This window comes from Rhinopithecus roxellana, chromosome 15 (assembly GCF_007565055.1).
Source record: "Rhinopithecus roxellana isolate Shanxi Qingling chromosome 15, ASM756505v1, whole genome shotgun sequence".
Taxonomy (NCBI): domain Eukaryota; kingdom Metazoa; phylum Chordata; class Mammalia; order Primates; family Cercopithecidae; genus Rhinopithecus; species Rhinopithecus roxellana.
Genome location: NC_044563.1, coordinates 42,268,177 through 42,518,938, shown reverse-complemented (window position 1 = coordinate 42,518,938; position 250,762 = coordinate 42,268,177). Strand labels below are relative to the sequence as shown.

Here is a 250,762-nt window from a genome sequence, read left to right as displayed (position 1 = left end):
AAGGAAAATCACAAAGGTGTTGAGTGGCTTGGAAATTAGAATATTTTCAAAGTGTTTCAAAGGAGCACTTCTTAAATACTACTTTTTTATTATCTTCACATGTAAGACTGGTCCTTCTTTAGGATGAAAACAACACTATGCTGTTCTCAAAATCCTAGAGAAAATTCTTGATTATTATTGCCCAAACTGCATAATTCCCAATGAAAAAGGACTTTAAGTATGTTTGAACAAATTTTATTTTTTTCAATTGTAAGCACTGTGTCATGTTCCAAAACAATAAAGGTTTTCCTACATACTATGACTTTATAGCAATAAAATTATATATAAATGTATGTATATTTTCAATTATTTATGAATATTGAATTTGATTTAGTGCTTTCTCTTCAGCATTGTATCATGCCACACTTCCCTTTAACTAGCTAACAAGGATCAAATGCCAAACTTCGATTGCTGAGCATCTCACACTTGGATGGGAGGACTATACTTTCTCTAATTGCAAACCTGAAATTGTTGAATTCTCTGAAAGCTGGAGGGTGTTGCTACACATTATTCTAGAATTTCATTTTCACTCAAGAGATTTTTTTATAATCCACCATAAAAATACACACATGCACATACACACATTATTTAAATATAAAAATCTAGAAAATACCACGAGCTTTGAGGAAAACCCATAATATAAAATATCTCCAGTAAGAGTAAGAAAACTATACATTTACTTTATTCCCATCTGAAAAAAAAAAAGCAGATAAAATGTCTTGCATTTTTTGTAAATAGAAGGATTTCTAGTGCTAAGACATAGGTCTTGAATTTAATTCAGTAGAATATCTCACAAACACTGAAAGTTTCCTCCTTCAAATCTTAAATAAGTGGGATAACTCATGCTACCCTCCGAAATTCCTAATTTAATTTTCATAAGTCAATACAGCTATCTCTAGCCACACTGGGCCTGCCCAAAACTAGCTAAGAGGAATTCAGAAAATATATACTAGATTTCACAAAAGACTTTCTTTGTGGAGAGCAGAACAAAGACAGATAATGGTGCTGGTTTGCTGTGGGTGTTTCCCTACTTGTCCAGAAAATAAAATTAAATAATCAATCTTTCAGGTACAATGGACTGCAACTCATAAAAGTCTGAGTTTTACTTTCTTACAACAGTGTTTGATATTTACTCTGTTATCAAAAGCCTACTAAGGGAGATTTGCCTAGGAAATCTCTCTCTTCACCACACTTCTCTTCCCCTCTTCCACATTTTTGCCACGCTATATCCCTGTCAATTAAGCAGAGGTAGATATTATTCCCATTTTTACGTAAGTGGTCTAATATATTTCATGGATGAAGGCTCCAAATTTTCTGATTTCTCTCTCAGAAGCCTATTTACTTCATAACCATTGAATGTGGCTGAACACAATGGTAACACTGACACGCTCTCAGGGTAGAACAGCATGTCATCCAATTGTATGCTTAATTTTTAAAGTGATTTCTACTTTTCTTACCTCTAATTTATTTTTTATTTTTTATTTTATTTTATTTTTTGAGACCAAGTCTCACTCCTGTCCCCCAGGCTGGAGTGCAACAGCACAATCTTGGCTCACCGCAACCTCTGCCTCCCAGGTTCAAGGTATTCTCTTGCGTCAGCCTCCCGAATAGCTGAGATTACAGGTGCCCGCCAACATGCCTGGCTGACTTTTGTGTTTTTAGTAGAGACAGGGTTTCACCATGTTGGCCAGGCTGGTCTCAAACTCCTGACCTCAGGTGATCTGCCTGCCTTGGCCTCCCAAAGTGCTGGGATTACAGGTGTGAGCCACCTTGCCCGGCCTTAAAACAAATTTTAATGAAAAGAGAAAAAACATATAATCTCCTGCTAATGCCTTTCGGTAAACAGATAATTGTTTTATTTAAACAAAGGTGTAATTGCACCTGGTGGGCACCCAGTTCTGCCATTAAAGATGCCATGCTGACTCAAGAGATTGTATTTTCCTAAACCTGTTAGTCTCTGGGAACCTAAAGAATAAACTGTGCAGCACATCTAATCACAGAGTGTAGGGTATGTCCCAGACCATGTTCCAATATACGTGCAATAAGGTATTTCACGTTTCTTTGAGGTTCAGCTGCAGACAAAAGCCTAGAAAATTTAATGGCTTTGTCTTTAGCCAATGTGTTGGCTGAAGTAAATTTTTAAGCAAGTAAGCAAAGCTCCTGTTTGATGCACTGTGGATATTTCTCACCACTAAAATGAATTACATAGTCATACAAAATTGATGCTAGGTTCAAGTGAATATGCTGATATAAGTAAATACATATACTTTTATGTTACAACAGAGATAAAGTATATTTCTCAATGTCTGCAATTGCTAAGAAGGTTTTCATTCCCTGGGTGGAAGGATAAGGGTTGTGAAATATGACCTTCCAATGACAGAATTTTAATGCATTGTGTATGTGACTAAAGCAGTGCATGGCATCCTGGCCTTCTTTATTGCTGTATATATTAAAGTATTTTGCAGTGCTGGCTCTCATCTAAGTGTCGGGGTCTTCTCTAAGGTCAAACAGCAGCTCATCAATGCTTTATTTCTTAAAGAACCTAGATATAATTTTAATCTAAGATGAAGCTTCTTGCTAAAAATCTAATGTCAGTGAAAATGTGAAAGGTTCCCTAAAATCTAGCCAAACATCACATTCTTTTACATTCTTCCAAACCAGAGAAATAGCCAATTTACCAAGTATTTGAGCATCTTTTGAGTTATAAAAGGAAAAACATTATTATGTCCTGATGTATTAAATGATTTTGCTTTCTCTGACAAGTTTTATTCCTCCTATGAGACATTTCTTGACCTTCCTAGTTCCGAAATGTGAATTTTAACACTTTGCATCAGGTTGTTGGTCTCTGTTCTAAAGCAACATTAAACTTCCCGTTAATTTTTATAAAAGATCCACATGGCCTTTTTTTCTCTTATAGTAAACCCCTATTTGCTAATTATTAGATGTTTTCTGCTTTTTCTCTTTAGAAAACTTAGTTTAACTAGTCTCTGCAATTGTGTCCTTTGAGAATAAAGAATATAATAGTATAGAATAGAATAAAGAGTCTTACAGAATAGAATAATAAAGTTAGCGCAATAGAGAGGATATTTAGAAGAGAAATAACAGTGAGTTCTCATTGTCCTGAGGTGGCTGAAGTAAATGTCAATCTCATTACGTTTGATTTCATTTATTTCCTGTCTCACTAGTTTACAAAATGCTGACTCTTTTCTCCTGGACAAAAAGTGAGTTATGATCATGTGAGTAGTGAACAATAGTCATTTGTTTTGACACCAGCTTTTCCTGGGTGGTTAGAAACCTGGTGAAGTTATGATTTTCATCTATGAACTTGAATTTAAAATTATAGTGTTAGCATTTCCTAGAAACTACATTACAGATTTCTCCAGTGCAAAACTCTGGAGAACACAATCCCTTTACCACAATTATCATACTTAAAAACAGGTATATGAAAATGTTTTTTAATAGGCAAAACATATAAGACTAACACATTTAGAAAAAGAAGATAGATTCAGAAGATAGATTTTCTGAATCTGAATCTGGAATTAACACTCAGTATCTTATTTTCCACATGACACTAAATAGGGTTTAACAGGGAGATTCAAACTCACAGTGCAAGATATTTTTATTAGATGAAGATTTCATGGGGAAGTGAAGAGCCTTTCAGTAGAAGAGATTTAAAAAATTGAACTCCAGGCTGGGTGCAGTGGCTCACGCCTGTAATCCCAAAACTTTGGGAGGCCAAGGCGGGCGGATCACAAGGTCAGCAGATTGAGACCATCCTGGCTAACACAGTGAAACCCTGTCTCTACTAAAAAAAAAATAAATAAATACAAAAAATTAGCCAGGCGTGGTGGTGGGCACCTGTAGTCCCAGCTTCTCAGGAGGCTGAGGAAGGAGAATGGCGTGGATCTGGAAGGCGGAGCTTGCATGAGCCGAGATCACACCACTGCACTCCAGCCTGGGCGACAGTGTGAGATACCATCTCAAAAAAAAAAAAAAAAAAAAAAAAAAAAAATTGAATTCCAGGCTCAGCTCTGCTACAAACTCAATAGATGACTTGTAGCAATTTTGGTCCTCAGTTTTCCCAATTGTAAAATAAGACTACTTCTACATTCAGTATTTTATTTTCAGTAATATAACTGTGTATGGAAAAAGTCCTAGTTAGCACAAGAAAAGGAAACTTCTTAAAGTGAATAGCAACTTAAAAATTTTCCCCTTGGTTTGTTTAGAAAACTCACTTTTTGGCTAATATAACCATCCTTAAGAAACAGAACATTTTTTCTTAAAATTTCTTCTCTTTTATATAATGAATATTCTTCATCACTAGCATTATCTGTTAATGACAACAGTCCATTTGCTGCCAGTGAATCTCTTTAACAACGGCTCATAATTTAAATCCATCACCCGCTGCGAATGCTCCAAGTAAACACTGATTTGTGGGTTTATAAATCACATGGCTGTGTAGATTAAATTGATTCAGACTGTTCCTTGTCTACATTGCTTTTATGCTGTTGTTTTAAATGCCTAGACTACCATAGTCACCCAATTGGCATTTTAAAGTCACTGAATGAAGAACTATCAAGCATTTCACTTTTAACTTGAAATTTTTAAAAATGCAAATGAAGTCCCAAATGTGTGTATGTATATGTATGGATTTATGTAGTATATATGCATGAGTGTGTGTGTGTATGAATCATAGTTTTTTAGAATTATTTATATGTAAAAATGATAGCTTTCCCTTGCATAAATCAGGTGGTACAGCAAGATTAAAAACCGATGGAAAGTCCTACTGAATTATTTGTTTGGTAACATATAAAGAGAACGCCCTTGTCCACAAAATAAGTGTCTTGGTATAATCCTATAGAAATTGGTAGTTTGGGCCAGGAGTGGTGGCTCACACCTGTAATCCCAGCACTTTGAGAGGCCAAGGTGGGAAGATCACTTAAGCCCAGTAGTTTGAGACCAGCCTGGTCAACATTGTGAAAACCATGTCTCTACTAAAAATACAAATATTGGCTAGGTGTGGTGGCCTGTGCCTGTAGTCCCAGTTACTTGGTAGGCTGAGATGGGAGGATCACTTGAGTTCAGGAGGTGGAGGTTGCAGTGAACTGAGATTGCATCACTGCATCCCAGTGTGGCTGGAAGACCCTGTCTCAGGAAAAAAAGTTAAAAAAACAGACAAGGAAAAGAAAAGAGGTGTATGAGTAGAAAGACCTATAGCAATAGCCATTCTGTTTAGAGGTTCTTAAACAGGTGTGCTTCTTTTTGGAGTGTGTTTCTAAGTTCCCCAAAATTGTAGGGATGTGCTGTATGTCATACTAAGCATTTTAATCAGATTCTCAAAAGGATACACTGTCCAAAAATTAATAAAATGATACATTTTAGTCTATGTATGAGAAGTAATTTGACTTAGTCACACCATTAGCCTGCAACAACATTGATAGTTCCAGAATTCAAATTCCTAAGGCTTCTCATGCTAGTGTGCACTCAAATGCTAATTCCTTTTCTTTTCTTTTATTTTTTTTAAGTCAGAGTCTCACTCTATTGCCAGGGTTGGAGTGCACTGGTGCGATCTCGGCTCATTGCAACCTCCGTCTCGCCTCCCCGGTTCAAGTGATTCTCGTGCCTCAGCCTCTCGAGTAGTTGGGACTACAGGCACCCGCCACCATGTCTGGCTAATTTTTGTATTTTTAGTAGAGATGGGGTTTCACCATGTTGGCCAGGTTGGTCTTAAACTCCTGACCTCAAGTGATCCGCCTTGAGTGCTGGGATTACAGGTGTGAGCCACCACAGCCACAGCCGGCGCAAATGCTAATTCCTGAAAAGCAGAGTGTATTTCTTAAACTTGCATCATCTTGTGAACAAATGTTGCTGCTTTATTTGTTCCAAAGTTATAGTGAGCTTATAGAAATTTCAAGGACACCATTTCAATTTTAACATTTATTGCTACCAAAATTAGTGATTTAAGGCTTATATTTTAAGAATGATCCACAGAGAATTAATCCCTCAGAATAAAGCAAAGTTCTCTTAAACATGCAAGATGAAACCCTGCAGAAGCAAAGATGACCTATGTTTAACATTTAACATTTGAACACCTACTGGAACTTAAATAAGCAAGGAGGCTCATCTGGAATGGCAGACCAACTTTGAAACATCATCTTTCTTTTGAAAAATCTTCTACCTGTTTTATTGAAATTAGGTGCCTTAATATAATCACATAAATAAATTATGATCAGTATAAAGTCAGTATTGCACATTAAGCCTGGATTAGCTGAAAGTTTCTTTTTACTAGTTCTTTCTGTTAAATGTTTTCATGAAAATTCATTTTAATCTAAAACTGTTGTCAAGACATACTAGTTATTAAATATGCCTTCAGAGCTAAATCTGCATGAGCATTCCACATTTCGCATCCTTTTCTTGGATTCATCTGCTTTCCACAGAAAGGAGAATTTCAAGGAGAGGAAGAAACATCTACAAGTAATATCATTTGATATGGGTTAGCATGCTTGATTGTTATTGGTGAATTACAGCAAAAAAAATGACAGTAGCATCTATCATGTTGTTTTGTGTAACATTTTAACAATGGTAAGGTAAGTCACACTGCTGACTTCAGCAATGTGTTATATTTGAAAGCAACTGATAGCTGACTACTAAATAAAATCACTAAATTGTATGAATACCTTAATTCTTTTTTTTTTTTTTTTTTTTTTTTTTGAGACAGAATCTTGCTCTATCACCCAGGCTGGAGTGCAGCAGTGCAATCTTGGCTCACTGCAACCTTTGCCCACCGTGTTCAAGCAATTGTCTGTCTCAGCCTCCCGAGTAGCTGGGATTACAGGCACCCACCACCGCACCCACCTAATTTTTGTAATTTTAGTAGAGACGGGGTTTCACCAACTTGGTCTGGCTGGTCTTGAACTCTGACCTCGTGATCCACCCGTCCTGGCCTCCCAAAGTGTTGGGATTACAGGCGTGAGCCATGAATGCCTTAATTCTTAAGATAGTAATGGGGAATATTGTTCTGAGCCAAGAATGTGATAGCCAGGGAACATAAGTTTATAAGATCACACAGTGTAGTTCCAACAGTGACTTTAAACCCAATAGCTCCCTATGGAAACTCAGGATACCAAAAAGTGCAACAGTAATATTCTGGATTCTAAACAAGTTTGAATAAGGATATCATATTTCCTCTTACTTAGAAGGTAAAATACAGGTTTTACTAATCAACAATGTGACTAGACTTTCAGGATCTCCATCATAAACCAATGTGTGACAAAGGAGATAAATCTTATATTCAGTCCCTACTGACAGACATGATGTCCTTTGGTCTCAAAGTGCAAATTAACTAAGTATCCCAAGAGGCTTCAGCCTGAGACAAACTCTACCTGGGAAAAACAAAACAAAACAAAATAATAATAATAATAGAGACAAAAATGCTGAAAAAAGCAAAAAGGTATTAGTATGTATATCCCTTTATAATTTATAGTAGGAATATTTTCATTACCATGCAATAGTGTTAAATTAAATAAAGATGAAAGGGACCTATTAAATCATTATGTCTAATGCATGCTAAAGGAAGGCATATTTCCCTGGAGAGAGGAATAAAAAGAAAAAATTTATATAAAAACAGATACTATAATAACATTTGAGGAAGGTTCATTTAGCATATAGTCTTCAGATATCAAATAGAGGTATTAGCATAAGTAGTGGAGACAATTAGATATTGACACAAAGTACCCGTATCAATACAGAGTCTTGTGCTGTGTTTTCAAACATCTAATATATTTGCCTGGAGTGCTTGCAAATTAAAGCTACTCTGTTTATACACAACATAGAAAATGGAATTTGAGCTTCAATGAATTTTTAATTTTCTTCAATCTTGCATTTGTTCAACCAAAAACAATTTAAAGAGGAACACGACAATCAGCCTTAGATTGAGCAAGTTCAGCTCCTCGCTAGGGAGTTCTTGAATCCACCATAAAAATCAACAGTGTGCATCTAATAGTTTTCTTTTAATTTGAGAACTGAAAAGTGAATCATCACATCAAATATTCTTCAGGGTCTCTTTTGTTTCCAGATTAAACATGTAATGTGACCTGTCATCTTGCCACATTCTCACATTTCCATTTTAAATAATCATAAACAAGAAAACCTTACTATTCTTTGGCATAACACAGCTGTTTGATTCTGCTGAGTTTCAAAGTCTTAGAAATTGCACTCATTCCTTCTTTAGAGTCCTGCTTCATGGCAAAAGTTTTCAGCTGAAAGACTCTTTATTGTATTCAAATCTTGTCCCATACGAGTTGTTCTGGTTACTTAGTTTATGAAGAGTCTTGGATAGTGAATTGGGTCCACAACAGAAAACACCAACTGTTTTCCTGAACAAGAGAGGAGGAAATAGAAAATCAGGTATAAAATTAGGCAGAACGTAACAAGAAATATGCTTTATTAGCATGGTTTAAAGTATTAACAAAGTCAATTTCTTGCTGTTTTACATATGGAAAACAATTTTCTAATTATTTCCAAATGTAAATGTCAACCAGGAAAATATTTTATTTACCTCATACTTTTCATTCTAGAATTTAAGGTAATTCAAAGAATGTACCTATGAGCACAAATATGCTTATTATCAGGCAGAGATTGATTGGTTTGCCTTAGTCTTTTCATGACTTGTCATTGGTGAAACCAGCAACCTTATTAAGAGCAACAATTGATAGATGTCAATTGCTAAACAGCTGACCTCTGAATAGATGTTCAGTTCACACTGGACAACGTAAATTCTTCTTTTATTGTACATTTTACACATAGTTATCTAAAATTCCTACATGGATTTGCAAAAGCAGTGATGAATAAGGAAGGAAAGAAAAAAGATATTACCAATTTGAAATAGTATTTTTAACAACCAATTTATATTCACAGTAAAACAAAAAACATATTCATCTAGTTCTTTTTTATTTATGCCCTGCAATAATGGTAACAAATGCCAAGCAGTTTTTATTATTCTCAAATATAAAATTTTAGTACTTAAATAATACATATCTCTAACAGATAGACTAAATATATCCCAGGAAATAAATAATATTTCAAATTGACCTTCTTCCCAAGTTTGATTTGCATTTGATTCTTCCTAGGATGTCAAAATGATTAATATTTCATCTCATATCTTGGGAAAATCCAGTATGTCTTATCTCAGAATAACTCACGCTGAACAAAAGACACTGAATCCATCAAAATTGGTACCAAAAATTAATAGTAAATACTGAAAAAAAAGTTATTAAAACTTTTTACCTTGAAAAGTGAAACTAAAATCTGTGAAAACAGAATTTTACTTGGAGCCATGATGGGGTAATAGGGATCAGATCTACCCTCTTACATTAAAAATCTATAAAAAAGCAAACCAAATAGATGAAATAAGTATTTTCAGACACTGAATAATAGGTATATTATTATATACCTATTATATAGCTATATCTATTATTATATATAATATTATATATTACATATATTATATAGTTATATACTTATTATATGCTATTATTATATAGCATGGAACTATGATCCCTGAGAAAAGGGAAGAAAACATACTAAGACTAAGCACAGTCACTATCTTTGCTTATTGCCTGGAGGCAATCTACTGGCTGCAGCACAGAGAGGGGAAACTCCAGCAAAGATTGGTGATTACACTGAGGAGACAAAGAGCGGAGTTCATTGAGGCCAAACAGTTGGAATTTGTGGAACAGAATATGGAAGGGAAGGGAGATCCACAGAAAGACGCCTTGGAGATCAGGAGACAAGAGTCCTCAAGTCTTTGTTTGATTAATAATCTGTTCATATATGAGAAAAAACTTCATGAATGTGGGTAAAGAGCTATCAGAGATCAACAGGACAAATAATTGCCAGAGTTTACACAGGACTGCAAATAATTTGCATTCACACACACCAGATAATTTGCATTCACACACACGAGAATAGAAAGTCCTATAAATACAGGGCAATGGGTTGTATTCTCAGAAAGGTTATCACCTTATTTGCAAGGAGTGGAGGGGATATTGGTAAAATTAAGCTTGGACCGAAGGCTGCTCTGGACCTCCACTAACAAATCTTAAAAGTGAGCCTTGTAAAGATCCAACTGAACCTGAGTAACTTAACTGCATGTCAGAACAAGTCCAAAACTATTAAAATAAATAAATCAAAATTTGGCACCAAACATTTAAACTTTAAAATGTACAGAAATCAATAAAAAAAGTACCAGGAATTCAAAAAGCAAAAAAGTATGAACTATAACTAAGAGTGTTATGGGCTGAAGTGTACCCCTCCAAAACCCGTAGGTTGAAGTCCTAGCCCTCAGTGCTTCAGGATATGACTGCATTTGGAGACAAGGCTTTTAAGGAGGCAATTTAAGTTAAAATGAGGGTACTAGGGTAGGCCCTAATCCAATCTGAATGGTGTACTTATAAGAAGTAATTTGAACACAAAAAGAGACACCAGGGAAGTGCATGCACAGAGAAAAAGCCATGTGAAGAGGCATCAAGAACGTAGCCATCTGCAAATCAAGGAGAGAGATCTCAGGAAACCAGTCCTGCCTGCATCTTGATCTTAAACTTCCAGCCCCCAGAACTATGAGAAAATAAATTGCTGCTGTTTAAACCACCCAGTCTGTGGTATATTGCTATGGTAGCCCTAGCAAACTAATTCAAGGAGAAAGAGCATTCAACAGAAACAGACCCAGAATGATAGACGTGGTCATTGAAACAGTGATGATATACAGGCTTCATATATTCAAAGAAAAGCATAATCATGATGAGATAATAAATGGAATATTTTTAAAGGCCCAAACATAAATTCTCGAGATGGAATGCAATATTTGAAATGATAAATACACTAGATGAGTTAATAAAAGAATAGGCATTGCTGAAGAAAAAGTAAACTTGAAGAAACAGCATTAGAATCTATCCAAATTGCAACCCACAGAGAACAAAAACTGAAAAAAAAAAAAAAAAAAAAAGAAAGAAAGAAGAAGCACAGAGCATCAGTGGTCCGTGGGATAATACCAACTAGTCAAAAATACATGTAACTGCAGTCCAACATGAGAGAAGACCAAGGGAGAAGAAAAAAATAAACAAATAAAAATCTCACAAATCTCAAGGAGAATAAACACAAAGGAAACTATACTAAGGCAATTGATAATAAAATGTTAAAAACAAGTGACAAGAAGAAAAACATAAAACCAAACAGACTGGGGGAAAAGACACATTACAAATCATCAACAGAAAATAAAGAATGAAATATAAAAATGAAAGTGTACTTCTTGTCATAAACTATGCAAGTCAGAAGGCAATGAAGTGATATCTTCAAAGTACTAAAATATAAAACATCAACTATTATGTATCAAGCAAATTTTATGCCAAACAAAAATGATTTTTCAGAAATTAAGATGGAATAAAACCTTTTTATACAGACAAAAGCTGAAAGAATTTATTGTCAGCAAACCAGCACTATAAAGTACACTAAAGAAAACTACTCAAGAAGTAGGAAAACAAAATTAGATGGAAATTTGAATCTAACCAAAAGAATGAAGAACAGCAAAATAGTAAAATCTGTAAGTAAATATAAAATATGTATTTTGTCTAATTTCTAATCTTTTTAATATGTGCTTGATGTTTAAAACAAAAAATACTAATAATGAGAATTATAACATATGTATATGTAAGGTGAATGCAACAATAGCAAAAAGGATGGAAGAAAATGGTAGTACATGAAGTGTTATAATATTATTCAAAGTACCAGCCTGGCCAACAGAGTGAGATCCCATTCCTACAAAAAATTTTAAAAATTAGCTGAGCATGGTGGTAAGCAACTGTAGTGCCAGTTACTCAGGAGACTGAGGTTGGAAGAGCTCTTGAGCCCAGGAATTCAAGATTGCAGTGAGCCGAGATCATGTCACTGTACTCTGGCCTGGGCATCAGAGCAATACTCTGTCTCTAAAAAATAAACATAAACATAAACATAAAAAATAAAATAGGCTGTGATAAGCTAATGATGTATACTGTAAACTTAGAACAATGTTTCTTTAATTTTGGCTTCATCAGAATCATTTCAGAGACTTCATAGAACACAAATAGCTAGGTCTTCCCATCCCTACAGTTTCTGATTTGGCAGATCTTGGATAGGGCTCAAGAATTTGCTTTTCTAACAAGATTCCAATTGATGCTGGTCTGAGGAATCCAGTTTGGGAACCAACGACCTGAAGCAATTACTAAAAAGAAAAAAAAAAAAATACAGAGGTATAGCTAACATTAGAGAAAAAACGTGGAATAATAAAAAACACTCAACTCAAATCAAGGTAAAAAAAGAAAATAAAACAAAGAAAGAACAAATAGGTAAGTGCAAAGCAATGGTGAACTGCTAGATTTAAACCCAACCATATTTTCATTAAATTGAATGTAAATGATTTAAACACTGAAACTAAAAGCTTTCAACATAAAGCAAAAACTGATGGAACCACAAAGACAGATAAATTCATAATTATAGTTAATTATTTCAATACTCTCCTCTCAGTAATTAATACAATCAGACAGAAATTCAGCAAGCATATTGAAAACTTGAATACCACTATCAACCTATTGGAACTAATTGGCATTTATAGAACACTTTATCTAACAATAATGGAATACAAATTATTTTTAAGTGCATATGGAACATTCACCAAGACTGAACATATTCTGGGCAATAAAACAGGTGTCAATATATTTTAAAGGATTAGAATCACAAGGAGTTCATTTTTAGATCAAATAACAATTTAAGTAGAAATTAAGAACAAAAAGATACCTGGAAAATTTCCGCATATTTGGAAATAAAGCATTTCTAAATAACCCATGGGCCAAAGAAAAAAATAATATAAAAATAGAACATACTTGAATAAGATGAAACTGAAAACAAACAAGTCAAAATGTATATGAGTTAGCAAAAGTGATGTTTAGAGGAAAATGTATAGCATTAAACACTTTTATTTAAAAAAACAGTCTGAAATCAATGACCTATGTTTCCATTTTAAGAAACTAGTAAAAAAAAAAAAAAAAAAAAAAAAGCTAATTAAACCCAAAGTGGGCAAAAGAAATAAAAACATATGAAACTAAATGATTTTATATTTAATGAAATTTAAATTACTATTCAACCATAATGGAGCTTCCATTAAAATAAAAAGATAATTGAGTCATTTTGTTTCTTTGTGTAAACTTTCTGTCAACATGGTATGATGGCAATAAGATACCATTGTTTTCTTGCTTGGCTTTGACAGGGCAATTATAGAACTAGTTTGGCAAGTTTTTCAGATTTCCTAAAGGTACTTCTTAAATACTTGATAATAAAATCAAGTATTAATTATAAAATAAATAATAATAAAAATCATTATTTTTAACTCGCCCAGGATATTATGATTTTTGTGGGGTTTTTTTTTTTTAACATTTTCTTTTGCAATTATTAACTAGCTTAACTCTGATAGCCTTTGTGTGTATGTGATTTGAGGAATTCCCTAATGTCACTCTCACTAACTTAATGAAATCTTACTTTTTTTTTTTTTTTCGAATTCTACAAGCAATCTTTGCAATTCATTTGTACTAAATTTGCATTAGAGTGCTGCAATCCAACAATTATCTAGAGACCTCTCTACATAACCTTTGATGGAATGGGTGGAGGTAGATTCGGGTACTAAGTAGAAAATGTGGTTTGGGGGTAGACATTAGAAACTAGTTCTATAAATGTTCATATTTGTTTTTTCATGTAGATTTGTAAACATAGAATCTTACATAATGAGAACTTAATCACTCCAGAGAGCTTATTCACTCGTTGCATTACAGATCCAGGAGAACTGAGTCACTTGACTCAGGGTCACAGGAGTAAATGTGATAGACTAAACCTAGTCTACTTATACTCTAGAATACTTTGAGGTACAATTACACAGAAATTGTCCATGACCAAAAGAAATACATCATTAAAAAGTTAGTTGGTTCTTCCTAGCAAAGCCAAGAAAAAATAAATAAATAAATAACAAAGTAAGCTGAAAAATTACTTGTCATAGATTCAATTTTTGTTAGAAAACTAAAGTTTAAATTTTAAATATATATAGCACACACACACACAAACATATGTTTACATATACTTTCATAAATACACACACATACTCTCACAGAAACTTACAAAAGCTTCTGTGAGAATACATAGCAAAGAGTTACCAATCATTACCTCTGGCCCAGGAGAGTTTAATCCAATTTAAATTTGTATTCTACATAGTATACTAAACTAATGTCTACTGGTTTAATAAATAATCACTTTTTGAAAGTTAAAAAGTATTGCCCAAGGATATGAACAGACACTTCTCAAAAGAAGACATTCATACAGCCAACAGACACATGAAAAAATGCTCGTCATCATTCGCCATCAGAGAAATGCAAATCAAAATCACAATGAGATACCATCTCACACCAGTTTGAATGGCAATCATTAAAAAATCAGGAAACAACAGGTGCTGGAGAGGATGTGGAGAAATAGGAACACTTTTACACTGTTGGTGGGACTGTAAACTAGTTCAAACATTGTGGAAAACAGTGAGGTGATTCCTCAAGGATCTAGAACATAAATACCATTTGACCCAGCCATCCCATTACTTGGGATACACCCAAAGGATTATAAGTCATGCTGCTATAAAGAAACATGCACACATATGTTTACTGCGGCACTATTTACAACAGCAAAGACTTGGAATCAACCCAAATGTCCACCAGTGACAGGCTGGATTAAGAAAATGTGGTACATATACACCATGGAATACTATGCAGCCATAAGAAAGGATGAGTTCATGTCCTTTGTAGGGACATGGATGCAGCTGGAAACCATCATTCTCAGCAAACTATTGCAAGAGCAGAAAACCGAATACCGCATGTTCTCACTCATAGGTGGGAATTGAACAATGAGATCACTTGGACACAGGAAGGGGAACATCACACACTGGGTCCTATTGTGGGGAGGCGGGAGAGGAGAGGGATAGCATTAGGAGATATACCTAATGTAAATGACGAGTTAATGGGTTCAGCACACCAACATAGCACATGTATACACATGTAACAAACCTGCACGTTGTGCACATGTACCCTAGAACTTAAAGTATAATAATAAAAATATATATATTAAATACAAAAAACTATTGCCCAACATATGATATTTAAAAAGCTTAACGTATATGTCTGTCTTTCCTACTGTTATCTCTGTATATTTTCAGCAATTTATGTGCATGAGGTTAATCAAAATGTTACATCTTAAATGAAATCATTCATTTACGCAGTGCCTTTGTCCAGTTAAAGAGACCTTAAGAATGTTGAACTATTCTTTCCCTAAGCATGCTACATAAAAATCCTTCAAAAAAAAAAAAATGTTTAACACATTTCAGGCACCCGCCTGAGAACCAATACACAAAGTCAAAGTGTTGTACAAAATGTCAACAGCAGATGGCGCACATTTGCTCTTCTTAAATCAGTTTTCCATTTTTTCCAGAAAAAGAACAAACAACCAAATACACATACAGACACACACACACACACACATACACAAATCGCTCTAAAACACAAACAGCCTAACGAATGAGACTTCTTGAGAACTAACTGTAGGAACCAACAGCGTCGATCTATTTCAATCTGTAAATAATGGGCTCTTGAGGGATTTGGTTTCTGAACTCAGCCAAAGAAACTATCAGTTTTCAGCAATATACAGTGAAAAATCGACAAAAGTTTCTTGTCAGAAGTCAGTAAATGGTATTAAAGAGGAACATGTTTGCAAAGCATAGCAAGAGACAGAGGAGTATGACAAGATTATCACATCTAAGATGGGTGATACTGGAGAAAGATGGGAAAGGAAGATAACCAAAAGTGGGTTGATCAATTTTTCTAAATTTCAACTCTGAATATTACAAAGAACTTCTGCTTTGTAAATCATGCTTACATCTTATGCCAAAACTACTTAATCAAGAGAAGGGTAATACTACAAAAGTTTAAACATGGCTGTAATCTGAGTCACATGGGTAACTTTATTCCTTCTTATATTTTGCTTACCAGGCTCCATTCTATAATTTCTAAAACAAAATCTCTGAAGGTAGAGATAGGGATCATCTTGAACCAGTGATTTCTTCAATAAATAATATTCATCCATGAATTCCTAACTTGGATTTTTTAAAAAATATCCATTTAATAAGCTGGCCTGTGCATTTATAGTCATATATCCTTTTCATGTTTTTAAAAATATATTTTAAAAATTACGGAGTGTTCAACTATATAAAGTAATTGTAATGATAAGCCAGAAGTAAAAATTAACACCGGAGTCTTATGATTACAGTAAATTTTAAAATGAAATATTTAATTTATGTACATTCTTGTTGCAGAAGTATGATTAGGATTAGGTTAGCAATAAACATATGATTAGTTCAAATGTAAAAATATATTGAATTTTGATAAAATTATATGGGTTAATGGGACAGAAATATAACTTAAATGAAAGAAAAAGAATGATGTAAAACATCCAACTGCTAAAAGAAAAGTTTATGTATTTTTATAATAAATGATGGTATCATCTAGCTATATTTATATTCCAGTGGATATGTTTGAAGAAATTGCATTAATTACAAAATGTCAATATCTGCAATATGTTAGAAATCACATCTTTTACAACCATGTAAACTCATGATGAAACTGTTTAGATGTAAACCTAAAAATATGTGAGTGGTTATATAGTTTTCAGTATCTTCTTAGAATTCTTATAGATCAGTGCTCTGCACTATGATAAATTTACAAAAGACAAATGGGCTGACTGGTCTGTGCCCTAAAATGAAAGCTTTCCTTCTATAATAATTTCTTCAAATCATAGACACATAGTCTATAAGAACAAGATTATTTATAAAAAGTATAGTTTCTAAATAATATGTTTGGAAATATTCCCGGTTTAAAGACTGCATATTACAAAGCAGAGCTTTTTTAAAAAACAAGCAAACAAACAAAAAATATATTCATTCTGGTAAAAAAGGTACAAAAATGTGATTTTTAAATGAATTCACTGTTAGAACTAATTGTAAATTTCTTTGTTTGCAAACATGATTTTGAAAACTTTTCCTAGGATCACCTGATATATGCTGTGGGAGAGAATACCCATTTTTAATATAGGTCTTTACAAATTTATAATCAGGTAGGAAAGTTTGTTCATAAATACATTATAGACTATTTCTAAGCCAAACTTTAATTATTTGGAATTACAAAAATGTAGGACGACACCTGCCTTACTTCCTCCGTTGATAGTGAAAGAGTGTTTCAGTGAATTTGTCATTTGTAAACTCATTGCCAATTCATTTTTAAACCTCACGTAATTATTTGAAAATATTTTAATTAATTGATTAGCCACATGTCAAAATTTTGAGGTATAGTACTTACCCTCTGTTATACTTTGCTATTTCATCAAACAAAAGTTTCCACCGAGGACGTCCAATAAACAGTCTTGAATTCAGTGCATGATATTTTTCTCCAATTATCTTCTGCCAAAAAGAAAGCACCACATTATTCGAGATTTAGTTAAGTAACCTAGTTCTCTAACATCATTTCTGCTGGTGCTGTGACTTACCACTAAATTGCTGTGATATAAAGAATGTAAGTATCAAATGGCAACCTATTATGTACAATTATTTCAAAATATCATTTCCTTTCTCCTTTCTTTTAAAATCCATTATCTCCTCAAATTCCATTTGTTTGTTTTTAAACAAACAAACAAAATCCATTCTGGTAAAAAGGTACAAAAATTTGATTTTCAATTGAATTAATTGTTAGAACTAATCTCCTTGAATGCCATTCTGACAAATGGCTAATTTTCCTGGACTTCAGTTAGTTGTTTCATCTTTAAAGAACTGCAATGTAAGATAAAGAATGAATTCTAATTGGTCACCCTCAAAAAGGCTCAGCACATACACTTCATTGAAGTATTTTGGCACCACAAATACAGGTGTCATATTTGGCTCATTATATAAGTAAAATACTACAAATTATCATCATACATTTGGGAAATGATCCTAGACAAGACAGCTCAAGACAGCAGAACTCCAAAATGGGGTTTATCAATAAATGGCTGTGAATGGGCTCCTGTTTGCAAACAGAGCATTAGATCTAAATCAATATGAAGAGTCAGAGTGAATTTCAGAGAAAGGAGGAAGTATCTGAGTCCCAGGCAGGCAAACTGAGAACCAAATGCAAATCATGCTTCATACCTTCATTATAGCAATACCAGGAGGAAAAGTGATATTGACTTACTTCGTGAGAGTAGTAAAATGAAATACTTTTTACATACCAGATAGGGTAGAAATATGACTGGAAAAATTAGGGTTAGATTAGATTTGAGGTAACTGATAAACATTCAAATTTTGTATTCGAAGTATTGTGAAAATGTATGACAAAAAGTACTAAAATAAAATTTGTTAATACATTCATGCCTAGATTTATACACCAGTCCAGCTCTTCAATGTTGTCTTCAAATATCAGTTTCATCATTTGCAAAATGGGAATATCATTTACTGCTTGACTCTGTTTTAAACTAATAAACTAATATATGTGAAATTCTTAGCACAGTGCCTAGAAGAGTAAATAAATAATGCATGATGGTTGTCATTATGTTTTAATTTCTCTTGTCTAGAAATAAGCTTAATTGTATATGAACTCATCTTCTCTCTCCACATAAAACATCCCCTCAATAAAAAGAAATCACAAGGCTGTTCATGTGTAGTCTGAATTTTAGAAGAACTTAAGGCGATAGTGAAGAGGGGAGGGGTAGACTCAGACCTTTTGAGTCTGCCCCAGCTCCCTGTGAGAAGGACAAATGGAAGGCATAATATGGTTGACTTCAAGGACAAGCTATGACTTTTCTGGACATATTCCAAAGGAGGCCTTCCTCTAGGAAACTTCTGTTCAAACCACCTGCAGGAATTTTCTTCCACCACAGCTCCTACAGTAAATCTATTATCAAGAGGCTTGTTTAATTTACGATAACATCAACCACATACCTGTATCCCATCTGTTTGACTGAGGTACAGCTGGATGTTGACATAGTCAGGTCTGTTCTCTTGCCAAAACTGGGAGGACAGAAAAAGGAATAGACTTATTAAAATTCTATGAGTATACTCAGATTTTCTCCTATTCTAACATATGTGATTTAGAATTTAACATAACCTAGCTTATCATAATCAATATCTATAAGAAAATGAATACACACACACACACATACACACAAATATATATAACAGATTCTAACAATAATCTGGCCTCTTGGTATGAATGAGGTCTGATGGTGGTAGTGGTAGGGAATAATTTTCTGTTATCTTCACAGATACAAAATTTAGCATGCTAAATGCTATACAAATATTCTCAAATATTAGTCCTTCTGAAATACTCCTTATTTTATTCCTTAAGAGTCTCAAAATTGTACCAGTTTACTCATCAAGAACATAACTTTCTTGAGAAAAAAAGACAATAGTGATTTAACTTATGCATGCTAGCAAATACAAAACAAAACAAATAGACGCTTTTTCCTGTTTCTGCCTTCTGCTTATTCAGCAATGGGCTCTGGTTTCTCTTGTGCAAAAATGCAAGACACAAAAATATACCTGCAAAAATAAATAGTCTACAAAAAAATATGGAACAACAACTCCTCATTTCCCCCTTCCCAAAGGCTTTGGCAACCTGAGAGGATTTTACTGTACCTGAATTGTTGGAAATATTTTTAGCAAGGATGCATATGTAGAGACTATTCTACTTCCTGTCTTTACAAATTAAACTACTCTAGGGACCTCCTATAAGTGACAGCATAATATATTTGTGCTTTTTTTGTCTGGCTTATTTCATTTAGCATTATGTCTTCAAAGTTCATCCACATAGTATATGTCATAATTTCCTTCCTTTTTAGAGCTGAATAGTATTACATTATGTGCGTATATCATAATCTGTTTATCCAGTCATCTATTGATGAATATTTGGGTTGTTTCCATCCTTTGGCTATTGTGAATAATGCTTCTATGGGCATCTGTCCAATTCCCTGCTTTTAATTCTTCTAGGTACATACCCAGAACCAATCTTTTTATTTATTTAATTTTTATTTATTTTTTATTATTTATTTTGCAAAAAGTTTGGAGGCCTTATGTAATCCACCTCTTCCCAGAAAAGCACAGACACCATCTCTCTAATTTCATCTCCTACTATTCTTTCCCTTGCTTACTCTGCTTCATCCACACAGATCTCCTTTCTTTCTTTCAGGACACCAAGCATACTACTGCCTCAGAACTCTTGCCTATGAAGTTAGGTTTCTCTATCTTGATTTTTTTTCTCCATAATATGTGTTTAATCTGCTCATTCACTTCAGCCAAGTCTGCTCAAATGGCATTATAACATTTTGTTTGATGGGTGTTCCTGAACATGCAATATAAATTAACACACCCTCTACTGTTCACGCTGCTTTACTCCTACTTTCCCTTCCTTCTTTGTCCTAACCCGAATCTCAGAACCTGATGCTCGATGTATTTATTGGTTGTTGTCTATCTTGCCCCCTTAGAATATAAACCACGTGAGATCAGAAACTTAGTTTTATTTTGCCACCTGATGACTTTTCAGATCCCAGAATAGTTTCAGATTGATAGTAATCAGTTAATAAATAAATATACACTGAATGACAGAATGACTGAATGAGTGAACACATGCACAAAGAGGTATATATAATGATATCCATTTCAGCGTTCTTTGCGTTCTTTGTAATAAAAAAGTATCTAACATTAGAGAATTGTTCAGCAAACTAGATATATCCATACAACGAAATCCTCTAAAAGAATCAGGTAGTTCCACCATCTCTAATTGTTGGCACCAGGGAAAACAATAAGGTAGCTCTATATGCACTAATACCAAAAAATAGTCAAGACATAGTAATCAATTAATAAAGGAATTCGCATAAACAATGTAAATAGTACGATAGGATTTATAGAACAGTTAAGAGTTATCTCCGTTCACATAGATTAGGTAGGGAAGGTAGTAAAAGAGGATTTTACTTTATCAGAATTGTTTCAAATATTTGTAGCAAGGACACATATGTGTATCACTTGTATAATCTGAATAAAGATAAATAGGTCAAATGTTACAGATTGGATAGGAAAAGATGCCTGCTTTATCTCTGCAAAAAATAAAACACAGAATTTGGGGATTGTTGAGATTTTGTATCGTATACCAAAAAGTCTGGTGATATGAAGTATTAAAGATGGCAAATCAAGGATAAGAGCTATCAGAACAAAGGATGGAAGGTGTTACAGCAGGTGCCTTCCGGTATTTCCCTCATTGTCTTCCCTCATCACCTTCAGCCATAGGCATACATTTTCATGTGAAACACCATATGTTAAAACATAGAAATGAGGCTGGGCGCGGTGGCTCAAGCCTGTAATCCCAGCACTTTGGGAGGACGAGACGGGCGGATCACGAGGTCAGGAGATCGAGACCATCCTGGCTAACACCGTGAAACCCCGTCTCTACTAAAAAATACAAAAAAACTAGCCGGGCGAGGTGGCGGGCACCTGTGGTCCCAGCTACTCGGGAGGCTGAGGCAGGAGAATGGCATAAACCCGGGAGGCGGAGCTTGCAGTGAGCTGAGATCTGGCCACTGCACTCCAGCCTGGGCGACAGAGCGAGACTCCGTCTCAAAAAAAAAAAAAAAAAAAAAAAAAAATTAATGTTCCTATGTTAAAATATATTAGATATATATGCATACTCACAAATATCCATATCTGAAAAGATGTGTACCTAATTGCTAACAGATATTATCTCTGATTTTTTATGTTTAAGAGACTTATTTATTTCCTTGCTACTTATCTGCATAATTTCTATGGTTTAATCTGTGGCAAGCATTTATTGCTTTTGTAATATAAAAGATATAACTATTTTAATTTGAAAAATTGCAAAACTAGAAACAACCCTAATGTTACCTTGTTATGCAACATACAGAGTAAGTCTGCAAACCAACGGAAAGACTGGATATCTCTGCACACCCAAATAAAGTATAGTCTTCTAAGCTTGTATGGTTTCCAGTCATCCCTTTAAAATTAAAATAACATGATAGTGATTAGGATGGCAAACGCAAATATTAAGGAATTCCTATATTTTTGAAAATTTACTTTTCATTAGTAAGCAACCAATAGAAAAATCAGTCATTTACATTCTAGCATCTGATATAGCACTTACCATGAGACCTAAATGAATTTAATATGTAATATACTGACTCAAGGATATGACATACTTCATGAATTTAGGTGTTTAAGTGTTAAATGAATTTAAGTGTGAATAATATTCACATGTATGCATATCATTCATTTCCAGTTGAAGGCCATAACTAAATTGGACCAGAATAACATCGGGTCTTGCATCTCAGAAAAAAAAAAACTTTTCAATTTTCAGTGAATTCTATCACAGACTGAGTAGGGTTCCAAAGGTCATCCAGTCTTGCCCTGGTTTTTTGGCAAAATGAGCCAAACCATTCCAGAAAGTTGGTTGTTTATCCCCTCTTAAAAATCATTAAAGAAAGAGATTTCACAATCATGTACGACGTAATGCATTCCAGCAACTCATAATTCCAAGTTTGGATCCCCATTTATAAAAAGTAGGCTTGAGGTTAAGAAAATATTCTTCCTTTTTCATAACATTAGGTAACCAAATAACTTGTAATGTGTTGTCAGAAACAAATTATTTCTAGCTTAGAGCATGATCATTTTTGTAAGAACCACCAGAAAGTACCAAATTTACATTTAGTATTTAAAACTGAAATAAAATATCATTCAAACACATCACTTAAATTTATTATTTCTTTTTTGGTTCTGCAAAAAAAAAAAAAGTAAATGGAATAGATTTGAGAATAACTTTCTACTTTCATTTTGCTTTGTGTTTTCATAAGAATATCGATCAATCAACTTTTGCTTATAATCCTGAAACTAAAATAAGTTTTAGTTTAGTATTTCCTGGTCAGACAATTTCACCTTTCTTTTTTTTTTTTTTTTTTTTTTTTGGCAGAGTCTCGCTCTGTCACCCAGGCTGGAGTGCAGTGGTGTCATCTCTACTCAGTGCAACCTCCTCCCCCCAGGTTCAGGAGATTCTCATGCCTCGACCTCCGGAGTAGCTGGGATTACAGGAGTGCACAACCACGCCCGGTTGATTTTTGTGTTGTTAGTAGAGACAGGGCTTCACCATGTTGGCCAGGCTGGTCTTGAACTCCTGGCCTCAAGCGATCCACCCACCTCAGCCTCTCAAAGTGCTGGGATTACAGGCATGAGCCAATGTGCCCAGCCACAATTTCACCTTTGAAGCTACTTTTCTTTAGTCTGTTGTAAATTTGCTAAGTGATAAATGAAGGAATGATGTGTTCAGTTGTGATCTCAGAAAATCCAGCCCTTTATTTCCATATCCATTAATGTCTACTTTTTGTCATAATTGTAATATTTTCTGAAACAATTTTATTTATATTTCTCATTGTTTTCTTTTTTACTTGCCCCATTTGAATGTAAGCTTTTTAAAGGCAGGGACTCTGTTTTCATTAATTGCTATCTTCCCAATACCTGTAAGATCTATTGGCAGATGGGTGCACAAAAATATTTGTTGACTGAATGAATGAGTAGAACCACTTACCACTGATGAGGATATAGAGAAATGAAGGATGGAGGCGAATTACTTTTAACAGAGGAAAAGGACAGAGGAGTGCACAACTGTGATATGACATCTTTCTACAAGAAAATATGCTGGGAATCACAGACCACATGTTGAGAATCACTGAATTACTCCCCTCCTCAATCAGTAAATGGAGGTCCTTGATCAACAAGTAGAATAATTCAAGAAGGAATTATTTTATACTAAAAAGAGATATATCTGAAATATTGGCAGTTCTCTATTTGGATTAATAAATAGATCAAAATGACATACAGCAGAGTGTTGAGTATTGATGCAAATGGAGTTACTCCAATGCCTCCAGCCACACAGAGGCTGACCTCATAGTTCAGTGATTCCTCAAATGGACTTCCAAAAGGACCATCAATATACAGCCTGTGGAGCAGTCAGACAAAGGTGGGAAAAAATGAAAATAAGTTAAATTAATTTTCTGTACCATGTAATAAACACGTTGAATACAATCTCTACACTTTGTGATAGGATAGGCCTTATTTCACTGATTCTCATAATGATCAGCCTAAAGGAATAACAAATGTTGTTTATGAATTGTCAAGATTAAAACAAGTGCATCTGTTTCTCAGTATGCCTTTTTTTGAGGAACCATTAATTAAAAGTACAGAATATTATAAATATGATCATGCCAGATAGCTAAGGACAAGTTAAAGCTCTGATCATATTAGATTACTATATGGGACTAAAATAAAATAACAATTGCTTTACTGTGTCTAAATTCAAAAAATATTTTTTTCCAATGGCAGTAGTAGAAATACTTATTTAAACATTTACTATGTGAACAGAAAAATAATAGGAGTAAGGAAAAGAATTTGGCACTGTTCTTCCTCTTGGCCTGGTTGTTCATAAGTATAGAACTTTACTTATAAACTGATAGTTCTTTACCTGTAAAGAACAGTCACAAAGGAAGCTCTGAAGTTCTAATTAGTCTGCTCATGTTTATATATTCAAGTATGTGTGTGGGGGGGGGGGCGGGGGAGAGTGAGCATAGCAAAATCCTTCTTAATGCAATAGAAATGCTAATTGTTCATATAATAATTCATCCTCCCATTCTTTCTTAGTAACAGACAATTAATTTTATTCAGGGCAGCAAAATGTCCAGCCAAAACACTACATTTCTCAAATTCCCTGCATCTGTTTTGGCTGTGTGAATATATTTTGGCCACTGCCACCTCCTTCCTACTTGTCTGCTTTCTGAGCTACACACCCACACACACACCCTCCCCACTCCTCACAAAGCTACTCTTCGGTGTTGCAAATAAATCTGGACAGGACAACTAGAACTCAGTGTTCTAGTCATTTACTAGGGCTGGGATACCAGACAAGTTACTTGTCCTCTCTAAATTGGATTTCCTTCATCCATAAAAGAGTCAATAAGATGTGATACTACAGAAAAAAAGTGTGCTAAGAATTGTAGAGGGCCACACAAAATATCAGAAATATATTTTGTTCATGGCATCAATCAGTGCCTACAGTATACTGACAGGCCTTCTGGGAGGCCCAGCACTGATGCAAGAAATGGGCTAAGTCCAGTATGAGCTGGGAAATGTAGGTGGGAATTTGGTTTTAAGGCCCTTAGAGAATCAGTTGTTTTCATTTGAAATATTTTTTTTTTTTTTGTACCAGGAGAGAGAAAACTTTGCTTTTCTTGGAGAAAATAAGAAGATAAAATTACTAGTAATTTATTATTTCATGACATCCAGTTTTTTGAGGGAGACGGAAACTGAAACTGCTTAAATCACTTTTTTTTTTACATATTTAATCTGATTAATGTGTGAAATATACTGCCTTTCATTTATGAGCAGTGACTTTCTCCCTATCATAGTACACGGTCTTTAAAAGAATGCTATGTTGTTATTATCATAATATATGTAACCAGATTGTAGAAATTACAGGCAACTCTTTAAAGTCTTGCTATAACATAGTAGAGAGGAAATCAATTTGACACATTTTTAAACTTCAGTTGATAACTAATGAAAAGAACATTTATGAAGGATTGTGGATCTAAGATAATCCTAAGAATAAGAGATATCTCTTCCCTGACCCCCTCAGAAATATATAAACATTTTTGACATTTAAATTTTTCCCTTGAAAGCAGTATTTACACTTTAAAAAACTGATTAATTCTACATTAAGATTAATGAGTTTCAAGCTACATTTCTATTTTATGTGGCTGAATGTAAATATACTTGTTAAAGCTTTTAACATGGTGCCTGAACATAGTGAGAACCTGATAAATATTAGATATTTAAGAATAATATAATAAATACTATATTATTATTAAAAGTAAAGGTTTGTAATTTATAACATTTAATGTTCATATAAGTGTAAAGTTTTGAAAAATATTTGCCTCTTAAAATCTTTTCTGATCAGCTGTCACTTTAAACAGTTCTTTTAATTAACAAAATAATTTCAAGGGTCTGGTGCAGTGGCTCACACCTGTAATCCCAGCACTTTTGGAGACTGAGGTAGGACAACTGCTTAAGGCCAGAATTTTGAGACCAGCCTGAGCAACATAATGAGACCCTTGTCTTAAGTATTAGCTGGGCATGGTGGCAAGTGTTTGTAATCCCAGGTACTAGGGAGGCTGAGGCAGGAGGATGGCTTAAATCCAGGAGGTTGAGACTGCAGTGAGCTATGATCACACCACTGCACTCCTGCCTGGGTGACAGAGTAAAACTCAGTGTCCAAAAAAAATTTTCTTTTTCAAGAAATGCCTGAGCCTCTTACCTCAGAAACCTAAAATAAGTTATAATAACAGTGGATACTCTTCACCGAACATTTAATCCAGGATTGGTACTGAATGTTCTATGTATACCTTCACTGTTAATTCACACAACAAATTTCATAGGAAAGTATAATGCCTATTTTATTACATTGGGAACTAAAACTCAAAAAGGCTAAATAATTTTCTTAAGGTCACACTTATATTAAGGAGGGAGGACTTTTACTAAATTCATTCTGAATCTAACTCCAAAGTTAGATTCAAAGTTATTATTTTTTTAATAATCAGATAATAATTATTACAATTATCAATTATTTTGGGGAGGGGTATTATATAAAGGTAAAAACAAAAAAAGGTTCCAGGACAATTATCATCTAACAATTCTCTCTTCATGTAGGAAAAAAGTGAGTGTGATTAACTATTCCTCCGGAGAGGATGGTATTGCAGTTTTAGACCATTCTAGTCTCAGGAGATAATCATATCAATAGAAACAACAAACAAAAGGAGTGAGTTTAAAGTGTGTGATGGTTCTCCCTTGCTGGTTTTCAAATTTTGCTGTGTATCAGAATTTCCTGTAGGACTTGTTAAAACACAGAATGCTAGGCCCTACTCCAAGACTTACTGACTCAGAAGTCTGAGCATTTGTAGTTTCCACCATTCCCTCAGGAGATACTGATGTTGCTGACAGAGCAGGTAAGGAGGGTAAGGAGTGAGCTAGTGCAGGTGGTGATTTTACAGACGGTCGCTGACTTAGGATAGTTCGATTTAAAATTTTTTGACTTTATGATGGAGTGACAACAATATGTACTCAGTAGAAACTGTACTCAAAATTTTGAATTTTGACCCTTTTCTGGACTAGTAGTATTTGGTACAATAGTCTCTCATGATGCCAGGCAGCTGCCACAGCTTCCAGTCAGACACATGATCATGAGCTTAATCAACCAATACTGTACTCTACAGTGTACAGCAGCATTCAATACAGGTAGGTAATTTTTCAATCCCTGCCCCTCTCCCTCCCCAGTGTCTATTGTTCCCATCTTCATGTCTCTGTGTACCCAATGTTTAATTTTCTGTTTTTGCACGTAAACAGAAATAAAAACAAATAACTTATTTTCATCTCAATAGATGCAAGAAAAGTTTTCGATAAAATCCAACATCCATTTATGATAAAAAAAAAAAAACCTCAATAAACTAGGCATATAAGGAACATGTCTCAAAATAATAACAGCCATCTGTGACAAACCTACAACCAACACCATCCTGAAATGGCAAAAGATGGGTGCATTTCCCTTGAGAACCAGAACAAGATAAGGATGCCCACTCTTACCACTCTTATTCAACATAGCACTGGAAGTTCTAGCCAGAGCAGTCAAGCAGGAGAAAGAAAGAAAAAGCATCCAAATAGGAAAAGAAGCCATACTGTCTCTCTTTGATGATGATTTGCTTCTATACCTAGAAAACCCTAAAGACTCTGCCAAGAGAACTGATAAATGACTTCAGTAGTTTCAGTATACAAAGTCAATGTACAAAAATTAGCAGCATTTCTGTATACCAATAACATTCAAGCTGAGAGACAAATCAAGAACCCAATCCCACTTACAATAATTTGTAATTATTATCTAATGCAATCTCATGTTAAAATAAAAGCAACATTGTTTGAAAAAGCAAAAAAACTCTGATATTTATCTCTTGGAATTCTGAATGATTCAGTTCAGTCAAGGCCTTACAAATTAATTAATTTAAAGTCTGCAAGGATAAAAATTCTTTGGCAAGGAAGTCCCCATAAAATAATCATGCTATCAAAATTATTCTCTCATAACCATTATGAATTGTTACATTTAATATAAGATTTTTAACAAAGGAAGGACTTCAGGCTACTTTGTCGACTGACAATTTCTGCTTAAAAATAAAAAAAAACAAACCCCAAATAAACAACAAAAATTTCTCAAACCTAAAAACTAAAGAGTGAAAACATGTATGGCAGCTGAATACAGGATGGGGTAACAAAGAAAGTAAACGGCTCTCAAAGGCACTAGATGGAGACTCACCTGTGCTTAATCTATCTCCAGAAAGTGGCTACTTCCCCAACTTGTTCTGCGATTTTGGCCAACTAACCTCCAGTTATAGACTCAGCTTGGCCCTATTCTTCAACCAATTCTTATCTGAGTCAGGAATGAGTTGTGCTCTCAGTCAGCACTAAGGCTTGTTCATTGCTTGCTCATTAGCCTTGCACTAACACAGCTTCTTGACTTACATCTCTGGGCCAAAATCTTTACAATTTAAGCAGTGCCTCAGTTTTACAGTCCTGATGACAGGGTTTTGCCTCGTGAATCCTAGCCCAGGGGTTGGGATCCACTACTTGCTGACAGACCAGCATTCTTTGGACATCCTACTTGCCTAGTTTTGCAAATATCAATAGCATTTGGCATTCTTATAACTACATTCCACACTCTAGTCAGAATACTACCTTTTAGATCTCTTGCCATCCAAGTATGGGAATTTCACATACTATATAAAAGAAAGTCTAATTGCAAGGATTAGAAGATGAAAGATAGTAATTCTTTTATGAAAGACAGTATGTATACTGTGGAAAATCTTATGAATTATTGTGCTTGTAGAAACTGTACCGGAATAACCACTACCACAAGTAGGCAGACACACAAGGGAAAGGGCTCCTTCCTGACTAATCCAAGCAGAGCATATCACACAGAGCCACCTCTACCAGACAGGACAATGCATCCCTTCTGACAGGATTTAGAATGGATTGAATATATAAAAGCAGCCCACATGACAGAGCCCTTCCCCCTGCCCTGAGGCAAGCAATCGCTTTGAGAAATGGCAGAACAGAGCTGACAATGAGAATGGTGATGAGAATTCAGTTTTGCAAGAGGCCAGGTGCTTTCTGATTTTATTTAAATATCACAAAGACTTACAAGAAACAATTATGTCACGCATTGGGCATTCCTCAAAGCAACATTAGAAGGAAGGTATCTCCATTATCATCCTTTGTAATATAGAACAAAAAGTCAACATAAAGATGCTCAGATTGCCACTCTCCCTCAATCAAGAGGACTTAAACCAGAACGTGACTCAAGTGAAAAAGCCTGAAGTCACCCAAAGCTCTTTCCTTCTCCCTCTCTCTCCTCTTCTCCTTCTTGCATAATAGTCATCACATTCTGTTAATTATGCCTCCTAACACCCTTAGACATCTATCTGATCTTCCATATTACTATTACCACAGTACGAATCCATTATCATTTCCTGCCTGAATATGAAATTGCCAACAAGCTAGTGTGCTGGCCCCATATGACACCTCATGTACCTCTCTAGTTTCATGAGAAATCTATAAAATGTAAGTCTAATTATCTTTCTGCTTGGCTTAAAATACTTTCATGGTCTTCATTGTCTTTACAACAAAGTTCAAGGTCATTTAAGTGGCAGTGCAGGACAGATGCAGTGGCTCATATCTGTATTCCCAGTACTTTGGGAGGCTTAGGTGGGATGATTGCTTGAGGCTAGGAGTTCAAGACCAGCCTGTGCAACAAAGACCTGGCCTGTGACAACAATGTGATAAGACCTATGTCTCTGGCCGGGTGTGGTGGCTCATGCCTGTAATCCCAGCACTTTGGGAGGTCAAGGCAGGTGGATCACCTGAAACAGGAGTTCAAGACTAGCCTGGGCAATATGGTGAAACTTTGTCTCTACTAAAAATACAAAAATTAGCTGGGCGTGGTAGCACGCACCTGTAATCTCAGCTACTTGGGAGGCTGAGGCAGGAGAATCGCTTGAATCTAGGAGGCGGAAGTTGCAGTGAGTAGAGATCGTGCCATTGCACTCCAACCTGGGTAACAGAGTAAGACTTCATCTCAAAAAAAAAAAAAAAAGAAATCTATGTCTCTAAAAAAAAAAAAAAATTATATCTATATATATATGCCAGGCCTGGTGGCACACACCTGTGGTCCCAGCTACACTGGAGGCCAAGGCAGGAGGTTCACTTAAGCCCAGGATGTTGAGGCTGCAGTGGGCTGTGCTTGCACCACTGCACTACAGCCTGGGTGACACAATGAGACCTTGCCTCAGAAAACAGAAGGTATTCTAGGCCCTGTCCATATTTCTTCTTATACTTTGACTCCAAGTGTGTGTATGTCTGTTGCACATGCATGCACACACATGCTCTACACATACACAGTTTTCAGCCACCTGGAAGGAATCCCTCAATGACCCACCCACTTCTAAGTTAAGTATTATTTGAGGGGCCAAACAAATGTGGATTGGAGACCCAGCTCTGCCATGTGACTTTGGGTAAGGCATTTACGTCTTTGAATCTCAGTCCTCTTATCTGTAAAATTAGGGAAATAGTACTACCTAACTTAGAGAGGAATAGTAAGAATTAAATTAATAATGCATATAAAGCACAATTCCTGGCATGTGTAGTGTTCATTATGTGTTACTATTATAAATGAAAATAACTTGGGCCAGGCACAGTGGCTCACACCTGTAATCCCAGCATTTTGGGAGACCAAGGTGAGCAGATCACCAGGTCAGGAGTTCGAGACCAGCCACTATGGTGAAACTTTGTCTCTACTAAAAATACAAAAATTAGCCCGCTGTAGGTGGCTCACATCTGTAAACCCTTCTACTCAGAAGGCTGAGGCAGAAGAATCGCTTGAACATGGGAGGCAGAGCTTGCAGTGAGCCGAGATCTCACCACTGCACTCCAGCCTAGGCAACAGAGTGAGACTCCGTCTAAAAAAGAAAAGAAAAGAACTTGGCTCAGGCTCAGATGACAAGTACATTACAGACATGCAGATTGAACAGAAATTATTAAAGATGGATGATGTATTGAAGAGGAACTCAAAACGTGGCTAGGAAAGAGAAAGGAGGCTAAGCTGGAGAACAGACTGTTGAAAGGTCATCTGAGGCTTTGCATTTAAGGGTATTACCCAAAATCACCATTTGAAGTCATTTTTACGTAGCCCATTAGAAATGAGATTGAGTTAGGACATTGCTTTTATTGTCCAAACAATCAAGGTTGTTCTTTGGCAGCAAACCAAGTCAAAAAAGAAAAGCTCTAAAATTTGTCATAAATGATATTCCTCTCTAAACAGTTCAGATATTAGGAAGCTCAGAGAACTTGATCTTTATGAGAACCTAGTAAAAATAGTTTATTCTTGTATTTTCACAATATTTTTACATACCTTGTGGTTAAAACTTCCAGAGCCACTGGGTCATGTTTTGCTGGTTTAATTGCCAAAATGGTTGCAAGTAATTTGTGGATAAAATTAAACCAGATGCACTTAACCATTTTACATGTCCAAGCTGTATTTACAAGGATAAAAATAGATTATAACTACTCTCTAGTCTACATATGTCATGAACCTAAGTCCTTCAGAGTTAATTAGCAATAAAACTTGTTTCTTTATCTCCATTTGTTTCCTCCAACCTATAAATCAACAATATGCATTTTGTATTAGATGCACATTCTTTTTTAAATTCCTTTCCACTCATCTATCTCTTTCTGACAACTGTCACACCTCTTCATGCTCTGAGAATTTTCACGGAGCAATGTCTACAATTATATCCTGATGAGAATGGATGCCCTGGCTTTGGCAATGGGTCAAATAAGAGCTCACAAATGTAGAAATTGATTAATGAACATTCTTGTATTTTAGAAGAGTGTTTCCAAGCACCATTGCAGGTGATATTTTTTAAATGCCTTTCCCTTAAACATATATATATACACCCATATACATTTCAGAACTAGTCAGTTCTCTTCATGAATATTTTTCACCTAAATAAAGGATACACATTTCCATATTTCATTATTTATTAGATGTCTCTTGGTAACAGGAAGTTGAAGATTATAGGGACACTATGTTGACTAAATAGAAACCCCAGACCAAATCCAAAATACTACAGCTTACACTAACCAGTGCACAATGACTCCATGCTAGTGATGTTATGATCAATGTGGATTATGCCACGATCTGTAAATATCACTCTGTGACACGCTGTAATTTTATAGGGCAAGGAAGTTGCTTTGTAACCCATATTTTAAGTCTTAAATCACATTTCAACCAGAAAAATGAGGGAAAAATCTCAGTGTAGATATACATAACAGTGGTTGTGAATAAAATACATTCTAATTGTTTGACTTGTTTTTCAACTTTACAGAATTTTTTTAAGTTACAAAGCTACAAATTCTTTGACTTTCAGTTATCTGCAATGATGAACAAATGTATGTGTTCTGAGTGCACCTACCAAACATTTCTCCTCCTCATTCCCTTACCTGGGACTATCCTATTCCCTGAGACAAAACAATATTGAATTTAGGCCAATTAACAACTCTAAAATGACCTCTTAGTTTCATGTGAAAGGAAGAGTTGCATGTCTCTTACTTCAATCAAAAACTAGACATGATTAAACTTAGTGAGGAAGGCATGTTGAAAGCTGAGATAGGCATAAAGTTAGGCTTCTTGTGCCAAACAGTGAGCCAAACTGCTAATGCAAGGGAAAAAGTTTTTGAAGAAAATTAAAAGTGCTACTTCAGTGAACATATGAATAATAAGAAAGCAAAACAGCCTTATTGCTGATATGGAGAAAGTTTTAGTGGTCTGGATGATTAAACCAGCCACAACACAACATTCCCTTAAGCCAAAGACTAATCCAGAACAAGGCCCTAACTCTTTTCTATTCCATGAAGGCTGACAGGGATGTGGAACCTGCAAAAGAAAAGTCTGAAGCTAGAATAGGTTGGTTCATGAGGCTTAAGAAAAGAAGCCATCTCTATAATATAAAAGTTCAAAGCAAAGTAGCAAGTGTTGATGGAGAAGCTGCAGCATATTATCCAGAAGATCTAGCTGAGATGATAGATGAAGGTGACTACACTAAACAACAGATTTTCAATGTAGACAAGACAGCCATCAAGTGGTAGATGCCATCTACGGTGTTCACAGCTGGAAAGGAGCAGTCAATGCCTGGCTTCAAAGCTTCAAAGGATAGGCTGACTCTTGTCTATAGACTAACGTAGCTGGTCACTTTAAGTTGAAGCAGTGTTCATTTACCATTCTGAAAAACTTAAGGCCCATAAGAATTATGCTAAATCTACCCTGTTTGTACTCTATAAATAAAAGAACAAAGTCTGAAAAACTTAAGGCCCATAAGAATTATGCTAAATCTACTCTGTTTGTACTCTATAAATAAAAGAACAAAGTCCAGATGAAAACACATCTGTTTATAGATAGCATAGTTTACTGAATATTTTAAGCCCACCAGAGAAAAAAAAAAGATTCTATCCAAAATGTTACTACTCACATAGGCAGTGAGCAAAGCTCACACCAGAACAATAACAATGAAATGAATTCAACCTAAGTGTCCATCAATGGATGACTGGATAAAGAAAATACTGTATATATACATAATCAAATACTATTCAGGAACAAAAAAGAACAAAATAATGACTTTTGCAGCAATATGGATAAAACAGGAGACATTACCCTGAATGAAATCACTCAGACACAGAAAGTCAAAAACTTAATATTTTCACTTAAAAGAGGGAGCTAGATGATGTGTACACATGGACATAAAGTATGGAATGATAGACAGTGGAGACTTGAAAGGTTGCAAGGGGGCTAGTAAGTAGGTGAATAATGAGAAATTACTTAATGGATACAATATATGTTATTCCAGTGATGGATACCCTAAAAGCCCTGACTTGGCTACTATACAATCTCTCCATGGATCAAAATTACATATGTACCACATAAATTTATACAAATAAATTTTTAAAATTACTGCTCATTGACAATGCACCTAGTCAACCAAGAGCTATGATGTAGATGTACATGAAGATGAATGTTCTTTGCAGGCCTGCTAACATTACATCCATCTTGGAATCCATGGATCAAAGAGAAATTCTGACTTTCAATTGTTATTATTTAAGAAATACTTTTCATAAGGCTATAGCTACCATAGACAGTGATGCCTCGGGTAGATCTGGGCAATGTAAATTTAAAAACATCCTGAAAATTATTCACCTTCTAGGTGCTATTAAGAACATCGTGACTCATGGGAGGAAGTCATATTACCAAAATTAATAGGAGTTTAGAAGAAGTTTATTTGAGCCCTCACGGTTAACTTTGAGGGGTCCATGACTTCAGTGGAGGAAGCAACTACAGACATAGTGTAAATAGAGAACTAGAATTACAAGTGGAGCCTGAATATATGATTGAATTGCTGCCATCTCATGATATAATTTGAATAAATGAAAAGTTGCTTATTATGGATGAGCAAAAATAAAAAAGTAGTGTTTGTTTTTTGTTTATTGTTTGTTTGTCTGTTTTTGGAGTTTCACTCTGTTGCCCAGGCTGGAGTGCAGTGGCTGGCACAATCTCAGCTCACTGCAACCTCCACCTCCTGGGTTCAAGCAATTCTCCCACCTCAGCCTCCCAAATAGCTGGAAATACAGGCGGGGGCCACCACACTTGGCTATTTTTTGTACTTTTAGTAGAGATGGGGTTTCACCATGTTGGCCAGGCTGGTCTCGAACTCCTGCCCTCAGGTGATCCACCTGCCTCAGCTTCCCAAAGTACTGGGATTACAGGAAGAAAGTAGTTTTTTTTTTAGATAAAATCTACTCCTGGTAAAGAAGCTATGAAAATGCTGAAATGACAACAAAAGATTTAGGATATCATATAAATTTTCTTGATAACACAACAGCAGGGTTTGAGAGGATTGAGTTCAATTTTTAGAGAAGTTATGCTGTGGGTAAAATGCTATCAAACAGCATCACATACTACAGAGAAATCTTTTGTAAAAGGAAGAGCCAATTGATGCAATAAACTTCATGGTTTTATTCTAAGAAATTGCCGCAGGTGCCCCAACCTTTAACAACCACTTTCCTAATCAGTCAGCAACCATCAACATCGAGGAAAGATCCCCTACCAGCAAAAAGTTTGACTTGCTGAAGGCACAGATGATTGTAAGCATTTTTAACAATAAAGTATATTTTAATTAACGGATGTACATAGTATTTCTAGACATATCTAGGCTACTGCAAACTTAAAAGGCTATAGAATACTGTTAAATTCACTTTTGTATGCACTGAGAAACTAAAAGAAAGTGTGACAGCTTTATTGCAGTACTGACTTTATTGCGGTGGCCTAGAATCAAACCCACAATATCTCTGACGTATTCCTGTAGCTGCAAATAGATAACCACCTGGGAAACTACTTTGACTACCCTATCAAGCAAAGGCATTAGGCAAACTGTAAGCCTAAGAGTCAGAAAAGCAGGCATCATCAGCCTCTGCCAACAGCCACTGTAAGTAAAAATACAAATAGGCGTGCATCAATTCTTTTGGGCACATTCATGCTCCTGGTCAACATGTACATATAGACCAAAATATGCATTCAAGGCTGTATAGGCACATGTATGTCTTTGTGTGTGTTATCAGGGGATTGCAAGTTTATTGCTGAAAATTAAGCCTGGATTAAAAGTTGAAACAATGCACAAGCAATATAATTAGGATTCTACATTTATTTTTGTGATCATAATTAAGTGAGTATTACCAAAGGTAAGTATTAGAGGGAAAATAATTTCCCCAGAAAGCAAAGTTTATGAATACTTGAAAAAACTCTCAAAGAAATCAAAGAATTTGGCATAGTGATTAGATGAAATATGTATAAACCAAATTCTACTCCTTTAAGTTGATGGCATTTGTTTTCTATTTCACTAACTATTAAAGAGAGCTAAACACTCACAGATGAGGACCCAAGATGCCACAGGAATGATCAAGATTCAGCATGCATCAGTCTTTAGGGAAGGAAATGTGTTATAAGAGGCCTGGTATTTCCTTAACCTTCAGGAAGATGAAGGCATATTCCTTCAACAAGTACATATGCTTGGGGCATCTATGAGAAGGAAAGGTCTGCTTCATATAACAAAGCATTAGAAGATTTCACTTCCTCAGTTTTCAATATGATAAATAAGAATATACAGAGATTGTTAAAAATCGTATCTAGCCCGTGGCTATTTTGAAAATGACTTGCTACAATATAAATGAAACCTTGCATTTAAAGGATAGTAATAGTAAATCAGATGAAGTATCACTGACAAAATACTGTCCCTGTTGATACAGCATCAAGCAAAAAGAACCAGACATAGATGGACACAGCCTGTTGTCTGCCCTGTGCAATATCTCTTCAGTCAAAGTTGGGTTGCAATTACAAGTAAGTCTTTCTTCTATGACCCAGCTTCAAGGAGACTGAGACATTATACTGCAGAAGATGTCTTAGTTAGTTAGGGTAAGTTATTCAGGATTTTCAGAAATCTTAAGAAAGATTACATTTTGTTTTTGCCTGCCCAAATCTCTCCCAGCACTATGCCCACTGCCTTATCAAAATCCAGGGAACCCCTTTTGCTTACTTGGGATAATTTCTAGATTGAATGAAGGGCAGAATTTCGGAGTCTTGACTAGATGGAGGCAGTAGTAAATCTCGAAATCGCTCTGTCAAAAGAAAAATAAACATCGAGCTGTGAAAAGATAAAAGTCATGAAAATAATTTCAAAATGGAAGTATTTCCTATTGGTTTGTTAGCCATTTTGACTGTATATCCATCCTTTATTAGAAATTTACCCACCATTTTATGTATTACTAATATATATATATATATATATATATATATAGTGTATGTGGGCGTGTGTATATATCTATATATGGATGGATTATAATATTTTAATCATAAATATATATGTAGCCATTAAGGATAAATAGGTATAGATATATAAATAATATATATTCATATATTTATTTTAAATATATAAAATTAAGCCTGGATTAATATTTGAAATAGTTATATTTATCCTATAAATATATATAATATATACATTTCACACATACATATTTCTCATATATAAATATAAAAATATACATATTTTTCCTTAATGGCAACATATATCTTTATGATCAAATCTTATCATTGAAAGGTTAGGGAAAACATACATGACCAATCAACATACTAAGAGATGCACAGTCTCATTAGTAACCTGTGCCATGTGAATCAAAACCAGACATCATTAACTAGCATTTATGTCATGCAGCATTCAATTGACAGAAATTAATCTCCCAAAACCAAGTGTTGGAGAGGATGTTGATCAACCTAAGCTCTTATCTGCTGCTGGTGGGAGTCCAAATTGGTACAATAGCTTTTGAAGACAATTTGGCATTATCATTGAAGTTTTACTTTTGTATAGTCTGTGGCCCAATATTTCCTCTTTCAGGGATACACCCTGCAGAAACTTTCACATGTATCTTAGCAAGTATGAGAATGTTCACAGTAGCACCACCCATAGAACAACATAAAAGGAAGCAGCTCAGTTGCTCACTGACATGACAGAATGGACGTTTGTGCTTATTCACAAAATGAAGTATTAACTGAAGTGAAACTGAATGATTTCAGTTACAAATAAAAACATAATGAATCATATTAATATAATGTTGAGTGAAATAAAATCTCAGCAGATTACATATAACAGAATAGAATTTTTATTGAGTTAAAAAAAACTAAGCAATGTATTATTTAAGTATGATATATATGAAATAAAACAAACCAATTAAAAAGGAAGGACATGCACAGTTCAGAATAATGATTATCTTTTAGGAAAGTTAGGGGGATGAAATACGAGAGAAGCAAAAGGGTAAACCTAAGTAACTGTTGGTGTTTCATATGTATTAATTGTCATATCATAAATGAATAAATGAATGAAGGAATAACAGCCAGGAAAAGACCAATAATGACTGCATATCCTGAGCTAAGAATTGATTTAGTAAACTTCAGTGCATATGAATTCATAATGAAGAAAAGAGAGAAAATAGGAGGGAGGGGGGAAGAGGAAGGGAGAAAGAAAAGGAAAAAAACAAGGAAGGACAAAGGAAAGAATCCTAGATGTTACCTTGGAAATAGTTACATTGCATAGCTATCTGCATGGCATAGAGTATGCACATTTTCAGGAATAGATATGCATTACCTCCAGAGTCATACCTATGGAAAGGCTTCCTTGATCCCTCCATTACTTTTTTGTTCTCTCCTCCTGCCCTATTTGGAATAGGCTGGACCGACTGTGTACTCCCAGTATACCTTGTGATTCCACTTTCACAGAATTTATCACGCTATGTTTTATTGTTATATGTATTTATCTCTCTATCCCTCTTTCTTCTAGTAGATAAATATTGTGCCACCAAGGTACAGAACATTATCTGACACATAATTAAGGCGCTGGATAAATACTTGTTGAAGAAAGAAATATTTCCAACATCTATTTTTACTGGACAGAGAAAACTGTTTGTTAAGGTTAATCATAATAACTCCCAGAGGAAACCAGATGGTCATACATCAACCATGAACAGCAAATGGATCCATACTCCCATCTTGACGAAGTCGCACAATCAGGCTCAGATAGTATGCAAAGCTAACACTCCCCTGCTGCAGTAAATCCATTACTAACTGAAGGTGAGCATTTCCACAAAATAATGAAAATATACACCTGATGACCATTGTCATTTCCTAGTTTATGGATAGTTAGATGTTAAATTATTTGGAATACGGCAGACATAAAGTGGCCTTTGCTTACTGAGAAGCAGAATGTATATTTTATCTTCATATTTATTAAAACATACTGAATCAGAGATACATAACTGGCTTCTACTGGTTTTTTCTTCCCCCTCTCAAAATTCTGACATTTCTTACAATATAGGTGAGAAGGAACTAATGAGATCCAAATACAGATGTGCTTATACTCTGAAGTCTAGAAATCCCAAAAAAACTATGTGTTTTTCTCCAATTATACTCTTTAATATTAGTGTATATTTTCAAATATTAAATTATATTATTGGCTGGTATTTTGGGCTGATGTTACTATTTTTAATTTTTAAAATTAACATTTCTTTCAATCAAATTACTAGTAAACTTTCTGATGATAATAACTCTTGGTTTTCAGTCTACTTGCCAATTTATGGGGTACTCATTAAATGAGTAATGTGTAATGTTTTATCTTTTCAATTTTTTTCCCACTGAGCCTTTTCCTAAAATGGGTCTTGAAAAATCAAGCCAAAACCCAACAGCAAATAAGAATTTTACATATAAAGTAAAGAACTGTTAAATCAAACAGCTATATGTGTTATGATATTCATTGAAAACCAATGGTATAAATTAAAGTTTAGTGAATTTCTCCCAAACTTGTTAAAAGGAAACAAAAATCAGATATCTTAGTGCACACAACTATAATATAAGACATCCTTTTCACAGCAATAAGTTTTTCTCTTTTTACATAACCGTAAAGGACATATGACTATAATTCTGGAGGAAAGAATCTCTGCAGATGACATATTGACAAGACTAAAAACACATACACAGATGCCCACGTGTGCGTGCATACACACACACACAGAGCAAAAGGAGCATAAAAGACGTCACTTATAAAGCTACAAGTAAATCTATAACTAATGTTCCTATATTTGGAACATCCTTTAATCAGATTATCATAAATACAAAGAATATCAAACAAACATATCTTGAATAGCTATCTTGGTTGTCAAAAAGAGTTCATAGACAGGGCATGGTGGCTCATGCCTATAATCCCAGCACTTTGGGAGGCTGAGGCAGGTGGATCACCCGAGGTCAGGAGTTTGAGACCAGCCTGACCAACATGATGAAACTCTGTTTCTACTAAAAATACAAAGTTAGCCGGGCGTAGTGGTGGGTGCCTGTAATCCCAGCTACTCAGGAGGCTGAGACAGGGGAATCACTTGAACCTGGGAGGCAGAGGTTGCAGTGAGTTGAGGTCATGCCATTGCACTCCAGCCTGGGCAAGGAGAATGTAACTTAATGTCAAAAAGAAAAAGAAAAGAAAGGGTTCATATATACATAAACAGAAAATATATGCAGTACTTTAAAAGCATGTCTTTAAAACATTTAATTTTTATCATATTAATAAATTATTAAATGTGAACAATTAATTTTATCTCATAAAAGCATATTGATTATTCACTTATTTCTTTATAAAAATAGATAAATGATAAAATCTATCCTTAGCAAAGTTCAAGTAAATGGAAAAATTATTTATAATTATTTAGTCCTTTAATCTCACAGATTTTTGCCTATTGATTATTTAATTAGCATCCTATTATCTATTTGATTCTGAGGAAAAGGCCAAAATAATTTGATGCTTTATTTGTTAAGTAAAAAAAAAAAAAAAAAAAAGATATATTAATGCTACTTCTTTTGCAGCAAAATGTCAAGCCAGATGATCTACTTTCTCAGCAGGCTCAAATTGTTTAAGAAAATGGCACAGTTATCCAAATACTACAGCTCAGGCGTTTCACAGGACTTCTTAGAAGAAATTCATTAAAGCCACTGGAAAAAAAAAAAAACTTTTCTGCAAAGTGGTACTGTGATGAGCTGACTAACGATGTGATAATGTCTGAATATGATTTTCTACCAGTAGGTGATACACCTTAATTAACACAAGCTTTTGTAGACTTTCACCCACTCTTCCTTTCTCCCATTCAATCAACAAAAAGATTATGAGGCTGTTAGACCTGGATAACATACTGCACACAGTTACATTACTTTGCATTCTCTGGCTAATCAACTGTAACACAATATGCGTAATTATTTGAAAACAAAAATGAGAAAAATAAAATACTCTTTCCAATTCTAATTGAAGCTTTTTTGTACAGCTTTTTGTGGCCAAAGTGTTTCATGTTCTCCTTTGCAGAAAATGATCAATCTCTAAGCCACCCCAATATGCAGAATATACCAAATGCAATAAGGATTTACATAACAATAAAAAGCAGTAGGCTTTTTTTTTGTTTTGTTTTGTTTTTTTTTTTGTTTTTTTTTTTTTTTTTTGAGATGGAGTCTTGTTCTGTCACCCTGGCTGGAGTGCAGTGGCATGATTTCAGCTCACAGCAATTTAGCATTATGCAAATCCATTCCTGGGATGAGAAGAAAATAAAACCTCTTACCACTACAAAAAAAAAAAGAAAGAAAGAAAAGAAAGAAAAAAATATATAAAAGACGAAAGTAACACTGATTAATGCTATTCTTGTATAACCTAAAGATCCTTTGCATCTAGAGATGTGATCACTGTCACCTGTTTTTTGTTTTTTTGTTTTTGTTTTTGTTTTTAAACAGCAACCTAAGAAAGAGCTATTGATTGCTAGAGGGATCCAGACAGGTTTTATCAATTTCAAATCATTGTTTTCCTTTAGGTAACCCCTCTTCCCTAACTGCCTCTCTATTACCTCCTCTATAAAAATGAATATTTTAACTGTTTTGAGTATTAGATTTTCAGGGCAATAAAAGAAGTCATATAAAATACTTCTAAGGGAGACAGTATTGCCCTAAAGAAAAGGTACTTGAATAAAAGTTCTTCACATTTTTATTAATAGGTAATTTTTTTTTATCTTTCTCTTAATGCTCACATTACACTAATCTGCCAGTTTTAATTTTTTTTTAAATGGCACCAAAATGAAATCCTTAAGAATCATTAAAGATTAAGACTCTATTAAGTGTTTACCTTAGTTTTAAAAACACCTAGTATATTGTAACCTATTAATAGTATTAGAAGTCATATTGCAAGGAACCAGACAGTACCTCGTACCCCAAAAAGGGTCAATAAGATGATTGCATCATAATATTGATATTATTTCACATTTTTTGGCAATATAGGCTGAGGATTACTTCTTAATGTAGGACATATTATCAGAGAGCATACACGATAAAGGATATACCAAGGGACAAATCTTTCTTCACTCATACAGTTTTCATTATTTAGCAGCAACAGGTCAGAAGAGAAAAGACACTGTTGCCAAGTAAATCTTAAGTATTCTTACCACACACAACAAAGGTAACTATTTGAGGTGATGAATATGTTAACTAGCTTGAGTGTGGTAATCACTTCACAATGCATATGTATACAAGAGATACGTACTCCCTGAAAATACACAATTTTACTTGTCAATTATACCTAAATAAAGCAGAAAAAAATTTATCTTGGAAAATGAAAAAATAAAATAAACAACACTCAACTGGTTGTCAGAGAGCCTGAGTTCTTGACCTATGTCTGCCTCTATTCTTAATTCCTTTTCTGAACTGACAACTGAGTCAGATGGGTTCAGTGATCTTTAAGCCACCTTTCAACTTTTAGTTGCTTAAAAAATATTTGCCTATTTTCTCAAGCTTTGCATCTGATAAAGGACTAGTTTCCAGAATCTACATGGAATTCAAGCAAATCAGCAACAAAAAACAAATAATCCCATCAAAAAGTGGACAAAAGACATGAATAGACATTTCTCAAAAGAAGACATACAACCGCTAACAAACATGAAAAAGTGGTCAACATCACTAATCATCAGGGAAATGCAAATTAAAATCACAATGAAATGGTACCTTACTACTGCAAGAATGGCTGTAATTAAAAAGTCTAAAAACAATAGATGTTGGTGTGGATGTGGTGAAAAGGGAACACTTTTACACTGCTGATGGGAATGTAAATTAGCATAATGACTATGGACAATACATGGAGATTCTTTAAAGAACTAAAAATAAAACAACCATTCAATCCAGCAATCCCACTACTAGGTATCTACCCAAAGGAAAATAAGTCATTACATGAAAAAGACACATGCACATGCATGTTTATAGCAGCACAATTCACAACAATAAAGATATGGAACCAACCTAAGTGCCCATCGACTAACAAATAGATAAAGAAAATATGGTATATATACAACATGGAATACTACTCAGCCATCAAAAGGAACAAAATAATGTCTTTGGCAGCAACTTGGAGGGAGCTGGAGGCCACTATTATAAGTGAAGTAACTCAGGAATGGAAAACTAAGTATCCTGTGTTCTCACTTATAAGTGAGAGCTAAGCTAACCTTTGCAGACTCAGAGACATAAGAAAGATATAATCAACTTTGAGAACTCCGGAGAGGGAATGTTGGAAGTGGGGTGAGGGATAAAAAACTACATATTGAGTACAGTCTACACTGCTTGGGTGATGGGTGCACTAAAATCTCAAAAATCACCACTAAAGAATTTATCCATGTAACCAAAAACTACCTCTACCTCAGAAACTATTGAAACAAAACAAAACAAAAAAGAATATTTGTTCAAGGAATGAAAAGAAATCTTATTAAAGTCACTGAAAGGGAGCGGGGCCACATGTCTTTGTTTGACTGGGACTATTCTGGTTTATGCCTGCTGTCCTAGCATCCTGCTCTATTTCATATTCACATGAGATTTTATTTTTAATTAAATATTAATAAGAAAATAAGCTAGGGGTCATGTAGTTGATACAGAGAAGTATCCCCAAAGTGCCTCTTCAGTGAAGAACTCGTTGCCCAGCTGTGGAGAGTGCAGTTCAATCTCCAGCTGTCAGTTCCATCAGGGTCGGCCTCAGATGCAAAGTAAGTACCTCTAACAGAGCAGCTCACATCCAGTGACTGAACAAGGCAAGGATATTTCAGCCCTACGCAGGCAACTCTGTTGGGCAATATTTGCTCTAGATCTTCCCACCTATTTGGCTGGACTTTGTTGAACCTGCCTTGTTTCAAATTCTTCCTTCACCTAAACCCTCTTTGTTCTCTTTCTTTGTTCTCTTTCCTGTCATGGGTATTGATCCCTAATAAGCATTTTACGTTATACACACACACACACACACACACACACACACACACACACACACACAGAGCTTCTAGCTAATCCAACCTGCAACAGAAGTGCTTCATAGATCTCCACTTCGTACTGAGAACTTCTACCAAGTTCTCAACTACAATGGGATGTGATGCATGTGCATGTGTTTAAGTAGAATAAAGATCAGCAATAAATCATTTCTCTTTTTCCAGAACTTTCCAGATGTTACATAAATAACACCTCTGTGGTACGTAAAGGTGGTCACTGTCAATCCATTTTGACTACTCTTTTAGCCATGCTGTCCAGCGTCTTGATCATGCCCATCTTGACTCTATCAGTTAAGTATTGCCTGATGGCTCCTAATCATATATAATAGTTTTTTATTTTATCTATATCTTGTTTGAAGTTTTAATTTTTAGATTTGTTTGAGTTGTAATTTTTAGTACTTATCTAAAAGAAATCTACCAATCATCTATCTATACATGTGTGTGTATATATATATAAATATTTAAAGAGTAGATGTAGATGTATATATATGTGTGTGTGTGTGTGTGTGTGTGTGTGTGTGTGTGTGTGTGTGTGTGTTTAAAGAGTAGATGTAGGGCATGGATGTGCACATAACCACACATGAACATATCTTTAACAGTAGTTGTCATTCATACTCCCCATATTATAGATCTTGGAGTATTATCCCCTCCTCCACCTCCCAAGGAAAAGACCACACCAATGCAGACACACAATACACACAAACAGACACAAACAGACACATAACAGGAAATCAAGTTACACTTATTTAAAGATTATAGGCAGCAGGAGGTTATGGTGGTGGCTATGCTAATTCCAAATATGAAAGGCTGAGGGCCAGGGATTTGAGACCAGCCTGAGCAACATAGCAAGACCCTGGCTCTTCAAGAAAGTTTAAAAAGTTAGCCAGTTGTGGTGGTGTACACCTGTAGTCCTCGCTACTTGGGAAGCTGAGGCAAGAGAATTGCTCAAGCCCAGGATTTTGAGGCTTCAGTGAGCATGATTATGCTACTGCACACCAGCCTAGGTGACACAGTGAGACCCTGTCTCTCTCTCTCTTTCTTTCTCTCTCTCCTATGTATATATATGCTTACATATATATACACACACACACATATATACACACACATACATATTTGCCTATATATATTACATATGTAGGCAAATCTTGTGTCATAAGGTTCTAGGATTCAAATGAAAATGATTTATAATTCTAGAAGAAAATAAAATGATTTATAATTCTAGAAGAAAAAACCCTATCAGTTGCATGCTCTGGTTATATAAAACTATCTTTTTTTTTTTTTTTTTTGGCAAATATTAAGGCCATGTCAAGGTAATACAAAAAACATAATTTTATATTGTCTTACATAAGGGGAAAAAAATCCCTAAACCCATACATGTAATTTTCAGAAGATGAGATGTATGTACAACCAGAGCTAATGAATGAATAAGAACACCAATAGGAAAACAAAATAAGCAACATAAAAATCCTCTACTTGACATGTATTCTCCACAGTATTCCTGTATATTTTCTGAACTATACCAAAATGTATCTACCATCATTCACACGTTATGTGGAATTGAATTAATCTGTATCTTATAATTTATTTCTTTCAAAATAATTATACCATTTTACAGCAATAATGAACTGAGAAATTAGGAAACAACTCCCTCAGTTTGGTATGTTGTAGACAAGGAAACTAAAAACCAACCAGCTGACTGATAGTCTCAAGGTCACATGGCTAGAAAGAGGCAAAGATACTTAAACAAAAGACAAAAACAAAACAAAAACACTCACAGTCCAGGGTTCTTTCCACTGCCATCATACTGCCTGAATCTCTCCTGAGAATATACTGTACTCCCTTTTCTCCCCTCCCTCCTTTTACTTTCTTCTTGCCTAAGGATTACAGGATAAGAGAAAGTTTAGCAGGGTCATATGCCATCTGCATGCCTCAACACCTGGTACTTTTAAATACTGTAAGGTCTGAAGGTAGACAATGCTGTATTAAACAAAGGAAAATTATTTAATGAATCTTTTTATTTTCAGGGGAGCAGAGTGATAAAAGTCTATTTCTGTGATACTCATTATTTTGCTTCTTATTTGTTAAATGAACTATTTAAAAAAAATCAAAAGCAGTTTTTGAAAGAACTACAGACAGACTTCTTGGCCTCTAAATACATCAATGAATCAATGCCTAGAACTGGATTTCTTACAAAATAGAAATTCTCTTTTATTGCCACAGAGGCTAAACTATAACAAAAAAATGAAAGAGGGTGGAAAAAAAAAAAAAAACACTTTCAAAGAAAGTGAAGGCAAATAACAGAGATATTTTTGGATAAACACATTATTGCTACTAAGCTTTCTACAATCCACCTTTTAAGAAAACTGTTATATTTTCATTTGTCATATCAACTGTATTTTTTTTAAATAGTGTTGGCTTTCATCAGAAGAACACCTCAAACTGATCAAGACACAGCTCGATACTAATTCAGTTCCTAGTTTCTGCACAAACTGGATACCTCTCAGGTGTATATGCAAGAAAAAACAGGCCATTTTATCCAAGACCAAGAACCTCCCTGCCCCCCCCCCAAAAAAAATAACAAACAGGAGATTTTCTTTTATGTTTTATGAAGTTCAAATCTAAAGATCCGAGCAAATAAAATCAATGCCATGCAATATACGGGCCTTTAAAGCCCATAGAATACAGCCATGTTGTGAGTCTTCTCTGTTCTTAAATAGAGGATGTCTTGACCGAAGACCAAGACTATGAATCAGGGAAAAACAACAAACAAATACATAAAATGATTAGCAAGTGTATCAAGAAAATGAATACTTTAAAATGTTCCTGATAGTAACCATAATGGCACAAAACCCTTGTCATTTTGCTTCCTTTGAAATTACTTAGTCCATTAACACTAGACTCATTTCGTAAACTGACACATGCCTTCTTAGCCATTCAGTACATTATGTCATGTTTTTTGACATTGATTAATAAATTATGTTACCAAGAAAATCCCTCATAATTCTTATTTTCTTGCACGTTACATAGTAAAATAAAGTAGAAAATACTGGATAACAGAAACTCTAAACAACTTTTACGAACAGAACAATTCTAATAAAAATATAGCTACCCATAAAAACAAACCACTTCACTATAATAACTCTACTTCCAGGTCCAGCAATTGTATAATTTATTTTCAAAACTAAAAAGTAACATTTTGGCCAGGCACAGTAGATCACTCCGGTAGTCACAGCACTTTCGGAGGCTGAGGTGGGCTGATCGCTTGAGCCAAGGAGTTCCAGATTAGCCTGGGCAACATGGCAAAACCCTGCCTCTGCAAAAAAATATAAAAATTAGCCAGGCATGGCGGTCTGAGCCTGTGGTCCCAGTTATTCAGGAGGCTGACATGTGAGGATCCATAGATCCTTCCATAGACCCTGGAAGGTCAAGGCTGCAGTGAGCCACGACCACATCAACTCCAGCCTGGGAGACAGAGCAAGACCTGTCTCCAAAAACCGAAAACAAACAAACAAACAAAAAGTAACATTGTGAAAATTGAATAGAAAACAAAAATTTGATATTTACTTCTATGTTTGGGTTTGTAAAATGGCTAGAATGAATAAAACTTAATGACTAGTGAATTCTTTATTTACTAAGCAATTTTTATATTTCTGTGGCATTTTAAGTGAGCTGTCCCCTACTAAAAACATGACAGCATATATTTAATGTTCATAAAATGAGAAACCAAGGGAAAAACTATTTATCCTCTTTCCTGAGAACAGATAGGCATTTAAATTGTAGTACACATGCAATGTGCTTCTCATTTTCCTGATAAAAAAGTTTCCTTGATTTCTGAGGCTGTAGAATTTACGCCCAGTTCACATACATTGAATTATTTATTATATTGTGATAGCAAATAAGCCATGCTAAGTTTCATCATTATCTTAAATGATTTCCACATAGACTCACATGAGGCTAGAACTACAGTATTTCATTATACAAAGTATATATACTTTAAGCTGTAAAAGGTTTATCCTCATCCTGACACAGATCCATCTAGATATATACATAGGTAGTTGCATCTGTATTTGCCATTTATCTTCCACTGCTAATCACAAGTCAGATCATTATAAAATCAATCATTCTCATAGTTCTGGGGAAATGTAGAAACAGGAAGAATTTAGAAATAGGCCCATTTGCTATGTGCCTGTTTTTGTACACTAACTCTCTCCACTTACTGGTCTCCAATGCACTCAGTAATTCACAGCAATATGTACCATCTCCAAACCTTTCCTTTGCATCTTCCTAATGACATGATTTTTATGAAGCTAACAGTATATTGTTCAGTCCTATTTATTTATTTATTTATTGGCTTCTTGCAGCAACCATAGATCACTCCTCTCCCAAAACTCAAAAGATAAAGTCTTCCATTTGCTTGACATTAAAAAATCTTTAATGTGATGTATTTGCCTCCAGCCTAGTCCTCTTCCTTTTTATTTGATATAACACTGGCAAGGTGACCCATATAAAGGGCAAATTTGATTTCAGTTACTGTTTAAAACTCCTCAAGTATTTTACCAGCATCTTTTGGGAAAAGACCAAGTTTCATAGCAAGATCTACAAGCTCCTCCTTGGCCTAATATTTGGATGCCACCCCAGCCAGGCCACCAATAGCATGACATTTTCCTGACAGTCCAAGCTATTTCACCCTTCTGAGCCACTCAAACTATTTTTTGTTCCTGGAATAATCCCCCACTCTAGGCAAGTTCTATATATCTCTGACACTCAGTTTGGCCCAGAAAGCCTCCCAAGTTTTCCTCCCAGAAACTTGGACATCTTTTATTTGCCCCTGGAACTATATCCCACATGTCTCCAGCAATATAAAACTTCCTCTCTCCATTTCATTCTCATCATTCAAATACGTGTATAAATATATTATAATTAGTATATTGTTATAATTATTATAAAATAATCATATACCTTTAATTTATATCATCCTTGTCCTTATTTCCTCCTTTCAGCTGCTGACTTACTTCTTTATTTTGCTTTACATACAAACTTCTTAGAATTTGTCCATTGGTATTCTGGCAAATGTTTAATAGCCAGGTCTAATAATAGATAAATATATAAGGCCTACTTTATGGTTGTCTTTGTTAGAGAGCTGCTATAACAAAATACCACAAATTAGGTAATTTATAAACAACAGAAATGTATTTATCACAGTTCTAAAGGCTGGGAAGTACAAGATCAAGCCACCAGCAGCTTTGAGGCCTGGTAAAGGCTGCTCTCTGCTTCTAAGATAGTGTCTTATTGCTGTGTCCTTATATAACAGAATAGCAAAAGAACAAAAGGGGAGAAACACACATGGTAGAAGAGCAGAGGAAAGTGAATCAAATCCCTCAAGCCCTTTCAGAAGGCACTAATCTCATCCATGAGGGCTTTATTCTCATGACTTAATCATCTCCTAAAAGTCTCACCTCTTAATATTATCAAATTGGTGATTAAATTTCAACATACGAATTATAGGGGACATATTCACACCATGGGAATGATGTTGGTCAATTTCTGCGGAATAACTACGTCACTGTGAGTGATGGGAAGCTATCAGACATGATCTCACTGACCATAGAGGTGGGAAGACAAGCACCTCTCAAGCCCTGGGAGCTAACCCAAGCACACTGCCAGATTGATCTATATTTATCAGCTCCACATCCTCTCTTACTTTTATTATCTCTTAAATTTTTTAAAGATATATTTTTATAGATATAAAATACTCTCTTACTTTTATTATCTCTTAAACTTTTTAAAGACATATATTTTTAAAATATCTCATTTATGGAGCTATTTCAAACCTGTTCTTTAGTCCCTGTACACTGCAAATGCAATGCCCCTATATATTTCTCCTCTTTATTCGGGGTTCTGTTCAGAGAGCTTTTCTAAACTTGTGTAACAGTGCAGATCCAGGCAGAAACATGACTGCATAATTTAAGCGGACGAAGTTCATTAGAGGGAACTAATGACTCAAGTGAGGGAAGAAGTGAGAAGCCAAATTGAGGATGGTGAAAAAATTCAGAGAGTAGAAGAAAACTACTACCATCCACAGGGGCTGGTAGGACATAGGGTACTACTCTAGTAGTACTATATCCTATACTATACTATAGTAGTACCCTATAGGTAGTAGTGAGGCTACTACAATCTATAAACCATGGCCAAATGGCAGGAGATAGAGTCACACCAAAACATCTCCAAAAAAATTATAAACTCCCCATGGACCAAAACACAATCTCCATAAGAGCGGAGACTTAGTCACTTTTGTTCAATGCTGTATCTCCAGTGACTAATAAACAGTCTGGAAGATAGTAGTTGTTTAACATACATTTGATTATTAGCCAAAGTTAATAGTTTAAATATTATCTTCCACAAATGACTAATCATTGTAATTCACTAGTCATGGCAACAGTAACAACAAAAAGAGTACTTCCAGGCACTACTTTGAGTATGTAGCAGTTGATAATGAATATTATAACCTTAAAGTTTACATTGTATGAATATGAATTATGTAAAATCTGTGAGATTCTATATATCCAAATAAGTTTTATTTATTTATTTATTTATTTATTTATTTATTTATTTATTTATTGGCTTTTTGCAGCAACCAAAAGCCATTCACAGTGATATCTAGTGTAAGGCAGTTGATGTAATTGGCCTAAAATATGTTGTCAAAATAAAGTAATAACATTAATATAATTTTGTGTGGTCATAATTTGACTTTCAAGGAGTTTCCAAAAATAAAAAAAAAATACTTTAAACACATAACACATATTCTGTTTTAATCTTTTCATGAGAAATCTGAATAAAGCCTGAAACATGACTGGCTTCTACAGTGATATAGAAACAACTAAGAGAGTTATTAACTCTTTTGTGGCCCAGTCCTTAACTAAACCTATATTTAAGATTACCTTCACTGTGAGTAGTCAATATATTATGTGACTGAGGCAAATCCATAATAATATATGACCCTGTCTTCTCATTTTTAATCCTCAAAGATAACCATATCTTCTCACTGTAGAAAGCTTTTCCAGAAGACAATACAGGAATTTATACCCAAGATTCATAGAAACATCATGTGATACATGCTACAAGTCCTTTATTGAATATTTACTCACAATTATTGCTAATTCATTAACTGCTGAAGGGATCAATGGCAGAAAGTTTACATTAATTACACGTGGATGTTATGTATTTAATTCTGTTGTAGCACAACACAAACATCTGTGGAATAAGTGGCTATTTAGACCACCAAAATAAGCAAGAGTATAGCATTATCTCAGACATTAATCAATACTAATCATATGTAATGAAGAAATTAACAAAATATTTCTGTACACTTAAAATGATAATCAAGGCAATAATCTCTGACCATATGTTTGAAACTGGAAAGAATGGCTGCTTCTAGAAGAGTAATGGGGTATTAATTCAATTAAAAGAGAAATCTACTTGGGTTATCCACCCCATCTACTCTACTACAATCATTTCAAGAAAAAACGCTGAATCGTGTCTAAAATGTTTTAAGGGTCTTCTAAACTTAACAGGTCTTCCACATATTTAGGAGATGCAACTAGAGGTCTGGTGAAAATGAAAATCTAGACAAGAAATATGAGACTTTGGTGCTTCTTTGTCTTGTGCTGCATAGTTGCTTCCCTTGCTCCTCCGGCACTCTATAGCTAGGTATAGTTTATTAGTCTTGGAGAGATCATTTATGGAGCTATTTTAAACCTGTTCTTTAGTCTCTGTATGCTGTCAATGCAGGACATATTTCAGCAATTAAAAAGTCATATTAAATATCTCTCAGTCAGTTTTAAAAAATAAACCTTTGATATTCAATCTCTTAGGTATCTCTTTGGTATTTCCTATACCTACTCCTCTTAATACCAAGTTTTAATCAATTATTTTAGAATAAAAACCAATGATTCTTGATTTCAAAGGTAATGCTCCTACTTTTCCTTCAATAATTGTAATCTCATTGTAAGGCAGCTAAATCTCTTTGAACTAAAGTGTCTGACAGTGACATGATTATTTAGGTGTTCTCTGCACGACTGCTACGTTTTTTTCCAAGTCAACAAATATTTCAAGTCGACAACAAAGAAGGTCTATTAATTGAAAAGCATCTGACTGGAACTGAACTCTCTGAATAGAATGATCTTGTTTCTTTCGGTGGCATAGTACATTAAAAAAAAGAGGATAAAATTAACACTACTAAGTGTTCATAATAGAGATGATTAAAATAGTGAGATCATTTATTTTAATGAGCTACTGGTAATAGAAAATAACTGTGAAAAAACTCGGTAACAATAGCTAATAACAAACCATCAGGAGTTTCTGCTTAATCTTATGAATTAAATTATGTTTTCATTGTATGTTTTCTTTCAGATATAGAATTCTATCAATTTACCATTCATGACTGAACTTAATTCCTACTATATTGGGATTCTCATCAGAAAAGAGCTTTCCTTATTCTTTATTTCCAGAACAGTGCGGAAAAAAAAAAAAACCACTGTGATTATATCAACTGATATCGAGCATATCGCGATTATTCATATGTTCATACTCCACCAGTGTATATCTATCAGAGGATGACCATGATCTTTTCAATGCTACCATCTGAAAATTATCCTTGTAAGGCTAGTTTTTCATTACTTTAAATGAGTCATTACTGCTCAAAGATCGTTTTAATTCATTTAGATGTTTGCCCATTAAATCCTATGTTGCAGATTTCCTTTCTTTTTTTTTTTTTTTTTAAGTCTCCAATTCTAAACTGGCTACCCTTTCTAAAGACATTACATTTTATACATGCCTCTATTATTTTTTAACTATATGAAATAACCTCCTTATATCAACTACTGTTCTCCTCATTTCAAAACATGTCTTTCTTATTATCTTATCCTTCCCTGGTTTTTTACAGAAATTAGGTTCTTCCTTCTAACGCTACGTTCTCAACTTGTGTTCACAAATTCACTACTTCGAGTTTCCATCCCCACCTCTCCACGGCCTCCTTCCCCTCTGCTTTTAAGTACCTTCAAGTCTTCCCTTGATTTTAATCTGTCCAACTAGCAACCTAATTAATACCATTTTCATCATAGTGCTTCAAATGCTTCAAAAATTCCCTGAAGTCCCTTGGTTGGTTACTCTAATATTTTGCTGAGGCATTCATAATCTTCACCAAGCTGGCCCTAAATGGCTTTTCTATACTACTACCCAGAACAAAATCTTTGCTTTTGTTTGATTGACTTTTTTATGCTTCATTTTGTTTGTCTGACTTTGCTTTTGTTTAATTGATTAAACAATTGGACTCATCCTTTCCAAAGAGAGTTTAATCATTGCCTTTCCTGATTTTTGACAACACTGTGACTTTCACTTCAATTACCTATATCTTTCTTCATTTACCTGACTTCTAAGCTTCATTTCAATTTCTGTCTTTTCTGTGAAGCTTCTCTTACAGCCCTAGACCACATTTAATCTACATTTTTCTGGTTCCCTACAGATTTTACATACGAACTCCTTGTTTAGCACCTAAGAATATTTAAATTTAGTTTTGCATTCATGTTTATATCTGCATTCTTTCCTACAACAACAACATAACCAACTAACAAGCCAACATTTACTGAGTACTCACTTGTCAATTATTCTGGTGGGTCAAGGAAATATTAATATAAGAGTGATTAATGTTTATTTTATTTACTCAGAGCTCTTACTACAATGCATCTCTCAGGTAATAAAAAGTATTTGCTGAAGACAAGTAAAGTATCACCAATAGGCCTGCTGTTAAAATTTTCTATTCCAAAGATACTGCTACATATACAGGAACACCACAAAAAATGTCATGCAAGAACTGGAAGATTTGTGTGATCTCAATATCAGGTGTTGATTACTTTGACTTATGTTTTCTAAAAACACATTTCAGCATTCTCACTATTGCCAGCACGTCTGACAAGTAGGTAGAAACCTATGATTTGCAAGCACACTGAACAGTATATTATTAATAATTATTGATATCAAAGGTATTCTGATTGCAAAAAAATGCATCCTAAAAGAGAAAACATAGATGTCAAAACTGTACAAGCCAAAAATAAATAAATAAATAAAACAGAACAGCTTGAAACACATACACATCTCTATACATGCTGGTAGTTATACTAATACACATTCAAATTATTACATTCCATGATTTTCAAAGACCGTATCTTAAAACTGTATGTTCTACATACCTGTCCAGTCTCCTACTATTTTAAGATGAACCCCAAATGTTGCTTTGGTTTCAGTTGGACACTAAAAAAAAAAATACTAGAATCAATGTTGATTAATAATTACATAATATGAAACTATAATTCAATTACAACTTTTATCCTGATGGCAAATCCCCCAAATCAATATATAATAGGAAGGAACAGACCAAAATCTATATAGATCCTTATTAGTGGAAGAAAAAGAATCAATGTCAACAGATCAATGAGACAATCTACATTCCTCTAAAACCCTAAAATACTTACATAAAACAATAAATCATACATGTTGAAATTGCTAGTGCATTTTATTTAACCACAAATCTTGCTAAAACATCTTCTAAGTTAAAATATATATAAGAAACGCCAGTTTTTAATCACAAAGGAAGAAACAAAAACTAATGCTTTTTTGTATCCTTTTCTCCCTAGATATTATATACTTATCCTAAGAAATTCCAAGGAGAAAAAATTTTTAATATGACATGGATTTTCCATGCCCAACAATTATGCTGCTACTGAAATAACTCTATTTCATTCCCTCCCTTAATTATCAGAAGAAATCTGGAGTGGTGCGGGTATCTGGGGAAGGGAATGAGTTGTGGAAGTGTAAGTAAAAAAAGTGCTTGTAGTCCTATATTTAGGAAACCTAGAAAATATCCAGGTAGTCAAAATGAAAGAATAAAATTTAGTTTACATTAAGAAAAATGAAAAATTTCTTCTCACTTTCTGGATTCCTACTCACTTATCCTTAATTCCAAAATTTGAATAATGGTTTTTTCATAACTCATTTGGTAACAATATCTGACTTGAATTAATGGGAGGCTAATATTTCTGTGTAAAAACTCATACATAAATATTGTCCTACAGAATTATTAACTTGTTTGAGCATGCTGACTAACATCCTGTTGGAGATATTAAGTATGATATGAAATATGCATACCTTTTAAAGTCCATAAAATCTGAATTCTAATAATGCACCTAAACTAAGGGCTATGGTTAAGGGACCATCTATCTGCCTGTGACTACCCAGCTTTTATCAAGTATCATGTGCCACGGGAAGTGTTAAGTGATTTATTTTCAAAATCTACAATAAATTTACAGAATTGTCTTTTATAGATAAGAAAATTGAGTAATTGAGGCTTAAAATATTGACTTGCCCAATAAAAAGACAAGACAAAATTTGGATCCAGGTCTGTTAATTATTAATTATTGCAGGTCACTGTCTCTATAAAGCAAAGATACATAAAATGGGTGAGAGTTGTGTAAGAAATCAAATGAAATAGGAGGAAAAAAGGCACGTGTTGATCATTAGTAGAATCGGTATGCCACAATATGAATTAAAAGGAAATACAGGCTGAAGTTATAGCACAGGTGAAAGAAAATGGCAGTGGAAGGGCCTTGTGATTAGTGATTGGGTCACATAGAGCAAGTCCAAGACTTCAGAGCTCACTGCGTTGACTAGTTAATGCAGGTCATTTAGGGATGGTATAAGAAGAGAAATAAATGAAGATAAGGTACCATATCTTATGTTAACAACTCATTAGGCAAAAAGGAAAGGTAGCCTGAAAAATCAGTGAAAACACTAAACATAAAGGTAGGTATTTGTCATTGATTAATAATAAATTATGAACAAACTAAAAGCACATAATCTATGTCCAAGGATTGGAATTAACGTACCATGGAATGTCCAAACTACTACTTTACAATCAGTGTTTCTTATAGGATTATTCCTGCTAACAGTAGTATAAAATATTAAAGTAAATTGAAATATTTTTAAATGACATTGTTTGAACATATTTATTATTAAAATTATATTGTTTTATTTATGTGTGATTCTGTACTTAATTGTTTTATTTACATTGTAACTTTTGTTGTTGTTGTTGATATGGAGCCTCACTCTGTCACCCAGGCTGGAGTGCAGTGGCTCGATCTCGGCTCACTGCAACCTCTGCCTCCCTGGTTCAAATGGTTCTCCTGCTTCAGCCTCCCAAACAGTTGGGATTACAGGTGTACGCCACCATGCCCAGCTATTTTTCTTGTGTTTTTAGTAGAGTTGGGGTTTCACTATATTGCCCAGGCTGATCTCAAACTCTTGGCCTCATGTGATCCATCCACCTCACCCTCCCAAAGTGCTGAGACTACAGGCATGAGCTACCACACCCAGCCCACAATATGATTTTTAATAACTCCGAAAGCAAACAGTTTTGTCATCAGCAAACCTCCAAATAAAATATTATCTGCAAAAACAACCCACGATGTTACTATGTACTACTGAAGGCTGGCCAGAGTCTCTGTATAATAAAAGTTGTAGCTCTCAGAATGCAAGATACCCAACAGAGATCTGAGCTACCAATCTGATTGTCCACATGTCACTGGATGTCCTTCACTGTAAACTATATCTGAAATTATGAAAAGATGACTTATAGCCAAGAAGATATCAGAATGGAAGGCAAAGAATGTTTGTCCTTGTGTGCCTGAGGGTACATGTGGCTTGAGTTAATCTCATAATGTATTCTAAAATAAAGTACATATTTTGTCAAACATTCATGTCTCTATTCAATTTTTTCAAAGCAGATATTGTAAAAGGTAATTACACACAATGTTTAACATCTCATTGGGTATCATAGGAGACTGTAAACTTCTCTTTTCTAAGTACCAGTCCAAGGTACCAAAATATCTTTGAATGCCAGTCTGGTTTTGAATGGATAAAACAAAATATTGTTTCTCTCAACCTCTTGGAAATGAGGTCTTTGTAAGTCACTGATACTTCTCCAAGCTACGACAGACTATAACAGTCTTTAAGCATGTGACCTCATATTTGCAAGGAGGCTTCAAAGAATAACATAAAGAATGAATTCAGTGTATGTGGTTTGAAAACGTGAATGAAGATCTTGGAATCACATTTTAGTATCTTTGCATAAAAAATATCCAGATTCACTAATATTGGCTAGATCACATTGTGGTGATTCATTGTTTTCTCACTGTCTTTTTGTTTTAGAAAACGATGCAAAGGGAAGAAATAATACAAGTATTGATATCTATAGCTCTATTGTTTGTCCTAAAACATGAATAAAAAGATATGCTTATGGCAATTTTTCAGTTAAAAAAGTTACAGAATAATATGTGTAGTTAAGCACATATTAATATTAAAATAAAAAGATGGCTGGGCAGGGTGGCTTACGTCTGTAATCCCAGCACTTTGGGAGGCCGGGGCTGGTGAATCACGAGGTCAGGAGTTCAAGACCAGCCTGACCAAGATGGTGAAACCCTGTCTCTATTAAAAATACAAAAAATTAGCCGGGTGTGGTGGCGGGCGCCTGTGGTCCCAGCTACTCAGGAGGCTGAGGCAGGAGAATGGTGTGAAACCGGGAAGTGGAGGTTGCAGTGAACTGAGATCATGCTACTGTACTCCAGCCTGGGTGACAGAGCGAGACTCTGTCTCAAAAAAAGTAATAATAATATTAATATTAATAATAATTAGCTAGGCACAGTGGCAGGTGCCAGTAATCCCAGCTACTTGGGAGGCTAAGGCAGGAGAATTGCTTGAACTCGGGTGGCAGAGGTTGCAGTAAGCTGAGATCACACCACTGCACTCCAGCCTGGGTGACAGAGTGAGATTCTGTCTCAAAATAAATAAATAAATAAATAATAAAAGACAGACATTTGTGCTTTTCTCATTGAAGAGATTATATAATCAAATTTTCGGAATACTAACTTGAGAAGTATAATTGAAGACAGAGAAAACAAGAACTCTCATAATTATTTCATACACAGCTATGCTTTAAAATTTATCACAAGGCTTTGCTATGATAATAATTTTAGGTATTTTGAAGTTTAAATTTAACTGTAAACATTAAAATGTTGCTGAATCTCTTTAGTTTCTTTGACATAAAAATAAAGCTTGGATCAGGTCGTCCTTAATATAAATTCTAGAATACACATCCACCTAAGTCTAAGGATAAGAAAAATAAAAAGTGACAATTTGACTGTAACAACAGATCTGGAGAAATGTGTGTTTTAATATCCTGGAGAAAGTATAATCTTTACCTTCCAATTATTTATTCAATATGGCATTGGGTTTTTAATGTGCAAAAATGACTAGTAATTTTATAACAGTCCCACAGTATATAAAAAGATGTTTGTAACTTATATGTTTGGGAATTAAATGTAAAAATGATGTCACTGCACATTATTTTTAAATAAATATGAATTTATTCAATATAAAACAAATAAGCTACATTTTTTTGTTTATAAATCAAGAGCCTTTTAATAAACATTAAAAATGATTCCAAAATAGCAACTTTTCAATAACTAAATGTGTTAAACCTGAGAAAGTGATCACATAATATGATGTTCTTTAATCATTTTTGTCAAGTCTTTCTTTTAACCCTTTCTTCCCAAGTTCTTGGCTTCATATTTTCTACTGCCTGTTAGACATTTATATCTGAAATTCACTCTAAATTTACTGTACCTAAAATTACTATTGTGTCTGGAAATAGAACCTATATCCTTCTCAGAGTCTCAAATCTCTCTGAGTGATACCACTTATTTCTCTTGCCAGCATTCAATCACCTGTCGTTTCCTTTCAAACAGGCTTCCCAAAGAAAACATCTGATCACAGTGATCTCCTATTGATTAACCTTTTGTGTTCCCCTGTGAAAAAACACCTATATTCTTTCTGTCCTATTGCCTATGGCCAAACACATCTGTTTCCAATTCTTTCTGGCTTTATATTCCAGGTTTCTCCTTTATTTACTCTAATCGAGCTAAACGAATACTTACCAACTAACACATTTTCTCATTCCTTCATCTTCACACATACTAGCCTACTCATTTAGAGTGACTTCTTTTCCATTTCTTATGTTGAATCCCAGCAACTTTTCAAGGCTTATCTTAAAGCCATCATTTCATAAAGATATCCTGATTTTTCCTGCCAAGAAAATTCTCACTTCCCTGAACCCTTAGATTATTAGTATGACTCTTATACTCCTTATTACAGTCTAGCTCTTTATTTTTACATTATTTTTTCTGTATTAATAAACTGTAAATGTCTTGAGATCAAGAACTCTTTCTAAATCATTATTACATATTACCTTGCACATAGAGGGTATCGGTTGAGTAAATATTATAATATCAATGGAATAGTAAATAGTAGATGAAAAATATAGGAGAATTAACCTGAGAATGAATAAAAACGTCAAAGGTGGGCAGCTCTTCGAGAATTAATTTATTCACTCAAGAAATATTTATTTAGTGTCCAAAATACTCCAGAGAGTATTATGCTAGGAGCGCATGCAATTTCACAACTGAAACTTGTTCTAAATGTCTGAGAGGAGATAACGTGGAGTATTGAATCTTCCACAATTAATGCAACATCATGACAGTAAACATTTTGACAAATTAAAACTTTAATGTTTTCGCATTTATATGAAAGAAAAAAGTGTTCAATTGTATATTTGAATGAAAAATACATTCAATATTAAAAAGAAAGTTTCTGGAAGAATATGTAAGTGGAATTGTTATTAACTTGGATTGAACATGTGCATTTATCTCAGGTCCCTTAGGCAAACAGAATACTAAAATAACAATTTAGAGATATAAAAACAGATGCCACAATGGCAAAAATAACATGGGGAGTGATAAGAACAATAAAGAGATGTCAACACATTTTTGAAAAGTGACAAGTGGATGAGGTGGCCGTTTAGGAACTGATTAAACAAAACATATGAAGCCAAAGTCCCACTGCCTTCAAACAGAGATTACCTTGAGAAGTAAACCCATCTTTTGATCACAACACTGGAAAAACCCAGGTATCAGTGTAATAGGGGGAAGTTAGAGTCAGGGTTCATCATTTAAAAGAAAAAATCTGTTTGTGTCTGTATATGGGGTAATTTTATACCCAGATTCACTTTGCTCTGATCACAAGCCATGCAACGACTACTCCACAAACCCAAAGACAAGGAGGGGTGAAATACAAAGGCTCTATGTATAGAAATAACTGATCATGGAAGGCAGGGCTGAGATGCCAGTCATTCACTGAACAAATATTTAATGAAAGCACTCTAAGTGTCATCTCAAAATAACACTTCCTAAGTGGAGTTGCACAAATTTCCATCAGAACCTCCTCTCCAACCCCAACCTTCCCTATCTCAATTAATGAAATTCCAGTTGCTCAGACCAAAAACTCTAGAGTCAGCCTTGACTTCACTTCCCTTCACATTACATATACAATCCATGGAATACATTTTGTGAACTCTAATTTTAAAGTATATTCAGAATATGACCACTTCTCACCACTTCCACTATCACCACCCTGGTCAAAAAAATCATCATACCTCAACTGGATGACTGCAACAGCTCCTAACTGGACCCCCTGCTTCTGCACTTGCTTCCCCTCATCTACTCTTAACACAGCAGCCATAGTGACCCTGTTGAAAAGCAAGCCATATCATGTCATTTCTCCACTCACACTCTCCCATGACTCCTTTACCAATCAAAGTAAAAGTCAAAGGCCTAAATGTTCTGGATACATGAACCTGAATTACAGAGTTAAAATCTGGGCTAGGAATATAAACCTGGGACAGGAAAGCATATGGATGCATCAATAAGATGAGAGAGACTACCTGAGAAATGTGTACAGCTAGAGAGGAAAAGAGGCTGAAGAAATGGACACTGGTATATTCTAATACTTAGAGCTTGTGGGGATGACAAGGAACAACAAAAATAGACTGAGTGAAAGTAGCCAGAAAATGTGGAGAAAAACAGATAAGTAGAAAAACTGTTTCAGTAAAGTGAATGATCAGCTGCACTAAGAACTGCTTGTTGGTCAAGCCCATTGAAGAGTGAGAACTGAACAATAACATGGTCACTGCTGAACCTGGAAATGGTTTAATGGTGTGCTGTAGGCAAACGTTGGTTGATTTAAGAGAATAAGAGGAAAGGAACTGGATTGCTGAGACAGGGAGCAGTAGCTAGAAGGGATGTGAGTCAGGAAAGAAACTTTTATTCATCATTTCCTTTTGGTACTTAGGTAAAAAGAGGCACCCAAAAATAAGGATTGAATAAATTAAGCTCGATATTCAATAGATTTACTCTAAATACATTAACCTTCTAAAGTTCATACTTATCATGCAGACTCTCATTAGACACTAAGGGAATATTTTCATTTCCCCTGGAAAAAAACTCAAACTAGAGCAATTAGATGATGTTTAAGTCTCAAGAAACTCAGATGTCCTATTAATTTTTCATGAACCTTAATCATGTTCTCTGGAAATTTTCACCACTCTGCTTCATCTATGGTTAAAATACATTGTTGCCATGCTAACCTATCATGTACCCCAGCTGATTTTTGACAAGCAATAAAATTATGAAACCATAGAGCAAAGCAATTTTAAAGATTTAAATGGATGAGAGCAAGACCAGAGATCAAAACTGCTGCAGACTTCCTGGTTTCATTTAAACCCGTGAAATTAAATAAACAATAGCAATAAAATTTTGCCAGTCTTGGTGAGATCCACAGCAATTCTTGCCTGGTTTTCATTGAAAACTGGAAAAACTATTCCCATAGTGACCGGCTAAAAGATTAAAAACACACAGTAGAAAAATGATGGTTAGTGCAAGCATGCTATGTAAAAGTACAGACAATAACAAACTAACAGCTAGACATGCCTCTGACTCACGGAAAAATATGTGAAATCAGGTTATTCAAGCTTAAAAACAATGAATCACACAACTTAGAATACAGATGTCAGGAAAGCATGTTTGTGTCAGGTCTTTGAGTCCAAGCCTGCATGCTAATGTCAGGCCTCTTAGCCTAAGCCTGCACGTATACATCTAGATGGCCTGAAGTAACTGAAGAATCACAAAAGAAGTGAAAATGGCAGATTCCTGCTTTAACTGATGATATTACCTTGTGAAATTCCTTCTCCTGGCTCAAAAGCTCCCCCACTGAGCACGTTGTGACCCCCCACCCCTGCCTGCCAGAGAACAACCTCCTTTGACTGTAATTTTCCATTACCTACCCAAATCCTATAAAACGGCCCCACCCCTATCTCCTTTCCTTGACTCTCTTTTCAGACTCAGCCCACACCCAGGTGATTAAAAAGCTTTATTGCTCACTCAAAGCCTGTTTGGTGGTCTCTTCACATGGGCGCACATGACATTTGGTGCCATGACTCAGATTGGGGGACCCCCACCTTGGGAGATCAATCCCCTGTCCTCCTGCTCTTTGCTCCATGAGAAAGATCCACCTACGACCTCGGGTCCTCAGACCTACCAGCCCAAGGAACATCCCACCAATTTTAAATCGGGTAAGCAGCCTCTTTTTACTCTCTTCTCCACCCTCTCTCACTATCCCTCAACCTCTTTCTCCTTTCAATCTTGGTGCCACCCTTGAATCTCTCCCTTCTCTTAATTTCAGTTCTTTTCCTTTTCTGGTAGAGACAGAGGAGACACGTTTTATCCATGAACCCAAAGCTCCAGCGCCGGTCACTGACTCAGGAAGACAATCTTCCCTTGGTGTTTAATCACTGTGAGGACGCCTGCCTGATTATTCACCCACATTTCAGAGGTGTCTGATCACCACGGGGATGCCTGCCTTGATCCTTCACCTTAGTGGCAAGTACCACTTTCCTGGGGGGCAAGTACCCGCAACCCCTTCTCTCCATGTCTCTACCTTCTCTTTTCTCTAGGCTTGCCTTCTTCACTATAGGCAACTTTCCACCCTTCATTCTTCCTTATTCTGTCTTAGCCTGTGTTCTCAAGAACTTTAAACCTCTTCAACTCACACTTGACCTAAAACCTAAATGCCTTATTTTCTTCTGTATTGCCACCTGACCCCAATACAAACTCAACAATGATTCCAAATAGCCAGAAAATGGCACTTTAAATTTCTCCATCATACAAGATCTAGATAATTCTTGTTGTAAAATGAGCAAATGGTCTGAGGTGCCTGACATCCAGGCATTCTTTTACGTATCAGTCCCTCCCTAGTCTCTGTTCCCAGTGTGACTCACCCCAAATCCTTTTTTCCCTCCCACCTGTCCTCTCAGTCCCAACCCCAAGCATCACTGAGTCTTTTCAATCTTCCTTTTCTGCCGACCCATTTGACCTCTCCCCAGCTCCCCAGACTGCTCTTCCTCAGGTTGCTCCCCACCAGGCTGAATCAGGCTCCAATTCTTCCTCAGTCTCCACTCCCCCACCCTATAATTCTTCTATCACCTCCCCTCCTCATACCCAGTGTGGCTTACAGTTTCATTCCATGACTAGCCCTCCCCCACCTGCCCAGTAATTTCCTCTTAAAGAGCTGGCTGGAGCTAAAAGCATAGTCAAGGTTAATGCTCCTTTTTCTTTATCCAACCTCTCCCAAATCAGTTAGCGTTTAGGGTCTTTATCATCAAATATAAAAACCCAGCTCAGTTCATGACCTGTTTGTCAACAACCCTTAGACACTTTACTGCCCTAGACCCAGAGGGGCCAGAAGGCCGTCTTATTCTCAATATACATTTTGTCACCTAGTCAGCTCCTGACCTTAAAAAAAGCTTCAAAATTAGTATCAGGCCCTCAAACCCTACAACAGGAATTAATTCACCTCACCTTCAAGGTATAAGATAATAGAGAAGAGTTGCAATTACTTGCCTCTGTTATAAGTGAAACCCCAGCCACATTTTCCAGCACACAAGAAATTCAAATTGTCTAAGCCACAGCAGTCAGGCATTCCTTCAGGACCTCCTCCCTCAGGATCTTGCTTCAAGGGCCAGAAATCTGGCCACTGGGCCAAGGAATGCCTGCAGCCCATGATTCCTCCTAAGCCATGTCCCATCTGTGTGGGACCCACTGGAAATCAGACTGTCCAACTTTCCCAGCAGCCACTTCCAGAGCCCCTGGAACTCTGGCCCAAGGCCCTCTGCCTGACTCCTTCCCAGGTCTTCTCAGCTTAGTGGCTGAAGACTGACACTGCCTGATTTTCTCTGAAGCCTCCTGGACCATCACAGATGCTTTGGGTAACTCTTACAGTGGAAAGTAAGTCCATCCCCTTCTTGATCAATATGGAGGCTACCCACTCCACATTACCTTCTTTACAAGGGCATGTTTCCCTTGCCTCCGTAAGTGTTGTGGGTACTGACAGCTAGGCTTCTAAACTTCTTAAAATTCCCCAATCTGATGCCAACTTGGACAACATTCTTTTATGCACTCCTTTTAGTTATCCCCACCTGCCCGGCTCCTGTATTAGGTTGAGACATTTTAACTAAATGATCTGCTTCCCTGACTATTCCTAGGCTATAGCCACACCTCACTGCCACCCTTTTCCCCAGTTCAAAGCCTCTTTCACATCCTCCCCTATTATCTCCCCACCTTAATCCACAAGTATAGGATACCACTACTCCCTCCTTGGCAACCGATCATGCACCCCTTACCATCCCATAAAAACCTAATCACTCTTAACCCATTCAACACCAATATGCCATCCAACAGCACACTTTAAAAGGATGAAAGCCTGTAATCACTCGCCTGTTACAGCATGGCCTTTTAAAGCCTATAAACTTTCCTTACAATTCTCTATTTTACCTGTCCAAAAAACCGGACGAGTCTTACAAGTTAGTTCAGGATCTGCGCCTTATCAACCAAATTGTTTTGCCTATCCACTCCATGGTGCCAAACCCACATACTCTCCTATTCTCAATACCTCCCTCCACAACACCTCCACAACCCATTATCCTGTTCTGGACCTCAAACATGCTTTCTTTACTGTTCCTTTGCACCATTCATCCCAGCCTCTCTTAGCTTACACCTGGACTGACCCTGACACCCATCAGGCTCAGCAAATTACCTGGGTTGTACTGCCACAAGGCTTCACGGACAGCCCCTATTACTTCAGTCAAGCCCAAATTTCTTCCTCATCCATTACCTATCTTGGCATAATTCTTCATGAAAACATACATACTCTCCCTGCTGATCGTGCCTGGCTAATATCCCAAACCCCAACCCCTTCTACTAAACAACAACTCTTTTCCTTCCTATGCATGGTTAGGTACTTCTGCCTTTGGATACCTAGTTTTACATCCTGACTAAATCATTATATAAACTTACAAAAGCAAACCTAGGTGACCCCATAGATCCTAAATCCTTTCCCCACTTCCCTTTCCATGCCTTAAAAAATAGCCCTAAAGCTGCTCCCACACTAGCTCTCCCTAACTCATTCCAACCCTTTTTCATTACATACAGTCAAATTGCAGGGCTGTGCAGTCAGAATTCTTACACAAGAGCCAGGACCACACCTTGTAGCCTTTCTGTCCAAACTACTTGACCTTAACTGATTTAGGCTGGCCCCTACATGATTCCAGATACCACACCTGATCCCCATGACTGTATCTCTCTGATCCACCTGCCATTCACTCCATTTTGCCATATTTCTTCTTTCCTGTTCCTCACCCTGATCACACTTGGTTTATCGATGGCAGTTCCACCGGGCCTAATTGCCACTCATTAGCAATGGCAGGCTATGCTATAGTATCTTCCACATCTATCCTTGAGGCTACTGCTCTGCCCCCCTCCACTATGTCTCAGCAAGCCGAACTCATTACCTTAACTCAAGCCCTCACTCTTGCAAAGTGACTATATGTCAATATCTATACTGACTCTAAATATGTCTTCCATATCCTGCACCACCATGCCGTTATATGGGCAGAAAGAATTTTCCTCATTAAACAAGGGTCCTCCATCATTAATGCCTCTTTTATAAAAATTCTTCTCAAGGCCGCTTTACTTCCAAAGGAAGTTGGAGTCATTCACTGCAAGGGCCATCAAGAGGCATCAGATCCCATCACTCAGGGTAATGCTTACTGCTGTTAAGGTAGCTTAAAAAGCAGCTAGTATTCCAATTTCTGTCTCTCATGGAAGTTTTTCTCCTTCTCATTGGTCACTCCCACCTACTCCCCAACCGAAACTTCCACCTATCGATCTCTTCCCACACAAGGCAAATGGTTCTTGGACCAAGGATCTCCTTCCAGCCTCATAGGTCCATTCTATTCTGTCATCATTTCATAACCTCTTCCATGTAAGTTACAAGCTGCTAGCCCACCTCTTAGAACCTCTCATTTCCTTTCCATCATGGAAATCTATCCTCAAGGAAATCACTTCTCAATGTTCTATCTGCTATTTGACTACTCCTCAGGGATTGTTCAGGCCCCCTCCCTTCCCTACACATCAAGCTCAGGGATTTGTCCCTTCCCAGGACTGGCAAATTGACTTTACTCACATGCCCTGAGTCAGGAAACTAAAATACCTCTTGGTCTGTGTAGACACTTTCACTGGATGGGTAGAGGCCTTTCCCACAGGGTCTAAGAAGGCCACTGTGGTCATGTCTTCCCTTCTGTCAGATGTAATTCCTTGGTTTGGCCTTCCCACCTCTATACAGTCTGATAATGGACTGGCCTTTATTAGTCAAATCACCCAAGCAGTTTATCAGGCTCTTGGTATTCAGTGGAATCTTCATACCCTTTACTGTCCTCAGTCTTCAGGAAAGGTAAAATGGACTAATGATCTTTTTAAAACACACCTCACTTAAAAAGGACTGGACAATACTTTTACCACTTGCCCTTCTCAGAATTCTGGTCTGTCCTTGGGATGCTACAGCATACAGCCCATTTGAGCTCCTGCAGGGATGCTCCTTTTTATTAGGCCCCAGTCTCATTCCAGACACTAGCCCAATTTGAACTGCACCCCAAAAACTTGTCATCCCTACTATCTTCTGACTAGTCATACTCCTATTCACCATTCTCAGCTACTCAGAAATATTCTGCCCTTGTTTACACTGCCAGTTTACACTTTTCCTTCAAACCATCATAACTGATATCTCCTGGTTTTCCCTCAAACCGCCACCCTTAAGTCTCTCTAAAAGTGGATAGATGATCTTTGCTGACAGGGTACACTCAAATAATAATAAAGTGGATAGATTATATTTGCTGACAGGGTACACTTCACCTTGATGAAGTCCTATTCTTTACTTTTATATGCACTCTTATTCTCGTTCCCTTCTTATGCCACCCTCTACCTCTCCCCAGCTATCTCCACCACACTATCAATCTCACTCACTCTCTCCTAGCCATTTCTAATCCTTCTTTAACAAACCATTGCTGGCTTTGCATTTCTCTTTCATCCCAAATCGCCAAGGACTTGACTTACTCACTACTAAAAAAAAAGAAGACTCTGTATTTTTAAATGAAGAGTGTTGTTTTTACCTAAATCAGTCTGGCCTGCTGTATGATAACATAAAAAAACAAAACAAAACTCAAGGATAGAGCCCAAAAAGCTCACCAACCAAGCAAATAATTATGCTGAACCCCCTTGGGCACTCTAATTGGATGTCCTGGGTCCTCTCAATTCTTAGTCCTTTAATACCTGTTTTTCTCCTTCTCTTATTTGCATCTTGTGTCTTCCATTTAGTTTCTCAATTCATACAAAACCATATCCAGGCCATCACCAATCATTCTATTGACAAATGTTTCTTCTAACAACCCTACAATATCACCTCTTACCACAAAATCTTCCTTTAGCTTAATCTCTCCCACTCTAGGTTCTCATGCCATCCCTAATCCCGCACGAAGCAGCTCTGAGAAACATTGTCCATTATCTCTCCATACCACCCAAAAACTGTCACTGCCCAAACACTTTACCACTATTTCATTTTGTTTTTCTTAATACAAGAAGACAAGAATGTCAGGCCTCTGAGCCCAAAGCCTGCATGTATACATCCAGACGACCTGAAGTAACTGAAGAGTCACAAAAGAAGTTAAAATGATTGGTTCCTGCCTTAACTGATGACATTATCTTGTGAAATTCCTTCTCCTGGCTCAAAAGCTCCCTCACTGGGCACCTGTGACTCCAGCCCCTGCCCATCAGAGAACAACCCCCTTTGACTGTAATTTTCTACTACCTACCCAAATCCTATAAAACAGCCCCACCCCTGTCTCCCTTTGCTGACTCTCTTTTCAGACTCAGCCTGCGTCCACCCAGGTGATTAAAAAGCTTTATTGCTCACACAAAGTCTGTTTGGTGGTCTTTTCACATGGACACTCATGACAGTTTGTTCCTGAATAAAAATAATAACAGAAGAATAAAGAGGTATTCATGTAAACATCGATTAATTACTACTATTTAAAAGGCAGATTCTGCATTATTTCCATAATTGAGAATCCATGAAATTAATGTATACCTCAGCTAAATATGAAGATACGCTACATTTTGTAGTAAGCACTAGGTTTCATGCTTTCTTAAGTTAGGACTTTTTCCAATCATCTGTAATTTATACAGGTAAAATAGGTGAGCACAAACCTTAATAAAGGATTTGATTTGGTAGATAGTCTTAAATTTGGTAATCACAGAGCACAGCTGGAAAATACTTGCAGACATCCATTCCATAGTTGAAGAACAAAATGTTACATTCTACACAGGTTTCAAATCAATAAAGGTGTAAAGTGGGAGAAGAGTCAACAAATGGGTTCCGGCTATTGATTGTATTATTTTGGTTACTTTGGTCACTTCAATACTCTATGCTTTAAACTTCTCAAATGTAAACAAATTTGTAGTTTGGACAACAGATTTTTAAAGTTTAATTAGTGTAGATAAACTAGAATTTAGATGTACATCACATTTAATTTCTAGTTTTAAAAATGGAGAATTATCTCATAAAACATCCATGTTTTTAAAAGCTACTTAATGGACACTGTTGCACTGCCCAGACACTTCCCTTTCACACCCTCCGCCCAACTTCCAGAATCAACATACTCATTCACCATTCTTCCAGGTTCTGAAAAGGTTGCCTGGGAGGGCTCACTACTGAGACCTGCCCCAGGAATAGCTATCCACAGAACAAAGTTTCCTTGCCTGTGTCTAAGTGCCTCACCCTGGAGGTATCTCAAATCCAATGACTGGTCAATTGGGGGTTACAAAGGTTTGGCCCCCTGACTTCAAGACAGAACCGCTGTAAGGTATCATTTCATCAGCAGAGCTCCCATCAGATCTTCTGGGACCTCTATGGACTTGTATCACATAGTTCAAGTTCTGCCTTGTGTTTTTAGTTAATCGTTATTGATTGCTGTCCTAACCATACTTCCCAACAAATCTGCTGTATGCAATATGCCTGCCAGCCTGTTTCCAAGGAAACCTAACCTAAAACATCATTCATCCTTAAGGCTAGAAGACCATAAAAGGCAAATAAGTCATCAGTCCCCCCAAATGACTGTTTCTAAACCAATCTGTGGCCAAAGCTTAGTCAGTTACTACATACTGAAAAATGAGACAAAAAATCTTAATTTAATCCATGTCTTTGGTCCCTCAGTCATTATCTGAAACAACTATAACTAAATCCATTTATGGAGAGTTTACTATATTCCAAGCACCACACATACCACTTAATTATATGTTTTTGATTAATATTCAGAGTAACTCCATGGAAAAGTTGCTATCATTAACTACATTTTCATAAAGAAGTAAACCAAAGATTAAGTATGTTAATTTTCATCTCCAGAGTCATAATATTAGAAAGTAGAGCATACAGGTCTCCATCCCAAGTTGTATTCCAGAATCCACAATCTGACACTATACAAGGTCCTGTAATTTTCATCAATCTTGGCAGCAAATGCGTGTGAGGTTTTACCATGAGAAAATATGGGTGTACCACAGCAAGAAACAATCACAATTTTCTTGGAAAACTCATCAAATTAGGATATTGTTCTTGTGTAGGGAAGTCAATGTCATGTATGAAAAATAGTGAAGCATTTTAAATAATCAAAACTCCAACCTTTGCCTTCCTAATAAATCAGTGCTTCAAGCTCAGCTTTACCTTGACAGAAATAGTATTTCTGTGTCCTGTCTTTGGTACTTTGAACTTGTACTTTCAGTGTGAAAAGCTTAATCTCCATCTTAAAAAGTGAGCTAAAACTCAAACTACTGAATTTGTAATAGCTGTATATACTAGCAGTTTGATTCTTTCTAACTGGCACACTATATGAAAATAAGTATTAGACTTTTTAAAACAGGAGGATTTATTCAAATGTCACCACTTCACAATATTAGAAGAGTTTAGTAGTATGGACAATCCAAAGCTTTCACATTACTATAGAAAACACATATATGTGTTTTCAATAAATCTCAGTTCTAAATGGTAATTTTAGACTTATTTTTGTTTTCTTACACCAGCAACATAGATGTCCAAAAGTAAGAAAAGTGTTAGAAATATGAAAGTCCTCAGCATGGACGGAGAGTGTGGCAGAACAGAGACAGTGCAGAACAGTTAATAACACGCCTTCAGCCAGACAGGTCTGTGTTTGTATCTCATCTCTACCTCAACTAAATGTTTGACTTTGGGCATGCTATTCAGTCTCTCTGAGCCACATTCTTTTCTGCATCACCGAGTTAACAATACATGTCTCATAGGCATATAGTAAGAATTAAATAATATAATATTTGCAAAAGCTGTGAAAGAACCTCTTAGACACTTAATTAGTAGGTGCTATTATCTTTGACAAAGATGTGATACTCACTTTTTAGTGGGAATCACCATATGGGAAATTGCTTTGTTTTACTTCAAGAGAACTCTTAAGACAACTGTGCAGTGAAAATGTTTGAAAGCATGCATTTTACATTTCTAAGTGCCAAATAGAAGTAATTGGACAAAGAAGGAAATGGCAGGAAAAGACTGTAAATTACCATAATAGCATAATGTAAAATTTAGCTTAGAAATATTTGCCTTACTCAAATTCATGTCTAGGCAGCAGCAAGGTTTGCCTATTTTCCACTTATGAAAACAAAAACTCCCTTGGGGGATAGTACAAATGAGCAAGCTTGTAACCTCCCAAATCTGGGAAAGCTATAAACCATTTCCTAAGCGTACATGATAAACAGATGGTCTGATAAAAATAATTTCTTTGCTTTAAAATTTTATTTAAAGTCAACTATTGTAACAATTTAAAATATCTATGAGATAGAGTGGTTTTAAGAAAACAGTATTTAGAATTGAGATTTAATAAGGCATAAGTAAAACATACAGAAACTGATGTTTACAATATGAATGAATGTGAATGCAAAACCTAACCTCGTAAAGTCAAGGTCTATTTCAATCTACAAGGTGCTAGGTGAATCTAAGAAATATTGACAGCATTTGTCAGATATGCACAGAATTAGGAATAAGTAATTTTCTGTTATTGTTTGTGCTGAGAATAAGGGAGGTGAGGTGAAAAATGATTTTGTCGTAGACCAGATATAATCCACAAATTGTGTCTATTTGTCTTTGGTGGTTCTTTCTAAAGACCTTTGCCATAGATACATTTTCCCCTCTGCTTTTGTTAGAGAGAAATAAGCACCATGACCTCAAAGATTAGAGTTTAATTAAATACTCTATTCTGACTCAGTCTACTCCAAATGAGAGCCACTTTGGAAATAAGTATTTCTGCTTTCTTCTTTATCCCTTCAAATTTCCTTTTCTGTAGTTGCACCCTCTAAGGAAGAGTGTGCTATAAAGAGATGAGGGAAGGAGGATCTATCCACAAAGCATCTCTCAAGCTAGGTCCTGAACTCTATATTAGGTGCTTTTTACTCTTTCAACAGATATTCATTGACTATGTGCCAGATACTGTGCTATGAATTCATCTTTCAAAGGGCTTTCAAAGGGCTCATGGAGGTTATGGTCTATGGTCTAAACAGATAATAATTAAACAAATAATTTAATGATTGGTGTTGAAGAGTGCACATGGGTTGCTCATAAAAGGAAAGGTCAGGAAACTTAATCTAATAGGGAGGGTCAGCGAAGGCTGCTCAGCAGAAGTGATATGAAGATGAGATGTGAAGGATGAGTAAGAGTTTCCAGAGAACTCAAAGAGAATGGGTGGAGTTTAAGGTGTGAATATGTGGAATAAAATGAGGTTGGTTCCCAGGGTGAGACCCAAAAGTGGGAAGATGAGAAAGCATTAACTTAATGAGTGAACAAAATTTAATGGGATTGGTGGCATGGGGTGGCTCATGACTGTAATCTCAGCACTTTGGGAGGCTGAGGCAGGAGGATGGCTTGAGGCTAGGAGTTTGAGATTAGCCTGGGCAACATAGAGAGGCCCTATCACTATAATTTTTTTAAAAATTTAGCCAGACATGGTGACATGTGCCTGTAGTCCCAACTACTCAGGAAGCTAAGCCTGGGGGTCCAAGCTGCAGTGAATCATGATCACACCACTGCGCTCCAGCTTGGGTGACAGATGCAGGCCTTGTCTCAAAAAAAAAAAAAAAAAAAAAAAAAAAAAAAGATAAAAGAAAAAAATTAACGAGATTATATATTAAAGAACTCTTCAAAACCACTAATACATTAGTAGGCACTATGCATATTAAACTATATATTAAGCAGCATTTCCCACTGAAAAATTCCTTTCCTTCCCTTCCCCTTCCCTTCCCCTTCCCCTTCCCTTCCCTTCCCCTTCCCTTCCCCTTCCCTACCCCTTCCCTTCCCCTTCCCTTCCCCTTCCCTTCCCCTTCCCTTCCCCTTCCCTTCCCCTTCCCTTCCCCTTCCCTTCCTCCCATGACCCCTCCCCTCTATCTGTGATAATTTTCAGAGAACAATCTTTTTTTGAAAGAATGGAAGAAGTGGTCTCCAATAACCTGCTTTACTACAATTACCCTTTTTCTCCTCTCTGTCATTTTGGTAAAATATTCTTACAGAACCAGAAGAAATAAGACAATTTTTTTCTTAAATGAAAAAGTAAGAAAAGAAAAACTATGATGGATATAGACTGTAGACATCCAACTTCTTTATCTTCATCTCTTGCACTTCTGAACCTGAATCTTCTAAAACAAGCCTGCAGTGGACTCGGAGCCTTCGTACTGAGGGCTCCCCGTGCCACCTCAAGAGTCAAGGCCCAGGGTGAGATGTCCTTTCCTGTAGGAGGCAACCCACAGGGAGGCTCCAGAGCCTCATGTAACTAATGGAGCTTCCTTGAGGTGAGGAAAAGCTCTCTTGTCTTTTCCATCAACCCAAACATTATTATTTCCCGAAGTGGTCACTAAATCAATATTTGTTCTTCAAGAACAATGTACTGTTCTTATTTCCACACTTTGAGATTCCACAGGGGAAGAAAACAAACCTTTCATTTATATGACAAAAATATCAAGTACATGAGGGTATCCTCATGTCATTTTAATTATTGACGAACTTGTTAGATCTTTATACTGCTATCCCACTTTTCCTTTTGATTCATATCCAACTGTTATTTGGGCACTGATGACAGTGAATGTGAAAAAAAAAAGAATTCTGAATTTTAAAAGTAATCAAATTCTCTTTCAAAGGTCTACATCACATGAAAGATTCAGGAGCTCGTGGTAACCAAAATAATTTTCATGGAATTCTAAAAAGGATTCTAGTTGAGTAAGCAAAATATGTTTTTAGATAATGATGTTTATATGAGTACTTTAGCAGAATCCTCATAAGAGAGACCATTTGAAAATGAGCTGTTCTCACTGATATGATTGGTCAGAACACAAGCTAAGCACTCCCATCCCTCAAATTCTCTATTGTGTTTAAATTCTCCTTTCTCACAGTGGCTGCTAAAACAACATCCTGAAGCCCTTTAGAACGGGACCCTATTTTGGACAACTATTGATCTAATGTGGTGGTTGACAACTGTAGGTAATTTTGCCCCTCAAAAGGCATCTGGCTACATTTGGAGACACTTTTGGCAGTCACAGTGGGAACTATTGGTTTCTAGTGGGTTAAGGCTAAAGATGCTGCAAAACATCCTATAATACACAGGACAAAATCCCATCAAAGAATTATCTGATCCAAAATGTCAATACTGCCATGATTGAAAAATCCTGATCTAGCACAAAAATCCTTGCAAACACTTTTGTGAGATAGCTCTTCATAATTTCTAGACTGGTCTCATTGTTATAAATGTCTTTATTATGTTAAATAAAAATGTATTCTCCTAAAACTTTCTGCCTATTGGGATCCCAAAGGAAAAGAAAACATCAAATCCTTCACCCACATGACAGATTTTCAGGTAACTGAGACTGCTTTCATATTCCCAGTTTCTCATTTTCAAGTTGAAAAGCCACATGCTCATGTCTTGTACTTGCTTCTCAAAAAAAAAAGTGTAATTTCAGAAATAAAAGCAATAACCAAGTTAAAACCAGGTCTTTTAAGATTATGAATATAGTAATAATATCTGTATTACCAAGTATTGACCACTAATGATGTGCCAAGGGTTTTATACCTATTATTTTATAAACTAATATTGACAATATCAAAGATGCCCCTCCAGGTAAGAATCACTAGCACTGTTTTGCAGATGATCAAACGGAGCCTTAGTAAGGTTGAAAGATACACTCACAGACACAGAAGTAACAAGTGAGGGAGCTGGAACTGAATTCTAAAGTTCTTGCCCTTTGTGTGAATAGTTATGACTATTTTATTTCACATAAAATTCAGTTTCCCTTTCTTAACTGTCTCCTATCACCAGTTCATTTTCTCTTGTCTGTACCTACATTCCCTTCTCTCCTTTTACTTTCTTCCCATCTTTGCCTCAAGCTGGCCACAGGGCTATCACATCCGTTAACATAAACACCTCTTAAGAAGCAGGCCAGGCCACAGAAGTGACTTACTTAAAGCTCTTCCAGCTCTACACACTACTTCTTTTGTATTTTCCTTTTGCCTTGTGAAAAGGGCCTGGGCCTGCTGAAAGAAATTAGATCTAGAAGCCTCTCTTCAGTGTGAACATAGGTGAAAAATTCTTTGATATACTGTTTTCAGGTAGCAAAAAGTTTTCAGTGATTGAGTATATACTAAAAAGTAAACTAACCTCTATATTTTTTATGAATACATAAGAGTTCATTATACTATTCTTTCTACTTTTTTTTTTGAAAAATAGTTTAAAAAACAACAACAAAAAAACTCTTGCTGCTCTGTACTTGCATTCAGCAACTAATTTCTTTTCTTATTCCATATTTTCTATTGAATGTTATGGTGAAGAAATGATTTTCAAAATAAAGTTGCCAACACAAGGGAAGGTTAATTCCTAAAGTAAAATTTTTTTTATTATTATACTTTAAGTTTTAGGGTACACGTGCACAATGTGCAGGTTTGTTACATATGTATACATGTGCCAAGTTGGTTTGCTGAACTGATTAACTTGTCATTTACATTAGGTATTTCTCCTAATGCTATCCCTCCCCCATTCCCCCACCCCACCACAGGCCCTGGTGTGTGATGTTCCCCACCCTGTGTCCAAGTGTTCTCATTGTTCAATTCCCACTTGTAAGTGAGAACATGTGGTGTTTGCTTTTCTGTCTTGTGATAGTTTGCTCAGAATGATGGTTTCCAGCTTCATCCATGTCCCTACAAAGGACAGGAACTCATCCTTTTTTATGGCTACATAGTATTCCATGGTGTATATGTGCCACATTTTCTTAATCCAGTCTATCATTGATGGACATTTGGACTGGTTCCAAGTCTTTGCTATTGTGAATAGTGCCACAATAAACATATGTGTTCATGTGTCTTTAGAGTAGCATGATTTGTAATCCTTTGGGTATATACCCAGTAATGGGATTGCTGGGTCAAATGGTATTTCTAGTTCTAGATCCTTGAGGAATCGCCACACTGTCTCCCACAATGGTTGAAGTAGTTTACACTTCCACCAACAGTGTAAAAGTGTTCCTATTTCCCCACATCCTCTCCAGCATCTGTTGTTTCCTGACTTTTTAATTATCATCATTCTAACTGGTGTGAGATGCTCTCTCACTGTGGTTTTGATTTGCATTTCTCTGATGACCACTGATGATGAGCATTTTTTCATGTGTCAGTTGGCTGTATAAATGTCTTCTTTTGAGAAGTGTCTGTTCATATGCTTTGCCCACTTGGGGTTGCTTGATTTTTTTTCCTGTAAATTTGTTTAAGTTCTTTGTAGATTCTGGATATTAGCCTTTTGTCAGATGGGTAGATTGCAAAAATTTTCTTCCATTCTGTAGGTTGCCTGTTCACTCTGATGGTGACTTCTTTTGCCATGCAGAAGCTCTTTACTTTAATTAGATCCCATTTGTCAATTTTGGCTTTTGTTGCCACTGCTTTTGGTGTTTTAGTAATGAAGTCCTTGCTCATGCCTATGGCCTGAATGGCATTGCCTAGGTTTTCTTCTAGGGTTTTTATCGTTTTATGTCTAACATTTAAGCCTGTAATACATCCTGAATTAATTTTTATATAAGGTGTAAGGAAGGGATTCAGTTTCAGCTTTCTACATATTACTAGCCAGTTTTCCCAGCACCATTTATTAAACAGGGAATCCTTTCTCCATTTCTTGTTTTTGTCCGGTTTGTCAAAGATCAGATGGTTGTAGATGTGTGGTGTTATTTATGAGGCCTCTGTTCTGTTCCATTGGTCTATATCTCTGTTTTGGTACCAGTACCATGCTGTTTTGGTTACTGTAGCCTGGTAGTATAGTTTGAAGTTAGCTACCGTGATGCCTCCAGCTTTGTTCTTTTTGCTTACAATTGTCTTGGCAATACAGGCTCTTTTATGGTTCCATATGAACTTTAAAGTAGTTTTTTTCAATTCTGTGAAGAAAGTCATAGTTAGCTTGATGGGGATGGCATTGAATCTATAAATTACCTTGGGAAGTATGGTCATTTTCATGATATTGATTCTTCCTATCCATGACCATGGAATGTTCTTCCATTTGTGTCCTCTCTTATTTCATTGAGCAGTGGTTTTGTAGTTCTCTTTGAAGAGGTCCTTCACATCCGCTGTAAGTTGGATTCCTAGGTATTTGATTTTCTTTGTACCAATTGTGAATGGGAGTTCACTCAGGATTCAGCTTGCTATTTGTCTGTAATTGGTGTGTAGGAATGCTTGTGATTTTTGCACATGGATTCTGTATCCTGAGAATTTTCTGGAGTTGCTTATCAGCCTAAGGCGATTTTGGGCTGAGATGATGGGGTTTTCTCAATATACAGTCATGTCATCTGCAAAAAGGGACAACTTGACTTTCTCTTTTCCTAATTGAATACCTGTAAATGCCCCAATTAAAAGACACAGACTGGTAAATTGGATAAAGAGTCAAGACCTATCAGTGTGCTGTATTCAGGAGACCCATCTCATGTGCAGATATGCACATGGGCTCAAAACAAAGGGATGCAGGAAGATCTACCAAGCAAATGGAAAGAAAAAAAAAAAAAAGAAAAGAAAGAAAGCAGCGGTTGCAATCCTAGTCTCTGATAAAACAAACTTCAAACCAACAAAGATCAAGAGTGACAAAGAAGGCCATTACATAACTGTGAAGGGATCAATTCAACAAGAAGAGCCAATTATTCTAAATATATATGCACCCAATACAAGAGCACCCAGATTCATAAAGCAAGTCCTTAGAGACCTACATAGAGACTTAGACTCCCACATGATAATAGTGGGAGACTTTAATACCCCACTGTCAATATTAGAGAGATCAATGAGACAGGAGGTTAACAAGGATATTCTGGAATTGAACTCAGCTCTGCACCAAGTGGACCTAATAGGTATCTACAGATCTCCGCACCCCAAATCAACAGAATATACATTCTTCTCACACCACATCACACTTATTCCAAAGTGGACCACATAGTTGGAAGTAAAGCACTCCTCAGCAAATATATAAGAACAGAAATCACAACAAACTGTCTCTCAGACCACAGTGCAATCAAGCTAGAATTCAGGATTTAAAAACTCACTCAAAACTGCACAACTACATGGAAGCTGAATAACCTGCTCCTGGATGACTTCTGGGTAAATAATGAAATGAAGGCAGAAATAAAGATGTTCTTTGAAACCAATGAGAACAAAGACACAACATACCAGAATCTCTGGGACACATTTAAAGTAGTGTGTAGAGGGAAATTTATAGCACTAAATGCCCACAAGAGAAAGCAGGAAAGATCTAAAATTGACACCCTAACATCACAATTAAAAGAACTAGAGAAGCAAGGGCAAACAAATTCAAAAACTAGCAGAAGGCAAGAAATAACTAAGATCAGAGCAGAACTGAAGGAGACAGAGATACAAAAAACCCTTCAAAAAATCAATGAATGCAGGAGCTGTTTTTTTTTTTTTTAAAGATCAACAAAATTGATGGATTGCTAGCAAGACTAATAAAGAAGAAAAGAAGAAGAATCAAATAGATGCAATAAAAAATGATAAAGGGGGTATCACCACTGATCCCACAGAAATACAAACCACCATCAGAGAATACTATAAACACCTCTATGCAAATAAACTAGAAAATCTAGAAGAAATGGATAAATTCCTGGACACATACACCCTCCCAAGACTAAACCAGGAAGAAGTTGAATCTCTGAATAGCCCAATAACAGGCTCTGAAATTGAGGCAATAATTAATAGCTTACCAACCAAAAAAAGTCCAGGACCAGATGGATTCACAACCAAATTCTACCAGAGGTACAAAGAGGAGCTGGTACCATTCCTTCTGAAACTATTCCAATCAATATAAAAAGAGGGAATCCCCCCAACTCATTTTATAAGGCCAGCATCATCCTGATACCAAAGCCTGGCAGAGACACAACAAAAAAGAGAATTTTAGACCAATACCCCTGATGAACATTGATGCGAAAATCCTCAATAAATTATTGGCAAACTGAATCTAGCAGCACATCAAAAAGCTTATCCACCAAGATCAAGTCGGCTTAATCCCTGGGATGCACGGCTGGCTCTACATATGCAAATCAGTAAACATAATCCATCACATAAACAGAACCAAAGACAAAAACCACTTGATTATCTCAATAGATACAGAAAAGGTCTTTGACAAAATTCAACAGCCCTTCATGCTAAAAACTCTCAATAAACTAGGTATTGATGGAACATATCTCAAAATAATAAAAGCTATTTATGACAAAACCACAGCCAATATCATACTGAATGGGCAAAAACTGGAAGCATTCCCTTTGAAAACTGGCACAAGACAGTGATGCCCTCTCTCACCACTCCTATTCAACATAGTGTTGGAAGTTCTGGCCAGGGCAATCTGAAGTAAATTTCTTATGAACCCAGGATTAGGCCAAATTTCTTAAATTATTTAAGTAAAGACAAACTTACTTGTATATTTTCTACCTTTTCAGTTATTCCCTTCTATTTTCATGTTACCAATTTCATATATATGGGATGTATAGATGCAGACAGATGGGAACATGTTTTATAACATATATATATAATAGTTTTGCTATCTTTCTTAGGTATACATTTAAACATGCAGTTTCTGTTCTCAATTATCTTTCTTAGAAATTGAATAAAGTCCAAATATCCATCATCAATGAGAATATTAAATAAATTACAGTACTTTCCTACTGTGGAATATTATACAGTCATTAACATGAATAAGACACGTACAGTAATATGGGAAGATGTCCATCATATGTAGTCAAGTGCAAGGAGCCAGTTACAAAACAATATGATCCAGCAAACAAATGTTAGAAACTCATGTATGCAGAAGCATATGGGAAAATATCTGGAAAGATATATGTCAAACTGTAGAGAAAAGGATTGGGAAGTGGGGAAAATTTTTTTTAAGTCTCTATTTTATTTTATATCTGTGAATTTTCTAAATATTTATAATGAGTTCATGTTATTTTTATAATAATATTAAATGATATGCTGATTAGCTAATCATATTTGATGGTCTCCATTATTTAGCTAGATGCTCCCCACCCATATGCCATTATTTACTCTATTTGATTTTTCTAATTTTACTTCCCATTCTCTCTCCCATTACACTAGATTTACCTTTTCTAAACACTGCCTGTTTTGTTTAATGCTTCCACCTCAACCCAGAGTATCTGTATTTCCCCTAAATTGCATCTCTAAAGAAAACTGTGCAAATATTAGATTTCCATATACATTAAAATACTCTATAAAAGGAGAAAAGTAAATATTCAAGAAATTATATATATTTATATATAGACACACACATATATATAGACAGATATATATATTTCTTTTTTGAGACAAGGTCTCACTGTCTTGCCCAGGGTGGAGAGCAGTGGTGTGATCAAGACTCAGTGAAACCTCAAACATGGGGGATCAAGCAATCCTCCTGCCTCAGCCTTCCTAGTAGCTGGGACTACAGGTTGTACCACCACACCTGGCTTTTTTTTTTTTTTTTTTTTTTTTTTTTTTTTTTTTTTTTTAATTTACTGTAGAAATGGAGTCTCCCCTTATGTTGCTCAAGCTGATCTTGAAATCCTGGGCTCAAGCTGTCTTCCTGCCTTGACCTCCCAAAGTGCTGGGATTACAGGCATGAGTCACTGTGCTTGGCCTACATTTTGAATCAACAAGCTTTAATATGCTTTAATTCATTACTTCCTGAAACGTAAGGTGCCAAAAAATAATAAAGAATAGTTACCAAGTTCTTGAGCAGATAACTATTTTCCTTGTAAAAAGATGGCTTACTTAAACATCAAGAATACTATGATAGCCTTGAATACCTTTTAGAATGAGATAGGACCCACAAAAAAAGAAAAAGATGCATAGCACCCTACAAATGTGAAAAAGCAAGAGATACATTTCTTACCATTGTGAGGGTAAATGGATGATTTTCTAATGCAGATACACTGGGACAATGTAGAATAATATACTAAAAAGCAACAAACAGATAAGTTTTAAATGACCAGTTAAGAATTTCAACTATCTCAATGATGCTATGTTTGCTAAATTTCAAAAATTACGTAAGGATAAAGGCTATTTAAAAAGTTACTGACCACTGACTCACCTGACCAGGTCTTGCTTTAAAATTTTCTTTGACCATTCGGATTTCCATGACATCTGAGGGATGACTTATGACCGAAATGATGGTGACTGGCTTATTGCTCCGGATATACCTGTAAAGTCTTTCGGCACAGTACAGGCACAAAGGTCCAGAAATCCAAAGCCAAGTCTAAGATAAATTTTTGAAAATATACTTCAAGAAATTCTCATATTGTAGAAATCTACACCCCGCCAATTGTGTATTGCATACATTACAGTAGTAGTATTTTAATTTGTATTTTAAATAAGAAAACATAATAAATGAATAAAAAATAATAGATACTCACTATCATTCAAACAAACAAAAGTATAAAACAAAACAGAAAGTAATATCAAGACCCTACCCTCAATGTCATGCTCTGGATGTAACTACCATGAACAAATAAGTGCATATTCCTTCCTATACCTTTCTATGCCTACAGATATGTAATATATCTGTAGGCATAGAAACAATATACTTAATAAAAGAATAAAGGGGAGTTAACAATCTCAGATAAACCTGGGGATAATTTTAGAAATAAAGTAACTGTCTAAAGTTTATTAAATAAGAAAACCCTAGATTTTTAATGTACATAAAATACATGCATAATATACATACATATAATATGTATACATATGTTAAACATGTATATAGCACATGTGTTTTAAAATGCACTATTCTAGGCATGTTGTTTACCACTTACTTCTATATAATAAGAACATAAAATAATATTTATAATTTGGAAACCATGACAATTTTAAATATGTGCTGCATGGTTAACCCTGATCCCAGGATATGTGCAAACTTTGGGAAGTGCAGAAGCCTGTGGGGCTTACCGTTCTCCTAAAATTACACACTTTATCTCTCACATCCCTTTGAGGCCTCCAATTAAAACTTGTCTTAATGGTCACTTTTTAAAGTCTCACTTTAGTTGTTTCAAATCTTCCTTCTTTCATGCAGACAGATCATGCCTCTTCTGCATATAATAACATTTAGCCCCACACTGTTATGAGTAGCATTGCAAGACAAAGTCTGCAATGTAGCAGCCTCATACCTTTGAGACAATCACTTACCCTTTGAGTATTAGGTCCTACATGAGCAAAACGGGAGTCACCATCCCTGCCCTGTCTAATATTTGTGAATATTATGTGAAACTCAGAAGAGTTCTGAAAATTATAGAGGCTAATAGGGATCTAGAGGATTATTATTAATAATAACAAACACAAGACTAATACACTATTCCAAAGTCATCTACAAATTCATTCTACCTTTTGACTTCTCTTTCTTCTCTTCCTAATAGAGACATTTGACATCACTGTTTCCTACTTCCACTTTTTATGAAGAATAAATGGTGTAATTTGCATGGGGGCAGTTCCCACAGGCACAAAGGAAGATAAGGGCCCTGTATTGAACTAACTGCTGAATACTTATGGACATTTACCAGGAGCAAGCATATTAGTCAAAGACCTGGGTTTACATGCTTGCTCTGCCACTTACTAGTTTGGAGACTTTGATCAAGGTAAATACAATTTCTTCATCAGAAAATTGAAGATGATATTAATTATTTCAAATAGTCATTGTGAATATTGTAAGAAACATTCTGTATGTCTAATAAATGTTCTGTATTAAGCATACAGGACATTTTAGCACAATGCCTAGCAGATAATATTAAGCATTCAATAAATTGATTTTGCTGTTTACTATTTACAATATTATACACAATATTATAATACAATAAAATAATAATTTGTGGTAGTAGTGGTAGTTTTTTTTTTACTACTATTTTTATTATTCAATCAGCTTCTCTCAACTGATGGGAAAAATATTTGTCATCTCTTGACTGCAAGCACCAATGCTGTTGTATGCAAAGGTCATATGGTCAGTTAAGTAGAAATGTTATATATCCTCTAATATCATAGATCTTTTGCATTGAACTGTCAGGTACCTGTAATGGAATAATAGATACTAACCTACTATTGAAACATCCTGAAATATCCTATTATTCATGAATATATAGCTTGAAAAACACGTTTATATGTGATGTTGATCAGTCAAATGGAAATAAACTTTGTGGAGATCAAACACAAAATTAATCTGACCTGTGGAAAATTAGCTTGGAATCTGGGCTCTTCCATACAAATCTTCACAAATGTGTTCTGGGTAAACTCTTCTGGTTTTGAAAATTCTTCAGGGAAAGGTTCATGAAAATGTTCTGAGAAATATTCTGGTAAGGAAATATTCTGAGAGCTGGTTCGGTTAAGATTGATGCAGCCGGGAGGGTGGGTATCTAAATTAGTTTGATACTTCAGCAGCCCTCTAAAATTAAATTTAAAACAAACAAACAGAGAAATGAAAAGATTTGAGATCAGGGGACACAGTAAAAGAAAATAATTTTTTTTTTTTTTTTTTCCGAACTTTACACAGCTTTTATCTAAAAAGTGTTGCTTATGTTTTATGTTAAGGATAAATTGAAAAATCTTAAAACATTTTAAGAAATTCTTTTCTATAGGACTAAAACAAAAATGTTGGCCCTCCAAACAAATGCTATAAATATATGGTAGAGAAGAATACATGCAGTCTCTCCAAGCATTACTGAATTTGACGGCCTTTACTTCAAGACTATTAGGCATTCATACAATTGCATACAAGCTTTCACTTCAATAAACAGTGTAATGATGAATTTTTTGCTAGATCTCCAAACATAAGGGAAAAATACAGGGATCATATTTAGCCTGGCCAAGCCTGGATAAAACAAGACTTGCTGATTTGCAGAGAAATGTTAAACAGAAATAACTGGAACTGGAAGTTTGTCTCTCTTGTGGTCTGAAAACAATGTATATACAGCAATCAGTCCCTAAATCTGCTCACTTTTCAATTTCTCCATAGACAGAACCACATAAAAAGTTCAAACTGATAAATCACGCAGGAGAACCCACACCATAAAAATCTTATTCTGATTGCTTATTATTTTGTTAGAAACCAAGACAAACCATTCAACTTTCTGTGTTCTGCTTCTCTTATCAAGAACTGGTTAGCATCTACCTCATAGGGATAATCCATAAAATGACAGATTGTACAGAGCATCAACAAGATCACTGCTGCACAAGCAAATATTGTATGACAAAGTAAGATTTGGAAATGCTTGAAATTTTTGCAGTGTATTTTATTATTTTAAAGAATACTGAGGAAAAATTTATTTCCAAGATTATCTGTTCTTGGTTGGCTTACAGTGCGTGATTTTTAAATTATCCTTCAGGCTCCCAAGTACTTAATTTTAGTAGCTTAATCACTGGAGGTCAGGAGTTCAAGACCAGCCTGACCAACATGGAGAAACCCTGTTTCTACTAAAAAACATACACAATTAGCTGAGTGTGGTGGTGCATGCCTGTAATCCCAGCTACTTGGGAGGCTGAGGCAGGAGAATTGCTTGAACCCAGGAGGTGGAGGTCGCGGTGAGCCCGAGATTGCACCATTGCTTTCCAGTTTGGGCAACAAGAGCGAAACTCTGCCTCAAAAAAAAAAAAAAAAGAAAGAAAGAAAGAAAAAAGTATATTTTAAGTATGTCATAGCTATGATGCTTTTACAAAAATAGTATTTTTAAACAAAAACTACATAATTATACTAACAGATCCATATATGAAGGTTAGGAAAGCAATGACCAAGCCAGTCCCTGGTGGTATTCACTATCTCCTCGTCTTGATTCCATTCCGTTCTTCCCTCTTTGCTTATGCTCACTTCCTTTTTTAAATTTTATTTTCTTCCTTAAAACTAGTCATCCTGAAGTCATTAGGGAGCATTCAGTACATGTCAGGGGCATGCATTACATGACCCAATAGTAGACCACACACACACATACTTTTTTAAAAAAGCAATACAGTAGATATTGCCTATGTATGAGATAAATTGATAAATATTATACAAATATGAGACAAATTTTTGTCACTAATCATTTACAAGTTTCTAGTCACACAATACAGTTGCTGGGATATTATACTTAGACAGCCTATGAATTTGATTCAGCTTTCTTTACATTAATAATTTAGCCAAACCTTTTGTTCCTATTGACCATCTGAAGGATAGTGACTGACAAGTTAAGTAGGTAAAAAACCCCAAGCATTTATTCTACTGGCCAAAAGTTGAACAGACATGAGCATAATGCACTTAGCACGACGCCAGTGGTTCTTCAGAATTCAACAAAGTCAAATCTGGTTCCGAACACTCCAGAAACTCATGATCTAGTTTGGAAGATATCTTCGAAGAAGCTGAACATAAGTGAAACTACAGATAGTAACTGGAGCAGTGTTTTAATACAGTTTAAAACACCAGGTCTAGCCCAGAGAAATTTATATACATTTTACATTATCCTCACAAAAACTGCATGAACTAGGGTTATTATTCCCATTTTAAAATTTGAAAATTAAAGTATTTTAAAAGATGAAATAATACCCCAGGGTCACACAGCTGATAAGTAGCAGGTCAAGATTTGGATTCAGATCTGATTCAAATTCTATGCTCTTCACCTCTCATGATATATGACATTAGTTCACTGAATCCTCACAACATAACTCTGAGAAAGGTAAGGAAGGGGGAAGATTAATACTTGCTAAGAAAGTATCACATCAGTAATCTTTAGAACATCTGCTTCTCATTTAAACTTCAAAACAAAATAATCATACAAGGTAAGTATTTTTATTTCTATTACACAGATGAGAAACCTAATGCTTTCATTTAGGTAACAGATTAACTAAGTATAGTCAAAGCATAGGATTCAGAAACCTACCTAGCTCACTCCATGCCCCTATGTCACGCAAAGCAAATCAGATGGTTAAAGAGGTAGACATTGTAAAGGGGTTCAAAATAAACAAAAGTCAGTTTGTGTGTGTGTGTGTGTGTGTGTGTGTGTGTGTGTGTGTCCGCGCGCGCGCGTTGGAATGGGGATGCTTATAATTTAGGGTCCTAACACCAGGCAAATAAATGTCGTTAATCCCTTCTCCTGTCATAATAACATTCCAGTGGACATAACTCTACCATGTTCTAGGTCCTTAGAGTAGTGAATGTTGTTACTATACAGTAAAGTTCTTCAGGTCAGCCCAATCAAACAGTGGTGCTATTCTTGGCACATAAAGTGGCACGTATTATTCTAAAATTCCTTTTAATTTGAGAGCTTTGTGTTATTTTAAGCTACACTCAAGTTAAATAGCATAGGCTATCTCTGTCTTTAAAACCCATTAAAATTGTCCTTACTTTGTCTTCTTTTTTTACTTTCAGATTTCAAACTTTATTTCAAGACTATAGTAATAAAAACAATATGGTATATGCATAAAAACACAAAAAACAAACAGAATAGAGAGCTCAGATTACTTTGGCTTAGTTGTAATTGTTGCCACCAAAGAAATATGGATAAGATCCAAAGACAGACAATGATAAAAAAAAAAAAAAAATCATTCATCAAAAATCTCAAGTATGACATCCCAGGTCATTTGGCTATAATTAGGTTGTGAGGGTACTGAAAGCTCATTGGAAGGCAGGTTTTTAACTCAGTATTGAAAGGCCATATACCAGTAAAAAAATTGTATGGTAAAGTTCAGTGGCCTCAGATTGGGAGTGCTTAAATATCTCCCAACACAATAATGTCAGTCAGTGGCAGAGCTGGGACTAAAAGCTCAGTTAGTCTGAATCCAAAGTCTATGCTCCTTCCTCTGTACCAGGCCTATTCCCCTTGCAGAATATCTATATTACTTTATGGACAATCTTTAAATTGAAGACCAATGTATATATTGAGTAAAATTGAATGGCTTTATATGGCTATAGACTTAGAAAAGGAGGGAGTATATTTTATCAAACCAACAATTTTATGTGTTATTTTCAAGCTCAATTGAATGCAGCAACTTAATTTTTCATTGCGTGAGTAAAGAACAAAAGTGCTTATTTCTTTGATATTAGTGCCGAATTTCTTAGAATTCTTACATTTGAAGGCCATTACAACAATCTTTTTCTAAAGAATATTGAATAGGAATGTAGACTAGATATTATGGATATTTGGATTGATAGAAAAAATCTGATATTATCTCTCTAATGCATTTACTTCACTGTGGCCACATTTATTAAAATTTGAGGCATGTGTTCTATATGATTTTCATGGTATTTTAAATTCCTGATATCTTTATTTATTTTAGATGCATGCCTTTCTTTAAAATAGAATGCAATCTTCTCAAATGTAACAGAACCCACCTAAGATAACACAAAGCTCTGTGTCTATTTGCCAAATGATCTTGATCCTGCTTCTTGTCTGACACCACCACTGTAATATACCTCTCTAGACATATTATTTTATTAATTTTGGAACCTTATTAGTTTCAATATTATGGTCACTGTCTTCAAAGGCATGTACAATCTAGAGTAGCACTGTTCAATAGAGCTTTCTGGGATAGTGGAAATGGTCTAAGTTTCTGATCACCAACATAGTAACTATTAGAGAAAAGTGGACTATTGAGCAATTGAAATGTGGCTAGTACAGGTGAAGAACTGAACTCTTAATACTATTTCACTTTAATTTAAATGGAATAGCCACAGCACAGACATAATGGGTCAAATCAGACATAAAACCAAAAACAATAATTAAAAAGGGCAAAATGATTAATGCCATATAAACATATGATAACCTCTTGAGAGTAAAGATGGGTAATTAACTTTGATTATAAAATTCCAGAAAGACTTCAGAGAGAAGAAGGCAACTGAAGGATGTGGAGATTCCAGGGGTTAGAGAATAGGAGAATGGCATTCCAATATGAGGAAGACAGATGCACAAAGGTACTTGGTTTATTCCTGAATTAGTAGAAGGGATCATATTTTATGCATTTATCCCTTATATATTCACACTCACTGCCAAACCTCAGCATCACTCTAATACCTTTCTTGCACATAATAGATCTCTAATGCATTTCTAGTGAATTGATTTTAAAAGCAAACAATAAACACATAATTTGTTTTAATATAGCAAGTGCATGTAGGAATCAAAAAGAGAGCATTCTTGTATGTATTGTTGTAGCTTTCATCAATAAATGCTAAATAATTTTAAAGCAAAAAACAAGAAGGGAAAAAGACATTCGTGAATGGTAAACTGAGAGTCTTGTCAAGTTATAACGACAGGGCGAGGGATGAGGAAAGGAGGTGCACAGACTATGTGGAAATGTAAGTGTTTATTATTTATTTTTTAAGTTTCATTGTATGATGTTCCAAGGAGAAATTCTGAAGTATCTGTGAAATGTCTAGTGTTCTCCTATCATGAGAAATAAAGGATTTTATGGGGTTCCAAAATTGTTTCTGCATTCATATGGATCTTAACATGTGCTATCAATATTCAACCATGTTTCAAAGTTATAGGTTTCTTTTTTTCCCCTTGTTTCCCTCAAGAGGCATTAGAGTTATCCTACCTGGTATTTTTGTTTGTTTGTTTTGCTTTCTGTTTGTTTCTTTGTTTTTAATATCCAGCTGTGACAAAGTTACATAAAATAATACAATACATTAAATGAATCCTACTAAGTAACAACATGATTTTATGACAATCAAAACATGATTTTATGGCAAAAGATAAATATTACAAAATACCACAACTGACAAAAGGACAATCACAGAATCATCCCTACTTTAATTTCATGTTAAAAATATTCCACAAATGCAGCATCACTTACGTGACCTTTATATTTGTGGTATTTTAATCTATTTTTAAGGAGGAGAAAAAAATTCTTGTCCCCTAGGGACCTACATTTTTCCTAATATTCTACCACATGATTTTTTTTCTTTATGGTAAAAATATATATTGATTCTGGCAGCTATTTTTACTTTGCTTCAAGTACAAAGAAAGAGTTTAATTCAAAAAAATGAAACCAAATTGTATATTTTAAAATTTATTGCAGTTCTCTAACTTCTGTGGACTCCACTAGAATGCACACTTCTTAAAGTCAAGGGTTTATCCTGCTCCATTGTTATTTTTCTAGTGCCTAAAACAGTGTTTATAACTTACAATAAGTGCTCAATAAATATTCGTTGATTAACTTAGTGACCAGAAGTGTATAAACAACTTTTGTCGTGATTGTTGTTGAAATACGTGCTTGGGGAGTCATCTGGTTTTAACAGATATTTGAGCTCATTTTCAACCTTCAAAAAGGAGGTCTATATTTTAGCAAATGGCATGTAGTAACATGACAGTTATTAAGTAACAGACAGTAACATTAAGTAACAGACAATGATCAAGAGAGTCAAGTCTACTTGTTAGGTGCATTTAGAAGTAGGGTGCTTTCCTAAACTAAAAATCCAGTGTGCTTCAGGAAATCCTAAGCATCTGGGTACCCACCCTACCAAAGCTTTTACTCCCACCCCCACTTTGTTTATCTGGCCTAACAGAGTTCTTGCCTCTGCCTTCTTTCCTGGCTCTTGCCTCTGATAGCTAAGAGAACTGCTATCTGCAGCTTAACCACAGCAGGAATTGTGTCTGGCTCTTACCGGTGGGCTTGTCCAAGCTTACAAGATAGGGATAACATCATGTGTTTGTAATCTGTGCAGGTGCACTGGACCTTGCTCTTTAGAAAGACCCTGCTATTGGTTTACTGCTCTGTTGTCATCATCTCCAAATGCTTAATAATTTTTTGATCAAGGAATCCCACATTTCATTTTGCAGTGGGCCCCGCAAATTAAGAGACTGATTCTGCCACAATATCTCTGCAGCTGACTAATGCATAGCCTAGGGTCTTAAGGGCTTAGGATCAACATTTATAACTTCCTTGAGTACCTGAAGTAAAATAGGTCATTCCCCTAAGTTTCCTTAACTGAAAGAGAAATTGTACCTGTTCCTCTCTACTTCCCAGGTATATAAAGGGAAGAGCTTTGATCCCTTGCAAAGAAAAAAAAAAAAGTAAGCATCCATTACTTCTTAGTATTTCCTCAGCTTTCATGCTTTACTAAAATGACAGTGGAGGATAAAATAATTATTTCATGTTTCAGAAAAACAGTACTGTACTGAAAATGTTTCTTAAAATAAATACAGTCCTTTTCCTTCTCCTTTCCCCCAACTTTCTCACCTTATAATTCCAGCTGTAAACACTTGCTAATATAAAAAATTCTCTGGAGAAAAACTGAGATAAAAATTATTTGAAAAAGTATTTGGTCTAAGGTTCAATATGTCTGTCTCCAAAATTGGGGAAAAAATAAACTCGCAGTTTGGAAGTTTAAAAAAATCCATTAATATATACAACTTATAGCATAAATGATTTCATGTACAAAAAATGCTCTCTATATACTATATCTAAGTATATAAGTAGACATATATGCATATAAACTATAGAACTATAAGGCATCTTTAATGGGAGAAAATATCACATGATCTCGATCCCTACTACCGACTGGCTTACAGCATAAAATATCAGCAAATGTGAATAAACCATAAGGTCTTAGCCCATAATTACTATAGAGAAATACTACTTTTTACATAAAATTAAGAAATCCAATGAACAAAAAATTGGAAGTTGGCAAACAAAACTGGAAGTTAGCAAACAAAACTGGAAGTTGGCAAACAAAGGATATAAAGTAAAAAAAAAAAAACTTTATATAGGACATTGTATTTATTAACATATTGAAAATATATAAATACTATGGAGGAGAAGAATTTGGATTCCATCTAAGAGAGATCTAATTATTCAATAATATTTTTCACTCATATATTTAAGTGAAAAATTGAAGAACTAAAAAGTGAAATAAAACAAATCAGGAGAGCTGAGGCTGAGCATGCTGGCTCATGCTTGTAAACCGAGCACTTAGAGGTTGAGGTGGGAGGATCACTTGAGGCTAGACTTTTGAGACCAGCCTGAGCAATACAGAAAGACCATGTCTCAAATAATAATAATAATAATAATAATAATAATAATAACAACAACAACAACAATAATAGGCATGGATCTTTTTTTCTTTCAGAATTTTTAGCTGCAGAGATACACAAAGACCCCCAATAAAACTGTGCCAGTCTACAGTATAATCAAAATAGTCAAGATTTAAAAGCTAATTCCTCTGACATGGGAATCAATATACTAGTTGTCATAATAACTAATTACCTAGATAAGACTAAATATAAACGGTAGTTACAAAATGACAGTACATGTTATAGTTAAACAAGTTTAGAGATTATCCTTAATTGTCATCTGTAATGCTTTGATACTTAAGGAAAATTGGAAGAGCCTAGAAGGACAACACATTCCTAGCTTAAACTAATTAATGCAATTCAGCTTCATCCAGCAAATACTGAGTGAGTGATATGTGAAAGGGATTCCCTGCATAAAGATGGATAATAAACACTCCTATCTCCAAAACCACTATAGTTTACCTAGGATATGGCACAATGTTCTATTTTCTTTTTCTTTTTAGGGTTGGAACTCACAGATACATAAGGAGGTTAGGGAGAAGAGAACTCAGTGTTGCCCTACCACAATGAAAAGCAACACCAGGAAGAACTCAGCCAGAGCCCACAGAGGGAGCATTTAGACCCAGTTCTAGCCTAAAAGGAATTGCCCATTCTGGTAGTCAAAACCTAAGTCCCAGCAAGCCTTGTCATTTTGGGTTAAAGTGCTCTGGGACTGTAAATAAACTTGAAAGGCAGTCTAGGTCTAAAGGACAAAAATTCCTTGCAAGTCCTCGTGCTGTGCAGGGCTCACAGCCAGTGATGTGGGGGGGCACACATACCAATGAGACTCTAGCCAGAGCAGCCAAGAGAGTGCTTGCACCTCTCTACCAAGCTCAAACAACACAGCTCACAGCTCTGGGAGAGACCTCTTCCTTCTGCTTGAAGAGAGGAGAGGGACGAATAAAGAGGACTTTGTCCTGCCTCTTAGATACCAGCTCAGCCACAGTAGGATAGGGCACTCAGCAGAGGCCTGAGGCCCTGATTCCAGGCCCTAACTGTTGAATGACATTTCTAGACACACCCTGGGCGAGAAAGAAACTTGCTGCCTTGAAGAGAGGAACCCAGTACTGGCAAGATTAATCATCTTCTGACTAAAGAGCCATTGGCCCTTGAATAACCAGCAGTGGTACCTAGGCAGTACTCGCCATGGGCCTTGGGTGAGATTCAGAGATGTCCTGGCTTTAGGTGTGACCCAGCAAATTCCCAGCTGTGATTGCTATGGAGAGGGACTCCTTCTGCTTGAGAAAAGGAGAGGGAAGAGTGAAGGGGACTTGTCTTGCAGGTTACATACCGATTCAGCCACAGTGGGGTAGAGCACCAAACAGGGTTTCCTGATTCCAGGCCTTGGCTCTCAGATGACATTTCTTGACCCTCCCTGTGCAAGAGGGGAATGCATTATCCTGAAGTAAAAGTCCCAGGCTGGGAAGCATTTACTACAAGCTGACTGAGGAGCCCTTGGGCCTTGAATGAACGTAAGTGGTAGCTACGCAGTACCTCACTGTGGGCCTGAGGTGGGTTATATTAGTTACAAGCCTCATTGTAACCACAAATCAGAAAACATACAACAGATACACAAAAAATAGAAAAAGAAGAAATTAAGACATACCCCCAGAGAAAATCACCTTCACCAAAAGGAAGACAGGATGGAAGAAAAGAAGAAAGAGAAGAACACAAAACAATCAGAAAGCAAACAAGAATATGGCATGAGAAAGGCCATACTTATCAGCAATGACATAGAATGTCAATAAACTAAACTGTCCAATCAAAAGACATACAATGGTTGAACGCAGAAACAAAAAGACCCAACGATCTGCTGGTTACAAGAAACACACTTCACCTATGAAGATACACATAGACTGAAAATAAACAGATGGAAAAACATATTCCATGCCAATGGAAACCAAAAAGGAAGAGGAGAAGCTATACTTAATATCAGACAAAATAGATTGCAAGACAAAAACTATAAGAAGAGACAAAAAAAATCATATTGTGATAAAGGGGTTAATTCAGCAAGATGATATAACAACTGTAAATATTTTACACCCAAAAGTGGAGCACACAAAAATGTAAAGCAAATATTATTAGAGCTAAAGAGAGAGATAGACATCAATATAACAACAATTGGAGATTTCAACATCCCACTTTTAGCATGGGGCCGATCTTTCAGACAGAAAATCAATAAATAAACTTCAGACTTAATCTGCACTATAGACCAAATGGACCTAATAATTATTTACAGAACATTTTATCCAGTGGCTGCAGAACACATATTCTTCTCCTTCGCACATGGGTCATTCTCAAGAATCATGTTAGGTCACAAAAAAAGTCTCAAAATGTTCAAAAAATTGAAATAATATCAAGCATCTTTCCTGACCACCATGGAATAGAACTAGAAATCAATAAGAGGAATTTTGGAAACTATACAAATACACAGAAATTTTACAATATGTTCCCGATAACCAGCGAGTCAATGATGAAATTACTGAGGAAATGTTAAAACTTTTTGAAATGCATAATGGAAATACAATATAGCAGAAGAATTAAACTAGATCTCTATCTCTTCCTAAATTAAAAAACTAAAATTGATTGAAGACTTACTCTAAGATCTGAAACTATGAAACCTCTAAAAGAAAACACTGGGGAAACTCTCCAAGAGACTGGACTGGGCAAAGATTTCTTGAGTAATATCCCAGAAGCACAGACAATCAAAGCAAAAATGAACAAATGGAATTACATCAAGTTAAAGAGCTTCTGCACAGCAAAGGATACAAGCAACAAAGTAAAGATCTAACCCAAAGAATGGAGGAAAATATTTCCAAACTATCCATCTGACAAGGGATTAATAACCAAAATATATAAATAACTCAAACAGCTCTATAAGAAAAAAATCTAATAATTGGATTTAAAATAGGCACAATACCTAAATTGACATTTTTCAAAAGACATACAAACGGCAAACAGGTATATGAAAAGCTGCTTAACAACACATCATCAGATAAATGCAAAGTAAAACTACAATGTGATATTATCTCAGCACAGTTAAAATGACTTATATTAAAAACACAGGCAACAACAAATACTGATGAGAATGTGGAGAAAAGGGAACCCTCATACACTGTTGGTGGGAATGTAAGTTAGTATAACCCTTATGGAGAAAAGTTTGGAAGTTCCTCAAAAAACTAAAAACAGAACTGACATACAACCCAGCAATCCCATTGCTAGGTATATACCCAAAAGAAAAGAAATCAGTATTTGAAGAGATATCTGCAATTGCACATTTATTGTAGCACTCTTCACAATAACCACGATTTTGAAGCAATCTAAGTGTCCATCAACAGATGAATGGATAAAGAAAACATGCTACATATAGCAATGGTGTACTATTCAGCCACAAAAAGAAGGAGATCCTCTCATTTTCAACGATGTGGGTGGAAATGGAGGTCATTGTGTTAAGTGAAATAATCAAGGCACAGAAAGACAAACTTCACATGTTCTCACTTATTGGTGGGAGCTAAAAATGAAAACTGAACACATGAAGATAGAGAGTAGAATGATGATTACCAGAGGTTGAGAATGAGATGGGGAGAAGTGGGGATGGTTATTGGTTACAAAAATATAATTAGATGACTACAGTCAATGATAATATATTGTACATTAAAAAATAATGAAAACAGTACAATTCGATTGTATGTAACACAAAGAGAAGATAAATATTTGAGATTATGAATATTTCATTTATGCAAATGTTATCATTACACATTGTATGGCTGTATCAAAATATCTCATGTATCCCATAAACATACACACCTACTATGTATTCACAAAAATTAAAAATAGAAAAGTTTTTTAAATGGAGAACATTATATAGACAACAATAAAAATATATGTGTGTATATATATATGTGTGTACATAGTGTCAATTTTATGTACAATAGCTAATATTTTTCTTCTAATAGGTCTGTGAAATACAATTATTTTTCTTTATTTCTAGAAAACTGATTTGTCCAAGATTATATTAGTGATTTTCTAGGAATCAATCCTGTTTCTTCACTATTATAACACAGGGCATTTGTTTCACTATGTTTAAAGTCAAAATACCAAAATGTGTGGGATAGCAAAACTACGGTAATTCACAAATTGCATGCTTACTCAAGTTTGTTTATGTATTTACTTTGGAATTCCATTATGAAATTCATCCCTCATATTTGAATAATAACTTGACGGGTAATCTAATATTTAGAGAAAATTCATGGCAAAATTCTAAAAGGTATGGGTTTTTGAAATCTGTGGACTTAATTGATTTTTCTATATGATGAATAATGTCTTTTCCCCATTGCCTTCTTTGCTATGTTTTGACTTAATCCTTTTATAAAGACACTCTGGCAATAAAATACTGATAAGAATATCTCTTCCACAGCATTTTTATCTGCTCCAGTCTAAATCCTAGTCTTCTTCATTGTTATTTTCAGGTTACATGGAAGAATTCTGGCAAGTAAAGTATCACATAAATATAACTTTATTATTAGATTTATTATAAAGTGATTACATTATATTATAAAGTTATTATATTATTATGTATCTTAACAAGGTCAAACATTTTAGGAAACATTTATAAGGCAGCACCATAAAGAAGGCATGTTCTTCTTACTCCATTTTCTCGGAGCTAGTTAGATTTCACCTTCAAAACTTTGAACTCTATATAACCTGAATCAAAACTGAACTTTATATTCAAAACAGGCAAACATATATGTATATATACCCACCAACTTACATAGAGAAATAGAAAAATATATCCTAGATTTTTACATGACATAAATATTTTTCATTCATAAGCAGGGGTACCTTCTAAATGATGAATAAATAATTCAATAATTCAAGAAAAGGGTAGAAGTTAAATTCAGGGGTCAAACTTCATGGGCTCAATCTTAGTTTTTTCAGGTATTGCCTGTGTGGCTTTGGACAATTACTTTAATTTAATATTTTATGTTTTAACTCCCCATCTGTAAAATAGAAATGATAGAAGAACTTATAATACTGTGTGTATTAAAAAAAAAAAACGAATGTCTGTGTGTGCACGCGCGCGTGTGTGTGTATAAAGTGCTAAGAATAGTCCCTTTCACATATTCAACATGTCTCAAACTAGGGAATTATTATGAATAGTATAATTATTATCCTCTAAAATGATAATGCAATTATTAAATTGTTCATTATATTTGTCAAGTTCTCTTTCCAGTAGCCTTCATGAGAGAAAAAAAAATGACCCAGTGGCTTTTATTTTTCCCATAATCCAGTGGTTTTAACTCTAAATAAAACTTAAGCAGGCTATATAAAATGTGTCAATGTGATATGAGTTATTATAGCTCTTTGGTTAAAATCTAGCTTTAAAAACTTCAGTTCCAAATTTTTTAAAACTTTTTTTTACCACACAAACTTTAGGGTGTCTAATGAAAGTTGAGAAACCTTCTTTTATACAAAAATGTACATATGTGTCTCAAAATTAAACATATACTTAAATACGCAGATATATGTGTGTATGTATTTCAGGAATTAATGAATCCCTGAATCCATTCAATGATTCCTAGGGATTATGTAGCCACGTTAAAAACTCCTATCCTACGGAAAGAGAAGTAGAATTTTTTTTTTTTTTTTTTTTTTTGAGACGGAGTCTCGCTCTGTCGCCCAGGCTGGAGTGCAGTGGCCGGATCTCAGCTCACTGCAAGCTCCGCCTCCCGGGTCCACGCCATTCTCCTGCCTCAGCCTCCCGAGTAGCTGGGACTACAGGCGCCGCCATCTCGCCCGGCTAATTTTTTGTATTTTTTAAGTGGAGACGGGGTTTCACTGTGTTAGCCAGGATGGTCTCGACCTCCTGACCTTGTGATCCGCCCGCCTCGGCCTCCCAAAGTGCTGGGATTACAGGCTTGAGCCACCGCGCCCGGCCAGAAGTAGAATTTTATGGTAGAAATAATGGGCACCAAACTGATAACGAGTATGCTAGAATCATTAGAAACTAGGCATCTAGGAAGTATTAAAACAGGTCATCTATATCAGTGACAGAGAGTTTATAAAAGATTTTAACCACTGTCCTGAACACCCAAAACCTCAGCCTTCTAATGACCATGGTAACGAACATCTAATTACAATTTCTAAAGTGAGACAAAGCTAGGCAAACCTATCGTGTGTATTATTTGAAGGTTCTGTTTCTCAAATACACATGCAGAGCCCCTATTCAAGGTAAGGACTCCTTTTGTGGCTCTAGCTCAAACTCTACATTAAAACAGTGCATTAGCCTCTCTTAAAACTTCTTCCACTGCCTCAGAATAGGTAGGATGCCTATATGACCTGGTCTTTATCTAGCCAATGCTGAATTATCAATAGCATCCCCATTCGTTCTCAAAAGTATCTGGTTTGCACAACAAATTACATAGTCACTGCAAATGTACAGGCAAGAAATGAGAAACTGAAAAGAATGTAGAGGAAAGTAAAAATTTTCTCCCGCAGTGCTAGAACAGGATTGTTTAAAATACAACTAGGGGGCCTTCCATTCGAAATGTAATGTGAGTTTCTAAGAGGAGCAAGTGCCTCCCACCAGTAGTAAGATGACCAAACCTTTCCCTGTACCACATCAGTGTGAGTGAAGGGAGACTTCCGTAAAGTGGCTTCTAAAAGAGAAGATACTTGGGAATCAGCAATTCTTAATGCTTCATTACATTGCATAAATATCTCTATCCCCTAACAGTATTTCCTTAATATCCTCCTCCTGAGGCCCGAGGCCATAATAGAGGGAGGTTATTTCCCAGTCAGCACAATAGGCCAACCCCCACAATATCTTTCTAACCCTGGTTAACATCTTGAGTCTAAACTCCTGTAATGCTCCTTGTTAAACTACCTGCCTGTGACACTGCCTGGGGTTCATTAATGCCACTGTTGATAAAGCCTGCCCACTGTGTTCCCCTGGCATAAAGAATAAATGTTTTTAAAAACATGCACATAAAAATACTCCTTTTAGATTTCCTAGGAAAAAAAATGATTCAAGTAGAATATAAATCATGCTCTATGATTAACTCTTGCTAACAAGTAGTACCAAATGGTAAGAGCTCTGCTTAAAAGAATACTTCAGGTATCATTCACATAATAAAAATGATCTGAGAAGAGCAGCAGAGCTAGCACAACAAATATTTACACTATTAATGTGCTGTCATTGCCATCCAAACATTTGAGGAGGACCTTCCCCTATATTATTTCCAGAATTATCACATTATAGTCTCTCTCCCTCACTTAAATAAAGACATAAAATACAATCACCACCCACACAGCACTCTCCAAGCTAAAGCCAGTGGGAGTGTTGACTATGGTAAGATTGCAGACATTAAGGTGCCAAATCTCATTTACAATGCATTCTCTCCACATTTCTTTGAAAGGAGCTGGGTTAGGCTCTTAAGCAGAAGCCCTGTGACATTCATAGTTTATTTTCCCTCCAATATCCTTTTTATCAGTAAGTGAAAATAGCAGTATGCATCTCCTTCTAATGAGTTTTTCAAAAGAAAATGAGGAAAGAAATAGCCAGTTCTATACATATTTGGAAAGAGGAAATGGTTTTGTTTTGTTTTGTTTTGTTTTCACCAGGTGTCTTAGAAATTGAATATCTTCAACGCAGCACACCAACAGCAACCTCCTAAAAAGGTATATTAAAAATTAAAGCAAAAAATTCCTCAGGAGGAAGGCTTGTTTTGCAAAGATAAACCCTTATTTCTAAAAACAATAGATTTTTAGAGATCTTAGAATATTATAATTGTTGCCATATCAAGGAATATTCCTTTGAGCTGCTAAGCAGTTTTCACTATATGTTCATCAAATTACTTTGCTGATAAGAAAATCTGGACTTTTCAAAAGTGTTGTGTCTTTATCAAAAAATCTGGTTTTTCAAAGTTAAATGTGGAGTGTCATTCTTACAAAGCTATTAGTATTGGTACTGGTATAATTTGTTCTTGCTAAAATTTATTGCATATGTCTATATTCTACCTACTTTGCTGCATTACCTTATTTAAACCCAAGACAACACTATGATATAAGTGATTTTATTAATCCCGTTTCATTGTTAACAAAAAGCAAGGACAAATTATCTGCCAAGTTCATATGGGTATTAAGTGATGTATCCCCTTTTAATCTCTATGTTATACTAACATCTTGGAGAAGAAAATTAATGTATTTTAAAGATGTATTTTAACACTAAAAAGAAACATCTGAGTTTGGTGTACATGAAATGTCATCTTTTCAGGGTGGCATGCAACAGATTTATTTATAAAAAATGAAGAGAATTGCTAAAATATACAACAAAAATGAAAACCAGGTTAAGACAAGGACACAGATACTCATGCAACAAAAAATTTGGGTCCTAAATAATACTGATTACAATATTTGTAGCCAAGAAAGAGAGACTTTCACTCTGCCAAAATCAGATCACATACTCCAAGAACATTTAGTTTGGTTTACAGTTTTAAAGGGGATACAGAGAAGTGTTGCCAAACGGGGGCCACATAACTTAGTGGTAAAGAATATCAGTTTTGGTATCTGATACCTGGTTTCAAACTAGAAATCTAGTTACTAGCCACGACCCTCATCAACTCATCTCTCACTGCTCCTATTCTCTCAGCTGAACATTGAGAATAATAGTAATAATAATAATAATAATAAATTTACAGGGTTGTTAGGAGGATTTAATGAGAGCAAATGTTAGTAAGATAAAAGAGAAGCATTCAATTAATATTAATTGTTAATATATTCAGAGTTCAGAAAATTAAGATCTGAAATACCACAATGTAAGAAACAAATGAATCGAATTTAGGAAAGTGGGCAACTTAAATTCCATGGCCTCCAGAATCAGACTTTTAAATAGCTAGACAGAAATTACAGTAAAATAATTCCAACCAAAAAAGAAAGAACATTGTGAGAATTAGAACTTTCCCTAAGACAGAATGGACATCTTCAAAATTAGGTATTGACTTAGTAGACATTATTGTAGAGGAGCTTAAAAGAGGTTTGATCAAGATATCTTTTAAACTTCCCTAAAATTTAAGATTCTATGAAAAAAATGACCTTAGAAAATCATATGAAGCCATTTCTCTTACTGTAAAAGTCTGCTTAGGTAGAAAAACCAGTCAACAACATCTAATCACCTCATCTTTTAAGCCTATTATTTTCTAAAATTTCTAGCCCACACTGGTAATTCTCCGAATTGCTAGCATTCATGTAAATAACACATGAATGTTTACATTTTTAAAATATGCAGTTTTATAATATTTCTAGCTTTTCCAATTGATTTTTCAAAATTCCAAGTCAATGATCAATGCTGGATGAATAGAAATCATGCAATATATTGCTCTTCTTTACCTTATGGTACTTACCACATTGATGGACAGAGAAGTTAATGGTAAGCAAACAGTGATTTTCTGTTCAGACCTAAAGCATACTGTTGAACAGAAATTTCAATACAAATCCAAGAAATTTACTTTGAACAACTGTACTTTATTTGGATAACCAAAAGTTGAAGAACAAAGTTATCTAGGTATTTCAGAAGTAAAGATATGTCTGTTTCCAACATTTGCACAAATAAATAGACTTGATTACAAGCCAATCCTTCATCAATATAGAGTATTTTTTTGAGAAAATTGTAAACTGTTATCAGCAGTAACATTTCTCATACCAGAAGCATATCTATGTTGCTTTTTTAAAAATTAAATTTCCTGGAAAAATGTGCACTGTAGAATGCTTATTGTATTATGTATGGGTTATACGACATGATTCAAAATTAGAATAACTGCTTTCTTCATTACTACCTATAATAAATAAATATCTATTAATTTAGTTTAATGATTAGTACATAATTAGTCCTATAGATACCTACTATTTTTCTATATAAATTAAAGTCACTTTCTATGACCCTTGTTCTACAAAAGTAAAATCGAAATTTAAATATGCATTCCTTTTACTTCCAAAGAAGTAAAGAACTCTCAATGTAATTCTCCTCTTTAAAAAGAAGTCTGTTTGAACTGCTGATCCTTTAAAAAATTTGACACTATTTTGATTAACAAAGAAATAGATTTTTTTCAGAGTTTTAGTTTAGTAAAACATGAAGGCAAATATAATTATACTAATAAATGACTGATTTTTTTTCTGTATCTATCTGATATAGATACATAGATGAATAGACAGACCACAAACTCAAAGAAGTCAAGATAAAGGTATTTAAACAAATATTAAGATCAAATTCTCAGAAGTACCAACCTCGCAAAAAAATAGAGCCTTGTCGTAAAAACTTAGGAGTTTCTGAATCAGAATGCCTAGGTTTGAATCTAAGATCCATCAGTTAAGGAAACTTCAACAAGCTACTTAATCTTTCTAAACATTAGTGTTCCCACCTCTGAAAGAGGTTTAACAATACTATTCTCATAAAATTCTGAGCATTTAATAACGTAAAGTATCTGAAGCATTTTGAATTTATACTTAGCATATAGTAAGCATTATGTAACTATTTTAGATTACTGTTATTATCATTAGTAGTATCTGGTTATTCATACTCCTCTTAAGGAGCGTAGCCCTGGCCAGGTAACCAATTCCATTTAAAGAGCAGAATGTAAAGCAGACTTTTCTCTACCAAGGGCCTTCTTGGTGCCCTGAGGCTCCAGAGAATTAATTATAACGTGTGGCCATTTTTCCAGTGCTCTACAACTATGTGTTCTAGAACCTTGGGACTGAACAAAGCTAACCAGGACACATGGGATAAATCCATTTGATACTGCTGTCTTAACCAGCAGTCTCCAAAATCAGGGGAAAAAAACCAAAGCAACATTTTGAATATGTACCCTGAAATGAACATCTGATCAATGTAAATGACCGACTGTACTGATAAATTACATTATAAAACATTCTGAAGAAAGAACTAAACAAAGGTCTGAACCTTTCTTCAAACTGTTTCCCTGGAAATATTTCAGGCTAAGAAAAACAGGGAATGTCAGCTGTGTTACCAGCAACATTGTTTATTATCAGTGAAATGCATCTGGACGGAAAGGACTGTGATTGAACTATGAAACCATTTTGGGCTGCACGGACCTCAGCCTCCTTGTGTACGGTGTGTTCTTGATCCCAAGGGCATCCCCTGAGGGGACCTATGCTGTTCCCAAGATACATCTTCCTGTGGAGTAGGAATGAGCCTTACCCAATGCAAGGTAGACTATGCCTACCCACACGGGTTCCTCATCTTAAAACAGAGTTGCTACATGAAGGAGTGGGGTAAATGCTTCCTGAGCAACTATAGGGACTCCTATTGAATAAGCACCTGACATTATCCTGTTGACATTCTGTGTGTCCTGCCCTGTATCCTGCTAAACCAAGTAAACCTGCTGCCAGACCTATTATGTCATGCAAGTGTGAATGTCACACCAAAGCCACCAAGTTCACTGCTGGTGGCCATACAGACTTACACATGTACAAAAATACATTATTTTCTTCATCTATCTTCATGTATTGTTTTAAGCACCATGCTTTTGAGTATACTGCTTGGATACACATACTTTCAGAATATGTTATATATACTCTTTGTAATAAGCTTCGGATACATTATTTTTTCACTTTATGAATATTTTTTCCTTTGGTGATTTTGACAGATCCTTTTCTTTGGTTACTTTAAATCTTTGACTCTCTCTGCAAGTATTACTTCCTGTAGAACTTTTAAAATGAAAAACTGGAAATTCCATTGTTATAAATCTTGCTTTTGCAGGACAGTTTCAGGAAATACAAATACTAAAATATATTCCTGATGTTCTCCATTCTTAAATTTTTTCCTTTAGAAGATATTAAGATATATCCATAGGAAGATTTAGAAACTAAAAGGTTGTAGGAGAGGTAACTCTAGCTTTTAAATGTAATATACTTTGTATTGGTTTCATTACAATATGCTATGCTAAAAATAGAATTATGTCTTCCATTCTTGACACTATTCTCAGTTCCACTATTGACACTATCCCCAATAGTGGAGAAACTATTTCTTCCACTCCTGACATTTTTACACTTCCTATGAAATTTCCTATAGAGTTGTCTTTTATCACCCCATTTTGGGGTACAAATGGTTTTAAATACATATATTTGTAAACTTACCCTGAAACATGCAACATCAGCAGCATGTAGAAGACAAAGAAGAGGTTATGAGTATACCAGAAGATATCATAGTTAGAAACTCTGCAAAACAAATACATTTATTTTAATGCTACTTTACATTCCATCTTACTAAAAATATCAAAATATCATGTATCATTTCAAACATATCTCACAATTTAAGAAAGCTAAAATATGAGTACGTCTGATTTTCATCTACTAATACCAAAGTATTAACACACCATATAGAAAGAACTGACAAAAAATATGAGTAAGAATTTATCATTTTGTAAGTTATTTGTATTTCAAATAAAGACACATGGAAATAATAAAAAAATAAGTTGTTTATTTTCAAGATATTACGATATAAGGCTAAGAAGCAGATAGCAGTCTGCTAATATGTACCTTGGCTATTATTTTATCAATATTGTCAATTTTCAAATAATTTCCAAAACAGCCAATGCTCCTCTTTCAATACATATTTTGAGAGTAGTTCAAGGGAAACTCAAAAAGAGAGAAATTAAAATAAATCATGGCCAAAGTGTTATATTCTTTTCCTGGACAGTGTAACCAGAATGATACCTCGATGTTATTCCTCTGAGGGAGGACAAAGACACTGAAAAGACAGGGAAGGTCAAGCATAATCTACAGAACACTTGAGAGAAGTAAAAGAGTAACAGTTATTTTATTTCATATGTCCAGGGTGGATTTTACGCATTAGAATCTTGGAAGTAGAGGGCAGATATTTACAAAAGCTTCCTAGATGAATATGATGTTTCCCATAGACTCTTAGAGAAACCCTTATTTAAGCAGCAGGCAATTGCTTGACATTTACTCCACTCATAGTATGTGCTATCATAAACAATATCATTACCATGCCTTGTAACATATACAAAGTTCTGATTTTTTTTTTTTTTTTTTCCAAGATGCAGTCTTGCTCTGTTGCCCAAGGTGGAGTGCAGTGGTACAATCTCAGCTCACTGCAACCTCCACTTTCCAGTTTCAAGCAATTTTCCTGCCTCAGCCTCCTGAGTAGCTGGGATTACAGGCGCTCGCCACCACGCCCAGCTAATATTTGTATTTTTAGTAGAGATAAGGTTTCACTATGTCGGCCAGACTGGTCTCGAACCCCTGACCTCGTGATCCACCTTCCTCAGCCTCCCAAAGTGCTGGGATTACAGGTATGAGCCACCATGCTTGGCCCTCTGATCCTTTTTTAAATCAAAACAATTATAATGTGAATTGCAAGATTAAGGGATACACTTTTCTAATGCTTTTAATACACACTACCCATTGCCCTCTAAAAATACATTTATTAATTACAAACCCAACCGTAGGCTACGAGTGCCTGTTTCCCAAAACTCAGACCAAATTTTGTAAGTTTTCATTATTTATTATAAGTAGGATGGGGTATTATTTCATATGTGTGTTACTCACTTTTAATTCTTCCGTGACCTTTCTGTTCATAATCATTACCCATTTATATAATTTTAAATTAATATGTGTAATTTGTTACACATATAAAACCTACATTAAACTTGACTTTCCTCATAAGCTTGTAACGCCACCTTTATTATCTAGCAGGTTCTTAAATATAGCAAGGTCATTTTCAGGGCTTTTTACTGACTTTGTCCCTTGGTTCAATGTTTTGGTAATTTCTGCAAGTAAGTCCCACTCCCTTTTAAGTTACTGAAGTTTAATCATTTTAATGTTCAGTAAGGCACATCCCTCCTTTTACTCCTCTTTTGAAATATGTACTTGGATGTGCCCCAGACAAACTTTGGAATCACTTTGCTAAATTAAAAAAACAAACAAAATACCCTGTCTGAGAATGTTATTGAAATTGCAACACCCCTAAAAAAAAAAAAAAAAAAAAAAATCGAGGGGTCAGGCATGGTGGCTAATGCCTGTAATCCAACACTTTAAGAGGCAGAGGTGGAAGCAGTGCTTGAGCCTAGGTGTTCGAGACCAGCCTGGACAACATACTGAGATCTTGTCTTTACAAAAAAAAAAAAGTAAAATAAAATAAAAATAAAATTAGGCATGGTGGTGTGTGCCCGTGATCCTGACTACTAAGGAGGCTGAAGTGGGAGGATCACTTGAGCCTAGGAAGTCAAGGTTGGGGCTGCAGTGAGCTGTAATCTTACCACAGTATTCCAGCCTAGATGAGAGAGAAAGATCCTGTCTCAAAAAAATAATAACAATATAATAAGGAAGAACTATATCTTTATAGTATACAGGCTTTATTTAAATCTCTATGTATTTGTCTCAGTGAACATACTTCTTTTGTCACCAGATATTATGTGTTTTGCTGCAATTGTGAGTAGTTTATTTTTATTTTATTCAATTTTTCAAACTAATTATAGTTAACAGACAGAAGGATTTTTTATATTTGTTTTATATTCAATTACCTTTTCCAACTCTTTTACTTGGCATTAACACCAAATTTTTCCATAATTCTCTTCAATTCTCTTAGAAACCTAATAATTACCAAAATAATTACCAAACGTAGATATTATATCTACTTTTCTGGAAATAAAGAAAATAATTTATTGTTGCATTTTTTCGAATAATTCCAAATGTTTCATTTTTTACTCTATGTAAATATTGGTAGAATTAAAAATACTTTTGGTTTTTTCCTGATTTTCTTAGGAATACATCTAGTATTTCACTGTTGAGTATAACCATAATTCTGGCTTTTATATGTTTTAATTCTACAATGGAAATAATTTTAATTTTTAGTTTATTTACTCTGAGTATTTTAAGTCAAAATTTGAGTATTTTAAGTCAAAATTTGAGTTCATATTAGTAACTGCCATTTTAAAATCAATTGAGATGAGAAAATGTATTCCTGTCATCTGATAATAGGATACATTAATTATTTTAATAGATTGACCCATATTGAACTCTCCTTGAATTAGGAGGCTACATTTCACTATCAGAAATCAAACTTTGCGGGCTTATCTATTCACTTGATTTGTCTAATGCTTTAGTTTCTTACTGGTAAAAAGAAAAGGTAAAATAAAAGAGATATCTGTCTCCATGATTCATTTAAGAATTTCATGATTCTAACAATAATATTTACAGAAAAGCAAACTAGGTGTTATAATCTTGTTTAAACAAGTTTTAAACAAAATAAAACCACTGAAGATTAAGAAGTGCTTAAATTGCTTATGAGAGCAAATGCAAAAGCTCAGTTCACAATAGAAGCTGATCTTTTCATTCCATTTGATAAAATTGCATCTCAAAGATTTTAAAATAAATATGTCAGATGCTCTAATTTTCCTTCAAGAACTCCTAAAATTGAAAAAAAATTAGTTTTTTTTTTAACGATTCCTCTATCTAAATAAAATAAAATTGCTCCCCACAAAATTGGCACCCTCACATACTAATGTTAGTGAGTTGCCTTTCTGTAAACCAAGTTTTCATTCTTATGAAAAGCTTTAAAAGTGTTCTTACAATTTGACTCAGCTATTCTACATCTAAGAATTTTTCCTTAGGAAATCATTGAAAAAGCATGCAAAGACATATGGATGGGGGTGTTTGTTTCAAAATTGAAATACAAAAAAAAGAAAAACCCAAATCTACCCAAAACATTTAGTAATACGGATCTGGGAAAATAATGTATAAAGACCTATTTGGCGATGTGCTGTGCCATCAGTAAAGAGAATAATAACAAAATATTTATTAATGTAAAAAATGTTCATAATATAAATTTAGGTCAAAAGTAAATTTAAAGCAATATTCTAATATGGTCCTGTTTCGGTAAAATACATAGGTATATAAGAGAGAAAAAATGATTTGGGGGTTGGAGGAGGGGAATTAGTGAACAAGAGCAAGAAGATTAGATTTTATTTAATCTATAAAAATATACTACATATGTACAGTATTAATCTTTGGCTAGCAAGCAGACTTGTGAAATTTTGGGGTGTGTGTATGTGTGTGCACAAATGTTAAAAAGTATAAGGACAGATTCATTTAAGTTTATTGTTTGGCAATTATTTTCAAAGCTTACATACATATATATAGATATATTTCTGTGTTTCTATTGAATTTCACATCTCAACAAGTAGAAAAATTGGAGATTTTTGAAGATTAGAGGAAATACATGTTATATGCCTTTTTTTTTTTTTTGCTTTCTTTAACTAAAAAGTTTATTCAGAAACATTGACACTATAAATATTCCAAAAAATTAAATGTGTCCATCAGAAATGACATGTGAAAGTGCTCCTGATAATGTACATCTGATTTTGCTCAAAATCTCTTAACTATAAGAATCAATATGAATGCAGATAATTTGTTATTTTAGCAGATGCAAACCAACAATTTCTCCAAAGTTTTGTATAGAACATCATGTTAATTTACAGCAAGACAAACTCACATCAGGAAAATAGCTTTAAAATAATTTTAAGTCACATATTCCTAGGAATTCCTAAGGTCCCTGTATGTACACATTGCTTTCAATCCCATGCCCCATAGAGATCACTACCCTTCAGAAAGATACTCAAATTCTGAAGAACTGTAATTCTTTTGGTTATCAAATGCAATCTCCATACACAATTTCTTACCAATCCAGAAAATCTGCTAATACAAAGAGAATTTTCAGAAGCAAGAAGTCATGTATAGAAACAGCTATACTTCACTCTTACTTACCCAGAACAGTCCATTAACTAGGACACTACAATGGTTAAACACTTTGATTACTCAAGACTTTTTCTAAATAACCTGACAGATAAACATCAAAACAATTGACTCTGACACTTACCTTATTGCATATGTAGAGGCTGTTATCATGAGGAATAGCACCACTACCATGCAGACCCCTGTCAGGCCAGGAACTATAAAAATGTACACAAGTACGTTTTTACTTAAATCATAGTGAGATAAAAGTATAAAACATGATTACATTAGAATCCAAAATACTATGCTGTTCTGAGGGAAGCCTAATTCAAACCCCATATCTACATGTATGTTCTACCTCAAACAAGCCTTTTACTTTTTTATTTTTTAAATTAATTTTTAATTGACAGATAATAAATGTACATATTTATGCAGTACATGGTGATGTTTCCATACATATAAAGTAAAAGTGATCAGATCAGGGTAATTAGCTCTCATCCATCATCTCAAACATTTATTATTACTTTGTGTTGGGAACATTCAATACCCTTCTTCTAGCTATTTGAAAGTATATAATACATTATTGTTTACTATAGTCATTCTACAGTGGTATAGAACAGAACACCAGAACTTACTAAAATCAGCACAGTTTCAAAGTCTTTCAGACAAATCAGGGTCTTTTATCTATTTTACAGATGATTCCTTTTTTTATTTCCCAAATATTCTACTCAGAATGGCAAATATGTACTTATTTCTAGAGGTATATACTAAATATCAGCAATTAATGCAACAGGACAGGGTTTTAGCCACCATAGTACTAAATCTCCCTTATGCTCTCCTTCCTCTTATGAAACTAAGTAGTGCCTTCAGTTTCAATTTCAATTAACTGCTTTTAGACTTCACTACCTGGCATAATTGTAAACAAAAAATAAAGCCTAAAGTGTTTTCAAAACCACAAAACGAGGGGCGGAGCAAGATGGCTGAATAGGAACAGCTCCAGTCTCCAACTCCCAGCGCGAGTGACACAGAAGATCGGTGATTTCTGCATTTTCAACTGAGGTACTGGGGTCATCTCACTAGGGAGTGGCCAACAATCAGTGCTGGTCAGCTGCTGCAGCCTGACCAGTGAGAGCTGAAGCAGGGCGAGGCATCGCCTCACCTGGGAAGTGCAAGGGGGAAGGGAATCCCTTTTCCTAGCCAGGGGAACTGAGACACACAACACCTGGAAAATCGGGTAACTCCCACCCCAATACCGCGCTTTAAGCAAACGGGCACACCAGAAGAATATATCCCTCACCTGGCTGGGAGGGTCCCACGCCCACAGAGCCTCCCTCATTGTTAACACAGCAGTCTGCAGCGATCTAACCGCAAGGCAGCAGCGAGGCTGGGGGAGGGGCGCCCGCCATTGCTGAGGCTTAAGTAGGGAAACAAAGCCCCTGGGAAGCTCGAACTGGGTGGAGCTCACAGCAGCTCAAGGAAACCTGCCTGTCTCAATAGACTCCACCTCTGGGGGCAGGGCTCAGCTAAAAAAACAACAGGGGAAGCAGCAAAGGCCTGAGCAGACGCGAACGACTCTGTCTGACAGCTTTGAAGAGAGCAGTGGATCTCCCAACCTGGAGGTTGAGATCTGAGAATGGACAGACTGCCTGTTCAAGTGGGTCACTGACCCCTGAGTAGCCTAACTGGGAGACATCCCCCACTAGGGGCAGTCTGACACCCCACACCTCACAGGGTGGAGTACACCCCTGAGAGGAAGCTTCCAAAGTAAGAATCAGACAGGTACACTCGCTGTTCAGCAATATTCTATCTTCTGCAACCTCTGCTGCTGATACCCAGGCAAACAGCGTCTGGAGTGGACCTCAAGCAATCTCCAACAGACCTATAGCTGAGGGTTCTGACTGTCAGAAGGAAAACTATCAAACAGGAAGGACACCTATACCAAAACCCCATCAGTACGTCACCATCATCAAAGACCAGAGACAGATAAAACCACAAAGATGGGGAAAAAGCAGGGCAGAAAAGCTGGAAATTCAAAAAATAAGAGCACATCTCCCCCTGCAAAGGAGTGCAGCCCCTCGCCAGCAACGGATCAAAGCTGGTCAGAGAATGACTTTGACGAGATGAGAGAAGAAGGCTTCAGTCCATCAAACTTCTCAGAGCTAAAGGAGGAATTACGTACCCAGCGCAAAGAAACTAAAAATCTTGAAAAAAGAGTGGAAGAATTGACAGCTAGACTAATTAATGCAGAGAAGGTCATAAACGAAATGACAGAGATGAAAACCATGACATGAGAAATACGTGACAAATGCACAAGCTTCAGTAACTGACTCGATCAACTGGAAGAAAGAGTATCAGCGATTGAGGATCAAATGAATGAAATGAAGCGAGAAGAGAAACCAAAAGAAAAAAGAAGAAAAATAAATGAACAAAGCCTGCAAGAAGTATGGGATTGTGTAAAAAGACCAAATCTACATCTGATTGGGGTGCCTGAAAGTGAGGGGGAAAATGGATCCAAGTTGGAAAACACTCTTCAGGATATCATCCAGGAGAACTTCCCCAACCTAGTAGGGCAGGCCAACATTCAAATTCAGGAAATACAGAGAACGCCACAAAGATAGTCCTCCAGAAGAGCAACTCCAAGACACATAATTGCCAGATTCACCAAAGTTGAAATGAAGGACAAAATCTTAAGGGCAGCCAGAGAGAAAGGTCGGGTTACCCACAAAGGGAAGCCCATCAGACTAACAGCAGATCTCTCGGCAGAAACTCTACAAGCCAGAAGAGAGTGGGGGCCAATATTCAACGTTCTTAAAGAAAAGAATTTTAAACCCAGAACTTCATATCCAGCCAAACTAAGTTTCATAAGTGAAGGAGAAATAAAATCCTTTACAGATAAGCAAATGCTTAGAGATTTTGTCACCACCAGGCCTGCCTTACAAGAGACCCTGAAGGAAGCACTAAACATGGAAAGGAACAACCGGTACCAACCATTGCAAAAATATGCCAAAATGTAAAGACCATCGAGGCTAGGAAGAAACTGCATCAACTAACGAGCAAAATAACCAGTTAATATCATAATGGCAGGATCAAGTTCACACATAACAATATTAACCTTAAATGTAAATGGACTAAATGCTCCAATTAAAAGACACAGACTGGCAAACTGGATAAAGAGTCAAGACCCATCAGTCTGCTGTATTCAGGAGACCCATCTCACATGCAGAGACATACATAGGCTCAAAATAAAGGGATGGAGGAAAATCTACCAAGCAAATGGAGAACAAAAAAAAACAGGGGTTGCAATCCTAGTCTCTGATAAAATGGACTTTAAACCATCAAAGATCAAAAGAGACAAAGAAGGCCATTACATAATGGTAAAGGGATCAATTCAACAGGAAGAGCTAACTATCCTAAATCTATATGCACCCAATACAGGAGCACCCAGATTCATAAAGCAAGTCCTTAGAGACTTACAAAGAGACTTAGACTCCCATACAATAATAATGGGAGACTTCAACACTCCACTGTCAACATTAGACAGATCAACGAGACAGAAAGTTAACAAGGATATCCAGGAATTGAACTCATCTCTGCACCAAGCGGACCTAATAGACATCTATAGAACTCTCCACCCCAAATCAACAGAATATACATTCTTCTCAGCACCACATCTCACTTATTCCAAAATTGACCACATAATTGGAAGTAAAGCACTCCTCAGCAAATGTACAAGAACAGAAATTATAACAAACTGTCTCTCAGACCACAGTGCAATCAAACTAGAACTCAGGACTAAGAAACTCAATCAAAACCGCTCAACTACATGGAAACAGAACAACCTGCTCCTGAATGACTACTGGGTACATAACGAAATGAAGGCAGAAATAAAGATGTTCTTTGAAACCAATGAGAACAAAGATACAACATACCAGAATCTCTGGGACACATTTAAAGCAGTGTGTAGAGGGAAATTTATAGCACTAAATGCCCACAAGAGAAAGCTGGAAAGATCTAAAATTGACACTCTAACATCACAATTAAAAGAACTAGAGAAGCAAGAGCAAACACATTCAAAAGCTAGCAGAAGGCAAGAAATAACTAAGATCAGAGCAGAACTGAAGGAGATAGAGACACAAAAAACCCTCCAAAAAATCAATGAATCCAGGAGTTGGTTTTTTGAAAAGATCAACAAAATTGACAGACCGCTAGCAAGACTAATAAAGAAGAAAAGAGAGAGGAATCAAATAGATGCAATAAAAAATGATAAAGGGGATATCACCATCGACCCCACAGAAATACAAACTACCATCAGAGAATACTATAAACACCTCTACGCAAATCAACTAGAAAATCTAGAAGAAATGGATAATTTCCTGGACACTTACACTCTCCCAAGACTAAACCAGGAAGAAGTTGAATCCCTGAATAGACCAATAGCAGGCTCTGAAATTGAGGCAACAATTAATAGCCTACCCACCAAAAAAAGTCCAGGACCAGATGGATTCACAGCTGAATTCTACCAGAGGTACAAGGAGGAGCTGGTACCATTCCTTCTGAAACTATTCCAATCAATAGAAAAAGAGGGAATCCTCCCTAACTCATTGTATGAGGCCAACATCATCCTGATACCAATGCCTGGCAGAGAAACAACAAAAAAAGAGAATTTTAGACCCATATCCCTGATGAACATCGATGCAAAAATCCTCAATAAAATACTGGCAAACCGGATTCAGCAGCACATCAAACAGCTTATCCACCATGATCAAGTGGGCTTCCTCCCTGGGATGCAAGGCTGGTTCAACATTCGCAAACCAATAAACATAATCCAGCATATAAACAGAACCAAAGTCAAGAACCACATGATTATCTCAATAGATGCAGAAAAGGCTTTTGACAAAATTCAACAGCCCTTCATGCTAAAAACGCTCAATAAATTCGGTATTGGTGGAACGTACCTCAAAATAATAAGAGCTATTTATGACAAACTCACAGCTAATATCATACTGAATGGGCAAAAACTGGAAAAATTCCCTTTGAAAGCTGGCACAAGACAGGGATGCCCTCTCTCACCACTCCTATTCAACATAGTGTTGGAAGTTCTGGCTAGGGCAATCAGGCAAGAGAAAGAAATCAAGGGTATTCAGTTAGGAAAAGAAGAAGTCAAATTGTCCCTGTTTGCAGATGACATGATTGTATATTTAGAAAACCCCATCGTCTCAGCCCAAAATCTCCTGAAGCTGATAAGCAACTTCAGCAAAGTCTCAGGATATAAAATTAATGTGCAAAAATCACAAGCATTCTTATACACCAGTAACAGACAAGCAGAGAGCCAAATCATGAATGAACTTCCATTCACAATTGCTTCAAAGAGAATCAAATATCTAGGAATCCAACTTACAAGGGATGTAAAGGACCTCTTCAAGGAGAACTACAAACCACTGCTCAGTGAAATCAAAGAGGACACAAACAAATGGAAGAACATACCATGCTCATGGATAGGAAGAATCAATATCGTGAAAATGGCCATACTGCCCAAGGTTATTTATAGATTTAATGCCATCCCCATCAAGCTACCAATGAGTATCTTCACAGAATTGGAAAAAACTGCTTTAAAGTTCATATGGAACCAAAAAAGAGCCCGCATTGCCAAGACAATCCTAAGTCAAAAGGACAAAGCTGGAGGCGTCACGCTACCTGACTTCAAACTATACTACAAGGCTATAGTAACCAAAACAGCATGGTACTGGTATCAAAACAGAGCTACAGACCAATGGAACAGAACAGAGTCCTCAGAAATAATACCACACATCTACAGCCATCTGATCTTTGACAAACCTGAGAGAAACAAGAAATGGGGAAAGGATTCCCTATTTAATAAATGGTGCTGGGAAAATTGGCTAGCCATAAGTAGAAAGCTGAAACTGGATCCTTTCCTTACCCCTTATACGAAGATTACTTCAAGATGGATTAGAGACTTAAATGTTAGACCTAATACCATAAAAACCCTAGAAGAAAATCTAGGTAGTACCATTCAGGACATAGGCATGGGCAAGGACTTCATGTCTAAAACACCAAAAGTAATGGCAGCAAAAGCCAAAATTGACAAATGGGATCTAATTACACTAAAGAGCATCTGCACAGCAAAAGAAACTACCATCAGAGTGAACAGGCAACCTACTGAATGGGAGAAAATTTTTGCAATCTACTCATCTGACAAAGGGCTAATATCCAGAATCTACAAAGAACTCAAAGAAATATACAAGAAAAAAACAAACGACCCCATCAAAAAGTGGGGAAAGGATATGAACAGACATTTCTCAAGAGAAGACATTCATACAGCCAACAGACACATGAAAAAATGCTCATCATCACTGGCCATCAGAGAAATGCAAATCAAAACCACAATGAGATACCATCTCACACCAGTTAGAATGGCAATCATTAAAAAGTCAGGAAACAACAGGTGTTGGAGAGGATGTGGAGAAATAGGAACACTTTTATACTGTTGGTGAGATTGTAAACTAGTTCAACCATTATGGAAAACAGTATGGCAATTCCTCAAGGATCTAGAACTAGATGTACCATATGACCCAGCCATCCCACTACTGGGTATATACCCAAATAATTATAAATTATTCTACTACAAAGACACATGCACACGTATGTTTATTGCGGCACTATTCACAATAGCAAAGACTTGGAATCAACCCAAATGTCCATCTGTGACAGACTGGATTAAGAAAATGTGGCACATATACACCATGGAATACTATGCAGCCATAAAAAAGGATGAGTTTGCGTCCTTTGTAGGGACATGGATGCAGCTGGAAACGATCATTCTTAGCAAACTATCACAAGAAGAGAAAACCAAACACCGCATGTTCTCACTCATAGGTGGGAACTGAACAATGAGATCACTTGGACTCGGGAAGGGGAACATCACACACTGGGGCATATCGTGGGGAGTGGGGAGGGGGGAGGGATTGCATTGGGGAGTTATACATGATATAAATGATGAATTGATGGGTGCTGACAAGTTGATGGGTGCAGCACACCAACATGGCACAAATATACATATGTAACAAACCTGCACGTTATGCACATGTACCCTAGAACTTAAAGTATAATAAAAAAATAAAAAATAAATAAATAAAAACACAAAACACAGAACAAAAATTGTAGATTTTTAGAATAAACTATAATGTTGCTGTTTTAAAAATACTTGCAGACATGTTTCTTCTTAGTATGAAAATATGTTGAAATCAGTGCTTCAGCTATGGCATAAAGTTTCTTTTTTTTAAAAGAAGAAAATGTGCAAAGATATTGTCAAAATTATAATGGCAGGATAGATTGCTATAAATCCAGCATTAGCATATATAGCATGTCCAAAATGAATAGCTAACTGGAAAACAATATCCTAAACAGCTAAAGTATCAATGGTTTCCTTTAGTATTGTATTATTATAAAATTAAATATAACTGTTAATAAGTTACATTTGTTTACTCTCGTAAGCAACAGTAAGTCCTGAATACCCATCTGAGATAATCTTAAATCAGACTACAAAGAAAAGCTATTGGGACAATTCCATCTGGAAAAGTGACATTCCTCCGCTTATTTTCTTGTCAAGAAACCTACTATGAAATAGAAGGGCTGTCATGGACTATTAGCCACCAGCAGAAGCAGACACCTTGAGTACAATGCAAGAGCAACACAGGTGTGTGTAATTAGGATTCCAGAGTTAGAATCACTGGAAAATAACAACATTCGAAATCTCAGTACAATAGAAACAAATTTCACTTATAAAGCACTACATGAAAAATAAGAAAATTAGCCTACGGGTTCTTAGCACTTGAGTACTCGCACCTCCTCACTTTCCCAGTAGACAGTTTTAGAAACCTAATAAAAGGTGCCCCTCCCTAATGTACCTAATCCAAATCATTTCTTCTCTGCACTTCCTTCCCAGAGTACTTTCTTTCCCATTGATTTTTCCATTTCCTACTGTGAGTGCTTATTTCCCAGTTGTAAGAGATGAGCAAGATAACTAGTCTAGTTCACTCTAAAGAGCTAGCAGCATGAAAAATACACTATTTTGGAAAAATAGCATGCCTTCAAATTAACCTAGCCATTGCACTTCCAAATGTTTACTCAAAAGAAACAAACACACATCCATGCGAAGACTTGTTTAAGAATGTTCATAGCTATTTATTTTTAACGGTCAAAGTCTATAAACAACTCTGATCTTCATCAACAGATTAATGGATAAACAATTGTGGTACTTATCCATACCTGGAAAATTAATCAGCAATAAAAAAACGTAAACTGTTGATAGATAAGCAACAATATACATGAACCACAAAATTGTTAGACTGAATAAAAGAAGTTAAATCACCCCAGCCCTGAAAAAGTACAAACTCTATGATTCTTTGTATATAACATTCCAGAAAATTTATACTATTCTTCAGTGACAGAAAGCAGATCAGTTATTAGGAGGGGTAGAGGGCAAGATGCATTATAAAAGAGCACAAAAGTTTTCTGTGATAATAAAAATATTTATCATTTAACTTTTGATGATGGTTCCACTATTGTGTATGTGTGTATATATGTATATATCAAAACCAATCAAATTGTATACATGTGTATAATTAGTGTACTTCAATTATAATTTCATAAATTTGAGAGAAAAAAGAAGAGGTTGATCTCACTGTTTTCAAGCATTAAAAAAGAAAACCTTTATTTGACCAAATGAATAACTAAATGATAGAATCCCAGATGGCTACAGAGTATGAAATTATAGTTAGAGGGGCTTTTCCAATATTTTATTGGGCCTTTACTAGTGTTCTTCTATGTCTGCATACAGTTTCCTACATAGTTCTGAACATGCCAAGATTAGTCATGGAATATCTGCAAATTACTTCATCGAAAGAACACCTGGAAAAATGGAGTATGTTTAGAATACAGCCACAATTTCCAAAGTGTATTATTTGAAAATTAATTCCTTGAAATATTAATTTCCATTACCAAAAAATACTATAACCATCCCTTAAAAAGCAACAGGGTACATTAATGTATAAAAGTCCCTGAGAAATATTACATTTAAAAATCCTGATTAAACTTAAATATTTTCTTAAACTTATTAGACCAGAATATTCCTTTTAAGTCAGAACATGAAAACATATTGGAAAGACTTAGAGGAGGTCAAATAGTTTACTTCAGTCATTTGAGGATAAAGTAGAAGGCCCAGAAGACCCAGCCAATGATGTATATGGTCTGGGATTACACTCTTGTTACTGTCCCTCAGACTAAACTCCAATTTCACTGAATCTCATCTGCAAACTAAGGAGAATAAATCTGATGATTTTCTATGTTCCTTCAGATTTATAAAGTTATCTCTTTTATCTGAAGAATTTGTTTTTCCTTCTTATTTCCTGAAAGTAAAAAAGACCAAAGTGCATAATTTATAAAGTAATAGATTTCAGATCAATGAAGAAGAACTTACAATTAGCAAGGGCAAAAAAATATACTATAACCAGAGTTGTCAAAAAGTCAGGGGTAACTACCTTAAGAAGCCCACTGGAAGCAAACAAGCAGAGGCTGGCTAACCTATTATCTGGGATGTTGCAAGAAGATCTATGCATCAAATAAAAGAGTTAAACAAATGACTTATATTCATTCAGTGAACGGTTTGTAGGCATATACAATGTACTGTTAAATGCTAGAGATAAAATAAATTCTGCTCTACAAAAAATCCCACTCCACTGGTGGAGACAGACAAGTTAAGCAGGCAATTACAACACAGGTCACTAAGTGCTGTAAAGAGAGCTAAGTACTGAGTGCTCTCGGGGCACAATAAAGGGCACCTGAAGCTAGGGTTGGTTGACAGCTCAGCTAAGTCCCAATACATTAGCCTTATTACAACACATTCCGAGAGTCTGAAAACACCGGCTGGAAATCATTGGGCTAATCTAATCTCACTGGGCAAAGTTAGGAAGACAAACCTATACATGTTTCCTTAGCAAAATACATGTTTACATGTTTATTCTTATTGCTTTATATTTATGCATATTAAATTTATTAGTCGCTTTTAAAATGAATAATTGCATGACATTGTAATTGCTAGAAGAACCTGAGTGATTATTTTCATCCATACCCAGGTGTGGTCAGAAATATACCATTATCTATTCATTATCCTATTTTCCTAACATAACTGGAAACATAATTATATTTGTTTATGAGGGTTTTTAAAATTAAAATTAGACACTATCCATTTTATTCTCACCATGAAAGGTGCTAGCAAATTCGGAGATATGTAGCAAGCATTTTTAAATGAATGTTTGAATAATTTAATCTATTAATCTTACCTTAGAAATCCATAATTGGAATGTTTTTAACATTTCTTATGTAGTAAGTAAGTTTAGCCACTATATTTTACATCACTTGTATAGCCAAAGACTTTATTTTCTACAAGACAATCTTAATTTGTCAGTACTAGATTCCAATGAAAAAAATTTCAACACACAGAGATAGAAGACTCTACATAACATTAAAAAAACTAAACTCCATGAAATCTATTAACTAATAAATATATTCTTTATCAGCTGGGCGCAGTGGCTTACGCCTGTAATCTGAGCACTTTGGGAGGCTGAGGCGAGCAGATCACGAGGTCAGGAGTTCAAGACCAGCCTGGCCAACATAGTGAAACCCCGCCTATAGTAAAAAAAAAAAAAAAAAAAAAAAAAAAAAAAGTACAAAAAAATAGCCCGGTGTGGTGATGGGCACTTGTAATCCCAGTTACTTTGGAGTCTGAGGCAGGAGAATAGCTTGAACCCGGGAGACAGAGGTTGCAGTGAGCCGAGATCATGCCATTGCACTCCAACCCAGGCAACAGTGTGAGACTCTGTCTCTCTCTATACACATATTCTTTATCACTAGAACACCTAAAAACATACATGCTTTCCTTCATCAGGAACTTAATGTTTCCTAGGTGCTGTGCCTGAGAACATTCAGAGATGGCTGTGGAATAGTTTCAGTCAGTATTAGTGATACAAAGCTAGATTAAGTTCTTGATAGAAAAGGGTATCTTTCATCTCATTACCATCCTTAGACTCTACTTTGCACTCTCACCTGCTATTCTTCAGTGGGGACAAACAAATGCCTTAGGAGCTCCAGACTTACACTTAGGGATCCCTGTGTCCGAGCCCCGTTCTACGCTGATGACCTGGAAAGTGGATGCCTCCTGCTGGCCAGCATGGTATTTCTTTCTTGAAATTATGTGAGAGTGGGCCACCAAAATGGTACTAATTTGCTGAATTGGGTGGCTCAAATTGTTTATATTGCCAGAGGCCATAAAAAAAAATGTTTACCTAGGACCCTGCATACTGTAGAAGCAGCCCTTCCCAACCCAAGAGAATCTCACCTAAAAGTGGAAAAGACAGTATATGTAAGGAAATAAACTATTCTACAACACAGTATTTTTACAGTCATCCTTCAGTATCCATGCGATTGGTTCCAGGACCCCTCACAGATACCCAAGTTTGAGAATGCTGAAGTATTTATACATAACCTGTGCACACCCTGTCACATACTTTAAATTATCTCTCGGTTACTTACAATAAATAAGTAATACAAAAGGCAGGTAGTAGCAAGATAGTATGCTCAAGAGTATGATGAGGTGTTCAGTAGTGACAGGACAGCAGCTCCCAAGGTACCTGAGAAGATTAGTAACACACTTTGCCAAGTCTCTCCCAGAGACACACTAAGGTAGACCTGGGAAATTTGTATTAAGTGTCTTCTCTACTAAGTCCAACACCATTTGGGGGGACCTCTGGGAAAGGACATAGGATGATGGGGTTGCATGCTAGGTAGTGAGATTACCTGCTTATAAGAAGTATTAATTATACTAAGTGCCTTAATGTGATATCTTAGTCACATAACAAATTTTTTGTATCTTTGTAAACTAAACATTTCAAAGCATTTTAAAGGTTCCAAGGCTTCAATTAAACTTTATGTTTTAGAAAATAATATTAAACAAAGTTTTTCTTTCTCTCTCTTAAACAAATTAACAGTAAACCAAAAAATATATTGGTTCATACATAAGGTTTTGTTTTTCTGTACTTGTGTTCTCATCTAATTCTTCAGGCCTAAATGAAAACACGTTTTCAATGAGCAAAGTTGTAAGCAAAACTAAATTGTGTTTCTAAAGAGAAAACTGTGAAATACATTGCGAGTGGCAAGTATTATAAATCTATAGACAAAAGCAAAATGTATCTTATACATCTAAATATATAGCTGTGACATGGATGGGGAACGCACTAGAATTACTGTGATTTTTCATCATAAAATTGATTCAAAAGAAAAACAATGCATTTGCCAGAGTAATGTGCCTCAGTCCCATGTGCAATTCCAATACTTAATTGGGTATTACAGCCAACAATTTATGATAGATCATCTCGACTCTGCAATCATCCTTGTCCCTGAAATATGTGCTAAAAATTCCCCAAATGCATCTTTCTTCTTTCATCTTTATAAATGTAAGGTTGGGAAAAAGAAGAACTTTAGTAAAAAATGTTTAACATCAGGGGAAATTTTGAGATGTTCAAACGTGCTTTAACAAATTATTAGTCTAGACTGAGATTTCATGGACAATAAGCTTGAAAAGGAAAAATAAATTACAAATGAAATAGGAGACATATTTCAAAGAAATAACTTATTTTAATGACTGTTTCTCCTCTTTGTTGTAGATTTTAAGATTATAAAAAGTTGCACTAAATGACTGAATTATAAGAACTCCATGGATACCCACAGTGCTTGTTTTTCCTTTCCAATACACTGAGGGCAGGAGCCTGTTAAACGTGCACTATCTCCGACAGCACTTGCCAGAGCAGCAGGCACAAAGCAGGCCCTCAATAAGCAAGCGGTTATTTTGTTTTGATAGGAAGACTATATGACAGTGAAATGTATTTGCTTATTTTTAATCTCCATTTATTCACACCCCAATGTTTGCATTGTCTCTCTGTTCTCATTGCAACCTTATCCTTTAGCTCCAAATACTTATTCTTATATGCAAATTGTCCATGTGTTATATTTGTAACACATATCTAATTGTCATGTAATTTGATAATGCTCACTTTTTTTAAATTTTTTTTTTTTTTGAGATGGAGTCTCGCTCTGTCATGCCCAGGCTGGAGTGCAGTGGCGCAATCTCAGCTAACTGCAATTTCTGCCTCCTGGGTTCAAGTGATTCTCCTGCCTCAGCCTCCTAAGTAGCTGGGATTACAGGCACCCGCCACCCACCACACCCGGCTAATTTTTTGTATTTTTAATAGAGATGGGGTTTCATCATGTTGATCAGGCTGATTTAGAGCTCCTGACCTCAGGTGATCTGCCCGCCTTGGCCTCCCAAAGTGCCGGGATTACAGGCATGAGCCAACGTGCCCAGCCCGATAATGTCTACTTTTAAAGATGTTCCTGAATCTAAAGAAAAGGCTAAGAATAACAACTTACCAGTTGTGAAGAGAAGTTTTCTAGGATCCTGAGAAAAAGAAAAAAAAAATAAGTGATTAAAAACTAAAGCACGGATGACATATAATTCTATAAAGAGTATGCAGTATCTACAAGCCATATATTTGTCATGTAAAATACTGTTTATCCAATGGAAGCGACAAAGACTCGATTAAGTTTCATAACATTTTCACAATGCTAGAGGAGATTACAACAAGCAAAAACCCAATTCATAGAAATCTATCCATCTGAGGCAAAATACTGGATGACTCAAAAGGCCTAGAAATTATTATTAATGGTTACCTACAAGCTAGTAGCACTGGTTTTAAGCCTACCTTTAACCATTTTGAGCTCAATATCTTAGCCATGATATTAAAGTATTATTATATAATCTGTTCACCAAAACTGTGAAATTACATCACAAGATGTGAAGACAGAATTAAAACCAATAAATTATGTAGGGGATTTGCACGTTGTAAGCTCAAGACAAAGAAGACTAATTTTCTATGTTTCAAAAATAGTGAAAAGTGGTGAGGATAAACAAAGATCAGTTTCTACTACTTGGAAATATGAAACATTAATATTGTTATAATATTGTATGATTTCCTTTAAACTATATCTCTTATGCTCTAATGGGTTATAGTCAATACCTTTCTACCTTCTGGAAAACCAATCCCTACTAGATTTGTGAATTTATTTTTTATCCCCATGGTGCTTAATATTTCACAAGCTTTTGAATTCCTTTATTTGTGCCTCCATTGAATCATGGGTCAGGCCAGACTATGTGCTAAGAAGGAAACAATTTATATAGTGTCATTTGGGGGTCTTTGAATAAGGACCACTTGCCTAGGAATAGCTCCTCACCTGGCTTAATTCAATTGACTTCTATTCCAACTATTACAAACATGGCTATAGGGTGATCTAAGAAAACTGAATGTATAAACAACCCATAAAAATATAATATGGGCCGAACAAAGTCGTAAGAATAGAAACGTGAATAAATACCTGCAGAAACCCAGAAGATGGAACAATTAATATTACTAGAGAAAGAAAAGGAAGCATGAGAGTGAGAGATGTTTTCACAGTGGCAAGGTGAGGCAGATTTAGCTGGGCTATCAAGAAAGGGCAGCAGTCACAAGCTGGAGGGTGAGTCCTTCCATGCAGAGTACAAGCATAAAACAAGAACAATAGGGCATATGGCACAAAACCATCTTTTTCAAAAGCGGTTCACAAAATAACATATGTGTTGATTTTATATATATATATATAATCAATTATAAATACAGCAATATACAATATATAATCTATATATAATAGATATGCCATATATATTTATGTATACATTTAAATATATGTGTGTGTATATATATATATATACACACTTATTTTCATCTACATCTAATGCATTGCCTTGTACCTATTAGATGCTAAATACATATTTATTAAAAAGAGGGAAAAAAACAAAAAGAGAGACATGAAAGAAGGAATACAAGAAGAAATAAACACAGGGGAAATACTAACTTAAAACAATGAGTTGCCATTTTCATCCATCAGGTCGGAAAAAAACAACAGAGATGAGTTGTAGAAATAGGCATTCTAATATTAGTTAGAAGTGTGAAAAAAGGAGAAGACTTTTTAAAAAGGAATTTGGCAGTGTCCATCAAAACTAAAAATGTGCCACCTTTTAAACCAAAATTCTCCAACTACAGATCTGTACAGAAGTGGACAAAGAAATACATTTATTGGAGTGTGGTTCATAACAAAAACTTAGAATCAACCTAAATGTCTGAATAAGAAAAAGACTAAAAATAAATTATGGCATAGTCATATGGAGAGAATGAGATAGATCAAGATATTTTGATACAATAAGCTATAAAAGTATATTTGTGGAAACAAGTAAATTGCCAAGGAATATATACCATAAAATGCCACTCAAAATATCAGAAAAAAATGTAATACACTGTGGCTTGTTTTGGAAGAGAAGCTTTCACTTTTAACTTCATTTACTTGAGAGTTTTAAAATATTTTATATTGGGCATATATAACTTTTCAAAGAAAATAAATTTAATAACCGAAAACCTTGAAATCACTAAAAATATTGGAACTTAAGCAAAAGTTTATTCCATTAAAATTAGAAAACCATTAAAGTTATTAAAGACATGAATTCTGAAAAGAGAAGAAAAAGAAACAAAGAAAATGTTGTAACGGGGCAGAACACAAGTAGCTAGTGATTTGAGCAAGGGCAGCAGGAGAAAGGGAAGCAGGTGGGAGTGAGACAGGGAGAAGTGGAGGCTGGGTCTGAAATAATTACATGTGAAGAGCTGTCACTGGCCTGCTAAGGAGCTGGAATTTTTCAGTGGTTCTCAGTGCTGGATGCACTCTACAAGCCTGTGAAACTTTTACAAATTATCAGTGCCTACCTCCCAACCAAGACCAATTAGATCATGTTGTTATTTTTTTAAAATACCAGTAGAGACAAGGGCTATATCAAAGGTTGCTGGCTATTTTGGTTTTGTGATTTGTTTCTGTATTTGTTGTTACTTTTTCATTAGTTTTGTTTTGAGGGGGAGGTCAAGCACATGATCACAACAGTATTAAACCTAGAAAACTCTGGTGATATGTGGAGGAGAAAAAGGAGTGGGGAAGATGGGAAAAAATTTTAATAAGTCACTACCAAACTCAGTCTGCAGAACAGGAAAATTAGGGTTGGGGGATGCTGATTAAATGGCACAGAACAGTTTGTTTTTGATGTAGTCTTGGCATTGTGAAGCAAAGGCAGCCTGAGGACTGTATGAGAGCATCAACCAACAGAGACCTAACTGGCTGAGCATGTGCTGTTCATCAAGCTCTGGTCTGCACCTTGCACATATAATTTCATTTCATGGATGGCTTCACATGGAGAAAAGCACTATGTCAGATATTGCCTGCTACATAATTGAATTTAACATCACCTAATTTGAGGAATGTTTTTAAATGAATGAATCATGAAAACTCACTAACATTTTTTTAAGTAAAATAAATTGATTTATCCAGGATTCACAAATAATCAATCTACTTTTCTTTCCTTTTCCCCAAAACCTAGTATGTGAGTTATAAAGTATCTTTATCCTGTAACGGCACTGTCGACACTCTCAACTGAATGATAGGAATTAGACAAAAGCTGCTGGGAGTCAGAGGCAGACCTGAGTGGCAACCATTTGAACATTGCAGAATAAAAAAGTAGACATTCTACCAACTCCCACTTTCAGCAGGAGAGACTATGAAATAGTAATTACTTATATTTTCTATTGAAAAGGAATAAAACTCAATTTGACAACTGCATTTTAAAAGCACTCAAAAGGAGCAGTAAGGTACAAATATTCAGGGAAAAATCACAGACCCTCATTAGTCATCTCATGACAAGTGAAAGGAAAATGGGAAGACAGAGACCACCCACCTCATTTCGGTATCTTGCTGCATTCAGTTCAACAAAATCTTCACTGTAACTCACTGAGAAGTTGAGGGCATTCACCAGATGGGCAGCCACATGCACACCTACAGAATCACACCAGGGGCAAGTTAGTGAGATTTTCATATATGCTCCATGTCAAGGACTCAGTTCTTCCTCCCCCTCAGTAAACACAGGGTCAAACTTTGACAGCTATATGGGCAATGAAATATTACATGGAAAGGTGAAGTTTTAAAGACACAAAAAACTTAACTATAAATAGTTTACCAAATGTTCAAAGGCTGTAATGAAACAACCCTAGTAAGTCAGGGATAAGAGAAACACACACACACACACACACACACACATCCTCCCCCTAACACTAACACACACACACATCCTCCCCCACCACACACACACACATCCTCCCCCTAATACACACACACACACATTCTCCCCTGACACACACACACACACATCCTCCCCCAACACACACACACTCCCCCAACACACACACACACCCTCCCCCTCACACACACACACACATCCTCCCCCTAACACACACACACACATCCTCCCTCTAACACTAACACACACACACACATCCTCCCCCTAACACACACACACACACATCCTCCCCCACCACACACACACACATCCTCCCCCTAACACACACACACACACATTCTCCCCTGACACACACACACACACATCCTCCCTCTAACACTAACACACACACACATCCTCCCCCACCACACACACACACATCCTCCCCCTAACACACACACACACACATTCTCCCCTGACACACACACACACACATCCTCCCCCAACACACACACACTCCCCCAACACACACACACACCCTCCCCCTCACACACACACACACATCCTCCCCCAATACACACGCACACACACACACATATCCTCCCCCAACACACACACACACACACACACACAAATCCTCCCCCTAACACACACACACACTCTTACATAAATATGCATCTAATGATATGGGTATTTATTTATTTACTTGAGCACCTCCCTGATATTTTAGGTATTCCACATCTTTCACCTCTTCCATAGTTCCAAATCTGCTATTAATATGTATCTTGCATACTTCCCTACCCCATAAGGTAACTTATAGGCCACTGAAAGACTTTCAACTAGTGGAAATTTTTCACAATCCACAGATTTAAATCATAATATTCTTAACCCAACAGAAAAAGTGTTGGGAATCACTTCATGGGACAAAATTCAGGAAAACAATAATCACAGTAAACAAAGTGCTCAACTGACTCAGAGCTCACAGAAATAATAGCAGTGTTAGGAAATTACTAGAGATGTGAAAATGAACTCATTTTGGCAAAGCTAGGGTAAAAAAAATTATCTTGAGGAGGCTGGGTAAGGAAGGAAAAGTGAGATGTGCATGGGCCCATCACACCTTCCCCCTTGCTCAAGCTTTGCTTATAGGCAAAATAAGGTGTGAATTACCACCACATTTTAATGTATTGAAAAGCACAACAGGTAACTCACTGGAAAATTTGTGATCTTGGCCATATTATTTGCCTTTCAGGGGCTTTAATTTACTTCTCTGTAAAATTATGGTGACAGAAGCGAAAGGCTTAATGAGATAAATGATCTGATATTGCTTAGTAAACCATTACCGTTCACAATATGTGTAGTACAATGGTTCAAAAGAAGACATAGCCTGGAATCTAGGAAACTCCATAATTTCCTACAACCCATAATATGAGATATAGAGGGCTTAGAGTTCTAAGTTACTCACAAAAAAATGAAAGTGAGAGAGGACTAGAATGCTAAAACGCCTAAAAGTTTATTTAAAGGATTTATAAGGTCCTTCAAGTAATCAAGTTAGAAGTAGGGGAAGAGTCCGGACTTATACGAAGTTATAGTCATTAAGAATGTATGGTACTAGCAAAAGAAAATAAAAATAGATTAATGGAACAGAATAGAGAGCCCAGAAATCCACTCACATTAATACAGTCCATTTATCTTTGGCAAAAGAGCAAAAGCAATACAAAGAAGAAAATGCCTTTGTCACAAATGGAGCCGAAACAAGGAAGAGTTCACATTTAAATAAATAAATCTAGACATAGACTTTACACTCTTCACAAAAATTAACTCAAAATGAATCACAGACCCAAATGTAAAGTGCAAAACTATAAAACTCCTGAAAGGAAACACAGGAAAAATGTCTATATGACTTTGGGTTTGGTGACGGCTTTTTAGACACAATGTCAGAGACATGATAAATGAAAGAATTAATAAGCTGGACTTCCTTAAAATTAGAATTTCAACTCTGCAAAAGACGTTGTGAACACCGTGAAAAGATAAGCCACAGACTGGGAAAAAGCATTTGCAAAAGACATATCGATAAAGGATTATTATAAAAATATATAAAGAACACTTAAAATTCAATAACAAGAAAACAAACAACCCAATTTAAAAAATGGGCCAAAGATCTTAATAGATACCTCACCAAAGAAAATATACAGATGGCAAACAAGCATATGAAAAGATGATCCACATTATATACCATCAGAGAAAAGCAAATTAAAATGATGAGTTACTACTACGTACCTATTAGAATGACCAAAATCCAGAATACTGACACCACCAAATATTGGTGAGATTGCACAGCAATAGAAACTCTCATTCACTGTAGGTGGGGGATGCAAAAAATGGCACAACAACATTGGAAGTGAGTTTGGTGGTTTCTTAAAAACTACACATACTCTTATCCCATGATCTCGCAATCACACTCTTGGATATTTACCCAAAGGAACTAAAAACGTATGTCCACACAGAAACATGCATATTAAAGTTTACAGCAGCTTTATTCATTATTGCCAAAATCTGGAAGCAACCAAGATGTCCTTCAATAGGTGAATAGATTAAAAAACTGTGGTACATCCAGACAAGGGAATATTATTTACCACTATAAAAAGATGAACTCTCAAGCCATGAAAAGACACAAAGGAAACTGAAATTCATATTACTAAGTGAAAGAAGCCCATCTGAAAAGGCTACATATTGCATGAGTCCAACTATATTACATTCTAGAAAAAGCAGAATTACAGAGACAGTAAAAAAGAAAATCAGTGGTTGTCTGGGGTTAGTGGGAAAGGAAGGTCACAAATAGGCAGAGCACAGAGGATTTTTAGGGCAATTAACTATTCTTCATGATACAATAATGCTGGGTACAGGTCATAACCCATTTGTACAAACCCATAGAATGTATAGCATCAAATGTGAACCCTGATGTAAAGTATGAACTTTAGGATATAATGATATGTCAATTAATGTAAGTTTATCAATTGTAAAAAATTGTACCACTCTGGCATGGGATGTTGATAATGGGGGAGGCTATACACGCATGAGGACAAATGATATATGAAAACTCTCTATATATTCCTCTCAATTTTGCTGTGAACCTAAATCTGCCCTACAGAAAAACAGTCTTTAAAAAAAAATTTTAAGAGAAAAAAAAATGGACAGGAAGCTAAAATGAGTTAATTAACAAGCAAGGACAAGTTTCCAAAGAAGTAAAACAAAGGATGTCTAGGTGTGACACAACAATGGCACAAGTATATTATTTAAACAAAACTCTCCGTGTCATATAGCTTCATCAATACCCAAATGTATAGTAAAAGAATCCTTTGATATTAAATTAAAAGTTTATATATTAACTAATACTCTATGGCTACAAAATACAAAGTCATCTATAGAAGAATTACTATCCTTTCTAAATTTCTCTGAAAAAAAAAGTCATAGGTAACAGCTATAGAAAATACATCATTAAGGGATATATTCACCTTTTTAAAGGACCTCTTAGGTCAAAAGAATGTGGGGCTTCTAATTTTAGGCAGCAAGGAAGCAGCTAGCCCAAGCACTTTGCATAGATTTTCTCATTTGATTCTCAAAACAAAACAATGTGATAGGTAGAGTCATCCCTATTTTACAGATAAGAAATCTAAAGTAAAGAAGGGTAATATAGCGAAAGTCAGACCACTAGTGACTGAGAGAATGCAAATTCTCTGTAATACAAGCTCATGCTATCTCAGTCACTTGGTTGCTCTCCAGTAGAACCAGAATACTTGGACATGATTACAGTTTAGAACAAATCGAGTCATGAATACGCTGGTTTCCTGATCCTCCTGCATTTCTGACCTTTCACTCTCCCTCTCCCTAATATATCTCTAACCCTTACTACACCCTTGGTCCTTATCTCACCCTCACTAAAGTACTAATCCTATCCCTCAACCTCTCTCCATCTATCACCTGCAGAAGTGGAACTATCAATTGGAAGAAATTCAGAGATAAAACAATGAAATTACCTGTTAAACAATGCTTGGCAATGTTTTACAAAGCTAAAAGTATAACAATTGCTTGGCAATAGCTGTATCAAAACATTCCTGAGTCAAAATGGCACTACTATCAAAACAGTTATGTCATCAAATAATGGTCAGGTGAAAATACCAAGTGCTATGCCTCTGAAATAATTAACCCTTGCAATTATATATTACAATTACTAATTCTATCCTAAGAATTTCTATTCATTTTTTCATTTTAGTCTTAAATCTGTGAGGTAAGTCCTGCTGTCAATCAAAACGGCAGGGGTTGCAATCCTAGTCTCTGATAAAACAGACTTTAAACCAACAAAGATCAAAAGAGACAAAGAAGGCCATTACATAATGGTAAAGAGATCAATTCAACAAGAAGAGCTAACTATCCTAAATCTATATGCACCCAATACAGGAGCACGCAGATTCATAAAGCAAATCCTTGGAGACTTACAAAGAGACTTAGACTCCCACACAATAATAATGGGACACTTTAATACCCCACTGTCAACACGAGACAGATCAACGAGACAGAAAGTTAACAAGGATATCCAGGAATTGAACTCAACTCTGCATCAAGCGGACCTAACAGACATCTACAGAACTCTCCACCTGAAATCAACAGAATATACATTTTTCTCAGCACCACATCACACTTATTCCAAAACTGACCACATAGTTGGAAGTAAAGCACTCCTTAGCAAATGTAAAAGAACAGAAATTATAACAAACTGTCTCTCAGACCACAGTGCAATCAAACTAGAACTCAGGACTAAGAAATTCAGTCAAAACCGCTCAACTACATGGAAACTGAACAACCTGCTCCTGAGTGACTACTGAGTACATAACGAAATGAAGGCAGAAATAAAGATGTTCTTTGAAACCAATGAGAACAAAGACACAACATACTAGAATCTCTGGGACACATTTAAAGTCGTTTGTAGAGAGAAATTTATAGCACTAAATGGATACAAGAGAAAGTAGGAAAGATCTAAAATTGACACCCTAACATCACAATTAAAAGAACTAGAGAAGCAAGAGCAAACACATTCAAAAGCTAGCAGAAGGCAAGAAATAACTAAGATCAGAGTAGAACTGAAGGAGACGGAGACACAAAAAACCCTTCAAAAAAATCAGTGAATGCACGAGCTGTTTTTTTTTTTAAAGATCAACAAAATTGATAGACCGCTAGAAAGACTAATAAAGAAGAAAAGAAGAAGATTCAAATAGATGCATAAAAATGATAAAGGGGATATCACCACCGATCCCACAGAAAGAAAAACTACCATCAGAGAATAATATAAACACCTCTATGCAAACAAACCAGAAAATCTAGAAGAAATCAATGAATTCCTGGACAAATACACTCTCCCAAGACTAAACCAGGAAGAAGTTGAATTCCTAAATAGACCAATAAGAGGCTCTGAAATTCAGTCAATAATTAATAGCCTACCGATAAAAAAAGTCCAGGACCAGACGGATTCACAGCTGAACTCTACCAGAGGTACAAGGAGGAGCGGGTACCATTCCTTCCAAAACTATTCCAATCAACAGAAAAAGAGGGAATCCTCCCTAACTCATTTTATGAGGCCAACATCATCCTGATACCATATCTGGCGGAGACACAACAAAAAAGAGAATTTAGGCCAATATCCCTGATGAACATGGATGCAAAATTCCTCAATAAAATACTGTCCAACTGATTCCAGCAGTACAGCAAAAAGCTTATCCACCATGATCAAGTGGACTTCATTCCTGGGATGCAAGGGTGGTTCAACATACTCAAATCAATAAATGTAATCCAGCATATAAACAGAACCAAAGACAAAAACATGATTATCTCAATAGATGCAGAAAAGGCCTTTGACAAAATTCAACAACCCTTCATGCTAAAAATTCTCAATAAATTCGATACTGATGGAACGTATCTCAAAATAATAAGAGCTATTTATGACAAACCCACAGCCAATATCATACTGAATGGGCAAAAACTGGAAGCATTCCCCTTGAAAACGGCACAAGACGGATGCCCTCTCTCACCATTCCTATTCAACGTAGTGTTGAGGTTCCGGCCAGGGCAATCAGGCAAGAGAAAGAAATAAAGGGTATTCAGTTAGGAAAGGAAGAAGTCAAATTGTCCCTGTTTGCAGATGACATGATTGTCTATTTAGAAAACCCCATTGTCTCAGCCCAAAATCTCCTCAAGCTGATAAGCAACTTCAGCAAAGTCTCAGGATACAAAATCAATGTGCAAAAATCACAAGCATTCTTATACACCAGTAACAGACAAGCAGAGAGCCAAATCAGGAATGAACTTCCATTCACAATTGCTTCAAAGAGAATAAAATACCTAGGAATCCAACTTCCAAGGGATGTAAAGGACCTCTTCAAGGAGAACTACAAACCACTGCTCAGTGAAATCAAAGAGGACACAAACAAATGGAAGAACATACCATGCTCATGGATAGGAAGAATCAATATCATGAAAATGGCCATACTGCCCAAGGTTATTTATAGATTCAATGCCATCCCCATCAAGCTACCAATGAGTTTCTTCACAGAATTGGAAAAAACTGCTTTAAAGTTCATATGGAACCAAAAAAGAGCCCGCATTGCCAAGACAATCCTAAGTCAAAAGGACAAAGCTGGAGGCGTCATGCTACCTGACTTCAAACTATACTACAAGGCTACAGTAACCAAAACAGCATGGTACTGGTACCAAAACAGAGCTATAGACCAATGGAACAGAACAGAGTCCTCAGAAATAATACCACACATCTACAGCCATCTGATCTTTGACAAACCTGAGAGAAACAAGAAATGGGGAAAGGATTCCCTATTTAATAAATGGTGCTGGGAAAATTGGCTAGCCATAAGTAGAAAGCAGAAACTGATCCTTTCCTTACTCCTTATACGAAGATTAATTCAAGATGGATTAGAGACTTAAATGTTAGACCTAATACCATAAAAACCCTAGAAGAAAATCTAGGTAGTACCATTCAGGACATAGGCATGGGCAAGGACTTCATGTCTAAAACACCAAAAACAGTGGCAACAAAAGCCAAAATTGACAAATGGGATCTAATTAAACTAAAGAACTTCTGCACAGCAAAAGAAACTACCATCAGAGTGAAAAGGCAACCTACAGAATGGGAGAAAAATTTTGCAATCTACTCATCTGACAAAGGGCTAATATCCAGAACCTACAAAGAACTCAATTAAACTTACAAGAAAAAAAAAAAAAAACCCATCAGAAAGTGGGCAAAGGATACGAACAGATGCTTCTCAAAAGAAGATATTTATGCAGCCAACAGACATATGAAAAAATGTTCATCATCACTCGTCATCAGAGAAATGCAAATCAAAACCACAATGAGATACCATCTCACACCAGTTAGAATGGCAATCATTAAAAAGTCAGGAAACAACAGGTGCTGGAGAGGATGCGGAGAAATAGGAACACTTTTACACTGTTGGTGGGACTGTAAACTAGTTCAACCATTGTGGAAGACAGTGTGGCGATTCCTCAAGGATCTAGAACTAGAAATACCATTTGACCCAGCCATCCCATTACTGGGGATATACCCAAAGGTTTATAAATCATGCTGCTATAAAGACACATGCACATGTATGTTTATTGAGGCACTATTCACAATAGCAAAGACTTGGAACCAACCCAAATATCCATCAATGACAGACTGGATTAAGAAAATGTGTCACATATATACCATGGAATACTATACAGCCATAAAAAAGGATGAGTTCGTGTCCTTTGCAGGGACATGGATGTAGCTGGAAACCATCATTCTCAGCAAACTATTGCAAGAACAGAAAACCAAACACCACATGTTCTCACTCATAGGTGGGAACTGAACAATGAGATCGCTTGGACACAGGAAGGGGAACATCACACACCGGGGCCTGTTGTGGGATGGGAGGAGAGGGGAGGGATAGCATTAGGAGATATACCTAATGTAAATGACAAGTTAATGGGTGCAGCACACCAACATGGCACATGTATACATATGTAACAAACCTGTACGTTGTGCACATGTACCCTAGAACATAAAGTATAATCATAATAATAAAAAAAGTTGAGGATCAGAGAGGTAACGTCACACATTAAAAGAGAAGGGCAGCTGGGGATAGAACCTATGCGTGGACTCCTAAGACTCCGTGTACTTCATCACTATGTTTCTTACTTTCTGTTCCAAAAATTTGAAAAGTATCATCTAAAAGCTCAGGATCAAAATGTATTTTAAAAGGATTTATAATAATACAAAGATCATTGTTTTATTTTTTAATTTAGAAAAGAGCAGGATAAAGCTTCGCAAATTTTGACATTAGTTTTTCTACCAAATATTAATACCAAAGAAACATCAATCACATATAATTTGGGATGGAATCCTAATCTACTAATGAGTATTTCACATTGTAATTTTCATTCATTTGGCCAGGCACAGTGGCTCCTGCCTATAATCACAGTGCTTTGGGAGGCTGAGGAAGGCAAATTGCTTGAGCTCAGAAGTTCGAGACCAGCCTGGGCAACATGGTGAAAGCCTGCCTCTACAAAAAATACAAAAATTAGCCAGATGTGATGGTACATGCCTGTAGTCCCAGCTACTCAGGAGGCTGAGTTGGGAGGATGGCTTGAGCCTGGGAAGTGGAGGTTGCAGTGAGCCAAGATTGTACCACTGCCCTCCAGCCTGGGCGACAGTGTCAGACTCTGTTTCAAAAAAATAAAATAAATAAAATAAAAAGGGTTCATGCATTTAAACTCATATCATATCATCACTTTCAGACCTGAAAACTTTTAGTCTGTTTCTTCCAGTATTTCTAAGTGAAATTACTTACTTTCAGGAAATAGTCATTATCAGTTTGGGGGCCAGCTTTTGGATATCATAATGTAAAAACTATAACACACATCCATTTTCTGTAGTTCCCCACAGACAGCCCTTTTTAAAAACATGGAAAGAACTGCTAAGCTATTTAATAAGAAAATATTAAGTTGCTGACAGTAGATAATGTACAGAACAATAAAATCACACATTTTCCACGTATAATTTTACGTGTGGTTTAAAACACAAACCATGCTACGATCTTACATTGTTCAACATTAATGGCATTATATGTTAATATATCTGCAGGCAGTTACCCCAAATTGTCATCACTGGTTGTTCTGGAAGAATAAGATTAGGGAAAACTTTCTCTGATCATTCTGCATATGTCTGGAATGTTTACATTTTAAATGTGTAATTCTAACAAATTAATTAATAACTTTGGCTTTCTCACCTGAGAAAATACAGATAGTAACACCACAGGTAATATGGAATGTTCTGCTTTTATCCAACAATCTCCTGGTTCTCCTGCTTGGAACCTAAACAAAAATCATTTATTATGGTACAAATAATGCAACAAATGTGATAAAAATTCTTCAGGATAGCATTGTTCATTATGTCAAAATTTTAAAAATATGTCAGAAACCTATTAATCAAAAATTGGTGAGATGAATTAGGATCTATCTAGTTAATGGAAAACCTAAACCATTAAAAAATAAATGTGAGAAGTCTATATAATTGATGTGGAAAGATGTTTAAGACACATTGTTAGGTAAAAAAAAAGTTACAAAACATAAACTACACAGTGATCTTATATTGATCAACATTAATGGTATTATATGTTAGTGTATCTGCAGGCACTTTCCACAAATTGTCATTAGTGGTTGCTCTGGCAGAATAAAATGAGGGTCAACTTTCTCTGATCATTTTGCATATTTCTAGAATGTTTAAGTTTGAAAATCTATAGGATTTACTTTTGTAGTCAAAAAAATAAGATTATTTTAAATTGAAGCAATCTCATCTATAGTTTGAAATGCCTGCTTGATCTTATAACAAATTAAAATGTCAAGCACCTTTGAATGACTGTTTCACATTCGGGGCAAATCTTTAAGAATTATTTAACACTGAGGGACTTAGGTGGGAACTTGTCATTCCCTGCCACTTATCTTCTCTTTCTCCAAGCCAAGCCAATAGCCAACCACAGGGATCAAAACCTAGCAGTTTAAATGGTAGGCAACCTAGAGAGAGTTATTTTCACAGATTACTGCATTAAAAGGAAAGAGTTTCTAAAAATAATTACGTAGAAAGGGTTGAGAAGTTTTCCTAGAGTAAATCTGCATATATTAAATTCATAGAACATCAAAGTGGTCTCAAGTTAACAACTCCTTTTAAAATATCAATATCTATCCAGTGGTGCCTTGCTTAGTGAATCTTACGGAAGAAGAATCAAGATGCATACACACATAGGCACACATATACACAAAAACAGACAAATACAAAAAAGAATTTTTGTTGAGTTTTAGCAGAATAACTAAATGTTTTTCTGTTTTCTTACATACTTCATTTTACAACACTACATATAACAATTGACATCACTATTTAATCAAGACATGTTTCTCAAGCCTATTACACACTTCAGAATGAGTATGTGTGTTAAGCAGAGATAAGTTGTTGCCTACACCAGCAATCGTTTCGTGTATTGCTCAGAATCTAAAGGACTCTAGTTTGCTCACCTAGATTTAGCTAAGTGAAAATACAGAATCTCAGTGAGACATGACGTAATGGAAAGAACTCAAATTAGGATTGACCTTAGCTCTGCCATTCACTAGTCTCGAAGTTACTCAAAGCCTCTATGCCTGAGGTTTCTTGTGTGTGAAATGAAACTAACCATACCTGATTCCAGAATCCCTGTAAGTATTTACCAGTGTGTATGTAAAAAACTAAGCATAGTGCTGGAAATCCCTGTTAATAATATTACTATTATCCTCTGCCCTTATCTGGTGTTGCAGAATAATTCACAGATCAACTTGACAGGTGACATGGCTTTTACTATCATCTTAGAAGAAATCACTCCAGCCAAAAGTCAGACTATGAAAACTAAATAAACTAATATGCGACTGTTACACTTGATTTTTATGCTGGAATTTGTAACTAGGACTGATTTTTCTTACCTTCTGTGATCCTCGGAAGTAAGCCAAGAGTGTTCGGCACATGGGTAAAAGGATAAGGCTGCAGTTGAGGTTAAGAACAGATGCGGAGGCTCTGCTTAGACACAATCCTAGCTGAACAAATAAGGCAAGGTCAGCATACAGTTAAGGACAATAGTAAAGCCCTGACCTGGCTCTACAAGCTACAGGTCTTACCCTATTGCTCTTTTAAGAATCATGCCAAAAGCCAACTCCTTCAAGAGGCTTGAATAGTCTTCCCTTTTCCTCTCACTAAAACTCCCTATGAACAACTGTTTTCTTTCTGTTCTGCACTGCCTTAAAACTTAGTACTCCTCGCATTAATGATAGTGTTACAATCACCTGTAAACACTGTTCCCACAGAAACTCTGTTTCTTGTTCTGCCCCTAACCCACTGTTCTGTCTGTTAAGAGTCTTGAGAGTTTCTGTATATACTGCACCTCCACATGCACGTGGTGTTGGACCCTTTGTTCACTGACAACGTCACAGTTTTCAAGCAAGTTTTTCATGCGTGTTCTCTCTCTCTGGAACACTCTCAGTCTCCACACAACCCACCCATTTACACACCACAGCTTCTCTGCAAGCTCTGCTTATCACTAACTCTATTCATCTTTCTGGTCACATAGTAAGCATGACTCTTCTAGAGATCTTTCCTGGCCGGAAACTAGGCAAGAACCCACTGATATATATGCACTCATTGCTTTCTGTACTTCCCTAATTATGTCTCTAATCTTCTTTCTAATCTTTTAAAAAATTGTTATTTTGTTTTTAATTGACAAATAATAATTATATATGTATGGGTACAATATGATGTTTTAATACATGTATATATCATGAAATGATCAAATCAAGCTATTTTACATATACATCCCCCAAAACACATCATTTCTTTGTGATAAATTTATTTATTTATTTATTTATTTATTTTGTTTTATTTTTTTGAGGCAGGGTCTCACTTTTTCTCCCAGGCTGAGCGCAGTGGTGCCATCAGGGCTCACTGCAGCCCTTTCCTCCTAGGTTCAAGTTATCCTCCTGCCTCAGTCTTATGAGTAGTTAGGACTACAGATGCATGCCATGTGGTGAGAATATTTAAAATCCACTCTTAGTTGGGCATGGTGTAATGCACCCGTAGTCCCAGTTACTCTGGAGACTGGGGCAGGAGGATTGCTTGAGCCCAGGAGCTTGAGGCTGCAGTGAGTCATGTTAATGCCACTGGAGTCCAGCCTGGGTGACAGGGCGAAACCCTGTCTTAAAAAATAAAAAAATTAAAATTAAAATACACTGTTAGCTATTTGGAAAAATACAATACACTATTATTAACTATAGTCACCATGTTGTGCAATCGATTACCAGGCCTATTTCTTCTAACCGAAACTTTGTACACTCTGTCCACTCCCATCCCCACCCTCTGGTAACCACCATTCTACTCTCTACTTCTATGATTTCAACTCTTTTAGATTCAAAATGTAAGTGAGATCATACAGTATTTGTCTTTCTCTGCGTGGCTTATTTCACTTAGCATAACATCCTTTAGATAATCCGTGTTGCTAAAAATAACCAATCTTAAATAAGATGGTGCCTTGAAAAAACTGAGATTCATATATTTGACTATGTCTTGGGAGGAGGATATATCCATTATTTTAAGCACCATTTTCATTTGGTGATAGCTAATTTAAAGCATTATCTTCATATGTTCACACTGAAAGCATTATGTTCATACTACAACAAATGAAGAATATAATGGAATAAAAATGCAGAGATGTTAGCAAAAGCACACCTATTTCTTATTATTAGCCACACATAATTTGGGTCAATTTATGCTTGTTAATACATTAAACCTCTTTCTGCAACCCTAGGAAGTAATTAAAAATACTATCTTTCTTCTTAAAAGAAAAGGAATATTGAGTCATAATGAAGTTAAGAATTTACCCAACATAAGACAATCAGAAAGTTGTGGAGCCAGAATTCAAACCCAGATATTCTGACTCCAGCATTTATACTATTAACCCCTACTTTATCATGCTGCTAAATTGCCTTTAAAAAGAAAATGTCCAGAAGGCACATATTAGGTAATAAACATTTTGTTGAATGACTTGATGAATGAACAAACATTTGAGGTAAGTGGTTTTAGACAACCATCCTAGATAAGACTTCTCTCCTAGTAACCCTCTCCAGCCCCAATAAGGTTATTGTTCTTGTTCTTTTATCATTAAAGGAAACTGAGGTATAAATATTTGAGAAGTACCAGACAAGGTCACAGCCTCATATACATTAAGGATTGCCTACACAGTATTATTAGGATGGGATTCCCAGCATAATTATTCTGTTACTTCCATTTAGTGTGTGACATGTTACCTTGAATTTTTATGTTTTAACCTTTTTCTGTAAGTAAATGTTAAACCCCTCAAGACCAGGGTAAGTATTTCTAAAATGTTTTAATATTACCCTACATTTTTATTTCAATTATCTGTTTATCAATTGCTTTTGAATATATTTTAATGTAATCATCAGATCTACCCTGACAAGCTGAGTAGATGTTATTATTGCCACGTCAGAGATGAAGAGCTGTTACAAAATAATAATAATTAGGTGCACAACAAGAAATCCTGATTCAATGACTTTGGGCAGTGCCTGAACATGGACATTTTTGAAAGCTTTCCAGATGATTCTAATATGCCACCTGGGTTGAACACCACTACCTAAGGCTATTTAGCCAACTGTACTCTTTACAAGTTATGAAACAATGGCAACCATTAAATTATAGCAAGTAAATGTAATTGCATATTTCCAAACTTACTGGCCAAATGTAGCTTTAAAAATACCATTTTTATATTAAAAATACAAAAGTAAATAGTCTAGGCATAAATAAAAAACAAAGCAAGAACAATAAAAATCTCATCTATAGAAAGCTGACACAGTAAGGTACAACAAACAGGTTTACCATCTCTTTATCATCCAATATAGAACAGTCGCTAGGCTAAGTGTTTTTAATGAATCAATGAAAATATTTTCAAAAACCTTGTGAAGTAAGAACTATTATACTCATTTTTTTACAGATGACTTGTATAAGGATCTTAGAAGCTGTATACCTTGTCCAAAGTCAAACTAGTTGAAAAGGAATTCTGTACGCTGGACTCTATGACTCTTTTCATCTCAGGATTAAAACTAAGGCAAAAAATGTACTGAAGGATATGGAAGGATAAATACTAAATTGAGAGACATGAGAAAAGCCTACTCCAATGGCTCCTATAGGCCATATACATTATCCTTAGTTGCCAGTAAAGTATGTTAGTTAAACAGAGGTCTTGGGTTTCATCTTCTATCAAGCATGACTACATTATTTATTACTTAGTCACGAGTTACCCCTATAGTCCTAGCCAGCACCATTTCCTCTTTAGTTGATAATATGAATTTATGTGTTTGTGTCTTATAAGACCTCAAACTTCTCTGACTTTCTATGCATTACCTTAATTCTTATATATTATCATAAGGACATTCCATGGAGAAGCAGAAACCCCAAAGGTACCTCATTTCTCCTTATTACTGCCTCTCAACTCTAGGATCTGGCTTACTCCTCCTTTCTACTCTTTTCCTGCACCCAGGCAGTAAGTTTTTCAAAGGCAGCATCATTATTTATTTTTACAGCTATATATCCTCAGACCTAATAAAATGGTAGTATTCAGTAAATGTTTGTTGAATTGAGTTGAATCTTTAAACACAGATACCATGCTCTGATAAGCATTTTATTTGGTTACAAGTCTCAAGTTAGTTCAAATATTTACAATCTTTGTGGCTATTTTATTCACAAAGCTTGTATGTCCACCAATAACTTTAAATTGCTCAGCTTGCAGTATCATGGAAAATATTATGAAGTGATCACTGAAAATTCCCCACTGTTATCAAGAAGATGAAGTCATATATATATATGTGTGTGTGTGTATACATATATATATACACACACACTCACACATATATACATATACACACACACATATACACACACACACACACACACACACACACACACATATATATATATATCAAAAAGCAGGCACCTCAAGAAAATTCCTAGTTACATTATTCTTACTCCCAGCATCTGTAGGCAACTCTATCCATCAAATTGGGCAATCAATAAATCCTGAGTGAATACACGTATGGGAGCTGAAAAAAAAAGAAATTGAACTCATGGAGACAGAGAATAGGCTGAGAAGAATAGTGGGAAGTGGGGAGATGAAGAGGCAATGGTTAATGGGTACATGAACTCAGTACCCATTAAAAGGAATAATATCTATTGTTTGATAGTACAATAGGGCAACTACGGTTAACAATAATTTACTGTATATTCCAAAATAACTAAAAGAGTGGAATTACAATTTTCCCAACATAAAGAAATGATAAATGGTTGAGGTGGAAGATAGCCCAACTACTCTTACTACACATTGCATGTTTGTATCAAAATATCATGTGTACTTTATACATATATGCAATTACTATAATAATTAAAAATTAAAATTGTGTAAGAAGGTAAATCTAAGCAAGCTTCAAAAAGAAGTCTTGTGTGAATAAATGAATGGATGAATAGAAATAAATAATAAGTAAATTTAGAATACATATATTTTGACAAATATAAATGCACAAATATTTTTATTAATAGATTTTGAAAAGACTAAAGACTTGGTCTGAAAGAAAGTAGGATGAGACCCAAGATGGCTGACTAGATACAACCAGGAGGAACATCTCACACTGAGAGACAGGGACATGGGGAAGACTAGCAAACTCTGAGCAGATCTTCAGCAGGAAAGCATTGAGAGTGGGTGAAGTGAGGACACAGACAATGGGCTGAACTTGAGGAGGAAGCTGGGAGCCCTGTAGGGGGCTGTTGAGCACTGGGTCTCGTTCCTGGACCCCAGCAACTCCTGGGGAAGGAGTGAGTTAAACAGGTGAGGAGTGTTGTGTCCTCACCAGGAACCTCCAAAAGTCCCAGCAGCAAGAGAGCCCATGACTCCTACAGACACTTGAGCTGACAGAGAGAGTTGGTAGAGAGGTGGAAGAAACAGGATTCCAGCCTATGTAGAGCCTAGAGGGTTTGGCACAGGAACAGTTGCAGTGGAGCATGGCCAGGGTGCCCATCCCCCAAGACTCTCCATGTCCTTCTAAGTGATGTCAGCCTTTGAGAGACTGTCAGACCTAAGGAGAGTATGGTGGTGTTGCAAATGGGATGGGACCAGTCCAAACTGCACATCCCCTGTCTTCTGGTCTCTCCTGGGTACAGCCTGATTGTATGTTCCTGCTTGAAGCATAGCCTCCAATGCCCAACCAAGTTGCTTCCCAGGGGTTATCATCATAGCTCCTTCACTGGAAGACTGTGCCTGTTTGTTGAATAACTCCAGTAGACCAGTCCCTGACAATGCACACTAGCCAACCTGAAGCCTTGCCCCACCACAGTCTCCCTCTCCCCATGTGGGCAGACCTCACCTCCCTTACCCAGCCAGTACATGTGTGTGAATGCATCCCACTGTGCCACCACAGATGATACAGAGCTCACTATCTAACCCCTTGCTGACGCAGGAGTGCCCTGTTACACTACCACCAACAGCACAAATGCATACATGGACGCTGGCAACTCTGCCTCCGCCACCGCCCTGCACCATCCACACTGCCACTGCCATAGGCATGAGCATACATACACAGGACCACTTCAGGCTCACTCCCACCAGTGCACCAACCAAGCCTACAGGAGTGAACCCTGCCAGCACCAGCTTTGTAGAGTTGTGGCCAGTAGACTGGGACACCTGAGCCCTCCAGTGAATCAGATTCCTAACCTCAAAGGGCCAGAGACCGAAGCTGGGGGCCTAGTACAGCCGCCCAGAGTTAACCATGCAGCCCAGGAGTGCTGAGCTGATCCTTGGCCCCCTAAAACCTTCCAGAAATAAAGTCAGTCTACTGAACCTACCTTAAACCACAACCAAACTTCCAAAGGCATCAAAGAAAACAAAATTGTAAAAATCTCCACCCAAAGAACAGTAACTTCAAAGACTAAAGGAACATCAGTCCACATAGATGAGAAGGAATCTGGCAACTCAAAAATCTAGAGTGTCTTCTTACTTCCAAATGACCACATTAGGTCCCAAGCGATAGTTCTTAACTAGGCTGAAATGGCTAAAATGACAGAAATATAATTCAGAATATATAGAGAAGCAAACATCATAGAGATTCAGGAGAAAATTGAAACCAAATCAAAGGAAACTAAGAAATACAGTAAAATGATGCAAGAACTGAAAGATGAAATGACCATTTTAAGTAAGAACCAAACTGATCTGATAGAGCTTAAAAACTCACTACTAGAATTTCATAATCCAATCACAAGTATTAACAGCAGAATACACCAAGCTGTGGAAAGAATGTTAGAGCTTGAAGGCCAGTTCTCCAAATTAACTCAGACAAAAATAAAGAAAAAAGAATGAATGAAACCTCCAGGAAATATAGGATTAAGTAAAAGGGCCAAATTACTAATTGGCATCCCTGAGAGAGAGTAAGCAAATTGGAAAACATGTCTGAGGATATAATTCATGAAAATTTCCCCAACTCTGCTAGACAGGCTATCACTCAAATTCAGAAAATGCAGAGAACCCCTGTGAGATCCTATACAAGATGACCATCCCCAAAACACAGTCATCAGATTCTCCAAGATCAAAATGAAAGAAAAACTGTTAAAGGCAGCTAGAGAGAAGGCACAAGTCAAACTACAAAGGGAATACTTTCAGGCTAAAGTGGACCTTTGAACAGAAACCCTACAAGACAGTCAAAATTGGGGGACTATATTCAGTATTCTTAAGGAAAAAAATCCCAACCAAGAATTTCATATCCAGCCAAACTAAACTTCATAAACAAAGGAGAAATAAGATACTTTTCAGGCAAGCAATAGCTAAGGAAATTCCTAACAACAAGACTTGCCTTATAAGAGATCCTGAAGGGAGTGCTAAATATAAAGACAAAAGACCATTACCAGCCACAACAAAACAAACTTAAGTACGTCGACCATTGATACTATAAAGCAACTACACAATAAAGTCTGCATAATAACCAGCTAACAACATGATGATAGGAATAAATTCACATATATCAGTAATAACCTTGAATGTAAACAGGCTAAATGCCTTAATTAAAAGACAGAGTGGCAAGCTGGAAAAAGACACAAGAGCCAACTGAATGCTGTCTTCAACAGACCCATCTGACATGCAATGACATTCATAGGTTCAAAGTAAAAGGATGGAAAAAAATCTACCAAGTAAACACAAAACAGAAAAAAGCAAGGGTTGCTACTCTAGTTTCCGACAAAACATACTTTAAACCAACAATGAACAAAAAAGACGAAGAAGGGCATTACATAATGGTAAAGGGTTCAATTTAATAAGAAGACCTAATTATTCTAAGTAGGTATGAACTCAACACAGGAGCACCCAGATTCATTTAAAAAGTTCTTAGAGCCCTATGAAGAGACTTAGATAACCACACAAAAATGACAGAAGACTGCAAAACCCCGCTAATATTATTAGGCATATCCTTGAGTCAGAAAACTAACAAAGATATTCAAGACATGATCTTGACACTCGACCAAATGGACCTAACAGATATCTACAGGACAATCTACCCCCAAACAAGTGAATATACAATCTTCTTATCTGCACATTGCATATACTCTAAAATTGACCACATGCTCAGCCATAAAACAATTTTCAGCAAAATTTAAAAACCTAAAATCATACCAACCACACTCTGGGACCACAATGCAATAGAAATATAACTCAACACTAAGAAGATTGCTTGAAACCATGCAATTACATGAAAATTAAATAACCGGCTCCTGGATGACTTTAGGGTAAACAATGAAATTAAGGTAAAAATCAAGAAATTCTTTGAAACTAAGAAGAACAAAGATACAACATACCAGAATCTCTGAGACACAGCTAAAGGAGTGTTGAGGGGGAAGTTTACAGCACTAAGCACCCACATCAAAAAGAAAGACTTCAAATTAACTACCTAACACCACAGCTAGGGGAACAAAAAATAACCAAAATCAGAGCTGAACTGAATGAAATTGAAGGAGGAAAAATCATACAAAAGTTCAGCAAATGGTAAAATTGGTTTTTTGAAAGAATAAATAAGACTGATAGACTGCTAGCTAGACTAATATAGAAAAAGAGAGATGATCCAAATAAACACAATCAGAAATGACAAAGGAAACATTATTACAGGCTTCAGAGAAGTACAAAAAACACTCAGAGACAATTATGAGCATCTTTATGCAAACAAACTATGAAACCTAAAAGAAATGAAGAAATTTCTGGAAACATAAACCCTCCAAAATTGAACCAGGAAGAAATCGATACCCTGAACAGACCAAATAATAAGTTCCAAAATTGAATCAATAATAAAAATCCTACCAGTCAGAGAAAACCCAGGACCAGATAGATTCATAGCCAAATTCTACCAGATGTATAAAGAAGAGATAGTATCATTCCTACTGAAATTATTCCAAAAACATGAGGAGACTTTCCTCTGACTCATTCTGGTACCAAAACCAGGATCATTCTGGTACCAAAACCTGGCAGAGATACTACGAAAAAAGAAAACTTCAGGCCAATATCCTTGATGAAAATAGAAGCAAAAATCCCCCCAAAATATTAATAAATCAAGTCCAGCAGCAATCAAAAAGTTAATTCACCACAATCAAGTAGGCTTTATACCTGAGACAAAGGTTGCTTCAACATACACAAATCAATAAATGGTATATACCACATAAACTTAAATATTAAAAAACCATGATCATCTCAATAGACGCAGAGAAGACTTTGAGTAAAATTCAACATTGCTTCATGTTAAAAACCCTCAACAAACTAGGCATTGAAGTAACATAACTCAAAATAATAAGAGCCATCTATGACAAACCCACAGGGTTTGAAAAGGGAAAAGCTGTAAGTATTCCCCTTGAGAACGGAAACAAGACAAGGATGCCCTGTCTCCTCTCACCAGTCCTATTGAACATAATACAGGAAGCCCTAGACAGAGCAGACAACTAAGAGAAAAATATAAAGACATCCAAATAAGAAGAGAGGAATTCAAATGATCTCGGTTTGCAGATGATATGATTCTAGGCCTAGAAAATCCAATAATCTCTGCCCAAAGCTCCTAGATCTTATAAACAACTTCAGCAAAGTTTAAAGATAAAAATATTAAGGTATAAAAATTAGTAGCATTTCTATACACCAACAATGTTCAAGCTGAGGGCCAAATCAAGATCATAATCCCATTCACAATATCCACAAAAATAATAAAATACCTAGAAATACAAATAACCAGGTAAGTAAAAGACATCTGCAAGAGAATTATAAAACACTGCTGAATGAAATCAGAAATAACACAAACAAATGAAAAAAAATTCCATGTTCATAAATGGGAAGAATCATTATAGTTAAAATGGCCATACTGGCCGAGGCAATTTACAGATTCAATACCATTCCTATCAAACTACCAATGCCAGTCATCACAGAATTAGAAAAAAAACTATTTTAAATTCATATGGAACCAAAAAAGAGCCCAAATAGCCAAAGCAATACCAAGAAAAAGAACAAAGCCGGAGGCCTCACATTACCTGCCTTCAAATTATACTACAAGACTACAGTAACCAAAGAAGCATAGTGCTTGTACACATACACACAGTCTAATGGAACAGAATAGAGTGCCCAGAAATAAAGCTGCATACCTACAACCATCTGATCTTTGACAAAATCAACAAAGGCAATCAATAGGAAATAATGTTGCTAGGATAACTGCAACTATATCCTCCTAGCAACAGTATACATGGTGCTAGGATAACTGGCTACCCATTTGCAAAATATTTAATCTGGACCCCTTTCTTAAAGCAATATAAAAATCAACTCAAGATGAATGAAAGACTTAAATGTAAAGCAATATAAAAATTAACTCGAGATGAATGAAAGACTTAAATGTAAAACCTAAAACTATAAAAAGCCTGGAGGATAACCTAGGAAAAATACCATTCAGGACATAGACCTTGGCAAAGATTTCTGATGAAGACAACAAAAGCAATTACAACAAAACCAAAAATGGACAAATAAGATCTAATTAAACTAAGCAGCTTCTGCACAACAAAAGAAACTATAAACAGACAACCTACAGAATGGATGAAAATATTTGAAATCCATGCATATGACAAAGACCTAGTACACAGATTCTGTAAGAAACTTAAACAAATTAACAAGCAAAAAAAACCAAACAATCTCATTAAAAAGTGTGCTAAGAACATAAAAAGACACTTTTCCAAACAAGACATACATGTGGCCAACAAGCATATGGAAACAATATTCAACATCACTAATTACTAGAGAAATGTAAATCAAAACCACAATGAGATACCATCTCACACCAGTCAGAATGGCTATAATTAAAAAGTCAAAAAATAACAGATTCTGGGAAGGTTGCAGAGAAAAGGGAACACTTACATGCTGTTCATGGGAATGTGAATTAGATCAGCCCCTGTGGAAAATAGTTTTGCAATTTTTCAACAAACTTAAAACCAAACTTTTATTTGATTCAGCAATCCTATGATTGAATATATACCCAAAGGGATATAAATCATTCTACCATAAAGACGCATGCACACATACATTCATCACAGCACTATTCACAAGAGCAGACATGGAATCAACCTAAATGCTCATTAATGACAGACTGGATAAAGAAAATATGGTATATATATACCATGGAATACTATACAGCCATAAAAAGAAACAAGATCATGTCCTTTGCAAGAAATATGAATGGGGCTGGAGGTGATTATCCTAAAACAGAAAACCAAATACCGAGCACATGTTCTCACTTACAAATGGAGAGCTAAACATTGAGTAGACAGGAACGTAAAGAATGGAACAACAGACATGGGTCTACTTGAGGGTGGAGGGTGGGAGAAGTGAGACATTCAATAAACTATGTCGTACTATGCTTATTACTTGGGTGAAAAAAATAATCTGTACACTAAATCCCCATGAAACACAATTTATCCCTATAGTAAACCTGCACATGTACCACTGATCCTAAAATAAAAGTTTAAAAAAATATGAGAAGAAAATATTTAAATCCAATATTAACATTATGGAGCAGAAGAAAGTGAAATGAGGGATACAAAACCTCATTACAGAGCATCTTATAAGTCACAGATCTTAAAGTAAAATTGACCAGTAAAATCCCACTATTAGCTCTTTCAAGTTATGAAAAAAATTATTTGAATTTTCTAATGTTTGCATTGCTCATCTGCCAAGAGAGAACATAATACTACTATGTGAGGAAATTCAGTCACAAACTACTTGTAACATGCCTCTAAAACGTTTTCTATTCAATAAATGCAATCCTTAGTAAACTTTTGTTTTATTCTGCTCCTTTTGGGAAGAAAGAATTTTAAAAAAAGAAGAAAGGGAGCAAGGGAGGGTAAGGATGAAAGAAAACTAGCTAACTGCATTAATATATAACAGCAACGAATATTTTAAAAAAACATTTTAAAGATTTTATTTTATAAAAGTAATAAAAAATGTAAACTGTGTAGTAAAAAATTTAACAAAAGAAAAAAAAACCACAAGACACGTGTAAAAACAAGAAACTAAAGGAATGTAAGAGAAGGGCTAAGTAGATAACTAATACGCCATGTTTCATGTAGGGAGATTTAATATTGTAAAGATGCCAATCTCTCAAAATTGATTTACAAACTCAATGTAACTCCAATCGAACTTCAACAGGTTTTCTTCATAAAACTTGGCAAGCTGACTTTAAAATGTATGCAGAAATGCAAAACAGCAGAAACAAAGTGAAACACTAAAAGAAAAGGAGACACAATTTGGCCTTCACATAATAGAACTTACTATAAAGTTACAGTAATTCAGAACGTGTTTCTTGCGTGTAGATAGATAAACTGACCAATGGAACAAAGACCGGTAAACAACTATATATGTATCAACTATGATATGTGACAGAGGGGGCATGTCAGATTAATGGGAAAAGAGTCTATTCGATGAAGGAAAAAATGGGTTATCATATACAAACAAAATCACACAACATCCTTGTTTCAAACCACCCCAAAACATTAGTTCCTGAATAGTTAAGAACTTAAATATCAAAATCAAAATTCAAAACTTTTAATAGAACATAATATATTAATCTTTTGGACATTAGCATAGGCATTGGATTTCTCAAGACATAAAAAGTTGGAACTCAATCAAAACAAGTAATACATTAAATATACAGGCAAAATAAAACTATTTTTTCAATGTCAAAAAATGAGAAACTCAAAATTCACAATAGTGGTAATCTCTTGCAGGAAGAGAGAAGAAAAATATAGACATATGATGAGATAACCAAATATATAGATGTAAATTATGCATAATGTTCTAATTCTAGTTGTATGTACAGATATTCATTATATCATAAGTCATTTGTATAAAATAAATAAAGGAGGATCATACCTAAATTAACAAATTGGGATAGGAACTGAGGAATATTAGTAATCAGATTCTGTCCATCTAATATAAACAAATAAAAATAATTATGTATGTAAACTGTTTAATGCCTACCATATAGCAATAATTCCTATTAATAATAACAGGAACACTATTCTCTGGATTACCACTGAATTCTACATCCCAGATCAGCTGTGCTTCATACAAGCTAATTACAATCACATGACACAATGTAATTTTCAAAGAATCAGTCCCCTTTGGTATTGATGCAATATTTTTTTGGCAACAAATTTGAATCATATTCTTGCTAGCTTGTTATCTGTTGTTGTCTGGTACTATCCACACTTTTTAGATGAACAGTGTACAAAAATATAACAAGAGATGGGGTCATATCTGTATACATTTCCTGAAGTAGGCCACAAAACAACTCTATTTTAATGACACTGACTAAGAATATGTGTAAGACAGGTGCTTTTCTTATCTTGAATTTGTTCATGCACTTGATATTTCCAACTTAACTGTTGGCAAAATGTCAACTTTGTGTTTATTGTCAGCATATGAAATACAGTTCCTGAAAGGGAGACAGGATAACAAATAGTGTTTTCAGGAAAGCAGTAATTTTCATTGACTGATATAAAAAGTAATTAATATGTCCAGTTAGGCTATTTCTACATCTTAAGTTGGAACACCTTAGGGATACAGTTTAATGGATATACCAGTAAGTGGACAAACAGACATAATACTCTCTGGACTATCTAAAAAAGGTTAAACATAATTTTCTATCTCAATCAGTAAAATAATTATCATTTGAGAGTGACAGGTTTTTCTTGTTTATATAGGGTTCCAGAGAAATAGAATAATTATCTCTTTTGATCTGGCATTTGCATATGATAAGAACATTTTAATTCAAAGGATTGTATATGACAATTGTTTTTGTAGTTTTAATGTAGCTAAACAATAGTTAATTTAAAATATTTCAGAAAAAAACTATCACAAAAGTTCAGGAATTAAGAGATACAAATAAATCATCCATATTTCCTTTGAGATTCAATGCTTTAAAGAAAATCTGTATACATCTTCATTGTCTAACTATGTATTGCATGTCTGAAAGTGTTTTATTATTGTGTTTATATTAAATTCCACAGTAATTTAATTCAAAGTGGCTTTAAGTATCCCCTTGGGATAAATAGAGTTTATTTTAGCATCAACTTCTTTATGATTCTGCAAAATCCAACTGGAAATTTACCAACAACCCACTTTCTCATACATGTTTGCTCCCGAATATAGTTAGTTTTTTAAACTAAGAAGTAAACTTCTTTTTAATAGGTTTTCACAGTACAAAACGTTCTCATTCAGAAGCAGTGGAGTGAGGAAAATGGAGATGGACCCATTTTAAAGTGGCAAGATTATAAGAAAACATTTTATCTAGTTACTACATGGGCAATATTTTATTAAACAGATTATTTTGTTTGATCATTATTAATCCATAAGCTTCCTAAGCATCAGTTATCTCATGTGTTTATTTTTTTAAAAAATGACTGTTCTAAGTTATGTGTCCAGTCCATTCTATGTGAATGATTTGTTTTACCCTTCCCAGCTACTCCAGAGTTTTTAAATTTAATCAGGTTAGTTGTCACTAGATGGAAGTGTTATTTTCAAATTTGAAGTCTCACCTGTCAAGGTGTCTAAGATACATAATTAACTCTGGATTACATATGTAATTTTTAAAACTACAAATAGATTTTAAATGAGGACATATAAATAAAACATAGTTTAGTTTTTGTTATGAACTAAATGCTGTTTCTCTCCAAAATTCATTTGTTGAAGCCTTAGTTGCCAATGTGATGCTATTTGGAGTTATGGCCTTTGATACAAAATTAGATGTAGATGAAGTTATGAGAATGGAGTCCCCATGATAGGATTAATGTCTTTATTTTTTTTTAAATTTTTATTATACTTTAAGTTCTGAGCTACAAGTGCAGACCGTGTAGGTTTGTTACATAGGTATACACATGCCATGGTGGTTTGCTGCACCCATCAGTCCATCAACTACATTAGGTATTTCTCCTAATGCTATCCTTCCCCTAGCCCCCCACTCCTCGACAATCCCCAGTTTGTGATTGTTCCCCTCCCTGTGTCCATGTGTTCTCATTGTTCAACTCCCACCTATGAGTGAGAACGTACAGTGTTTGGTTTTCTGTTCATGTGCCACATTTTCTTAATCCAGTCTCTCACTGATGGGCATTTGGGTTGGTTCCAAGTCTTTGCTATTGTGAACAGTGGCGCAATAAACATACATGTGCATGAGTCTTCAGAGTAGAATGATTTATAAGCCTTTGGGTATATGCCCAGTAATGTGATTGCTGGGTCAAATGGTGTTTCTATTCTAGATCCTTGAGGAATCGCCACACTGTCTTCCACAATGGTTGAACTAAATTACACTCTCACTAACAGTCTAAAAGCATTCTATTTCTCCACATCTTCTCCAGCGTCTGTTGTTTCCTGACATTTTAATGATCGCCATTCTAACTGGTGTGAGATTATATCTCATTGTGGTTTTGATTTGCATTTCTCTGATGACCAGTGATGATGAGCATTTTTTCCTGTATCTGTTGGCTGCATAAAAGTCTTCTTTTGAGAAGTGTCTGTTCATATCCTTTGCTCACTTTTTGATGGAGTTGTTTTTTTCTTGTAAATTTGTTTAAGTTCTTTGTAGATTCTGGATATTAGCCCTTTGTCAGATGGATAGACTGCAAAAATTTTCTCCCATTCTTTAGGTCGCCTGTTCACTCTGATGGGATTCAATTAAACTAAAGAGCTTCTGCACAGCAAAAGGATTAATGCCCTTGTAAGAAGAGGAGGACACCAGAGTACCCTCTCTCCTTCTCTCACCAGGTTAGGATACAGCAAAAAGGCAGCCATCTGTAAACAAGGAAGAGGGCCCTCATCAAACCCTGAATCTACTGACACTGTAGATTCAGTGTTGCACTTCCCAAGCAACAGAAAAATGTTTGTTGTTTAAGCTGCCTAGTCTATGATATTTAGTTATACCAGGGTGAACCAAGACAATCCTATAGAAAAATATTTTTAAATGCCATTTAAAGTAAGTTATTGAACAGCATATCTAGGTATACCAAGTACATTTTTTTAAAATCTCAAATAGTTTCTTATCTTAAATATTCTACTTAATAAATTTTAATCTTGAAATAGTTCATTGAGAAGGATACAATTTCCTTACCTATAAAACAAACATAACATAATAATCCTACCTGTTAGGGCTTTTGTGAAAAGTGAAAACAGTCTAAAAAGTGCAGACAGTATATAGAGTTAACTCATTGCCATGAGGTCACTGGATCACATCCTTTCACTAAACACTTTTTTCTGTATTTTAAAGTAAGTGCTATCTGTTCCACTCACATTATTAATTGAACACATATTTATTGTGATCGGCACATAATTTGGGACACTATGAGTTCAACAGTGAACTAAAAACATAAAATTCCCTTTCCCTTAGGCTGCTTATGTTTTAGTAGAGGAAACACATTAATCAAATAACTTGATAAGCAAATACAATTTGTAACAGTGATAAATGAGAAACAGAGTATGAATACATGTAACAGGAAATCAGATCTAAATGGAAAGATCAGCAAGCCTTCCTTGATTAATGGAAAGTAAAAAGGAAACTGAGATCTGAAGAATAAAACCAGAAGTCAGCTAGAAATAAGGACATCCATGCAGGGAAAAAGCAGCATGAGAAGTGATGTGTAGCAAATGAAAACATGGTGTATATATAATACATAAATAGTAGGCCAATATGTTTGGTTTGGAAATGAAGGGTGAAGGAACATAAAGCTGAAGAAGCTGGTCAGGGCAGAACATGCTAGACTTTGCAGGTTACATTAAGAATGTGTCTTTATCGGCCGGGCGCGGTGGCTCACGCCTGTAATCCCAGCACTTTGGGAGGCCAAGGTGGGAGGATCACGAGGTCAGGAGATCGGAGATCGAGACCATCCTGGCTAACACGGTGAAACCCCGTCTCTACTAAAAAAATACAAAAAAATTTAGCAAGGCCTAGTAGAGGGCGCCTGTAGTCCCAGTTACTCGGGAGGCTGAGGCAGGAGAATGGCGTGAAACCGGTAGGTGGAGCTTTCAGCGAGCCAAGATCGCGCCACTGCACTCCAGCCTGGGCGACAGAGCAAAACTCGTCTAAAAAAAAAAAAAAAAAAGGCTTTATCTTGTGTTTGTTTTGTTTTGTTTTGTTTTGTTTTGCTTTTTTGCAGAGCGTCTCTCTCAGTCTGCTCTGGATGTTTTAAGAAAATACCATAAACAGGGTGGCTTATAAACAACAAACATTTATTTCTCTCTAAAAATTCAAGATCAAGGCAGATTCAGTGCCTGGTTAGGGCCCACTTCCTCACAGACAGTGCCTTCTGCTGGCGTCCTCACGTGGTGGCTAACTAGCGCTCTGAAGCCTCTTTTACAGAGGCACTAATCCCAGTCATGAGGGCTTTGCCAAATCACCCAAAGGCTCCACCTCCTCATACTATTGCCTTAAGGGTGAGGATTTCAACGTATGAATTTTGGAGGGACACAAATATTCAGTCCATAGCACAGAATGATTGTGCTTTAAGCCAGGAAGTGGCATGAAGAGATTAGTATTTGGCAATGATTATTCTCAGTGAAGTGTGGACAACAGATTGTAAGGAAGTAATTTTGGCAATTACTTTACTTTGTGTAGTTAATCATCACACCAGTAAAATTTTGTTAGAAACAAGGACCACATTTCAAGTTAATTGTGTGTGAGTTACATATAGAAGGGATTCTGTTGTGACTAAATATTTTACTTATCAGTAAATTTATTTTGCTAAATACTAAAACATATAATTCTAAAACTGGAAAACTGAAAGGGCCTAGCTCATATCGTACCTCCCACCCACTGTCTAAACTACTTCTCTGACAGTCCCTAACCAAAGGTAATTTACACTCTGTTTGAATTCTTCTGGATAACAGGCTATCCCACTGTTCTGTTTTGTTTTCTTACACCAGGATGAAATGTGTGTCTCTCTAACGTCCACCCACAGAGCTACTCCACATAATAATTTTCCTAAGACAGACATTCAAAAACTGAAGATAAAAGTGGTATAATTTCCTAATCCAGTCTTGCCTTCTCCATGCTAAATACAATTAGTTGCCTCTACAATTCTTGATATAATTTTAAGACTCCATCATCTTTGTGCACCAATATTCAGCACATTCTTGACAAAAGCTCATTGCACAGAGCAGTACTGAAGACTATCATCTCTGTTACTAGGGATGTTATCTGCTAATTTTAAGATTGTGTTATCTTTCAGGGAAATTATGTCACATAAAGGCTCATCTCGAGTTTCCAACATATAGATTTTCTCCACATTAATTTCCCATTAAATAATGATCCCTTTATCCTATACTCAAAAGAAAAATTGGGAGTGGGTGAGAGAAGGTACATAAATGCAAGAATTAACCTTTTCTATTATGTTGATTGTGAATCCTATATTCTTATATTTTTCCCTCTCATCTTTGCCTCAGCTGGAAATTTTATTTGATTGTCATTTATTTATTTATTTTTAGAGACAGAGTCTCATTCTGACACTCAGGCTGGAGTACAATGGTGTAATCATAGTTCACTGCAGCCTGGAACTCCTGGGCTCAGCTGATTCTCCCACCTCAGCCTCTAGAGTAGCTGGGACTATAGGTGCATGTTACCACACCTGGCTAATTACTTTTATTTTTGTATGGCTATTTTGCCTAGGCTGTTCTTAAACTCCTGGCCTCAAGTGATCCTCCAACCTCAGTCTCTCAAAGTGCTAGTATTACAGGAGTGAGTCACCACACAAGGCCTGAAAGCTTTACATTTATGTTTTCCACATTTTCATCCAAATTCTTGGCAAAGCTATTAAAATGTACCAAATCCTGTGAAATAGCTGACTCTAGAGAGGACTCACAAACTATCTGTTTTGGTAAATTAACTTTCAAATGAACATGTTGCTCTCAACTGGGAATTTTCTCAACAAATTACGGGAACATAAGATGATATTCTACATGTAAATATGTACACTAAAGTATTGTTCAAAGGGATTTCAAAAGGCCAGAGAGGTTAGTTTGAATAATTGGTCATTTTTCTGGGTGCTTCAACAATTAGGAAAATAAAATTAAACATAATGAAACCTTAAAGGTGATAAAATATTTTAAAATTCTGATTTGGCATTGGTGTTTGTCTAAAAATATGTAAATGTGTGCTCATTGAGATCAATTTTATTGACTCTTCTATCCCAAGGAAAATTTTAATCAAACCAAACAATGCCTATACAAAGCCTAATTCTCTTGTGCTTTAGAATAAAAAATCTGTAGTTCTTTCATGGCACCTTACAAGTCATCCAGTTCAACCTTCTTTTTGCCTCTGTTTACACTGCTAGTTTATAAAGCTGCAAGAATGGGAACCCAAGTCTCCTCTCCATGATGTGTGTCACTTCCCTAGCAATACATCGCTCTCCAAAACAGAGTTGCAAATTCGCACACCTTGTCTAGTGTTCTTTCCATATCTTTTTTTTTTTTTATTATTATTATACTTTAAGTTCTAGGGTACATGTGCATAACGTGCAGGTTTGTTACATATGTATACTTATGCCATGTTGGTGTGCTGCACCCATCAACTCGTCAGCACCCATCAATTCATCATTTATATCATGTATAACTCCCAAGTGCAATCCCTCCCCCCTCCCCCCCCCATGATAGGCCCCAGTGTGTGATATTCCCCTTCCCGAGTCCATGTGATCTCATTGTTCAGTTCCCACCTATGAGTGAGAACATGCGGTGTTTGGTTTTCTCTTCTTGTGATAGTTTGCTAAGAATGATGGTTTCCAGCTGCATCCATGTCCCTACAAAGGACGCAAACTCATCCTTTTTTATGGCTGCATAGTATTCCATGGTGTATATGTGCCACATTTTCTTAATCCAGTCTGTCACAGATGGACATTTGGGTTGATTCCAAGTCTTTGCTATTGTGAATAGTGCCGCAATAAACATATGTGTGCATGTGTCTTTGTAGTAGAATAATTTATAATCTTTTGGGTATATACCCAGTAGTGGGATGGCTGTCTTTCCATATCTTTACACTTTCTTACTCTTTCAGTTGCTTATACTGTTACCCAATCAATAAATTTTCCTCTCATTTTATGTAAATCTTGACAAAGGCTTCTCAAATTGGACTGTACATAGTTATTACCTGATGGGCTATTTTAAAATAAACCACTTTCTACTACTGCACTTTTGAAGTTCTTATTCCTGAGGTCTCAGGTGGGGTGAGTGCTCCAAATCAGCACTCACTGATTTATAGGACAATTTGAAGTCAGACAAACCTGAATATGAAGCCCCTTTACTAGCTGTGTGGGTTTAGGTAACTATGTGACTTTATCTCAGTCTCGTTTTCCTCATCTGCAAAATGAAAAAAATAATAATAATAATATACCTACCCCAAAGGGTTATTGTGTGTATTAAGTGAGCATATATACTATTTAATGCAGTGCCTGACATATAGTAAGAAGTCAACAGAAGTTATTGTCATCATCCTGGTGTCCCTAGTCATCCACACATTTAAACTTGCTTCAGAATTTACGTGAACTTATGGCATGGCTTCCTGCAAATCTCCAGGCTACCTTTCCAGCTACAGCTTTGGAAAGTGACATCCTCATTGCAGTTATATAAACTGAGCTTTATTTCACTCACCTTATCTAAAGAAGTCAAAGAAAGTTCTAGGCAACTACTATGTGTTCTGTTAATATATGGTGGATGAATGAATGAGGCTAAGAGATGATCCTTCTATGCCCTTATTTTAGAAAAAGAGAATACCACAAGTGATTACCCAGGAAATCTAGTTAAGATCTGGAATCAGAACTCAGGACATACTCTTTCCATCCTGTCGCTCAGGCTCAGCAGCTCTGCCTCCACCCTCCACTCTCTATCCCACCCCTTCAGAGGCTGGGATTTCCTCTGGAACAGCACCCAATTAAAGAAAATTTTCAAGGCCACTATAGCTTTTGCATGAGACTGTGTAGATGATCTAGTCCAACCTCCTTTTTTTGTCCCAATTTATATTACAAGTCTGTAAATAGGCCTAACTGATGATACCATTAGGCTACTTGGCTACATATACTTTTACATTTTATGCCTCAGTTTAGCTCCCAGATGCATTATGAAGATTACCCAACCCAAGTTGTTATTACCTATCTCAGTTGACACTGCAGATCCACAGCTCAGACTGCTGCTATCCCTTCTATTTGTATTGGCATTGTACCTCTTCCAACTCCCATGATAACTACCAGATGGACTCTTTATTAATCTTTCAGTTACAGATGAAAGTGCCCCCAGTGTCACTTTCTCTGTAATGGTTTGCTAGCGACTATATCCCTATCTCCACCCTCATTTACAACTCTGCAAATTTCCCTTTCACATACATTTAGACAAACCGGGAGCATGTTTCTCAGTGTTTCCTTTTTGCGTTTCACCATATCTCTCCTAGAGCACTTAATTCTTTCTATTGTAATGGTTTACGTATTTATCTCCTTGTCTCCCACATAAAGCTAGCAAGTGGCTGCACAGGAAAGTGGCAAAGCCCAAACTGCCTCTTACCTTTGAGGATCTCAAAAATACACGATTATTAATAAATAAAATTGTTTCTAATAAGTACTCTTTGGGGAAAATATGTTCTGAGCAACGAAAGTCAACAAAAATAGTCATGAGACAGATACATGAACAAAAAGAGAAACCACATAAAGTAGGCTATACAATTTTCCTAGGCTACGGTAAGCATATTTTTATTGTCTATATAATAATCAAAAGGTCTATGGCAGAAAATCCGAAAAAAATATTTTTCCTATGCATATAAGTCAAAACTGTAGTCCTAATTTAAATGTTTGGTTAATATCATGAATAAATTATAATGGGGATATAAATTTTGAATATAGTAGGACATTCCATGGGAACAAGACTGCACTTAAGAATAAAAAATGACATTTCAGTGAAGGACTGGTTAAAAAGCTGATTACCTACCTTTTTCGATTGTTTTTGTTTGTTTGTTTGGCTTTTTGAGACGGACTCTCTCTGTCACCCAGACTGGAATGCAATGGCGCAATCTTGGCTCACTGCAACCTCTGCCTCCTAGGTTCAAGCTATTCTTCTGCCTCAGCCCCCTGAGCAACTTGGATTACAGGTGCATAGCACCACACCCTGCTAATTTCTTGTATTTTTAGCAGAAACAGGGTTTCACCAGTTGGTGAGGCTGGTCTTGAACTCCTGGCCTCAAGTGATCTGCCCACTTTGGCCTCCCTAAGTGCTGGGTTTACAGGCATGAGCAACTGCACCTGGCCTTTATTACCTAACTATTTTGATAAGGTTATTTTGATAAGGTTTCATATGAATATAATGATGAAAAACATGTCATGAGTAACCAGAAAATGATTAACAATAACTGAAGCAATCAATTCTCTTTAAAAATTTCTGAAAATAAACTACCAATTCAGTGCTCCTGGGGTTTAACCAAAAGCTCATGTATGTACCTTAATGCCATAATAAACTATAACTCATTCCAAATGATCCCAGCTCATTTCTGTCAACTAGCTTCCCTGGAGACTTTTAACTGTGATGTAATTTTTGACTCAAGTTGACCTATCTTCTCATCTATAATCTGCTTTTCTTTTTCCTTAATACTGTCTCCAAAAGAAGCTATCAATTCTAAAGAAAAAAAAATGTGTAATTTTTTTTCATAAAACTAAAGGGGCTACCAAAAATATATTGTTCATTCTGACTTTATATCCAGATTTCCTTATGCTTAACTCAAATCTTTTCTATCTGTTATATGTCATCATTTTTATCTACCCTTTCTAAAAATGACATTCTTCCATTTTCAGTGGGAATGTGGTTCTTCCCTAGAAAAGCTATTACAAGTCAGAAGGACTCATAGCTATTACATAAAGAGAAGAAAGCAATATTATAACATGATATTTTGTCCCAATTTTGTCTACCTTGTCTTTCCTGTGCCAAAAGTACAGAGGGCAGAAAACATTTACTTCTAGACTCTGTGTCTGTCTGGCAAAGTTAAAGTTCAACATAAATGGGATTCAGAATTGCATATGAACACAGCCAGGGGTTTCTAAAGACAATATTGTCTAGTGAAGAGTTCACCAGGTGAAAAGGATTATGAAATTTTAATCACAATTAATGCCTGTGACCTCTATCAAGGACACTTGTCTCCAGAACCCAGAGTTGAAGAATTTATACAATAGTAAACACTGCCTTCACTTTTCCTTATAGAAATGGACCAAGTGAAAATGGTTTGACCTTGTTGGCTGAAAAACATTATTGAAGTGGATTTTTTTTAGTTCATCTATTAAATTCCTATCAATATTTATGCCCATCCCTTATTCTATACACCTTTCTAAGGCTCAACAACAAGGTTTCAAAAGTTACAGAGCATTTGATTTTATATCACTCTTACATTTTCCTCCCTCTACAGAAATTATCTGTGCACAGGAGAAGGCATGGAGAAGTCGAAAGTGTTTTGCAGAGCATGGTTGACTAGATAGCTGAAACAGGCTTTGTGTCTCCTACATCATGGGTCCAGCACATCTGATCACAATTACTGAGTGTTTAGTTACCTCTCAGCTACACCTCATCAAAAACAATCATTCCAAAATGTTGTCTCATTGCTCTTTATCTTTAAACCATGTTTAATTTTTCAACATTCCTCTGAAAATTAGAGGCCAAAACAGATATACTGGTGGCCTGAACAAACAAAAACAAATTGAGAGAAAACACACATAGCAATGATACCTCCTCATTGATTAGAATTTTAATCAGACTATCCATGATGATATATATTAAAACTCATATAGTGAATACAGGATATTCAATATAAAGATTTTTTTCTCATGTCTGCTAAGCATAGCCTACTTAAACATATTGTCTATTTTGATCCTCCTGAACTTAATCCTGTTTCTTATTAACTCTTATTAATTGAATCTATAAAATTGTTTTTAAATTCTATCTCTGTCCTCAAAACACTAGCAATCTTAGCTAACTCGGCATGTCTTTTAACTATTACTTTCAACTTTTGAATGAAGTCGACTCATCCAGTCTTTCCTTGGGGAAAAAAATAAAACACTGCCTCCAAAATAAGCTATCAATTCAAAGAGAAAGAACTCTGGATATAAAGAAAGAGCCAAAATGCCTAACACAGTAGGTACTCAGTTAAGATGGACTAAAATAATGGATAATTTGTGCAGACTATTTTCCTACATTTCCTGATATATGCATGTTAAAGCATTAGATTCTTCTGACAAACCCTTCACAGAGTTTAACTGGCCAACATGCAGTGGACCACATTAGTTCAGTTGTTGGGAAAATAATGTTTAGTTTGGTGCGAAATCAATTGCAGTTTTTACTTTCCATGGCAAAAAACACAATTACTTTTGCACCAACCTAATAAATTAAATGAAACGTAAGATGATATATTTGTAGTCCTCTTTTCTCCAATTGACAATCACTGCATAGTTTCCAAATGTTACAAATAAAAGTTTTACAACATCAGTGCCACGTTTCTACAAAGACAAAGGAAATGCAATTCAAATTTAATCTTTTTTTCTCTAAAAAATCTAATATTGAGTGAGACCACTACATCACATCTTGGAACTTCTTTATAAAGTAAAATGACATACAGAAACACTTTTCTAATTGTACAAGTAAATTTCTACAAGGATATTCACTGCCCTATGATTTGTAATACCAAAAAAAAAAAAAAAAAGAAATTCAAGTTGTCCAACAATTGAGAAATGCAAAAGAAATTATGGTGTACCTTATGGCATTATGGTGCACTATGAAGTGGTTAAAAATGAAATAAGTTAGCCTCACATAATAGAAATGAGATAGTAATATCAATCCAGACTACTGAATTAATAATATGCACATGTATATATGTGTATCTACATATACAGGCATTGATATATAGGCATAAACATAATTGAAAAAGATTCAGGTGGTTACTTCTAAGATGTAGAGGGAAGTTTCTATTCTTTTTCTATTGTATCATCAGTGTTTAATATACAGAATCAGGTATTTCTTTGGAAATTTAACATATTTTAATAATTAAGTACCAAGAATTAAATGGATAAATAACCAGTACAAATTCACAATAAAAAAATTAAATGGGTTAATATACTTTGAAAATCTAATAACATATCCAAAGGACATATGAAAACAGAGGGGGTATTCTGCACAATCATGTTTTTCCTTGCAGTTTCTAGGTCAGTAAAATAACAGAAGTCAGTTATATTTCCAGAAATATGGGAGTGTTTAAGTTTTGTGTTCCATTTATTCAGTGAAATATTAAAAATAAATAAAATATTATTAACAAGATTATGATAACAGAGATAAATCTAATGTGATATTTATGCTACATTCTACAGTAGGAAACAAAACTGTTGATTCTGAATGATCACACTGCTATATAAAAAAATAAAAAAAATGTACTGAGGAAATGCACCAAAATGTTAATAGTGGTTATGTGTGAGTGATGATATACAGAACATTTTTTTCTTTTCCTCTATTTTCTATAATAAATAGGAAAACAATTAGTAAATATAAAACAGTTATAAGAAAAATTATTTTTCTTAAGAAAATAAAGTGGGCAAGTCTTAAAAATATAATTTGAAGAATAATATTGTCCTCAAATATTGATAATATTTTAAAATTTTCCATTTCTACTTTTGTGCATTTTTCATTTTTCCCTAATGGTTTGCATTATGTTCATATTGGAAAATGCATGATTAACTTTTAAAAATTACCCTGAAAATATTTAATGGCTTAGGATGGAATCTTTCAGAAGAAGGGTATTAAGTTGCTGATCCATTTTCTTTAGACTTTTGATAAATGAGGATATATTAATGTAAAGTGCAGGATTCAACAGAATAGGTTAGGATGAGATGGAACAGGATGGGACAGGACAGGACAGAATAGAATAGGAAAAGGGAAGAGACGAAATTATAATAATTGATATTATACTATAGCAATCTAAGAAATAAGAGGGGTTCCAGGTAATGTAGGGAAGAAATATTGAGGTACTGGGAGGGCATAAGGGACAAAAATTTCTGACCCTTTAACACTACTAATTGACCTCACACATTAAATGTTATCTAACCTCTGGTTCCCTGGTGATACCATATTTCTATACTATATTTCTTATGGCTTGCTTTTCTTGTATGCTGTTAAGACATTTAGCAAACAATTTTGGAAAAAGTATTTTAACACATATTAAAATTTTAATTTAAAAAACCCTAATATCCTGCCATGTATAAAACAAAACATCTCCACTCATATTCCATCTCACAACCTTCCTAACCTATGATTGCTCGTTAGGGTTGGTACAAGCTATCTACTATACTGTACTTTGCCATTCAGGCAGTTAGGGTGAGTTGTTTTCTACTTTTTTATTTACCTATTTTTTTAAAGAAAATCCATTCCACTATTTGCACCTATGCTTTTAATGTTCTCTCTTATATTTTTTATTCTTATATATTTTTATTATATTTTTTATTTATATATTATATATATATAGCATTTTGTTGTTTAAATGGTTACTATTATGTGCAGTTCATAAGATATATAGAAGTTAAATCATACTTAAAATACTCACTACATTCATTCCTTATGTCATAAAATATACTTTAGTTTTCTTGCTGAAAACTAGTTATTACAATCAAATATCTTAATATTTGTAAACTCATTCCATATGTTGATATTATTTTCATATTTATCCTAATCCGTCTAAATTCAACTGCTATAACAAGTAACTAAAAATATACTATTTTGTAGCAAAATGAACAACATATTTGTACTCCTTTTTTAAAGAAAACCTAGTAGGCAAAACCAAGAAACTACCATATAATATTTATATTACAACAGTATCCTTTATATTAATGATGATGCTATTTGAAACAGCAGGAAATTAGAGGTAATCTGAGTTTGCGTGCCTGGAAGAACGGATATATAAAAAGTGGTAGATGTAAACTATGGAATACCGTGTAGCAGTTGGAAGCAAGAAACAAAAGAAGCACACAGCCACATAAATAGACTTCAAAAATATAATACCAGATGAGAAAAATTAGGAAACTAAATAAGTCCTATGATCCAATGCCATTTTTGTGAATTAGAAGATACATATACATAAAACACCCACAAAAGGATAAACATCAAGCACATTGGAGAGACTGCTATTGTCAGGAGGAGAATGCAGTGGTCCCCAAACGTTTTGGCATCAGGGATTGGTTTTGGGGAAGACAATTTTTCCACAGATTGGTGGAGGGGGCAGTGGTGATTTCAAGATGATTCAAGTGCATTACTTTATTTATTGTGTACTTCATTTCTATTATTATTACATTGTAATATATAATGAAATAATTATACAACTCACCACAATGTAAAATCAGTGAGAGCCCTGACCTTGTTTGCCTGAATCTAATTGGTCCTATCTGGGGGGTGATGGGAGACAGTGACAAGTCATCAGGCATTAGATTTTCATAAGGAGCTTGCAACCTAGATCCCTCCTGTGCAGTTCACAATAAGGTTCACGCTCCTAAGAGAATCTAATGCTGCAGCTGATCTGACAGCAGGTGGAGTTCAGGTGGTAATACAAGCGATGGGGAGCAGCTGTAAATACAGATGTAGCTTTACTTGCCTGCCAGCTGGTCACCTCCTGCTGTGTGGCCTGATTCCTAACAGGCCAGAAACCAGTCCCTGTCTGTGGCTTGGGGACTGGGGAACCCTGGGAGAGTAGGATTGGATAATGGAGAATGATTAAATGGGTAAATTAATAAATGAATGAATGATGAAGAAAATAAAAGGGAGCCTTGCACAGAACCATGAGGATAGTGTGTCATGAATTGAGGTGTTATGTTTAATTTGAAATATCCTGTACTTGGTATCAAAAAAGTTTAAAAATTTTTTTTGTTTTTATGGAAATAATTCACTGTTATTGTCCTATAAAATGGGTCCTTTTCATGTGTGTCTCAATGTATGAGCTGCTTGACAGAAGGTTTTAAAAAGGCCAAGAATTGGGGAGCTAAAATGTGGAAACCACGGCCAACCGGAAAACAATTAACCATGAGCTTAAATATTTTTGAAATTCTAACTAAGAAAATAATATATACTGTCATTGGCAAAATATTTTTTCATATCACTTCAAAATGCGTGCTTTGCTCTAAACTAGAAGGTATTTTCTTTCAGCTGTTGGAAATTTTTATAATCATTTTATAATCATTAACAAATGTTTATAAACAAATTTCAACTTCAAAACATTCTTAACTCCAAAGACGTTTCTGAAATAAGTAAGTCTTAGCATTGTCATAAGTTTGTCTACTATAACCTGACAATAGGATGAAGGGAATTAACACTTTCTGAGGGCCTTACACTCATTTCTTCCTCACCTTGGTTAATCTTTTCCTCTTTCCCTGCCACTCTCTGCCCCACCCCCCCAAAAAAAATCTTGTAAGTGATATATTAGATCAAACTATGTTAAACTAAACGCAGGTTAACCTAAATTGTCATTTTTGTAAGTCAAAATGTTTCTATATTGAAATTTTCATGTGGCTCAATTAATAATATAAATCTCCATTGAAAACTGGGAAAACTGAAGCTTTCAAAGTTTTAATAAATCACTTACAGTTGTATTTGTTAAGAGTTGAAGTTGAGATTTCAACTTAAATCAATTTACCACAAAATCCATGTTCTTTTCATGATATCATGCCACTCCCATTGATATTCTCGACTTTTCACAGATATTACTATAGTTGATAATCGAGCTGATAGACACTATGTGCTCAGGAGAAGGTGATAGCAGACACTTGATTTTAACAAGAATCAGAATGACAGTCATAAAGGACTTTAACAAATTAACTTTCATATACCTAAAATTTGTGTATTGCACAAAATGTATCTTCTTCAAACATGACACACTCAAGATTTAAACCCAATACAAGTCTAAGGTCAATTTTCTTCAAGTAGATCAAAGTTAAAGAAACCTTATAGATCCATTCTCAGCCCATAAACTAAACTCTTCCAAGATTTACATTTGACTCATTCTTTCACTCTAATATTTTCTAAAAATGTACAAAATCAGAATAGTAAAATAGTTAGTTTAGTGATGGGTTTTACACAATCCAAGCCAATCTCCAAGCCCAGGGAATAATTACTTGAGCCAAGGAGTTTAAGGCTGTAGTGCACTATGATCATGCCTGTAAATAGCCACTGCACTCCAGCCTGGGCAACATAATGAGATCCTGTTTTGTTTCATCTTAAAAAAAGAAAGAAAGAAAGAAAGAAATGTGGCCAAGGAAAATCAGTGAGAAATAAAAGTACGCTCATCACCCTATCTCCTAAGTATTCTCAATAGGTGGTTATTTTCTTGTTCTACAACTTTCTCACCTTATAAGATCTTCATCCTCCTGGAAATCTATGCTTTCATATAAGGTGGAGTAGCCGGGATTTTATTTGGGATAAGATGCTAAAGGAAAAGCACATAAAGGAAGGCATATTGGAAGAAAAGGAAGCTTACAAAGAGAATCAAAAGTATAGGATAGCATAGGGATAAAAGAAACTTGTTTGGATCACTACCACTCCAGATCCTCCCACCAGACCTGAGCTTTCTATGATCACGTTAATGACATTATTTGCAATTTGAAAATTCAATCATAAAGAAAAGAGATGTAGTCAGAAAGGCATTCCATATAATCATTTCTCAATTATACCCTATTGTTAAAATGCCTCCATTAGAAAAAAAAAACTCTCAGCTATATAAAATTATACTTTGGTTATGTCACTCATCTTTTCTTCCCTTAAAATATATTAGACCTCTGAAAGTCTTGATATGGGTCTAGAGACCTTGAACAATCCTTTCATGGATTCCATGAAAACCTTTGATAGTTTCCATTTAGCGATGAGAGCTATTGTCAAATTCAACTTTCCAATTTCTAAAGATGAACACAATTTCTACTGATTGAACAAAGTCCTTCTTTTCCTTTATTTACTTTTCCTTTAGTCTCACTGTCAGAACTGAAAGTAAACTACTTTTCACTAGACATTTTTTTTATCACATTGCTTGAGTTTTATTATATCAAAAAGTCGCAATAGGATGTAATTCTAGGAATCGCACAGACTCATTCTCTACCTATGTAATTTGCTCTTTCTGTCGTCCATTGGTATATATGGGGGATTGGTTCCAGGATCCCCGCATATACCAAAATCTGTGCCTATTCAAGTGCCCCAGTAGGCCCCGTGGAATTGGCCTCGAGGAAAAGTCGGTCCTTAGTATGTTTGGGTGTCACATCCTACAAATCCACATTTGGTTGAAAACAACCTGCATGTAACTGGACCTGAGCAGTTCAAATCTTTGCTATTAAAGAGTCAACTGTATATACTTGTTTTATTATTAATTACAATATGTCACAGACTGTCACGATCCTACTTCAACAGTCACACTGCAAAGGTAAAGCGTATTGCATGCTAAGGGTTGACTGCCTTTTTTTTTTTTTTTTTTTTTTTTTTTTTTTTTTGGCATGAAGACAAACGTCTCATTCCTTTCTTCAAACTTTCCTTAATGATGTCCAGGGGAGCAATGTTATGGCACCATGACTGGAGGCTTAAAAGCTCTGTGAAATGATAGGAGACAGAAACACAACATAACAACAATCTTTCACATCTGTGAAACTTAATTCTTCAAACTACTTTCTTATCTGTTAAGTCATAATGCTCAGCACAATATTCTGAGGTGAATAGAATATTTCCATCATGTTTTCCTGGGGTATAAAACAGCAAGGTGAATTATTCTATGAGGCTGTGAAGGATGAGAGCAGAGGGAGGAAAGAAGACGACTGACACTTTTAGAGCTCCTAGTATATAATAGATTCATGTTAGGTACTTATAATCAATAAGCAAATTGCTTACAAATTCTGTTCTTTAGCTTCCTCTTATGAATAGAACCTACCTTGTAGGATAGTGGAGACTATAGCAAAGAATGTAACAGGAACTTGGCACAATGTTAGGCCCATGAGAAGATTGCAATGGAAGCTAGCTCTAGCTATTATTATTATGTATTTTAATTTTCTTTAACATTTACAGTAATCTGAGATAGTTAATTTATCTTATTTATCTGTTGAAAATTCCAAGATTCGGTGAAGCTTAATAAAAACTATTAGATAATGTTTTGTTGAATGAAATGTGTTCCACCTCAAACTAAAATTCCACCCAACAATCATAGCCAAATTGCCACAAACTTTGTGCCAATAACAAATTGCAGCAAATAGCCTTCCTCTCTCCAGAGGATCAGGGAGGCAGCCAAAAGTCAACTAAAGGACTGAAGGTAACATGTTCCTACTGACCAGCAAACATACAACCTCATCATCAAACATCCATTTATTAAGCACCCTTGTGAGCAGTGAAATAATAGATCAAAGGGTAAATCTTTGTCCTAGGTGTCATCTCATATGCTCAGCATCTGTATGCCTAGCAAATCCTTTCCATCTTTATGTCTCTGAAATCTTTTTAACATATTTGTGTGTGTATATATATATACATACACACACACACACACACACAGCCCACACAATATACAATATTACCATTTGGTCCTATTCATTGTATTGATGCCGCTAATACTAATTACCATTATTTAATATTTATAGTAATAGTTACCAATTTGCTGAATGCCTATGTACCAAGTGCTAAGCACTTCACCTGCATTTTCTCATGCTATCCTTCCATCTAAACTAATAGTAGGGCTTAAGCCCTATTTTATGAGTAGGGTTTACACCTAGGCTGAGAGAATAGTATGTCAAAATCACAAATGGAGAGAAATGCTTAACCACAATTCAAACTCATATCCATATAGCTCCAACGCCCATGACCTTTTCAGTAAGAAATTATAATTATTTTTCTCTCCAGAATTACCTAGCCAATTTTAAAATCAGTTTTATGATAAACACAATGCTTAGCATGATGGACATGAAGAAACACCGATCAGGAGTTAGAGGACCTACAATCCATATTCAGCTTTGCACTGAGTCCATAAAGAAAGCATTTAACTATATGAAATTCATCCATCAAAGTGGGTAAATGGACTAGAACAGTCCACAGTTCTACAGGCTCCTCTCCCTCCAGGCTGAGTGTTGCCCAGAAGAAAGTATACACAACTATGATTAGGACTAGGGCTACGACGACTGCTGCTATTATTGGCCTCAGTGATGTGCAAGGTAAAGTAGTTCCTCAATATTCACTACTTCCTTTTCTGGGAGTCAGTTCCCTGAATTCATACTCTTGATGCCAAAATCTAAAAAATCAAAATAAAATATTGATGCTACTCCTCAGAGGTGCTAATTTATCTGATTTTCTTCTTCGAGGTCATGGAGGGAATAAAGGGTTGTGTAAGAGCATGCTTAAAATAGTTGAAGGGTGGGGCTAAGAATAAAGCTCGACAAACCTCTAAGGAGGAGCATTGCAACACCTTCCTAAAAGGTCCTGGGAAGCACCCTTGTGCTATGTCATTCTGGAATGCTAGTGCTCAGCTGGGCTTCTACAATTAAGGAGAAAAAAAACTACATTAACTTCAAATTAACTTCTCAAAATGCATGCTTAGCTTCCAGAGGAAGACTGACAAAGTTGGTAGATGTACCAAGTTGAATTTACCTCACAATGTGACTATATTTGGACACAATCTTTAAAGGGGTAATTAAGGTTAAATGAGTTCATTGGGATGGGCCCTAATCCAGGATGACTGGTACCCTCATAAGAAGAGATTAAGACATAAACACAGAAGGAAGGCCATGCAAAAACACTGGAAGAAGAGAGCCCTCCATAAGCCAAGGAGAGAGGCCCTCAGGAGAAACCAACCCTGCTGACACCTTCATCTTGAACTTCTAGCTTCTAGAACTATGAAGAAATTTATTTCCTTTAAACCACCCAGTCTGTGGTAGTTTGTTATGGCAGCCCTAGCAAACTAACGGAGTAGGTATTAGTTATACAAGTCCACCTCAAATGTAAGTTATACAAGTCCACTGCATATATAAGAATAATGCATATATGCTTACATTTACTTCTGATCAAATACTTCTCAGCAGATACAAAAACACACTAACGTGCAAACAGAGGGAAACACAAACAGTATATTCAGTGCCACCATGGCAAAATGTATAAGGACCTTAGATAAGAGTAGAGAATTCCAGGTTCTAACACTACCTGTTTCAGAACCTCACCTGGAAAGCAGAGTGATTGAGAGCATGGTCCTCAGTTTCAGACAGGTGTGGGCTCAACCTGGGCTTATCTACTAGTCAGCTGTGTAACCTAACTACTCAGAAAGTTACCGAACCACTCAGAATCTCAGTTTCTCAATTCTGTAAAAAGCAAATAGTTCCTAATCTAAGCTTCTCAATTCTGTAAAAAGCAATAATTCCTATCTTCTACAGTTGTTACAAGGATTCAATTAAATATAAGGATTAAATGAGATTATAAAAGTAAGGGGCCAAGAACTGTGTCTGACACATGATATATAGTCAATAAATGGTAATAGTTGGTACTAGGTTGAGCCATATACAATAGCTGATATTTGTTTTTGATCTACCAAAATGGCAATTCTATATGATTCAACCTAATATTAATGTTGCAAAGAGACAACAGAGCACAAATGGCTCAGAATACAAATTTCGTCAACAGATAAATGGAAAAAGAAAATATGGTATATATACATAATGGGATACGATTCAGCTTTACAAAAAAAGAAGGAAATCCTGTCATTTGTGACAACATGAATGAACCTGAAGGACATCAAGTAAAATAAGTCAGGCACAGAAAGACAAATACCACATAATGTTACTTATATGTGGAATCTAAGAAAGAATATAACTGAATTTACAGAAGTAGAGAGTAGAATGGTAGTTACCAGGAGCTGGTGGGGATGGGAGGGGGTTGGGTAGCTGTTATTCAAAGGACAAAAAATTTCAGATAGACAGGAAGAATAAGTTCAAGAGATCTTTTGTACAACAGGGTTACTATAGTTTGTAATAATATATTCTTGAAAATTGCTAAGACAGTAAATTTTGTGCTTTTATCACAAAAAAAGGTAAGCATGTAAGGTAATATGCACGGTAATTAGCTCGACTTAGCCATTTCACAGTATACACATATTTCAAAATATCATGTGGTACACAATAAATACAATTTGCATTTGTCAATTAAAATTTTATGAAACAAGAATACAAGTTCCGAAACCAGGATCTTTGGGCTAGAGTCCTGCCTCTGTCCCTCACTAGCAAGTTATAGAACCCCTCTAACTCGGCCAGGCGCGGTGACTGATGCCTGTAATCCGGGCCGAGATGGGCAGATCAACAGGTCAGGAGATCGAGACTATCCTGGCCAACAGGGTGAAACCCCATCTCTACTAAACATACAAAAAAATTAGTCAGGCATAGTGGCGGGCTCCTGTAGTCCCAGCTACTCGGGAGGCTGAGGCAGGAGAATGGCGTGAACCCGGGAGGCGGAGCTTGCAGTGAGCCGAGATGGGGCCACTGTACTGCAGCCTGAGCGACAAAGTGAGACTCTGTCTCAAAAAAAAAGCCCTCTAACTCAATTTCTCAGCTACAAAACAAAAACTTGAAAACATGGCCTCCATACTCTGACTGAGAGTTAAGTAAATTAATCAGTGCAAAGCTCTTAGACTAATGTCTACTATTAGCCAGTTATCACTGATCTCAATCTGTTATTGATATTATTCATATCATTTATTAAAAAATAAAGATTTGACTATCTTTTAGATTCATTCTATCTTCCAATTCTATGCTGTTTGGGATGATATTGATAAAGGAGAATTATGCAGTTGGCATTTAGCTATATATCACAACGAGGTTAAATATTGAGCCTTAGAATTCTGATAAATATTGTGAAATCAGAAAAAAAGTTAAATAAAAATGTCTCATAATTCCTTCACAATTTATCGACAAGTCTCAAACAACTATAATACTAAAAATATATTTTATTTTGAGAGTAAATCAATCATTTTCCCTAGCTTCTTAAATTGCTAGACATTTTAAAGGATCATTTCACCTAAAACGTAAAGCGAGTAGTCCATACAGTGTGGGATTTAAAATGTTCTTGTGTGTGTTCATACAGCTGTTCATTATAGCAGGCTAATATTGGACTAAGGAGAATAATAGACTAAATAGTGAACAAGTCACTAATTCAGTAGGTGATAGTGAACAAATCACTTCAATCTCATTTTTCCATTTTGAAAAATGAAAAGTAATCTAAGTAAAGATATCAAGGTTCCCTTCCAAGTCTAAAATTCTATGAATCAGTGTCTATTGTAAATAGATAAAGAATATAATTTCATCAAAGAAATATAACCCATTTCCTCTGCCAATAAACAAGAAGAAAATTGTTTTTAACTAGCAGAATGTGAAGAATAAAACAAGCAAAATAACACTCATCTAAACATGTCCCCTGAATTGTTATCATAACGTGTGCCTGAGCAACTCTAACTAGTTACTTTTATGGTCTGTATAATTAGGAGTTAATGACCAAATCTTTTCTGAAAGTAACAGGGATCATATATTCATTATCAGCAGAATTAAAGCTGCCCAGGCCAGCTGTGAAACCAACGTTGACTTAAAGTCCTAGGTCCATTTGTCCAGAGACTCCAGCCTCTGACCTTAAGAAATTCACATGACATCAGATTTCTGTCTCTGTAAAATGTTATGATATAACTTCTAGGACTCTTGAGAGGGTAAATTAGTTAATGTTTCTAATGGATAATGATCGACTAAAGAAAGACAATCCCAGTGTTTCACTAGAAAGAATCTGAATGCACATGTATACCTGTGTAACAAACCTGCACCTTGTGCACATGTACCCTAGAACTTAAAGTATAAGAAAAAATAAAAATAAAAAAAGAAAGAATCTGAATGCTCATAACTTTCTTCCAGAGAACATAGGTATTCCAGAGCATAGGTATTCCACTTTTAAAAGTTTAAAAAAAAAAAAAAAAAGCTTCATGATCATGCAGCAGAACTAAAACAATATTTGTGAATAAGAGCAAAATTAAAATTAAAATCTCATCATGACACCATGCAAATAACTAGTTTGAAATTGAATAGTTTGGAGGGAAAAAAATATGTATACATAACTAAGACATGTTGAATATATATATACATATATATATATATAACTAAGACACATTGAATCTGATATCATAAAATCATTCTTCTTTCAAGTTAAAATGTTTATGGGAATTACATGATATTCTTGAATTATTAAAATGTAAAAAATGCAACTCAAAACAGGTAAACATGAATTCAGAAGCTCCTGTAAATGATGTTTTGAGTTAAACTGCCACAGCATTTCCAAAAATAAAAAAGAAAGAAAGAAAACTACATTTCTGAGAGTTAAACACAACCTGTTACTACTTTCTATGAAGTACAAGCAACTACATTTTCCATTCCTTAAAAATAAATAAATAAAAATAGATTTAATCTTAAGCAACCAATGACGTCCCTTATTTACCCTTATTTAAAAGGTTGCTATGGGGCAGTGGAGCAGGCTATTGTTTGGTTTGTTTGTTTGCTTGTTTGGGTGCTTATTTTGGCTTCTCTCAATAGATTTTTTTTTCCTCTTAGCTAATTTTAAGATTCCAAAACTCATGACATGTCACAATTAAACATCTCCTAGGAAGTGCACAGTCTGACTAACACATTAATTCAGGCATAAACCAGCCGTGACCATGTTGCCTCCAGTCTGGATCAGACCAGTCTGGGAAAAGATAATCATGATGAGAAGCCACAATAAAACATATTAATCCCAATGTTATTTTATCTTCCAGCAATTAAGATCTTATTTTTCCTGTCAATTCATATGTACTTTTTAGTCTTTAATTTTATTCTGAGAATGGTAACCCTGAAATAAAAGTGGATATTCTAGTTCTGAGAAGTAAATACTTTCATCTTCATTCTCAAAAGTTTTCACCTCCAGAAAAGTCAGAAGATGAGACAGAAGCCAGGGAGATTTTTATACTTCTATACCAATAATATTTACTTATTTATTTATTTATTTATTTATTTTAGAGGAAGGGTCTAGCTGTGTCACCCCGGCTGGAGTACAGTGACCCAATCATAGCTCACTGCAGCCTCAAAACTCCTGGGCTCAAGCAATCCTCCTGCCTCAGCCTTCCAAGTAGCTGCAATTACATGCATGTGCCACGATGCCCAGCTAGTGTGTGTATGTGTGTGTATGTATGTGTGTATTTTTTTGTAAAGATGGGGTCTCACTTTGTTGCTCTGACTAGTCTCAAACCCCTGGCTTCAAGCAATGGTCCCACCATGGCCTCCCAAACCAATGATTTTTGTAGTTCCACAACTTCACATCTGTTGACAATTCCTGCTTAGTAGAGGAGGAGCAAGAGGACTACCCAGGTCCTGATGTCTCTTTTACTGCCTGGTTAGTCGGCTACATATTATTAAAATCAATGTCACTGGTTTCATTTTCTTTTTTAATGTGCTACTGGAAAACTTTAAATTATATATATATATGACTTGCTGAATATCTCTGTTGGCCAGCACTGGTAAAAATTAATACTAACCAGTGGTATAAGTATCTGAGATGGGCCAGTGAAGTTGCTCAGAAAAGCTATGTAGTATGACGAAAAAGCAGAGGCCAGACAGGGATGTATTCAAATCCTAGCTCCTACACTGACCATTCAAAGGGATTTGAGTGAGTCATACAGCTTCCTCAGCCCATATTTCCTCATAAGTAAAACAGAGAGAACAGTTTCCTAGCTTAAACAAAACATTTGTAAAATTCCTGGCATATCACAGGTATAAATAAACATTTGAATAAAAAGTCATTCTTAATAGAAAATAGAGATTTTCAAGCAGTTACCAAGAACTAACTGCTTCTCATTGTCTGTGTCTTCCAATAAATGGACCATATTCTGTGGGTCCTTCCTGCCTATAATACTAGTACGACTTTGTTATTACCTTACCTTGCACAGATGAATGACAGCAACTTTATACTCAATGCTATTACCAAAATGTTCAGCAATGAAAGTATTATTTCTATTTGTGTTTTAAATGGCACAATGAAATACATTTCCAGAGATAACATCGTGATTTTTACAAACCTAAAATCCACCTAAAAGAGACTTATACCTAGACTCTCTTCAGGAATCCCACATGTCTATAGCAGCGGGACCAAGTGTTTGAAAAGTTCTAAGATGCACCACCCTAAGATGCTAAGTTCATAATATATAGTTATTAAAAATGTAAGACATGAGAGTCAGCAATATTTATTTAAAAACTAATTCTATCTCTTTGTTATACTACATTTCTTTGCAATTTGAAAAGTGCCTGTAAATTGTTACTCTATGAAATAATACAAGAGTCGTTATAAGATTAGAAAAGATAAGCCTAGGACACAAAATTAAACACTATTTCATAAATTGTAAAACTGTAGGAGTTTCTTTTCCAATTAAAAGTAATATACAGACTGAAATACCTATTCCAAAATAGCTTAGATAAATTAATGACTAGAAAATTCATAACAGGTAATTACTGAAAAGTTTATAGGTCATATTTCATCTCTCAGCATGTAGAAAGACCATTCCTTTCCACAATGATTCTTGGTAAAATGAAGAATACTTACTAGATAGCTCAAATATCAGTTCACTATAATTATTCTTGTGTGTTCATGAAAACTAACTTATAACAACCTCTCCTTTCTTGAATCTGTTTCTTATCCTTTTTGTTCCTAGTCTTCTATTTGGTCCTTTTATCATTTTTTTCTTCATTCCCTTGATCAATATTTATTAAGCCCTATGTGCCAACAGTCCTTGAAGCTCATTAGCCTGTCTATTATTCAAGCAGAAGCAGTGAAGTGGGATAGAGAGGTGAAACACAGTTTTAAATGTTTTCCAAATTTGTTGGTTTATGTTTCTGTGCATATGTGATCTTAATCATATCTGACTTATCACCAAAAGAAATTTGAAATTCTGTTATACAGTAAGTTCATAAAAATTAAAGTGTTGGTTTCCAAAACAATTATTTTTTTAAAAAATAAGATGTTATTTTAGTTTATACTATGTCACAAAGCTAAAATCCAAAGTTCAGTTACGGCTTTCTAGGTTATTGCAATAAATTTCCAATTCTTAGATTTTATATTAATACAAATACCTCATGACCCAGAGCAAATTTTACTATTGTATATCCAAAAACTTTTCTCCAAGTTGTTCATCAAGTTATGTAACAGATGAGATAAAACTTCCACTGAAAAACGTCCTATTCATTAACTTACACCTAAGGGGGAAATACTAGAAAACAAAACTGAAAAGTTATCACACGTCATGTGTTTATTAGAAGAAACCTTCACTTGTTTATTGAATTATAATTATTTACTTGTTGGTTTTTCCATTATATTGTAAGCAACTTGAGGAGCAAAGTTAGGTTTTACTCTCTGGGTGCCAATCTGAAAAGTATAGGTTTCAAGACAGTTCCTGGATTGGATGGATGAAAGAAATAAACATTCAAATTGAAGAGTTACCAATAAAATAGGTTTAGCTTTATATACTATTTTTTTCAACCCATTGGCTTAAAACCTAGAAGTTAAACTTTATAAAGTGTGTGATCAACAGATTATGATATTACTTTGTTGTATAAATATTAATTAATTAATTCGGCTGCAACTTGTTGCAGGCTCAATATGTGCCAATCACTAGTCTGGGTACTGAGAATTACAGATAAATAAGATCCGTCCATGTAAAGCACAGAAGGGAGAGCTGGTTCCACTGAATTTGTCTGAACTCATCTTAATTTTAAGTAGTCATGAAACCATGAAAAAAAAAAAAAAAGCAGAATGTGTTTTTTTTTCTCCCCTGACTCCAAAATGCAAAATCTATTTTTTCAGGTTCCTTAAGTTTTTGCAGTGTTTTACACTTTTTGCTTGTTGTTTAGAAAATGCAGTCTCACCCGGGCTTGGTGACTCATGCCTGTAATTCCAGCACTTTGGGAGGCTGAGGCAGGCGGATCACTTGAGGTCAGGAGTTCTAGAGCAGCCTGACCAACATGGTGAAACCTCATCTCTACTAAAAATACAAAAATTAGCCAGGCAGGCTGGTACGTGCCTGTACCTCAGAAGGCTGAGGCAGGAGAATTGCTTGAACCAGGCAAATGGAGGTTGCAGTGAGCCGAGATCACGCCATTGCACTCCAGCCTGGGGATTGCAGCAAGACTCTGTCTCAAGAAAAAAAAAAAGAAAAGAAAAGAAAATGCAATCTCCTTGTACAAAGCAATATGCCTTCAGTGACACTATCTTCTGTTAAGCAGTCAAATAAGAAGGAGATGGAATGGAAGAATAAAATCAGAAACATCATAGAAAAGAAAGAAAGAAAAATATTAACATAAAATAAATCAGAAAAAAAGTTTTGCCCAGTATCTTTCTCATATTATACTAGAATTCTGGAATATCATCAGCCACTAACCCAAAACAAGTACTGAGAACTGCCCAGAAATGAATAACCCCATTAGACCTACACTTTGTGAGAGTTGTCAGTAAAAGCAAACAGTGCAGAAATCCTCTGGATAAGCTCATGAGCAGGCTAAAAGCACTGATAAGAGTAAATTAAAAGCTTGTCATTAGTTGGTCCTTCTAGTGAATCAGATCCTTCAGGATACTTAGCAGCTGGCAATAAGTAGCAATTTTTTTAAGGCACCAATAACCTGGTCTGGCAGGTTCATTCGTTTCACTTCAGCAGATACTACCTTTGGTTCTTGAGAGAGTCAGTCTTTCTAACTTGTACAAGCGTAAATGATAAATCAAGAAAATGTGACCACTTTAGAGAACAACAAATGTTTCTAAAGTGAAGAGTGCACATTTCTTTAACGAATGGAACTGACCAAACCTGTGGCAAAGTCTGCCAATGTTAAACCCATTCCACCAGATCATCCAAGTTCAACTTACTTACCCCCAACATCTGGTGGAGGTAGTGATACTCTGGCCCTTGGTTATACAGCAAGAAGGTTTTCCAGAAAAGTAGGACATTCATGGACAGCCAGATAAGCTAAACCAATCAGACATGAGAGACAGAAAACAAAAATTGAAAATAATTATTACCTGATGAATAGAAACCACAGGTAAATTCTTGGCCACAGTGCTTTCAATGGAACCTAAACCAGTAACTGCAGAAAGCATTTTCAATTAACCAGCAAGCTGAAAACCACTCAGAGAAAAACAAATCTTACTTTACCCAGCCCTTTCACCTGAGACTAAGCATTTGGGTTGCAAATAGGTCTCCTAAATGATTTACAGCTATCCCCTGCCATTCAAAATGAGATTAAGAAATTAATGACATCACAATACCCCAAGCGAACAGAAGTAATCTGGGAAAAGAACAAAGGGAGCAAAAATGTTTAAAGGGTAAAGGAAAAGCTGTGTTCACTGAAAATGACCTCTCTTCCTCCACATCTCCTCTCCCATCAATGTGCAGAAAAATTCTCACGCGTTTTGGGGACAGGCGCGAGGTGGGGGAGAGTGTTCATTGTTATCTCCAGCATAAAGTTTTGTTAGTGGAGAATGTTCGAATTAAGGCAAAACTTCCACTTCCAGCTTCCCACCCGTGCACGCTCAGAGAATGAATCAAAATCGCTGCAGTACAGAGAAAATGCACGGAGAGCCTAGCCCGCCATCCTACCAGGCAGAGGTGTTTAACCCCTTCGTTGGCTAGCCAGTTCCTCCAGGACACAGCCATGCCGCCGGCCCCGCCGCGCTGCGCTCTGTGCCCGCCGGCCCCGAGAAGGAGCGGGCGGTGGCCGGGGCAGCGGTTACAGTTGCACGGCCTGCGGGGCCGCTGAGCGAGGACCGAGGGTCAAAGACTGAGGGGAAGCCCGAAGACCTGGCGCCGAGCCAGCCCGGGCGGGGTCTGCTACCCAGAGCCGGGTTTTCCGGGTGCCCTGACTCCGACCCGCACCGGGTCAGCTCTGCCCACTCCGCTGCCCCGACGCCCAGCGCTCTGAGCTGAGCGCGAGGCCCAGGCTGCACCAGTCTGCTCCTCTGCGCCGGCCCCTTTGTCTAGGGGCAAGCCTGTTGTTGTGGCTGCTGCTGTTCAGGATGTCCCGGGTGGGAACTTGGAGGCGTCGCCCGCAGCCTCTAGCCCAGCCTGCCAGGCTCCAAAATACTGGCAAACATGTGAACAATGCTACTCATACTAAAAGTGGGGACCCTCGCCGCCCCGTCATACTCACCACACACACACACACACACACACACACACACACACATCCAGCTCTTTTGGACTGGTTGTTTTCCCCCGAAAGAGTTCTTCTCAAAGAGCCTTGGTAACGAAATTTGATCCGGAAACAGCCTTTTATGCACTAGCTCACATTTCTTCCACCCTTCCTCAGCAAATTATCCCACTCCCAAACTAAAGCCCCCCGAAAGCACTTACCTAAGGCTTCCCACTAGCCACCAGTTTCTTTATCCCCTTGCCCGCCCATCTCATACTGATAAAAAGGTTTTAAGACATTACTGAATAAGAAGAACTCAGGGAATTAATGGTTAAAGCTGATGTAATTCTTAGGGGCTCTAGGGGAACTTAGATTCACTGCATTCGGGAATCTTTTTGTTTTACTACTCAGTCTGTTCAGTAAGTAATAGAAATCCTCTCAATCTTGTACCAGAGGCCCCGTGAAGAGTGAGAAGGGTGTGGAGGTGACCCAGGTACCTATCCGACACTGCAACAAATCAGTATTAGAAAAGAGAGAAAAAAAAAATGTCATTCATGTAGAAAAATATCCAATGCAAAATAGATATCCAGTAAAGGTTTGTTAAACCAAAAACTTTTCCAAATTTAACAACTAATGAGAGACAGAAAAAGTTTACTACTAGTTGCCTAATCAAATGGCTTTTAAACTCTTAAAAAAAAATCTTACAACATAGGCCATAGGATGTAATTAAAACTCAAATTTCAAAAAAATACTACTACTCTCACTATATGCAATATACTTATTCCAATTAATTTAATGAACCAATTGATTGCAGTCCATAGTTTGAAAAATCAAAATGAATTCATATGAAGTCCCTGTTAGACTTCACACAATTTTCTAATAGGCTGTTTTTCTTGTTTCATGCATGACCAAATCCAGAAAGCTGCCCTGAATCTTTCTAAAGTTAGAGAGCATATTATTTATAAATAATACTATGTTCTTTTTAACCATGTGACACCTAAAGGATCAGGGAAAGAGCACACAAAGAACCCAAGGAGTCTCACCACTGGAGGGAAGTCAAATTCTGGGATGCACTGGTGCTCCTGAGGTTTAATTTCAATAGATGGGGGCAGGACGTTCATTGGCAGAATAGGTTCTTGTCATGAGTTGAGAAGCGTGAAGCAATTCAACAATAGTAGAATAAGAGACCATTTTTAAAAGCTAAGCGACTTTCTGAACAACAGCAAAAATAACAAAAAGACAAAAGATTTTAAAAGTGGCTCCAATTCTTAATAATGTACCTACTAAGTCCCAGTCTCTGCCTTTGCTACTTCATATACAAAATCTCACTCCATTCTCATAGTAGTCCTCCATGTGCGTGTTAGCACTCTCACTTTAAAGATGAGAAACAGACTGCCAGGCACGGTGGCTCACGCTTGTAATCCCAGCTCTTTGGGAGGCGGAGGCAGGTGGATCACGAGGTCAGGAGAGGTCACCCTGGCCAACATGGGAAACCTTGTCTCTACTAAAAACACACAAAGTAGTCAGGCATGGTGGTGAGTGCCTGTAGTCCCAGCTACTCAGGAGGCTGAGGCAGGAGAAGCGCGTGAACCTGGGAGGCGGAGGTTGCAGTGAGCTGAGATCGCACCACTGCAGTCCAGTCTGTGCGACAGAGCAAGACTCTGTCTTTAAAAAAAAAGAGAGAGAAATGGAAGCTAAAAGAGATGAAGAAACTTGCTTGAGGTAATGAAACTGGGTTTGCTTACAGTTAAAACAACCCATAATCAGGTACTTTTGTAAAATTCGTTAGTAAAATGATAGAATGCTTATATAAATGTTGGTTATTACCTATGGCTATTATTTCATAACTCTGTAAAAGGGTCCTGAGATTTGTTTGTGTTGCTTTACCAGGAAACAGTACTCCAAGCCATCCCCAAGGAACAGAGCTAGTGTCCTGTTACGCAGCAACTCTCATTAATGAGATTCTTTGCAATACAATTTTCTCTAAACCAGATTTATTATTTATTATTATTATTATTATTATTATTATTATTATTATTATTATTTTAGATGGAGTTTCACTCTTGTTGCCCAGGCTGGAGTGCAATGTGGCAATCTCGGCTCACTGCAACTTCTGCCTCCTGGGTTCAAGCAATTCTCCCACCTCAAACTTCCAAGTAGAGTAGCTGGGATTACAGGCATGTGCCAACCCGCCCAGCTAATTTGTGTATTTTTAGTAGAGATGGGGTTTCACCACATTGGCCAGACTACTCTTGAACTCCTGACCTCAGGTGATCCACTGGCCTCAGCCTCCCTAAGTGCTGGGATTACAGGCGTGAGCCACCAGGCCTGGCCAACCAGATTGTTTAATGACATAGTGGCTGTATTTTCCAAACTAGGAAAGGCCACTCTTGAAAGTAATGAGGAGAGCGTTCTGCAGCTACATCAGCATTTAAAATAACATAAGGAGGGGCCAGGCTCGGTGGCTCACGCCTGTAATCCCAGCACTTTGGGAGGAAGAGGCGAGCGGATCACGAGGTCAGGAGATAGAGATCATTCTGGCTAACATGGTGAAACCCCGTCTCTACCAAAAATGCAAAAAATTAGCCGGGCGTGGCGGTGGGCGCCTGTAGTCCCAGCTACTTGGGAGGCTGAGGCAGGAGAGGCAGGAGAATGGCGGGAATCCGGGAGGCGGAGCTTGCAGTGAGCCGAGATCGGGCCACCGCACTCCAGACTGGGCGACTGAGCAAGACTCTGTCTCAAAAAAAAAAAAAAAAAAAAAAAAAAAAAAAAAAAAAAAAAAAAAAAATTATAAGGAAAAATCACACTTTTGCCAGGAACAGACTTCACAATAAAAACTCAAATGGGCCGGGCGCGGTGGCTCAAGCCTGTAATCCCAGCACTTTGGGAGGCCGAGACGGGTGGATCACGAGGTCAGGAGATCGAGACCATCTTGGCTAACACGGTGAAACCCCGTCTCTACTAAAAAATACAAAAAACTAGCCGGGCGAGTTGGCGGGCACTTGTAGTCCCAGCTACATGGGAGGCTGAGGCAGGAGAATGGCGTAAACCCAGGAGGCAGAGCTTGCAGTGAGCTGAGATCCGGCCACTGCACTCCAGCCTGGGCGACAGAGCGAGACTCCGTCTCAAAACAAAAACAAAAACAAAAACAAAAAACAAAAAAACAAAAAAACTCAAATGACAGATACCTTTGATTTTTGGCTGAAATAATGGTAAGCTAGTGGTATAACACTGATCTTCCTATGTTAATTATAAAACCTGTTGGCGGTTAGAACTGTTCTGGATCTATTATATATTACTTAAACACAGAAACTTTTTTGTAGATAGTGTTTTTCAAAATATGAAATGCACAGCTGTTAAAAAAGAGAAAAAAAACAATAGTCTTTGCACATAATCATTACTGCATTTTCCATTAATTAACTTAATTATATGTATATGTGTGTTTAATTCTACTCAACTGAACTTCTTAAGGACAAAATCTGGTCTTATTCCATTTTTATTCTAGGACTTAGCACAAAGCTTGACACATAGTAGGAATCTACACAATGTTTATTAGATTAAAGAATAGTGGTTAAGTATATCATCTTTCTTTCTGTGCCTTTCTCAGATCCCAATTTCTCAAGTGTAACTCTCTGGTAATGTAAAAATAGTTTCTGCTCAGCTTGACAATTATCAGAAAAGATAAAGAAACGGGGCAAGAGCCCCTTAAAATGGATGTCACCAATCCCACAGTTAAATGATAGGAATTTAAGACAAGTGGCCCTTTCTATTAGTTTCCTATGGCTGTGCTAACAAATCACTACAGACATCATGGGCTGAAACAACAGAAATTTACCGTCTCACAGTTCTGAATGTCAGAAGTCTGAAATCAGTATTATTGGTTCAAAATCAGGGTGCTCACCGGATCACAATCTTTTCTTTTCTTCTTTTGAGACAGGATCTCTCTGTGTCACCCAAGCTGGAATACAGTGGTACAATCACAGCTCACTGCAGCCTTGACCACCCAGGCTCAGGTGATCCTCTCTCCTTAGCCTCCAGTGTAGCTGGGACTACAGGTGCATACCACCATGCCTGGTTCATTTTTAGTTTGTTTGTTTTTTGTTTGTTTGGTTTTGTTTTTTGTTTTTGTAAAGACAAGATTTTGCCATGTTGTCCAGGCTGGTCTTGAACTCCTGGGCTCAAGTGATCCACCAGACTCAGTCTCCTAAAGTCCTGAGATTACATGCATGAGTCACCGTGACCAATGCAGCATCTTTTCTGACGTGTTAAAGAGAATGTGTTCCTTGTCTCTTCCAGATTCTAGTAGGTGCTGACATTCTTTGATTTATGGCTGTATCACTCTACTCTCTGCCTCGGTGGTCACATTGCCTCCTTCTCTTCAATCTGTGGGGGTGTCAAATCACCCTCTGCCTCTCTTTTGTCAGGACACTTGTGATTGTATTCAGGGTTCACCCAGATAATCCAGGATAATCTCCCTATGCAGGATACTTAAATGTAATCACTTCTGCAAAGTCCCGTTTTCCTTATAAGGTAACTTTACAAGTTCCTGGGATTAGGATAAGTTATCTTTAGGTGGCTATTATTTAGCCTAGGATAGCACCTAAATTAACCTAGATCATCTTAATTTTCTTTCTCTGATTGGATATGCTAGCCTTAGAATACAACTTCTGAAGAAATTCACCTTAAAGAATAAATGTTTGAGATTCTTAGTTAGCATTTCCATCAAGAAGTCAAAAATTATAGACCAGGAAACATGCCTGATAGAATTCGGTAAGATTTCTTAACCATTATAACTTGATATAGTTTACCATTTTTGTTATTTCATGTCTAATTACCAGGAGGGATTAGTATTAAAATTCAGCGTAAAAAGAGCCTGTGTGTTTTTTCAGGAAGAGAAAAGAGGAACCTAGGAAAGCTCCATCCCAGTGTGCAGCATAAACTGGTAGAGTGGGTAAAAGAATCCTAGAGGTCTGAGTAACCGAAAAGGACATTAAAGAGAAAAGGAAACTCCATCATGTCCCTGAGGCCCTTGCAAGGAAGAAGGGCCCACCAGGGAGCCAGGGAAAAGTGGTCCAAAGGCTTAACATTCCCAAGTTAGGGGACAAGTTCCAGACAGTGACTCATTCTCATTTCTATACAAAAACAAGTGTAGACCATCATCTGATTCAGTCATTTAGGAATGTCTACCGTGCACCCACATGGCTAGGTTAGCTCCTTGAGAAATTCTGAAAAAGTTGGAGAGGTCCTTATGCCCTTAAGGACCAGATACTTTGTTGGAAAATAAGACTTACAAATGTGAAGGCTATTTAAGAACTTCAAAATGAAGATGATCAGTGAAAGCTTGTCAAATAAAACTGAATAGTAATGATTTTTTGTTTAGAATTGCCCTGCATCAAACACTTTTCCAAACTTCCGGATTTCATAGACCAATAAAATTTCAGAAAGAAAAAAACGTGGTAATCATTTCACAGTGTATATGTATAGGAGAACATCAAATTGTACACCTTAAATATATAAAAATTCATATACCAATGATAGCTCAATAGAAATGTTTTAAAAAAAGAAAAAATAAATAGAAACCAACACAGACTAGTCAAATTTTGCTGCAATTAGGACAATTTTTAAAATGAAAACTAAAAACAACAGTCACAAAAATACCATTCACTTCTGTTTTTATTAAACAAAATTCATTTTTTACAAAATAAATGTAAGAAATACTGACTGCTTTCAGCTTCCAAAGAAACTCTCTCTCTCTCCTCTCTTTCTGTTTCTCTCTGTCATTTCACAGCAACCATCTTATTGTTTTTCTTTATTTGTTCCTCAAGTCTATAAGGTAGGAAGGTAGGTAAGGCCACTATTTTCTTCATTCTAATATTTTAGATAACAGAACTGAGGCATATGGACAGTAACTAACTTGAACTACCTTGCCCAAGGTAACCATGATATTAAGTAGTAGATTTCCAGGAGTGAATACCCCTGCTCCTTCCTCCACTTCATGTAGTCATTGTTGAACCAGGACTTCTACCTGTTCTTAGTTCTAATGTTTAAGGCCACAAATGCAGTTGTGGCTGGAACTTTCCCCAGTCATCCCAGGTGTGTAGAGATTTACCAGAAGGCCTTTGTGTTGCCAAGACAGTGCACACTCTCAAAAGACTGTTGTGTCTATTATATATGATATCATTTGTGCTTTATCTTGCATGGCATTTCCTGAACACAGCTATTAACACAGTAATTCCTGTACGTGTGTGAAATGTTACTGTTCTTAAAATTTTAAACAGAAGTGTCTGAAAAAATATTCTTAATACCTGAATCCATGTGTTCTGGTTGCATCTTCAAACAACTTTAAAGTATTGAGGAAATATGATTGGACTTTTATAGTCTCACTTTACTTTCTGAATATACTATGAAAATCTTAAACCCAAACTATTAGAATCCCTGTTAAGTAATATGAGTTTTACAGCCATAAAAACACTGGAATTGAAAGAGGCTTTGGAAAGCCTCATAACTTTTAGTTATAGAAAGGAAATTAAAGCCTTTTTCTCAGCTCTTTCAGCTCACCAAGCACCTTCATGCTACTGCATTTTTGCACACTTGGAGAGTGTTTATTTATATATTTATTGATGAGATTATTTGATTAATGTCTATATCTGTTTATATCTGACTAAATTGCTAATTTCCCAAAGGCAAATCCCATGTCTGTTTTGTTCATTCTTATTTTCCCAGAGCCACACACAGGGCTTGGAACATCAGTAGGGGGCTCAGTAATGGTTTTAATGAAAGAAATGAAAGACAGTAGGGGAATCTAAATTTCCTGACTTCTCTTCCAATAATTACTTCACATTGACATTTTCTATTTTACACTAATATGATATTCTGTACTTCTTTAATTCTTTCTATTTCCCAAACATACCCTGTTTTCTCACATTTTCGTTTATGTGCATGCTATTCTTGTTTCGTGGCACACCTTACCTGGAGATGCTTACTTAGTCTCCAAACTCAAGACCAGTATCTTCTCCTGCTAGAGGCCCACATAGACTCTTCCCAGCTGCGTCAGGAACCTCTTGTGTCCACTGTGTGCCACTCTCTCTCAGAGCATTTATTGTGCCACATTTGTTGGTGCATTTTCTAGGCTGTTTCTCCAACTAGACTACAAGTACTTTGAGGAAAAGAAGTTTTTGTTGTTGTTTAGTGTATTTTAATAACAAACCTGTGGGAACAGCACAGAAGACAGATACCATTAAGAACATGTATTTGCACGTGGGACAACTTAGAAAAGTATAGTAAAAAGAATCTAGTATATGATAAAAATTATACAAACATCATTTAGTTGCTGTCAGTAAAAAATTTACTTGCCAACCCAATGCAAATCCAAATGTCCAGAATAATTTAACAGGTTTATTTATAATTGCTATAAGGTTGAATTGTTGAAACTTGTTCACCGAAGTATGTTGACTTGCATTAATGCTTCACATCCCCACGTTTATATTAAAAATTCACATACAAATGAAAATAGAAAAACTGCAAATAACTGATTTCTATACCCTGTTTTTCCACTTGCAAGCATATATTTGGGTGCCTTTTGACTCCATGGGAAAAAAAATAATGTTCAGAATGACTAATTATAGGAAGAAAAGAATTTGGCAGGAGGGTCGAGGGATATGAAATGTTTCCCATCACAGGGGATTCTTAAGCATCCTTTCTATATTTGTGATGTGCTAGGTGAATGTCCTCTGGCGTAATTGTTACATATTTGGCATGGATAACACACAAGATGGTGCCTTCAAAAAAGGCCAACTAGATAGGTCTTCACTTGCCTCTTGCAAAGCACCAATAGCTACATTCTGGAAGCACAGATCTATTTTGAAGTCTTGAGAAATTTTTCACACCACATGCTAGAAAGAAGTTTTTGAATCAGAAATTCAATGGGCTTTTGATAATGTCTAACTTCATGAAGCACTACAGTATAAGGCTTGTCTCGGTGAGGTTTCTTCACCTCTCCAATAGAGGGTGCACTTGCAAGAGGCATTTGTAGCTAGTTATTTGTAGCTAGTTGCTTCCTGAGCAGTTTACTATGGGTCATTTGCAAGCAGTCCACTTTGTAGGAGCCATGGAATAGAGATTTCCTTACTTACACCCCTTGTCCTTTGGCTGCAGTTCAGTGTACTAGAGGCTGTGTTGGCATTAGAGCAAGAAATTTTTCTTCATTACATAAATCCTGGCACATAGTAAGTGTTCAAAATATATTTAATGAACAAATGAAAAAATAAATTAATGTCTAACATGTGAAAACAGTTTAGGTTATTTTCAAAATGAAAACTCAGCATTCATCAAATATTCTAATTGCCAACAGTGTGGCAAATGTTTTAGGTTAGAACTTGTTAAAGAAGAAGTTCAGGAATAAGAGAAATAAATAAATAAACAAATAAACTTGACATTTGTCTTGTCTTCTTCCTCAACAATCTAGCATGGAATTTAGCCTTCAGCCAAACTTTCCTTCTCTCCAAAAATTTAAGACTGGGAATTTCACAGTAGTTTTTGTCTTCATTTCCATTCTCACAGTTGGATCATTCTTATATCCATATAATAGCTTAAATGTCTCTAATGTTAGTGCATATCACACTGTATAATACATTGGCTTATCTGTCTTCCTCATGGGAATCAGACAACTGGAGGTCAAAGAAACTGTGGAATTAATCTTTGTAATCCCAGGGCCTAGCACAATGCCTGGTTCATTATTTAATCAATGAATATTTAATTTTTAAAAAATAATACTTGAGCACTTCTCTTAATTATTTATCATTCTAACCTTAGACTTCAATACTGTGTTACATTGAGAGAAAAACTTTTATGGGAATAAAATTCTATTAGAAAGGTAAATTACCTACATGGTATAGAATGTAATATCTGTACTTCAGATGTTATGCCTGTCATATTTCATTACTGTTCCTCCTAAGAATTCACTCCCCTAAGTAGCATATTCTATTATATGTAGCCTAGCTTATCAGGACTATTCAACATCTTTGAAAGATTACTGTGTAAGATCAAACATTTAAAAGGAGAATAATCTTGCACCTTAGGGTTCTACATTCTTTTCTACTATTGAAATTTTTGGTGAAGAAGAAAGTTTTGTATCTTATTCCTTTTTACCTTTTCTCTCTGTTCTGTCAATTTTTTACCGGAGACCCTTTTGATTCAGTCTCCTACAGAAGGCAGCACTATGCCTCCTGTGGTCTTTCATAGTTCTTTGTTAAAATTTACATATGCTCAATTATTACATGGTGATGCAATTATTTGTTAACCAAATGTCTTCATATGAGTGGAATCTCACTGGAGTAGCACATAGCCTGCAAGTTCTCCATCATTCTGCTCTTCTTTCGTTTAGCAACAAAACACCCTGAGTTTCAGCTGGATTATACCTGTGAACTAGCCATTACTTGTTTTAGCCTCTCTTTCAGTCACGATTAGACACTGACCATGTTTCTACAAATGAGATGTAAGCAGAAGAGATGTGTATGTCCTTTTACAAAGGAAATTTCTTCCACATTTTCCTTTTTCTGCTTTCTCACAGGCTGGAAATATGTTTTAAGCATGATTTAAGGACAATGAAGGATAATGAAAGATATTATCTGAAGAATAATGAAGAAATAAGATATTAAAAATTTAGATGAACTTGTAAATGAGTTGTAGTTACCCACTTATATGGTTCACTTCTTTACTGTTATGAGAGAGAAATAAACTGCTTTATTCAAGGCACTGTATTTTAGATTATAGCTGCTTAACTTATTATAGCCTATTATTATAGAAATTGGTTCCTGGAAGTGGGGCATTGCCATAATAAAAACCAAAATACATGACATTAGTTTAGCACATTAGGTGGCAGGTAGAAAGGACCTGCAGGCTAGACAGTGATGTCCTTTGATATGCCATTACAAAACATATGGCAACTTGGAAACATACTGCATTATTACCAAGCTGTAGCCCTAGGGGAACAGGATTTTTTTTAATGTCATATTTCTGGTATGTTTTGGCTGCTACTTGGAACTTTCAGCAAAATGTTACAAGAGACACGAAATAAAGTTAGGCAAGAAATGGCCCATTTGCAAATGGCAATGAAAAGAAAGCTCTGCTAATGGAAAATCTCTCTGCCTGTGATCTGCAATTTAATGGAATAAAATTCCCTTAATTTGAGACTTCAGAGGGTAGAAAAGCTAACTGTTTCCGTATCCCAGACAGCATGATATTAGATTGTCCCTCAGAATCAGCTCAGAGGTAAAGAGCGGTAGTTTTGGATGACATTAAGGTAGCTTACATTAAGTTAAGGGAAGGAAAGACGAGCAGAGAGAAGATAATAAAAAGGGAAGCATCTATAGACTCTATAGACATTGCTCAAAAGATGATTTTTGCTGTGGTTACTCCATATGGAAGTGATTGGAAGCAAATAGGCAAGAATTCTACTAAGGGTTTGAAAGAATTTTATTATCATAAGAACAAGGCGGGTATACAAGGACCTTTATTGTTAGAGATCTAACACAATCCTCTGTCCTTCAAAGCTGAACCAAGGAGAGAACACTCACTCTTGCCACCTTCTGATGTGGACAGTGGATGAAGAAAAGCCTCCCAAATACATAAAGTCAAAGCTGCAGGGGGCAATGGACGAAGAAAATACTCATTGAGAGCAGAACAAGAGGTTGGTTAACCCAAACAACTAACATACCAGCAGGTTAGAAAGTATTCACGATTTCTACCCAGGAGAATTTAAGATTTACTGTGAGCCAGAAACAGCTGGGTACTTTTCAGTTTTTACATTTCTGAATGGGAGTTTTTGTTGCAATTATCCTGTCCCTACTCCACTATTATACATCAGGACCGAGGAAGACATGTAACTTGTGTTTGTAAGTTTGTAAGTTGATGCCAGAGCACAAGGAGCCACTTCCAGACCTGAAAGAGAAGACTACATTTCACTCCAGTCCTGGATTTTCAGCTGCAGCAGTAACTGAATGAGATTTTATGTGGACCCCCTTGAAGAGGATTTGAGTGTATTTATGAAGAAAGATGAGGGTGCATGGATACCTGAGTTGTTAGAAGGGCAAACTGACAGACTGATACCTATCCATTGTTATTAATTCTCCCCTAGTCCACTTACTAATAGAACACCACAAGTCTTACCTGAACACAGAACTGCTCAGCTAGATGCACTTTGCAGCCTACATAGGCAGGTGTGGGCATGAGACTACATTAGTAGGAGTAATGTGTTAAACTTTCTAATCATATCTGTTAAAGAGAAAATTGCTTATATTTCATTTTCTCTCTTTCCCCATTCATGAGATTGGAACACAAATGTGCTGATGAACTCTCTTTGACCAAGAGAAAGAAGACCATGTTCTAGGAGATAGTTGAGCAACTCAATAAGAAACAGGATTGCTAAATGACCTCCAGGAGCAAAGGTCCCTGCTAGCCAAGATTGGATTGACTCTCAGAGAGAATAAAACTATCAACTTGATGAATCCACCATCACTTTTGGAATTTTCGTGTTACAGTAACTTAGTCAATACTCTAAATTCTATAATTGAATTATAACAATATGAATTGATGACAGAAGAATATTTTTGATGTTGAGAAACACAGCCATATTAACATGCTAAACGTTTGCATCACATTTTAAGTTATTGATAATTCAGGGAATATATCTTAATATTCATATTCCTAGACTTATCTGACTTGGTAATGAATCCATATTTCTTTCATTAACTAGTCAAATAATTCAAAAAATGACAATAGCAAAATAAGAATGGTTGTATGATTCAAATGTTTCAAAAATGAACATAATTCTGTTCCCTATACTGTTAACTGTAGTTGTCACATTAGGGTCTAGATTTGTACCTTCTCCTCAAGAGTTGAATTGAATGATTACTCATCATATCTGACCTATCTAAATGAAAAATACCCTTGATCTTTATTTCTTTGTCCTAGACTATTTAAATCATTTATTTTAACAGCAAATTTGGAAGAACAACAGTAGACTAAGTGCTTGATAAATGTGTAGATGCACTTGTTAGCAAAATATGTTAAAATTTCTCTTTATATATTTGGAATCCCATAGCCAAATTTTCAGTTGCAAATTCCATACTACTGAGCATTACTCCCAAATATCATGAGGTCACAGAGAGATAAGTCCTCAACTAGACTCTCCCACACAGACTAATTTAAACAACAAAAGAGTCCAGTTCTATTTATGATAATTATCTGAGTCCTGATACTCATTAATAAGGTCTCTAGCAGAATATAAACAATAAATATGCATGGGGAACATTGGAATAACAAAACTGTAGCATAATATTCAACACAATGGTAAAAAAATAAACTGCCATTCATTTTGCTGCTGATGATCAAATTACGTTTCCTCTTTTCAGCTCATTAATACTGGACATGGTGTTGTTTTTCTCAATAAGTAAAAAAATCAGGTTGTGAGATTGAAAATGCCATGTTAGGGAGGTATTCTGATATATTGGACAGGGCAGTGAATTCGTAGTTGGAATTCCTGACTTGCACTGAACCTGACTCTGCCATTAATCTTTTTATTAACTTTAGACAAGTAATTTAATACTTTCAAGCTTCAAATTCTGAATGTATAAGATTAATGGGATGGCCTAGACAATATCTAAGGTATTTTCTGGTTCTAAAGTTTTGTGATTCTACAAATTTTCTAATCCATCCTATAACATTGAAATCTCATGCAACATATATTAATTACACAACACACTTTGGGTTAGACATCATGCTAGATCAAAGCTGAGATGAATGGCCACCATACACATGATCCCTATCCTTCGGGAACTTACCATCAAGTGGAAAGACAGAGGCTATAATAATTATAACACAAAACACTTAATTACATTTGTGGAAAGTTCCACACAAAGGGTACACAATGTTGTGGGTACAAAATAACAAAACATTCATAGTCTAGAGTGCTATGGAATCATATCTGATTAATAAACTTTTAAGATGAGATCTGAAGGACAATAGCCAGACAAGGAGGAGTGGTAGCAGAAGGGATGTCCGGACAGAGGAAATAGCATGAGCAAATTTGTTGTGGTGGCAGAGAACTCTTGGCCCAATTAAGCTGCTGAAAGTAAACTAGTGCTTCTGGAACACACAGAGTGAGAGATAAAGTGGTATAAAATGACACTGGGGAGACAATGTCACTTCACTTGGAGCTTTATAGCCCAATATACATTTTGGACTCCATACAAAAATATAATATATGGGACAAGATAGACATGTTTTAGGTAGGGATGCAATGTTATCAGTTTTCTTTTTAAAACATCACTCTGTCATGGATGAATACATAGGATGTGGCAATAGTGAGTATGGGGAAACCAGAACAGAGGCTACTGAAGTAGATAGGTAATAAGGGACAGTGACTTTATCAGAGTTGTTATAATTACAATGGAAAGAAATGGATAGATTTTTTACATATTTGGAAACTAGGGTCTAGCAAAATTGTGAGGAATCAAAGATGATTCCATATTCAACTGCTAGTCTAAGTCCCATTGTGAATTATATATCAGGATATTTGTAAATAGAATATTACTTTATGAATTAATACAGACATCTATTTTACTGCATCTTTAGGCAGTGATCACACAAACTTTGAGCACCTCCAGTTTCAGAGGATTTATTGCATTTTAAAGAAGACAATTGGTTTTTGGACAATTCTGAATGTTAGAAAGATCTTCTTGATACTGTGTCAAAATTCCTTGTTGTTCTAATTCCCTTGTCTCACCTCGGATCCCCAAAGCAATAGAGAATAAGATGAGTTCTTCTCTGGTATGGCAACAGTTCAAACATGTCAAGCTAGCTACCAGTTGCCACCTTGCCTTCTCTTACCAAGCCTCTTTTCTATAAGCTAAGTGTAGGAATTTCTGCTTTCTTGCCTTAATCACTCTTTGTTAGCTATTACTTACCTTTTAGGTCTCAGATGAAGGACTGCTTTCCCAGAGAACCCTAACACAGGAATATTAGATTCCCTCATTATAAACTCTTACATATCATTCGTTTTCTCCTTTATAGCACTTTTTAAGTTAGAAATCATTAATGTCTGTCTTCCCTGCTAGACACAAAACACGTTAAGAGAATTTGGTCTGCAGTGGGGAAAGACAAGCTAAGTCACTGTCTATGAGGAGATCATGTTCTAATGAGCTCGGTAAGTTGTTAAATGAGTAAATTAACATATAATTCGAAACAGTATAAATAATATTGGTCGGCACAAAAGTTATTGCGGTTTTTGCCATTAAAAGTAAATGTAACTTTAATGAGAGTGTGAGGACCAGGAAAGACCTTTCTAAGGACTGATACATAAGCTGAGACTCAGAGGAGTAGAATTTAGTTAGTATGGGAGAGGTCTCTGAAATTTAGCATGCTGATATGGTTAGACGGCAGTTACTGAGGGAACAACTGGAGGAAATGTGCAGCAAAGAGAGTAAACATCTTGTGGTATTTGATGGAAGTGTAATGTGAGGAGAAAACAGGAATCTTAGAGCTGGATAGTTTGCTAGGGTAAAAGAAACTTGACTGATATCAGTTCTATGAAAAAAGTACATTATTTGTAATTACTATAAAATATTATGGTACCATTAATTGGACTTTTGCTTCCAGATAAAATAGTAAAGCCAGAAATATATTTAGTCTTCCTGTGAATTAACTATAAAAACAGACAAAATATGTAAAACAATGGCTTTCAAGATATTGGACATGAAGTCATGAAGAATAGTGATCCCTGAAAAATAGAAAAAAAAGTAGAGTGAGCTTTATGATTGTCTCTGCTACTGTCTTGAGAGAGTTTCTACGTTGAGGCAGTATGTATATTTATGATATTGATAAACATAGATATAAAAATAAGTATAGATAAACAAACCAATAGAACTGATTAAAGACTGCAGAAATAGATCCACACACATAAGGAAACTGATTTGTGACAATGTTTAATGTCAGTTCAGTGGAGAAACTGTAGTCTTCCTAAAAACAGTTTTAAAACATTTGGATGTCCATATGAAGAAAGAAAGAAAGAAAGAAAGAAAGAAAGAAAGAAAGAAAGAAAGAAAGAAAGAAAGAAAGAAAGAAAGAAAGAAAGAAAGAAAGAAAGAAAGAAGAAAGAAGGAAAGAAGGAAAGAAGGAAAGAAGGAAAGAAGGAAAGAAGGAAAGAAGGAAAGAAGGAAAGAAGGAAAGAAGGAAAGAAGGAAAGAAGGAAAGAAGGAAGAAAGAAGGAAGAAGGAAGGCAGGCAGGCAGGCAGGCAGGAAGGAAGGAAGGAAGGAAGGAAGGAAGGAAGGAAGGAAGGAAGGAAGGAAGGAAGGAAGGAAGGAAGGAAGGAAGGAAGGAAGGAAGGAAGGAAAGAAGGAAAGAAGGGGAGAAAGAGAAAGAGAAAGAGAGAAAGAGAAAAAGGGAAAAGGGGAAAAAGGAAAAGGAAAGAAGAAAAGAACGAAGGAACAAAGGAACGAAAGAAAAAGATAAAGGAAGGAAAATATTTTCATCCATATCTTATACTATGCACAAATATTAACTCAAAATGGATCATAGACCTAAATGTAAAGCCTACAACTATAAAATATCTAGAAATAAATATAGGAAAACATTTGTATAACCTTGAATTAGTCAAAAAATTCTAAAATATGACACCAAAATCATGATCTATAAAAGGAAAAATTGATAAGTTAGAGTCATTAAAATATATAATTTCTGTTCTTCAAAAGTTACTGTTAAGATAATAAAAACAAAAGCCATGGACATGAATAAAATATCTGTAACTCATATGTCTGATAAGAACTTGTATCTAAAATACATAAAAGACCTTTACAACTTAATAGTAAGAAAACAAATAGTCCAATGAAAAATACAGATACTTTACCAAAGAAGATATATGGATTGCAAACATAGGAAAACATAACTAAACACCATTAGTTATTAAGAACAAGTAAATTAAAACTACAATGTGATAGCACTACATACTTATCAGAATGGCTAAGATTAAAAAGGCTTTAAATGGTGTCAGGGAATACCATTTAAATGGTGTCAGGCAAACTGTGGTATACTCATGCAATGCAATACTATTCACCAATAAAAGGAATGAACTCTCGATACATACTACAACATGTATGAATCTCAAAGTAATTATTCTGGGTGAAAGAAATCAGACATAAAAATATGTAATACATGATTCCATTTTTCACAAATGCCTAGGGAATAAAAACTATATTCTATATTTATAGAAAGTAGATGAAGATTTTCTGTGAATGGGGTGGGCTGGGATAGCAACAGATGTTAGAGAGGGATTACAAAAAAAGATTGAGGAATCCTTTAGTAGGGATGGATGCGTGTATTATCTTGATCCTGGTGATGGTTTCATGGGTGTATCCATATATCAAAATGTATCCAATTGTACCTTTTACATAAATGCAGTTTGTGAGTTTTTTTTTTTTTGTTTTTGTTTTTTTTTTTTTTTTTTTTTTTTTTGAGACGGAGTCTCGCTCTGTCGCCCAGGCTGGAGTGCAGTGGCCGGATCTCAGCTCACTGCAAGCTCCGCCTCCCGGGTTTACGCCATTCTCCTGCCTCAGCCTCCCCAGTAGCTGGGACTACAGGCGCCCGCCACCTCGCCCGGCTAGTTTTTTTTGTATTTTTTTTTTTTTAGTAGAGACGGGGTCCGCGTTAGCCAGGATGGTCTCGATCTCCTGACCTCGTGATCCGCCCGTCTCGGCCTCCCAAAGTGCTGGGATTATAGGCTTGAGCCACCGCGCCCGGACTGTGAGATGTTTTAATGTTAACTATGATTCAGTAAAGTTACATGTGTATGTATATGTACATGTATAGATATGCTATACGTAACATATACTACACATAATAGATAATACATACCGTATATAATACACAATACACATAATATGTAATGCATATCATATAATATATAATAATACACATATACACACAGACTTACATAATATACATTGCAATATATACATATATATTGAATGAAGATTAAAACTGTGTGTGTGTGTATGTAGGTATATAAATGACTTTGTGCCAAAAGATATTCTCAAATCTACCCCATGGGACAATTCAGTATCCAAAATGAATGTGGTTATTCCACTTTAGAATATCTCTTGTGTAGAATTCTGCTTCATTGTGGTTATTTTCATCTACTCTTTTACTCTTATGTTTCTGCAGTACCCAGCTTAGTAGTTTGCATATGGTAAATATTAGCTAGTTCAAAGTTGAGTTCAGGATAGGTAAGCTTCTAAAAGGAATCACTGTTTACCACCAAGAATAGCAGTAATGGGTCTTTAAAAATATAAGAATTTCTTAGAAAAGTCACAGTTTCATTTAAAGGTCAAAGCATCTAAACAAATAGGAATTAAAATCCAAATAGCCAAACACTCTCTCAGCTAGACACATTCAAAAATTATATTTGCCTTCATAGTTTATATAGAGGGAGATTTATTTTTATACAAAGTGCCCATTCATTGATAATATATACAACCAGAAAGATCAAATAAACATGCTTTTAAAAATAATATAATATAAAAACTATTGGTATGTAAACTAACTTTCTTGTAACCCTCCAAGATACTGTTAGCTATGAGAATCTTAATATCATTCTGGTGTATAGGCTACCTAATTCATACTTGCATTCCGTAGAAAAACAAACATTTTCAAAAGTGATGTTCCCAAAGCACCACACTCAGGATGTCTGTATTAAGGTGTGACGTCCTGTAAATGAGCACCAGCTCTCTGACAAGTGTCACTCTTTGGCTGACCTGTGGCCAGACAGCCCACGTCAGAAGTGTACTTTTGTTCAGAGTTTACCAATACACTCGATGGTAATTTTAATCATCAGTAACTCTGAACTATTTCTTTTCTTGAGCCTTTCTAAGATTACTCATATTGAGAAAATAAAGGCAGTTATATCTTTAAAAACTATTTATGGTGTTTTAAATGTGCCAGATTCTAAGCAATGAGATAGAACATAATCATGTGACAAATGACATGTCATAACTTTTCATATTCTTGAATATGGTGAGAGACTGCCCAAACAGGGACATTTTTTGGAGGAGATGGATATAAGGAGGAAGTCAGGGAGAGAGGATGGGAGTAAAAAAGAAACTAATATTAACTCTGTGCCTACAATCGCCCTGGCACTGTATCAGACCTGTTCTCGATGCTGTGTTATGTAGTGTTCACAACACTTTCTCAGGTAGCTATAACTAACCCCGTTTTGCAGACTGAAAAACTGAGGATCTGAAAGGTGAAGCCACTTGTGAAGTTCACGAAGCAACAAAGTGACAGAGTTGTTATATAAATCCAGGTCTGTAGAGCTGCAAAATTTCCATTGCACACAGCTGTCCAGTCAGAAAGACTTAGCACAGAGATTTTTTTTTTTTAATGGTGTTTTCCTATTATTCAGGAAACATAATTTGGTTCCCAATTCAAATCATGATGTCACTGAGAACTTTATGAAGATATGACTCTCAAAATGTTTTTATTTTTTAAATAATGAATATCATAATTCTGTTCCTCAAAAAACAGAATCAGAAACAATAAGCACAATATACTTGTAAATAATAAATCATTCTGAGCAAATCTAATTACCGTTTTTCTTCCAACAGAATTTCATGGCCAAAAGACAATGGAAGTTCAAAAGAAACAATATATCTTGATTACTAATATAATAGATAGTGTCTCTTAGACATTAACTAGCACAATTAATTGAAAATAGTTTCAATCTGGAATATGAATTGACTTCATTGGAACAAAAGGGCAATGTCATATACTGTCAGGGGTCTCTCTGGGTTCCCTGTCCTGCCAAGCTTCAATTGCCATTTATAATGGTACTTGTAGGGGCAGCAATTGTCCAAAATTACAAAGAAGACAAATCCTTCTGTCCAGTGCTGCCTCTGCCTATCTCTTAAGACTCAACTTACTTTAGATACAGATAAAAGCTAGGAACCATCAACAAGTTACACACTAGGAAAATGAGTAGTGATTGTAAGATAAACACATAAAGATTTAGGAAAGACATGTGCAAAGCCACCTTAAGGAGCAATCATGACCTTTAGAATGGCATTTGTTAATGAATTTAAACTAAATTTTTCCAAACATCTGACAAAAGAGTATATCAGAGGGGAAATTAATCAGCCTTGAAAGCACAGAAAAAAGAACCACTGGGGCAGAAACTAAACCACTTAGATTTAGCAAGGTGCAATAACCTGCCCTATAACATACATCTATTGGGGGTTGGAAGGAAAACTAAAACACGATGCGTCCGTGTCCACTGATTGTAATCAACTCAAGGGCTCTAATGGCACTCTACATAAAGATGAAAAATGTCCACTCAAACTTCTCTACCTCCTCTATGCCAGGCACTGCTATGCGTTTCAAGATAAAGAGATGACTGGGTGATGATGGGTAATAGGAATATACACAGCCTCTGTTAATGGAGGTAATTTGAACCCACAGAGAGGTAAATAGATGACTTCCTGCTTTATTCTTTGGAATCTGTGGATTCTTTTGAAAAAGTTAGATATTGGTTGTATTATAAGGCATAAAAGGCAACTATGCAATGCACTTGTTGGACATCTAGGCAGGAAGGAGATGGTCAGGCTTTCCAAAGTGATAGCACTTTCAAGCTTAACCTAGAAGGCACCCTGCTCATTCAGATCTTACAGAGTGACAGCTTGAGTTACCTATTTTATTTTTTTGTTATACTTTAAGTTCTAGGGTACATGTGCATAACGTGCAGGTTTGTTACATATGTATACTTGTGCCATGTTGGTGTGCTGCACCCACCAACTCGTCAGCACTCATCAACTCATCATTTACATCAGGTATAACTCCCAATGCAATCCCTCCCTCCTCACCCCTCCCCATGATAGGCTCTGGTGTGTGATGTTCCCCTTCCTGTGTCCAAGTGATCTCATTGTTCAGTTCCCACCTATGACTGAGAACACCCGGTGTTTGGTTTTCCATTCTTGCGATAGTTTGCTGAGAATGATGGTTTCCAGCTGCATCCATGTCCCTACAAAGGACACAAACTCATCCTTTTTTATGGCTGCATAGTATTCCATGGTGTATATGTGCCACATTTTCTTAATCCAGTCTGTCACTGATGGACATTTGGGTTGATTCCAAGTCTTTGCTATTGTGAATAGTGCCGCAAGAAACATACGTGTGCATGTGTCTTTATAGCAGCATGATTTATAAACCTCTGGGTATATACCCAGTAATGGGATGGCTGGGTCATATGGTACTTCTAGTTCTAGATCCTTGAGGAATCGCCATACTGTTTTCCATAATGGTTGAACTAGTTTACAATCCCACCAACAGTGTAAAAGTGTTCCTATTTCTCCACATCCTCTCCAGCACCTGTTGTTTCCTGACTTTTTAATGATTGCCATTCTAACTGGTGTGAGATGGTATCTCATTGTGGTTTTGATTTGCATTTCTCTGATGGCGAGTGATGATGAGCATTTTTTCATGTGTCTGTTGGCTGTATGAATGTCTTCTTTTGAGAAATGTCTGTTCATATCCTTTGCCCACTTTTTGATGGGGTTGTTTGTTTTTTTCTTGTAAATTTGTTTGTTTGAGTTCTTTGTAGGTTCTGGATATTAGCCCTTTGTCAGATGAGTAGATTGCAAAAATTTTCTCCCATTCTGTAGGTTGCCTGTTCACTCTGATGGTAGTTTCTTTTGCTGTGCAGAAGCTCTTTAGTTTAATTAGATCCCATTTGTCAATTTTGGCTTTTGTTGCCATTGCTTTTGGTGTTTTAGACATGAAGTCCTTGCCCATGCCTATGTCCTGAGTGGTATTACCTAGGTTTTCTTCTAGGGTTTTTATGGTATTAGGTCTAACATTTACGTCTCTAATCCATCTTGAATTAATTTTCATATAAGGAGTAAGGAAAGGATCCAATTTCAGCTTTCTACTTATGGCTAGCCAATTTTCCCAGCACCATTTATTAAACAGGGAATCCTTTCCCCATTTCTTGTTTTTCTCAGGTTTGTCAAAGATCAGATGGCTGTAGATGTGTGGTATTATTTCTGAGGACTCTGTTCTGTTCCATTGGTCTATATCTCTGTTTTGGTACCAGTACCATGCTGTTTTGGTTACTGTAGCCTTGTAGTATAGTTTGAAGTCAGGTAGTGTGATGCCTCCAGCTTTGTTCTTTTGACTTAGGATTGTCTTGGCAATGCGGGGTCTTTTTGGTTCCATATGAACTTTAAAGCAGTTTTTTCCAATTCTGTGAAGAAACTCATTGGTAGCTTGATGGGAATGGCATTGAATCTATAAATTACCTTGGGCAGTATGGCCATTTTCACGATATTGATTCTTCCTATCCATGAGCATGGTATGTTCTTCCATTTGTTTGTGTCCTCTTTTATTTCACTGAGCAGTGGTTTGTAGTTCTCCTTGAAGAGGTCCTTTACATCCCTTGTAAGTTGGATTCCTAGGTATTTTATTCTCTTTGAAGCAATTGTGAATGGAAGTTCATTCATGATTTGGCTCTCTGTTTGTTACTGGTGTATAAGAATGCTTGTGATTTTTGCACATTAATTTTGTATCCTGAGACTTTGCTGAAGTTGGTTATCAGCTTAAGGAGATTTTGGGCTGAGACAATGGGGTTTTCTAAATATACAATCATGTCATCTGCAAACAGGGACAATTTGACTTCTTCTTTTCCTAACTGAATACCATTTATTTCTTTCTCTTGCCTGATTGCCCTAGCCAGAACTTCCAACACTATGTTGAATAGGAGTGGTGAGGGAGGGCATCCCTGTCTTGTGCCAGCTTTCAAAGGGAATTTTTCCAGTTTTTGCCCATTCAGTGTGATATTGGCTGTGGGTTTGTCATAAATAGCTCTTATTATTTTGAGATACGTTCCATCAATACTGAATTTATTGAGAGTTTTTAGCATGAAGGGCTGTTGAATTTTGTCAAAGGCCTTTTCTGCATCTGTTGAGATAATCATGTGGTTTTTGTCTTTGGTTCTGTTTATATGCTGGATTACGTTTACTGATTTGCATATGTTGAACCAGCCTTGCATCCCAGGGATGAAGCCCACTTGATCATGGTGGATAAGCTTTTTGATGTGCTGCTGGATCTGGTTTGCCAGTATTTTATTGAGGATTTTTGCATCGATGTTTATCAGTGATATTGGTCTAAAATTCTCTTTTTTTGTTGTGTCTCTGTCAGGCTTTGGTATCAGGATGATGTTGGCCTCATAAAGTGAGTTAGGAAGGATTCCCTGTTTTTCTATTGATTGGAATAGTTTCAGAAGGAATGGTACCAGCTCCTCCTTGTACCTCTGGTAGAATTCAGCTGTGAATCCATCTGGTCCTGGACATTTTTTGTCTGGTAGGCTATTAATTATTGCCTCAATTTCAGAGCCTGCTATTGGTCTATTCAGGGATTCATCTTCTTCCTGGTTTAGTGTTGGGAGAGTGTAAGTGTCCAGGAAATTATCCATTTCTTCTAGATTTTCTAGTTGATTTGCGTGAGGTGTTTATAGTAATCTCTGATGGTACTTTGTATTTCTGTGGGGTCGGTGGTGATATCCCCTTTATCATTTTTTATTGCGTCGATTTGATTCTTCTCTCTTTTCTTCTTTATTAGTCTTGCTAGCAGTCTATCAATTTTGTTGATCTTTTCAAAAAACCAGCTCCTGGATTCTTTGATTTTTTGGAGGGTTTTTTGTGTCTCTATCTCCTTCAGTTCTGCTCTGATCTTAGTTATTTCTGCTAGCTTTTGAATGTGGTTGCTCTTGCTTTAATTTAGAGATTAAAACATGCCCCAAGATATAGCTTCTATTTGTCTTAGCTGAGATAGGTGAACACACCCTAGGTAAAAATATGAAACTTACAAAATACTATTCCATATTTCTGAGATCTTCTCTGGCTTAACTATGAATATGATAGAGTGAGACTACTACAGTTCCAGATCAATAGTTCTCAATATTGCTCAGATGGGACAGTAACACAAAGTGACAGATACGCTTGCAAAAGAATGCGGAATACTATGTTTTTAATTACTAACAAATTAAGTAATTTTTACAGAATCAGAAGACTCTATATACTTGAGTGTAGAATAGATAAATAATAGCAGACATCAATAGTTTCAGAAAAATTCAGAGAAAACAAAAAAGCAAGATCTTTTTATAAACTTAAAATGTTTGATAGTTTTTTTGAAATAGGATTATTTTTCCAATTTAGCAGCAACATGCTTCTGGCTTACGTGGTACCTATGCATATTACTTGAGAAATATAGGTTTAGATCCAGAAATTGCTTAATTTATCAAATTCTATTCTAGCATTTAAACTGTGTCCATTCCTAAAACAAATCTACACAAGACCACCTACCTCTGGTCTTGTAGTACATCCTCCTCAGTATCTAAGGACAGATGATATCTTTTCTCCTAATTTTAACACACTGTCTTTTCCTCCTGCTTCAAAAGTCCCAGATAAACATTTTCTGAAATATTAGGCATTGTATTATTTTTTCTAAACATAATTCTTTGTGTCATGCTATATGTAGGTATGCTAACATTGTTTCTTTGGAGTTCTTATAAATTGACAAATAATCATTATTAATATTACATTTATGGAGTACAATGAGATGTTCTGATCTATGCACACATCATTAAAAGATTCATTTTTTTGGTGAGAACATTAAAAATCTATTCTTTTAGTAGTTTTGGGATATACATTATTATTAACTGTGGACATTACAGTGCAATAGATCACTGAAACTGATTCTTCCAGTCTAATTAAAATTTTATACCCTTTTGTCAACGTTTCTCATCTTTTCATCCCTTATTCTTCCCCCTATCCTCTGGTAACCACCTTTCCACTCCTGTTTCTATGAAATTTATGAGATTAACATCTTCAGATTACACATATCAATGTATAGTACTGGGGAAAGTTTTACTGGTGGGGTATTTCATAACTAGCAGTTATTGTTGAAGGCTAGTCTTTTCTGGACAGTCAAATTGCTAACAGAAATTCCAATGACAAAAATAGGATCCTGATTACAAATATCTGTGTATCAGAGACAGTCTATGTCCTCCTTTAAATAATATCAGATTTAGTCAACTCTTGAAGCCAGAGTGGAAGCTTCCTAAAATTGCTTCTTTGGAGTGTAGTTAAAGGTTTAGAACCACTTAAACTATTTTTCAGGCTTCTTGTTTTCAGAAGCTTTCCTTCACCTGAATAAAGTAAAGCTTTCCAAAGAGAAGAGCCACTCTCCAGATTTCTCATGGAGTCCACACATACCTCACACAATATTTGTTTAAAAAAGGCCTACGTCTTTTAAGACCAGAACAATTTACTGAAATAATAAAAATATTGAAGAAACACACTTCTCACCAGGACCATCAATCTTCTCTGTTTGCAGATTACAGATGTAATTAGTAGGTGTTTGTATTGCTGAATTTGGCTCTGAGCTCAATAGAAAATTTTTATTTAAATTTTTTACCTCATATGTTCTCAGCTTGCCTTATATATTGCATTTTTTCCTCTTAATGAAGCCAATACATTAATCTTTTTTTAAGTAGACAACTACATTTTTTATTATACATTTTAATAGGATAAACAAAATAAAAGGATGTAATTTCTAGCATATTGTAAATACTGCACTGAGATTCCAAAATATAATAGCCCCATCATTCTTTTAAATGTATCCAACGGAATCTAGTTACCATGGTGATATATTATCCTCAGTTGTTCACTTTTAAAAGTATACAAAGTCCTCCTTAACAGTTAGAAATTTTATAATGTTTATATTTCTTCCTTGAATTTGTATTTCCATTTCATATGTACCATAAATTATGTCATCATAGTATGTATTTTTTTGGTTTTTTTTTTTTTTAGTTTGAAGCAGTTTCTTTTTTATTTTTAAATAATGTAAGTCCTCTTACATCCATGTGCTTAATAAGGTATTTGGGTTTCTTTTATTTATTTATTTATTTATTATACTTTAAGTTCTAGGGTGCATGTGCATAACGTGCAGGTTTGTTACATATGTATACTTGTGCCATGTTGGTGTGTTGCACCCATCAACTCGTCAGCACCCATCAATTCATCATTTATATCATGTATAACTCCCAATGCAATCCCTCCCCCCTCCCCCCTCCCTATGATATTTGGGTTGATTCCAAGTCTTTGCTATTGTGAATAGTGCCGCGAGAAACATACGTGTGCATGTGTCTTTATAGCAGCATGATTTATAATCCTTTGGGTATATACCCAGTAGTGGGATGGCTGGGTCATATGGTACATCTAGTTCTAGATCCTTGAGGAATTGCCATACTGTTTTCCATAATGGTTGAACTAGTTTACAATCCCACCAACAGTGTAAAAGTGTTCCTATTTCTCCACATCCTCTCCAACACCTGTTGTTTCCTGACTTTTTAATGATTGCCATTCTAACTGGTGTGAGATGGTATCTCATTGTGGTTTTGATTTGCATTTCTCTGATGGCAAGTGATGATGAGCATTTTTTCATGTGTCTGTTGCCTGTATGAATGTCTTCTTTTGAGAAACGTCTGTTCATATCCTTTGCCCACTTTTTGATGGGGTTGATTTTTTTTTCTTGTATATTTCTTTGAGTTCTTTGTAGATTCTGGATATTAGCCCTTTGTCAGATGAGTAGATTGCAAAAATTTTCTCCCATTCTGTAGGTTGCCTGTTCACTCTGATGGTAGTTTCTTTTGCTGTGCAGAAGCTCTTTAGTTTAATTAGATCCCATTTGTCAATTTTGGCTTTTGCTGCCGTTGCTTTTGGTGTTTTAGACATGAAGTCCTTGCCCATGCCTATGTCCTGAATGGTACTACCTAGGTTTTCTTCTAAGGTTTTTATGGTATTAGGTCTAACATTTAAGTCTCTAATCCTTCTTGAATTAATCTTCGTATAAGGAGTAAGGAAAGGATCCAGTTTCAGCTTTCTACTTATGGCTAGCCAATTTTCCCAGCACCATTTATTAAATAGGGAATCCTTTCCCCATTTCTTGTTTCTCTCAGGTTTGTCAAATGTCCATCTGTGACAGACTGGATTAAGAAAATGTGGCACATATACACCATGGAATACTATGCAGCCATAAAAAAGGATGAGTTTGCGTCCTTTGTAGGGACATGGATGCAGCTGGAAACCATCATTCTTAGCAAACTATCACAAGAAGAGAAAACCAAACACCGCATGTTCTCACTCATAGGTGGGAACTGAACAATGAGATCACTTGGACTCGGGAAGGGGAACATCACATTAATCTTTTTTAACACATTTATTAAAGTATTACTGATACACAAAAAAAGTGTATGTATTTAATGTGTACATTTTAAAGAGTTTAGACATATGCAAACGCCTATGGAACCACGAATCATAATTAAGGTAACAGACATATCCATCATTGATAAAATTTGCTGTGTCCTTTTTCTTTTCCTTTTTTATAATAAAACACTTAATACACGGTCTACTCTCTTAAAAATTGCTAAGTGTACAATACAATATTATTAACTGCAAGTGCTATGTTTTATAGCAGATCTCTGGAATATGCTTATATTGTACAACTGAAACTTTATACAATTTGACCAACTCCCCATTTCCCCTCCCTCACTCTAGACCCTGATACTTAACATTCTATTCTCTAATTCTATGAGTTTGACCTTCTTAGGTGACTCATGTAAGTAGAATCATGCTGTATTCATCCTTCTGTGACTGATTTATTTCACTTAGCGTAACATACTCTAGGCTTATCCAGGTTGTCGCAAATGGCAGAATTTCCTTCTTTTAGGCTGAGTAATATTACATTGCATGTATTTACCATATTTTAACTCCATTTTTCTGTCAATGGTCATTTAGGTTGTTTCCATATCTTGGCTGTTGTAAATAATGCTGCGATGAATCTTAATCTTAGGTTAAACATCACTTGACCATTAAATTCTTCCCTCACCTTTGCCATACACTTCTAAAACATCCTGTGATTCTTGCCTACTGATTATACTTGCAGTTACTGGTCTGTGTGTAGCAACACAGGTAAGTAAAGACCTTCAGAGTAGGATTCTATCTTGACTTGTGCAGCACTGTATGAGTAGCATCTAGCAGAGTGCTGAGAACATACTCAGTTCCGAAAATACATTGAGGAAGTTATTTAATTGAAATATTTGGAGGAATATTTGTGAAACTCTTTGAAACTACAATATTTTCACATTCGGGCAGGTGCAGTGGCTCACTCCTGTAATCCCAGCAATTTGGGAGGCTGAGGTAGGCAGATGACTGGAGGTCAAGAGTTTGAGACCAACCTGGCCAACATGGTGAAACCTCATCCCTACTAAAAATACAAAATTAGCTAGATGTGGTGGTGCATGCCTGTAATCCCAGCTACTCAGGAAGCTGAGGCAGGAGAACTGCTTGAACCTGGGAGGTGGAGGTTGCAGTGAGCCAAGATCCTGCCATTGTAGTTCAGCCTGGGCAACAAGAGTGAAACACAATCTTAAAAAAAAAAAAAAAAAAAAAAAAAAAAAAAAAAAAAAATCACATTCATAGAAGGAATTCCCACAGAGCTTTGTCTTAACTCACTGGATTCTATGGAATACTTGACTTTAAATCTCACTGAAAGCCAAAATAACAAAAATCCAAAGCAATGAAAAAATCCCTAGCTATAGAGAATGTGTAATTACATGCCACAGAAATTAAAGTATTTGTTTACAATATAATTTTTCAAACATAAGCAAAATAATCTCTGCAATGCAGTTGGTTCAAACAAAAAAAAAGTAGCCTCCAGAAGAAATACAGATTAAAAACTCTTGTTTTTAATCTATCCTATTAGTTCTGTGCCTCTAGAGAACCCTGACTAATACATTTATATTTGACATAAAATAAATGTAGCATTTTAAAAATTATATTTTATTTAATCCTCAGAACAAACCTGTGATGTATATATTATTATCTTTATTTTTATAGAGAAGAATACAAGTTTGGGATGGGTAAGTAATCTGCTGAAGATCACTGAATGAATGTGCAAGGAAACCATAACATAAATCCATATCTCTTTCTACTAGTCAATTTTTTCCTGTTACTCATACCATTTTTTAAAATAATATTTATGGAGTTATAATTTATGTTTAATAAGCTTTACCCACTTTACCATGTTATGCCCCAACAAGAAAGCCTTCACCAGATGTGGCCACTTGATGTTGAACTTCCCAGCCTCTAGAACCACAAGCTAAACACATTTCTGTTCATTATAAATTATCCAGTCTATGGTATTTTATTAAAGCAGCACAGAACGAAATAAGACAGAGAATATTGTCATTTTAACATATTAATTCTTTTGCTTCCTGATCATGGGGTGACTTTTCAATTATTTAAATTTTATTTAACTTTTCAACACTCTTATGTAGTTTTAGCTCATGAATATCACACTTTTCAAATAAAATTTATTTCTAAAGTAGTTTTTTCTTTTGAATGCTGTTGTAAATGGAATTGTGTTCTTAATTTAATTTTCATATTGACATTACCAGTGTATAGAATTACACTTAATTTTTGTAAAGTGATATTTTATTCTAAAAATTCAGAATTTATTTAACTCTAACAGTTTTTACACAGATGCCTTAGGATTTTCAATATACATAATCAGCTAATGTACAAAAAAAGATAGTTTCCTTCTTTCTTTATAATTTGTATTTCTTTATAATTTTTATTTTATCTTCATAACTAGTTTTTCTGACTACAAATTCTAGTAAAATATTTGTTAAAATTAGCAAGAACAGATAACCTTGTCCTGATCATAGTGGAAGAGCATTGAGTACTTCTTAGGATGTTAGCTCTGGGTTTTTCATAGGTGCCCTTAAATTGAGTGTTTATTTGTTTGTTTGTTTTATTATGAAGGGGTATTGAATTTTATAAAATGCTTTTTCTGTGTCTCCTATGATGATCGTGATTTTTGTTCTATTTTGATGACGTATTACATTGATTTTTGTGTGTTAAACTAACTTTGCATTCCTTGGATGAATTTATATGTTAATTTTGCCTCTTCTTGAGTGTCATATACATTTAATCATTCTATGTGTTCTCTTTTGTTTCTGTTCTTTAGGTCAGCATAATATTTTCCAAATTCATGCATGCTCCTCCATATATCAATAGCTCATTTGTTTTCACTGCTGAGTATTATTCCATGGTATGAATATGACATGACATCTGTTCATCCATTCACTTGTTAATAGACATTTAATTTGCTTCTAAGTTTTGGCTAGAATAAATAAAATTTTTATGAATATGTATGTGCAAGCCTTTGTGTGAACGGTTATCTTCATTTATCTTGGGTAAATATCCAGGAGTGCAATTGCTAAGCCATCTGGTTTACAAAAATTTACCTCAATAAGATACTGATAAATTATATTTCAAAGTAGTTGTACCCTTTTAAATCTTCACCAGCAGTATATGATAGCTCCATTTGCTCTACAACTTTGCCAATTTTTTTATTGTGAGTTTTTTAGCAGTTCTAATAAGTATTAATAATGCTGAGCATCTTTTTCATATGTTTATGGCTATGTCACTCATATAGCTTCTTTTGTAAAATATCTGTTCAATTTTTTCTCCTTTTTATTGTTTTGTTTAAAAAAATCTTTTTATTGCAGTGTATCTGTTATACATTAATATATTTTGGATTCAAGTTTTTTTTTTTTCAAAACATGCATAACAAATTTTTTTTCACATTCTATGTCTTGTTTTTTCATTTTCCTAATGATTTTTTTAAAGAGTGTAATATTTGTAAATCCAAGTTAATTAATATATTTAATAGTTACGTTTTTCTGTTGTATTTAAGAAATATTTGCCTATACCAGGATTGTAAAAATATTTTTTATTCTAGAAATTCTATAATTTTAGCATATATACTTAGGCCTATGATTCAGGTCAAATCTATTTTTACATATGGCATGGGACGATTATAGAAATTCATTTTCTTCCATATAGAATCCTGTTGTTCTAGCGATATTTGCTTAAAAGTAATTTGTTGAAAATCAGTTGACCATATAAATGTGGGGCTGTTCCTAGACTTTTTATTCTGTTACAAAAAAATTACCTGAAAATATCCCAAATTTCTTGAAAAACATTTATTACTTTAACTACATCTTCTTCCATCTCCATTCCCCTGCTGAGTTCATCCAATAAATTTATTGTTACACCTAACAATTTGCATTGGCTTTTTGTTTGTTTTCCTTTCATTTCTACAGTGATATTTCTTATGTATTATATATTTACTTTTTATTTGGCATCTCTAATGTTCTTTATTAATTTCTTTAGATCTGAGTTGCCATATGATGTCGTTCCTCTTCATCCTTAAAAAAAATCAGAATCTTTCAGCAGTACAATTCTATTAACTTCCCTATTAGTACTGTGTTATCACATGTATTGCATCTATATACATTATAAACCTCAAAATATAATGTTACAGTTTTGGCTTTAAACCGTCATATGTCTTTTAAGAGAACCTCAAAGAAGTAAGATATTTAGTAAAATTGAATATAGATCAATAGAAATTAGAGATTTGATATGCTTCACAAGCCCTAATCAGATGAACACAAAGAAAAATGCTGTCAAGGTATGCTATCATCAAACTAACTATGGTTTCCTGATTCTAGATTCCTCTCTAAATTTTAGCTACTTTGACAACCTCAGGATTTTCTTTTTTGATATCTCAAGACAAGATGTCTTCAACTTTCCAAACTCCATACTGCTGAGGAATCCACTCAGTTAAAAGGTAGCAAACTCATACCTCACCTAGTTCAGCACTATTTTTCAACTGTAGGTTCCTCTCTGATCTCTGACTGCATTTCTTACTAGGATCCTTAAGGGTCTTATCTGCATGTAAAGTCTGGTTATCAAAGTGGTAGTTGTGCAGGGTTTATAGTCATATTTTGGGTCTTAATCCTGAAATTCTCTCAATGTCAGGTTTTTCTCGTTTGAACTTCCAGCTGTTATTTCAGTCATAAACATGATTCTCTGGTACTTTGAGCCAGTAACTCTAGGGATGTCTGCTGTTCTTGCCTGATAGTGTCCTGTGTATTTGGGGAGTGCTTTCTGTCAGAAAGCCTTAAACATGCAATCCTTGCCCTTTCAGCTACAGTTTTCCGAAAACAAACTCAATGGCAGTGACGGCTGCGGTTTCCTCCTCTCTTCCTCCTCCTCCTCCTCCTCCTGCTCTTCTCCTCCTCATTCTTCTTCTTAAGGTGTTGAATAATTATTTTTAAAATTTGGTTCAATGCATAATTGAAATATGCAAAGGACTTAAATGACCACTCTCCACCATTACCAGAAATACTCTCACTTATATCACTTTGATGTTACTCAAGCTATAACTGTATTATATTTAAGAGTATAAGTCAGACATATTTAAAAATGTGCTTCTAACAAGGACCTTTTTCTAAAAACTTTTTATTTCATTGGCCAGGATTATTAAAGGTAAGGTAAAATGTCCTGCTACATTTCTTAAGGTCTGGATTTTCAAGTTTTTAAGTTCATCAAGCTTTTAAGTTATTTGGTTGAGCAGTCATCAATATATTGATATCTGGTTAAACATTACTTGACCAAGCAATCCTTCCTTTACTTTTTTATGTGCTTCAAAAGCACCCTGTACCCTTTGTTAATGCTTATCTCCTTTATTATTTATTCATTCATTCATTCATTCATTTTTAGAGACAGGGTCTTGCTGCATCATCCAGGCTGGAGTACAGAGGCACAGAAGCACGATCATAGCTCACTTCAGTCTTGCATTCTTGGGCTCAAGTGATTCTCCTATTTGTTTTTTGAGTAGCTAGTTGTATGCCACCACAGCCAGCTGTATTTTTTTTTTATTTTAAAAACATTTTTGTATAAATAAAGTTTCACTATGTTACCCAGGCTGGTCTCAAACCTTGGCCTCAAGCAATGGCAGACCTCAGCCTGCCAAAATGCTGGGTGATTTTGTTAATAAATACTTTTCTCATGAGGAAATAAATACCATTAAATAAGGATTATGTTGATCTTGTGTACGACTGTAAGGCCAGCACCCTGTGTGTAGCCTGGAAAATAACAAGTACTTAATAAATGTTTACTGAATAAATAAAGTGAAATCTATGGAGGAATATTTGTAAAATTCTATATTAACTAGACTTAATTTACTTTAAAAAAAAAAAACTCTAGCCTTAACAAAGCAATTTCAAAAAAGCACCATTAGTATAGAAATTTTTACTTTAAATCTCTTTGGAACACAAATTAAATCCAAAAATAATGAAGATTAAATAAATTGGCTAAACAGAGCAAGGGTTTTTAAACTTTGAAAAACATTGACATAAAAGTTGAGACACACTTAAGAATTTGCAGTTAGTAATAAGTAAAGAGTAGAAATAAAAAGAAAAATTAAAACAAACCTATTTTTGGGAGAGACAAGCATTCAATCAAAACAAACTGCTTGTACTTTAACAGGAACATACCATAATTCATACCAAGCAAAGTTTGGAAAAGTTTTATGGATAGCTAGAGAAAATGACGACAGGAATTCAATTATCAAAGTTCTTACAATGACTACAGAAAGTCTTGAGGAGGGGAACAAAGATGCTACTTGCTTGTAAAGAAAACAATAAAATCAAGAAAAACATAATCAGAATTAGTATCTATTCAGACTAAAATAATGTGATTATTTAGGGATTCTATCTTAGTAATTCCTATTTTTAAAAATGATCTGCAATAGTCATCTGAGTGTTCTTTGCAAGAGTATGTCAGAGGCATTTGGTCTGGATGAACTCTATTCTTTTGACATTCTGGTAACTAAAACCTGAATCTACAGCAGCTCCTCTTCCCTTAAGGAAAAATATGTGAAAAATCACTGCTCTACACTTTTGCAAAACTGTATAATCCAATACTAATAGAAAAGTTGTATGGTATAATAAAAGAATAATGGAAAGGAAATAAGGTTGGTCCTTAATGAACCATGTGACATGGAGTAATCCAGACCTCTGATCCTCAGTGCTCTAAGGATGACACCTAATATATATACTATTTTTTATAATTTCTTAATTTCTAATTTAATAATTTTTCATTTAAAGATCTATCTGTGATTATGATTTAAAAAATTCACTGAAAAGATGAGTAATAAAGTTAATGTAAAAAATTAGATAGTGAAGAATACTTTATAGTCCTTACATAGGGCTGCATTACATTGCATTTATTCATAAATTCAAAAAGTACTTACTCAGTGTTCATTATGTTCCTAGATACTGTGTTAGGCTGTTGTTATCAAATAATAAACATCACATGTAAAGTCTTCAATTATGTTATAAAGAAATAAGGAAGATGGATGAACAGAAAAATTCTAAACCATGTGAGAAGTGCTATGATTTAAGTAAATGAAAAGTAGTCTGAGAGCATAAAAGAAAGTCACTTCACACGGTTTTCAGGGAGTTAGGGAAAGTCGTTCAGGTAGAAAATATCTTGTATTTTTAATTTTTGATTAATTTATTTTTGACTCCTTTTACTGAGTGCTTCCTATGAATATGAACTTGTGCTGTATACTGTAGAGAAATTTACAGATATAATCAAACAACCCTAGGTTTTAAGATGATAATAGTTTTGAACAGAAGATAAAATGCAGGTAAATGAGGTATTGAATAAAAAGTTTAAAAATATATAAGAAGTAATGTATTGATATATATAAAATTATTTTGTAAGATCTATGAGAATGTTTATCATTTTAAAAGAGGTGAACATTTTTTCCAACTAAGGAAATTAAGGGTATCTGTAAGGAGACAATCAGTATATAAGTTGGTATTCACAGGATAAGAAGAAGCAGTTCTGAAAGAAGAGATCAATGAAGGCAAAGTTTCAAGAGCTAGGGAGCAGCCAATTATGTCACTAAAATCCTGCAGCAAAGAACAGAACTACATTAGCTTACATATATCAGGAGTACAAGAGTGTGTCTTTCAAATATAAAACATTTACATTCAGAGGCTCACCCATATCAGGGTTCTCTGATTCTCTTTTCATTCCTTGACTTTCATTATGTCTGCCCTCTGTGAGTGTTGACCTAATTCTTTTCTGCTACAGCCAGAACCAAGGCAACATTTTTAAACCTTAACAACACAGATAAGAAAGCATCATTCTCTCTCTCTCTTTCTCTCATAATATTTATATATAGTATATAATAAAGTACCATACCATTTCTATGTTCATTACTTGGACCAATTACTACAAAGTGTAAAATGAAGTAGGCTGCTTGACCAGGCATGAGTTAATACCATTGCGGTCAGGGAGCAAACAGTGTTTGACAGTCCCTTTAGAACTGAAATGGTTGGGGAAGGCATAGCTCCCCAATATGGAAGAGGGATATTGGGTAAACAATAAGACATGCACTACAGTTATTGCCCTGAAGGGGCTAAAAAAAAAACTGGTAAAATGTGTTATCCACCCCCCCAACACGGTGCTATATGCAAAGATGTATAATGTCATGTCATTTTTACTGAGTTTATAAGAAATATACTAACGATTCCCACTAATTTCCAGATTCTGTAATGTTTCTTTGCATAACCTTGCCAAAACAAAATGTTTAGGAATTATACTTCAAAGCATGTATCCCTCACTCTATCAGCAAACACAAACACACATTCAAGGAGCAAAAGAACAGTTTGAATTCTCTAAATAAAATATAATATGAAGATGCTTAAAAATGCTAAAAATAAACAGTTAGTAGAGCTTTTGAATGTGGATCTTTAAAAATGCTTGAAATTCAAAGTAGTAAGAGCCATTTGTGAGAAACCCACAACCAACACCACACTGAATGGGCAACAACTGGAAGCATTCCCCTGGAGAACTGAAACAATACAAGGATTCCCACTCTTACCACTGCTATTCAACACAGGATGGAAGTGCTAGCTAGAGCAATCAGGCAAGAGAAAGAAATAAAATCATCCAAATAGGAAAAGGAACAAGCTATCTCTCTTCACTGACGATATGATTCTATCCCTAGAAAACTCTAAAGTCTAGGCCAAAAGGCTCCTGGAACTGATAAATGGCTTTAGTAAAGTTTCAGGATACAAAATCAATGTACAAAAGCTATTGGCATTTCTATTCACAAATAACATTCAAGCTGACAGCCAAATCAAGAACACAATTCCATTTGCAATAGCCACACACATAAAATACCTAGGAATGCGTGTAAGTAAGGAGGTGAAAGATCACTACAAAAAGAACTACAAAACATTTCTAAAAGAAATAATAGATGACACAAACAAACGGAAAAACATTTCATGCCCATAGATTGCAAAAGTCAATATTATTAGAAGAGCCATATTGTCCAACAGTTTCAATGCTTTCATATCAAACTCTTATTTTTCACAGAATTAGAAAAATCTACTCTTAAATTCATATGAAACAAAAAATGACCCTGAATAGCCAAAGCAATACTAAGCAAAAAGAACAAAGCCAAAGGCATCACAATATCCAACTTCAAACTATACTGTAAGGCTACAATAACCAAAATGGCATAGTACCAGTAGAAAAACAGACACATAGACCACTGGAACAGAATAGAGAACAATAAAATAAAGCCACTCACCTATAGCCATTTGATCTTTGACAAAGTCAACAAAAATAAGCAATAGGGAAAGGGCTCCATATTCAATAAATGGTGCTGGAATAACTGATTAGCCATATGCAGAAGAATGAAACTGGGCCCCCACCTTTTACCACATACAAAAATTAATTCAAGATGGATTAAAGATTTAAATAAATGGTTTCAAACCATAAGAATCCTATAAGAAAACCTAGGAAACACCATTCTGGACATCAGCCTTAGAAAAAAATTATGATTAAGTCCTCAAAAACAATTGCAATGAAAACAAAAATTGTCCAATGTCACCTAATTAAACAAAGGAGTATCTGCAAAGCAAAAGAAACAACTGATAAACAGACAACCTACAGAATGGGATAAAATAATCACAAACTATGCATCCAACAAACGTCTAATACCCAGAATCTATAAGGTACTTAAACAACTGAACAAGCAAAAAACATATAACCCCATTAAGAAACAGGCAGAATTGGCCGGGCGCGGTGGCTCAAGCCTGTAATCCCAGCACTTTGGGAGGCCGAGACGGGCGGATCATGAGGTCAGGAGATCGAGACCATCCTGGCGAACACGGTGAAACCCCGTCTCTACTAAAAATACAAAAATCTAGCCGGGCGAGGTGGCGGGCGCCTGTAGTCCCAGCTACTCGGGAGGCTGAGGCAGGAGAATGGCGTAAACCCGGGAGGCGGAGCTTGCAGTGAGCTGAGATCCGGCCACTGCACTCCAGCCTGGGCGACAGAGCGAGACTCCGCCTCAAAAAAAAAAAAAAAAAAAAAGAAACAGGCAGAAAACATGAACAGGCAGTTCTCAAAAGAGGACATATAAGCAGTCAACAGACATGAAAAATGCTCAACATCACTAATCATTAGAGAAATGCAAATCAAAACCACAATGAGATACCACCTCACACCAGTCAAAATGGTTACTATTAGAAAATAAAAACAGCAAATGTTGGCAAGGCTGTTAAAAAAAGGGAAAGCTTATACACTGTTGGAGGGAATGTCAATTGGTTCAGCCACTGTGGAAAGCAGTTTGGAGATTTCACAAAGAACTTAGAACAGAACTACCATTTGACCCAGCGATCTCTTTACTAAGTATATATCCAAAAGAAAACAAATTGTTCTACCAAAAAGACACCTGCACTTGCAGGTTTGTTGCAGCACTGTTTATAACAGCAAAGACATGGAATCAACCTAGGTAAATTTAGTAAAGAAAATGTGACACATATATACCATCAAATACTATGCAGCCATAAAAAGAAATTATAGGCCGGGCACGGTGGCTCAAGACTGTAATCCCAGCACTTTGGGAGGCCGAGACGGGCGGATCACGAGGTCAGAAGATCGAGACCATCATGGCTAACACGGTGAAACCCCGTCTCTACTAAAAAATACAAAAAACTAGCCGGGCGACATGGCAGGGGCCTGTAGTCCCAACTACTTGGGAGGCTGAGGTAGGAGAATGGCGTAAACCCAGGAGGCGGAGCTTGCAGTGAGCTGAGATCCGGCCACTGCACTCCAGCCTGGGCGGCAGAGCGAGACTCCGTCTCAAAAAAAAAAAAAAGAAATTATATCCTTTTAAACAACAAGAATGCAGCTGGAGGCCATTATGTTAAGTAAATTAACAGGAACAGAAAACCAAATACCACATGTTCTTACTTATAGATGGGAGCTAAACATTAGGTACTCATGGACATAAATGGTAGCAGTAGAAACTGGGGATTACTGGGAGTGGCAAGGTTTGAAAAAGCAGCTACTGGATACTACACACAGTAACTGGGTTTATGGGATCATTTGTACGACAAAACTCAACATCATACAATACACTGTGATAATATACCTGCACATATACCCCCTGAATCCAAAATAAAAGTTTAAAATAAAATAAAATGAAATAATTTAAGAAATGTTTGAGGTTGTTTCACATGATTTTATAAGGTTATTCATAAAATAGAAGTAAACTTAATTTTTTTCAATATAAAAATTGTATCTACCAAAGAAAGTAGAATTAGTCTTCAGGAGTTTATCTACAGTTTATTGCAGGGTACTTCCCAGGCAACCACAGTTATTCAGGAGGCAAAAGGAAAACAAAGCCCTTTAATAAATCAAACTTAAGTATTCCTAGGACTCATGGTAGAGAGGTCTCACAACAAACTTAATTCACTTAGCTATATGAACTCCCAGAATAATAGATTAGACCCAATAGGTGGAAAAGTACAGAACGCTTTTTTGTTGTTGTTGTTTGTTTGTTTTCTTTTTGAGACAGTCTTGCTCTATCACAAGGCTGAAATGCAGTGGCATGATTTTGGCTCACTGTAACCTCCGCCTCCGTGTTCAAGTGATTCTCCTGCCTCAGCCTCCCAATTAGCTGGGACTACGGGTGTGTGCCACCACACCCAGCTAATTTTTGTATTTTTAGTAGACACGGGATTTGACCATGTTGGCCAGGATGATCTCGATATCTTGACCTCGTGATCCTGCCGCCTCGGCCTCCCAAAATGCTGGGATTACAGGCTTGAGGTACGGCGCCCGGCTGGAAAATACAGCACTCTTAATAGCAGGTATATTGATAACTTCACGGAAGGGCAAAATAAAGCTCAGCAATGAGAGAATAAAAATAAATGAGAATATATAAACGTAAAGTAGTCTGAGGGTGAAAGGATGGTACACAAACAGATGGATTAAAAGATGCCATCTAAATGACCATATTTTACTGTGTAGAAGATATATAACCAGGCTTTGTTATTTAGCTTTCATTATTTGGACCTACTCTGTTTTTCTTCTCTGTAGAAATTGAATTAAAAGAGATTCTTATCGCGCATTCCAATTCTAGTTATGTAATAGAGAGAAAATGAAAACATACGTCCACATTAAAAAGTTACACATAACTGTTCATGGTGGCTTTCTTCTCAATAGCCTCAAACTTGAAGCAATTCAATAATCCATCAATGAGTGAACAGATAAACATGATGTGCTATACTCATACAAGGAAACCTATTCATCAGTAAAAAGGAACTAACTACCAGTACATCCAGCAGCATGGATGAATAATCTCAAAATCATTATATGGACAAAAGAAAGTAGACACACCAACATATATATAGCGTGATTTTATTTACATAAAAATTTAAAAATACAAGCTAATCCATAGTGATTTAAAAATAAAACAAAACAAAACAGATCAGCAGTTCCTTGGGCCCAGAGTCAGGAGGATGAACTGCACTGAGGTTATGGAAACTTTTTGGAATGGGAAAGAGGGTGGGATGCAAATGTTCTGTTTTTGTTTGCTGTGGTGGTTTATGGATATACAAATCTGTCAAAATCTTCCTAATGCACACTGTAAGTAGATGCTGTTTATTCTCCATAAGTTCTACCCTCAAAAAAGTCAATTAAGAAACAAACTGTTTCTGCAAATTTATTAACCTTAAATACAAAGTAGAGCACTGTTTAATGCCTAGTTACTACAAATGTCAAGTAGGTTTAAGTTAGCATCCTTTCCGGAATGGTTTTGGAAATGAATCTTTTATTTTAAGGCCTATCAAAGTCAAACTATGTAATTATTTAAAATAATGTAAGGGGAAAGGAACTCATAAGTACTGAGTATCTACTAGGTATAATACTTTAGTTACATCATTTATTTCAATATGACAGTTGAAAATTAATCCACATTATAAGTGAGAAACATCAAGGCTCAGAAAACTTACCTAATTTTCTCTGGCTTTTAGACCATATCGGACCATTGATTCATACTCCTATGTAAGATTTGAATTATCAACACATTGAGGTTCACATAACATTAAGTAAAATGCACACACTTTAAGTGAACATTCCAAGAAGAGTTTAAATTTATTCACTCATGAAACCACCATTACAGAATATTTTCTTTTCTTTTTTTAAAAAAAGTCAATTTTTTTAATTGACAGATAAAATTATGTGTATTCATTGCATGTACAACATGTTTTGATATATAATTGTGGAATGGTTTAATCTGAGTAATTACCAAATGCATTACCTCATATTAACATTTTTGCAGTAAGAACACCACACAAACATTTCCCTGTGCTATTTCCAGTTAATTGTTCCCACCCCAGCTCTAGTCAGCAACTAATTTGTTTTCTTTCATTATAAAATAGTTTCCATTTTCTGCATTTTTATGAGTAGAATCATATTTTATGTGTATGGCTTCTTTCATTCAGCTTAATGATTTCAAGATTAATACAAACTGTTATGTATATTAAAAATTCCTGCTTTTGAATTGAGCAGTTGTCTGTTATATGAATATAATGCATGATTAAAAATTCAATCACCTCGTGAGTGATATTTAGATTCATCCCAGTTTCCAGTTTGGGATTATTACAAATAAAGCTGTTAGGAACATTTGTATACAAATCTCTAGGTGAACATCTCTTTTTATTCTTTTCTTTAAATGCCTAGGTGTGGAAGAGCTGCCTAGATGTGGAAAGCTTGGTCATATTGTAGATGTATGCTTAACATTATAAGAAACTGCAAAAGAGTTTTCTAAAGTGTTCATATCATTTTAAATTTCAAGAGTAGTGAATAAGAGTTCTAGTTGCTCTATCTTCTAGTCAGTATTTGGTATTATTATTTTTTTAATTTGGCCGTTCCAATGGATATGTAATGTATCTCATTTGTAATGTGTAATGTATCTCATTTGCACTTCCCTGAAGTCGAGCACTTTTTATATGCTCAGTAGCCATTTGTTTATTTTCTTTTATAGTGTTTCTTAAAATATTTTGCTCATTTTTGTTTTGGGTTGTTTCTCTTCTTATTGGGTTATAACAGTTCTTTATGTATCGTGGATAAAGGTTATTTGACAGATACATATTTTATAAAACTGTTCTCCCATTTTGTACCTTGTCTTTTTATTTTCTTAATGATGTCCTTTGTAGAGCCAAAGTTTTAATTTTTTTAAGGTTAAATTTATCCATTATGGAGGATTATAATCTTTGTGTGCTAGACCTACCTGAAAATTTCAAGACTTTGTCTTATATTTTCTTCTATAAATTTTATATTTAGATTTTATATTCATGTCTATAATCCATTCCACTTTAATATTTTCTGTATTGTATGAGGTCTAGATTGAAGTTCATCTTTTTCCCATATGTATATTCAGTTTTCTAGAAATATTTGTTGAAAAGATTCTCTTTATTCAGTTACATTTACACCTTTTTCCAAAATTAACCATATATATGTGAGTCTATTTCAGATGCTATATATTCTTCCAATTAATCTTTATGTCAATAACACATTGTCACAACTAATACAGCTTTCTAGTAGGTCTTGAAAGCAGCTTGTATAAGTTCTTCAGCTTTGCTTTTCTTTTTAAAATTATTTTGACTAACATGGGCCTTTTGAACATTCATATACATTTTAGAATCTGTCAATTAATTTAAAAAATTACTGCGTTTAAACTTTTTAATTTTATATGTACATAATAGTTGTACACATTTATGAGGTACATCCAGTATATTTTGATGCAAGCATTCAATGAGTAATGATCAAACCAGGATAACTGGGATAAATATCACCATAAGCATTGCTACTTCCTAGTATTGAACATGTTTCCCTGAATTTTGATCTCCTTCTTTATAAAATAGAGAAGAAAATATCAATTTTCAAGTCTTATATAAGGAATATCTATGATACGGTTAGGCTTTGTGTTCCCACCCAAATCTCATCTAGACTTGCAATCATCATAATCCCCACATGTTGAGGGAGAGAGCAGCTGGAGGTAATTGAATCATAGAAGAAGTGTTCCTCATGCTGTTCTTGTGATAGTGAGTGAGTTCTCATGAGATCTGATGGTTTTATAAGGGGCTCTTCCCTGGCACTTCTGTTTCCTGCTGCCTTGTGAAGAAGTGCCTTGCTCCCCATTTGCCTTCCACCATGATTATAAGTTTCCTGAGGTCTCCCCAGACATGCTGAGCTATGAGTCAATTAAACCTTTTTCCTCTATAAATTACCTAGTCTCAGGCAGTTCTTTATACCAGTAAATTGGGACTGGAGAGAGTGGGGTGTTGCTATAAAGATGCCCAAAAATGTGGAAGTGATTTTGGAACTGGGTAACAGGCAGAGAGGCTGGAACAGTTTGGGGGGCTCAGATGATAAAAAGATGTGGGAAAGTTTGCAACTTCCTAGAGACTTGTTGAATGGCTTTAACCACAATGCCGCTAGTGCTATGGACAATGATGTCCAGGTTGAGGTGATCTCAGATGGAGATGAGGGACTTCTTTGGAAATGGAATAAAGGTGACTCTTGCTATGCTTTAGCAAAGAGACTGGTGAAATTTTGCCCCTGCCCTAGAAATCTGTGGAACTTAGAACTTGAGAGAGATGATTTAGGATATCTGGTGGAAGAAACTTCTAAGTACTAAAGCATTCAAGAGATGACTTGGGTGATCTTAAAAGCATTCAGTTTTATGAATTCACATAAAGATGGTTTTGAATTGAAACTTATTTTTAAAAGGGAGGCAGAGCATAAAAGTTCAGCAAATCCACAGCCTAGCAATGCAACAGAAAATAAAATCCCATTTTCTGAGGAGAAATTCAAGCCTACTTCAGAAATGTGCATACGTAATGAAGAGTCAAATGCTAACCAAGACAATGGAAATAATGTCTCCAGGGCATGTCAGAGGTCTTTATGGCAGCCCCCACATGGCAGACCCAGAAGCCTAGGAGGAAAAATTGGTTTTGTTTGCTGGGCACAGGGCCTTGCTTCTTTGTGCAGTCTTGGGACTTGATGTCCTGTGTCCCACACATGGCTAAAAGGAGCCAACATATAGCTCAGCTGTTGCTTCAGAGGCTGCAAGCCCCAAGCCTTGGCAGCTTACATTTGGTGTTGGGCCTGCTGGTGTACAGAAGTCAAGAATTGATGTTTGGCAACCTGTGCCTAGATTTCAAAGGATCTATGGAAATGCCTAGATGTCTAGGCAGAAGTTTGCTGCAGGGGTGGAGCCCTCATGAAGAACCTCTGCTAGGGCAGTGTGGAAGGGAAAGGAAGGGTCAGGGAACCCACAGAGTCTACACTGGGGCACTGCCTAGTGGAGCTGCGAGAAGAGGATCATCATACTCCATACCCCAGAATGGTAGATCCACCAACAGCCTGCACTGTCTACCTAGAAAAGCTGTAGGCACTCAATGGCAGCCTGTGAAAGCAGCCAGGAGAGGAGCTGTACCCTGCAAAGTCACAGGGATGAAGCTGCCCAAGACCATGGGAACTCACTTCTTGCATCAGTGTGATCTGGATGTGAGACATGGAGTCAAGGGAGATCATTTCAGAGTTTTAAGATTTTAATGCCCTGCTGGATTTCAGACTTGCACGGGTCCTGTAGCCATTTAGTTTTGGCCAATTCCTCCAATTTCGAATGGGTGTATTTACCCAATGCCTTTACCCTCATTGTATCTAGGAAGTAACTGCCTTGCTTTTGATTTTACAGGCTCCTAGGTGAAGGGAACTTACCATGCCTCAGATGAGACTTTGGACTTGAACTTTTAGGTTAATTCTGGAATGAATTAAGACTTTGGGGGACTGTTGGGAAGGCATGATTGGTTTGAAATGTGAAACAGACATGAGATCTGGGAGGGGCCAGGAGCAGAATAATATGGTTCAGATTTGTGTCCCTACCCAAATCTCATCTTGAATTGTAATCCTCATAATCCCCATGTGTCAAAGGAGAGACTAGATGGAGGTAATTGAATCATGGGCTGATTTCTCCCATGCTGTTCTCAGAATAGTAAGCGAGTTCTTGTGAGATCTGATGGTTTTATAAGGGACACCTCCCCCCTTCACTTGGCACTTCTTCTTGCTGCCTTGTGAAGAAGGTACCTCGCTTCTACTTTGCCTTTTGCCATGATTGTAAATTTCCTGAGCTTCCCCAGCCATGCTGAATTGTGAGTCAATTAAATCTTTTTCCTTTATAAATTACTCAGTCTTGAGTAGTCCCTTTTAGCAGTATGAAATTAGACTAATATAATCTATCCATGTATCCGTCAGCCAATATATCTACTTATTGACTGATTGATAAATCAACCAATTTATCTATCTATCTTTATCACTATAACTTGAATGATGCTGGCTACTATTATTATGTGATAAGACAAAATATTAAGCAACAATTCTCACAATTCCCTGCTCCATCCTTTTCTATGATGAGTGGTATCCAATAAAAACAACTTCTGTTTTGTGAACAGGTAGAAGATAAGAATACAAACAGAGGAAATCAAATCTCCAGGAAATGTAGAAAGAGAAAGAATAACGAACAAGGAAGAAATATGTGTGACTGTCATAAATTTGACTTTTGAAGGGTAGGAATGAATAGACAACTGGGATTGATAGAAAATTCTGTGTCTGAGGTTCCATGTAATCCCTCTCTCAGTGTCCTCAAGACAAACTCAGTAAACATTTACATTCCTTTTCAAGGGTTTTTGCAGGTATATTTGTGTTTATTTTTAATATGACTTTGTAATAAGACTAGCTTGAAGGAAGGAAAAGGGAAATATAAATGTGTTCAATTTATAATCATAATCAAGTTGACTAAAATCAAACTGTGGATGTTGGAGCAAGCAAAGAAAGGGATGCATTGAGAAACCCAGTGAAGTAGTCTGATTACACAAGACCTTCACTGTACCATATAAGCAATAATACTGGAAGATATTTAAGCAGATAAAATACCTGGGAGCAGATCCTAGACAGCCCTGAAGCCAAGGTTACTTGTTAAAAAACCACACATAAGATGTTTGTATACTTTATTTCATTTTAATTCCAGGGTACATCCTGAGATGTTTACAAACTCAAGATTCTTGAAGAAGCTATCAGAAGAATAGAAGAAAAATTATCAACCAACAATCACTTTTTAAAAAGGATAAACTGTGGCCAAAGGAGATATACAAATTCTTAAGTTCTGTCTCCAGACAGTTTAATGCTTTCATTCTTCAATTACACACTGGAAAGCTTTCACTAGTAAATATATCCGAGACAGGAAAATAAATCAGAGCTGTTTATCAAACTGCACACAATGTACAAAGATTGGACATGATGAAGAAATTATGGGGATAATACTCATAGGATAATGGTTCCCATTTCACTCAATTTTGAAGTTATCATGTCTAAATAGTTTTAGGGGACAATGAAACTTGCTTTACACATAGATAAAACAATTAGAAGAAACAAAAGCACAAGAGAAGAACTATAATGGCAAATATCAATTTTTAGCATCCACTGTGTCCTAGCTATTTTACATATTTTATTGTTAGACATCACAGTAGTTATGAAAAGTAAAAATTATACAGTATCACAAATAAAAAAATAGATCTGAGTTTATGTTAAATTGAGCTTAAATGATCTGTGCAAGGTTAGACAATATCCAAATCGAGATTTTCTTGGCTCCAAATCCCATGTTCTTTCCAGTCGTAGGCTGTAGGTATTGTCAATGTACTAGATGTCTTCAGAGTGTCTATCTAACTCACAAGGCTCCCATAATTGCCTTTTCCTCACTCTCCCTGTAATACCCCATTCTTAGCTGATCTTCACTGGTTCTAGATGTCTATTTTTTTTTATTTCTTTTTTTTGAGATGGAGTCTCACTCTATTGCCCAGGCTGGAGTGCAATCGCATGATCTTGACTCATTGCAACCTCCACCTCCTGGGTTCAAGTGATTCTCCTGCCTCAGCCTCTCAAGTAGCTGGAATGACAGGCATATGCCAACACATCTTTTTTTTTTTTTTTTTTTCTGTATTTTTAGTAGAGATGGGGTTTCACTATGTGGGTCAGACTTGTCTTGAACTCCTGACTTCAGGTTGCCAGCCTAAACCTCCACTCACCTCAGCCTCCCAAAGTGTTGGGATTACAGGTGTAAGCCACCTCACCTGGCTTAGATGTCTATTTTTAGGATATGATTCACCTCATTACCTGAAGTACACCACTTCTCTTCTTCCTGGCCAGGGTTAATACATCTAGGGGTAGGTTCCTGATACAAGCTGAACTAATTGGAGTCTTTTCTCTTGGTATTTAAAATTGATGACAAATAAATAAAATTAACAGCAATACATGTGCCTCTGTAGATAGGGGTGCAGAGGAAGCTAAACTGTAGAGAAAATAAGAAACATAGGTACAGAGAAGGGTGAAGGTTAAGAGAGATTCCTCCTGAGTTCTTGATTATTTCTGTTCCCAGAATATAATTCCAATCCCAGTGACCCAGCTGCAATCTTCTCACTGGGCTCCATGACACTCCCTTGTTACTTTATAATTTGCTGTCCTGTTTTGCTCGAGTTAGCTCCAGCTGGCTTTCTTTACTTGCAATCTAAGAGTTCTAACACCAAATATGCCAGGATTTATTTTCATCAAGAGGATAAATATGCAAAATTTCTCCAATCTCAAAGATCAAGTTGACCCCAGAGGCTTATGTTTTTCTTACAAAGATCTACATAGCTCTGGGTAGGTCTTTAACTCTGCATTTCTTTCTATGAGGCCCCCTAAGGCCATCAGACTCTCACCAACACATTCAATCTCACCCACAACCTGAAGACTGAACCTCTTTCTAAGCAACAGTGATTTTAAGACACCTAGATCACCAGCTCAAATGAATCAACATTAAGACACACAACTTTAGGTCAACAGTCCTGAATTTGAATACCAAATGCTAGCTGCCTGAGTGAACTTGGTAGTCATTTAGTTTTACTAAGTGACATTGATATGGTTTGGCTTTGTGTCCCCAGTCAAATCTCATCTCAAATTGTAATTCCTACATGTCAAGGGAGGGGCCTGGTGAGAGATGACTGGATCATGGGGGCAGTTTTCCCCCTGCTGTTCTCATGATAGTGAGTTCTCATGAGATCTGATGGTTTAAAAGTTTATGACAGTTCCCCACTCACTCTACTGTCACCATGTAAGACATGTCTTGCTTCCTCTTCACCTTCTGCGAAAATGTTTCCAAGGCATTTCAGAGATACTCATGGCAGGCCCTCCCATCACAGGCCCAGAGACCTAAGAGGGAAAAATAATTTTCTGGGCCAGGCCAAGGGCCCTGCTGCTTTGTGCAGCCTGGGGACATGATGCCCTGCGTCCCAGGCACTCCAGCTCCAGTCATGGCTAAAACGGGCAAAGGTACAGCTCAGGCCATTATTTCAGAGAGTGCAAGCTCCAAGCCTTTGCAGCTTCCATTTGGTGTGGGACCTGTGCACATGCTAAGATAAGAGTTGAGCTTTAGGAGCTTCCACCTAGATTTCAGAGGATGTATGGAAATGCCCGATGTCCGGGTCTCATGGAGAACCTCTACTAGGACAATGCAGAGTGGAAATGTGGGGTTTGAGCTCCCACACAAAAGTCCCCACTGGGGCACTGTCTAGTGGAGCTGTGAAAAAGAGGGCCACTGTCCTCCATACCCCAGAATGATAGATTTACTGACAGTTTACCTGTGCACCTGGAAAAACTGCAGGCACTCAACACCAGCCTGTGAAAGTAGCCATGGAAGCTCTACCCTACAGAGCCACAGAGGCAGAGCTACCCAAGGCCCTGGGAGCCCACCCCTTGCAGCAGCATGACCTGGATGTGAGACATGGAGTCAAAGGAGATTATTTTAGAGCTTTAAGATTTAACGGCTACCCTGTTGGGTTTTAGAATTTCATCGGACCTGTAGCCCCTTTGTTTTGGCCAATTCTCCCATTTGGAATGGGAGCACTTATCCAATGCCTATACCCCCATTTTATCTAGGAAGTAACTAACTTGCTTTTGATTTTACAGGCTCGTAGGTTGAAGGGACTTCCCTTGTCTCAGATGAGACTTTGGACATGGACTTTTGGGTTAATGCTGGAATGAGTTAAGACTTTGGGGCACTGTTGGGAAGACACAATTGTGTTTTAAATTTTCAGAAGGACATGAGATTTGAGAGGGGCCGGGGCGGAATGATATGGTTTTGTTCTGTGTCCCCACCAAAATTTCATCTCAAATAGTAATCCCCACATGTTGATGGAGAGACCTAGTGGACCATAATAGGATCATGGAAGTGGTCTCCCCCACGCTGTTCTCGTGATAGTGAGTTCTCATGACATCTGATGGTTTAAATGTATGTGTCATTTCCCTGCTCACTCTCGCTCTCTCCTGTCATCATGTAAGATGCATCTTGCTTCCCCTTCACCTTCTGCCATGATTGTAAGTTTCCTGAGGCCTCCCCAGACATGTGGAATGGTGAGTCAATTAAACCTCCTTCCTTTATGAATTACCCAGTCTCAGATAGTTCTTTATAGCAATGTGAAAATGAACTAATACAGACAATTTTGAAAAATGGAGATAATACTATGTGTCTCAAATTTGGTTGTATGTATTGGAATCAAACTATATAAAGTGTCTAGCACAGCATGTGACATATAGTGGACACTTAATATGAGGTATATTTTGATTATCTGCCACAATTTTGACCTTGTTTTCTTATTATTAATAAGTGACATGCTCATGTACTTGAATTTCCTAAATTGGTGTTTTATATATTCTTCCTTTATATCAGTCTTTCATCCTTTTTTGTTCCTGCCCCAAACATTTTTGACTACCTCTAACACAAACTAAAGATATAGTTGCTGCCTTTAGGAGTTCACAGTATAGTGGGAGAAATCTCACTGCAATGCAACACCACAAGCCAAATATGTTGAGAGGTCGAATAGAACAAAGTTCCTATTACAAAAATGATAGCTTTAATTCCTTTCCCACTTACTCCAAGTCTCAAATTTCTGTTTTAATCCTTTTTCTTATTCTCCATTGGGACATCAGTCATGCTCACTCTCAGTGGCACTGCTCTGTAATTAGACAAGGCAGGAAGACTCCTAGACATTCTGAAGAATGGCTTTTGTTGTGCAGATAGGCATAGACTTTGTTTTCCTGCCTTTGTGCTTCCTGATACTTTGAGATTGGCCTTGGCAGATCACACCTGAAGTTTATGACCTGGCTTCAGGTAATGTCAGAAACAAGAGATTTATCCAGATGTTGTAATGCAAAGGATAAACCCTGAATATCCTTGTAGATGTTTCTGACTCACAATATTTTTTCTCTCTGCCTGGCTGGCACAATCTATAGGCTTGACCCTTGTCTTGACTCTCCACATCTTCTCTCTCCACCTCTCCTCCTCTTCAACATACATTACCTGCTCACCACATACCATAACTAACATGATTCATTCTCACAATAGTTGAATTTCCCACAGAGTCTTGTTTTGTCCTGTATCACATCCCACTGGGCCAGGTTCAGGTTCTTCTGTACAGCTCTTGCCAGGTCCTTATCCCTGGGACTGAGTCCACTTCTCTGAGTGAGTGAGAGTGCTGTTAGAAAAGCAAATCAGCTTAGAATGGGCTCAGAGTTCTGCCAGATTCTCCTCTATTAAATATCCTTACCCGGTAGATTGGACTGCCCTGTAATCTTGCCTGAAACCATACCTGAGCTTGAGGAACTTCTGGGATGTGATGCTTTGGCAAGCTTGGCTGTCCTACTGATTTCTCATTTCACTCTTTTGGTTTTACTGTTCATATCCAGTATAGTTTGCACATAGGACTGTTTACACTGTGACTGCTTGTGTCTAGTAGTGGATAACTATCGATTCTGAGAAATAATTCTCTAAAAGTCGGAACTTTTTTCCCCAATTTGAATGCCTTGAATTTGAAGTTTAATTTCACAAAACTGAAAAGTGACTTAAAGTAGAGCTTTATTCCAAGAAGTTAATCTGTCTCTGCAATCTGAGAATTTTTAATTTTTTTGTTCTTGTTACATTTTTCTTATCAAAGTAATCCAAACACATTACAAGGAAATAAAAGGAAGAATATAAAAGAACCATTAAATCTCAGTACCCTAAGATAAAAAAAGTTAGCATTTTTCTACTGTCCTCCAGTCACTTTTTATGAATATGTATTATAGACATATTTGTGATTACACTTAATATTCTTCCTAAATATAATTGTAACTAATTATCCAACCCCATTTGAGGTTCAGTTATTTGACTATGTGCTCTTTAACTGTTTCACTCAAGAGACACATAAATGTGTTCCCTATGGGACTCTCACTGATTTTTCAGAGGCACTCAAGGCCAAATAATTGTCCAAGAAACAGCATTAATACACACACTAAAAGAATTTTCTATCTCCCTCAGAAAAATAATCTGAAGAACGTCAGATGTTGTAGCAAAACTCTGCCTCAGATCATTCATGTAATTTATTTTAATCAACCTCTCCTCCTTTCTGCTTTTTGCTTTCCCTCTTCTGTCTCTCTCCTTTCCTTTCTCTACTTCTTTTTCTCTCTCTTCCTTTCTGTTTCTCATCTTCTAGACATAGGCACTGTGCTCTGGGATACAGAGTTTAAAAAATTGAATTTATACAAACTTTTAACGAAAGAGTGCAGTATGTATACAGATTCCAAATTAATAATTATAAACTTTTTTGAAATTAGATAATGAATATAAAAAAGTAATTACAGCCACACTGTCATAATATATTACAGATTAATTATTCTCCTAAAACCTAGTTTAAAAAGCAATTGAAAATAAAGCAGTATATTTATTTCAGCCATGGAGAAGGGTAAATTTCGAAAGATAGAATCACTGAGTAAAAAGGAAATCCCATGGTCTCTGCGTTAGTTCAGGCCTGCACTTTTTCTTACCTGGAAAATTTTACTAACCACTGCTTTCAATCTGCTCCTGGGGTTATCTTTCTGATCATGTTAGCTTTTTATTTAATTTTCTTTGGTAGATCCCTGTCACCCATTCAGTAAAGTTCAGGGTTCTCAGCAATCTTTCTTGATCTGCAGTTCCATATGATCCTTCTGCCTCCTTTTCCCAGTTCTCTTCAGTTACCTAAAGTGTTGCATAGTTGCTGCAATAATTAAATTGATTTAGATGTTCTAATACTCCAAATAGTGCTAGTGCATCAGCAGTGACTCAATAAATGCTACTGTAAATATTATTAACACTACTTCCATTGCTGCTAGCACTATTACTGCTACTTCTCCTTCACTGTGGCTACTCCTTTTTCTTCTCCTCCTCATTATTATGATTATGGCTGTGGTTATCGTTATGAATAGCAAGATACTATGCCTGGTGTAAGGTGAATATTACCATTCCCATCTTTTACTCAAGAAAATAAGATTTGAAGAGGTTAAGTCTATTGCCCAATGTATGAAGCCAAAATTCAACTCCAGACTGATTCAAAACTTCCACTCTTTCTTCCATACCAGAATCATTTCCAATAAGAAGTGTGTGTTGTGTCAATATTCATTTTGAAAACAACTACATAGTTACTGGAGAACTTCAGGTAGTACATCAGAACTGCACAAATGGGATTATGCCCACTTCTTCTTTTTTTTTTTTTTTTTTTTTTTTTTGAGACGGAGTCTCGCTCTGTCGCCCGGGCTGGAGTGCAGTGGCCGGATCTCGGCTCACTGCAAGCTCCGCCTCCCGGGTTTACGCCATTCTCCTGCCTCAGCCTCCCGAGTAGCTGGGACTACAGGCGCCCGCCACCTCGCCCGGCTAGCTTTTTGTATTTTTTAGTAGAGACGGGGTTTCACTGTGTTAGCCAGGATGGTCTCGAACTCCTGACCTCGTGATCCGCCCGTCTCGGGCTCCCAAAGTGCTGGGATTACAGGCTTGAGCCACCGCGCCTGGCTTATGCCCACTTCTGAAAGTAACAATCTAAAAGTAAGCTGCACTGGTGTCAAATTTTTGACTGAAATCCAAAAAGCAAGGCATATCCAGAGCCAACAAGAGCAGCTTGGCTCTTCATATTTTGAATTTTTGCCATTGTTTAAAAATATAAAGACAGAATGTAACATGTTGGAAGTAAAATGTCAGCCAACGTCCTTAGTCAAAACTAGGAATTGCTTTATTTTTATAATGTTCTAAAATTATGTTAAGCAAATATTATGACCTATTCAGTATATTATTTGATTTTTTCCCATTGGTCATTAAAATATATAAAGTGTTTTAATTTATAAAGCATATTTATATCTTTTTAAAGTCTCTCTCACATAGTTATACATATCTATAATTATATTATAATTATATATACATATACAATATGTATAGTTATATATACATATATATGTATTGTTATACATGCATATATAATATGCATAGTTATACATACTATATATGTATAGTTATACATATATAACATGTATAGTTATACATATATAACATGTATAGTTATACATATATAACATGTATAGTTATACATATTACACATATAAATCTCTCATATAGTTATTATGCAATGCTTGTAAACACTCTTTTATATATGTTGTATAAAAATTGTACTAAAAACAGACATATTTCATTTGTTCTGCTCAAGTTTATCATAAGATAGTTAAATTTCAAAATGCAAGTATTAAGAAAAAACAAAACATAGATACTCATGCCCCCCAGGCCAAACTACTCATTTTTAGATCTAGTAATGTTACTTATCTAATGTTACTAGTATCTTATACTATCAAATTGAAGAAATAAATCGATCACGCATATTAACTCTTCCATTTGAAGGCCAGTTCTCAATCCTGGATTTGACTTTGTACAACACTATGATGTTCTCTGCTAGACTCACACTTTGTCCAGATTTTTAACACTAATTCCAGGCAAGTAAGCACATACGACATAGAAGATGGCAGTAGCATGTCAGTTTTTCATCTCTAGCTCTAACTCAAATCTCTACTCCATCTTCCTTTTGAGTTTCCCTACACCAACCACATACTTTGATAACCCCTCTTTTACTTTCCTCATCCAATCTTAAACTAGAATATGGTTGGAACAACAAGTGCTTTTTTGCCCTATTTCTCTGGTCCCTGACTCTCTGCTTTTTATTTTCTTTTATTTTTCTGCTGTCTTGTTTTGTTTTGATTTAACAAGTTAACATGTCTTTTAGCATGGACTGGAATCTGCCCTCATGCTGAAAACCATAAACATGGGGAAATGCACGCAACTGCAGTTCCATTCATCTATGTGCCAAACAACTTCTAAAACCTGGCTGCATTTGTTTGTTCTTCATAGCCTACATGTAGTTGTTTATTTCAATATTTTGTATAGAATTTATAACTTTCATCTATAAGCAGTTAATCTGCTAAGAGCTATTGTTCATGTCCTGAATAGAAATCTCCACAATATGGTTTTAATTTTCACTTTTTTAAAATCAAATTTCTGACAATCTTCTTTAAAATTTAAAATTGAATTACTTCAATAATTATTTGAAGCATCTGATAACACTGATATAAAATTGTTTTTGAAATTCTGCTTCTGTTAATGGAGGCAACATGTTAACAGCTAGAGCTTCACTTTTCATGCATGCCCAGCGAAACTTGGAATTGAAATACAATTAAATTAATTCAGAACACTCATTTGATCCAAATAGAAAAGGATGCTTCACAGAATGATATGTAAATGACCTCTCTACATCTTCTGTTTGGGGTTTGATTATGTATTACTAAATAATTTCTCCAAAACTCAGTGCTTAGTGGCTTAAAACACCTCACTATTTTTTGTTATTTTTTTTTTAATTTTGCAATTTCCTAGATCATAAGTTGAGAATAAAGTATAGCAGGGAGAGCTTATCTCTGCTGCATGATATATGGGGGCCAGATGTTATGGACTCAATGTTTGTGTCCCCCTCAATTTCATATACTGACCCCCAATGTGATGGTGTTATGAAGTAGGACCTCTGGGAGAAATTAGAGTTAGATGACATAATGCTGGGGGTGAGGCCAACCTGATAAGTGCTCTATAAGACACCAGAGAGCTTGCACTCTCTCTTTCCCCAACTCCCAACCCCAACACTTGAAAAATACAGCAAGAAGACTGCCTTCTGCAGGCCAAGAAGAGAGCTCTCACCAGAAACCAAAGTGCCTGACACATTGATTCTGGACTTCCCAGCCATCATAAATATAAGAAATAAATTTGTGTGCCAGACGATGAAAACCCGTCCCTACTAAAAAATGCCTATATATATATATATATATATATATATTTTGGTGGCGGTTCGCATCTGTAGTCCCAGCCACTCAGGAGGCTGAGGCAGGAGAATTGCCTGAACCTGGGAGGCTGAGGTTGCAGTGAGCTGAGATCACGCCACTGCACTCCAGCCTGGGCAACAGAGCGAGATTCTGCCTAAAAAAAAAAAAAAAAAAAAATTAATACAATAAATAAATAAATTTTTGTTGTTTAAGCCACCAAGTTTATGGGATTTTGTTATGGCAGACCAAAATGACTGAGATAGAAGGCATTTCTCTTTTCCCGTTGGCTCTGTGTCCCTTTCTCTCTCCTTTTTTGCCTTCCCCTCTCTTTCTTTCCCTTCTTCCTCGCCCACCCACTTTCTCTTTCTTTCTTTAACTTTCTTAGAGAATGAGTGCCTTAAGTTTCATGTTTTACAAGGTGACTCAGGACTTCAAGAGTCTTTTAAGAGACAAGAAATAGAGACTGATAGACTCCTAAGTCCTGATACCAGAACTAGCACAGTAGTACTTCTGGAGTATTCTTTCATTCAAAACAGCCATAGATCCCACCCAGGACAAGGGGAGCAGTCATGTACCCAATCTCCCCATTGGAAGAGCGTCAAAGAATTTTCAGCCATTTTAATTCACCTTAATCTACACTCTGGTCATTAATTACTTACATCTTCCCCTGCAGAATATACCCTCTCCCTCCCATGTCTCCCCAGATTCTCAACTAATTATAGAAGCAGACTCAGGCTTGAGGTTCAAGATCTCATCGTTTAAATCTAGTCTAAGAACAGATTAGGCACTTCAAGTGTCAGCCTTCTCACTGTGAAAAGTTGTGAACTAAAGGAACCTCATACCCGTATCCTCATACATGCAACATAAAATACCAAGACAACCATGGGACATCCACAATAGATGCTCCTATTCAAAAAAGAGAAAAAGAAGCCATATAGAAATACTTAGTCCATAACAATTCTGAAACCTAGCTAGTACATATTATCCGTTCTTTTATTAGGGTATGGTTTTGTTCCCTGAGAATGATTCTTCAGGTCTCTTAGTTTATTTTTTTTATTTTTTTTATTTTTTATTTTTATTTATTTATTTATTTATTTATTTATTTTTTTTTTTTTTTTTTTTTTTTTTTTTTGAGACGGAGTCTCGCTGTGTCGCCCAGGCTGGAGTGCAGTGGCGAGATCTCGGCTCACTGCAAGCTCCGCCTCCCGGGTTTACGCCATTCTCCCGCCTCAGCCTCCGAGTAGCTGGGACTACAGGCGCCCGCCACCGCGCCCGGCTAGTTTTTTGTATTTTTAGTAGAGACGGGGTTTCACCGTGTTAGCCAGGAGGGTCTCGATCTCCTGACCTCGTGATCCGCCCGCCTCGGCCTCCCAAAGTGCTGGGATTACAGGCTTGAGCCACCGCGCCCGGCCTGGGTCTCTTAGTTTTGCCAGCTGGGTATTTCTTTCATCCTCCGAGTCATTCTTCCATTCCTATAAGAAATTACCTGTACTTACAGCTAAGTAGTTCTCTCATGGTGAGAACTACTTAGGTCTCATGCTCATATATTAGGTGTCCAAAAGCCATTTTTTTCATTTTAAATTGTTGCTGCCCCTTTTTCCTGCTATGCTCCTAATTTCTTTAAAAATTCTGAAAGCTTCTTGGCCCACCAAGACCCTGTTTCTTTCTAAGATAGGTTCCGCTCTACCTGAGGTCCTTTTTGAGGAGTTCTATTAATTAACAAACAGAATCCAAAAGGTAAACTCTTAAGACACTAATAATGGGCTTTTACTTGAAGAGTCAACAAAGTACATTTTTCTGAGGACTTACCAAGCTGTTTTATAGTTGTTTACTCCATCTTTAGCCCGAGGCAATGTTTTACTTAGAGAAACTTTTGTTGACTGGAAACTCTGCCATAGACCCTCAAAATCCTCTTAAACTCTCTTTGAAAACTAATAGTTTATTCTTCTGTAGTTTATTTCTCCACATTATATTTTATCATAGAAAGTTAGAAGAAGCAGTTAAAACTTTTAAAATTCTGTCTGAAACTGTCTATAGCTAGACCCTTCACTTAGTGGATACATTTCCTATTTCCTACCTTATCTCAGACAACAATGTTGTCAAAATTTCCACCACTCCCTAAGAAGAGATTTTTTTCCCCAGCCTCCAATAATATTTTTCTCGCTTCCCTTCAAGTTTTACCAACTACTTGCTCAAAGTCCTTTCAGTCTCTTCCAACCACCAGGTCTCAATGCCAATAGATTTTATTATAGCAGCAATATACTACCAGGTATTAGATTATTTTTAAGTTAACAAATAACTTTTAAAGCATATACTGTTTTTTTCAGGAGATGTGTATCTTCTGGTTTTCAGCATAGTCGATGTTGAATGCAGACAAATATTTTATTAGTTATAAGTGATATATTCATCATTAGCTTTCTTCAGAAATTAATATTTAATATCAATTTTTATTAAATATACAGAAAATTCACTTTAAAAATTTCTTGAAAAGTTTTTACTATAAAATAAAAGCATGTTACTAAACCAAAAAAAGACTAAGTATAAGTCAACATCATTTGATAAGTGACAAAAATCTCTGTAGCAAGAGTCTTCAAATTATACTATTTATTTATTTATTTATTATTAAGATAGGTTCTCACTATGTCACCCAGGCTAGAGTGCAGTAGTGCAATCAAGACTCACTGCAACCTCAAACAATCCTCCCACCTCAGTCAGCCTCCCAAGTAGCAGGGAGTAGACGTGTACACCACCACACCCAGCTATTTTTTTGTTGTTGTAGATATAGAGTCTCACCATGTTGCTCAGTCTGGTCTCTAACTCCTGGATGCATGAAATCCTCCTGCCTCAGCCTCCAAAAGTGCTGGGATTACAGGCATGAGCCACCACACTTGGCCCAAACTACTCTTTAAACAACTCATGGTTGTTCTTCATCTACTAAAAGAAGGGCAAATATTTCTCTTTGTACTGAAAACATAATGTCTTTGTAATACATTGGGTTTGTGCACAACAGAAGATTGATTCTGCTTCCTAATTATTGTCTAAGAATGCGTCAAAATAAATAATTATAAAATGAAAATATTGTATCTAATATTTATCTGGCTTTTAGCCAACAGTTCTATATAACTGGTCAATCATTCAGATACCTCAGGGCACTCTGCTCAACTAATTTATGATAACCTACTTAGAATTTACCCTGTTTAAAGTTTGAAGTTATGTGATTTTTTTAGGTTTTATTAATTAAGGCATGGCAAATCTTGTTGATCTTTACTTGCAAAGCAATAAAATATTAAGCCAGGCAGATTCTGTCCAGAATACAAATCCTGTTCCCCAGCATGCCCTAAAGCTGGATGTGGCCATAAGAATAGTCTGTGTTTCACAGGGTGATTTTTATTGGTGTTCTTTATTCTCTCCCTTTTTATCCCTTTCTTTACTGCCTGGAACAAGGATACCATCACCTTGCTCCATGCAATAAGCATTGCATCCTGGGGGCAGGAACCCAGGTCTCTAATTACTAAAATTAAAGTGTTAAGGCAAAATAAAAGCATTTTCAATTTAAAGACTGAAATTTTTTTATTTTCTCGTACTCCTTAGGAAAATAGCAAAAGATGCACTCTGACAAAATAGGAAAAATAATTCAAGGAAGATATGAGATTTAAGAATGCTAATAACTAACTTCGTGGTAGGGAAGTATTTTGAAATTCTGATGGAGGAGCAGAACTTTGCTGAAGGAGGAGCTCTAAAGAAATGCCATGGCCGGGCACGGTGACTCAAGCCTGTAATCCCAGCACTTTGGGAGGCCGAGACGGGCGGATCACGAGGTCAGGAGATCGAGACCATCCTGGCTAACACCGTGAAACCCTGTCTCTACTAAAATATACAAAAAAACTAGCCGGGCGAGGTGGCGGAGGCCTGTAGTCCCAGCTACTCGGGAGGCTGAGGCAGGAGAATGGCGTAAACCCGGGAGGCGGAGCTTGCAGTGAGCCGAGATCTGGCCACTGCACTCCAGCCTGGGCGACAGAGCGAGACTCGGTCTCAAAAAAAAAAAAAGAAAAAGAAAAAGAAATGACATTATGTAGAAAATTAAAGCTCTTTAGAAACGCCATCACGTAGAAAATAGACTCCATAGTTTCAACACTATAAGATAGGAAAGCTATGTGATAGGATGAAAGTAATGTACATTATTTGGGTGACGGCTACACTAAAAACCTAGACTTCACCGCTATACAATATACCCACGTAACAAAACTTTACTTGCACTGTCTAAATCTATATAAAAAATGTTTAAAGAAAAAAAAATAAGCAAATTAGTGAATCTGGTTTTCAAGGACTGACAAGATGGAAGAAAGATTTTATGTGATCTCGACAGTTGGAAGTTGTTCAAATGGAAAGGATTTGGTGATATAGAATCACATATATGTTACAATTTTCCATCTTGTTCTACATAATAATTGGTTCCTCAATAAACAACATTTTGATTATACTTATCAGTTTTTTCGTTCACAGATTTAACATGGAAACAAATTAGAGAAGACTGGATTTTAGCTAGAGAAAACTATAAGTATTCTCTACCCTCAAAATAAAAAAGCAATATATATTCCTGACAGAAGTTTAAAGAAGGGTGTGAGGAGGAAAAATGATAGAATGATCTTCATTTTACATTTAATGATGCTGTCTAAAATTGATGCAACAAAGATTTAGTATATTACAAATTGATAAAAGAAGTTAGTATAGTTCTAATAGAACCATCAAAAACCAGCAAAAGTATGAGGGTGACAGATAGTGTAAGTCCGCTAACATTAACACCTCAATTGTCATTGTGGAAAGTAAATAGATATTCTCTGAATTCGATAGATCAAGAAATAGAATTATACACATTTTATTAATAGTCGAGGTGACCACTGAAGGAAATAAAATTAGATATGCTTATAAGTAATTGCTGGGGAGTAAAAGTGGGGAAGAAAAGAAAAGGGGAACCTGTTCCTTTTCATTTATGTAATCCTGTGCTCTTTTTGGTAACTATATAAATATATTACTTTGAAAATATAGAAGTATTAGAAGTCATTTTCCTAATACTGTAGACTCTTTTTCATAATATTAAACCTTGTGATGCTAAAATTTCAGGCTCAGGCATGGGCAATGATTTGGTCTGATTTATCTCAATGCATTTTAACCAATATTTGTTAAGTTTCTACACTGCTAAGCCTATTCCATTCTTCTTGAGGTCTCTGCTTAAATTTTTTTTTTTTTCTCCAAGAGGCTATTTCTAGCTTTTTAGTTTAAGTTATATCTTCCTAATCTCTGTTCCCATTTCATGCATTTAATTATTGCCTGCCTTCCCTCCTAGACTTTAAGCTCTGTAAAGGTAGGGACCACCACTTTGAGTTTTGTCCTGCTCCACAATAGATTTAAATCATTTTCTGAAGTACAGTATCAAATAAATGCAGAACTGAACACTGGCGAGTGTCTCAGAGATTCAGTGTTTTAGCAAAAGAAAGTGAAAGTCATGAAGTAAAAGAGGCATTTAAAAATGGTATAGGCAGCACTGTATATTAGTATACTGACAATAATAATAGTTAGATGGACATCTTTTAAGGATTCCTGCACTGAGGAAATGTATGCTGAATACCTAAGAAGTTTTAGAAAAGATGAATCTTTACTTAGAGTCTTTCTTCATCTTTACAACACTGTTAGCTATGTATAACTTTTCAAATTTTGCAGTAAGGCCATGCTGCGCTGAGAGTGGCTCAGTAATTTGCTGTGTGTCATGTAGCAAAAAAAATTTACAGTCTGATTTTCAATTCACATGTATCTTATTTCAAAGCTATATTGCCCTTAAACTTTTAAAACTCATACCACTTTATAACACTCTAAAATTTGCCCTTAAAGAAAATATATATCCTATGACCCCACCCAATTACTGAATGTACCAAACAACAAACAAACATACAAAAAACTCAGTAGCAGCATCACCAAGTCCAGATACTCAGTCTCTTTTGAGTAACAGGATACTTATTTAGCAAAGTCTCATGAACTTTTATATTTAGATTAGCTGGTAATTTGTGCTCTTGCTATTGGGGTCTGTAAGTTGAATAGAAGGAAATTAAAATAGTTTTCATTTTTGTCCCATTTCTGTCTGTACTTAACATGACAGTTACTGCAGAACAAGTGCTGTTCCAAATGATTTTTCAGCAAAAGGTCATCTTATCAGGTGCTAGGCATTTAGTTCTGTGTATGTTTTGCTGCTTTGACTACGATTGTGAAAATGAGGCTGTTTCTGTCCAGTAGAAACCTTTGAAAGACTGTGTTCTGAGTCTAAACTTGACAATCTACCTGTTAAAACAGTAAAAATGACTTTCCTGGTTTTTAATTTACAAACCTTTTCTCTGCCATGACTCTTAAATAAATATCCTTGACAAATACAATTTCAGAACCTTCAAAATAACAATTCTAACCTCTGCAGATTATAAAAATAATACATGATCTTTGTAAAAAACTTACAATACACAAAATATATAAATAAATGTGGTTTTACAAATACACCTTTAGTATGTTTTTAATAAACTTCAATGTAAGTATTTATAATGTCACAATAGAGAAATTTACAGATGACAATACATCACCAGAATTACATTTAGATACCTCAAATTTAAGTATGGTTGAGGCATTGTAGCCCCTGGACTGGAAACAGTTTGATAAATACTCAAATTTGGATAGCAGAAGTACTGTTTAAAAAAAAAAAAAAAAACAACTCTCACCATCATTATTTTATTGATGATAAATCAATAAAATGATTTTATTTTCTCTCTTCCTGCAGCATTATTCCATTGTCATGATGAAACAGAGTGGCAGATTTAACCAATGTCATATACCTACTCCTGAAAAAGAGACTTGACACCAGTCCTCTGACTTCAGAACCAGTGTTTGACCCCACATTCTCTAATCTGTACAGCACTTGTCTGATCTGGAAAATGAGTCTGCCTACATTGTATGCCTTATGGGACACCCATCAGCTCCTGTACGCCTATTACTTCCTTTTTGGTCTTCCAGTGGCAAATGATATTAGAGTTAGTCCTTTGAGTTAAAAAATATTTTAAAATCCCTCCGCATTTTAAACATTGTGGCTGCTAAAAGTAACATCAGTTATTAGCCTATTGGAAACTTCTTTTCGAACTAGTTCTTTATTTCATTTCAACTACTATTCCCACTGTCACTGCCTTAGTTCAAGCTCTCAAAATTACTCTTCTGCATAATTATAATAGCAATCATTTATTCACTTAATAAATATTTATAACTACTACATTTCAGGCACTGTGTTTGGTGATAGCAATTTTAAAAAAAGACATGTTTCCAGTTCTTAAATTATATTGATAAGCCTATGAAATTTCAGCAACTTAGAGAAGGAATCATAAGTAGGATCTAAGCCTCCGTTCTTGCCCTACCTATAACCTTCATGCTGCTGGATCATCTTTCTTTTTTGTTTAAAAGCTGTCTGTGACTCCCCACTTAAGTTTGTTGCAGGATTAGGGCAAGGACTCAGGAGAGAGATAGAGGCTTGGCTGTTATCACTTATTAGCTATGGGATCTGAATACATTTATACAAACTTTTCAGTTTCTTATGGTTTTTGTCTTAGTCTGTTTTGCATTGCTATAATATAGTACCACACACTGGGTAGTTTATAAAGAAAAAAATTATTTCTCACAGTTCTGGAGGCTGGAAAATCCAATGTCTAGATGCTGGTACCTGGTGAGGGTCTTCTTGCTGCAACTTCTCATGGCAGAAGGCAGAAAGGCGACAGAGCTTGCACATGAGAGAGGAAAGAGGTGGAACTATTTTTTTTTTTTTTTATAAGGAACTCACTCCTGTGCCAACTAACCCACTCCCGAGATAACAGCATTAACCCAATTACAAGGGCAGAGACCTCATGAACTAATCACATCTTCAAGGTCTCACCTCTCAACACAGTTGCATAATGAATTGTTTCCAACACACAAACTTTGGAGGACACATTCAAACTATCGCAGTTTCTAAGCTACCTCATCTATCATTTTAATCAGTATTTTCTTTTTGTACACTTGGTGTGGGGACTAAATTAAATAAAGTATATAAGGCACATAACAAAGTGTCTGAGAAACAGTAAGTGTGTAATGAATGTTCAACATTATTTTCATTTTATGAACCGGTCATCCTCTCTGCAGCCTTGCCTCTCATCCCTTCCCTAAATGCCCCCTACTACTGACTATACCAAATTACTTGTACAATTAACATACAGACTCCCTCATGCCCCATATATTGCCACAGAATCACATGGTGGGGGACAATCAACATCATTCATTTAGTTAATTGAATCAGTTACTTGATAAACCGTGGTAAGCAAAGATTAGTGAGATACAATAAATTTTCTGACACGGCAAGATGCTCTTTATTTATCAGCATCTAAAACTAGAATATACTCATGGAATAATAATTTCTCCTTCTTGAGACTTGAGTAGGAAAGAGCATATTTCAAAGGCAATAAACTGGTGAGATAGAATTAACTTCAAATATCCTAAGATTTTGCTATTCAAAATGTAGTCCCTGAAACTACAATATCTACATCTCTTGGGGGCTTATTAGAAATCACAATTTTATGTCTCACCCTAGACCTACTGAATTGAATCTACATTTTAACATGATATTCAAGTGATTAATACAACATTAAAGATTGAGAAGAAATACTATCTGGGACAGTGGTTGCCAAACTTAGCCACACAATAGAATCAGTTGAGCAGCTTACAAACAAAACAGACACATGATTTTCAGGACCCAAGCTCAGAGGCTCTACTTTAATTGAGAAGAGTTCAAGCATGGTATTGTTTAAAGCTTTTCAGGTAATTCTAATGTACAGCTGTGGTTGAGAATCAGAGCTGGGAAAGTATAGCTATATCACACAGCAATAGACCCCCAATATTTCCCTAGAGTACTTTATGCATAGACCCAATAATTTATGGACCCTCTCACCACATTCTATCCCCATATGACAGGAGTTATGAACAAAGAGACATGGCCACTCTTCTGCAGAGCAACAGTAACTAAAAAGAAAAAAAAAAAAAAAAAAAAAGCCTTGGAAATACAATTAAAATTGATTATTTTAGGAGATACTAGATGAGATGGAGGGAGGCTACATATGTATAATTTTTGTAGGAAAAAAAGTGATTGATTCTAGAGAAAATGAAAAGATATAGTGCAATGGGTTGAATGTTTTTATCTTAAATTCGTATGTGGAAGCTGTACTCCCAATGCGATGGCATTTAGGAGGAGGTGCCTTTGGAAAGTAATTAGGCAATAAGGGTTGAGCCCTCTTTAATGAAATTAGTGTCTTTATAGGAAAAGACCAGAATGCTAGCGAGCTCTGCTTTGACCATGTGAGGACACATGAGAAGTTGGTCATCTGCGAACTGAATGAGAGCCCTCACCAGAAGCCAGCAATGCTGGCAGCCTGATGGGACTGCCACTTCCAGAACTGTGAGAAATAAATTTCTATCATTTACAACCCACTGAGTCAATAATACTTTGTTGTAGTAATCTGGACTGACTGAGACATGTGGACATTTGATAGCAAAAAAAGATCTAAAGACTGCAGGGTGTGGATAAAGGATCAGAAACTTGGAGAATGAGGAAGGTGTATTGGGACCTTCACAATGAAGCCTAGACAGTGAGGCCTTTCCTCTAATGGGGTAAAAAGGAGTGAGATATTTGACTTCCTGTCTATCTACTTGTCTCAATTCTCCTTGCTTTCACCTGCCATGTCACCCCAGCAGATACTTGGAGAAAATTATTTGAGTATCTTAAGAACCTTCACCAAAATCTGGTATTTTATAAAAAGATGGGTGAAATGGTATCTGCACTAGAGAATAGTATTTCTTTCTTTGCACCACAGACTGGAAGCCACTTCTGTGTTTGCTACCTGGAGACACCAGCAGCAGAAACCATAAAGCTTATCTCCAGACTCACCCTACCCCACTGGAAATTCAATCAAAGTTTCATTCCCTATCAAACAGGGAAAAAAGTCTCATAAAGATTTCATGTGTTCCATGTAACTACCATATATAATAAATCTCAAACCTTTTCTTAAATTGGAGAATGTTTCAAAAGCAATAAAACTTTAATGTAACTATTTTATCTCCTTCCAGGGAGCAAACTGAAAGGCCCAGAACTGCTTTTCATTGTTCATTTTAATTCTTGTGTGGAAATCATCTTGCATATTTCTTTCTTTGACTAGATTTTTTAATATTATTTACCATCATTTAGCATTATAAAACAATGTTACTGTGTGTTATTACTAATAGTTGCAGACTAAGTTCACATTTAATTTTCTATAAGTTAATTATTCTTAAAACAAACCTTTCCTCAGATTTTATCCTCCTTGTTCTATGTTCAACACCGTTAATTAGCCCATCCTTGAACCTCTCCTCCCTTGATTTTTGTGACACGCCTTGTTTTCTTCCAATGTGTTAGTATCACATAAAATACTTTATATGTATTGTAAAGTGCTGCTTTTTCAAACTTGTTTAAAGACAATCCATAGCAATAAGTACATTTTAATTTTATTATACTTTAAGTTCTGGGATATATGTGCAGGACGTGCAGGTTTGTTACATAGGTATACACGTGCCATGGTGGTTTGCTGCACCCATCAACCCATCATCTATGGTAGGTATTTCTCCTAATACTATCTCTCCCTTTGCCCTCCATCTCCTAACAGGCCCTGGTGTGTGTTGTTCCCCTTTCTGTGTCCATGTGTTCTCATTTTTTAACTCCTACTTATGAGTCAGAACATGCGGTGTTTGGTTTTCTGCTCCTGTGTTAGTTTGCAGGAAATGATGGTTTCCAGCTTCATTCATGCCCCTGCAAAAGACATGAACTCATGAACTCATTCTTTTTTATGGTTGCATAGTATTCCATGGTGTATATGTGCCACATTTTCTTTATCCAGTCTATTATTGATGGGCATTTGGGTTGGTTCTAAGTCTTCGCTATTGTGAATAGTGCTGCAGTAAACGTATGTGTGTATGTGTCTTTATAGCAGAATGATTTATAATCCTTTGGGTATATGCCTGGTAATGGGATTGCTGGGTCAAATGGTATTTCTTGTTCTAGATCCTTGAGGAATTGCCACACTGTCTTCCACAATGCTTGAACTAATTTACACTCCCATCAACAGTGTAAAAGTGTTCCTATTTCTCCAGAGCCTCCCCAGCATAGGTTGTTTTCTGACTTTTTAATGATAGCTATTCTTTTTTTTTCTTTTTTTTTTTTTTTTTTTTTTTTTTGAGACGGAGTCTTGATCTGTTGCCTAGGCTGTAGTGCAGTGCATGATCTCGGCTCACTGCAACCTCGGCCTCCCAGGTTCAAGCGATTCTCCTGCCTCAGCCTCTCGAGGAACTGGGATTACAGGCACCAGCCACCACGTCCAGCTAATTTATGTATTTTTAGTAGAGATGGAGTTTCACCATGTTGGCCAGGTTGGTCTCAAACTCCTGACCTCAGGTGATCTGCCAACCTTGGCTTCCCAAAGTACTGGGATTACAAGCATAAGCCATAATGATAACCTATTCTAACTGGCATGACATCCTATCTCATTGTGGTTTTGATGTGCATTTCTCTAATGACCAATGATGATGAGCTTTTTTCATATATTTGTTGCCCACATAATTGTCTTCTTTTGAGAAGTGTGCGTTCATATCCTTCACCCACTTTTTGATGGGTTTTTTTTTTTTTCTTGTAAATTTGTTTAAGTTCTTTGTAGATTCTGCATATTAGCCCTTTGTCAGTTGGATAGATTGCAAAATTTTTCTCCCAATCTGTAGATTGCCTATTCACTCTGATGATAGTTTCTTTTGCTGTGCAGAAGCTCTTTAGTTTAATTAGATCCCAATTTGTCAGTTTTGGCTTTTGTTGCCATCGCTTTTGGTGTTTTAGTCATGAAGTATTTGCCCATGCATATGTACTGAATGGTATTGCCTAGGTTTTCTTCTACAGGTTTTATGGTTTTAGGTCTTATGTTTATGTCTTTAATCCATCTTGAGTGAATTTTTGTATAAGGTATAAGGAAGGGATCCAGTTTCAGTTTTCTGCATGTGGCTAGCCAATTTTCCCAACACCATTTATTAAATAGGGAATCTTTTCCCCATTGCTTTTTGGTGTCAGGTTTGTCAAAGATCAGATGGTTGTAGATGTGTGGTGTTATTTCTGAGGCCTCCATTCTGTTCCATTGGTCTATATATCTGTTTTGGTACCTATACCATTTTGTTTTGGTGACTTGTAGTATAGCTTAGTTATAGCCTTGTAGTATAGTTTGAAGACAGGTAGTGTGCCAGCTTCGTTCTTTTTGCTTAGGATTGTGTTGGCTATATGGGCTCTTTTTTGGTTCCATATGAAATTTAAAGTTGTTTTTTCTAATTCTGTGAAAAAAGTCAGTGGTAGCTTGATGGGGATAGCATTGAATCTATAAATTACTTTGGGAACTATGGCCATTTTCATGATATTGATTCTTCGTATCCACGAGCATGAAATGTTGCTCCATTTGTTTGAGTCCTCTCTTATTTCCTTGAGCAGTGGTTTGTATTTCTCCTTGAAGAGGTCCTTCACATCTCTTGTAAGTTGGATTCCTTGGTATTTTACTCTCTTTGTAACAGTTGTGAATGGGAGTTCACTCACGATTTGGCTCTCCATCTATCATTGGTGTATAGAAATTCTTGTATTTTTGCACCTTGATTTGCATCCTGAGACTTTGCTGAAGCTGCTTATCAGTTTAAGGAGTTTTGGGGATGAGATGATGGGGTTTTCTAAATATGCAATCATGTCATCTGCAAACACAGACAATTTGATTTCCCCTCTTCCTGTTTGAATACCCTTTATTTTTTTCTCTTGCCTCACTGCCCTAGCCAGAACTTCCAATACTATCTTGAACCGAAGTGGTGAGAGGGCATCCTTGTCTTGTGCTGATTTTCAAAAGGAATGCTTCCAGCTTTTGCCCATTCAGTATGATATTGGCTGTGGGTTTGTCATAAATAGCTCTTATTATTTTTAATTTTTAATCCAATGATTCCCCTACACACACACACACATACAATCACTAAAGTGTTACAAAAATACTTATTTTTACCATGAGTGATGCATTTTATACTTTTCTCTTCCAAGTCTTTCTTATTAAAATGCTGTCTGTTCCTCATTAAATTGTAAAGTTAATTTCTCATGAAAAAGGCACAACCTGTAGTTTTAAAAACACTAACTTTATAATACATTTCTGAAGGAAGTACTGTTTGTTCTATTTTACACAAAAGGAAACTGAAACTGAGAAGAATCATATAACTTTTGAATTCCAGACAATGTCAGATCTGGGACTTGAATTCAGTTCTCATAGACACCAAAATCCATATTTTTATCTGCTGTGCTATCTTGTGTCAATCATTGATCATTTGTGTCTCATTTTAATTTACCCTTTGCAGAGGAACTTATCAAGCTCCTTTAATTCTTTTTGCAGTTTATCTTTCTGCCTCTTTTCATCTCTATTATGGAAACCTGCTTATAATTCATTGCCTCACATTTAGACTATTACAACAGATTCCCTAACTTTTCTTCCTTTCTTCAGATCTGCCCGCTCCCATTCATCCCCTAGGTAAATTACCATCTAGATCAAAGAGATAGAACAATGCCTCAGTTACATTTATTTATGTTCTTTCAGTCCCAGGCACAGGTCTGAACACAGAATACAGGCTTAATAACTACTTAAAGGTTGTTCTGTTGAGTTCTTTGGATTTAGTTCAGTCTTTGGATCAAAGTCTGCAGAATCCAGACATTCCATCAGATTTACTGGGAATAAACTGAAAGAAATCTAGTATCTGATCACATAGTAAGAATTCTGCTGAGAAGAAGTGAGCCTATAGGACAAACTTTATCAAGTAACTTACTGTTGAGTCAAAATCATAATTATCAAGACTCACATGTGTTTATTATACAACTTACTATTATTCCAATACCAGTTAGGCATGAGATCATGCCCCAAAATTATCACTAGTAATAACATTTTCATACAGGTCAAGCGGTAAGAAATTCTGGAAGCCACGTGCTTGGTTTTAATCCCAGCTGATAGATATCTCCTGTCACTCACCCCAGAGCAAATCAGGTTAGTTAACCTGCCCCATCTCCATCCCATAGTGTGTTTTACCTGACACAGGGTCCCAGTCAGAATTCCAACCCACGCAAGAGAACCAATATAAAAACAGGGCTGATATGGTTTGGCTGTGTCCCCACCCAAATCTCAACTCCAACTGTAATCCAAATTGTAATCCCTATGTGTCAAGGGTGGAGGGGGCAGGGTGCGGTTCTAGTAGGAGGTGATTGGATCGTGGTAACAGTTTCCCCATGCCCATGCCATTCTCATGATGGTGAGTGAGCTCTCACAGGATCTAGCTGTTTTATAAGTTTCTGGCAGTTTCCCCTGCCTTACTCTCTCTCCTGCTGCCACGTAAGAAGTGCCTTGCTTTCCCTTCTGCTATTATTGTAAGTTTCCTGAGGCCTTCCCAGCCGTATGGAACTGTGAGTCAATTAAACTTCTTTTCTTTATAAATTACCCAGTTTCAGATTACATTTTTAAAAACCAAACTGATGTATTTTTAGAGGGCTGTAATTTGAAGGCATAAATACACAAATGATCAAATTTATCAAGCTATCAGTGTACTGAAATGAAACTTTATGCTTTATTATTCATCTGGATCTGCTGTCCATTTAAATTTTGTGAAAAAAACAATCCAAATTAAAATAATTTGATGAGAAATACCACAGAATACCTAGTATACTTTTGATGTAAGCATATAGAGCTTTTAAAATTTATCTTTTTAAAAATCAAAATGGCATGTACATGATTTTAGAAGCTTAATAATTCTACAAGAGCTATAACAGTTTCCTGTCCCAGTTCTTCTTACCCCGAGGCATTCTCCCCAGAAGAAATTAATTCCATTCTGTTTGCTGTTTCTGATGGAATTCACTTCCCGAGTTGTTAAAAAAAAAAAAAAAAAAAAATGCTTTTAGTCTGGGAGAAGTGGCTCTAGATTGTAAATCCCAACAGTTTGGAAGGCCGAGGCAGGAAGACTGCTTGAGCCTAGGAATTTGAGGACCAGCCTAGGCAACATAGCAAGACTCCATGTCCACACACACAGAAAAATTAGACAGGTGTGGTAGTGAACACCTATAGTCTCAGTTATTGGGAGGCCAAGGCAGGAATATCACTTGAACCCAGGATGTTGAGGCTGCAGTGAACCATGATTGCACCACTACACTCTAGCCTGGACAAGAGAGCAAAAACCTGTTTTTTGTTTTTTTGTTTTTTAAAAAAAGAGTTTTTAGTGTAATTTCTTATTCTTTACTCATCCTGTTATTGATTTATCTTATTGTTATATAACACTTCATAAACAAAACGATACTTGAATTGAATTTTTAAAGATGAGGCCCTCTCCAGGTCTTCAGTAGGAATTTGGGATGGGAAAGGCAGGCTAAGTGTAAAGAGCAATATGAACAGAGGCACATACAGAAATACCATGGACACCATTTGAAACTCCTATAGGAATCTATCTCTAAATGCAACGCTTAAATTATTGATCAATCAGGAACCTTGTTTCTTACTGTGTGTATGTAAGCAGAGAAAGAGAGAGAGTTGATATGTATTATATGATATTTAATAGCCAGTAAAATCTCCAAATAGATATATGCAGAACAGGAACTGTTCCAGCACTTCCTGGTTGTTGGTTTATTCATTCCAACCTTTAGCTTAACAAAATAATGTTTAAACAATGACATGGAAACAAAAAAGTAAACTAGCATTGTTTGCTAATTTATAGGACTCAACAAACAGTTTGTGTGCTCAAAGAAAAAACCTTTGTGAAGGTATCTGCTGCATTGAAATACAGTTTGGCCAAGAACACGGTAGATAGCAAGAGCTTACATCTCTAATCAACTAATTGTTGCCCTTGCTTACTTGGGATCTAGCATCTACCCTACAACATGGCAAACCATAATAAATATTTATTAATTGAATAAATAAATGATCATATGGGCAAATAAGTATAATCAAGCCCTAAACCAAAGGAAACATAGTGGAGGTTCTGGGAAGAAGGCATAAGGAGAATAAAAATTCTAGCGCGAGTGGATTACCTGAAGTCAGGAGTTTGAGACCAGTCTGGCCAATGTGGCGCAACCTCATCTCTACTAAAAATACAAAAATTAGCTGGGCATGGTGGCACATGCCTATAATCCCAGCTACTCGGGAGGCTTAGGCAGGAGAATGGCTTGAACCTGGGAGGTGGAGGTTGCGGCGAACTGAGATCACATCACTTCACTCCAGCCTGGGTGAAAGGGCGAAACTCTGTCAAGGGAAGTGGAGGGGAGGGGAGGGGAGGGGAGGGGAGGGAAGGGGAGAGGAGGGTGAAACCTACATCTTCAGGAGTAATAGCAACACTACAAATCCATGAGGAGTTATTTGAAGAAACATACCCTAATTTGGGAAGAGGCAAGACAAAGAAAGTAATTAAAACCATTCACTAAAAGAAATGGGAGGGTTACTTCAATTCAGGGGAATGGTAATCACCAGGATTAACCATAGAGATATACAGTCATCCCTCTATTCATATATGTTAAGCCTTGAATACAGGTCAACTTCTATCTCAGAGGGATCAATAATGAATGCTATAAATTCTAACAAGTTTGAGTCTGAAATATGAAAGCTCTTGGCATCATTATGAGATGGGGTGGAGGAGTCAATCCAGCAACAATGGTCTGGGTAGAAGTTCATGCAAATATGCATGATGTTTTAATGCAAATGTGATGCTGCCAATGCTAACTTCACACGTGCAGTCTTATTACCATGACAACCGGTAGCTCTCTAGAGTTCAGATATGGAGTAATGACTTGCTTATGCCTGAACATTTAACTTAACAGTTTTTCATGCTGCTAACAATGATTAAATTGAAAAAGAACTCTGAGCCAAATCTGACAGATATGGGAAAAATTCATTTCTGAAAGCAATATCTAAAATAATTGCTGGCTACATTTGCTTCCTAATTCCGAGAAAAAAAAAAAAATACAAACTGCGTAGCAATACAAACGCCTTGCTTATGAGTTTTTGGGTGGTGAATGCTAGAATTGTTAAGTGAAGATTATTTTGCAGCATGAACTTGAATAATAATTACAACCAGGGCAGTATTTGAAACACTTCACTGACAACTACTTCTCTGGGAAAGGAGGGACCCAAGCCAGGTCAATTAATTACATCTCTAAAGAAATCTTTTCTCCTGGAAGACTTCTTGTTTTTAATTCATGCCACATCACTGGCACATTGCTGAGTAGTAAATCACATCCTTTAAACACTTATCATGTTCCCTGGTCCCTTGACTGCCTTCTGTTGACTTTTTAAACATAAACAACTGCCAGGTACTGACATAATTTAAGGGACAAGAGAAAAACAGGTTTTACTTGTTTGTTTTTTACAGCTGAGACTGAGCAGGTTTATTGGCACATGGAGAAAGGTAGCAGTATTTCATGCTCCTCAAACTTAATCTCCATCAGCACTTACTCAGGATACCTCATAAAACAAAATACACTGTATGATTAATTACATGGGGTGGGGGATACATGGGGTAGAGCAATGAGAACAGGGTAAATGACTCTCTGTTATCTATTCAGGGTCTGAAAAAAAGATACTTGTAGAAAATTAAAGTTTAACTAACTTGTCTCTGAGGGCAAGGAAATCCAACTTGATAGTGGTATGGGGAGACAGGAAAGAAAAGAAAAGGAGGAGAAATTTTTGGGAAAGAAACTGACATTTGTGACAATGGTTAAGGTTTCAAACACAGCTCAATGTTTTAATATAAGATCTTGTTTAATCTTTACCTCAACCCCAGGACCCAGAATGATTGTACAGATTGCTTGCTTCCTGTATTTGGAGGCCAGTAGTCTTGTACCCTGAGTATGAGCACCAGAAACAAGAAACTATCTTTTTACTTATGCAAAAGGGTCACTTTCTTGCCAAACCATTAGCTAAAGCGACAGCATTAGCTCAGAGTGGATGCCCTTTACTAATTCATACAAAACTTCCTTAAACGTTAGTAGTGGTCTCCTTTCTCCAACAGGTTTGTACTGTTACCCTATTTAACACATAGAGAAAGCAACTACAGAAAGATTAAGTACATTACTGAAAGTCATTTAATAAACTAAGAGTTAATTTTAATATCTCAATATGTCTACTTTCAAGAATCTTCCTCTTACCATTTGGCCTTGTTTCCTAAGTCTGGGCCTTCGGTAACCAAGTCTAGGGATGGAATGAATTGCTTCCTAATTACAGCTGATACTGCCCATATATAGGTGTTTAATTAAAGCTTGGAAGTCAACACTAGTGTCTACCTTTTCTGTCCCTAGATTATTTCCCAGGCTCAATAGTACCCCAGAATACTTCAAGTATGTTGACCTATCCTCCCATTGAAGGCATTTATTATTTTTATTTCTACATTGAGCTCATCTTTATCTCATGTAGCTCCTTATAGTGAAGTCACCCAAGGATTTGTTGGCACAAATGGTAAGTCGGTCACTATGCCATAGGCTAGTTTGCATTCCTTTCTTCAATTCAGATTCTTTTATTAGAATAAATTTACTACATTCTAGGAATATCTTACGGGATATATGCCATACACATCTCTCTTTACTTCAATTGTCCCATGCATCTGATTAGATTATTAATGTTTACCATCACAAATCATAAGTGCAAAGAAGCAGGAAAAATAGATACCAAGGAATTAACACTCTCGGTTTTCACCTAAATTTAATTACACATCTTAGCAGGTAACTTGAGACTCAGTGCCTTTTGACCATGCTTTAACTTTGCCTGATCACC

The 250,762-nt window shown here is 35.9% G+C and overlaps 1 protein-coding gene across 5 annotated transcripts; it reads right to left on the bottom strand.

The window, feature by feature from the left end:
- Positions 1 to 7,875: 7,875 nt before the first annotated feature.
- Positions 7,876 to 178,080, bottom strand: NOX4 (NADPH oxidase 4). Of its 5 annotated transcripts, none has more exons than XM_030918988.1 (18): positions 177,695 to 178,080; positions 176,969 to 177,064; positions 136,355 to 136,461; positions 134,638 to 134,722; positions 124,988 to 125,085; positions 121,555 to 121,582; positions 108,200 to 108,272; positions 103,438 to 103,518; positions 83,438 to 83,654; positions 81,324 to 81,488; positions 81,126 to 81,188; positions 54,523 to 54,583; positions 36,955 to 37,036; positions 24,048 to 24,167; positions 22,067 to 22,175; positions 19,115 to 19,183; positions 17,502 to 17,602; positions 7,876 to 8,414 (listed from the first exon to the last, which is right to left on the bottom strand). In XM_030918988.1, exons 3-18 carry the CDS (start codon positions 136,394 to 136,396, stop codon positions 8,294 to 8,296), a joined length of 1,515 nt encoding a protein of 504 aa, XP_030774848.1. In that variant the 5' UTR covers positions 136,397 to 136,461; positions 176,969 to 177,064; positions 177,695 to 178,080; the 3' UTR covers positions 7,876 to 8,293. The 5 variants fall into 5 exon arrangements, 4 of the variants coding, with proteins under 4 accessions (XP_030774848.1, XP_030774849.1, XP_030774846.1 ...); XM_030918989.1 differs by having other exon boundaries at positions 136,355 to 136,465; positions 177,695 to 177,860; XM_030918986.1 differs by lacking the exon at positions 177,695 to 178,080 and adding an exon at positions 177,503 to 177,614 and having other exon boundaries at positions 136,355 to 136,465.
- Between the last annotated feature and the right edge of the window lie 72,682 nt (positions 178,081 to 250,762).

Bases quoted from the DNA above. Each gene is read 5' to 3' on its own strand.
- NOX4 (XM_030918989.1), bottom strand. From the start codon at position 177,751: ATGGCTGTGTCCTGGAGGAACTGGCTAGCCAACGAAGGGGTTAAACAC. The intron at 177,065-177,694 runs GTAGGATGGCGG...TGATTGGTTTAG, and splicing joins GGGTTAAACACCTCTGCCTG to CTTATCTGGCTGTCCATGAA. The intron at 19,184-22,066 runs GTAACATTAGGG...CTGTCCTCCCAG, and splicing joins TCTGTATGTTGCATAACAAG to TTTTGGCAAGAGAACAGACC.